Source organism: Miniopterus schreibersii, assembly GCF_964146895.1.
Source record: "Miniopterus schreibersii genome assembly, chromosome: 3".
Classification (NCBI taxonomy): domain Eukaryota; kingdom Metazoa; phylum Chordata; class Mammalia; order Chiroptera; family Miniopteridae; genus Miniopterus; species Miniopterus schreibersii.
The window spans coordinates 84,313,625-84,601,982 of NC_138103.1; the positions used below are offsets into that span (position 1 = coordinate 84,313,625).

Sequence of the window (288,358 nt, forward strand, 5' to 3'; positions counted from 1 at the left end):
TGTATTCCCTAAAAATTCCTAAATTAACTGTGAATCACAAATGGAGGAGAGTTTTCTCAATAGTCCCCAGGGATGAGTAGAACACAGTCTGTTCTGATCTTGCCCAAGAAGGAAGTTGCATAGGGTATGCTGTGGCTCCCCCACTTACTAACTCTCTGACTTTGGGCAAGTTACTTAAACTCTGATTGACTAAGTCTTTTTATCTGGTTGCAATATGGTTATGATAATATAGCAATACGACTTGTTTTCCTGTGGATGTTTCTTGCTGTTGGGCTCCAGCCCCTGGTAACCCTATGAATGAGTGATGTCCACAATATCCTGTCCTCAACAGCCCTGTTCAGCCCCTATAGACTCATGCCCAGGCTTCTTTTATGGAGTCAATCCATCTCATAGTTGCTCTTCCTCTGGGTGGTAGGAGTCATGGGTGAGGGAGAGAGATGTCAGAGAGGTAGTGGACTTTTCACATAGAGCAAAGAAGTGATATAGTCATTTATTTTTTTCCTAATGAATGTCTAGTTATCTTAACACCACTTATTAAATAATCTGAATATTGTCTGCTAACTTGAAATATCAATTGTACCATATACAAAACTCCCTTATTCCAAACACACACACATACACACATCATACACATATATACACAAACACATTTCTGTACTTTGGAGTTTTCTATTAATCTATATGATTACTGCTTTTTAAAATATACATATAAAATCTACTTTATAATAATTATAATCTGTTAGGGCATCTTCCCCCACCAGAATTTTTTTCCAGATTTTCATATTTTGACTCGTTTGCAATCAACTTTAGCATTAGTTTTCAAACTCCATCAAATTTCTTGAGTATTTATTTACATATCATTGCTTTCTTAGGTTAACTTTGAAAAAAATGATATTATCATTATATTGAGTCTTAACATGCAGGATATAGATAGTTCTGCATTTTTTTAGGTTTTCTACAGTTTCTGCAATTAACTTACATGTCCTAGATTCTAATAAGTCCACAAGTATACACTTTCCTGTTTCTGAATGCAGAACACGTATCACAATAGATATGTTTATGGTCGTATTTCTTTTTGTTTTTTCAAAGTGGCATAATTAAACTGTATATAGAGTTGCTGAGTCAAGAAAATGTTATGTTTCTATAATAGAATAAAATAGCATTTCTTTACATAGTTTCAAAATATTATTACATATTTTATGTATTTTTTGACATTGTTTTTGGTCTGTCTATGGCTGTCTTCATAAGATTGTAAGGTTAATTTATTGTAGAAAATGTTATAAATGTCTTTGAATTATGTTTTTAATAGATTTGGTAATCAATATTTAAAATATCATGGAGAATCTTATTTAGCAATCACCTATTTTATGAACTTAATGTGCATAGATCAGATTTTCTTAAATAAAAATATCTCCTGTACTCTTCTGTTAGTGTTTTCCATCAACAGTTTGCACACAAATCAATTTGTGTAAATCAAGTGACTCATTTCAATCTTATTAACTCTCAATATTGCAATCAGTGACATTTCTGTTAGAGAACAACAAGTGTTTAAAGAAAGCAGATGCTATGACAAGAACATCAGGGATTTGATGATAAGAACCATCCTCATTAAAAGGCTACTTGTCCCAAGGTCAATGAAGTCAAGTAAATCAGAAGCCAGGATTCTATAATTAGGAGCAGATAAATCCAGTCATTATCAATAAAGTATTAACAATAATAATCTCTTCATAAGGCAGGCTTAACCTGATATAAAAAAAAAATCACCTTATATGCCCTTGGAAATTTTTTCTTTTTCTTTTTTAAATATATTTTTTTATTGATTTCAGAGAGAGGAAGGGAGAGGGAGAGAGAGAAAGAGAAACATCAATGATGAGAGAGTCATTGATCGGCTGCCTCCTGCACGCCCTCACTGGGGATCGAGCCCGCAACCCGGGCATGTCCCTGACCGGGAATCGAACCCTGATCACCTGGATCCTAGGTCGATGCTCAACCACTGGGCCACACCCGGCTAGCCAAGGAAAATTTTTCTTAATTGATGCACTAGCGGAGGCCTAGCACCCGGGAAGTAATTATGAATTATCAAGAAGTTTCTCTGGATCTCACAATCTATGAATACAAAGGAATTAGGCTAATAGCAACAGCCCAGATATCTCAGCCCCCTTCTAGAAGTTCACTCACCTCTAAGAGTTTCGGGAGGAGCTTTCCATAGAAACATGAGTAAGTCCACTCAGTTACATATGACTTGCAATGTCTCTTCTGTCTGCTTTTGTGGGACTTTGTCTACTGTCTCTCTCCAGGACTGCCTGGGAGTCCCTGCAAAAAAACTTCTATGTCTGAGGCTAAGCAGGGAGACTGTTACTCCAGGGGTGTAGGGTGTAGAGGAGGAAGAAGTTTTGCTCTACCCTTCTGGCTTGTCTAATAATTAAATTTCCATGAGGTAGATTTATAAGAGAAACTAGCTGACTTTAATTGCATGCATACATATGGTATCCCCACGTGTATGAGAGCATCAGAGACCCCACATACATGAGAGGTTCAGAAAAAGAAAGGTAAAATGAAGTATGTGCAGCATTCTGAGCTAAGGATGAGGTAAGAAGGCACCCTGGGGCTTCAGAGGGAAAGAAAGTCATTTGCAGGACAATAAAAACAGAATTAGAAATTTGCCCTGCCCTATAGATAGCCCATAAAAAATTAACTCTGATAATAACTCACATTTTGGGCAAAGTGCCCGTTTTAGATTCTTGTAGGTAGGTAAGGGAGGGACAGAAGTTTCTCCTGAGCCTGCAGGGTCTCAACTGACTTCTGCTCAAAATAATCCACATGCCAAAGTAGCACATTTTGGTGAAACCTGTTCTGAATCCCTTCAAGGGGGTGAAATTATCTGCTCAGGGGATTGAGGTCTTATGTATGAACAAGAACACATTTTAAGTGACTCAGTTCCATCTCCAGGCTTCCCTTTCTCTAGGATGAGACATAAATTCTAATAACTGTATTAAGTATGCCCATATGTCAGGGATTGTGCTAAAAACGGATGCAGAGAGGATTAAGACCCAGGCTCCAACTTTCAAAATCTCATGGTCTAGTAAAGTTGTTGCTTATTGAGGAAAATAAATATAAAAATAGACCAAAATTGCCTGATTGCTTCTTGAATGTTTGAAGAAGTCACCTCATTTTTATTGACCACTGCCTCATATTGTCTTGAATGTGACGTCGTTATTTCATCAATATCTGTCTTTTGGCCCCTTAGACAGCAATACCAGTGATGATACAATTCAACCTCAGACTCAAATCTAGACTTGGGCTCTGATATACAGAAAAGGGAAAGCAAGCTCATCCCATTTATGGGCTTACCCTGAAATCAGAAGTTACCCAGAGGAAAAATAATAATAATAATAGTTTGACATTTCTAATAGTCCTGTATTCTGACATATGTTTCCATTCTAAAGTAACCCCTTGATTTTCATGCACATTATTTGCCTGGGATATGGGGAAATGTTATTAAATAGGAAAAAATAATAATATCATGCAAAAAAATTAAAGAACATAGCTTCTTGTAACCCCTTATTTTCTCTTTTACAAATACCGTTGATAATGCAGTAGAAAAAAAATCCCAGGGATAATCTTCTAGTATCCATTTCCACAGGTAAGGAGATAAGTAGGGTGGCCTAAGACTCAATTTTTACCGCTCTTCAAACCACATGTAAATGTTGGCTCCAAATCTACTGTAACATAATGGGAAAACTGGTCTTTGAGGTTTAGATTCTTGGCACATGGCCTCATCCACGTTCCCTAGACTCTAATTCCTAATCTACAATGCAGTCTCTGAAGAACAATTTGAAAAGCTTCACACACATTGGAAGAGAGATTTTCTATCCACTGCCAAATGAAAAGTTAAATACCTTATTGAAATGCATAGCAAAATCCTTTATCACCAGAGGGCAAGAGTTACTTTCAATACTTTATTTAAACTTACATGTGTTATTACTTGTCTGGCACATAAAGTAGCTCAAATGCTCTCTAGATGTTTTCTTCACTTTATAGGGGAAAAATGGTCCATTAATTTTTTTTTCTTTCTTCCACAACAGCACCGAACTATAATGACGCCAAATCTCCTTATGCTATAATGAGGCAAAAGATTGGGGGTGTTTACATGTTTAAATGAAATTCTTAATTCCCTCAAATTCTGCCACAGTTTTTTAAAAATCTGTTTCTTTATATCATATTTCAAATCCTCCATGACATATGCTACCTATGAATAATATTTCTAAACCCACATACGCCAAATATGCCGTTACTGTTCTCACATTATTAGTCAAATAAAGTTCTGCACTAATTCTACATAACAGAATGTTCCCAACACTTGAAGACACTTGCAAACTTTCACAAAATTTTTGAATTATTTTTTACCCTGAAGCCCAGAAGATTAATTTTTAAATTTCCTGAGGAAACCAAGAAGTCAAAAGCTGATTTAAGTAGCAAAGTTTAATAACACCCATCAGGCCTTTTAACCATAGCCAGAATCGACTTTGTTCACTCAATCTTTTGGTTCATCGCTACATTCAACTTATTCCAAGAAACATTTTGCCTTCTCGTTGGGCCTTTTTGCCTGCTGGCCCCATATGGATAACACTCAACAGTTTCATTCCAATCCATTTAGCCTTTAATGCTCAATTCCAACTGTAAAGGAATCATGGCCAGGCCAAAGCAAGACACAGAAAAAGGAAGCATCTTTTAATTACCTCCTTTTTCTGCCATCTAATCTAAATGCCACTTCTACCACCCTTCTTTGCCATACTTGAATCTCTCCTCCTCCTGGCACCCAGTTCTCATTTCCTCATTTGTCCACTTCTACCTTCCCAACCCACTGTCCTTGTCCAGCCTTCACCTCTTCCCTCAATTCTCTCCTTTTTTCTTGAAATGGAGACACACACACACACACACACACACACACACACACATGCAAGTCTAAAGGGGAGAAAGTCAAATGCCTGCCCGTGAGCTATTGTCTGAAGTTTCATTGATTTTTTTATTTCACATTTGTTCCATTTTCCCTCAAATATCTTCAGTTCTGTGTTGCTTCCCCTGACTCCCCCTTACTCTCTCTCCTCACTAGCCACATAGCTAAAATGGGTCCTATCTTTCCCTAGGCCCTGACAGTCACCCTTTATTCTTCCACTAGCAGACTTACCTATCCTGGAAAACCAGGTATATTTCAGAAGATGGTGAGCCATCTGGCATGTTCCATGTATTTTAATAATTTTATCTTGCCTTTGTAATACAGAAAGGGTGTTATTTTAATATTGGGAAGTTGATGTGTGAAATTCTTTGACCTCGCTGAATCTTTCCCCTATAATAATTCCACATAAGTACTTATGTATATTTCATATACCTAGAGCACAGTGAAGGATTCAGTGTCCCTTCTCCCCTCCAAAAATAGTTATTGTGTGCAAAGATTAAACCTTAATAATTCAGAACATCCATTCATTGTTCAACAATTACAGTTATATATGGAGACTTCCTAATGCCAGTTGTGGATCTAGACATGGGGGATATAGAGATAAATAAAATGCAGTCCTTGCCTTCAAGCACAATCCAGTGATAGGTGCACACAACGCCATGGGATTAATGCTGGGGTTGTGACCATCACATTATGTTGTGCAAATTGGGAGAAAGGTGCCTAACACAGACTGGACGGAGAATGTGGGGAATCTTGGAAGATTTCTAAGAGGAAGGGATCCTGAGGCTGAGCTGAGTTTTGAAAACCGAGATGAAATGACCAGATGTGAAAAAGAAATTGAAAGAAGAATGTACCAGAAATATTTACAAACATCCCAACATGTGAAACTGAGTGGGTGGGGAGTAGGGAAACATGAAGGAGTTCAGATATTGGGAGCTTGGGGTATGTTTGGAGATGAGGGAAAAGATAAGCTTGGGAAGGAAGAAAGGGGCCAGATCATGAAGGGCCTTTCATGCCAAGCTGAAGAATCTGACTTTTTTTCTCAAAGACAATCGGTATTACTGAATAATTTACAACAGAAAAATAGCATGATCCTGTGTTAAAATGAATACAAGTCAGTGTTGGATGGAGTATAAAAACGTCTTTGAGGTCATACAGACCTAGGTGTGCATTCCAGGTCCACTCTTGCTTACCTGTGTGACCTTGGACACATTTAAGGGGTCTGATCTCTACTTCCTCCATTTATAGATGGCAACAGAACCTGCCAGGTAGTTGTGGGGGATAAATGACAGAGGGAATCTATTGAAAACGTCTAATAATACATTGCCCTGTGTGCTGCTTAGTCTCTGCTTGCCCTCCCCCTCCCACCCCCCCATCCACTCTCTGCACTTTGCTGCCTGCCCTGTGCCCTAGAAGTCTCACCCTTCAAGACTGAATTGTCCTGACTCCCTTGCTCTCTGCTTCTTAGCCAATAGAAGGCACCAGCAAGAGATGGGAGATGGAAAGAGAGAGGTGCCAGTGTCTATTCCTCTACTGTCTCCCTCCCTTGATGCTGTAGTTCTGATGGTGGCTGCAGCCTTTCAGTACCAAGGCTTCTCCACAGCTCTTCTCACAGAGCTCCAGGAGCTTTCTCTCCTCCCTTTGCCATTCACATTCCCCACTCTGCTAGCCCCTGGGTGCCTCGACATCCTCTTTTAGTTCCCTTACCCTTGCCACAACTCTGTAGTTTCTCATTAAATCTCTTTGGTTGATCCATCTGAGCAGAATTCTGTTTCCTGCCAGAATTCTATCTGGTGCATCTGGTTCATAAAGGGCCAGAGACAGCAAAGTCATAGAGAAGACTCAAGCAGCAGAAAGTGAGGTGGGAACGGCATCCTTCCCTTGACAGCATGCTCTAAAACGCGCCATCCAAACCCAAAGCCACTGGAGTGTTTATTAGCAGTAGCGTCCATTCTTTTTCATTAGTATTATGAGGAATGGTGAGTTGTTGCCAAGCAGGGGGTATGAGGTTTATGCTTTAAAACCCATTACTTCCTTAAACCCGAATCTAGAACTTTTTGTCATGAGATAAGTAGAATGGCTCTACATGTGGGAGAGGAGAGAGTGCATCTGCCATCATAGTTCTTGGTGCCAAAGTCCCTGCAGTGGGAAGGCAGCAATCTGGTGCAGCTATTAATACTGCAGACGGAAAACCGACAGAAGAAATTCGCATACTCCCTAAAGTCAGAGCATAAAACAGTGAGAATTCTTCCACCACGGGGTCCAGGGTCTAGGTTAAATACTAGTCTAGATTTTTATCATTTTCACCAGATTTTTATAGCAAACATAATTTTTTTTGTGGGGAGGGAGGCAAAAAAACAACAAAACTCTAAACCATGTAAGAAGTTAAAATTCATTACAGAGAAATTCTCTTCACTTACCAAAATATTTTTAGCCAAATATTAGAGTAATAGAACATTTCACAAACCCAAGCATTGCCACTGAAAATGTGAGAGGGTGAGCAACAAGGCCTTCTTCCCTTGCATGAAAAGCAGAGACAATATAAACTTGCAACAGTATTTTTGAGGAAGTGTGGGGATAAGAATTCTTAACGACAATGTTGGGGGTTGGAAAAAAGAGGGCAACTGGCTAAAAATCAAGTAAACCTGTAAGAGCAGAAAAGAACAGATACGGGCCAAGAAGGAGATTCCTTTATCTGTTATGTCTAGCTTGTATCTTATAAGTAGGAAACATTATCTTAGAATCCAACAAATGGACTTTGTTTAAAAACAAACAAATAAAACAAAAAGGAAAGAAAACAAAGATAATTCCAGTCAATCCAATGATTCATAAAGCCATCAAAGGCTTAAAACCATCATAAAACCATCAAATCAAGGGCTTATCCCTCACAAGGCCAAAGGGTGTGCTGCTTTCCAGGTTGTGTCCATTAGGGTGAAAAGTGGTTTCTAGATCACCAATCACTTCAAAGTTGAGTTTGGGGCTTGAGATGAATGCTGACAAGACAGAAGCTGGAAACTAAACTTATGGGATTTGCAATGAGAAATTAGCAATGAAATGTAAGCCTTTCTGAAATTCAGTAAAAAGTTTGGTAAAAGTAGGTGTCCAAACAACACGTAAGGAGAAAGACTGAACAATGTTTGGTACCACCAGAAAGTGGAGGGAGTACGCTTTCAGTCAGGTGTGCATGCCTCTGAATTCTAGGAACCCTGACATAAGACACAGTGGTAGTTTTGAAGGAAGGAGCATGGAGAGGTATGCCCATGGCAAGGGGGGACTCACCTAATTAAAGAGCTGTCGAGAGGCGGCTAGCCAGAGGACCACAGAAAGGTGCTGAGTGGGTAGACCCTGGAAGACGGTAAAGAAGAGAACAGGGGCTGATTCTGCTTGCTACCTTCTCCTGTGCACGATGATCCCAAAGGAGAGACATGTTGCACAAAATGACAGCGACAGCCCAAGAAGGTGTGGAGCCAGAGAGAGTGGCAGCCTTTCCAAACGCTGTCGGGAGCAGCAGTGATGTACAGCCTGGGCCACGCCAGTGAATGTGTTTGTCATTTCAGTTCCAAGCATGGTACATCTTGCTTCTGTTGCATTCCAAGGCTTTCTCCCCACACTCGTAATTCCATCTCCCAGAGAAATTGCCTATGGCCTTCTCCTCCCTAACAAACTCTCTTTTGATGGATTGGCCCCTCGGGGAGCATAGTTACTGCTCAGAGAGTAGATTTGTTTGGCTTGCCATTCAAATCTGTACTCCCTATAAGTCTGAATCTCTTCCACTCGTTCCTGTCCTCGCCATGTCTCCCTAGAGAAATGCACCAGCTGGGGGACATGTCCCTGAAGCAGATCGATGATAACGCACCTGATGGCTTTCAACTTCTCTGTCTCTCGTCTTTGCTTTATTATGTTGGGAAGGCGAAGGGGCAAGGGAAATGGAAAACTTGAATAAAACCTGAGTGAAGTGCAATATATAGCTAGTGGAATGGGTCTCTGAGTTGGACTCTTTCCTTCCAGAGTTTGAGCAGAGGAATTGCTTAATGAGGAAAACAATAAAAGAATACCCTGAGGTTATTTAATTTAAAGTAGAATAACAAATAATTTAATTGTGATCATCCCAAGGAGCCCTTCCTAGATTTTTCCCCTCAGGGTTCCTTCCAAAATCCTTGCTTATAATTTATGAAACTAGATGCATCCATCTCTAAGAAAAAGAGACGGGGAGAGAGAAGAAGAAATGTGCTTTAATAATGTGAGTGAAGTGATGAAAACCTTCTTTTCACACTGGGAAGTTATTCCTGACTTAAATAAATCAAGAGGGTGACCCCTTTGAAGTGGAAATGGACTCTCCATTTTAATTTATAGAGGTCTGTTTTGATATTTTGCCTTGTTTTGTTTGTTCAGATGATAAACACTTGTACTGCTTCCACAAGGTAGTCAGAGTAGAGACATTCCAACTTGGCTTGTGCTTACTCCACTGTCTTGGTTTCACCCCCTGCACCCCTCTGCAGCTACAGTATCATTCTTCATTAAAAATATCACCCTGTGGCTCTGGTACTTAAAAACCTTTCAGTGGCTTCCCACTGCTCACGGAACTGGGATGGAGAGCAGACAGGCACCTCCATAATGTTGCTTCCTCTCTTAACTCCTGATTCACCAAGCCCTTCCTTTTCCCACCACACTCCCCAGACACGTGGAAAACCCCAGATCGCCTGTCCAGCCTCCCCTCAAACATCTCCCTCCCACACCGTTCCTGGCTACTCCATCGTTCACACCCAGGGCTGCTGTCATTCCAACGTACAGCACTGCAAAGACCTGCTCATGTACTCCAGCCCCTTCTAGACCTTAAGCTCCTTGAAAGAAGAATGAGTTTCTAAAATTGAATCCCTAGCACTTAATCACAGCATCTGGTATCAGCTAGATGTGCAATAATCATTTGTGAAGTTAATGCATTTCATATTAAATTGCAAGATCTCTCTGCTTCAGGACGTCAGCAGCAATACAGGATTAAATTCTACTTATGAGCAAAATTCAGAAAGGCCAATTTTTTGCCATATAACCTTTTCATGTTAAAGTCAGAAGACCCACCTTTCTACCAAAAAGAAAAAAGTAAAAACTTGACATTCCGGAATGATCCCTTGTTTGATGTTCAATATCTTGCAGGGGAAAAGAAATCAAAGCTGTTACATCAAAGCTTTAGCTCCTTAATTTCTAACAAATCACTGTGTTTTCATTACTTTGTCTTCATGGCAGTGTTGATCTAATGTAAATTGTATACTGTAGCTTTAAAGGTCAATTCTCATGTATTTCAACCTAAAAGGAAAGTTAAAGAGAGTTCACTTTTAATACCAAGAAACAGCAGAGTTTGATTTTACTGTTTCCATCCTGTCTTCAGTTCTATCCTTCTTTGTTGTAGGAATTTGAGGTGGATTTTGCCCTGTGGTTTGGACTCAATAAATAATTACTTTGGAAAGAATCTCATTGCATGCCTGTATGCCCAATACAATATATTCTGACAAAAATGGGGCCCAAGGAAAAAGAAGGCTGGACAATATGTTAAATGTATTTTCAAGGACTACAATTCATTTCAATATACACCATGAAATTCTAGCTAATTCTGAGTTTGAAGCATTGCTTTGAAGAGACTGAGGATTCACATGTCAGTACACCTGCTTCAGAAGATCTGTGATGCTGGGAGGCTCTGATTCTGGCTGGGAGCCTTAGACAGAAGCATGTGAGTATGTTCCTCCATAACCTCATATCAGGGCTCTGATGAGCATGTGGAAATATAAAAACACACTTTGCACCAATACAATCAGTAACCATGACTGTATGGAGACAAGTGCTCCATGAATAACATCAGAATGATAGCAGCTGAGATTTAATCAGCACTTACCATAGACCAGCCACTGTACTGAGGGCTTTGCATACTTTATTCCACTAAATGCCCTAAAAAATGTCATACAGTAGATACTTTTAAATCCACACTGCACCAATGAGTAAAAAATAACAGCTTAAAGGGCTGTATAATTTACCCAAGGTTGTGTATTGTTTTTTAAATTTTAATTGAACAAATATGATCAAATAATAGATCAGCTCACAAAAATATAAATGAGGAACTCTTACATTTTGAAAAGCTACATATTTGAGGAAAGAAGAATGAAGGGAAGGTAAAGGAGAAGGAGCACAAATCCAGAATTGGGGGTTCCCGATATTTCCTCCTGACTGATCCCTGAAAGCTGCCAGCTTTCACCCCACTGAACTCGAGGTACAGGCAATGCATGCCAGCAAAGCAGCTTCCAGGTTCCTGGGAGACACTCAATGCTGCCTGCACAAAATGCCAAACAACCTGTGCATTTGTGTCCTGGGAATCTGCTGCAACCTTGTGTCCTACCTTGGCACCAGCAAGACATTAGTAAACAAAGCAAGTGAAGTCCCCACTCCCAAGTTACCTGCTGGAAGGGTTAGCCAGCAGTTTGTCCAAGTTTTGTGATCCTATTTGGGGACACCCCTTTAAAGTAAGAATACCAAAGGTTATTAACACAAGATTAGTTACAAAAGTGAATATTAATTTAGAATGAGAAAAATCTGCAATAAATAACTTAAATCCTGGGAAATACCACAATATTTAAAAAACCACACACACAACTCATCAAGTAGGGAAATTTAGAGATGAAAGAGGCTACAATCTTAACCAATTACGGTTAAAGTCTTGTACTTTTGAAAATTTCACACACACACAAACTCACACTATGTGGACACAGTGTAGGATCCCTTCCATGACTTCACTGTAAATCTAGTTTGTCCATGAGTTAGACCATGGTTCTCAAAAGGAGGGGAGGGTAGAATTTTGCCCACAGGGGACATCTAACAAATGACTGAAGACATTCTTTTTTGGTTGTCACAACTGGAGTGGGAGAGTGAAAAGACTGCTGATGGCATCTTAGGCTGATACCACGAATGTCATTAACCATCTTACAATGCGCAGAACACCTCGCCCCAAAACAGAATCATCTGTTTCAAAACGTTAATAGTGCTGAGGCTGAGAAACCCTGAGTTAGACAAACCAATTTCCCTGAGGTAAGGAAATCAGTGCACAAGATCATTCAAACAGAGATAAAGGCTGTAGAGGCATCAGACCACAAAGTGCTCCTGGAAAGGGAGGGCTCTTCTAGATTGGGGAAGGGGGGAGGAAGGTGTCATCAAAGAAGCAGAAAAAGCTTTTGAATTGAGATCTGAACAACACAGAGGAACCAGGACGAAAAGATTTGGAGAGGAAGCACTCCAGGCAGAATGAAGGGTGAGTGCAAAGGCCCAAGGTGGTGAGGAGCTTGATGTGTTGAAAAACAGATCAGACCAGTGCCACTGGGTCCTCCTGAGCAAATGATGGAATCTCAAGGTACAGGGACCTGTAGACCAGGGGGAAGAGTGGGATGGGAAAGTGAAGTCATCTGACTTAAGGTGTAAAAGTCTATGTTGATGTTGTGTGGAAAATGGAGGGTAGAAGAGCAACAAAGAATTCATGGAGACATTAGCAGGCTCTTGCAGTAGTCCAGGTGAGTGAAGATGGTAGCCAGGACCAGGTGATACTGATCGATGGAGATGAAAGTAGCAGACAGAAGAGGGATTTATTTAGGAAATAGGGTTTGCTGAGGAGTTATTATTCATTGTGAGAATGAGTAGAGAAATCTAAAGAATAAAGAGAGGCCATAGGTTTTGTGGTTGAGCAACTGGGTAGGTGTTCTTGCAATCTTCTGATATTGGGAATAGAGATTTTGGAGTATGGAAAAAAATCTAAAATTTCTGTTGGGCCACTGTACATTTAAAATGCCTTTTGGATATTCCAGTGGAAATGCAAAGGAGGCAGACAACTGGATGGAGGAGTCTAAACTCAATTTCCCAACTGAAGGAGCATGGCAAGTACCAGTCCAATGAAAGAAAAATGACCCACACAAGAGTCATTACTATGAAGGTCCAGAAAACCAAGGATAAGAATCCTCTAAATTTCTGAGGATCGAAACAATGAAAAAATTAGAAATCAAATAGAAACTGGAGACAAATGGGGCAATAGGTCTAAAATTCCAAATGAAAATTACTTCCAACCCAGAAACATATATATCCTGATAACACATAAACTAAGAGCGAAATATTTTAAAAAGACATTTTAAAATATATATGGTCTCAAAAACAATGTACCTCCCCAATCTTTATCTTCTATGATAGGAACAACAGATAATATCTAAAATGGATAAATGAAGGAACAACAAGCATATGCATTTTATTTAGAAACAGAAATAAATTCCAGGAGGAATAAATCACTATGAATTTAGAAATGGTTTGTTCTTTGGGGTAAAATTGGGAGTTTGCTCTTTGGGCTATAATTCAGGTGAGGAAGGTGGGTTGGGGACCATTATTTATCATTGAATCTTCCCTAGTACTACTCATGTTTATACTCATGAGTATAAACTTGTAATGTTTATACTCATATCACATCAGCAAATGTTTTCAATTTTAAAAGAGAAAGACTGACATGAATGTGTTATGTTTGTTATCACCCAACATATGCCTTTCAAGAACTTCACTGAATTTCTGACAAAACTAAGTTTTTGGTATTGGACTAAAATCACCCAGAAACAGTTGACACATAGACTTGACTTCTCTGCCCAAGCCCCTGAGCATTTGTGCTAAAGAAATTAGTCCCTGCTGAGAACTAAACTAGGGGCTTTTCTGCCACTCTAAATGTCACGCTCAGGTCTGTCATTCCAAGTTCTGATATAGACGGGCCTTGTGTCATCTTTATTGTGACCTATAGTGACCCACGCTCTGCCTAGCACAGCATGGCAACAGCAAAAACATCAGCTCTGTTCCCTAAATCAGCTGAATTTCCATTCATAACCACCGAGGACTTACAGAGGTCTCCTTTATCCAGGAAAATAAACCACTGTTCTGCAACCCCTGCGAATTCTGATGTGGGCACTACTCATGTTTCTGCACCCACCACAGATGCAATCTCAAGAGAACTACACACATACTCCTTTCTCAGAGAGAGAGCACATCAGTTAACAAATAGTAAGAGGCCAACAGGAACTATGCTTCAAAATGAACAGTCTGCTTGGAGTCACTGTGGTTCTGTACCATGTGAGGAGGTTGGAGAAGGTATGTGAGTTTCTTTGGTGTCTAATTATAGCTTTGTTGAAGGCATGTTCTTGTGTCACCCATTTACTGTTACCCAATAGTGAGCAGAGAAAGAGGTGACAGTTTCTAAGACCCTGCTGGAGCATAACTTTTCTTTCCCTTGCTCTTCAAGGTCCTCTGAAAATAAAACTTATAGATATCAGAAACAGGCACTGTTTTGTCAGGTGCTCTCATAGGAGGTGAGCTTTGTTCCAGGCCCCTGTCTCTTTTGAGAAGAGATAGAAATCCTGTGGCCTCCATTGCCAGCTCTTAGAACAGAAGGGGAAATGTGCACATGACTTGCCTGCCATTGTTGAAGACTGAAAAGAGGCTGTGAAGGTGGGGAAGAAGCCCTTTGATCAGAATAAAATTGAGAAATTTCATCATGCTTTTTACTCTAAATTTCTTCCTCTTCCTAGAAGGTTGTAATCAAATCAAAATGATTATTTTATGAAATAATTTAAAACTAAGTAAGAAGGTTTGAAAGTAGATAGCATTGATCAAACTCCTACAAAGATTAAAATAATTTACTGTCATTATCACACTTGTTCTGCACAAAGACAGTATTATTATCATTAATTTATAGATAAGGAAACAGAATCATGAGGTTAACTAAACTGCCTAGATGCCACTTTCTAAAGGTAACTGGGACATGGAACAATCTCACTTGTGATGCATTCAGAATGCAACTTTATTTTTGTTTCCCTCTGCCCCTTTAAAACATGTTCAGTTGGATGAAAAATCAGGCAGACTCAAGACTTTGTTGGGCCCGGCTGCCATGGCTCAGTGGTTGAGCATCAACCTATGATCCAGGAGATCGAGGTTTGATTCCTGGTCAGGGCACATGAGCTCAATCCCCAGCAGGGGGCATTCTTTTAAAATCTTTTTATATCCTCCTTACAGCTGATGAGTTTGGGGATTTATGCAAATGGTACACAGGTATTTCCTTTAAAATCTTCCTTTCCATCTGGAAATTCCCTTCGGAATTTTTTGTTTAGTATCTCCAGATGCCTCACTTCATGGTTAAAATGAACCTTTGGTGACATGGGCAAAAGACTGAAACCAGGATTCAAACCCAGGCCTGCTGCCTCCAAACTTGTTCTTTTTCTACAGGACTATAATGATCCCAGGCACACTGCTGCCATTGAGGGGACCACAAGGACTCCTATTAATTGGCACAAAATTTGGCAGCACAGCCTCTATAGAGATGGACAAATATTCAAGATTTTTTAGATACAAAGGCCAAAATAAGGTTGACATTTTAAGAAATATGAGTTGTTAGTAAATATATGAGGCTGATAATCTACAAGGAAGCTTCTCATAACCATAAGACATCAACATAATCAACATTCTTGGTAGCAAATATATCAAACACAGCCTCATCCAATAAAACTATCAGTTGGCTCTCTTACAGAAGTTCTAAAATTCTGGTTGGGATATTTTATGAATTATCAGAATTGTAATATCCATTAGAGACCGCTTATCCAGCACCTTCATTTTATCATAGGGAAACTAAGGTCCAGAGGAGTGAATGACAAGTCAACTAGCTAATGGTAGAACCAGAACTAGGATTCAGGACTCAGGACACTTATTCTATGTCTTCGTCTCTTTCACTTGACATTTGGCATGCTTTCCCTGAAAGTTTAAAAAAGAAAAAAATCAAGTGACAGCAGACACATTTTTTGAGAAATTACATTTGGAAGAATAAAGCTCAATGAAATTCTAAAATATCATCTATATTTCCATTGAGTTTTGCATTATTAATACTATGATGCTTCCTTAAGACCAGGATACAAAAAAGATCTGTGGTCATCATTTAGATTTCATTCATGTGTCATCTCTCCATTTTTATGCAAAAACATGCCAAACTCTGCATTTTGCTGTAAAGATAATTTCCCTAGGTTACTGAAAAATGAAGCTGAATGATCCACAGTATCATTTATGCTCAGCATGGCACACCAATATTGCACCATGCTTAGTTACAAAACAGTACTTTATTGCAGATTTTATATTATAGTCCTGGTTTACGCATTTGTTCCCAATCTTTGAAATACTGGCCTAGTTAACATTGACATATCCTGACAAGACAACTTATTCTGAGAGCTAGACTAAAACATACAGGTGGGTCAACATATGTGTGTTTTAAACAGTGGGAAGCTAGGAGGGCAGTGATCCCTCCATCAGGTCCTGAGGTACCTCAGGTGCCCCAAGAAAACACAGCCTCCCCTTCAATGGGGCATCCTTGGAGGAGAGCTAGTTTTCGGTCAAGAGGGGGAAAGATGAAAAAAACATTCAGAAAAGAGGTGGTACAAGAGATCACACTGAGAGAGTTTGGGAAAGAATGGAGGGGCAGGAGGAAGGGCCAGAGGAAGGGCTACGCAGAGAAGTTAGGGAAAAGGATTCTCGCAGTGAAAGATGCTGTGGAAGCTGTGAACTTATAATGGTAACTGAATGCTCAGGGATATGAGGCATAAAGGGTAAAACGTAAGAACATTTCTTCCTTAGTAATTTGTATACATTCTATATAGTTCTTGTCAAATTAACAGAGGCAGGCTAGTCTGCCCCACTTTCTCCTATGCCCATCCACTTACTGGGACACTTAGTTTCCTTCTTTTGAAGCCCAGGCCCATATTAACTTAGAACAATTAAAAGTGGATTTTGATAAGAGAAAGAAATAAAACAGATATTCTTTAGCACAATCACCCCTTAGTTTTGTGCTGAGAGGTGGTGAATATTTCTAAAAGAAGCATTAGTTTTGTATATAACCTATCTAAGGCTGGATGAGGTATGGTCAATTTTTCATCTCCTCTCCCTACACACAGGAACTCAAGAAACCATACCTTCACCTCACTCTACACCTAAATCCAGGTGGAAATGGACAGCCAGAGCCAGGGGGTAAGAAAACAAATACAAACCAGGAGGGAATAGGAGTTGATTTTTAAATGCCAAGAAGACCATGGGAACCAAAAGAACAGGAGAAACGGGACAAGGAGAGAAACATGAACAAGCAACAGAGGAGCGATATCCTGACACTTATCCCAAGTCGACTCATCACGAACCAAAGGAGCAGAGTGAAGGACTGTGTTGGACCATCAAATAGACTTTGTGTGATGCTATATTGCATAATAGTAAGATTTGATTTCTACTAGCAGAATGCTCATCCATTCAATAAACATTTACAGGTGTTTGTTCAATAACTGTTATTATTCATTAATTATCTGTTAGTGTTAACTGCCTGACATAGAAAAATGGATATGGCAAGGTGCAGAGCTGACTTTAAAACATTCTTAGTTTAGTGGGGAAGATAAAACAAAGACTATATGCCTTGAGGGAAAGGGCTAACAGAGGCCAAGGAAACAGCTATCAATGAACATGCTGGCATCAGAGCCCAGTAACCTGAGGCTGGCGTCTGATCAGGTTCAGGGTCAGTTTTCCAAAAGGAAAAATAACGGTACACGTTTTCTAGGCAGAGGCACCTGCCAGTTAGAAAGACCTAGGAAGAAATCATAGCCTGTCCAAAAGGCAGAAGTCTGGAGGTGTGACAGGCAGGGACAATGTGTGGAAGTGAGAAATGTTAGGACAGATGTACAAGTGTGTAGGGACCAGACCATGATGGAGCTAAAGACTCAATTTTATCCTAAAGTTTCTTGGAATTCCTGAAAGATGTCTGAGGAATCAAGCCGATGGTATCATAAGATTTCCCCTTAGAAAAAAATGACCTGGCAAGAAAACGGGGTGAACTGGGGAAGAAAGATAAAAGGAAAGAAAGAAAAGAAAGAATCAGGAGGCCTTGTCCATAGTTCAATAAAAGAAATGAGACAAAGAGGAAAAGCAAGACGGCGGAGCAGGTCACAGCTGCACCCCCCACCTCCCGCAACCACATCAAAATTACAACTAAATACAGAACCACCATCACTCAGGGCCTCCTGAAATCTAGCTGAACAGAAGCCCCACAACCAGGGAGCTGAAGAAGCACCGAGACCCGGAGGAGGGGCGGAGACGCAGGCGGGTGGGGGCTGAATCCTGGAAACGCGGCCGCGGGCCCACACCCGGTGCCGCGGTTGAAACCCGGGAGGGGATCTCGGTGGCGGGGGTTTCTGGGAGAAGCAAGGGGTCCCAGCCCCACAGCAGGCCCCCAGCCCAGGGCTCCAGGGCCGGGAAGAGACGTCCCCAAACCTTCGGGCTGTGAAACCAGCAGGGACTGTCCCTGAGGGTCGCGGAGGCTGCGGGAGCCCCAGCAGCTCCTCCTAAAGGGCCCGGCACGGACTCACTCGGACGCTCCCTCTGAGCCCAGCGCCGGGCAGCAGCCTGAAAGGACCCGGGACACTCGGGGAGGAACTAACCTGCCTGAAGTCGGGGCGAGAGGTGGGGGGCGGCTTCCTCCCGGGCAGAAGGGCTGGCGGAGGCCATGGCTCCTGTGGCGAGTCCTCCCCGCACACAGCGCCATGTTTGAATCGCCAGCACCTGACTCGCACCTTTGGCCCCGCCCCGTGATTCCGGGAGGCCCCGCCCCTCCCCACCTGCAGGCTTATCCTGGCCATTTCCAGGGGCTTTTCTGTGCAAGTGGCCTCTCGAGCCTCATGCTTAGGACTTTCCTAAAATCTCTCAAACTAGCAGCAGCGGGCCCCATACGGCTTGATAAGTGGCCCAGGCCTGGCACTAGCGGCAGCTGCATTGGCTCATAGCTTGGCCTCTCCTGGGCACCTCCAAGCCCAGCACAAGTAGCAGCCAGCTACGGTTTGCTGCGTAGCTCATGCTGGGTGGGCCTGGGCAAGGCACTGGCACAGGCTGACTTTGCACCTCCCGGGAGGCCCCAGAGACAGTGCACCTGGTGGTCAGACTCGACCACGCTGGATTACAGCCCTACCACATCCACAAGTGACACACTCAAGGGGCGCACTTGGTGAACACCAAAATTCCACTGAAGGAAACCCTGCTCCCTAGGGTTATCCCCAACACAGCAGCTCTTTGGCTGTAGCTGCAGCTGGTCCTCACAGCTGATTGGCCTGGGGGTCAGTTCCTCCCAGTGATGCCAACAGCAACCAAGGCTCAACTACAACAGGACAGTGCACACAGCCCACACAGGGGACCACCTAGAAGGCCCAGCTCAGGGGACTGGGGAGGCTGAGCCACTGGGCCCTACAGGACACCTACTACACAAAGCCAATCTACAAATTCCAGGAGACATAGCAGCTCTACCTAATACATAGAAACAAACACCTGGAAGCAGCCAAAATGTGGAGGCAAAGAAACATGCCACAAAGGAAAAAAACAGGAGAAATCTCTAGAAAAGGAGCTAAATGAAATAGATCCAAGCAAGCTAACAGAGAGTTCAGAATAATGGTTATAAGGATGCTCAAGGATATTAGTAAGAGTATGATGAAAATAATTGAGAAAATCGATGACATAATAAAGTACCAATTTGAAATGAAGGCTACACGAACTGAAATGAAGAATAATTTACAGGGAATCAACAGTAGAGCAGAGGATGCTGAGAATCAAATCAGCAATTTGGAACATGAGGAAACAAAAAACACCCAACCAGAAGAGCAAAAAGAAAAAAGAATCCACAAATATGAAGATAGCATAAGGAGCCTCTGGGACAAATTCAAGATGCCCAACATTTGTATTATTGGGGTGCCAGAAGGAGAGAAAGAGAGCAAGAAATTGAAAACCTATTTGAAAAAATAATGACAGAAAACTTCCCCTATCTGGGGAAAGAAATCGACTTACAAGTCCAGGAAGCACAGAGGGTCCCAAACAAGAGGAACCCAAAGAGGCCCACAGCAAGACACATCATAATTAAAATGCCAAAGGTTAAAGACAAAGAGAGAATCTTAAAAGCAGCAAGAGAAAAGCAGTTAGTTACCTACAAGGGAGCACCCATACAACTGTCAGCTGATTTCTCAACAGAAACCTCGCAGGCCAGAAGGGAGTGGCAAGAAATATTCAAAGTGATGAAAAACATGGAACTACAACCAAGATTACTCTACCCAGCAAAGCTATCATTTAGAATTGAAGGTCAGATAAAGAGCTTCTCAGACAAGGAAAAGCTAAAGGAGTTCATCACCACCAAACCAGCACTACAGGAAAAGTTGAAGGGTCTTCTTTAACATGAAGCTAATGAACAAAAGAATCTGATGAACTAAATAGATCCAGAGACATTGACGCATGTAACAGATGATCATATTTCAGAGGGAAGAGGGAAGGGGGATGGAGAGTGGGAAGAGATTAACCAAAGAAGTTATATGCATATATGCATAACCCATGGTCATAGACAATGATGGGGTGAAGGCCTGGGGAGGGAGTGGGAGCGAGGTGGAGGGCGTCAATTGGGGGGGGGGGGGGGATGGGACACCTGTAATACTCTCAACAATAAAGATAAATTAAAAAAATAAATAAATAAAAAATAAAAGAATTGTAACAACAAAAAAAGAAATGAGATAGAAATAATCTAAATACACACACAAAAAGACGCAAGCTGATTCAAGCCAGGGTTTATGGTCATTTCATAACAGTTAAGTGTCAGGCTTTCCATTAGGACCATTACCTTTTATTTCTCCAGTGTTGCTAGGGACACGTTTGATTTAACTTACATCATTTTTACCTATAGAGTTAGTATCAGGAATTAACTGCTTGGAGTATGAGGACAGCCTAAACCAATTATCTGTCTCATGTAAACCGGAAGGCCTTGCACACATTTTGAGCTCCTCTGGCAATAAGAGTACAAGAGCTTATCAGCCCAGGCCCTTACTGAAATCATTACACACTCAAGGATTTCCTCCAAGGGAAAGAGACGTGAAGCCAGAAGATTCACAATGACTGTTAAATATTTGGATATACTTATTAACTATTGATTGTTTTAATAAAAAGTAAATTTTTATTTTTAACTGGTGAAATAATTCATAATTGACAAACAGAAAAGTTTAGAATAAATGCATACATATATATGTTTAAAGTAAATGAAAAAAAATTTAAACTCATTCATCAAATCAGAGTTTCTTAGGAAGCACTACAGGATATTAAAAATGATACAATTAGATCTCCATGTGTTAACATTGACAACTCTCAAAAATATAATGTAGTATGAAAAACAAGTTTCAGACAATATGATGACATCTGTGTAAACGTTAAAAGCACACAAAATAACTGTATACACTGTCCATGAAAAAATATGTATACAGTAAAAATAAGAAAACATAGCTAGAAAAGATATACACAACTTTAAAGGGAGTGATTCTTTCTGCAGATAGAGGGTTGTGAGAGAGCACAGAGCAGTCTTTAACTGTATTGCAAGGTTTTATTTGTTTAAAATAAATATGAAACAAGAAAATAAGTACTGTACTACAAATTCAATTGTTTTAAGGTTATTTCAGAATTAAACAAAACAAATCAGAGTGAACCTGACCTATATCAATTAACCTATATTAACCTCATCGCCCTAGTATTGATCTCATTATGTTATGTGAACTATGAAGCTATGAAGATTTTAACTTATATGACACAAAAGTCTATCAACCATTAATACATGATTAAGTACAATTAAAGCCATATATTGACTTCTTAACATAAAGTTTAATTAACTCATGACCTGGTCAGATTAGACAAAACATTACAATGAGTCTCTTGGGGAATAGTCTCAATTACAGGGATGAAATTGAGAAGAGTGCTAAATGGCTAAGAGCTTCCATAAAGCTATACCTGAATCTCTCCACTCATTCCCAGGGAACAGGAAACGGGTATTATTTGTACCTGGGTCTCTTTTCATTTTAAGTCCAGCTCTACTAAAAAATAGAGGCGGGAGCAAACAAGGGCAGAGATAGGGAGGGGAAAGGAGGAGAGGGAAGAGAAGAAAAGAGGGGAAGAGGGGAAGAGGGGGAGGGGAGGGGAGGGGAGGGGAGGGGAGGGGAGGGGAGGGGAGGGGAGGGGAGGGGAGGGGAGGGGAGGGGAGGGGAGGGGAGGGAAGGGGGAAAGGGGGAAAGGGGGAAAGGGGGAAAGGGGAAAAGGGGGAAAAAGGGAAGGACAAGGGACAGGAGGGGAAGGTCAGGACAAGGGACAGGAGGGGAAGGCAGGAGGAGAGGGAAGGGAAGGTTTCATTATGTGACATGATGGTGTTAGCTAAGGCTATGATGGTTGTCATGTATGTAAGTGTATCAAATCAACATGTTGTACACTGTAAATTTACATAATATCATATGTCAACTATAAGATTTTTTTATTTCAAAAGATCTGGGTAAAAATTAATTACTTAATTAGAGCAATGCAATGTCCACTCGTGATTGCTAGATTGCTATGGACTATAAGCCTGATCAAATAATGGCAAGAATCAGCTTTATATAACCCACATTTTCTCTCATTTCCCCCAAGATACTTAGAAAAGCACATGCCAAAAAGTAGACTAATATTAGAGGAATCTCCAATAAAACCAAACAACTTACTCTTTTACACAGACCACGAGTATGGCACAATTTTCAGCTATTCTCAGTAGAGGTAACTGAAATCTCCATGCTAAAACCATGAACTAACCTAGATTGAAACATCCTAATGAATTGTAAATCATCAAAGCCATTCTATTTTTATTTTTCTTTCAAGGCAGAACTTGCAAAGCACTTGCAGAATTGAATAGACTTTTATTTATTTGCCTTTTCACATTGCTGGGTGAAATGTGAATTTCGAGTGGGAGATTTCATTGATTTCTGTCAAGCTGAACAACAATTTGTAGAGTAGTCTACCCTTTCAGGAAGAAAGGTAAGAAGGCTGCTGTATCAAGCCTTCTCCTTTGTCAGGAAGATATAGGGGAAATATTACTCTACATTGACTTTTAAAAATGGTAAGATGCACATCTCAGAATTCAAGCCATATGGCCTAGGCCACTAGTGATACAACTGGTACAAACCAGGGATATAAAAATAACTCTTTTTTATTGACTATTTCTAGGTAATCTGGGAGCCATAGGATGCCATCGACCAACTTCAGGCAACAGGTTTGGTTCATAAATGATCATCTGGATTCCAGGTGGGACATTTCCAAAGGCAATTGCAGAAAGGCAGTAACAGTGCAGGAACTGACAAGGAGCAGCCAACTGAGGGGCAGAAGGTGCCCAGCAGATTAGAGGACTCCCAGCCCTGTTTTAGACTCAGGTCTAGATATCAGCTCTTTCAATCAAAGAGTAGAAGTACAATTCAGAGAGGCAAATTCAAAGATAATAAACTATTAGAAGATGCTTATTACAATGTTTTAGGATTGAATGAATCAAGTTAAGAGGGGTAAGATTCCTGGGCATTGTGGAAATACTCTCAGAAGAGTCAGGTAGTCCAATATTAACCTCAGCAGATGGGCCTTATCAGGACTGCCAACCCCTTGACTCAGGCTTAGTCAGGCCTGGGCTCAGTGTCCAAAGCCCAAGCAGGGAGAACAGAGCTGGATAAGTGGTTCTAGCCAAGCTTTGCTTGCTTATTTCTGAAGGCATCACTTGAACCAGCTGAGTATGTACGGTCATGTGGAGAGTTATATATACAGAGTGTGGCTGTTCCTAATATGGCCAGTAAAAACAAAACATCCTGTTCTCTTTCTCAAGCAAAGGAAAATAGAAAATCTGAAGTGCAATTGGGGCCAGGACACATACTTCGCTGAAAATAATGCTTCAAGCTCAGCAGAGTCGCAGCCAGACGTTCTCAGAGAAATGCTCCTCCCTATATGACTCGTCAATGGAAAACTGCAGATTGTTCATTTTACTAGTTTTCTCTATTTATTATAGCAGAAGCCAGTGCAAGATACCTAGAGTCTCTTAAAACACCTTGAAGAAGGAAAGCAGACAGAAAGGTTCATCAGAAGAGTTATGGAGGATGTTGCATGAAGTGGTCCCCCATCAAAGGACAGCCCAGACTTCTCCAACTATAAAACACAGAGGAAGAAAGAAACAGGAAAGAAGGAAGGGAAGGGAAGGGAAGGGAAGGGAAGGGAAGGGAAGGGAAGGGAAGGGAAGGGAAGGGAAGGGAAGGGAAGGGAAGGGAAGGGAAGGGAAGGGAAGGGAAGGGAAGGGAAGGGAAGGGAAGGGAAGGGAAGGGAAGGGAAGGGAAGGGAAGGGAAGGGAAGGGAAGGGAAGGGAAGGGAAGGATTGTGAGGACATTTTAGCTTTCAGTGCTCTTTTTTCCAGGTCACAATATCTGTGGCAATGCTGACTATAGTTAATAATACTCTACTGTACATTTGAAAGTTGCCAAGAGAGTAGATCTTAAAAGTTCTCATCACAAGAAAAAAAATTATAGCTATGTTTGGTGACAGATGTTAACTAGATTTATTGTGATGGTCATTTTACAATATGTACATGTATCAAATCATTATGTTGCACATCTGAAACTAATATAATGTTTTATGTCAATTATACCTCAATAAAAATATATCTGTGATGACTTATTCAAGGCAACTAGTTTATGACCGATACAGCCTCTGTGCAGAAGTATTCTGTTCCCCTTCCCTCTCTATAAACTTGGAAGGGGAGAGTTTTGAGTCAGCACATCCATTAAACACTAATTTTATGTACCTCTTTGAGTTATATGTGCATTACCTGCCTCCTAGATGCTACTTGGGGCTGAGCAGTCCTTTGCTCTGAGTTACCACCACCAACAGGGCCCATCAGTCTTGGTTGAAGTGTGTGGCTCCTGCCTCTGCTTCTGGAATTCAAATGCCATGGCTTAGGTTAGGCCATTGGTGATATATACCTTGTACAAAACAGGGAAATAAATGGAACACCACCCCACAGAATTTGGCATTACAGGAAAGCTGAATGATGCAACCCAAACGTGCAAGGGAGTTAACTCTCTGTGGAATGAATTTTAAGCAACAGTGAACAGAAAACAGGAGGGACCCAAACAGGAAACACTCCCCCATGGACGGCTCTGTCCCTGTAGGCTTCTTCAGCCTCCCTGTGCTGAGGACACAGGTGCATCTGTGGGCCTAGCCGTGTCCTTCCACAGCTCTGTGATGCAGCAGCTGGTTATGGAAAGCAGCGCTTCACACCTGTGCTTACCTTTGACCTCACTCTCACCACCTTAGGGTTGCATCTCCCCAGTAATACCTTAGAACTTTGCCTTATATTCTATTTTCTAAGAAACCAAGGCTAAGAATTAATTTAAGACATTTCACCTAAACTTGGTTTCTGAGTTACTTCATTTATCCAAATTCTTGACTTAAAATATAACTAAGAGTAAATTCAAATTAAATGTGCCAGGTCTTTGGGGAAATACTGAGATATATGCAAGCTCATCAATTTTAAATTAAGAAAATATCCTTGGAAACTTTTATAATTAAATATCCTCCTTCAAGCACTCCAAATCATGTTAATAAAAATGTTACTCTAAATAAAGTAGACATGGCTAAAACCAAAGATCTATGAAACTCTGGGGTGAACAACCAAAAAATTGTCAAAGATTATTACTTAGCCTCTTCATTCACCTTATGAAAATAAATATAGTGTAGGTGACAAGTAAATTCCCACCACAATGAATGTCATGGTCTAGACAAATTGATTTCTCCTGGCTCAGAACTTGCACATTTCCCAAGTGGCTGGAATTCATATCCTCAGGCAGGTGGAAATTAAATAGCTGTGTCCAAACTCTCTGAAATGAATTAACAAATATAAACAACTGCTCTAAAGACATTTAAGAAAATGAGAGATTACATGAATTCACCAAACAAGTAACTCTTTGTACAAATTGCATAATTGTTGTTTGGAGGGTGATAGGGATCTTTGAGAAGGAAGGGGATGGTGAGAATCAGGTGTGCAGTGAGTTGGGCCCTGGGGATTCAGAGGGGACTGACATGCAGTCCCTGCTCCTGAGGAATTCACAATCCAGTAAGGAAAAGATATGTAGTAATTCATATCTGCCAAAAGTCCCAGGAGAATCATACATTTCATGTCACGGAAGCACAGATGATAGGTGCTAATTCAACTTGGAAGAGGTCAGAGATACTAATAGATGTTTTAGTCTACATGCCACTGTTAACTGAGATGTGAATTAGTTTGAAGAGGGAAGATCCTAGGTTTCATTTGGGACATGCTGAATTTGAGGCAAAGCATCCAGGGGAAGATGATCTGCAGACAAACGTAAAATCAGGCCTGAGTTCAGGAGCCATTGCAGTCTAAAGAAGGAGTTATGAGCATCAGGTCATAGTTAAATGCGTAGCATGGCCCGGCCGGGTGTGGCTCAGCAGTTAAGCACTGACCCAGGATCCAGGCGATCGGGGTTCGATTCCTGGTCAGGGCACATGCCCGGGTTGCGGGCTCGATCAATGACTCTCTCATCATTGATGTTTCTCTCTCTCTCTCTCCCTCTCCTTTCCTCTCTATGAAATCAATAAAGATATATTTTTAAGTAAATAAATGCATAACATGAGAGGGTCCAGGGAGTTTGTGCTGGGAAAAGAGGGAGGTGGGTTGAGAGGAGACAAGAAGCCCAATTTTGGAATGCCTGGGAACACAGATATTTAGGGTGAAAAGGGAATTAGAGAAAGAAAACAAGAAATAATAGTAAAAAATTAGGAGGAAGCCCCTCCCCCCCCCAAAAAATGTACATCTTGAATGAAAGTTGAAAAGTTTCCAAGAGGAAGAAAGTGCTCAGCAGTTTTCAGTGCTACTAAACAGCCAACAGAAATAACAGAGAAAGGTTAGCACTGTGTTGAGCAGTGAGCAGGTTCTGCTGAGAGGACTTTCTCAGAGGAGGATTGACAGCAACCAAACCGAAGTGGCTGAAGATAGGAAGTCAGACAAGGAAGGAGAAATGGTGGGGAGACTGGCATGCAGCACTGACACCACCCCATCACATTGGGTCCAAAAAAGTAAATTGCATAAACCACCATTTCTGTGTTAGGGGCACAGGTGGTCACAGCTCGTTCTGGGGTCAGCATCGTCTACATGTATCTGCTCCCATCTGCTGTGTCATGCTCCTTGGTGACATATGTTGGTTCCAGCATGAACGCCTTGAGGGGACCGTTCTGGATTCTGGGCCTAGCTGGGGTTCACACACATAGTTCGCTCTTATTGCACAGGCTTGAGGCAGGGAGACGGGGCTGCAGATTAAGGCCCAGGACTCGCTTTCTGCCTCGTTTCCCAGGAGAGCTGTCTGCTGTTTTCTGCTTTGCCTCCAGTTTCCTCCACGTGTCCCATCCAGAAGCTAAACACTGTAGCTACACGGCACTGGCCCTCCCCGCAGCCCCCAGCCTGCCCATCTTGCCACAGCTGATGGAAGGATCGCTGACCAGAGCACGGCAGCTAGAAGAGGGCAAGGAGGGACACGGGTCCTTCTAGGCCGAACAAAGGGGGAGCAATGACTTAGAGCAATGACTAAGAGGTCAGTGCCCCCCCTTAGAAAAGTATGCTGAACAAGTATCCTTCAGCTTCATCTCGGGTGCTCTTCAGCTGTATTACTCTCCGGTGTCTCACTTACCACACAGTGGCACATAATCAGGCACCTTGATAGAGAGTAACTATCGCCTGGAGAGCAAAGAGAGACTGCACACGGTCCATGAGGTTATTCTTGCACAGAAACTGCCAGTCGTGTCTTTTGCTTTCAAATCCATTTCCCCTCTTCCTCTAAGGCTGCAGCAATTTTCAACCCATTTCATCTCATGGCACACATAAACCAATTACTAAAATTCTGTGGCACACCAAAAAATATATTATACCTTTTGCCAGTCTGACAAAAAAAATAGGTATAATTTTGATTCCTTCACGCCAGACGGTTATTGTTGTGTTGGCTGTTGTCATTTTTTATTTAACAATCTAAGGGGAAAGAGGTCAGTGCCCCTGACTAGTCAGGTATTGCATGGTTTAAAAATTCTCGCAACACACCAGTTGAAAATCGCCGCTCTAAGGATTTACATTTCCCAGGCTCCCTTGTCACCAAGATCCCGCATAGGGTCAACCAGCGAGAGGCACCGGCGTGCAGCAGGAGGGAAGGGAAGGAGGCGCTAGGAGGAGCCAGCGGGTCTGCCCCTTTCTCGCTTAGCTTCGCCAGCACGTCCAGCAGTGGTGAGCCTTCCCCGCAGCTGCAGATCCCACATGTCCCTGCCATGGTCTCGCTCCCTGAAGGCGACCCTGGGTCCTGGGTTCTGGTAACGCCTCCTCCTCCCGTTGTCTCTTGGCCTTCTGGGTAAGCACAGTTTTCTGCAGTTGCATCAGCCACCCCTGTGGGGCTTCTCAGGTCTTCCATTACCCAAGGACAAATTCCCTGAATTCAGCTCCGTCTGCTGAAAGATCTAGAGTGGCTTCTGTCTCCCAACTGACTGGACCATGACAGAGAAACCATCATAACCAGATATCAGAAACACAGGTTTTTGGAAGATTGTTAGTAAAGACAGGCAAAGATTTATTTCTATCAGCCTTCGTGATCACACTCCCCTACCCAACCGTCATCCAAAAGTGAGAGTGAGCAATGTTCTTCCAGACCAGAAAATTACATTATATTTAAAAGCAGGGAAACAGGAACACAAGGAAAAGTGATGCCCCGGAGAAGAGAAATGGTGCGGTCAGAGCTCTTGGACAATGAGGGCTGATGGTTCGAGAAGGCAAATTAGTTGAAGGAAAGGGGGACATACTGGAGTAAGAGCCATTAGCAAAGGCAGGGCAGTCAAACCGAGATGCTTAGGAAAGCATGCTGAACAAAATCAGAACCGGGGTGATCATTCTGCTTACTAATGTTAAAATTTCTGAGCCATGTTGGGTGAGGGAAGGCTGGGATCCTGGGGCAGGGAAGAGAAAAGAAATGAACTGCACTAGAAAATGGAGGGAAAAGGGACAACTTTAATTCAAGAGAAACAACAAGTATACTAAATAGTTTAAATCTCTACTGACAAAATTGAACAAATAAAACCTACATATATACAACTTCTCTCATGGGCTAAGGATTACAATGCTGTGTTTCCATAGTAGGTTTACCTGGGCTGAAACATCTGAAACACCAATGGAGCCTTAAAAATAAAAGAATAAAATAAAATTACTGGATCTAGAATTGAAACAGACTGCCTAGGGGTGACACTTTCAAATCTGATTTTTAAGGAGCTCCCACTCCAAGTGTGAGAGCCTCAGCTGAAGGAGGTACCTGCCAGACCTCGTAGGTACAACAAATGCTGACATAGTTGAATGATCTGGTCCAAGAGTACAGGAATATTTCTTTCAGAAAAGTAGGGAAATTTGCCTTATATCCAAGATCCCAAGATATAGAAGAAATATTTCACACTACATGTTTTTGGGTACTCTGGATAGTGACAATGGAAAATGGCTCCCAACACAGCCAGGTAAGTCTTCTGTGTGCATTTTGCTCGGGAAGATCCTGTCTCATCTTGGACCAGAAGGAGACTTTTATGTCTATACACACTTTATTGTTTGGGATGTAAATGTCCATCTGGACCTCCCCTGCCCCCTTTTCTTTTTCCTGCATTTATGGTTTGGTCCTGAAGTAATTTTAACCAACTTTACTCACTACAGCAATTTCTTTTTAATTCACATTGGGAAGGTTCTGGGACATTAAACAAAACAACACAAAAACGGATCTTTTAAAAATATTGTTTTATAGAGCTATTTGCTGCACTTATTTTACTCACAGCATGATGATTACTTTTCCAGGCTTCTTTTTCCCTTCTTGTTTAGAGACAACTAGGTAAGCAATTTTTAGGAGACAGTCACAGACACCCATTACTAAGTGCCTAGCCCATTTGGGGAAGCTTCGGACCGTTTGTAACACCACTGAAGAGATTTTCAATAACTGGCACATTTTGAAATGGAAATTGGTCTTCATGTTAAATTTTAAAAGCAATTTTGTTTGGAAATATTAGTGCAATCTACAAAGAAACATCAAATCATACAGCTAAGGGAACTAACAGCCTTTGAAATTTTAGCAATAGCCTGAAGAATTCTCCTTCCCTCCTTCCTTCCTTCCTCCCTCCCTTCCTTCCTTCCTTCCTTCCTTCCTTCCTTCCTTCCTTCCTTCCTTCCTTCCTTCCTTCCTTCCTTCCCTCCTTCCTTCCTTCCTCCCTTCCTTCCTTCCTTCCCTCCCTCCCTTCCTTCCTTCCTCCCTCCCTCCCTCCCTCCCTCCCTCCCTCCCTTTTTCCCTCCCTCCCTCCCTCCCTCCCTCCCTCCCTCCCTCCCTCCCTCCCTTTTTCCCTCCCTCCCTTCCTGCCTTCTAATCTGTATGTCTAACACAATAAGGAGCTAAACAGTCCTTCTGATTTTGCCCAACTATAGACTAATAGGAGTGTGCCGAGGATATTCTCACATGGTGGAAGGGGCAAGGTCTTTTTTATAAGGGTACTAATCCCACTCATGAGGACTCCACCCTCATGACCTAATCATCAACCAAAGTCCCAACCTCCTAATACCATCTCATTGGGGGCTAAGATTTCAACATATACATTTTTGGGGGGACACAAACATTCAGTTCATAACATTCCATATATTCTTGAATTGAAATGAAAAAAAAAAAAATGTGTGTGGGTAGTTTATATGATCAACATCAGTAGCAGCCACCACGTAAGAATAAAATTAAATGCCCTTTATTTAACATGTATTAAATGCCCTTGTCGTTGCAGAAATAATCCATTATTCAGGGAAGTCTTTTCATATCGTAGATGAAAAATAAAAACATGCTTTCTTTTTGCTAGTGTATTTAAATATTAGTTCTTTTGTAATTGTACATCCCCTGAGCCTATAACCATCCAAATTATTCCAGAAGTAAACAAGGGAGAAGGCTTTTTTAAACAAGTGATTCTTGACAACAGCTTAAACTTCAGCACAATTCTTTAATTTTTTATTCTTCTTTGTTGCATTCATCAGCCCCTGTCTTTCTGTTTCACAATGAAGGGCTAACTTTCCAAAAAGGAAAAAAAATCCACAAAACCATAAGCTGCCTGAGCACGGGCTCCTCACATGCGTAATAGGGGCAGCAGCCGACGCGGGTGCCCAGGTGCCCAGGGCCTGCTGTGGCCCGGGGCCCTCCAGCCGACTCACGGATCAGCGCACGGCCTCCTGACCGCTAGGCGGTGGCCGTCCTCCCGTCACAGGTGGGAACACAGGCTGGGCTGCTGCCCACAGTCACATAAGGCAACGCAACACCTGCCCCAGTGTCGCTGGCCACCATAGTGCACTGCCCCATAACCGTGCCCAGACTGCCTCCTGAGATGCTTCTGCAGGCCAGCCAGACAAGTTAGAGGAAGCACTTAATACTCTTTTAGAGGTTATATGAACATAAGCTAACATTTTTATTTAAATGAGTGGTGCCAGAATGAAACAAAATATCCTAGTCTATGACAGATGACATACTACCCCAAGACATTCACTCAAAAGGTACCTCGCAAATAAATGGAAGCGAGGGAAGACTTTGCATGTTTCATAGTACTATCAAATAGTATTACTGACATGTCTCACCACGAGTAAAATAAAGTCTTGATAGTATTCAGTACCTTATAGCTTTGAATTCGGATTAAATCATACATGAAAACTATAATTTATTTTGTGAGTGGGTCAGATTGGCTTAGGCTATAAAATTTTTATGTAAACTCACTTTATTTTTCAGGTTGGATACAAGTTACATTTACTGTATTGGCTATCACTTGCTGAGATATTTTGAGATCCTTTTTCTCTAATTTATTTGAAAAACAATAATGCTGCAATAATCAAAACTAAATTTTCAATCTTGCATCTGGGTTTATTCTATCAGTAAAGAGACATAGCAACTCAAATTTTTACTTTTATTACTATTGCTTTCAACTTCAACACTTTGAAAGGTATTTCCCATTGTTTTTCATCATTTATTTATAAATGTAGCTGACGTGAGCTACACCCACAGAAAATACCATTGGCTAACATTAGTAAAAATATAAATGTAGGCTATATATTTAAATAGTTATGAGAAAAGAGTGACGGAAGGGAATATATAAAATGGAGTCACTTTAAACGAGCTGCTAAAATTATTAACATTATGAAGGCTGAGGCATGAGGAAGGATTCCACTTTTGTTCTTACTCGCCTGTGAACTCAAAGTTTTTTGAACTTTCCACTCGTGCATCAATGCCTGGATATACATCTGTACCTCCAGATAACCCTCTGATTATTCCCTCAGGGACTCACGTACCCAGGCCACCTCAGTACCCCCCGAAGGACTCACACATGCATCCTCCTGACATCCTTTATCCAGACCACCACACATGGCCAGACCTCCTGGCACCCATCTTTTGGACCACCTGGCACCCATCATCCAGACTGCCTGACAGATGTCGGATAACCATCTCGAACCAATCCCAGAGCTAAGAATTCAAAACTAATAATTCTCAAGGATGCACTTTTTACTATAAGAACTTTTAACTTTTCTTTCTTCTTTGGAATAGTTCTGGGTTTTTGCCTAACTATGTTTCTAGTTTGCAAACTCCAAGACCCCTGAATAAATCTTCATCATTATTTCTTGCAAAACCTCCAGATTCCGTTTGAGTTTGACAGTTACAAAGACATGAGAATCACAAAGGAAATGTTAGAAACTGTTTTATAGCAGTGTAAAGCACCATAATTGTCATTATCATTATTTTTAAGCCTGTAAATGTTTGATATCAGTGAAACAGTCATTCACGATTTCAAGACCTTTTTATTTCTTTTGACTGGTGTCATATTTAGAAAAATATTTTATTACTTCTCTTGTTGTGACCTATTTAAAGTCACTGAAGTAACTAGCACTTTGCCGATGACAATTTAATGAGCACGAACTTTGTGTGGTAAGTTATGGAATGGCTAACGTTGAACAATCAGTGCACTGTGAAAAGAATCTTAAAGGTGCATAACCCTAAATCTTCTCCAAGGAGTTCTTGCCTAGGTGATTTCATTCTACCTGTGGGTATCGCTCAGGTAACTAGAAATATCTAAGAAAGGGAAGAGCCTAAACTCTAACCCATTGATTATTTGAAGGGAGACGGTAGATCGTACTAGTTTCAAGAGCTAAAGGATATTCTAATATTTATTGTATTTAAGAATGAAGTAATAATTATTTTAAAAATTGACTAAGTGCCCATTATGCTTCAGGTACTTGCTAAGGGCTTTATGCACGTTACAGCTGAAAAGAAAGAGTACACATTTAACTACACATAAAAGGGATTTCTATGAAGTCAGGAAATGAGATGGGTCATTAGGAACCTGGATTCAATTTGGCAGCATTTGATGATATTTTATTGCAGGAAGCTGAGAATGCGCCTATTAGGTTTTTCAGGTGAGGCTAATTATGATTAATAGGAAAAGTGGAAACGAAAGGCACTTTATTAATAGGGGCGCACTGTCCAATACACTCCCAAAGCAAAATTACTGGGGAAGCTGGACAGGCGCCCACAGCTCAGTCTGGAAGCCTAACAAAACCTCAATTTCCCCCCACCCTTGCCTGGATTGTTGCAGAGGTCACAGCGATGGATAAAATGAAGCACAGGCGTGAGAAGAGGCGAGCGAAGAAATATGTGTAACAGGTTCCCAGGGAGCCACAGCTCACTTGCTAATATCGGAACAGCAGCCGAAGCAGCAGAGGTGAGCCACGCCCGCACAAAAGGCCACAGGATAACATTCATGAAAATAGGTGTGACACACAGCTTCAGAAAAGCACAATTTCCATAACAAATCTGAACATTTCTCTCAATGTACAAGATAAAGTAGCCAGGAAGCACTTCACAAGAGGTGCTATCCTAGTTGGGGGAGCGTCACGGTGCCCAGGTGTTTAGTGAAGCACTAGTCCAGATGTTGCTGGGAAGGTGTTTTGTAGCTGTGACTTACATTTACATTCAGTTGACTTTAAGTAAAGTAGGAAGACTCATCCAACCAGCTGAAGGCCTTAAGGGCAAGAACTGATGAAGGGGGATTCCGAAGAAGAAGGGATTCTGACTCAAAAACAGTAACACAGAAATCCTGCTCGAGTTCCCGTCTTCCTAGCCTGCCCTGCAGATTTTGTCCTAAAGAATGCAGCATCACTCCCACCTGCATTTCCAGCCTGCCTGCCTTCACTGCAGATTTCAGACTGGCCACCTCTGCAGTCATGTAAGCCAATCCCATAAATAATAAATAAATAATAAGTAAATAAAATATCTTTCTCAAGAGAAGAAAGAAACAAAGATCTGAACTCTAAATTATGTGGAATGATTACTTTGGTAAGGAAGAGATAGGGGCATTTGAGAAATAGAATATTTCTCAAATATAACAATATACTTTATAACCTATTGATGACTTATTTGTTTTCATCTGGCTCAAAAATACTTACTAAAAGTGATTATATTTATGATTGTGAAAAAAATCACAGTACAGTCCTACCAGTAGAACCTTTTCTAACTCACAATGCATTGATATCAATAATGTAAAGCAAATATACATGAAAACTCAAAGATAAAAATAATAAATATAACTAAAAATCTCCTAAACCACTCCTATATCGAAGAGGAAATTTAAGTTTCTACTTACCGAGATCTTTGAGAATGAGACATATACCAAAGTGATATATTTGGCTTCCTCATTGAACGTGTCTCCCCCAGATTCATCTGGTGAGGCCCTAATCCCCAATGTGGTCGTGTTTGAAGGTTGGGCCTTTGGGAGGTAACTGGGTTTGGATGAGGTCATGAGGGTAGGGCCCCCACAATGAGACTGGTGCCCATCTAAGGACAGGAAGAGACCAGAGCTCTCGCTCGGCCTTGTGAGGTTACTGAAAAAAGGCAGCTGTCTACAAGCCAGGAAGAGGGCGCTCACCAGAACCTGGCCGTGCTGGCACCCTGATCTTATATTCCCAGCCTCCAAAGATGTGAAAAAAACTATTTGTTGCTTAAGCCCCTCAGTTATGGTGTTTTGTCATGGCAACCTAAGCTAAGACATTTACCCTCTTAATTTTCTGCTGAAATAAGCCAACTGAAAGAAAGTGGTTCAGAAAATTGTATAACGCTGTGGGAAACTCAAGAGGCACTTTAATTGCACATTCGAAATGTCAAGGAGCTGCACCTTTTGAATAACGTAATTAAAAATAAAATTATGAAAAAGGGTGAGTGTCTGCCTCTGCTACCACCTGCCATGTCAGGAAGAGACACACAGAAGACAAACATCTGTGTTGGGTTGTTACTGCAGAGAAAAATAACCTGGTCAAAAGATATTTTTTTAAAAAGAGAAAATGATAAAACTGTGACTCTCATACAGATAAGACAATGAACATGTGTTAGAGATTTCATTTAACTCATTAACGAGGAAACTGTCGAGGGGTAACTACCAGTTTAAGGAGTTCATATTAGAAAAGTACAGAATTCATTTGCATGACCATAGACAAGATTTTGCATTGCAGCTACAGTTTACACAGTTGTAACATAGCTCCCATAGAATCAGAATCATATAATGTCTTTCACACAGAAAACTAGCCCGACGGCTCAGCAAGTCACCTGTAAATGTAGAACTTAACAGCTCTGGTTATAGTGATTTCTATGTGATATGAATAATCCACTACAGCAGTTTCCCTCGTCTCCATTCATTTCAAAGGTCATGGTATTTATCCATTCAAGTTTAATGGTTAATATTCATATTCCAGGCTGAAGAGAAGACCAGAGCCTGCTCCAGCCAGGCTCTTTATAGTTCCTCTGATTAAACACCAAGTTAGCGTCCAACCATCCTAAAATATCTGCCCTAAACCATCAAACTACACCAGAATTCAGCAATATTCAGATGGGACAAAGGACAAAAGAGTGATAAAGAAAATTTAGGTGTGGGCTGAACATCTTTCTCCAGCTCATTCTACATTCAACACTCCTTAGGAATTCTTCTGGTGTGTTCTTTTCTTCATGTTGGAATTCTTAATGGTATAATCAGTCTCTCTAGTTACCCTCGCCTGACTTCTAGGCATTTTAATATTTGTAGCAAATTCCTTTAAACTGGGAGAGATGGATGCACATACATTGAAAAGGGCACCGAAGGGTCAACATATTCTTGGTTACTTGTTGCTATTTATGATTACATGTGGATAATGGGATTATGGGTTGTTGGTTTTTTTATTTTTATATTTTTGCTTTGTTTCCTACCTGAAACTGTACTGATTTGAATTGAGAATCAATAAGTTTTATCTGAATTTTTTAAAAGCCATCAAATAATTTAGATCTCTCTTGGGAGTTTATGTTTGTTCTATCTGAAGGTACTATGTGGAAATCCTTAGGCCAGACATTTAATTGATATACTACTCATGAAAGAATTGAATGGTTTATAATTATAACTATTAATTGTCTCCTACTGGTGTCTGGGAGAACCAAATCCCATGCCTTCCACCTCAAGAAAATGATGAGTGAATTCCTTGTGTAGTTTCATTGACTTCCTTAGTTACTGAATTAGCCATCACCATCACCATCCTCATGATAGCTTATTAAGTGTGTTTTATATGCTAGACTCCATTCTAGGTGAGGTGGTACATGTATCTCCATCCGCCCTCCTAACAATCCTATGTGGTGTGTGCTGGCATCCACCCATTTCACAGGCAGAACATTGAACTGAACAAAGGTTAAGGTCCTTGCTCTCCAGATCCCATGGCTCGAGAGTGCTGGGCCAGGATTTGATCTCAGGTGACAGACTCCAGAGCCCAAATTCCCAACTCCCGACCTCTTTGTTTTGCTGTTGTCTGAACCATGTGAGCAAAAAGGAGACGAAACAAGAACGGGTGTGAAGGTCACGCACTTGGAACGGGGCAGAAATGGGCCCCGCGTCTCTCCAGCTGTGCACCAGCATTCACACCGCGCAGCTGTGCGTCTTTCCCGGCCTGAGCTCCTGAGGGTGTGCACCATAAACCCTGCCAGAGGTTTTCCACTGGGTCTCGTTTATACATCAGACCAAACAGCACATAGGCCAGAGGATCAGACTGAGGATTCTCAGAGGGGGTGGGGGTGGGAAGAGATTAACCAAAGAACTTATCTGCTTATATGCATAGACCATGGACACAGACAATAGTGTGGTGAAGGCCTGGCGGGGGCGGGAGTGGGGAGGAGGGCGCCAATGGGGAGGAAAAAGGGGGCAGCTGTCACACTCTCAACAATAAAGAGAAAAAAACTTTTAAAAAGAATGCTTCGAGTCCTTGAGCATAATCTTTATGAATGATACAGGCAGAAGTGGAATGAAAAGTCTAACTCGACTTTCGGCTGAGCATGAAGGTGAAGTCCACAGTCCGGGCACACACAGGGCTTTTAGGGCGCATCCTGCCTTCACTACCCAAGTGTTTTCCCCTCCTTCAGGTCCCACTGACCTTCCCCAACTTGAATGCCGTTTTCAGTCATGTCTACAACCGGCTCAGCCATGACCAGCTCGTCTTTGCCGACCCCACCTCACCACTCACCAGCCCTGGGGAAAGCTGACCATCTGCTCTCAATCGGTTCCCACTCCCACTTCTGAGCTGCTGGTAATTATCAGGAAAGAAATAAAGCCATGGCAGTTAGCCTGACTATAAATTCTCATTATCTACCTCAATTCAGGCTTTCAGCAACATTCGGGAGCAATTTTCATTTAGTTCTTCATTATTTTCCTTTCCTGCAGTGGCTGACGTTCCAGACTTCTCCCCCTCGCCCCTTCCTTCTATCCCTGCTCCTTCCCTCACACTCACCAGATCGCCTCCCTTCTACTGAAGCCTTTGCTGTTCCCATTTCCAAGGTGATTGTATAAAACTCTTCCTGATCCTGTAAGTTGGTTTGTCAGCAGCAAGACTGCAAACTCCCAATGCAGGGGAAGTTTCGTCTCTGTCTTCAGGAAGCAGTAACCCGGAGTCATTCTCTGTGGGCGCTAAATGAACATTAATTAATGATGAATGGAGGATACTTTACCATCTGTTCACCACTGATTCAAAGTATACTGTTGTTACTTAATTGGATTATTTTTAGTCTTGTAGTTTTAGCTGGTTGAACACTAATGGCTGGAACTGTGAGATGCTGTAGCAAATCATAACTCCCATTCTGAAATCTTTGTCTGGAGGGGTGGCTAATTATTGAATGATAAGACCGTCCACATAGCAATGAAAGAAGGTCTTTTCTAACATTTGGTTTTCTTAAAGTGATAGAACATTCCCTCTTCAGTAAAACAATTCAAGTCATGTATAACAAGTGACAGCTTGAAGGACTGGAGGCTAATGGAAGAAAGACAAAGGAATGCTTTTTAAAAAAAAAAAAAAAAAAAAGAGGAAAGAAATGGCATTTACATGTATGGTAAATAGCCCAACATTGTCTTTTTTGTTGCTAATCCCCCAGCGCTTCCAGCACATATCAGAGCTGCCATGCTGTGCTGCCCCCTGGTGGTACAGACTATGATATGCAGTGGAACCAGCAAATAAATTTCAATTCAGTCATTTCAAATGACTAACCTGATAGCCATTTCTCCGTGAAGGAGAAATTGAGCTGTTTGTAAAATTACTTACAGCAAGAGGCTTCTGAGAGGTTACATTACTTTTTTTTCAAGCTTTCAAATTAGAATTAAGAATAAGAAGTACAGACATTTACCGAGGTATGCGAGGGCTGCATTACCTAGGCGTGCGAGGCATGTACGCGGTTTAATTTAAGTATGCTCCTCTTGAGTTCAGGGACTGCATGCTACACATGCTTTAAAAATCCTCTTGGGCAAGAAGAGTGAGAGATATCAAGAGAATCCAGTGGCGGCTGGAGCAGAAGCTAAATGACACATCTGTGGAAGATGGTAAATAGGAGATGTGGGCACCGGGATGCACAAGTAAGCAGAGGCGTGAGGCAAGGAGAGAGCCAGTCTGTAGCAGCAGGACTGGCAGAAGAGGCCCAGGCAGTAACGTGAGTGCACATAGTGAGGACAGACAGAGCAACACAAAATAAACGCTTGTTACCACACAACTCCCCGGCCCCCAGAGGGGACTGCATGGCCATCCTCTCCAGCTGCGCCCATCCTGCCTGGGCACAGGCAAGGGCAGGGAGGCTATTTCTGGCAGCATCTTGACCAAGTTGCTCAGGTACCAGGTCAATTTATACAGGTACAAAGGCTATGAGCATCCACTTTTGCTCAACCCCTAGTCCCCAGGGTTTCCATTCCAAGCAGCAATGCCAAAGAGCTGAGACAATGTAGGTACACAGTTGCCTGCTCTGCCACGCAATGGACTTTGCCAGAGTCAGCAGGAAGGCTACTGTCTTAGTCCCCAGGAACTCCCTGGGAAATGCAGGCTCAAGTCAACCCTCTACATATTGTGCCTTTGGCTGTGCCTTCCTCTGATTCTGGCTCCCCTCCTCTTCCAGACCCTCACTTGCTCGGCCATCCTTCATTTGCCTGTGTGCTCACTGCTACAGCGAGAGCTTGTTCCCATATGTTCAGTGGTTCTGTTTTCCTGACTGGTGCTACATATAACCTAATTAATAGTCATTTAAAGAGCCAATGGAGTTTTTTGTGTGGGTTTTTTTTTTTAATGCTTATCTTATACCAGACACTGGTCTACTCTACATGAATGAAATCATTTCATTCCCTGCAACAATTCAATCAGTTAGTATTGTGACGATCTTTATTTTATAGATGAAGAAACTGAAGGAAAACAATTTGAAGTAATTAGTTCAACATCAATTCCCCTGAAACTTGTAGGTGCGGTTGTTCATGTTTTATTTGCTTCTCCTTAAATCATTACAATAGTCTAAAACTGCAGTTTACCATAGACGTGTACTAGATTCTTTAAGCCTTAAAAAAAGCCTGGCTAATATTCTTTAATATATTTTCATATGTATGTGTCCTTAAATATTTTTCCTTTGAAAACCGAAGTCAATACAAAGAGATTACTTATAGATGTAGATGCATAAAGAATCACAGATGACTTAATAAAGTTAAGAAACAGGGGGCCAGTGTGGCATTAGAAATAGAAACAGGACCAGAATAACAATGTGAGGTCCGAGTGGTAGCCAGAGGCAAGAGCACATGGAGCCTTGCAGGCCATGGTGAGGAACTTGGTTAGGCCAGCGGGACGGCAATCATTTGCAGGGTTCTGAGCAGGGGAACGGTAGCTCTGTGGCTTAGACTGTATAGCACAGGGCTCTGAATGAGGCTGCCTGGGTTTTAACCGGGAAAAGGCATATCATGGTTTGTATTTTGAAAGGATGACTCTGGCTGCTGTTTGCAGAAAAACAGAGTTGGGATCTGAGGGTAAAAGTAGGAAGACCAACTAGCAATCTGTTACAATTACTCAAGCAATCAATATTGGAGGCTTTGATGAGAGGGGAAAGGTGAGAGTGTAAAGAAGTGATGAGATTCCAGATATGTTTAGGAGATCGCTGTCAGGATTTGCTGATGGATTGCACATGACGTGGGCATTTGTTTTCTATTGCTACAGAGCAAATTGCTGCAAAATTAGCCATTTGTTACCTACAGTTTCTGCGCATCAGGAGTCCAGGCACAGCTCACCTGAGTGCTCTCTTCAGGGTCTCACAAAGCTAAAATCCAGGTGCCAGCTGGGCTGTGTCCACATCTGAAGGCTCAAGAAGAGAAAGATCCAATTTAAAGCCTCCATGGGTTGTTGGCAGAATTCCTTTCCTTGCAGCAGTAGATTCATGGTGGCTTGTCTCTCCAAAGCCAGCAACACAGATAAAGTCTATGCTTTTTGAATCTCTAATACAGGGAATGTTGAGGTCCTCCTATAACAGGTTCACCTGACTAGGTCAGGGCCACCCAGGATAATTTTCCCTTTAATTAACTCAAAGTCAATTTTTTAGAGACTTTACCTCTTTACTGATACCATATAACATAATGAAACACAAGAGTTATATCCTATCACGTAATACCATATTCTATAGCATAAAGCATGCCCTTGGCCCCAAGCACTCTCAAGGGGAGGGAAACGCACAAGGTATGGGTACTAGGGGAAGAAATCATGGAGGTAACCAGAGGGCACATCACCCTGAAAGTGTAAGAGAGAAGAAGGGTTTGCTTTCAGATATATTATATTTGATTTGTCTACTTGACATCCCAATGGAGATGTCAAAGTAGGCATTTGACATGGGTAGACTGCATGATTGTCCAGGCAGCAACCAACATGTGGGACCTGCCTGGGTGAATTATCCACACTGCAGGTTCCTTCACTTTCTTCTTGATAGTTCTGAAATGTGACTGGGTCAACAGTCCACTGCTGATCAGACTGGCTCTGCTCACTCATCAGAGACTAAATTACTGACAGGTTCACATTAATTCATTTTAGCGAATGTCACTGTAAAGCAGACTCAGTACTTAAATAAATATGGCAAGCACTTTCCCTGTACAGTCTAGAGTGGGCATGCTAATCTTTGATCTAATGACTGATTTTTCTATAAATCCATGACTGACCACCACCCCTACCTGTGGACACATTCTTTCCTTAACTCAGAAATGTTCACTCCCACTCCCAGCGTGCCCTGCGTGGGACTGCTGACTCTTGAGAATCCCTTGGATGCTGCTCTGAGATATTACATATTAATTTCCTAACTCTTCAAGAACAATTTTATCACCTTCTGTCCCAATTTCTTGAGGCTCACCTAACTAACCACATACTGACCATACCTAGTAAGGCATACATAATTTCTGATTTTATAGGTGAAAATTGAAGCTCAAAAAAGTTAAATGACTTCCCTAAGACCCACATCTAGAAAGGATCAGGGAAAATGATCCTCGAGTCTAGAAAACTCCAAGGTCCACATTCTTTCTTAAATATCTACATTTTGGAAATTGTTCTGTGGAGGCCAGGGGGTGGGGAGAGGGATAAGCTTTAAAAATTAGAAAATTCTTCCTTTCTGTGTGGAGCAAACACAAGTTAGTTGAATGGTCCTAGAGAACAACGGTCTATCATTTTACCAATAGTTTCAATAAGTGAAATAAGCACATTAATACATTTCCAAATATCTATTTCCTCCTGAAATCACCATTGAGCCTCCAGTATCTAAGTTCAAATGACTCTTTAGGAAACCCCTCAGACAAAATTAAGAACACTCTCAGAGTATTCAAAAATACATATATTTTAGTATGCTTACCATACTTATTACAATCATATCCCTTTCTGGATGTCTTCACCACCAGTCTGGGAGCATCTTGAAGGGGATATGGGTTCTCAATCAACTTTATATCTTCAGCACCTCGGACAGTTTGCTTGAGCCCAAAGGATTCGGGAACTGTTGAATGAATGAATGAATGAGCATATGAACAAAGGAATGTTTTATGACCTATCACTGTTACTATTATTGCAATAATATACTATCAAGGACAGAATTCTCCAAGATGGAATTATCTTCTATTTGCTTAAACCAAACAGCAAACAAGTTAAAATGTACATTCCAATTTATATCCTGGAAAACGTATGACTTTAAATAACAAAGATTAATAGCTCTTATGTATGAAGTATATGCATACTCTTTGCCAAACACTGTGCTTTGCTCTTTATTTACAGCATCAGTTTTAATCCTGGCAAAAGTATGAAGAAATGAGTATTCCTACCCCCATTTCCATACGTAGTAACTGATACTGAGACTACCCTGCAAAAACCACAACTTTGGCAAGTTACACAGCCAGGATTTCAATCCAGCCTGTTTGCTTTAAAGTTCACGCTCTTCATACCACTTTGTAATATTAAAAATGTTGCTAAATAAATCAAAGTCTGTGGTAATCCAATGTGAAAGAAAAAAATAAAAGAAATATTGTTTTGTTTCAGTTTCTATGACCATTTTTTCAGTGCTTCGGGGTGGCTATCCCTTTCATAGCTATTTTTTGAGGGGCAGTTAGAGTGATGCCTTGATCGCTGCAGTATCTGTTTGGCATCGGTTCCAGGTTATCTGATGAAGCTGTTTCAGCTGAGATTTCTTTGCATTTAATGTGCGTGTGTTTTACACTGTGTCCAACCATTCTGGGAGTAGCATATGGTTAGTTTGTTAATTGGGCTTTTTGTTATGTTGTGTCTGCAAAGCTTCTTTTAATTTATATTCAAATGTTTGTCATCCTCTGGCAGTCTGCTCTGTGATGTCTGTGTCTGTTTTGTGACCCATGACTACACCGTGTTTTTCAAGCTGTGTTCTGGAACATTATTTGAAGATGCCCGCCGAGTGCTGGCTTTCTGCTACAACATAATTCTTGCTCTGTTTCCTAAACTAGCCAGCAGCGTTGGCCTTGGGAGAGGGTAGGGAAGGGGAAGGTTATTTTTTCAGCCCTTTCTAGTCAACTACATTGTGAAGAATGATAGAGATAGGATGAAAGTTAGCTTGTTCATCAAATACAGAATGCTAGGTGATTCATGTAGCATCAAACATTCATAAAAGCCTATTCTTTGCCAGGTACTGTGCATGAGCCAAGTTCCCAAGATTTGTAAAAGAGGGTAAAGTAGGGAAAGCCACCAAGAATGGTACTGATTCCAGACACTTGAATCTCACTGCCTGGCTTCAAATTCCAGTTCCACTCATCAGCTGTGTGACCTTGGACAAAATACTTAACCTCTCTGTCCCTTAGCTTTCTTGTCTACATACTGTGGGTGACAAAATAGCTATTTCAAAGGACTGGTGGAAAGATTAACGAGCAAAGGAGCAGAAGGATGAGAGTTGAGAGGCAAGGGTAAGTCAGGAGTAGGTAATAAACGATTTCACAAATAGATAATAAATGACTTTACAGGTCAGACTAAAGGGCTTGCCCTTTCTCCTGAGGAATACAGGGAGCTATTGAAGTGTTCTAAACAGATCAGAGATATGATCACTTTGCCCTTTAGAAAGGTAACTCTAAATGCTAGGGGGAAAATCAGTTTGGTTGGGGATCATATAGGTGGCAACAAGGCCATGTAGGACACTGTGTCTGTAAAGGAGGCAAGAAAGGATGGTGGGTTGAGAGATGTGCGAAATTCAGGAGGTAAAATTTGTGATTGGCTTAATGTGGGCAATGAAGGGAAGAAGAATTCAATGGTGACTCACGATTTCTTAGGTATGGGTGCCACTCATTAATTTTTGGAGACAGGGAAACAGAACCAAGGGCAAAGATGGGGCTCTCACCTTGGCATAGGGAGAGTCATGCATCTACATGCAAACGACCAACGGGCAGTTGGACCTGGATCTGGATCTCAGCTGTGAGTCACCTAAGCTGGAGAGCCCCTTGGGCGGTGTCATCATGGAGTGCGATGTTGCCTAGGGAGAGGGTACTGAGAGGATAATTTCTAGAGAAGTCCTCTGAGAGGCGACCAGAAGACAAAGAACGCCCAGGGAGACAGGTAATGAGGAGCCGCAGGAGGAAGCTGCTGGGTCATGGAAGGAGGTTTGCTCTCGGTATCATTTTCATTTAAAGAGAGGGAGGACTTAGATGTTTACATATGGATGAGAAGGCAGTAGATAGAAAACAATTGTAACAGTAGATTGAGTAAGACCTCTGAAGAGACCAAAGTGATAGGTTCCTCAGCTCAATAGTCCTTTTTGTATTCATGCCAAAAATAAAAAATAAAAAATTGCATCTATTCTATCACCTCTCTATGGGTCTTTTAACCTTCTTTGTAATAACTGTCTATAGTGAGCTCCATGCAAACAGGGGCCAGAACTAGATCCACCTTACTCATCACTACCCATCATGCCCACAGTAGATGCTCAGTAAACATATAGTTTGATACAGCAGGTGATTTTTAGTATTTCTACATTGCAAGTTTTCAGAAAGTGGACTTGGCCTAAGGACTACAGGCCATAGCCTAAATGTTATTGCAAGGCCTAAATGTGTCCCGAACTTAGCAGCAGCTCAATAATATACTTTTCTAATCCAAACATTAAGTTTCTATCAAGAGACACATTGGTTTAGTGCACGTGCAATCTGCTGCTTTTGACCCAGCAGGCCTGGGTTTGGGTTCCATACTGTACTACTTATGAGGAGGCGTGGACCTCAGATAAGTTGTTCAACATCTCTTAACATCTAGTTTCTTGATCAGAAGCTAAAAGAAAGACAGGCCTGGAGGAGAGGGAGAGATAGCTAAAAAACCTTACAAAGCAATGGAACCCTTCAAGGGTTGTCAGCGGTAGAAATATTCAGACAAGGGCTGTATATATTATTATTCAAAAGTTTTCAGGATTCAGTAAACAGAAATCTAACAGCTCAACAAATATCTTTAGGAACTTGCCTTATTCATAACCAAATATGATTTTTATTAGCATTGTGCATAAGAATGTTTAAAACATTTGTTTTCTTAAGGTCCTCTCCAGTAGACTGATATCCCAGCCTAGTATCACACACCTAGCAAGTAACGAAACTAGGATTCAAAACCATGTGTAAAATAGAAACTAGATCTCAAATCCCTCCTACAAATCAGTTAGGAAAAGATAGACTATCCGCACAAAGATAGGCATGAGACTAAAGAGGTACCTCGCAAAAAAAATAAAGATACCCAATAGGTAACGAATACATGCAATGGGCTCGACATCATTGATTATCAAGGGAATGCAAGGAACTCCACAAAGAGATACCACCCCACCCTGACCAAATGCTGAAAGCTTGGAAGTTCCTGGAATAATCAGGCATCTCATCTTCAGAACACATGAGTCCTTTTGGAGTTAATGTTGGATCAGTTTGCCTGTGCCCTTTTCTTGAAACACATAAACTTGAATGAGCTGGAGTTAAAGGAGCTTAAATTTAGTCTATGATGGGCCTCATGATTTAGCTTGGTGTGGTGTGCTTCACATTTTCTATTTCTGCAAGATATAATGAAAGTTGACTTTTGAAAGTCGGTTTTTGTTTCAGTTCTCAATTCCCCCTTCACAGTCTAACTGCCAGAAGGGCAAATTTTCTCTTTATGGCTATGTATGTATATATTACACATTACTATTTATACACAGTATATTCATTCAGTTCATATTAATATATATGATATATATGTATATATGCTATATATCATTTTTAAAAATTCTACACTTATGTGCACTTTCATGACCTATATTTCAATAATTCACTAAAAACAAAAAGAAATTAATTTCCCTTCTCTTCGGCTTCCCTGACTCAGGGCCCTCTCCCGCACTCACTGGCCCTTTCTAGCCCTGTGCCTTGTGGGCGCCCTGGCTTCTACCCAACTCCCCCTCCAGAATGTGGCTGCCCTGAGTCTACACACCTTCCCTGAGAAACCAGCTTCCCTTTCTTCTCCACCTGTCCTCCCCCTCCCCACACGAACCCCCTCTGCTTGTGCTTCAGGGGAGGGGAAGAAGGAACACACAGTTCACCTTGGGTCAGCTTTCCACATATGGGCTCTATTTTCCTCTGAGATTCTATATATTTCAAAATAATACTGATGTGGGGCTGTGCAGTTTATTTCAAAAGGTTTCCAGCTAAAATTTTACCATCTGGGCCTCTTTGACTATGAAAAATAGATATACACAAGCCAGCATCTATTTTAAAACTGTTTGATGACATCTTCTTTTAGTGCTGCCCAGGTAAGCAAGATACCTTTTTATTGTGGTGTCTGAAACGACAAGGCTGTATTGGTTTTCTATGTGATATTTCAGAATGGGCTTTTTATTCCATGAGGGGAAAAGAGAAGAAAGCAGCTTATTTTACATCAGAAAGTTTCCTCTTTTTCTTTCTTTTTAAATTGTAGATATACTGAAATAACATATAACATATCTTGCTCTGTGTATAAAGAAAATTCTTATAATGCAACTAGAAGTGGTAATAAGGCTGATATGAGAAGCTCTGTGATTATTTTTAAGATTACTTTGCTGACACCTACTAGATAGGATTTTTTTGACTCAAACCAGACAACACAATGAAATAAATATTCCCTATTTTAATTGTGATGCATGAAATATTTTTTAGGGAAAAAGGATGAATCCAGATTAACTAATTATGGTAATTTTTAATTTCCTTGTATATTCAAATTAATTTAGTTCTATGTATTTTTATATTTTTTCTTTTTCCTTTTTTTCTTTTCTTTTTTTTTTTTTTTTTGTGGGTAGGGAATGTATAAAGGTCAAACATTTCAAATTTTTCAGCTAGAAGAAAAAAGGTATCACTTTTCTCCAATATGGCAATAAATTGAGAAATTCTATTTATAGTTAACAAGCTGTATCTAAATTGTCATATTTTTGTTGGTAGATCTCCCAGCTTAACAAAATAGATGAGATAAAAAATATATATTAATCAGTTGGTTTCCAGTGAGAAGTTAATGTACTCTCTTCCATCATTAAATAAGACCCTTTTAATCCCAACCAAGTATTTATAAGCATCAGGAACTTCAAAATAAACAAGAGGTTTATTTAATAGTTAGTTAAAGGTATTAAAGCTATAACTTTTAGAGCTATAATTCTAAAGCCCTTATAAATTTATAGCTATAATGGAACTTAAAATTTATTTAGTTTAAACATTGAATTTTTAAATGGTACAGATAAAGGGGGGAGAGTCCAAGAATTGAAATATTAAGAAATGTCAGGGCTGCCCCTAGAACCAGAGCCTCAACCTCAGACCAGTGCTCCATACAGTTTCTATTGTATTATTGGCCCATAAATGTGGACTTATTATTTATCTCTCGATAGCAGTTATTTGCATTATATTATGGATTGATATAATTCCTTACTTCAACTCATTAATTTATCAGATCATAACAATAGAGCACATGACCTGGTGACAAATTTGGGGGGGGAAGCATTAGTTATCTATTGACTCATCATTAATAAGTATAGCAGCTCAAAACAACATGTACTTATTATCTATAGTTTCTGTAGATAGTACCTACAGCTTCTGTGAGTTAAGAGACCAAGCATAGCTTAGCTGGGTTCTCTGTCTCAGGGTCTTACAAGGCTAAAATCAAGATGTTGTTTGGGGCTGTGGTCTCATCAGAAGCTCAACTGAGGAAGGATCAGTTTCCAAGCTCTTCCGGTTGTTGGAAGGAGTCATTTCCTGATGTCGCTAGGAACAAGGACCTCATTTTCTTGCTATTTGTAGGGCAGAGACTGCCCTGAAGTTCTAGGGACCACCTGGAGTCCCTGCCATAAGGGCACCCCCAACATAGCTGCCCACTTCTTCAAAGTCAGAGAAAGAGGCTCCTGCAAGACAGTACTACAATTTTTATATAACATCACCACAGAACCATATCATTGTAATCACAAAGACCCTGTCACCTTTGCTACATTCTATTGGTTAGAATTAAATCATAGGTTCTGCCCACACTCAAGAGAACACCAGGAGGTGAGGGTCTTAGGAGCCACAGTTGAGTCTGTCCCCCAGAATTAGATCTAAAAATACCAAGTTCACATTCATATCCAAGTTCACATTTATATCCAAATATGAAAGTCCCCACATGTATAATTTTGCCTTGAAAATGCTAGTATGTGTATGTTTAATTTAATATAAACACCTAAGTGCTGCTGGGCCTTTCCACAAATGAAATAGCTCCAGTGAAGGGCCCTAGAGTGAGGCCACCTCTGACCAGTCACCATCAAAAACTGCAGGAAAATTCCTGTCACTCAAATGGGGTTGTGAATGCTCTTCAGGGAGAGGTGACAGATGTGGCAGAGAAAAGCTTGCTTCAAAGCAGCTACAAAATAGGGAAAATGGAAATAAATCTATTTGCATGAACCCCACAGACACATAACTATTTTAAGTTTTAAGTAATTCTCCATTGAGTGTACAGCCAAAATATTTATTGCTGACCATATACCACATTTTCCAACACCTGTTTCAATTGTCTTGATTACATTTTTTAAAAACATACATTTTAATAGCTTGGAATTCATGGACTTGGATTTGAGGAGCACCATAGATAGTCCTAAGAACAGATGTAGGGAATGTTTTATTAAGATAAATAAGCAATACTAAGTTATTTCCTATATTGGGAGAGTTTGGCTATGGTGATACGTGAGGGTAATTATGCAGCTTTAAAGATGAGTTACAACTAATTAAGCATAGACTCAGCAATGTTAGCATACTGCCAGCTTGATAATGGATATTTAATAAGTCTCACTTAATCTTCAAAATAACCTTGCAAGTCAAAGTATTACCTTTACTTTATATATGAGAAAACCAATGCTTAGAAGTTAGGCAACTAGCCCAAGGTCAAGCAGATGATGGGTAGGAATGTTCTGACTTCATATCTAGTGCTATTTCCGTCATAGAATAGCTACCTAATATTCCTATTAAATTAATTTCTTGTGTCTTAAAATACCTAAATTGATATGCTCCCAACCAATATTATTTGCTGGAGTTGGCCCAAAATCTTATACATATGTCTATTTCAAGTTTATTTGAAGAGTGTATGTGCTTCACAATTATTTTTTTAAATACCCATAGATAAGGAAATCAATGTATATTTTTTAAAATGTCCTTGGTTATCCGAATGCTGACATACCAGTGATCTGCAGAAAGGAAAGATCTTAAGTTGAGCTCTTGGCTACTGAGACCCACAGATTACTTGGGGACTGTGAGAACCAATCTGAGGGACCACCCAGGGAAGATGTGGAACTTGCATGACATGAAGGACATTGCAGCAAATTGTGGAGTAGTCAGTTCTCTATTTGCTACATGTATATATGGAAGTTCAGATTTCAAAGAAGAGGTCTGTTAAATTCACTTGAGAAAAGATGCATCATTTAATATACAGTTTTTAAAAAATTGTCCATTTTAAAAATAGACCAAAAACAAATTTCTACTGCATTAAGTATAATTGTAAAAAGATTAAAAATAAGGTATACTTGTATTGGGAAAAGGCTTCTCTCTCACACACACACACACACACACACACACACGACTGTAGAGGTGCTTTATTGTGCCTTGTTGCCAGCATATGTTCCCTCCTTTCGTCAGTAAAATAATCCCTCTGATGTTTTCAGGAGCCATTCCTTCCTGTTGCTCAGGCCTTGTGACCCACCATCCCTACTTTTCAATTTTACATCAAAACCAAGCCCTGGCCCACTGCAGCCACATCCCTCAGGCCATTTCACATACATGGGGATGTGACCTGGGCCAGGCCAGGCACAAGAACTCAGCTAGAATTCTCAGGAGAAAGACTCTCTCTCTTCAGGGTCTTGGGAACTAAAGATCAGTAAGAATGAATCCATTCAAGGAGTGAAGGGGGGAGGGGAGCAGAGTCGAAGGGACAGCAGAAAAGATAAGAAAATAAAAGATGAGAAAAATAAAATGAAGACCGATCAAGAATCCTCTCTGTGCAACATACCTTTGAAATAAATTGTTTTAACATTGGGATGGTTGAGCCCCAAAATTACTTTGAATTATGGAATGGAAGAGAGTTACCAATTTTCACAGGTTGGATTTCTTTAAATGGCTATATTCAATCGTCGTGTTTGGGGAAGTCCCTCAGAATTAAGGCGGAAAAATGACCCATTGATGGGAGTGAAAAGAACTTTCTTTAAGAAAGGAAGCTGTAAGTGTATGTGCTTTCTATTCTGTTGTATCTTATGCAGAAACCTAGCTAGGGACACTTATTCCTCTTTATTATTCTCTATTGAAATTCATGGAGTTTAAAGGAACCTGAATCATAATGAGAAGGATGTGATTTATTATTATTCAGAAAATGTTAATGATCAGAGAAGCCAAGAGCTTATGTTAGCATAAAATACTTAATGTCACATTCTGTATTTACCAAAATGGAGGCACAATTATGTCAACTAATTTATATTTAATCCATTGTTGGAATAATTTATTTATGAAAATTAACTTGAATAACATTGCAATCAGTGGGAGAACTGAGCTGGGGAAGGCATAAATAGCATCAATAAATAATGAAGTGAAATAAATAAGTGAAGAGGAACTGTAGTTCACACTTAGAAGCAAGGTAGGGCTGTGTGTTCTTACCTCACATGGAAGAAAAAGACATGATCTGGTGTGCAAATGTCACTGAAATATGGAGTGGGCTGATCTGGGTTTCAGGGAATGGCTCTATTTTACACCAACCGACCACTGTCTTCCAGCATGCTCTGTCCACAATCTCTCCCTGCCTTTGTCTACTATTTGTGGAAGATTTCATCACTTTCTGGTCATTTTCAGTTTGAAGAACAGCTTTATTCAAGTAACTATTATGGGTACTTACTCTCCACTCATATATCCAATGGAAGAATATCCATTGGAAAAAGCTCTCATCTACCTCTTCTGCCTCTCTCACTGCTTCTTGAATAGTGGTTGTCCAACACTGCCTGGGACTGGGTAGGCAAGGTAATTCTGGGATAAGGTTTTTAGCTAAAATGAAAAAAAATCAATAAAGGAGTGTATATTAATTTGCTAAGGCTTCCATAACAAGGTACCACAAACTGGGCAGCTTAAATAACAGAAATTTATTGTCGCACAGTTGTAGAGGCTAGAATTCTACAGTATTGACAGTATTGGTTCCTTCTGAGGGTCACAAGAGAGAATATGTTCCATGTTTTCTCTCCTAGATTTTGTTGGTTTGCTGGCAATATCTGGTGTTCCTTGGCTTCTCCATCTCCTCAATCTCTGCCTTCATCTTCACCTGACATTCTCCGTGTGTGTGTGTGTGTGTGTGTGTATCCATGTTCAAATATCCCCTTAAAGACACCAGTCATATTGGATTAAGGACCCACACTAATCCAGGATGACATGCTAATTAATGACATCTGCAATAACCCTATTTCCAAAAAAGGTCACAATCTATGTACTGGAGATTTGGGTCTTTGTACACAATTCAACCCATAACAGAGTCCAAAAGTAGATTTGAGTTGACAGCAGAAAGAATCAGCAAACTTGAAAACAGATCAATAGAGATCACAAATCCTCAGAGCAATGTGGGCATCACTAAACACACCCATAAATGCATAATAAAGTACCGGACAAAGAGGAAAAAATGTATTCAAAGAAATAATGCCTGAAATTGATTGGGGTTGGAGAGTTGGGCATAGGGAGCAAGAAAATAGATGAGAGGTAGAAAAATAGGTAGGGTAGAAAATAGCTAAAAATGGTTTACAGCAGAAATATCCAATTTTAATTTCTATTATGTGCTCTGCTTTGTTATCCCACCACATTACCCAACTCTTCAACACAATTCTACTGCACACAATGAACACACGTGGTTAGTTTTAGGAAAAATGAGGAAAAGAATCACTGGTATGTGGAAGAAACCATTGGACACAAGTAATCAAATGGAAGAAAGATGGAGAAATCAAAGCCAGTTGACAGCCATAAACGGCTGAAAAACTGCAAGAAACATTGGGTTTCACACTGCACTTCAGACAGGGTTTGAACTAGTTTTAATTCAACCTTCAGAGGCAAGCAAAAAACAGCCAGATTGCAATTTTTATTTTAAGTTCAAAAATGGAGAACACAATTACCTTCCAAATGATCCTAAAAGCTTCATGGAAAAAGGACTTGGGGTTAGCTGCCTTTTCACACAAGCTACCACACGGCTTCAAAAGATGTCTAAACAATGAGTCGCAGAGCATACGAATTCCTATTGCTTCTTTCCTGCCTCAGATAAGTGTGTTTTCTTTTTCTTTTAAGGGTGATTTAATTCCCATCACATTTTTTGCATACCTGAGGGAACAGAAGTAAGTTGAACTTACAACTGTGATTTCTGCTGTAAGATCATTTCCCATCTTTCAGTGTGAACCTTCTTACCCGGGGAAAAAAGATTCCAAACTGCTTGGCTGCAGGCTCACATCATGATCCATAAAACTCTCCGCTATACCCCAACAGTGAGCCACCCCAGAAGGGACCTGCCGTTCTCGCTACTGCAAATCTTTTCAAAATGTGTGTACTCGTTTGTTTTAAGGTGAACCCTTTCATGAAAAAGACAAACACTCTTCAATAAAGATTCTGTAAATCTAAGATCTGAGGAAATCTGTGAGCAGCAAACAAATACAAGTGAATGAAGAAAAGGTGGATTAGTAGAAAAGTCTTTGGGGATAATTCATCATCTTTTTTGTTGAGGTATAACTGACATATTATATCAGGGTTTTTATATTTTTAATGACATGTACCACGGCAGCTGTCCTCTGTTCCTCTCTAACGTTGTAAGAACAGCCTTTTCCTTGAATGAAAAATACTAACTACAGTATCGTTCTTTCCTTGGAAAAGAATGTTATTTTCACACGTTAACAAGCAACCTCTGGCTATAACTTAGCAAAGCAAAAGCACTGCTGAGAAATGAGCAGCACAGCGCCCCGACCCTGAGTCAACCTCAAGGTCAAGGAGCAACTGATACTGAGAAAGTGTTTGTCTTCCGGCTGAATTGCAGGGCAAGCTGAGAAAGAGCAGCTAAGATTAATGCGGGGGACAGTGGACAGAATCCTGCGCCCCTGGAGGGATGAGCATAACATTGCAGCCAGGTGTGTCACACCGTTCACTGGCTGTGCAACCTTGACCCTGGCCAAGTTAACTTTTTAAGCCTAAGTTTCTCTTATATGTAAAAGGAAGATAGTACTTTTTACCTCACAATATTGTTCTGGGGCATAAATAAGACACTGTGGGTAACACTCCTAGCTAAGTTGGCAAAAATTCGTTTTTTTCCCCTATTGTCATCCCTATATTATAGATCTAAAATCAAATCTTTACAACTAAGGCTTGAGAATTATTTTTGAATGTTTGTTTTAAAAAGTATTTTTGTTGTGAATAAACATAACGTGGAGAATTCGTGATCGTAATTAGAATGGAAGGAGGTGTAAGCTGAGAACGATTTTTGATGCTCAGATAAAGGACAGTGAATGAAACCTTCATGTCATTATGTCACCTAGAAGCAGCACACCTAATATCACTTCTTGAGAAATTATTAATTTAAATCAGTAAACATAAAGTTATCAAGAGACAGAAAGTGCCATAGAGCACTGCGGCTGCTTTAATAAACTGTAAGCAGGTCTCCCCTGTCTTGCAGAGCAGTATCTGTCTGTCACTTTCCCCATCTACGCAAATTAACAGGAGGCAGATGGCAGGGTTATAATCGTATCCTGGTTCGAATTGGCACTTTTGAATTTTCTGGAAAATAAAAGTGATTTCATTAACCAATACTCAAGCAATTGACTGATCCCTGCAGCAGGTCTACAGACTCTATCTACGATGATATGTACAGAACTCTGTTTTTAGGAAGTCCCATAGGGCTAGCTTGGAGAACACTAGGAACCTGTGGGACTTACAAGGGCTGTCGAGGGTATGTTTCCCTGTGTTCCTAAGGAGTCAGCATCCATTGTTTGCTGTGTAAAGAGGCAGGACATCATAGATGGCTAATGGCACCCAGTGCTCCACTTTCTCTGGTGGCCCTCCTACATCCCAGGCATCACAGTAGTCAAGAAGGGTGGGCCCAGGCAGCCGGCTGAGGGAGGGGAGTCTCTCGAGAGAGGGGAGATACCCAGTTAGAACCTCAGAGCCTGGGGAGTCACATTCCTATTCCTCTGGTACCCCAGATAACTACCACCACCAGGCAACCTGGGTTGGGCAAGTAGGTGGCAAAGGTGGGAAAACTGGAAAACTTCAGCAGCGGGGCTAAAGCAAGGGCTTGAGATGGGGGTGGGAGTTAGCATCCTAACTTAGAACTCTTTTTCCCATGGGCATTTTGTTACAGAGTAGACTCTGTACCTATGATTAACGTCACAATTACATATAAAGAAGCTCATAGTTAACGGAGCCTTTAGGGAGCTGGATGGAGCCTAAAGAAACAAACAAAAATGACCAAATATAGTGACTGCCAGGCCAGAAGATTCAGGTTTACAACTACTGTCCTGAGGTGCCATTTGGTTTGGGCATTCCTGGACTTCACATTTGTAACAAAATAGTATTAATTTGTATCAAAATAAGCCAGGCTGGGTTTGAGCCTGCAGCTTCTGTCCTGGTCTCATGTGTGAGATGCAGAGTTCTCCTTTTAGTGTGGGGTTAAATTTGAAAGAACCTGTGATATCCATGAGTCAACCACACCCCACATTGCAAAGATGCTCCAGTGGAAATTTTGGCTGTGTTTCCTAAGGACAAAGAAAAATCTAGGCCAGTGAAGCATAGCAAACAAAGGTCTCTTTAAGTCCAGGTCTCTATCTAGATGCAAGTGTTGCTCCAAAAGGGTTTCATCTTAAGCCATTAGCAGTTCAGCCTGATGAGAGCCAAGGATATTACTGAAGGTGGTGACAAGATAGAGAAAGGGTCTTTATGACACAATCTGAAGGTTTCATAACTTGGCAGAGGTTTGTCCCGGTCTCTACAATCCTGTAAACCACTTTGGGATTTATATGAGTGGCCACAGATCCTATAATTGCCACACTCACCACAGAGTGGTCCCCTGTAGCAGGAACTGTGTGTTGGGGCCTCTATGCCAGTGGAGTCACAAGGCCATCACTGCAGCAGATGCAGACCCACACCACGGATAACTGTATGGCAAGTCTGCGTCTGCTGTCAGATTTCTTCCATGAGATGTATTGTTATAAATTATAAAGAGCCTAGCAGGAAATTATATTGCTAAGGCCTATTTAATTCCCAGATGACTTTTCATTCTCTTTCACATTTGCCTCAAGACCCACTCCTATCATACATAAAAAAGGCGATTTAAATTTCTCTGAAATAAGCTCATTATTTTGTTCATATACAAGACAGAGAATTTAGAATGTTACATGTTTGGTCTATGTATTGTACATAATACATATTTGCATTAGCAATAGTTTACTTACATCTAAATGCAAACATGCTAGAATTAGCAGAGATCAAAATAACGGGCTGTGCAACGATTCTACATCTCTAACATCAGCTTCAGAAAGCTGTCTCGCTACTCCACACTCAGCCCAAATTTATCAGTACATTCCGCCATCCTGACATGGTATCAAAACAGGTCACACAGGCGTTCTGCTTTTCTCCACTGAAAACTATTAGTAGGCTTTTTGCACCGGGAAAGCAGATTAGAAAAACAAACAACAAACAAATAAAAATAAAGTAAAACAGGTGAAAGCAACCTAAACATAGTTGTTAGTTATGTTCTCCATTTAATGCTTGATTTTCTGATTTCTAATATAATCGAAATACCTAGAAAAGAATTTTTGTTTTCCAAGAATATGATTACATTTACAATGATCATCTTTTTAAAGTCCCTCACTTGTACCCCTTATAAATCTTTGTGGTCAGTAGCATAATGTATCAGGGGACATAAGATGTGAGCAATAGCAATTTATGACATTCCTGAGACACTAAAAACATTTTCACAATCTGCTATCATGAGAAAAGTTTCATTGGTGCCTTGCAAATAATCACTTTTCAAACGATAAAACACGAAACGTTTTATAAACTCTTTTTCTACAGGCCTCCTGGGATTTGCTTTAAGAATCTGCATAAATAAGTTATAAATGGCTGAATCACAGCAGACTGCTCTGAGCGAGGCGAAGCTCCATGGAGTGAATTTTAAACTGGGCCCAGTGGTAAATAGGCGTGTCCGGCATCAGCCGGAGCACAGGTTTTGCTTCCTAATCCTTCGCAAATCTCCCCATTCTGTGACTTTCCAGGCAGTCTCTTCGGTGTCCTTCATCACATTTAATCTTTCTCCCTTCTCAAGTACTCATGAACACTATGTGGGCTTATTAAAATTGACTCCTGCACAAAGGATGGGGGAAGCTTAACTGGCTTTCAGGCAAGTCTGTTTGTAGTTGCGTTTGATATGAATGCTGTGCATACGAGCTGAAGTGAAGGAATAAATGAAGAAAGGAATTAGCAGTGCTCATACAACATTACCAGAGCAGGAGCAAAGCAGCAAGCTGCACGGTGTGTCTCGGCTCCCCCACATGACGCCCAGCGAGGAGTGACAATGTAAAGCTCAATGAGAAATGGCATTTGGCATGCAAATTAAAGGGAGGGCAAGGATCCCAGTCTTGGCTCTGCACCCACCCAGCGTAAACTCAAACTTGGAAACAATTAAGCCTGCCTATAAATCCAGAGCTTTGGGAAACTAATGGAGTCCTAAATCATGAAGGCACAAAGGAACCATAGGAAGAATAGTCATTGGCCAATTCACACAGTGGTTTTATGGATGTTCCTAAAAAGTAGGAGTGGATAGGACTCTGATAAAACCACACATTAATTTTTTAAGGCATTGAAATCATAATATTAGAGCATAATACGGTTGGCATTTGTAATGAAAACTTTGGAATCCAGGGGATGAAGAAGCTATTCTGAAAGGCTCATTTGAAGAGTTTTGGGGGAATTACTCAGCCACTGTCTTGATCTGCCAGGGCTGTTGCTAATACAGTCGTGCACACATAACAACATTTCAGTCAAGGACAGAGCACATATACTATGGTGATCCCATACGATTATAATGGAGCTGAAAATGTTGCAGCTGTCATCGAGTTACAGCACAGCACGCTCCTCACGTTCGTGGTGACGCTGGTGGAAACAAACCTTCCCTGCTGCCAGTCCTATAAAAGTGCAGCACATTCAGTGACGTATACTTCGTAACACCTGGTTATGATGAACGACTATGTTACTAGTTTATGTATTGACTATACTATGCTTTTTATCATTATTTTAGACTACACTCTTTTTACTTATATATATATATAAAAAAGAGGTTTTGTAAAAGCATCATGCCATGTTACGTGGGTAGCAGCCTCATACATCTCATATTTACCTCACCTCTTGATGGCATCATTTTCTCTTGCACTTGATTTAATCTCGTGTTGTTTTGTACAGTAACATGATGCATAGGTTTGTAGCCTAGAAGCAATAGGCTAGACCACATAGCCTAGGTGTGCGGCAGGCTATCCCATCTAAGTTTGTGTAAGTGCACACCGATGTTCGCACAATGATGAAATCATCTAGTGACTAATTTCACAGAAGTCACCCCCATCCTTAAGGGGCACTTGACTAATTAAATTCTAACAGTGTCTGAGGGAAAGAAACTTGATCCCCTTCTTTTTTAAAAAATATGTCTTTACTGATTTCAGAGAGAGGAAGGGAGAGGGAGAGATAGAGATAGAAACATCAATGATGAGAGTCATTGATCGGCTGCCTCCTGCACACCCCCCACTGGGAATCAAGCCCGCAACCCAGGCATGTGCCCTGACGGGGAATCGAACAGCGATCTCCTGGATCCTAGGTGGATGCTCAACTGCTGAGCTACGCCGGCCGGGCTGACCCCCTTCTTCTCCCCATCCCACCCCACTCAGGATGCTTCCTCCCACCCTCCAGGTTCCTGCCTTCCCACCTAGTCTCCTTCCTCTCACCCCCCTTCCTGCAGATGAAAGGCGAGAGCAGGATCCAACCGACCCTTACTGTCTACTTGGCTTTATGGTCGACCAGGCCGAACACAGAACCAGAAAAGCCCCGCAGGGTGCACATCTGGCAAGCAACACATTCTGCTCTTGCATTGACACGGCCCTTTGTCTAAAGTGCAACACAGAATGAGACTCACCATTTAAACAAGGCAAAGAACATGTCTGTGGACTCACGGTTTCTTAGCCAAACCTCATATCTGAATCTAAAACTGACGTCGAGTTCTCTCCTCTCCTTCGTTACAAGTGTCTGTGGACATGACATGCACATGTTGGATACAGCAGGTGACAGTCGATTGACCAGAATGCACTAACTTTGAAATTCCTAAAATTAACCACTAAATAAAGGACCAGCCAAAACCACTAGATTTCCTCATGTTTTCATAACCTCCTGATTTGTTTATCAGTTTTCCAAAGTATGCACCCAATCTGGAGGCACATATTGTGGACATAAGTGGACCATTTGTTTACCCTTAACAGGCCTTGTTTTGATGTGCTGACAGGGGCTACTCATCAACAGTAATCAGTAGCACGATATAATTTTAAAAATCATTCCTAATACTTGAGATACAAATAGCATTTATGATGAAAAAGCAATTAAGCACTCATCAGGGCCTGCCATGGGGAAGAAAAAGTGTGTTATAGATGTGGGTGGAGGGGGGATGTTATGTCTTTAAGAGAAAATTGCTGGTACATGTAATATTTTTATCATTACTAAAGATTTCTGTGTTGCAAACATTATAAACTATATTATCAACGTGCATTAACACATCTATTTTTTATAATACTGCAGCTTTGAATAAAACTTTATCACTGATAAACATGTTGATGCCATGTATTTTTTCTATACTGGAGAATTCTGTAAGGGACTTAATTTTAAAATTTGTGGTTTGCTCATCATGTCTCTTAATGTTGAATTCCTCACGACAAGATTTTTCCATTGCAAATAGCATTTAACACAAAGAAGTACTTCTCACTCCAATGACTTACAGACACATGATTTGCATCAGCCACTATTCTGTAGTTGGCAGCAGTCATAACATGGTTTGAAAGTGCATTTAGAAAGCAGCTTTTCTCAGGATCTCACTAAGGATTTCCTTCATTCCTTTCTAGAAAAGCAGAAGCACTAGCAGCAGCTCCTGGTGCAGTGCTCCAGTTCCTATGGCATGGATGTGAAATGCCCAGGGTGCTATAAAATCACCACCATCTTTAGTCAGCACAATCGGTAGTTTTGTGTGTTGGCTGCTCCACGGCCCTCCATCAGCCTACAGGGGGAAAAGTAAGACTTCCAGAGGATGCAGAAGCAAGCAGCACTAAAAGCACCTGAATCAAGGTGAGTGGGACACCATCCCAATAAACACATTTTGGGTGCATCCTAATCATTGTCTTGTTTTACTGCTAGGAAGTTCTTCTTATCCCAAGTTTTCAGGGGCAACCGAAGAATGGACTACTAGAGTCATCTGAGCCAATCAGTGAAATAAAATGAAGGCAGTTTCCAAGTCAAAGGTCCATGGTGTTGAACATAAGAACTCCTTACCTAGAAAGATGAAAGCTGTGGATGCCAACACTGCAAAGAGGGTAAATAGGAGGATCTGCTAGGAACAGGAACGCACGAGCTCCCGGAGGACACCTGCACCTTGATCTATGCATTGGCCAGAACGAGGCAGACAGCAGTTATTTAACAACACTCCCAGGGCAGATGCTGCGTCTTAAGCCTTGTGTGGTCATAAGAGTATGTAGCAGAAGCACTCAAAGCCCAGCCCTCTAGGAAACTGTTTTGCTTCTTACCACCCTAAAGAGGTGAACTATACTTGGGTCCATCTTTTTGGCTTTTTCCTATCTCCAAAGTCATAAACTCCTCCAATTCTTGAGCCTCTTATTTCTTCCTCTCAGTTTACAAAAGAATGTTTAAATCCTCTGCCACTCGAAAGTGCCTGTTACCTTTCCTGTGCACCTGAACTGCAGGTGACAGGCTTACCTTCACCAAATTTGTGGCAATCTACGGTGATTGGATTTCTAAGTCCAATCCCTCCAAGGTAAAACAGTCCTTTGTATCTCCAGTGACCTCCTAAACAAGGGGTCCCTTATCCTCTAACTCAAGATGTCATTTCTGGGAACATTCTGATTTGTATATAACCCTGTCCTTAATAAGACTTTACATTCCTGTCTTTGAAGCATAAAATAGATAGATGATATAGATGATAGATGATAGATAGATGATTGATAGGTAGGTAGGTAGGTAGATATAGACAGATGATGAAAGATGATAGATGATAGATGATTGATAGGTAGTTAGATGATAGATAGATGATAGATATAGATGATAGATAGATAGATAGATAGATAGATAGATAGATAGATAAATGAGGCTACTCTAGTGTAGATTCTTCCTGCTAATCTGTGTCACACTCGAAATGCTGCAGTCTCCCCTGCTCTCACCCATGGCATCCAGTAATTCCCTTCATAGCACTTAACCCCCAATCACTGTATCTTTTTCCATGTATCGCACATGTGACATGTGATGCAATCATAAACTGAGATTATATAAAATCACACACCTGAATAGTGTCTTCCCTTCTGTGTCTGTTCTTCTGATGGACATTCCATGAAATCAGCAACTGGGACAATTTTTTTCCACCATCATTCCACCAGTGCACCAGAGCGCCTGACACATAGGAGGTGCAAAATAAACAATTTTTTGATAAATCATTATTGAGACAGATGAAAACATCTCCTCTATCACTCTGCAGTGGCGCCAAGTCCCTCGATGTCGTTTTCTCCACACGCAGGGTAATCAGTGACTCTCCATCACCGGGCAGATTCGGTTACTGGGTCCTCCCTTACCCCACATTCAGTGGAGAGCAGGAGGCCCTTCAGTGGGTGGGAACTGGGGGCAGAAGTGACGGTGAAGAGACGCTCCTTATTGAACAGTTCCAATAACTTCCAGTTATTTTCACGGTGTCCTTTTCTACTTTTGGTATTCAAAACTTATATATAACAGGAGTGTATCACAAAGTTATATGAATTATTCATTTTCAAATTATTTGACATAAAATCAAGTTTTGAAAGCTTAATTCTGGATATTCAATGGCACTTACCTCCTTTCTAATAAATACCAATCTCAATTTTGACATTTATTAAATTTTTTTTATTAATTCTCATTATTTTCACATTTTCATTATACGTTCTTCAAAACAAAGTAATGGCTTTACCACAATCCACACAAATCAACTGATATATTAACTCAGACCACAGGAATTTGCTCAAGTGGGAACAGCATCATCCAAGATGGGTAGGAGTCCATAAAAAAGGACCAGTCAAAAACAGAGAACATAACAGCTGAAATGAAGAATGCACTGGAAGGAAAAGCAGGAGGTTGGGTGAAGCAGAGGGTGGAATCGGCGATTTGGGAGACAAGCAGAAGATGGGTAGGGGTCACATGAACCACTCAGGTCTAACTCATCATAATTAGCATAAATTCATACTTGTCACAGAGCAAAGCCTAGTGAAAGGGACCCACACCTGTTCCCTGTAACCCTCCGTCCCTATGAAACATTTTATCACAACCAGAAACAAGTTATGTAGATCTAAAGTTAACCAAACATTTGTAAACCACAATTCTAATTTAATACTGACCAAGTTTTCTAGTCAATAGGTTATAGATGAAGTGGTTTATAATTTATAACTAGAATTTAAAACAAAAATCTATGAAAAGGTCCTTACGTAGTATTTCCTTTAATAGTGAAAGCCCATGTGAAGTCCCCATATGCCATCTAAGACTTTTAGCCTTTCCCTATTTGTTCCTTCCAACCATTATATTTTTTTCAGGTCATTTGAGACCTTTACCTTGCTGTCACACCTGTTTTTATTTTTCCATATTATTGTCTAATCTTTGTGCACACGCAAACACATTTTACAGTTAAATTCACAGTACTCGATATTTCGTTAGTATGTCTTTTAACAACTACATGCTTGCCATTTCCATATTATGAAATGTTTAATATTGCTGTGCATGACTGCCTAACTCCTCCTAATCTCCTAAAGCATAGCCTTATTATTGAACATGGAGGGCATTTTTTCACTTATTTCTGTTATTGAATACATTTTTACACATGAATTTTGTAGGTCTTTTACATGGTTTCCTTGGTATAGATTTCCAGGAGAGGAAAGGAAGACCAAAGCCTGAGAACCTTCTTATGGCTCTTTCTGTGCTCAGCTAGCTAATTATTTTACAGAAAGGACGGGCCGATGTACACTGCTCTAGGAGTCTGTGAGTGAACCCCTTTTATGTCTAGCTTTCATTTTTTCTCATAACAGATATCAATTAGTGTCTCATTATTAATTATCAGTGGGCCAGAACATTATTCTATATGTTTGTCCTACAGGATTACATGAGTTGACATTCATTCACATTCTTATACCAGCCTTCTATTCCCTTCTATTTTTAAAAGGTCCTTTTAATTGGCTGCTTGAGCCATGAACATAAATCCCTTAACCTGACCTAAATGCAGAAAGGCAATAAAAGCAAAATCAGCACAAACCTGCCGTGTCACCTTAGAGAACCGGGCTGTCACCAGAAGCACATTAACAGAAGAATAATCCTTTCAAGGGAAATACCTTCTGCTTAACCTACTCAGTCCCTAGACTTGAAGGAGGGAGAAAATGTATGACTGTGGATTTGAGGGCCGCGCTTCATTAGGAAGTTGTAAATTTTACTTTTAAATCACCAAGTAACTTTTCAACAAACACAGTGATCGGTCATTAATGATGAAACAGGTAAATGTAATTAAGCATCCGACTAAGGAGAGGAAAGCCTATGCAGGTCATTTATCACAATCAGCCTGATTTACAGGATGTTCATCGCTCACAGAAGATAAAGGGTATGGTAATTTGTATGCTGCATTTTCCCAAGCACTGGGTGGGGGACATGCCCCGTGTCACATGACATCACAGAGGAGGGCGACGCCACGGAGCACCCAGTGTTCAGGCGCCTGGGCTGTCCTGAGGTCCACAGCAGCGATGTAATTCAAGTCTGTTCGGACCGGCTTTTTGTAGATGGGGCAGGAGTAAAACCGAGGATCTCTTACAGCTACAAAAAAATCATAAAGGAAACAAACTTGTTGAATTTCCAATTTAAGTAACCCAAACAGTGCAGAGCCAAATGTGTGCATTTTGAAGGTCATTCCAAAAAGAGATGCGTTTGGCAAATGAGGGAAATTCTTCCTGAGGTCAGTCAATCCCTAGATGTGAGGCTACCACAGGTTTCCAGTGGATATGACAAGACCCCCAGGCATACTCAGGCTCTCCCCACTGGCTCTTACCCCACGTCCGTACCAATAACCCCTGCTCACGTAGCATGACCATGAGCCTGCCACTGCTTCCTCTCTGTCCTTTCTCCCTGTCAATTCGACACTGCCCTCCACCCTGTGGCCTTTACTTCTGGACCACGTCTTGTGCTCTCACCCCCTCTCTGTGTTTCCCTCATAGCTTGCCTTTGGCATGAGGCACCTGTCCCTTTTAATCAGATGTCCAGAAACAGTGCTCACTATTATTTCACTATTATTATTCCAAAATCCTGTCTCCAACCCTCTGTGCCACAGTCCAAATCACATTTGAAATCACAGGACAGGATGCTCCCCACTCCTGCAGGTGTGACTTCTCCATATTTGTAGAGAAATAAAAGTGGCTGGGAAGCAGAGAGTCATGGCAGAGCCCAGCTTCATGAGATTCAATCTGCCTTTGAAGTAGAGGATTACTTGGAGTATCCAAAGCCACACATGCCATGAGACACAACCTATGGATGGTCACCCTTCAGAGACCCTCTCTAATGTATTCACCCCTAACCAAAGACTCACTTTCTCTCCACCTTTGGAAGCCCCGTGATAAGGGACAGATTCAGGTCTTATGGGGCCATAAACATACAATCTGGGGAAAGGGGCTCTTTAAGAAAAAGAGTACAATTTACAAACATGTAAGTACACTTTGGAAGGAGCCTCTGCACTGAGTAGCCTTGGAGTTGAAGCTTCATTAGCTTCTTGTTAAGTCCACTCTGCCCAGAATAGTTTATCTGCACATCTTATAACATCCATCTCAGGAGGCAGTATATTATTTCCCCTTCTCTTCCAGATTATAAATTTCTTCAGGACAAAAGTTGTGTCTGCACCCATCCTTGTACCCCCTTGGAAGGCCAATAATATAAGTGACCCTTATATAACTAGTGAGATGAAAGCACATTTAACTAAAAGGGTAAGTATGCTTTGGTGAATTAGTGTTACAAACATGGGCACTGATACACAAAAATAGTAACTTTCTAACTGCAATGTTAGTATATCAAAGTGACTGAATTTATTTCCCCAAACTAACTTGCTCAATATTTAGCTTTTCCTAACATATTACAAAAGCAAGACACTGTCAGAAGTTAAAGTCTTATTTGTTAACCCAATAAAACCTTCAACCTGCTGTGCCATGTGTTTTTATATGTCCACTATAATTAATTTTATTGGAAGAAGTTAAACATTTGAATTTGATGGTATTATAGATATGTTTCAATATAAGATAAATATCCTAAAGTGATGATTCTTAACGAGGGGCAATTTTACCCTGGGGGAGGAAGATTAGCCAATATCTGGAGACATTTTTGGTTATCACAATTCGGGAGGTGCTACTGGCATCAAGTGGGTAAAGGCCAGGGATTCTGCTAACATCCTATAATGCATAGGGCAGCCCCTCACAACAAAATTCTCTGGACCAAAAATGTAAATAATACCACAGTTGAGAGACCCTGTTCTAAAACTGATATTTTTCAGTAATTTAAAACTATGTGTTTGTTTAATCACATGAAATTAATCACTAGAAACATTCTAAATTAATATAATGCCTAATTTTTAAGTCTAGGCATTATTTTTTAAATTACCATGGGAATATCATTAGTAATAATAATTAAGCAAATATATGAATATATGTGGATGACAGTAAATTCATAAAGTGCAGTCAATACTAACTCTACCAACTGATATACTTAAACCCTTTAATCCTAGGATCTGTAAACAGAACACGTGTATAATAACTTGTTCTTCTGTATGAAAATTTGACTAATGATCATTTTATAAATCTTGAAGTAAGCCACTGGAGTCTTACATTTGAACCAAATGATAATTATAATAATTACACTTTGGCAAGGATTTGACTACTGAGATTTTAATACCCGGGAAAATAGAATTGGAAAAATAGTATCCTTTTCAATAAGCAGGTAAAATTCTCTGAAATACTGATCCAATTTTATTTATGTTTAATTGCTTCAGAGCTGAAGGTGGCCATGCCAAGTCACAGCATGCAGCAAACTTCTGCAGCAGGATTAGAAGCCACGGAAAGTATGGTTTTATAGTGAAAGTGCTGACAGATGCTAAACAACAGATGATTCCAAACCATTACGCCTGGTTAGACAAATAACTTTGAAGGAAAAAATAAACATGCTATGTAGGTAGAACAAATTGGCTAAATATGTTTAAAGCCTTGGGGCTTCAGAAGGAGGAGCAGAGAGAGGCAGCTGTCTAAATTGGTGAGCTATAGGCTTTTAGGAACCTAAAGGCTTTAATAAAACACCTTGAGGGAATTTCATTTTCTAACTCGGTAATTTCCCTCTCTAGCCTACATTTTCCATCCAACTGTTATTACATCATATATTCCTTGCAATATCCAAGATAACCAAGTTCCATAGAGATCCCCTATGTAACCTTTAAATCATTCCTTTACTTAACCCCTCTTTTGCTAATAACATTTAGGATATTAAATAGTGCACTCATATATGATATGTGTTTTAATCTTTCAGGAAGCGCATGAGATAACAATAGCAGCAATAATAATAAAATTATTGATTGTGTGCTATATGCTGGACATCATCAGTGTTATTCTCTCAACAACCCCATTTTACAGATGAGAAAACTGGACAATAAGGAGGTGAGTTACCTGTCAGGGTCACAAAGCTGTAGGCAATATGACAAGAATCAATTCTCACCAGAACAGATCCAGAGCCTGCGCTTTTCATCTCATCAATAGCTGGGATTTACTATGTGTACGAATGTGCCTGTGTCTTTGCAGAAAGATGTGAACATGAACGGGAGATACTAGATACCTGACTTCAATTCCCAGATATCCAGGTGCCTGGCTCACTGTCTTCTACCTAAGAACACATAGCCCCACCAGTAGGCAGGGGAGGTGACCACCTTTAGCCTGAGGCAAGAGGGGAGGGAGGCCATCAGGAGTGAGAGCTCCCTTCAGCACAGGGCAGAGGTTTTTACTGTGCCTGCCTTACCACGTACGTAAGAAAAATAAACTCATGACTTCAAAATGCAAGGGAGTTCTCCTCATCTTCAATGTAGCCTTGACTTTCAAGCTCCATCCCAGATACCACAGAGACTGCCTAAATGCATAGTCTTAAGGAGTTCCTGAAGGTTTGCATCCATCCCACAAGAGGCAAATGGGTTCTCAAACCAGCTTTGGTAGGCGGGAATCACAGGCAAATTACATAATGTCTCTAAACCTTCATTTCCTCGTTTGCAAAATCGGCATGATGTATCTTACAGAGCTGTAGTAAAGATTAAGTAAGTTAATATATGTGAATACCTGGCATCATATAATGTCTGGAATTCAGTAGATGCCCAAGGTATTAGATTTCCACACTCTGCAGAATCATGTTCCCATGACTTGGACAGAGTTCCAGGTTTACGAGCTGAAAGTGGACTACATGCTGCGGGCTCAGGAGTCAGGAGCCCTCCACCTCCTGGTCACCATAGGGCTAGTCCCACGCCCGGCCCCACATCTGCAGTGTTAGATGCAGGGAGGAGTTCCAGGGCATTCTTAGAAAAATGTTTTCCCAAGAAGGAAATATCCTCATTAGCTGCAGGGACCCTGAGATCCTTCTCAGCCTACTTCATGACCAGAGGTACATGTAATCTTGCTTTGTTCCCCCAAAATGTTCTAATTGTGGTTTTCCCATCACATGGGCTACAGCACTGCAGTTCATTTATAAGCATCACTATCTATATAGTAAATCTGTAAGGAGATAGATCTTTCCTATATCTACCTCCTTTCAAATTCCTTTGAAAACAGAGGACCTGAGTTGTGTGGGTGTTTTTACCCTTTTGGTGAATTTAGTACTATTTGGGCAACTTTCCCATGATGTTCTAACAAGAAACATGAATAAAATAAATATTTGGGGATATATCTGTCCATTTTTAGAGTTCAAATAAATATCTAGACATCTTGTTGAAAACAAATAAACCAGTCTGGTATGTAAAATTCAATGATGAATTATTTAAACTGAAATTTGTTCTTCATATTAACATAAAAACAATCTGTTATAAAAATTTTAATTTTAAAACTGCACTTTTGTTGGACTTTGGCCATTAATAATGCTACACATCTTTATCTCAATTAGAACCCTTTCCAGTTATCAAAAGTGAACATTAGATTTATAGTATAAAAAGAACAACAAAATGTTAGCTTTTTTTTACCACTAAACAAGCACTTCTCCAACAAAATTAATTGGCAAAGTAAGTTTCCACTAATTTCTATTGAAACCAAAAAAAAAAAAGAATAGAGAACTAAAGTTTTTCTTTTCTTTCTTTCTGTTTTTTCATTTTTAGTGCTTTGAAATTAGTCGCTTTTCCTTTGTTTATTTTATTTCTTCCCTTACCTGCTGCTAACGAGCCTCACCACTGACTAATGCCCAGCAGGGCTACCACAGTGCTTCTAGAATAATCTGTTCTTAAATAAAGAATTGCCTGTATTATAAAATTATTACTTTATTACTACCATGCTGAGATGTTCAATGTCATATTGCAGTGGATTTTTACAGTTTAGTCACAAGAAATAAAAAAGTAACCCCTACCTCCATGTGAAAAGATCTTTCTTTCATTTTATAAGGAAAATATTTTCACATGTTGACGAGTTCCAATGATAATCAATGTTCTTTTAGCCAGAAATCATATTTTAGAAATTTGGCTTTGGTTGGTGGGCACACAGAGCAATATACAGGTCTTGTAACACAGAAACCCACACCTAAAACCTATATGCTCATATTAACCAATGTCACCCCAATAAATTTTTTAAAAAAACTTACTGTTGTTTTCTGCATAAATCCTTATGACAGGCATCAGCTCAAAGAGCACTTTCGGTTTGGACTCAATGAGCTTCATGTTCCTCTTGTCCCAGCCAGCACCCTCAAGATATAAGCCGTAGACATAGACGCCCTCTGTGGGAGGGGCAGAAATGTCATCTTTCATCCACTTGGTGACTTCATTGCAAAGCACCATATTGTCCAGAGCCCAGCCTTTGTTGGCCCGAGTTATCTCCTACCCCAGGCAAGAACAAAAGTAAAAGAGGAATTAGCATTAGAGGTTTCTATATGCAAAACATAAATGACAGCGCAGCCTTCAATTACTGTAATTCAATTTAAGTAGAATAGTATTTAAAGTTAAAAAGATTCTCTCAGAACCAATACATGTGTCACAAGTTAACTGCTTGTGTGTGTGTGTGTATATGTGCATGTGTGTGTATATATATATAATAAAAGATATATAATAAAATATAAAAATAACAAATATCACAATAACATATATATATATATATATATATATATATATATATATATATATATATAATAAAATATAAAAATAACAAATAAAGACTGAAATTCAAGCTAGCAGCCTGAGAACAAGTTGCTGGATTTATGTTCAGGACAGTGTAAGAGCTAGCATCCATAACAGAGATTCATTCTCCGTCTTATTATATTATTTAAAACTATAATGAAAGGAGAGAACATTATAGAGGAAAACTATAAGAACACAACAGGTGCATATCAGAGCTATTTATTACCTGTCGCATTGCAGTCAAAAATCCTTGGGGGTTAAAGAAGCCGGTCATCCAGAAGCAGTGGGGTCGGCCGTTGAAAACCCAGGAGGTAAACTGGCAGTTTCTTTCAATAAGTTCAGTAAACCAGAAACCCAATGTACTTGAAACCCACGACGCCTGAAATGCATACATTAAAACAATTAATACAGGTTTCATTTTGCTGTCTAACTAGCTATGTTCACAGAAAAAAAATGATGAAACACCAATTTCACTTTTAGAATTTAAAATCCCTAAGACATAATTCCCTTGGGGTTCTGAAAGTTAAGTTTTCAAATAATTCTTCCTCCTTAAGATATTTTGATGGAATCAGCTAATCATCACACAAATACCAGATAGAGAGCTCAGATGCTGTCCACAATGTCTACTGCCAATAGACTCGCCTTCCGCTTACAAACATATGCATCACCAATTCTGCTATAAAGTATTAAAACAATTGTATTAAAGCTAACAGGTTTCAACTATTTTTCTTAGGTTAAAATACATTATAAAACAGGGTCTCTCCTTACGTAAATGTGCTCATGGTCTAATCAACACTTTAAAATATATTCTGTGGATAATAACTCATAGAAGCCTTATCCATTTATAGTTTTTAACGAGGTGAACAACAATTATTTTCTGGAGATGTCCTTAGAATGTACTTTGATTTCCTCTGATGAAGATGCAGAAATGGAAACACAGGCCCCATTGGCACCAACAATTAATTTTCATTTATTGTTTAAAAAGACATTCAGGTCCTCATTTTACTTTTCCAAGTAGATTATTTCTTAAAACCACATCTGTCATTTAGCACAATTACCAACAGGTAATCAGTAAACACCCTTGTAATCCTGAGATATACCTATTCACATAGCTACAAACAAAGGAAGGGAGAATGTTTATCTTTGGTGTGACTTTTGATGTGTGTGTACCTCAGAACATTCTCTTCTGTGAAACTAGTCTCATGGGCTTTGAAGCCCAAGAGCTTGGATTTAAATTCTGATTCTTGGACTACTTAGGTGTGTGACTTGAGAAAAGATTTAACCTCTCCCAACCTCAAGTCCCTCATCTGCAAATTGATGGTAATAACATGTAAGACTTAAATGAAATAATGCATGTAAATTGCCCAGCAGAGCGCCCGATACGTGGGAGATGCTACATAATTTCCTTACTTATGTACAATCTAAAAATACTGGACTATAAGGGAATTAATCCCTGAGCAAAAGAACACTTTTAAGTAAACTACCCTTAGATGCTTTCCGCTTGCCAGTCACAGCTGTTCACGACAATAAAGCGATTAGGCAGGGCAAGAGCAGACTTAAACATACTTTTTGCCACTGAGCAGGAATTCTGGCATCAAACATGCAATTCAGCGCATCTCGAAGATTTTCACTCATGATGATGGTGCCGTCGATGGCAAGCTTCAGCTCGGTCAGGACGCTGCGGACCAGCGTGAGCACCCTTTGCATTCTGTCTATCTCCTGCCTCAGGAAAATGTTCATCGGCTGGAACGGGCCCATCTTTTGCAGCCTCTCTCTCACCTGCCATGGAGACAATCAGCACATGTTAAACATCAGAAAGCTATTAATGTTTACGTAATGGGAGCTTCTGAAAAGGCCCCAAACTTTACAATTCCATAAATAGCAAGCTTTTATTTTATTTTTTTCACTTCCAGAAAACAGAGAATAAGAAAGAAAGCATCTGTTAGATGATCAGCTAATTTTTCATCCCATGTGGAAGAGAACAGGTAGCCATTAATTCACAGAAAAATATAAAACACATGACCACAACCAGGCAGCCTTCTAAAGGGCAACAGCACTTGTTGGGAAATGCTCATATACTGCCAATTTAAGACTTTCAAACATACACATGGGTACACACAGACAGACACGTACACATACATGACCACTGTGCTGGCTGCCCTAAAAAACTATACTTGTATTTTCAAAGCTTTCTGTTTTCCATCAAAGCATCCATCCACCCACCCACCCACCCATTTCCATATTACAAGTATTTATTGAGAATCTTCTATGGGTCAGTCATTGTGCTCGGCTGAGCTGCTTTATCCTAGGGTAGCACTGACAAATTCAGCAAAAGGAGGCAGACGCTCCTAAACCCCATTACTTACCAGACTTATTTAATTATTACATTTTTAGAGATTTTTAATGCTTCATAATATTTTAACCACTGCTAGGCATGAATGACCTGTTTCCTGATGCTGTAATGAAAGGTGTTTATGAAAGCTGATTACAGTCTTGATTTTCTCCAAGCAAGCAACCAGTTTCTTCCTGGGGAAATTATTCCCTTGGCGACTGGTCCTTGAGCTCAGTCTATAGTACTAGCAGCCAGAATGGCCAGAATGGCCCACTTCGTGGAAAGTAATAAGATGCTAAAGAAACAAAATCCTGCAGGTTTCCTATTGGAAAAAGGGCAATATATGAAGAAATATGGTGGCCCCATGACAAAAGTATCACACGTTTAGTCCAGGTCATCTCTTAAGACAATATGGAAAATAAGTACTTACTTTTGCTTTTATCAAAAGTTTTAAAATGTTATCTGGGTAAACCTTTTGACAATTGGCTCAAATGTCTAAAAAAGTTAACTTTAATAAACATAAAATTGCTTAGAAATTAGTTGCATATTAAAAAGACATTAATTTTTGAAACCCATGAGATGAGGCTGCAGAGAGTTAATGAAAAAAATACAGGTTCCTGCCCAGCCAGGCGTGGCTCAGAGGTTGAGCATCGACCTGGGATCCAGGGGATCGCAGTTCTATTTCGAGTCAGGGCACATGCCCGGGTTGCAGGCTCGATCCCCAGTCGGGGGCGTGCAGGAGGCAGCCGATCAATGACTCTCATCATTGATGTTTCTCTCTCTCTCTCCCCCTTCCTCTCTCTGAAATCAATAAGGACATATTTTTTAAAAAAAAAAAAAAGGAAAGAAGGAAAAGAGAAACTTACTTAAAAAAAAAATACAGGTTCCCTGAAATTAAGATAGCCTGAATTTTAAGGTGTACATTAAATTACACAACATTTTTTCAACAATTGGGTGCTAAACTCTAAGAATACATTACTTTCCTCCAAACAACAATGTGACATACCTCAAGGCAAAGTTCTAGAAAAGGAATCCTAACCCATCAGTATACACTTGCAATTTTATGATGAACGTTAACATTCACATCAAGTTTCCTTATCATTTATACTTTGAAATAATCACATTTATAGATTCAAAAACTTTTCTTGGTTTTACAGGAAGTGAGTTTTTTAAATAATTTTTTTTATTTCAGAAAAATTATGGGTGTGCTCCTTCCTCATTCCCCCAACCAGACACATCCACAGGTGACATTTCTTTTTTCTTCTTTTTTCTTTATATTATTTTTTTATCACCATTTATCCCCTGCATGCTCTCTTCCACCTCCACCCACAGCTGACATTTGACAGGATTTAAACTCACTTCAAACGGGCTATAGTCAGGGGGCAGCTTTTCCAGCATGTCATCGGCCAGCCGTGCCACCACTGCCTCCCGGGTCTCATCGCCGCCCCCAGAGCTGTCCTTGGGCTGGACGCCCAGGATGGTGTCCAGCACGTCCTTGGCCAGCTTGCTCTGGTAGGTGATGTCGGCATTGGGGTGCAGCCCAAAGACCTCGGGGCTGTCGTAGGTGGGCAAACTCTGAACAACAAGGATCCCAGTAAGCAGGCTGCTGACATAGTACCAGTTAAATTATACTATCTTAGGAAAGAAATGTGTTTTTATTAGGATAAGCATTGATAAGAGATGTCTTAGTTGTGTCAGGCCACTATCTCAATAATCCTCCAGAAAAAAATCAAAGTTGCCTTGAAAAAGAATTAACACTGAGAAACATAATCGGCCCATGGTACGTTAAGCCTGCAACTCCAGCAAATTTAATCAAAGAGATTCTGTCTTGTTTTATAATATGTAAGGAAGAAGGGGAGCTATGGATTGGTGTTTTGTTTTCTGAAGGTCCTATCTAATTCAAGCCAGTTGTTTAAATGAATGTTGAATAACTAATGGTTACTATGTTTTTAAGATACCAGAAAGTGACAGTATTAGCAACTGGGGCCCAAATAAAGGAATTCTATTCTCCTGGGGAGAAAGAGACTAGAAGGGACAAATATTGAGAGAGCAAGAGTCAGCAAGGAAAACAGACAGCAAGAGACGGAGAGCAAATGACAGATGCAAAACAGCTATTTGAAAAACAAAACATTAACCTGTAACTTGACATATATTTCTACGTGTGAACTGTATCCTGTTTTACTGTAGACTTATTTATATTCTCCCCTCCTTTCTACTCCCTTATTTTATTTCTTTAACATAATGTCTTCTTATGAGAGGCCTCAAGTTCGTTGTGAAATGAGATGTATATAAATAAATATATGTAGAGGCACGTCTAAATTTATACCTTCATAGGCATTTTCTTATTCAGTGCCAATGATTTAAAGACACATATAGTATAATTAAGACACATATATTTGTTGATTTGAATTACTAAAAGTATAAAGGTAGAAATATATAATAAACTCATCACATTTATTTATCACAGAACCTCTAAATAAACTAATAAATTTAGACCTTTGGGGCTGTTGTGCTTTAGTTTGTTCACTCTGAGATAAATCTTAGAGGCAAAAGAGATTGCTAAATAATGACCTAATTAATTCAAGGTATAGAGACAGAAAATGTAGTTACTTGAAACACAAATCCATTTTCTTCCCCAAATTTCCTGTCAAAATCTTCCTTATTCTTTCTTAGAGCAGTGTTTCTCAATCAGGGGTGATTTTGCCCCCCAGGGGACATTTGGCAATGTCTGGAGACATTTTTTGGCTGTCACAACTACGTGGGGATGCTACTGACATCTAGTTTGGAGAGGCCAGGGTTGTTGCTCACCCCCAGGACAGCCCTCCATCACCTCCCCGACCACAAAGAAGTACCTGACCCTGAATGAGGAAGCTCTCTACCTGTGGTCCCCTGAACACACTCGTACACTGTCCATCAGGCCAGGATTAAGGAGCAGATGTCACAAAATAAGGCAAGTGGATTGAAAAATAAACCAGACTGAGTCCAGAGGCTACCTCTGCCCTATTAGCACAGGTAACTGAAGTCTCATAGGTAGGGGCTCCAGGGAACTGGTGTAGGTTTCCCAGTTCTAATCTGCTCAATCTATCACCTCCACAAAGAATATTCTTCACTAAAGCATTAAAAAAAATAGATGGAGGAAATTCATACAAAACACATCAAATATATATATATATATATGTGTATATATATATATATATGCATTTTAATCCTTAAGTAAAATATAAACATATGAAGAAAACATCTATGGTGGAAGGTTCAATATGCATCACCTTTAAAATTTATACCGAAGGAGGTATATACAGTGTAAATAAAAAACCAAAAGGTCAAATGCCGGGGATACTGGCCCTAAACATAAAACTCTGACACTGACAAACCTGGATGTAGTGAAGATAGTTATCCACTGTGGTGCACTTTGGAATATGGTATCCTTGGTAAAAGCTGAAATCTGGTGCAAACATATTTTCACTGAACCAAACCTTAGCAAATGTGTTCAACAACCTCTTATCGTAGTCATTGGTGACTCTGCCTCCATACTGAATCTCGCCTATCATGTAGCGGACGGTGGACCAGGAGACACCCTGGAAAAAAATTGCAGAATAATTGTAGAGAACTGACTACTGCCTCATCCTCACCTTCCCCACCAAGTAGCATCCATGTGTTCATTGTCATCAATGTCATTCATTCATTCGTCATCAGTAATGTGAAAAGGGCAGAAAGAAAATTAATTAGGCAAACAAAAGTGATTATTCGAAGCTCATCTTTATGACTTGAAATAGACTCTGCATTTCATATTTTAATTTCAAAAGAAAAATAAGGTTTTTTGTTGTTCTTTTTTTAGAATATTAGGGCAGTTCTTTAAAAAGCACACACTTCAAAAGGAATCTATAATTCATTTTCATTTTTTAAGATTTTTAAAAAACAAGTTTCCCCACCCATTCCCCATCTCTCTAAAAGACTGTTAGGTTGTCTTATATGTAATGTCAACTTGACTTTGAGAAATTAAGAGATAATCAAAATTTGTTTATTTTTTAGCTGAAATCAAGAGGCAAGTGTGACTGACCCAAGTTGCTATGAATTAAAAATAACTTTGCAAGCACAGAAAATCATCACTCTTACAAGATTGACTCCAAAGCTGGGACGGGGGCGGGGAGGTCACGTTAGCTTGAGGACCCACCATCACCAGTGGCATGAAGCAGCTCGCACACAGTACCTTTTTGATATCCATGTCATCCAAGTGGTTCTGGATGAACTGCACGGTGGCATTAAAGTCCGCTTGATTAAATTCATAAGGGATGTTCCAGCCCAGGGGACCAAACTTCCGCCTCTCCTGGACTGTGGAGTGCAGGAAGGCCACGGCGTAGAGCATGGGCTTCCACTGGGCCACCGCGCTCACATCCAGCAGGTCTTGGCTCACACCTTGTGGTCAGCCGGGAGAAAGCCTGTATCATCTCTCAAACATCTTTATTTTCTATTACTTTTTATAGGTTATTAATTTTCTTTGTAAATTCCTAACACTTAACTCACTTATCTTGAATTATTTTTTATCACATTCATATGGCAACTATAATTGAATTTTGGGTATTCAGAGGGCATTTCTCTCTGAAAAATCTGCAAAGAGATTTGAGGGGAGGAGGGGCTCACTGACATGGATCAAATTTCTCCCAATCTAACAAGCTAATGTGGGGATAAAACAGAAGTGGAAGAACCATGGCAGTAAAATAAACACTGCCACTATTACTACAACCACCACCACATAATAATAATGATAATAATAATAAAATTTACATTACTGTTATTTGGAGCATGTACATACACTATTTTAATTAATATTAAATTGTTAATACTGTATATAGAAACCCATTGCAACCTGAATATATTCTCAAAATAATAATTATGATTATTATATATGTATTTATATTACATATATAAAATCATGTTTTTTCATTTGGTAATCTAACCTTTCCACATCCACTTTATCTCCACATTAGCTTATAAATTGGCAAGAATCTGAGTCTTGTTAGCAAGTCCAAAAAAAACTTTGTAGATTTTTCAGATTGATATAGAGTTATTATATTCATTGTTATTATTAAGTACACTGTACTCCATCATCATAGATAGATTTTATTGTCCCTATTTTACATATGAGAACATTGAAACTCTGGTTGTTTGAGTGACTAACATCCAAGAGAACAAAGCATTTTGTTCAGGGAGGGCCAGAAACAGGATTTCTGATCCCAACATCAAGGTTCTTTCCATGACCATGAGTCCAGATAGGAAACTATGAAGTAGAGGAAGCAATGGCCAAGAGAATACTCTCGGTTCTGGTTTTGAATGGAAGGCATCTTGGTTGGGTTCTGCTGCTTTGGTTTGATTTCTAACTTAGCTACCATTCTGACATGCTGACATGTGGCTTCACGAAATGAAGACAGGCCATATCCTTAACTCAGCCTCTCCTCCTGGAAGAGGTTGCTGTCCTACTTCAGAGTTGGAACATAAAGACCATAAATAACAAAAATATCAAATTTAGATATTAACATAAAAAGGTAAGTGTGCAGAGAACAGTACAGGCCAAAGTAGAGCAATACTGGAAAAATAGGAAAAATATAAGGTGGGAAATTCTGAGCTCTGCTGCCTAACGTTCCACAAGGACCATGACAAAGGGGCCACTGCTCCTCAGCATGTTAAATAGTAGTGCTGTTTGCTATAACTATATCCTAGCTGATTCTGTTTTTACAATTTAAGAAAACAATCTAAGTACAAGAACTCCAATAAACTTGGAAGTATTCCTCCACTCACCACCATATGTTCTTTTCAGTCCTGCCCGGAGGCCCTGCGGAGGCTCATTGGCAAACTTAATGGACATCTGAAGGAGTGTAATGGGAAACTGCCTGTGAACCTCAGTGGTCATCCATAGGCGGAAGGCATCATGTACCATCTCAGTTTCTGTAACCATGTCCATGAGCTCATCCATGAAATCGAGTCCCAGATGGCAGTTCTGCAGAAGTGCCCATCCTCCCTGAGTCAACAACAGCGAATGGAAATTAGGTTATTTTGCATTTTGCCCAGAGATTTAAATTAGTACATTCTTTAAAAATTAAGTAATTAAAATTTAACAGAGTCCGGCCGGCGTGGCTCAGTGGTTGAGCATCAACTTAGGATCCAGGAGATCATAGTTTGTTTCCCGGTCAGGGCACATGCCCCAGTTGTGGGCTCGATCCCCAGCAGGGGGCGTGCAGGAGGCAGCCGATCAATGACTCTCATCATTGATGTTTCTATCTCTCTCTCCCTCTCCCTTTCTCTCTCTCTCTGAAATCAATAAAGATATATTTTTAAAAAAATTAAACAGAAAAGCACACTAACCACATTAAATTAATCTAGGTCAAACCTAAGGATGCAATAATGTTTCACTGAGGCAGCTATATCTTTCCTTGTTCCATGTATTGGTCCCACACACAGCATGCCAACTGTAATAATAAATGGTAGGAGTCATGAAAATAACCAAAGTGAGGTATCAAAAGAGATAACAGCACTTGCAAGTAAAGATGGTTGATTGAAAATGTCCACTTAGCTTGACTCTCTCCCCAAATTCCATGAAAACTACAGTGAAGGGACTTTTTTAAAGGCATGAACTCTAAGGGCAAAATCAGTGAGGGTGAAGACAGTATCAGGAACATTTAACATGAACTCGAGAAAGCAGAATCCTCAACCGACACCCAGGGACAGCTGAGATGTAACCTGATCCATACCACGTAACTTCCAAAGCACTCAAGAATAGGTGTCAAGAGGTCCCTCTGGAAGTCGGGGAAGAAGATGCGCTAACACAAGAAGGTTGAAAGTCCAGCCCCCGACATGTTCCTGCCCCACCCAAAGAAAGGAGGAAAGCCGGTTTTCTTTAAAAGGCAAACAGGCTGCATTTGGACTGGGGGACATCAGCGAGTTAAGGGAATAGGAACCTTGCTAAAAACAGGTGAAATTTAGCCACTGATTTTGAGACCCACCCCTCCTGTCTTCCACTGACATCCCAGAATACTGGTGGCTGGGCAAATACACTCTAGAAGATGGAAGAACCTTCTCTGGGGAATTTTACCATTCTAAGCAAGAGTCTGGGAAATTAAGTTATATATTTTTCTTAAATTATTCTTTGAGCATAAGAATATTCCTTGTATAAAGCAATGCAGGCAATATTTTAGGTCATGTGGTAATAATGGATTGAATATCTCATCTATAGAATATTTTAGCTAATATTACCTACAGTATCCAAATCATAGTCCTGAGTTGTTTTCTTGACTCAGTAACTTAGGATCATTTAGTTCTGACTAGTGTAACCTGAGTTATTTCTCTTTCTAAGAAACAAACCAATCCCTTGCTCTAAAATCTGAGTACCTGCATATATAGTCGATCCTTTTGGAATTTGACACAGTCCTTTATATTTCCTTCAGAAGCATGTAGCATGTACTGAACAAACTATTTTATCTTTGAAAAATTTAATTGACACTGTCCACTGATTCCAAACAAAAAGAAATGAAATATAAAGCTTCTTAGATGAGAACTTCAGTGCTTCAATGTTCACCCACAGAATCCCACAGCCAGGGTGCTCCTCTGGATTGCTGCATTCTGCAGTAAATGTCTTGCATTCTTACGGATCATTCAGTTTGCTGCTATTGGGGAATTGGTTCATTCTGTCATATTGCTTCAAACCTTTCTTACAAAACTTCTAAAAAGTTATTGTCTCTGATAAGTTATAGTCATGCTAATAATAAATACTTTTTTATTTTACTTTAAACTACTAAACAAAACATGGATAAAGGCTAAAAATATTCCATTTAAATTCTAATTTAGTTGCCTGAAACTATATTATTAATTACACAATTATATATTTTAATTCAAGAGTGCCTTGTTAATATTAGTGTTCTTGTTCTAACTACAGGGATATGCAGAGGGAGGAAAAAAGACAGTAGAGAGGAGGGAGGGAAGAAAAGAAAGAGACCAGGATCAAGGCCTACCAAGCCCTCATGTCAGGCCAGACATGGGATTCTGAAATAGAGATAAATTTTTTTCATCTCCAGAAACACTTCAATCAGACCCCTTCAGCCTTCCCCCTCCCCACTGCAAACTAAGGTCATTAAACATAGCACAACCCACGTGAAGGGCCCCTCTGTTTCACCAAAGCTGGGAGTAGGGCACAGCTTCGGGGTAAACACAGAGGTTGTAAAACCCAGTGGGCTCAGTTCTAGACCAGGCTCAGTTCTAGATGCAGCACAGTGGTAAGGTTCTAGATTCAGCGGCCGGGACCTAGAACCCAGTGGTTTCATGGTGGGCCCGGCGGCTGGGGGCTGAAAGGGAAGGAAGCCCATCCTGCCTCAGCAGGGGGAGTCCCTGGAAGGCACAGAAGGAGTCTTGAGATACGGGGGATAGTCAGACTCAGGGAAAGAAGAGTAGGGTCTGGTCCAAGAAAGGCCAGAAAGGGATCTAAACTAAGACTGCATGTCCTCCAGGAGGAACGAGAAGCCAGGTAGTTCTGCACCACTACCTTGCTTAGCCAAAGTGTGGAGGGAGAGGAGAGCAGGGGTGGAGGAATCCTCCAGGCTGCGCTGGACACCCCAGAGAGGGCTAGACCACAGTAAACACATGAGCGCTTATCCTGGTGCTAAGTTCTAGAAATGAAATGGAGGAGCTTCAGCATCCTGTTAACTTAAGTCCTTGAAATTGTCCCAACTCTGGACTTAACTGTCCCTTTACCAGGGTCATCATGTGGTTACCAGCGTTTGGTGGCTCCCAGGCCAGGCCTGAGGAGTCATGCTCTGCATGCTGTAGAATTTGCAGTCTACAAAGGGCTTTAGGAGCCTCGCCTGGAAAGCTATAGGCTAGGTTTCCTAGAACCTCAGGCACCACTGCAGGGTGATGGCAGATTCCTGGCCTGTGGGATCTGGGCCAGGCCTGGAGGACTCCACTGTGCATTCTGGAACTCAAGAAAGGCACTGGTGTTGTAGATTCTGGAATGTTGAGGATTCCAAGAGTAGAGCTGGAGGGGCTGGAGTGTATAGCAGAGGGGGCAGGGCTGTGCACCCCACAGAGGGTTTGGGATCTGGAGTGGGGTTTAGCATAATGCAAGCTGGTTAGGAAATAAAATGTTCAGTTTGGTAAGTTTTCCGTAAGTCAAGGCTCAGCAGAAAAAGTTCAAAATTGTATCTGTTTTTCCATGAAATTTTTCTAATAAATATACTTCTACTATTTAGTAAACTGCATGTGGTATGTAAATTTAAACTCCTAACAAGTGATATGTTCTTTTCTGTCACTGTTACTCTATAGCCTGTAATATCAACAACACAACACAAAAGTAGACATTTGGCCTCACGTTTGCCATGGTCTGCTGCAAGAGCTTGCGAGCATGGACCTCCTGGCCCTGGCCCATGGACACGTAACGGGTTTCTATTTTTAATCTCTTCCCCAAGGCGATGATGGAGTCTGTGGGATCTGAGCCCATAGACAGGAGACAGATGAGTGGTGTCCGTGGATCAGATTCTTCCCACGTCTTTTCCAAGTCCAGGACGACCCCTTCGGCATAGTTTTCTCCCATGGAGTCCATGATGTACTTGCGGGCCTGCCAAACACAGTACACGAGTCACCAAAACTAGTTCTAACTCCTTCACGTGTACAATGCAGGGTGGTTTCCAAAATTTATTTGTGTAGATTATCACAGTGATGTCCACAGTGACCCTGCCAGTTAAATTCTATATTTTACATTTTTTCATTTGGTAATCTTCTTTTACTGCTGACATCCCTCCACATCTATTTTAACCTCAAATTACCTTATAAAGCAGCAGGAATTTGAGCATTAGCAACTCCACAAAAAAACTCTTTGTATGTGTTCAGGTTGATATGCAATCATTATTAACTTCATTATTATTATTAAATACGCTATTTTGATTAAAATTATTCCAATCATCCTGGATAGATTTTACTGTCCCTTTTACATATGAGAAAATTAAAACTCTAACACGGCATCATTTTTACAACAAGGCAACTGAATATTCCTTGATGTGAGCAGTTATACTCAGACAAAACGCTGAGAAGCCTGATGCTGCCTATGAGGAATGGGGATTGAATATGTCTACACTGCAGATCTTCTATTATGCTTCCCAAAAAGGTATCTGATTTACTATCACAAAAGGAATCTAATCCAAGAATATAAACTTTGGAGGAGAGAACATTTTTCCAGAGGGAACTTCTAGACCTGGTTTAAGACTTGTGTGTTCCCATAAGGGCCATGGGAAGTCACTAAGGCAAGGGCATAATCATATTTCCATTTCTTCTAGAATATGCAGGATGGACTAGAGTAAACAAGAATGACTATAGGAGACCAGTTAGGAATCATGGCTGTCATCAGTCTCTGGATGTCAGAAGCCAGGATGCAGGTACAAAGGAGCATGGAAGACTTAAATTTCAGCTAAATAAAGTGTTATATGAAAAAAATAAAAATCATAAAATGGAAGGAAAAAGAGAGAGAGAAAGGAACTACTTGAACCTTCTACACTGCCCTTAAATGAGGCAACTGTTTGACAATTCATTTGGGCAGAATAAAAGTAATGAAGTTGAGAAGAACAGCTGAAGGAAGTGTGACTTCAGTGTCCTGAGTTGGAAAATTCCTTTTTTTTTTTCTCAATAAACCATCAAATCTCGTTGTTTCATTATGGCACAGTACCTAAGCGGGCGTGGGGATGGTTACTCCGTAAGTTTTAACGCTCCCTCTGGAGAGTGAAGGGGACCGTTTCCTACATCCTATTACAAACCCTGCCTGTCGCCACCCATTCGTCCTACTTGGAGGAGCCCTTGAATCAACCTGTGCTGAATAGCAGCGCTCACCTTTTAATCCTGAAGGCAAAACACGATGAGTCTTTCTAGTGAGTAAATTTCCACAGTGGTAGGACAACAGATTAAAGGTCTTTAAAAAGACGGATCTTTTGGAGGTAGGATTCACATTTAAACCATACGTAAAATATATACAATTTAAAAAATTTTAGGTCAACTTCCTTCCTTGCATGGAGAGTTGTAACACTTTCTGGGGAAGCGGCTACAGGTTTGGGAATGCTGAGCTTGCCCGCTAGTCTCTCTCCTCCCTAAAACTTCACATTATTCCTACTTAGGGGACATTGTTTTACTACTAGCAAAACAGAGCAGCTATGTCATTTTTGAGTTAACATAAAAATGATACAGAAGAATATGACATTACCTTTATGTTATACCTATATGCTAACCTTAAAAACATTCACTCTTGCTGGACCATTTGGGCCAAAGAAGGTTATTAAGTCGCTTAGCCTAAGTGTACACCTCGGTGCATTTACTTGCTGTTGACTTTTCCACTTTTATATTCTATTGCTATAAAAACATATGGAAGCCTACAAAAAATTTTCATTGAGATTAACATTTATTTTAAATGTCTTTAACTTGAAAAAGACATTCTCCTTAAAAATATTCTTTGATTTTTTTTTTTTTTTTAATTGGGACTTTTCACCTGGGCAATGGTTCTGTCAGGACACCAGGATCTAATAAGAAGAAGGCGTCTAAAGCAGTCAAGAGATTTATCATAGGCATTTGGAAGAGGTTCCTCCTCGGGGTTTTCCTTATCAAACCAAATTTTCCACATTTTCTCATGTCTGGATATCTGAAAATACAAGGAGATAAGAAATGTGTCACACCATGGAAAAATCTTATAGGTCACAGATATGTTTCACTGAATTTCCTGGCCATTCCAGACATGTGTGAAAGATATCCCTTGATTTTATATATATTCTAGTGCCCAAAAGTTTGAAAATTAACAATCAAATGCAATTTGCTCTAACGTCACTCTGTCTTAACACCAGCCTATAGCTAGCTTCCGAAGTACACAGTCCTGGGTTGTTTAATTTTTTTTTATGCCTTTGTGGTAAAGAAATCAATGGAAACTCATTTTCATTATTTTAAGGAAATCTGATTTGCTCTATGAAATCTTCTCATGATGAAGAACCAAGTTTCATGCATTTATGTTTCCTTATTTCCCAGGGCCACTCTAGGAACCAAAAAAAAAAAAAGGGTATTTAATACATTTTTTTTTAATTGAATGAAGTTTTTTGGCCAATACACTATTAATTAGAGTAATTAGAAATATACCATTTAATATCAAATAAATAGACACTAGCTTCCTTTAGGCAACTGATAAGGAGGAAAAGAACACAGTCCGTTATCCTTTGATGCTTAAAAAAAATCAAAGAAAGAAGAACATTGCATAAGCTAGCATCTCAAAAACAGAATAAACAACATCTACAGATAAACATAATCTTATGTTCTCTGGTATATTCGCTTTGATTAAATACCAAATGTTATTTCTTAGTGGTCTAATTTTAAAAAAAGAAACCTTCCAGGTTTGTATTTAGAAAGTATCATGTATAAATAAAAAATAGAAGTCATGGAAGACTATATAATGTGGATAAATTCCAGGTATAAAATATAATCTCCAGAAGGTAACAACTGCCATGTCCAGGTAAGGTCACTAGGAGTCATCCTGTGGGGGAATAAGCTAGAGTGCATTAAAGTCTCCCAAATGACAGTTATTTAACCCAAAAGAATGGTTAGTATCCTAATTCATGATAATCATCAGTTGTAAGCCAAGACATAAAAACATAACAGAACTTAAGCTTCTGGTCAATTTAAACTGGGAAAGTCAAAAAAGAAGCTTAGGAAATTTTCTGGTTAAAAAAAAAATTTTTTTTAAGTCCTCAACTTAGAGCTGAATAAAGCCAGTTTGCTGTCAATGTGATTTCTCTCTGGTCATCTAATTTTCAAAAACCTGTCTCCTGGCCTGTCCCAATTCAGTTCTCTATACTCAACTTCCACGATCCCAATATATACACAATTCATCAGCAACTGGCTGATGATGAAAGGACGGTAACTTCTAAAGAGAAGAGGCCAAGTGTCTGCCCAGATGCCTAGCTAAGGCAATATAACAGGAGAGGCAGAGGAAGAAGGATGAGACTATTTAGCATCGAGAGGCAGGCTGCTCATATTTCTTTTCATATTTAATCTCTAGAAAGAAGGCAAAACCACTTAAGTATACCTAATTATTGCACCTAATTGAATCTATCAGTTTCTCTACTTGTGGATCTCCAATTGATGATACTGACACATGGCGCAGGACAGCATTAGTCACACTTCCTGGGCAAACAATTTCTTACCACAAGACCAGACTGCAATGGGTGGCGGATGCTTTATCAGAGTGCAAGTGAGCTGTGAGGAAGGTCAGACCCAGGCCATACATTTGAAGACTGTGAATATTAAGAAATCTCTCTCTTCCATGAATATTGTAGCTGGTGATAAATTAGGAAGCTGCTCACTGCGACATTATCCTAAGTTTATTCGAAGCACAGGTTACCTGATCAAGGATATCTGAAAACTGTCTCAGTTTGCTGAGTTCCACCAAGTTCAGCCAGGTCATGTCCAGGATCCATTTAGATGGTTTAGGAGGACAAGCTTTAAGATCCAATGAGGCACCACCTTTAAAATTAAACAAATGACATTTCCAGACTTTCCTTCTTTATTATAAAACAATCTATAAAAACTTTTGCTTAAACTATTTTAATTTCAATTATTTTACTGCCTTGACATTTTTAAGCTCAGAAATATAAATCATGGTGATGAACAAGATTTAAAATTTAATGAAGGAATAGATGATTTCACAAAAACCCATTTAAGATTCAGTGATATAACTTTGGAGCCAGGCAGATGCTGGATTCTGCCCTAGCTCCAGCTGGCCAAGATCTGGAACAAGCCAGCTAACCTGTCTGGGTCTTATTTTCAAATATATAAAATGGAAATAATGGACCCTGGGTGTCGTGATAATGACAGAATGACAGAAAACATATGTGTAAAGCACACAAAACAGGATCAAGGACAAAGCCGAGGCTCACAAAATGAGCAGTTCTTGTCAATATTAAGAACTACCCAATGATGACACAAGCTCATTTTAAGGAGAGAATTTATCTAGAAATGTCAGTAGCACTACATGTGTTTGAAATGTTGTCTTCTATGAATCAGTATATTATTTACATCCATTTTGAGAATACCCCTAGGGCCCTGTGCTGTATCATTTGTGTTTGGCCAATCTAACCACAACAAGCATTTCCATTGGGTACTGACTCCTATCTCTTTGCTGATGATTTACCTAAGCCCATGTAACTCTTGTAACTCTCACAGCATCATAAAACAAATGAAACCTTAAAAAATGTTATTGTGACACACCTCAGAAAAACTATATGTGTGGGCAATCATATTTTAAGTAAAAGAAAGAGTTAGTGAGTCTTCTATGATTTAAAATATACTGTTTAATAAATAACCTCTATTAAAGCGTTTCAGGGAAAATATACTCTAACCATAACTCTTAAAAGGATATAACCAATGCATTTGGCTACCTTTAAAATAATTCTGTGAACAGAGTAGGCCATAAACAAATAATTACTTTTAAGATATTTATTGAGCCATTCTCTACTTTATCCAGGCACCATGTACCCAACTAAATTGCTCTCTTTTGCCAAATTCATCTTAGTATATTTTCAACAAGGTAAGTGTGGCCTTGAAGCCATTCCAAAGAAAAGATAAGCTCATAAAATCGAAACGGATTGTTTTAACATCAGTGAGCAGTTAAAGACCTAAGGACAATGCTTTTATGTTAAAAAACATCACACCAATTTCCATGAAAACTGTCCATCTTCCAACAAACGAAAAGAATAAGGCATTTACCAGAGGGTTTGGGAGAAGTAATTCACGGAAAAGAAAGGGCATTCCTTGCAGCCAAGGCATTATTCACTGTTTAATACAGGTTAACCGTGTCATGAATATCTTCCCTGCTCAAAAGTGTACAATGGGCCACAAAGAATGACTTTAATGGGCAGGGGGTGGGAGGGACATATTCCTGGATAATACGGCACCAGATTAAATAGAATAAACAACTGAGATGGGACAATTCAAATTAAGTTCTCAAGATGATAAAGAATTATACCATTCCCTTCATTCTTCAAACCCTTGCTTTGGGATAAGTAAGTTTAAATTTTTACCATTATATTTTGTAAAAATGATACATGCTTATAATGAAAGACTTATACAAGTTATACCACACAATCAGAAGCGGCAGAGCTAAGGCAGACTTAGAAAGTCATCTAGGCTCATCCTTTCCCATCTTAGAGGTGAATAAATTTAAAGAACAGTATCAAAATGCTGTTGCTATCTAAATAACATTTTCAAATGAGTAATTTTAAAGTCCTTACAGAAAGAGGCCATGTCATCAGGTAGCTCTCACCAGCATGACTAGCAAAGGGCAATCTTCCGTAACTCTGTGTCATAAGCAGTATCACAGAGAGTGGATGAATGGCAAAGGCCCACAAAAAGCTGTCCAACCCCTGCAAGCTTCACACTAATTAAAATAAACTAAAATACGGAAAATAATGTAGAAATGCCTATCATTTGCTGAGTGTATGCTATGTGCCAAGTTGTTTGATTCTGAATAATCTTATTCTGTGGATATGGGCATCATTGTTTTATAGTTGGGGAGGCTGAAGCTTGAAAGGTTAAATAACCAGCTCAAGACCACTCATCAAGAAGGTGGCAAACCAGTATTGTCCCCTAGAGTCTTCCTAACTCTAAACCCCACATCGGTTAACATCATGCCACACAGTATCCCAACCAGACCAGGATCAGCTACGCTCAATGTCATCTTCATGGGGAAATGCATTTCATGCCTGAATTGAGTATATCAGGAACAACCTTCCCCTAGGAAAGCTCAGTCAGCTGGAGGACCAGAAATCAGTAATATATGATACATATCTATCGAAAGTGGTGTCTCTCCAGATCACTCATGTTCTACATGCTCGGCTTTAGGAAACTTAGAAAATAAAGAAACCTAAGGAGCAAGTGAGGGTACAAGAGACTACAAATTAGAGAGAGAGAGAGAGAGAGAGAGAGAGAGAGGGAATCGTCCATAAATCATACATTCCTAAGCTCAAGTCTAATGGAATGGGTCTTTGTTGCTACTATAAGATGGATATGCATATGTATATGAACATGAATATGCATTTGTGTGTGTGTGTATACAGATATATATATAGGTATCTATCTATATATATATATATCTATATATATCAGTATGACTATGGACCTACACAACCCTCAGACCTACACACCTCCTTACTGCCCCCACTGGGGTCCTCTTCAAGCTCCTCTGCAAATCTACTCTCCGGGTGAAGTCATGAAATTCCCTCCCACCCCCCAGATAAAATTGTGTCCTATCTTTAAAGGCTTTGCTTATAAAAGTATAGTAAATACAACCATTTAGACCCCACCATCATTTCCACCGTCACTTTAAATAGTTGTTGTCCCGACATTCAAGAATGTGATAGCAAATTTATGTTTCCCATCCTTCCACTGGGCTGTCTTGTTCCAGTTTCACAGGGAACCTGTCTATGAGTGATGCTTCAGTGTCCACAGGCCGAGCTGCACGGTCGCCTCACGCACCCACTCCAGCCACCCTACTTGCTTTGCTTTCCCTCCGTCACACTCCTGCTTCCACTGGAGCCCTGATGCCAGCTCCTCTTCCTTCAACACTCTTCCTCTAATGTCCCCAGGGCCAGTGCTCCGTGCTCCTTCAGGCCTTTGCGCACCTGTCCATCTCTCAGGAAAGCCTACCCCATGAGAGATCCCATTACATATCCTATTTAAAAATTTTAAACCTCCCCTACCCCACACACCCTTTATCCAGCTGTTTTTTCCATTGTGCTTACCAGCTTTTCACATACTACATAATTTATTATTTTACTATTTTTTTTCTGTAGCACCCACCCAAAAAATATATAAGCTCTACAAAAGTAAGATTCTTCTTTTTGTTCACTGATGTGTTCCAAGTGCCTATTCTGTGCCCCAGCACAGAGTGGGTTCTAAACAAATAGTCATGCAATAAATGAAGAAATAAAATATCTCACATAAATGCAATCTTCAATAAAATGCAAGGAAACTGTTACAACTAGAAGAAAATACTGCACAGGACCTTCACAACCATTCCTGCACCTGCACCTATGCCTGTGTACAACACTTTCCGTGTTATACTGACCTTTAATAAGGGTGAGAAACTCCTCATGCTTGACCCGGTTCCTCTGGATGTCAATCTTCAGGGTAAGCAGCAGGGTGAACAGGAGCTTGTGCTCCTCGTACAAGCCCCGGGCAGCATACTTATAGACCTCATAGGTCATGTGTTCAATGATATTAGCAATTCTCTTGCTGGTTATTGGGCTCTTGACAGACCTGGAGCAGAGAACATTGAAATCAGACTTAGCCCCCTGCCCTTTTCAATCACCCATAAAAACAATGTCTTGAATGGAGAATTAGTAACTTTGGAGGACCAATTCTTATTTTGTACACATCAAGGGTAAGACTTCTAAATCTAAAATAACAAGCATTCTCTCAACATGAAATAACGTAACAGAGTCCACAACGTGGTCTAAATCAATTTTACCCGCCGGGCGTTATCACTCAGAACAATGTCTTGGGAATTTTCTTGTTTAACAGAAACACATAAAACCACAGGAATCGATCAATGGATGAATAGTTGGTGGAGCTTTCTCTGAGCATACAATGACACATGAGACTGATTTGTTAACACACTAGTAATTGCGCTAATCTTGGATTTTTTTTTAAAATAAGACTCAACAAAGGTAAAGGAAATTATAAATGTAAAGTCATCACTCTAGCCCACAGATACAGAATTCAGCTTGGCTTCCCAAGCACAAACGCACCTGGCTAAGGAAAGGTCAAACAAGCCGAGAAACTGGCGGAGTGAAGTCTGATACATCTCGTTAACCAAGCGCATCTCGGTGATGAGAAAGTACAGGATGCTGCCCCGTGTAGCCACTGAAAGAACGAGAGTGAGATTACATGAGCCATCAGAGTGGAAAATAAATGACCCAGGCACTGATCAGCCTCAATTCTACAGGAAAACAACAGGTTTATTTTTATGCCTTATCAATGACTATGCATCAGCGATGAGAGTCTAGGGCGATGCTCATCCTATGTATTTAATTCTTACTTATAGGCTTTAAGTAGTTCGCTATTTGTATTTATCAAATGGTACTTCCCATTTTAGAATTTCCAGATCCCTTATAAATACCTTTTACTGTTTCTTTATAGGTAGAAAATACAACTGAAGGGATATCAAAGGTTTGAACATTCAGCAGGCTGTGTAGGCACTGGAAGGACCTCATTCTTAAGAGCCATGAAGAAGCTGTGCCTAACCTTGGCCTCAAGCTGGCAAAACAAGGCATCGAAAGGAGGATGCACCTGACACTCCACCAGTAGAAGATACTGTTTTGATTACTCTTCCAGGAGGAATGATAACTTACCAAAGGAAATTGAATTCTTTTAGCAGGTTCTTCTAGTAACCAATGAGCAACTCCAATTTTCAAATTGGTGGACAAGACTGAAAAGCTCTCATGATAAGGGAGAACTACCTTCCTAATACAAAGATTCAAGCAAAACACTAGCTTCTTGTTGCCAAATGATAAACAACTAGTGAACAGACCAAAATGTATGCATTAATTCCTCAGATTTCACTAACTTGTAGTCAGATATTCTTTTAAAATTCTCCCTTTCCTTTCTAGTTTAAAAATAAGTTCATAGGAACTTTAAAACATTTGCCAACTAACACGAATTATAAGCGCCTAGAAAATTAATGTCACTCGGCCGGGCGTGGCTCAGCGGTTGAGCATTGACCTAGGATCCAGGAGATCGCAGTTCAATTCTGGGTCAGGGCACACGCCAGGGTTGCGGGATCGATCCCCAGATCAATGACTCTCTCATCATTAATGTTTCTCTCTCTCTCTCCCTCTCCCTTCCTCTCTCTGAAATCAATAAAGATATTGACTGTTTTAAAAAACAGTCACTATAAAATATTTTCATCTCAATTTTACTGAATAGAAATGCCACAAAACATACATGGCCACCCCACTTCACACAGTCATTGGCATAGCATCCTTACTTCCTTCAAGTTTTCTAATTCTCATTTATTTCCCTCTTCACATCCCCGTGACATCAGTTCACTACCAGACTCACCAGGTCTGTATTCCTCTCGGGCTGAGTTAATTTGAATTTCTGTCTCTGCTGAAATTTCCAGCTTCTGTGTCACCTCTTCGGCCGTCTTTTTTGTGTTACCCAGCACGACAATGAGGCTCTCGTCTTCCACCAGGGACCCCTGGGTACTGGTCAGCCGGTAAAGCAAATTATCTTCCAGCTCCTTCATTCTTCTTCTGTTTGCAGTTACATCCTCCATAAGATGAGTTCTTTCTTTCTCCAACTCCTGTTAATTTGCATAAATGTGTTTTCTTCCTTAATTAACAACTACTGTTTGGCCATTCCTTACAATGTTGACCTACAGGATTACCCTCAAGCTCCTGTACTGCAGTTATCACATTTGACTGCAGACAGCACGGACATCAAAGTGAGAGGAGCAGAATTAATGCAGGAAAGAAGAACTGGTGGTGATGTGAAATTTGCTAAAAATATTACCAATATCTCCTTTACCAACTATTTCTTTTCCTAAAGTCAAATAATTTCTAAGTGACTTTGTGATTGCACTTAAGCTTGTTTTGAAGGTGACATATATTTGAAAATATATTGAAATGCATTTGGAGACAAATACATATGTCTCGGATTAAATACATTAATTTCTGCAGGAACATTTAAATTGAAAAACCTTCTTGGCTGAAAAGGTGCTATTTTCTCCAGGAGGAGACCTGTATCTTCCCTGAAAGACCATCACAGGCAGCTAGGGAGAGGATGACGTCAGGAGATGATTAAAGATGGGGCTGGGGAAGGGGGGAAGGAGAAAACGGCCAGGACACTGGACAAGCCAGGGGAAGCAAGAAGCCAGAGGCTGGGGGACAGCAGAGAAGACACGCTTCTGGCCACAAGTCAAACTGTATGTGAAAGTTATAGGAGATTGTTATAGGAGAGACTCTAATGCTGAAGCTAATAAAAGAACCAGAAATGAAACAATGAGTGAAAAGTATGTAAAAATCTAGCCATGTCTTGGTACCAGAAGCACAGACATGAAAATTCTCTGTAACTGAAAAACCATGATGTTAAAATAAAGGTTATGGTAATACAATTGCATTAAGGCAAAGAGCAAAGACCACTGGCCTCTGCTTTCTATTCTAGTCACTCACTCACTGACTGAACAGTTATGGTGGGCAGGACCCTACCAGGTCCCCAACTCAAGGTCTGAGCACAATGAGTCAGGTCTGGGAACATTCTAGAAAATTCCCTCTTTCAGCAAAACAGAATCTCTGAACTTACATCAATTCTTAATTCTTTGAGATGTGGCAACTCAAGCAAAACCTGCTCTTATTATCTTTGTTTCCATCTGTTATTTGGTTATATTTAGAAGCTTCCTAAGCAGTTATTTTAATTCATTTAGTCACTAGATAAGAATCTCAAATTTGAGGTAATGTAGAAATTAATACAAACAAGTGACATTTAAAAACTACTGGAAAATTTCTTTCCAAAAGCAGCTGCATATAATAAAAACACTCACACTATGGTTACACTAGGAAATACAGTGGTAATAAAATTAAAGGGAAAAACTTCAATTGTTTTTTATTGCCGTAATCCTAAATTTCACATGCTGGCATTATCATTTCTGAGTTCCGAAAGGTGAGCTTTATGAAAGTCCTCACCTGAAGAGGTAAGAGAAGGAACAGAGCAGGGGGAAGAGTGATGGCTTTGACATCAGAAAGACATGTTTGAATCCAAGCTCCCAGGATTTATTAACTACATGACTTTGGCCACGGTACACACATCTATAAGCCTCAGTTTCTTCATCTGCAAGATGGGCATAAAGACAGCCCAGAGGGCGATTGTGAGGATATTCCTATTAAAGCAGCTCAAACATCAACTGGATCATGGCAGCTGCTCAGAATGTGTCTCTTCCATTCTGTCCCCTCCCTTGATTCATTTCCCCCATGGATTTTCAGAAGGATTATAATGTCTATTTAGAAATGAGTAATTTGAAAAATAAAATCATAAGTTGGCACCAAAGAAATCATACTTTAGATTTCACATATCATCATAAAGCATAATGATGCAGCTGAAAGGAGATGGTAAGAGTGGAGAACTTTCTCATCTTGCACCATTGCTATGGATACGTGCTTTCGTGCCCGCTGCGAAGGAGAGCAAGGGCTGTCAAACCCAAAAACGGCACCAAGTCTTCCTGAGTCTTTTCCTGCATGACAATTTTTCTTCTGTCCATTCTTCCCCAGTTACATAGCCCCTGCCCTAACGAGGTCATTAATTATTCCTTGATGGACACTCTGACACACTTGGTCTCCCTGCATCACCCTTTTCTGCTCCTAGTCATTCAGGGGTCTCCCTCAGCTATTTGGAAAGGGCCCAAATTCTCAACACAGTTTGCAAAACCTGTCATGACCTACATTTCCAGTCTCATCTCCACTTCTGCACTATGGGATCAAGACCAAAATTATGTCTCCACGTTGCTTTAAAAACCATTATTAATAAAATAAACAGTTAATAATAATGCATACAAGAAGGGGCAAAATATTCCATTACTGATTTAAAAAGTAGTAAGTAAAAGCTTGAATATTATTGAGATTGTGTGGTCAATTTAATACCACTGTTAACATTATTTAAGTAAATCTTTTTATAATGTTTATTTAGAAATGAGTAGTTTGAAAAATTATATTGCCAAAGGTTTGAAATAAAGCTAAGCAGTACATTTCCCTCAAAGTTTGAAACTGATGAATAATATATACTCTAAAGGAAAAAGTACAATTTAAAGTAATATTTGGGGTTACAAAAGCGAAGTATATATTACATGGTACAAAAGTGGCCAAACACTAGAACATACAATGGTTGTGGGAAAAAGAAAGTTATCTTTGAAAGAAAATAGAACAATTGCTGCTGCTTGCTTTTCATTCAAGATTTAAAAATAGAAAACCTACTTTGGGATAAGGTTTGAGGCATATTTTAAATTGTATGACTTATTTAAACTTATTTCTGTTGATTACAACTTTAGGTCCACCAACATATAAAAAGATAGTTCTTTATCTAATTAATATGAAGGAGCAAAATTAATCAAAATAATTTTGTCTTTAATTAAAGCACCTTCCCTCAAAAGGGATTATCTCTTACACACACAGAGCAGTAAACATTTGTGCTCTGGAGTCTATATCCTAAGTTTACAATGTAAAATTTTTATATAAACTGTGAAAAGTATCCCCAAAGTGAATAAGAGAGCACAGCAGCGATTCAGCACAATTTCAGGGAACATACTATTTATTAATTAAATGATCAAAAAGATTAAGCAGCTCAACAAAGATGCAAATGAAAACTAAAATTCTTTGTGTACATAAACAACATCTGTAACCAAAGTTTTGAAATCAATAAAAGAAAATAGATGACAGCCTTTCAGAGTTCTCATTTCTAAGGTATCAGCCAGACTTTCATTCCCAAAGATTCTTTCTCTTCTGTACCTTACACTGGTAATTGAAATAGAAAGATTAAACAACAGAACTCAGAAACAGATTAATTTTTTTTCTCTACCACCAGTGAGCTAGTGATAACAATGTCTGTTTAGTGTCTTTATTAAATTACTTCCCATATCAGCTCCACCAGGTTCAGTTTCCTCTACCTCCAAAGGAAATAAATCATCCACCTGTCTGCTCATCCGGAATTCTAAACTATAATTACCCCTGAGGCTTTGTATTGCATGACCAGTAGAAGTTGTTAATTGATATTAGTATTTTTCTCCTAATACTACAAAGCGCTCTTTGAGTTTCTGATTTTTTCTCCAAGATCAAGGTCAGAGTGAGCCTAAGAGGTTGGGTTTTCTTTAAAGGAAAGTTGCTGGAGGGCTACTGGTTTGCAGCCTGCTTAAAATGGTCCCAATACATCACCTTCCGGTGACAACAGAAGGCTGTCCAAATCTACTCACAGGTACATCAATCAGGTCAACAATTGAATATGGCCTTGATGTGAACTTAAACAGCTCACACATTTAAAATGACTGCCTTGAAACACACAGAAAAGTGTAAAGTTGGTTCAAAAGTCTGCATTCATATGCTCTGAGATCTCCATTTGTTTCTAAGGCAAATAAACCTGCGGGTCCAGCAGGCTGTACAGCTGAGCATTCCTGAGACCAGGTCCCATGTGAGAAGGCTCCGCACTGCCAGTGTTCCTGGGACACTGGGAAGCTGGTGAAATCATGGAATCAAAGAATGGTCTTTCCTTTGCATCGTAAGCTACAGTTCCAAGCCACCTTTCACAAGAATCTACAGACCAGTGAAGGCACAACTCATACCAGCTGAAGATATTCACCATTTGTTTCGGACCCACACTCAAGGGATTGTCTTAGCTGCTTTCCAACGTCAACCTCCCATCAGTGGGATCTTCCTAGCTCCCAATACCCTCCTTGACTCTCTAACATTTTATATTGATATTTTATATTGATAATCACCTGAAAGTAATCACAGAGAGAATCAATGAAGTCAAAGGAAGAATTTAAACCTAAAAGAACTTTTTATACTGTGTCCACACGGCACAGACATAGGCTCTTCTCAACTGAGTCACCAGATTATAGGAAATGCCCTGCCAGCACCAGAGGCGACCTCAGAGCCTCTGCCACCACCCAGACTGGAGGGACGCGGCCATGGCAGCAGGCTCGGGGGTATAGTGAGAACAGAAGCTGCAAAATAACACGCTGCTGGCAGAACAGACGCTACTGAAAATCCACCAAAATTCAGTCCAGCAGGAGGGAGGCTCTGCTTTAGGGAGAAGAAAATACAGGTCACCTGTTGTATCACAATGCGGTTCAGGGTGAGAGACCCTCCACTATCAGAGGGAGTGAGTGTCACGTTACTCCGACCACACTCTGGGAGAGTCATTTACTGCGTGGCTGGAATGGATTCTGATAACGAGATGACAGTAAAGAAGTAATTTCTCAAGACATTCAACTCTCCCAGGAAGAAAGAAAAAGCCGGGCCCGGGACCCATATTGGCTTTTCAAAAGCTGTTTGAAGCCTTTTTTCAAAGAGCTTAAAGCGCTCCCGCTTCATCTCAAACCTCTGCCGCCACGTTTACGGCTCAGGGCTGGTGCTGTTTTGCTTTGTGGCAACCACAATCTGTCAGGCCAAATTATTTCTCTAAGGAGACTCTATTCATCTCAACTGAAGAGAAAGAAAACCAAGGGCAAGGATATTATTCACACTGCCATCAGAGCCCCTAACCTCCCCGAGGCAGTGCCACGGGTGAGAGCAGGGCCTACGACACCCCGTCATCTGGAGCCTGCCCCGAAGACAGCATCCCAGGGCTTCCTCGCAGCGCAGACCTTCCTCAATGGGACTCCAAAAATGAACAAGTACATATTTGGGGGGCTTTTTTGGGTTTTTTTAAATATATCTTTTTTTTTTTTTTTTTTTTTTTAAGTATGTTTTTACTGACTTCAGAGAGAGGAAGGGAGAGGGAGAGAGAGAAACATCAGTGATGAGAGAGTCACTGCTCGGCTACCTCCTGCACGCCCCACACCCGGGATCGAACCCGCAACCCGGGGAATGTGCCCTGACCGGGAATCGAACCGCGATCTCCTGGATTTCATAGGTTGATGCTCAACCACTGAGCCACGCTGGCCGGGCGCAAGTACATATTTTGAAGGTGTCATCACTTTGATAGCTAGTCTGTGGCAGATGTTCCAGCATTCATTCCTGCCATTTTTTATTTCCTGATATTTTATTTAAGGAAGGGCTCAAGCATGATAGGACAGACAAAAAAGGTAAATGTGATTGGAAGGACGGAGTCTAAAAATTTTGCCAGTTTAACCTAAGTAAATCTTTAGGTCAGTGTAGAAGATGCCATAAAGAAAACTAAACTCTTCATTGCTATTGGATCCACAAGAAAATCAATAGCAACTTTCAGAGCCCATCCAGTTTCACCAAAGCAGCCCTATTAAAATCCTCTAGATTTCTCTGCCTAACACTCCCATGTTCCCTAGAAAAATGCTGACTTACAACAAGGAGGTTTCTAAATTATTGGCCACATTTCACTGAGCATTAAAGTTACCCCATAAAATAGAAAAAAGAAAAAAAAGATCTAGAGTTATGCTTACAGAGCATAATTAAGCCAGTAGCTTCCAGAGGGTGCTCAGTGAAACTATCTTCTCACAACATTCACTCACCCGCTTTCTTAGATAACAAATAAGAACTAACGATGTTGAGTATTTTCTGAGTACAGCATTTTAATTTTATACCCCAAAAGCATAACAATGAATCAAGTGAAAGAAAAACCTAAACATGTACTAGAAAGCCGGAAGTCCACAGGTGACTAGAACTCACAATAAGACAAACTCTTCAGGAAAATAAAATAATATAAAACCAGAATAATTATGCTGACAACAGGACTGATATTCTCATAGTTGCACCATTTGTCTATATAAAGTCAATTGATGATATGTATGTGATTTATGAGATGCAGATGAAATATATTAAGTAGATAATTGGATTTAGGAATAAAATGGGGGAAGCTCAGTCCTATTACCACTTTTATTATATTGTTTTCATCAATGAAAGAACCACAGCATAATGCAGAAGAGGGGGTGGGCGTACTTCACTCACCTGCTTCTCTGTGAGAATGACTCTACCCAGTAACTGGTCTTCTAGACCCTTCATGGTGACAGTGAAGTCAATGATGGAGGTTCGAGCACTTATTTCAGGGGTATAGGCTGGGTTGGGCAGTTTGGTGGTAATGTAGAGTCTGAAACTATCCATCACATCTACTTCCTTGTCACTGACTTTCACCTTTTTTAGTTAAAAAAAAAAAAAAAAAAAGTTAAAAGTAATACAACAGAGATGCACCTGACTGTGTCTTTTTGTACAGGATCAAGTACTGCTTTAAACAATTATGTACCTGGAGATAATTTATGCTAAAAATGAAATGGTCCTCAGGCATTCAAGGGCTTCAAGCCACTAGGATGGGAGAGAGAGTGGGAGAGAGAGAGGGAGGGAGGGAGGGAGGGAGGGAGGGAGGGAGGGAGGGAGGGAGGGAGGGAGGGAGGGAGGGAGGGAGGGAGGGAGGGAATTCACAATATAAACCTTGCAACAAATACAGAATTTATCACCAAAACTGTTGTGATCATACTGCAGAAGTGAGACTCCCCACCCAAAATTTGGCTCAGATGTCTAGACTGATGATGTCACACATGTGCTAAAAGGATAGGAAAAGGTTTACTACTCACATAATGAGATTCTCTGGGGAGATTAGGGTAGGCTCCAAAGCAGGTCCAAAAAATCTCTTGAAAGGGTCAGGAGGGGCAGCTGTTTTAGGGTTTTGTGGTGGTGAGGGTCTGGGGCCGGAATGAGGGTTGAAAACATGGGTAGGGACAGGGGGTTGCTTGGTTTGAATTTCCACCAGTGCCAAAGGAGAGAGAGAATACCCAGACTTTCTTAACAGGGAGCCCAGATTCAGAATAAAAGGAGAGAGGAGCATGATGAGACTTGAAAACTGTTCAAACATCAAAATGGAGTCAGACTTCTTACCCATGAGAAGTAGATATTCCTAAAAGGACTACTCCTGAATATTTTAATCTGAACTCCAAAGTGTAGAAAAGCAAAGCAAATGCCTCTTCCCACCGACTCAAATTTGAGTTACTGCTTATCGAGATTTCATCTCTGTCCCATTTACCTGGTCTCATGGTACTTGTTCTGCACAGTTTATCAAAAGGTTTCACGTACCTTAAAGGTAGACCCAGTCTTAATGAAGTTCCTCTCCAAAACATTTTCCAGGGCTGGATCTAGTTCCTCCCCAACATCTTCGATCAGCAAGGGCCTTCCAAGAGAAAGACTGTCCTCCAGGTGGTTTCTGAAGTACTTGTGATTTAGAGATGTGATCTGGAAACCAGATCAAAATGTTGCCCTTGAGAGACGGTATCACGACGCAATGCACAGAGATAACTCAATGGAAGCTGTGCTTAAGTTTCTATCCAGGAGACAGATACAGAGAATTGGGATCCTTACTTGAAACCACACTTGGGAAGTGGTACAGAAAGCTTAAACTCTTTCGTTCTTTTTCTTAGCAAACCATCATTCCCCTTCACTGGGAAGCATAACACGGCTTTGTGTGGCAACGCTGCCTTTCCCTCTCCACCACTTTTGTGACAAATAATCATGGAATAATTATGAAGTGTCCTATAAAGTGCTGTTACTGAGTGTGATACAACTCCACCCTGCTGTTTATCAAAGGGAGTCTTAGGCCCTAACAGAAGAGAGTTTCACACCTTTGAAAGATGGCATTAGTAGAGATCAATACAAATGGAAATAATGCAATTTTTAGAAGTTATTTCTAAATATTAATATCTAATATTACTTATCATTTTGTAAGGTACATAAATGTTGGATCATTATGTTGGACATCTGAAACTAACATAATACTGTATGTCAACTATAATTATAAACTAATAAAATAAACTAATAAGTAAACTTTAAATGAACTGAAAACAGCTCTGAAAGATAAATAAATGGATAAAATTATTTCTACATATCAAATATTTCATTATTCTTGGATACTTGTTGATGTAGGGCAATAAAACTTGACTAGTAATATAAATATGCCCAAACCAAATTACCTGGAGTTCATTTTGGCTTTCTTTATTTTTAATCCAGATCTTGCCTTGAGTCTGTGGATCGATTAACAAAGGATAGCGAGATGCCTTTGTGACAATAATTCCGTTCTGAATGGACAGGTCATCATTTGGCAGGCCTTGGAGGTTCCATTCACTAATTGTGGGGGCATCAATCAACATCTCATTGAGATTCAGATTGTCTGCAAATGGAATTTCCCGGGCTTTCATTTCCTTCTGCCAGTCATTTAACAGCAGATTGCGAAATTCTTGGTTAAATGGACCAGAATAAGACAGAAAAGCCGTAGCCAACAATACATCCCCTAAAATGAAAAACAAAACACCACTGAAATACTTTATGATTAGCCTTATACTTGTGTAGAATATTAAAAATGAGAAAAAAAAATTCTTTTAAACTAAATTCCAGAAACCAAATTGTAACCACATGTTGTTGTGTCTTAATGAATAAGCAGTAGTTTGGTTCATTGTTAAGCAGGGTCCAAATGGTCCACCAAGGATTGGCTGCTATAATTAAGAATTAGAGCATTTTGACTCTTGTTGGATGTGAGAGGATGACTTCTGAGTTTTAAGATACAAAACTTGGAAGAAAGAGCCTCCATTCAAAGTGACCTTGGTCAATATCACCATTCACTCATAGGAGAATTCAAAAGGGTCCTTACAATAAGAGGTTTAAAGGTCATTGACACATCTAATAAGGATTGCATAGATGTCAAATCAATGTTCATTCTTCTGAAATACTGGAGACACACACACACACACACACACAGAGATCTTTAAAGTAATCGAGATTAAAGCTTAAATCTGCTAACTCCCTATAAAAGTCAACACATAACGTTGGTAATAAATGAACCTACATACCTACAAGTCTTTTAGTTTGTGCAGCAAACTCTTTACTTTGCTCTGTCCATCTTTCTTTTTCTCCTGCCAAGCCACCGATCAGCACGGAGGCAGTCTGCATCTTATGTCTGCACCGCTCGGCATCTTCAAGCAAGGTCTAAAAGGGGTCAAAACCAGGAGAAAACTTTGTTCAGGTAAATGCAGCCTCTGGCTCAAAAATGCAATTTAAAACATTATATATTATCTGCCTTTCTGAGACATGTGAGCCATTCATTTCATAGAAGGCCTAAGACTCAATTCCCATGTGCCTGTGTCTGCCCAAGCCTGTCTTTAAGGCACTCAGATGGATTCCTCATGTGGGGCTGAGTTACTTGGTCAGACCCTCCCTAAATGTTAATAACTGAGAGATCATGGAAATTTGCATCATTTATGATTTCTCTATAAAGGAAAGTATAGATAAAATACAAGCATACATGCTAATATCATAAAGCACAAAAAACAAAGAAATACGTATCCCTATTTAAAATTATAACAATTTCTCATGTTAAACATCATTATTGCTTTATCTACAGCACATCTCCTTTCACTCTTAGTGAAACTTCAGATTATCTTCAGACTGTGGTGTTCTCAAGTCCCTTCACAAATTCAGCCACACTTGACTCAGCAGGTCCCTCCCTGCTGCTCCTTGAGTCAATAAAAGACCTTTAACCTGACTTTCACAAACTGTTGCCACTGGGTGCTTAGTTATTAAAAACAAATGGTTCTGACTCTCTGTGTTTAAGAGACAACAGCTAATTCTACTCACAAAAATGTATACTTGTGAAATGATGGATATGGATAAGGATTTGGCTGTGTAACCAGTCCCTGGAAGTTCAGGCATAATATTTATATACATTTACATAATATTTATATATATTTAGCATATACAGTTGACCTTGAACAATCCAAGGGTTAGGGGAACTGACTCCCTGAAAAACTGAACATTCATAATAATTTTTGATTCCCCAAAAACTTAACTAGTAATAGCCTATTGTTAACAGAAAGCCTTACTGATAACATAAAGTCAACATATATTTTATATGTTATATGTTTTATATACTATATTCTTACAATAAAGTAAGCTAGAGAAAAGAAAATGTTATTGTGAAAATCATGAGACAGAGGAAATACATTTATAGTACTGTATGTATTTATTGAAAAAAACTCACATATAAGTGGATCCATGTAGTTCAAACCCACATTGTTGAGGGTCAACTGTATATAATATATGTCTAACAATAGAGGATTATTTAAATAGACTATGGTATGTTGTGAATAGAAATACTCTGAAGCCATTAAAAATTACCTTATAAAAATTTGTGATCATGATATATATCAAGTTAAAAATTCAACTTATAAAGCAGTATGTAGAGCTGTCTATTACAGTTTCAAGCGGATTTAAAAACACATGTAATCTGAGGCATCTGTTCAAACATGAAGTGACACAGAGCAAAATACTTCTAGTGGTCCTCTCCAGGGTACCTGTGTGTAACCTCCATAAGGAACATGAATTGCTTTTGTAGTAATAACACAATACAGTGCTTTACAAAAGCACATTTATTCTGCCTACCTAAAAGATGGATTCAAAGATTAAATCAGATACTGTGGGGAGACATGATTTGAAAAACATAAGAAAAACTGCTACACAAGACCTGTAATATTCCCCAGCTATAAGGAAACTCAGCATGTTCACACTCCAGGGCGGACTCCTGTTTCGGCTGAACACCCTGAGGTCTCACCTGGGGTCCTCAGTGTCTGTTAGAAACAAACTCCAGGGCTTAGTGAGGGATGATGTGGTGAGTTTGTATTTGTATAAACTCTGTGAATCCTGCTGTAAACCAAACCTCTGCAGAGAGACAGCAAGAAAGGCATGCAGGGATCGCCGCACCATGGAAGAGTGTGACAGTCCCTCCCAAGCCAGGGGCAGTCACCTGCTTTTCGGCCATGGCCTGTTCGTACTCCGCCTGCACCACATCAAGCTCCGCCTGCTTGTCATCCAGCTCCCCCTGGGCCTTCTGCAGGTCCTGCATGGCCAGGACGTAGCGATTCTCCTGCACCACCAGGTTGGCCTGCACAGGACACACAGGAGGCAGGGGATGGGCCGCAAACCGGACATTTCAGTCTGAAAACACTCAGCTACGTCTCATGGTGATACCTTTTCCTTGTCCCATCCTTGAGGTCTTTTCAAATTACGTTAAGTCAAAACCAAATCTTCATGTGAACTTGGCATAAATGTTTACAAGCAGAAAATTAGAATTCATTTGAATAGAAATCAGCATTTTTTCCCCATATTTTAGGCTTTGGGTAAAATCAAGGCTATTGTTGAGTTACTTATTTAAAGTTGCAAATTTTTTTATTTCATGAGCCATACAAATAAGGATAGTGGGTAAGATTTGGCTTGTGGGCCATAGTTTGCCAATCCCTAGATCAAGACATTGCAATATTAGATGTATATAGTAAATTCAAGGACACTGTAATATTAAGAACTGTAGGGAAAAAAAACACTTTTGTATTTGAAACCATTTGCCTGGCAGGACAGACCACTGTTGATGGGGATGTGAAAATAAGACAAAGCATGGGACATACTGTTCACTGAATATAAAGTTCTAGGTTTTGTGGGTAGTGGTGGTCTTGATGTTGTTCCTGTAATTTTCATACATTGCTTGGTTTCAAAAAATAATTGCTATCTTGAGCTGTGACCAATTAAAAATACTTGTTTTAAGGAAGCTACCAAGTTAGACTCAACAGACATAATCAAAAGTAATATTAACAAAAGATGAGGTAGAGAAAATAGTCCATGCTTACAGGAATTTAGATTCTTTTGAAAAATTTTTGAAATCAATTTTTTTGAGATTCACTATGAACGCCATGTTCTTTCTAAAATGTTTGAGAAGAAAAATTATCTCGAATTGTTCTTTTGCTGTAAATTATTTTCCTATCTGAAAACCTCAGACTCCTAAATTTTGGCAGAATAATCCTTTAAGGAAAAGTCAGAGTTCCATACCTGACTAGCACCAATGACAGGCAAAAGCATGGTTTAAAAATTATAGTTCAAAAATAAACTGACTCTCAGAATATATTTTTTCTCAGCTCTGCTCAAAGCTGCACCTCTTACTATGGTTTAAACATGAAAGAAAGCAAGGTCACTGTGTCAACTCACTAAGTTTCCCAATAATGTCAAACTACTACGGCCCCAAAGATTTTGAATATTTTCTAGGACTCAAAAAAATTTTTAAATGAAGCTCAAAAGTTGCTAACTAAAATGTATAGAATCTTTCAAATCCAACTGCTCACCTAGGAGTTGCAGGACTCTATTCGTTACGTAAATTCTGGGAGCCTCAGTTTCTCCACTAAGATATTGAAAAACTACCTCCTAGGATGTGTGTGTGTGTGTGTGTGTGTGTGTGTGTGTGTGTGTGATTAAATAAGATAACGTGTGTGTGTGTGTGTGTGTGTGTGTGTGTGTGTGTGTGTGTGTGTGTGATTAAATAAGATAACATATGTAAAAACCCAAGTCTGGGACCTGACACACAACAAGAGTTCAGTAAATAATAGACCTTATTGTTACTACTTGTGTTCAATATTCAAGGCTTTACTGTTGTAATGTTCTGTTTAGTCAAACTGATATTTATGGGTTTTCATAGTTTTCAAGGAGAGATCTCATTATAATGAAGTTGAGTAGAATCTAAATTGCTATTGTTAAAATTAATATTTAAGTTTATTCACTTCTGGAAGTCAGTTGGCCCATTTATAGGGGTTGTAAGATAAAAGAGAATGGCCTCTATGTGTCTCCACTACTAATTAGCATTTAAGAGGTTTCAACTGGAGTTTAATGAGTGTCCTTAATCTGTCCTCACTTAGGAAGCAGAAATTTGTGAGAGAAGCCCCTCCAGGAGTCAGAGAAGTTAGAGGCCTAGGTCTGTATTTCTTCACATATTAAGCAAAGTCGCCCAGCGGTAACTTGTACTTGGTCTTCTGCTTCTCCCCACATAGTGAATGTGCAGGATCTACGTGGCTCTGCTTATTTTTCTGCCATTATTAGGGACCCGGCTAGATGAATGTTCCCAGATGCTGGGTGCCTCTGGGAATGTAAGAGGGCACTCCAGAACAGGAAGACTTCTCAGGAAGGGAAACTGCGGGTTCTGGGAGCAGGTAAAAGGTCCCCACTTCTGATGGCGTTCTCTTCACTTCCTACTGTAGGGTCTAGATTGTCCTGGGGCGAGGTGGAGGCTGAAATGTGCTGATCAGGGTGGGGGAGACTCAGCCTTACGTAAGCCTTGTTCAGAATGCCACTATTTCGTACTGAGTTCAGCTCATTTTATTGAAAATAACTACAACAAAATAAAAACTATCCATCATGAATTCACCTATAATTTCCTTAAAGACAATATGAATGCTGGAAAAATTAGCAAAGGTTGCCTTGTACTTTTTATTTGAGATAGTGGTTATAATTCAGTCAGTATCAGAATGTTATTTTTTGAACCATGCTGGAGTCTGCAATGGTCCCCAAATTCATAATGTCAGATGGCACATTCATTATTTGCCCTAAAAGTTTCTGAGCCATATGAGTTTCTTTTCTTTACAGGTTCCCTAGGATAGCAAGGGTTCCACAACTGAATAAATGGTCCTGGTGTGATAATAATTAGAAAATAAAATGGGACTTGCAACTCAATCACTATCTTCTTTCTACTCTTGATTATTCCTATCATGATTATTACGTTCCCCAGGTAGTTTATAAGTGTAAATGGATTTTAGTTGATGGTTGAAAGAGATCAGACTCATACAAAAGCAAAACAATTAACCAAGCCATGAGGTATGATTTCTGAGACATCGGTGTCCCATTTTCAAAACATGGACATGCCTCTGTATCTGCTGCAGACTGTCGCTGAATGGTGGGGGGCTGTGTACAAATGAAACATAGAAATGCAGTTACTCAAAGGGAAACACAGTCATGTTCTCAAATGACATTAAATTATAAAGAGATAATATTCAGGTTCTTTCTTGAGGGACAAGTAGAGGAGAGGGAATACTGCGTCATGCCCTGCAACCAAGACCAGTCCCCAGTGTCTGTGTGTCAACCCTGCCTCTTTCATAGGATTTCCCAGCACAAGACCTTGGACATTATCAGGGAATTCTGGGCTATAGTTTCCTATGTTTCTTTTTTTTTTTTTGAAGTTGACAATGTGTAGGAAACTACCCAGCAGCCCACATGGGCTTAGTTCCCTTGCAGAGAGTCCATGCTTAAAGGCTCACACCATTCTGATAGGAGTAGGATTACAGGGAAGAAGCAGCCTTTGCATCACTCGCGGTCCCCGTGGACTTGAGGACAATAATGTGGAAGGCCGAAAGGCCCTGTGCTATGTGAACAGGCAGGACCGGCTGACCCAGAGACACCTCCGAGGTGCGCACGGCGCAGTCCCACCGGGGGCTTACCTTCAGAGGCAACACCTCCCTGTTTATAGAAAAGAAGGTGGCCATGGCCCTGGTCCAGGAGCAGAGCCCGGCGACGTTCCCGCACACGCGCGTCGCCGTCTCGATGTTGTAGTCCGCCATCTCAAAGTAGGGACTCAGAAACTCGATCACTTCCTCATTGATGGTGTCTTTTGGGAATTGCTATGCAAAAGGGAGTGAAATCAAGTCAAATACTACTTCTCATGAAAATTCATACTCATATTACGCTCACAATGCTATTGAACACTGAAATGGGTGAATCACGTCACATTCTGTCACTATTTGGGGATATCAGGCAAAAGTCCTAGAGGTGAAAGCAGAGTGAGCGATGACAGTAAAGAAGTCAGAATGCACTTTATCTTCTGTGGACAAGATATGCCAACTCACCCTAAATAAATTTTCTGTGATCCAAGGAAGAAGGCAATTATTTCAGTGATGAACACTAATGTGGTTATTAGAATTTCAGAAGCAATAAAATTTTCATGTCATTAATCCTAAATAGGTGACTTACAAACCCATAAAATCAACAATGGAAAACAAATACACAGAGGGATATTTAGCCTAAGGACATATATATTTAGCATTTAGCAGCAACTAAATCCTTAATACATTCAGGCAGAGGTTCTGTTAAACTCGCCTGAAATGTGAAGATAATAACTTAGACATTAGGCCTTGAGGGTGATGAATTAATTTTTAATCATAGAACTATCAAGAGTATGAGAGGATTGTTATCTTCTGGAGGAATGAAATTTTTTAAATAGTAGGAAAATGGATAAAGAATGCCTTCTTGCATCAAGAGAAAATACTGACCAAACAATGAAATCAGACCTTTTAAAAGTGGTGTTTGATCATCCAAAAGAGGATAACTAAATGTTTTCCACATAGAAAAAATAGCACCTAAATAACTCAGTGAAACAAGCCTTCACAGAAGATACGTAATGTAGGGTAGAACATAGTCCCATTCAGACCTGTTTGAACACAGGGTTCTTTATTGAGGCTTAAAAGAGTGAAGCTGGAGGAAAAATCAGAAGAATATCTGGGAGCTTGATGGTGACAAAAAGCAAACACAAGGGAGCTTCCAAGATATATATCTGCTCTGCCACCAGATACACAATACAGGGACCCAGAGTCACTTGCCGGGACTCGATTCCATTGCCACATTTATCTGTGATAACTCTCACGTCACCATTACCATTCCAATGCATCCAGAGTTCACCACCACCTCCTTTCCACTCAGCGTGTTACTCCTTCACACTGGCACTTACATCATCGAGTATCATATTTTAAGTGTCTGGGACAAGTCTGTGTGGCCCACTAGTTGCATAAGCTACTTATTGTTATAGCTGCTATAAGATGATATAGTCACAGTAGCCACTGGGCAAAATGCTGAATTAAAAACTGAATGAAAGACAGTGCTGAAGTTATCACTTGGGAAGTGGATATGGGTTAGGTATTCCCAATTAGTTGTCTCAAGATCTAAATATGAAAGATAAAACTTCCAAAAGAAAACACAGAAGTATTTATTCTGCCTTAGAGGTGGGCAAATATTTCCTAAACAGAGCACACAGAACACTTAAGGGAAATATTGAAAAACTGGGCTACATTAAGCTTAAGGTCTGCTTATCAAAAGACACCATTAATGGAATGAATGAACTAAGGTAGAAAGTGGGAGAAGATATTTGCAAACGTATAAATGATACATTACTCATATTTTATATATAAAGAAATTCTATAAAGTAACAAAAATTTGAACTACCAACCTGTAGGTTCTGTAAAAAGTTGCCTGCAGTCATCAGTTTTAAAGATTCCTGCCAGGAGGGAATGGTACAGCTCTTCTCCAGGTCAATTTTCACCGCATTAACTTTCCTTTGAAACAGCAGCAGCACACAGTCCATGATCCTCATGATGAGGTGAGGGGGCCGGCCCAGCGTGCGGACGGTGGCAATGTCAGAAGGCTTGATGGTCTGGGGGAGGAAAGGAGGTTATCGTCCAGTCTCAGACGAGAAAGTGCAGACATACCTTTCATCTCTAGATGCTGCGATTTTGACAGAGGAACACAGCATTTTTAAGTTAGATGCAATCATGGGAGCTAGAGTCATATTTAATCCCAAAGAAACCCATGTCCCCAAAAGTTCAAATGTTTACAATTCACACTGACATGGAGGAGAGAAACACTGCTGAGTAGATAAAGAGGGGCCATTTCCCTAAATCTGTACAGACCACTTAGTGTCAGAAAACAGAAGAGTGTAACCTAAAAGGAAAAAATGATAGTCAGCACTTATGTAGATACCAGGGATTCTCACCCAGGAAAACTCCAGTGTTTGCAGTGCTTTTTGACTCATTAGTTATGTAGGTCAAAATCTGCCTCTCTCTTAAGCAACTCTGACATGTCACAGTGGACTAACACTAGCAGGTAGCCCCAGGGCTGACAGATTGAATAATTAGAGGTTTCTTAGCTGGAAACTGACCTTTAAGTGACAGAACTTGAGCAATAAGAATTTCACTAAGCTGTTAGAAAAGTTCTGTTCCATTTCCAGTATGGAGATTCTTGTGACATAAATTATTTAATAGTCACATAGGACAGTTGTGGTTGATAATAACTGTTCTATCTCTTAATCTCTTTATGGAATAAGTATTGGTAAATATTAAATATAAGAATCTGATACAGTCCCCTTTCCAGATAAACAGTGTACATCCATTCCTTCCAGATCTTGAAAACCTTCTATCTTCTTTGCATCTGCAGCCCGCCTGCTAAAAGAAGATACCCAATGACCTTCTCATCACAGCTAATAATCTTTTTTCCAAGGACTGAGAAAGGAAAGAAGAAAACCACTGAACTTGATAAGCAGGAATTGTAACTATATACTCTGTAAAGATGTGTTTCAATAAACTAGTATTTGTGAAAGCCAGACAGCTGGAAATGAAGAATTAGTGGTTTCAAACAAACAAACAAACAAACTAGAGATGGCAAATAGACCTTTAGTTGAGACATGTATGGCTATAAAAGAAAGGAAAGAAATATAATAGCAGCCAATGGGGAAAGAAGGGCCAAATTCAAGTTATATAAAGTATAAGAGCTGAACATGCTTATGTTACTTTAGCTTTAGAAAGGGGAACTTTCAAACAGGATTGGGCTCATTATGTTAAGGAACCAGGTAAAAGGAGCTGAGGAGAGGGTTACATATGAAGTTCAACCTATTTCAGCTAAGTACTGAAATCCTCTTTTCTCAGCAGGCAAAGCAATGTGACCACTATATACTTCCCATGCATCACTGCAATGTAAGTTATTTAACATCTGGAGACATTTTGTATGTTTATGTTGTTAGATTAGCATTGAGATAGGAAGACACATTCTTTGATGTTACCTTATTTGTTGTATCGATTTATGTAACCTGATGCCAAAATGTTAAAATTTGAATGTACATGGAACTTTCTTTTTATACACTGGTGGTACCATGTTTCAAGATTTCAAAAGCTCCCAAAGAGACAATAAGATGGAGGCAGAACCAACAAAAGAAATTACTGAAACCATCTTGCACACCCCCCTTGTCTTACCCCTGTTCCCACACACTTCTGCACTGACTGTTACCTAATGCAGAATATTTTAGTGGCAGAGAGCCCTAAATTAGGAGGATACTGAAAAGGCCTTTATAGTATTAAAATAGATGCTAAACCTTTTAAGTCTTAGGAAAATACAGGTATTTAAGCAAGGCCTGAGATGCTATATGCTCGATTCCTATGATGTCATTAGGTATAGTGAGTTCAGTAAAAGTGTAGGAATTTCTTTACACTGTAACTGTCTTCTTTCTGTTGATCAGACACTTTCAGAGAAGCCAACATGCCTAAAAAAGGTGGGGGGAGGATCAGGATTGGGATCTGGAAGTGATGTCTGCATCCCCATGTTCACTGCAGCATTATCGCAATAGGCAGGACATGGAAGCAACCGAATGTCTATCGATGGATAAATGGATAAAGAAAATGCTTTGTATATATATAAAATTCAGTCTTAAAAAAGAGAAAGAGATCCATTTATGACATGATGGACACAGAAGACATTATGGTAAGTGAAATAAGCTAAACACAGGAAGACAAATACTGTATGATCTCATGTACATGTAGAATCTAAAATAGTCAGACTCATAGAAGAAGAGAGTAAAATGGTAGTTGTCAAAGGCTCAGGGGAGGGGAGGAGAAATGCGAACGTGATGGCCAAAGGGTACAAATTTTCAGTCATGCAAGATAAATAAATTCTAGAGATCTATACAGCATAATGCCCACAGTTAACAGTACTGTATTATATACTTAAAATCTGTTAACAGGGTAGATCTTATGTTGTGTTGTTACCACAGATGATAATAATAATAATAATACTATTAAAGGGAGCAGGAGGAATCTTTGGGAGATAGATATTTCTATGGCCTTGTGGTGTTGATGGTTTCATAGGTGTACACTTGTCCCCAATCTCATTGAGTTGTACACATTAAATATATACAGCTTTTTGCAAATCCATCATAAAATAAGTTGTTTTCTTAAGGAGGAGAGATGACGTGCTCGCCAATCTGACAGAATGAAGACCCTGGAGGACTTCAAGGTCTAAGGAAGACAGTTTAGCCAGTGCCTGGTGGAACAGTGAAGCAACAAGGAAAGACATGTCACATGTGAGCATAGTGTAAAAAGTTGAAGAGATAAGAGTGAAGGCAAAATCTAATTAATGTGTTACATATTGACTCAGAGAACTTAAACACTTAACTTGGATCAAAAAAGATTCAGAAGTGTTTCAGGAGGGGTGCTAAGGAAGTGGTAAAAAAAAATAATAATTACAATATCAAATAATGACGCATGCTCAAGTGAGGTTACGGAACTTGAATTAGCAGTGGACAGGTCAGCAGTGTTCCCTTTCTCCAGAAGCCTTTCGGGCTAGGAATCAATAACATAAGGCAGTAGATGAGTAAGGCTGAAATAAACACAACCTTAAATTGAGGCCAAAAACATCTTAAATGGAGCCTTCATAACTGGGCCAGCCCTTTAGGATATTGTCCAGTTCACTAACCTCATACTTCCTCAGACCCCCAACCTCCTTTCTAATGTCACTATTTGCCACACAATTTGCATTAAATGACTGTGTTGGAAGCCTGCTCAAACGTAATGAACTACTTCAGATCGGTAGTTCTTCAAATGGATAATTCAAAGATAAACTCAAAGAACTTCATGTCTTACAGGCCCACTCCAGTGTCCTCAAGGAATGAGTGAGGAAATGACATTTGAGCAATTTTTTGTGGCTTTCCCAATGTCACATCACCTACTGGTGACAGAGTGGAAGTGAGAACCGAGGACTCCTGACCGCCATGATATGACACTGCCCATCAATCGATCAATCACGAGTGAGGAAATGAGACGTGAAGGAGCACATGCGAAATCTGTAAAGAGCTTGTAACATCTCCGAGCGGAAAACATCACTTGAAGTTGTTCCCGTGGAGAGAGCTTTGGTCTGAAGCACTTCTTGTAGCTACTCATCTTTTCTTAGTCACCCGCCTCGGCCCTGCGCTTGACATCTGCTGTCACCCACTTACCTGCAGGGCCGCTTCTGCTTCTTCTAATGCTGGTTTGGCTGCTTCCAGTTTCTCTTCTGCGATGGCTTTATCTTTAGAGATGCCGTCTACAATGGCCTGTGCTTTGTCTTTCACCTTCTGTACTTCAGCCTTGACCTTTTCGGCAGCCTGTGCCTTCAGCGTCACTTCTTTTAAGACCTAATTCAACATAAAACAAAAAAAGTGCCTCGTCAAAAATCACCAAAGACCCACCCGAAAATGCACATTTTTGCCTTGATTTCTTGATTTTGTCCACCTATACAACCTCTCATACATAAAACTAAGAGTACTGTATGGTAATGGAAATAAGTAATTTATACTTTAGCGGCTGTAACTTCTCAGCTATTGCACGCACCAGTAACATTTGTGAACTGGGAATTCAGAATGAATGGGTGCACGTGTAAATGTCCACCCACCATGTCAGCTTTATCATTTGCCACTTGGAGCTCCTTTTCTTTCACTTCCAGTTCTTTGCTCAGAGCTGCAACAGACTCCGAAGCTTCTTTCAGCTTTTTCAATCCAGTATTCATTCTGGGATTCAAAATCCAAGGGAGCAATGTTAATTCTGTAGCACTTGCCCACATTTTCCCAGTGGTCTACTACTATAGATAGAAACGGCCATATTTGAAGAATTGAGTATATATGCAAATAGCAAACCCACCAGGGCTTGGCAGGAAGGGGATGGGCCCAGGCTTGATTCCAGCCTGAAGACATTTGTGTGTTTTCCATAGACTGTGTGTGGGAAGAGAGAGCCTGCTAAAAATATTCTGCATGACAAGAGGAGCAACAGTGGGTCTCGCATCTGTATCATGCAAGTAGCATGCTTAATGAAGGCTGGCTAAATGACAATGGACCTCAAATGCTTGAAGAGCTACCACAGAGGAAGGAAAATCAATGGCTTCCACTTTTCGAAAGAGACCAATGAGGTTAAAAGAAGAAACATCTGGGATCAAGAGGAGAAATGAACTTAAAGCCATCAGAACAGCATCATGAAGGGACTAGCTGCCTGCCCGAGCCTAAAGTAATTCATCTTAAAGACTGGAGCCCTCAGAGTCATTTAGTCCAATCACCCACTCAAGTGTCCTTCATGTGACAACGCTGGCGGATTCTGGCCATATTCAGAAGGAAGATGTAAGTGGTCAGAAAAGAGCAGGGCAGAGAGTGAAATTTGGAACAAACTTCAGCAAAGTAGGGTATTCTCTATGCAGCGAGTATAAGCAGCAGTCAGACTATCCCAGACGCTCGGGAAGGATGGCCAGAGAGGGGCGAGAGGAAAGAGGGTGGGCTGTCTGGGTCCTCAGCTTCCTCCCAGGCCTACTATTTCTATAATTATGTCAGTCACCATTAGACAAAATGGTTGGCCACATGAACACTTGGCAACATTTTATCCTTTTGGGCAAGAATAAAGCCCCTAGCAACCATATCCTTTGAACAGGCTTGAGAGGAGGGTTTCTTAACCTCAGCCCCCTTGGCACTTGGGGCTGAAGAGTTCTTTGATGTGGAGGTTGTCCCGTGCACTGAGGATGTTTAGCAGCAGCCCTGGCCTCTACTTATTTGATACCAGAAGCACTGCTCCACGCCCCCAACACCTGTGATTTAACAAACAAAAATGTTCACTAGGCGTAAATTTGCCCTCCCATTGAAAGCCAGTGCTTTAAAATAACTGTATTTGAACTTCACACTCACCTGTTGGCCAGAGTTTGCACTTCCACGCGCTTCTCTCCGTATATGAACTTATAGCCCTGAATAAAGGAGAGGTATGACTTGGGAGTCACATGGGTAGAACGGCGGAATCTCTGGAAATAATCAACACACTTCTCAGCCACCCCATCCTGGAAGGAGCCCATGCACTGGACCACTTCCTTCTTGGTTTCCAAACTGCAGTCAATGTCATAGGAAGAGAGGAAGTGTTCAGACACTGGACGGAATAAAGACGACAGCACATGAAATATGAACGTGAATTACAATGGTGAAAGTCAACTGGCCATTTTTTAAAGACGCAGACATTTCTTAGGACTCCAAAGCATTTTTATAGCCACAACTAGATAGCTGTAAGTGAGCATTTTTGGTCCCAAGCCTATGACATCAATAATTTCATTTTCCCTTTCCTGTACAAAACTATCACAGACTTGAAGCCTATCATCCCTCTTTGTTTCCTGATTCTTATGCAAAGAAGTCTCTTCTACACAGCTGCAGGTTCTGGTCAGCAGCCAGCCTGGTTTATGGTTTGCATAAGGACAAAAGTGGTACAAATAACTCAGAAATCAGCGCCCACCTGGTACTCCTGTTTAACAATGTCATTCATTTTTTGACTCGGAACCTGTCAAACCCTTAATTCCCCCCTGCTCTGACTGCATTTTGGCATGTGGAATGTTCGCCACTAAATTGTTTTTATTCCTGGGCCAACTTTGTTCTTAAATGTAGCAGTTAGTCATTTATAGTCAATTCTAACTTATAGCATCATTTAAAAATGTTTGGGTAAAAATCTCCCGTTGTCGGCCTTTATCTTCCCAACAGTGCCAAACACAGGACCAATTCTAAGACAGCATTTCCTATTATAAGAATAGGCCACGAAGTCAGAGCTAATCAATCACCACATACATATTAAGTGTCTGCTACACGCCCACCACTGTGATGGCGCCAGGGGCTGGGAGGACGGGGAAATTGGGTGGTATTAGTCAAAAAGAACAGAGTTTCAGTTATACAAAATAAGTAAGTCCTAGAGACCTACTGTACAGCATGGTGCCTATAGTTAACTACACTGTTTGTATACGTAAAATTTGCTAAGAGATTATATCTTGCTAAGAGAACACTTAGTTAAGTGTTCTCACCATAAAATAATTATTATTATATTAATATAATTAAAGAAGGTGGGAAGAAATTTGGAAGGTGATAGATACTATTATGGCATAGATTATGGTAATGGTTTCATGGGTGTATACTTATCTCCAAATTCATCAAGTTGTATACATTAAATATGTACAGGTTTTTGCATATCATTCATGGTGTACAAAATAAAATGCATCTTAAATAATAAAATATAAATTAACCAATTAGAAAAATACACAATAATTTAGTATTTTTATGGGAAATATTTAGTTAATCTAAATGAAATATGCTAACACAAACAAAACGATGTATCTCCTTATTAATGTGACTGGAGATAATTAATTCAGAATTAAAATCCTGAAGGCAACTTAAATAATAGTTTTTTCTAGAAACCTTGCTGCTAATTTTCTAAAAAGAATAAAAAACACTTAAATTCTGAAGTGTCTTAAGTATATTTCCAATACCCACAGGTAGTATTCTTTCAAATTCTTTCACAGGTGTATAGATGTTCATTTTCCCAACAAGATTTCATATTTATCAGAGGAAGGAGCTATGTCTCATGTCTTATAATTATTATATCCACTACTATGCCTAGCACAGTAAATACTTACTAGACTAGATTACAGACATAACCACAAAAGCTTACTGGCTATCAAAAGCGTTAAAGATCTAAATACTCAGATGTATTATATAAAATATAAGCACTATAAATATAGGAGGTCTGAGAAAGCGGGGAAATTTAAATTTTTTCTAAGTGAACAAAGGAGGGTTGAAAGATGTGAAGAGTCTTGGTTAAGCTTTGGAACTTAGAAAAACAAAAAAGATGACACTATTCTTGATAAGGGGGACAATGTATGGAAGAGTAAGGATGAATGAAGCATGTTCAGAGGACAAACAAATGAGTTATACCAGGGGGAAAAAAAAAGAAGTTTTGTATTGGTTCAGAGAAGACTGCAAGTTATGGCCACACTGTGGAAGAATGATGAATTCTGACAGACTCACTCACGCACTCAGCACTGTAAGCGTCAGACACTGGTAGCTACCAAAACTGAACAGGAGATACGCAGCCCTTGACCTCACGGAGTTTTCAGTCTAGTAAAACACATAAGGATTAATCAAACAAATCACACAACTAAGTGTATAAATAACAAATCGTGGTTAGTCCCAGCAAGAAAAAGCACAAAGTGCTGAGAAATGGCTCTGTGATGGGGGTGTGAGGAGGGGGGGACAGGGGGAGGTTTCCCAGTGGAAGTGACATTTGGTGGAGCCAGCATTATCCAAAGGGAGGGCAATGCAGGGTGGAAGGGGAGGTGGAAGGCACTGCAAGGGGAGAAAGGGGGCATGTTCAAGGACCAAAAACAACAGAGCAGGAAGAAAACGTGACCTCAGGTGAGGCTGGGGAGGTAAGCAGGGCCAGCTCTTTCCAGCCTTGAAGGCCACACGAGAGATCATAGCCTTTTTCCTAAGAGCAATGGAAGGACACGGAATGTTTTACACAGGCAGCAATTTGTTTGGCTTTGTATGTTTATCATTATTTTGTCGGCAACGTGAGATGGATGGGAGACAGGTGAAAGAGGAGGAGAGGCCATTAGAAAGCTATTTGGGTTTTCTAGGTGAGTGACAGTGATTGCTTGGCCCAGGATGTCAGTGAAGGAGAAAGAGTTGGCTTCATTCCACTAGCATCTGGAAGATAAAGCTGACATGACTTGATGATGGAGCAGACCTGAGAGTCGAAGTGTGAGAGGCGCTAAAGACAAGAGCGCTTCGACTGCAGTTTGACGGACGATGCTGGGACTTCCTGAGAGGCAGAGGCCAGAGGAGAACCAGTTCCACTGCAGACTTACTGAGTTCAAGGATCCTGTGAAACACCCATGAGAACGTGTCGAGCAGGCAGTGAGGTGCGCAGATTTCAAGCCAGAGGATAGACTATACTGGAGGTAAAATTGATGAGGCATATCATGTAGGAGGCTGTGAACGAGCCTGCTGGGAGGAGAATCTGGAATGAAGAAACTAGGCTGCCTGGCGCTCCAACAGGCCTGGCTCAAATACATGGCATGAAGCTCAGTTAATATGTTCTGAATAAATGAACAAATAGATGTGTGTGTGAAGGTCAGAACACTTAAAAGGAACTGAGGCCACAGAAATGAAATCTCCATGTAATCTCAGCTTGGGTTGATGCCATGGGACTTAAAAGAACAGGACAGATTTGAGAGGAATTAACAAAGGAAGAATTAATGATATCTCTGTCTTGTGGAGGAAGGGATGATTGAAATAGGAACTTGGCAGAAAGGGCTCCACATTTAAGTTAAATCATCTTAATTATGGTATATTATAGTGATGTCACCTGAAATTATTTTTGTCAATAACAGTACCTTGCGTGATAGTTTACAAAGTACTTGCATACTAATGATTATATTTCATAGTTAACTTTAATATAGCTCTTAAATACTGTCGTTTTGTGCCCTGCATTCATATCCTACTTCAAGGAATTTTAAAGTTTTACCCTTAGTTTTATTTTCATAGGACTCAAAATTTAAATCACTGGCCTCTTCTCAAACTTTATAAGGTTTAATATATTTGCTCCTCAAATCTATTAAAATCATTTATGTTTAAATGCCACAGATTGGAAAACCATAATTGTCAACAGTAGTAGGCTAAGAACAAAACTTCCCTAGTGGATAAGAGTTTGTTATATATATATATTGCTTCTAGCCAAAATACTAATGCTACTGTCTTCTTGAGCCTCTGACAATTCCCTCAGCTTTACCATCCCCAGTTTCTCCTTCTATAAAGGGCAGGAGACGAGCTAACCAGTCATTCTCTCACCGGGCACCACAGAGCTACAGCGCAGTGTGGGAGGTGGGGATGGAGTGGGTGGTCACTGAGGAGGCTCTGGCATCCTTTCTCTCCTCCACTTTTCACTGTTTTATCTACTATGGCTACCTGTGAGGCTTTACTGGGATATAAGACTCTTCTTATTATCAAAATACAATAATCAGACAAAAAAGTATGAAAGGCACTGCCATTGAATCGGAATTGCCCTAAGGTTCTGATACAATACGTCAGAAGTACCTCCACCACTTAAAAATATCCACAGATAATTTCTCACCAAAAGCTGAGAAAACCTTAAACTAAATGAATGCTCTCTAACGTTTCCTTTACTACTTTTATGCTCAATTCCATTTACAGAGTAAGAGAAGCACTGATGTTCCGTGTGATGGGAGGTTAGACAGCAACAGGGGCACTTGGGCTCCCATCCTTTCCTAAGGACAAACAGCATTGGGGGGGGGGGGGGTGCTGGATAACGATTTCTGATGTCATTTCTAGCACTGCAGCCACAAGAAGAAAACATCCAAGAGAAATGTGGCTTAAACTACTCTTAGACTGACGAACCCACCTATAAAAGAACACAAATGCTATCAAATTAAAAATCTCCGAGGTTTCCTGTGACATTCCAGAACCTGCCTGGGGATCCACCTGAGGGAGTTTCAGAACTGTACATTAATCCAAGGGGGTACAGACTGAAGATCTCATTCTCAGATAACCACACTTGGGGGGAAAATTAGCTACCGAATAAGAAAGAAGACCATCTTGCAAAAATCCTCTAACCTTGGACAAAGTGATTTTTGACTCAATCCAGTACAGAGAAAGCAAACAGCATAGGATGTAAAGAAACAAACACTGTAAACCAGAAACTCTGACATAAAACTTTCCACCATACTAACCAGCAATTAAGGCGTCCTTAGGCCACCGGCTGAACCAGTCAATGGTGCATCCTGAAATCAGGGCAGGGAACTTCAAAGCTCTATTTCGAAATTTCTCCCCCACCGGCGAAAAGCAGAGCACAATGTGAAGGTTCTGTCGGACCCTACTCATGAAGTAGTCATACAGGTTCTCGTTGGTCGGAGGACGTCTGGGGTGTTCTTTTTTCATGACTGATATGAGATCACTATTAATTTCATCAATTTCATCACGAGCAAATAGGTTGGAGACCTGAAAAAGTGCAGACATTCAAATTCAGTACAGACATACGAAAACAGATGGCAATGGGTAGCTCAATATGTATAATGTCTTTCCTCCATATGTCTTCTCAAACTCACCTTTAGAAAATTAACCAGCAGTCTTCGAGATGACATATACCACTCTTTAAAATACACAAATGATTCTATTACTAATGCAAAGTCATAGCCTGTCCTTGTAACCCCCTTCTGTTTGTTCATTTTTCACTTGGAGCACTTCGTTGAGGTTTTAAATGTATAGCTCCACGTTTGAGGAGTTTTATTCTCCAAAAACCCAACAGAAAAAGGCATTCTTCATACTGATCACATAATCCTCAACAATAGCACTTATTCGAAACTCTCATGCAAGGAAACAGAGACAGCTCTAAAGTTGGAGGGAATCTGAACAGACAAAATATGTGAAGAATAAATGAGCTCCTACCTCACCCGATGATAAAACATTGTTCATATATTCCAAAAATGACTCATCCTTAATCTCATTGTCTGTGAAAATAAAAGTGACTCCTTTGCCTTGCTGACCAGCTGTTCTGTACAAAATTTTCAGATCTTCCATCAGATTTGATGTGTTGTAAGATCTAAGGAAATATTGTCATTGTGTCATTAGCTAAACTTCTTTGATGGTAAGGAAAGATCATTAAAACAATGCTTTATGTCATCTAGTTAACCAAAAAAAAAAAAAAAAAAAGCTGATATTGTTCCATCACATAGCTGTTTTATTGTATGTGAATGTTACCAGTTTATTATCTTTACTTAAAAAGATGAAACTGATTTTTTTATTTATTTATTTCCATTTCTAATAGCTATTCCTTTGGAAGTAGTAGAAGTGTACCATCTTGTTAAAGTTTTGAGTACTTTGCTGTTCGCTAAAGTCAAGAACTATTTTTTATTAAGGTATAATTGACATATAACATTATACTAATTTCAGGTATATAACATAATGATTCAATATTTGTATACATACTTTGCAAAATGATCACCACCATAAGTCTAGTTAACATCAAGTCAAGTAACATATTTACCTGCAAAGATGAACTTGATTTTTAAAACTCCACATATTGTGAAACATTACAATTAATTTTTTACACACAGAAAAAATCTAGAGTGAAAAGTAAACCTGAAACAAAAATGTAATGCTTATCACAACTAAATGTTATCTGAATGTTTGTTTCATTTTGAAAATATTTTTTGGTAATAGAAAAGCAAAAAGCAATAGAATATATAAGCACCATCGGCAATGATATTTTAGAAGATACCTCATGAATTAAATTAAACTAAACTAAATCATTTCAAGCCTTCATTATATGGGGCGAGGGTGATACCCAATTATAAATGGTGCCCTCCTCATCTCCCAACACAATTATTTTCATTACATCTTTGGATCACTTATGAAAAGGTTTGCTGAACGCTCAGTACATTATAGTAGAATAGCTAGAAACATTATAAAATATCCTAATATAAATCCTTCACTATCAAAAGCAACACTTGGTGGAAATTAGCTTGTAATCATGAAATGTTAGAGAGGTCCCAATACAGAGAAGCCCATTACTGTCAAAAGTGAAAATAAGATATTCCAGCCCTGGAGACTGAGAGTTACTAAATTATTATTCAAATTTTGTGCCATTAAATAAACTCTGAGCTCAGAGCACAAGAGCAAATGGCCTTCTGATTTTTTAAAAGCTACTAAATATTTAACTTCTATACTCTGTGTTTTTTAACCTCTCTAACCTAAACCCTAGGACCAGAAGTACCACCACCATGCATCAATATTTTAAGAAGACTTCTAGAGAAGTGAGATCTAAGAGATTAGAATTTCAAAACCACAGTCCCCCCTGAAAAAAAGACAAAGGAAAATATCTCACCCTAGCTTCTCATGAAAACTTTCAGCCCAGTCCCCTGGATCAAGAGGGTCAAATCATAAGATCTGAGTCATACACAAACAAATGGTCATGCTTCCCAAACCTGAGGGTCTTGCTCCGTGGCCCTTGGCCACATGGCTGTGCAAAGGCTTAGCAGTAGGATGATCTCTTGAAGGCTATGAGAAGGCAAGGAGGCCTTCACCCCCTTTTCATCAGTAATAGAGCATTCCCAGTATGACATGCAGAGGAAATAATTTGTCATAGTGAGGGGAATCATAAGATATTTTACTGAGGCAGTGTAGTGTAGTGGAAGTCAAGACAAACCATAAACTAGTAACATTGTGGTCAATTCCCGGGTAGATCTGGGATTTCAGAGAAGACGTTGCCTCTTGGAGTCTTGGCTACAAGAGAGGCTAACATTATAGGTCTGGCTAACCTACAAAGTTCTTGTAAAGATTAAATTAGCTGTGCATGTATCTATGGACTTCCATCAATGAGTCAATAAGTCAGCTAAATGCTTTTCCCTATGAGGCCAAGCCCCAGCTCTAGACCAATGACCAATAGATAAGACTTTCTGCTCCTACACCTAGAAATTAACCTCTAATCATTTTCAACCCAACGAAACTTCCCAAACTGGCCTCCTGCTTCTCATCTCGGTTGATTCTGAAATTCTGTTTAGCATGTCTGAATTACCCCTGCTTATCATATCTCTTCATGTTGACTTTTCCTAATTCTCCCTGCACTACACATACATATCTGAGGACAACTCTTCTGGGGTCCCTATCTTGATGGGGAGCAGTACCATTTACCTACTTTCCCAAGCCAGAACCAGGATGGACCAAGTCCAAAAGCTCAATTTCCTAACAATCTCTTAACTCAGTCCTCTCTTCTCTGTTCTCACTACCACCACTCATGACATCATCTCTTGCCGAGATCCCTGAGACAGCCTTATAACTGTTCTGGTTTAGCTCCTTCCATCCATTTACTGTACCGTGCATACAAATCTGACACACCTTCCCCAGGAGTGACTTATTAATGGTCTCCTATTGCTCTAGGAAGAAGTCCAAATCCCTATGACTCCTTCAAAGGTGTCCATTTCTCCTCCTTTCCCACTTTCCACCTTATGCTTAACTTCCTGCAGGGCCTCAAATGTGACTTCACATGTGCTGATTCTTTTGCCTGGAACATTCTTTACCGCTCCTCTTCTCTGAGATAGCTGTGACTCATATTCAGGTCTCAGCTGAAACATGGCTTCCTCCAGGAGGTCTTTTCTAACCATCCCCTAGGCTAGGTTAGGGATCCTCCGTTTTAGCAGCACCTGGTCTGCAGTTCATTCCGTATCATAGACGGCACCTCTGCCTCCCACTGTGCTGAACGGGTTGCTCAGTGGTCTGTCCAGCCTGAATTACTGTAATCTGCGTGATGACACCGGCCAGGTTTATTTTGCTTACCATGGTCTCCCCTGTGCTTCGCCAGTGCCTGACATATTTTTAAATGTATGAATGACTAAATCTATAGAATTTTCCATCTATTTTTTCAGTTTACTAACACTCTTGAAATCTGAATTAACATTCAATAGGGATAAATCTCTTCTGAGATGCACCAAAAGGAATACACATAATATCCACATCATACATAACACAAAAACAGGAAGGCAGCTATTCACCACAATGAGAGGCTGAAATGTCTCAAAAGCAAATTATTAGTGTGAAATTTTCACGGCTCATAGCCGAGGCTGAAGGGGGGAGATGATAAACTGAAGAAGAAAACTCCTGTGATGTTTTAAGTCTAAGAAAATGCATTCTTAACGCAGGTGCCTCGGAGAGCCTTTGACCAAATCCACTTCAGGTTAATTAGAGTGAAATCCCGTTACCGTGTCAGAGCGATCTGGCAGGAAGTGTGGCCAGCGATGAACGAAGCCAACCTTGTCAGGCTCTGCTTCCCCGACCCGCCAACCCCGACCAGGAGGGCGTTTCCCCGGGGCGTGCGGATGACGCGTGAGATCTGCAACAGGGAAGAGGAAAGGCTTGATCATTCAGCACGGAAATACTCCACTTGTCCTTATTTATGCCACACAGCATTGTGGAAATGTAGATTTCTCCGGATGAGGCCAGGTGGAGGCACGAGGGCACCGCTGAGAGGGAGCCGTGTTTAGTGACGCGGCGCGGGGCGGGGATGTGGACTGTGCCTTTAGGAGACCAGGGGGAGGCCAGCACACGTAAGTCAGCAGTCAGCCCAGGCTGGGACTTGCTCTGGGTCTTCAAGAAGGGAAACAAATGAGACTTCAAAGTTGCCTTTACTTTGCCCAACCGACTGCAGTAGGATAGGAAAGAGAACAGAAATTTCAAAAAGTGTATGTTTGGAATACAGAACCGACCTTTGATTAGAACAACCTCCACAGTTCAAAAATGACAATTTAAATTGAAGAGAAGAAAATTCCCAGGATATGGCATAGAAACAGAATTTCTTTTTAAAGAAGAAAATAAGCTTAAACACCCTCCTGTTATTTGGCCAAGACAGCGATACCCAAGATATCTACCAAGAAGTGACGATGGGTGGGTCCACCAGAAGTCCACTCTATCCCAGCCAGTAGCTCCAGACCATTCCAAGTCCCCATCACGGTAAAAGTCCACATTTCTTTGGCTTTTACGGGTGTAGAATGAACTCTTACAGCATCAGGCCCCCAATCCCACCTAGAGGGAATTCGGTGCAGAGTTCTCCTTGATGCTTTCTTCACCCTAGGTGGTAACTATCTTTCCCTCCTAACTGCAGGTTAACCCCGGGGTGTTGCTGTAACACCCACTTTTCTCTAGAGAGTGGGTTGGGGGCTACGAAGGAGCCACTTCCCCGTGGCTGGGGAGGCCTCCTGGAGTAACTCAGGCTCTGCACTCAGCCACGGTTTTGTTAAACATCCTTTCTCAGGACTCAGTAATAAGTTATGTTCTATTCATATTGACTACTCTTGGCTTTTGAATTATTTCCCCCAATTTAGTGTGAGCCCCAGGAAATGAAAACCATTTTCCTGTCTCTGTTGTGAGAATCTGTGAGATAGGGTTATACTGGGGACTTGGTTCAATTCCAAACCTATTTATCAAACACCTCAAGTCTGCCCGTCTCAGCAGTACTCCAACCAGTGAACGCTGAGGTGAATAAATTGGATACCCTCCCTCATGGAACTTATCACTCTGTAGGAAAGACAAACACACAAAAAAAGCATTCTACACAATGCAGTACCTGCTGAGAATGAGGTATTGGTGAGGTGCCCTGAAATTGGGATGTGTTCATCATAAGAAGTTGTTTTGTCTGGATTACACAATAGCCAGAGCATGACCCATGCAGCTAGAGTGCTAGGCAGGGGCTAGATCATAAAAAAACATACATGCCAGGGCCTGAATGTTAACCAAGGAGGCAAAAGAGATATTGCAGGAATACCTCTGTTTTTAAAAGAAAATCTTTATTTTAATTAAGGAAAGGATTAAGAAATATGGTTGGTCTCATATCACATCCTGTTTTGCTGCAATTTTATCTTCAATTCTGTCTCTTGGCTTCTATCATGTCTTATAACTAGGTCACATATTTCAAGACTCACATCCACATGACCCAGACATTGGATGTAGTTTTTACAGATAACAGGAGTGCAGAAGAGAGGGTCACCCTAGAATATAGTGAGAACTGTAGCATTTTAGCTCAAAATCCAGTCATGAATTCTTTGGCCAGTTCCAGAGCAGACACACTGGAGGCCCTGAGAATGAGGGAAAACATGGTCAAGGACCCCATGCCGAGGCACCCAGGCCTTGAATGTCATGCCCAAAGTGAAGAAATGCTCATCAGTCATCATCTGTGCTACAAAACACAGGAAAAAAGACAGCTCTAGGGGACTTCCTCAAGCACACGACTAACATAAATAACCTCATCTTCAATTTGAGCTATTATGAAATCCCAAGCCAATTAGATTTTGTCTCCAGTAGACACTTAGTCATGAAGTCGCCTTTGGTATTATTTATTCATAAAATCTTTTTTTCTTCTTCCTCTTTCTTTTAATTATTGAATATGACAGAATGTCTATTCTTCCTAGAATACATAACGCTTACTTAACTATTAAATTAGGAGCTTTCAAAATTATTTATATTTGACTTTGAAAAAACACTTGCCCTTATAATTCAATATGGATGTCTCGGGTTTTGGAGAATTTTGAGTTTTCAAGCTAAATGACTCATGCTGGGGAGGGTCCAACCCTGAACAAACTCTCTGTCTCCCAGACTTACTCCAGCCTTACAGAAATGCTTTCCTCCTGCTCTTCCATTTTCAGGGAGAGGGTTGACTAGATAACCTCTACGACCCTATCCATTTCTAAGATTCAGTAATTATTAGAGGTGACAATTTGCAGTTATGAGATTATACCTCCTGCTTAAACCTAAGTAATGGAAGAGAGCCTCAAATTGTCTTCTTTCTAACTAAAAGGATATAGTCTGAAGAAGTAATTCACAGAAGCAACGCAAGAATATCAGCAACCAATTTTAAATGGCATTATCTTTCATCACAGTTAAATTAGGTCATATAAGTTACCAAGTAAATAACATATTTTACTTCCAACCTTAGAGGGTCAACTGCCCTGTGAATGGATACATCAATGACTAATATGACCAAGTAGAAAGGAAACTATTTTCTTGGTGGATTTCATTCTAACAGAATTTTCATCCAACTCAAAGTCAATTGTTTATGCCCTATTTTTAAATTATTATTCCTAATTGTGGTGAAATACATCTAACATAAAACTCGTTATATGAACCATTTTTAAGGGTATAGTTTAATGGCTTTAAGTGCACTCACAATGTTGTGCAACCACCACCACCATCCATCTCCAAAACCATTTTCATCTTGCAAAAATATACCATCAAACACTCCCCATTCTCCCTCCCCCCAAGCCCCTGGGAACCACTATTCTACTTTTTGTCCGTACGAAGTTGACTACCCCAGATATCCCATATAAGTGGAATCATTCAGTGGTTGTCTTTTTGTGACTGGCTTATTATTATTTCACTTCACATAATGTCTTCAAAGGTTTTGCACTACTTTTTATACTTATCCTTCGCACAATGCAAAAAATAAGCAGAATTTTTGCCTGTGCTGTGAACTCAGATGTCAACCACATTGATTCTATGTAGTGAAAATATTGAGCTGGAAGCTGTATAGCAGCAACACTGAATAAAATTATCATATCACACATTTGAAGTACACATGCTCTGATTTTAAGCCTGTATGTGTGACATGTTGCATTCAGCTGAGAAATTAACTTGGAATATAGCACTGAGTTTATTTTTAAGCTGAATATTCTCCTAGGTGATGGAAATGGGAGAGGAGGGAAACTTTCTGGTGTGAAGCCCGGAGTCGGTCACTTTGGGGAGGGGCTAATGGGCGTGGCCACTGACCTTGACTAGGTGGACCATCGCATCCTCAAAGAACACCAAATCCATGCCAGCGCCACGGACGCTCTCATTATAGAGCTGCAGGAACACATTCAAACGCTCCTTCAGGTGATCAAAAGACTCAACTGGCTCATAAACTTTGGGCACCTCAGCATCAGCCTCCTCAGGTGTTTCCCCTGCGATTGAGGAAGAAGAATCGATCATGTGTCTTCAACTACTTCCTTCAGTGTAAAGTAGCACACTCATGGCGCCACGAGTTAACACAAAATAACACTGATTTTTCATCCAGATGTCGCAGTATGTCTTTTTATAAAAGAAAGCAAGCAATATCTAAAAGCATTAGAATTTTGATGATCACATGCAGTCATATTTCTTTCCTGTCCATAATGGGCCAGTTTCAAATAATGTTATAAATACTGAATTTAACTTGTATCCATAATCGAACATTGTCATTTCAAGGATCCTCCCAGATACATTCACCTAATGGTCAAAACAAAGACCAAAAAGTAGGAATTTAGTGCCGAAATCAGCAACAGAGGTCAAGAGTTAAATGATTTTTTAATAAGCATAAAAAGGTCATTGCATCTGCCCAGGCAATTTTTATAATTCAGAAACTTCAGATTAGTGGTGAGGATAGAAGTGAATTTTGGGGAATGGAGGTAGCAGGTTCAGAGAAAAGGAATGATGATTTCCTAAATGAATAAACATATTGAATTATTTCACTGGGAAATATATATATTTTTTTAATTAGAAAAGTATTACTGGCTTAATACTTTTCAAACTTTGACTATAAAGCATAATACCAAAGAAAAAGCTGAACTGAGCACATATAAATTCACTATCAGTTAACAGTAACAGGAAAAAAAAACTGACACATTTGTTAAATATACTAATAGCAACTTAGAAATTCAATGGGTACTAAAAAAGTGAGTGGATCTTCCAAATCTAATACTACATAATTATTTTCAATTGACCCTGTCTTAATATAATTGTATATTAACTTTTTTATGACAAAGCAAGAAAATTGACTTAACATAATCATTAGCATGGCCTATTTGCAAAGCTCTCACTAAGTGAATTTCAAGTCATGTCACTGTCTCATAAATGTTCAACTCAAGCCCTGAGAAACAAAGTGCTTTGAAGTCACAAAAAATAAGTGCTTGCCTCCAGATGCCACCCCCCTAAAATGCATTTGTGCTTTGCTCCTTGAAAATCACAATCTAAATATTTATCTTTTTGAATCAGAGGAAATAAAATACATAAATTCTAATTATCTGGCAAATGCTCTTACCTTTACAGCATATTTGTATTTGTGTGACCTGGTTTAAAATAAAATGTGTCAGCTTCTTTCTGTGGAAGGACCCTTCCAAATGCACAGCCAGCAATAAACCTCCTTTCACAATTTCCAATCAGAAACTGGATAGATCACATACATCCTTATTAAATCTAGAAAGGGGCTGCCTGGTCATTACCAATCATTTAAAAGATATAAATAGCATGTGTTTAAACATGCCTTTTTCAATGTGGAAATTAACTTAAAATTCATCCTCAGTAAAGAAGAGGTCACTCAATAAAAGAAAAAAAAGTTCTACTCAAGCTCAGTTATTTCTAAGGGAAAAAATAATTGGAGCACTGCTTTTCATAAAAAACGTAATGTATATCTCAATTTGCCGTGGAACTGTAACCACAAAAGCCTGCCTCCACATCACCCGTCTCTTTCCAATTATATTCAATGGCCCTCTCAGACAGGCTGAGGTTTTTCTTTTTACTTTGAACACTCGGGATGACCCAAATAATAATAATCGTCATTTTTGCTGCCTTTCATTCGACAGTGACTGTGAGCCACAGGTGGCGCGGGCCATTCTGCAGGTAGCATTTCACTTATTTCTCACAGTGCCCCATGATGCGTATGTTCATCTTTTCATTCTTATAAATGAAAACGGGGTTCGAGAAAGTTCAGAGGCTTGCCCAGCTAATGTGATAGGTCCCTTCTTCACATCCACCTGTGTGCGACAGCTGTTAAGTCCCCTGCGCTTTCTTCAGCCCTAGCCTGCCTCCCAACTTTACCTTAATACCCAAGACTCACATGCATGAGAAGTAGTTAAACTCTGAGCTCCACGAGCATGCATTTGTTTATTCATTCTATATTTACTGCGCGCCTAGGATGTCCCGGCCTTGTTTCAGTAAAGTTTGCTAGACAACTATTCAGCATCCCTAAACAGAACCTTCCATCTTCAGATATCCCTTTGGGGAATTTCAAACTCTGCTTCAATAGTTTACCTGTCAATGTGGGGGGGGGGGGGGAGGGAGGACATCTGTGTAATACTTTCAACATTAAAGATAAATTTAAAAAAATAGTTTACCTGTCACTTCAGGTGCATCCCTCAAGAAATCCACAAAATAAGTGTCAATTCCACAATCCACCAAGAGTTTTTTCTCTTTACCAAACTCCTCTTCCACCAAACTTACTAAAGCCTTATCAAACCAGGTCACATCATCGGACACCGTGAAGCGATCAGCTATCACGCGTTTACACTCATGCTTCCACAGCCTTAAGAGTTCCTGCAGAAAGCACATTCAAGTGGGTTACTGTCATTATGCCAGAGTTGGGAACTCAAGGTCACAGTAATGCACAGTACCATCCTTCCTGATTTCAGATGCTACATTTTAAAAAGTTAGGGTTAAGATATACTTAACTTCATGTCAAATTCATCTCACTCAAGAATATTAAACAGAAAGTCGGGTCTATTCATTTTCAGTCTTTAAATTAAAATCAGAACTTCTCTAGACAAAATACTAAAATCATTCTGATCGACAAAAAAACTAATATTCTATGTAAAAGTCTCACCTTTATGATAAATTAGTGTTTTGATAAGACACCTACATTCATGTGGCCAGAGCATAATATAAAATGCAATAATAATATAAAACTCTCACACAACTGAGATATTACAAAGGTATATTAATGTAACACAATGTGAAGGTAATTTGTGGAGAGAGATATATATCATCTGGAGAAGGCAATCACCTAATCCAGGTAATCCAGGGCCAAAAGTTAACCAGAAGTTGAGGAAATTAATTGCTCAATACACCTGTTCCTATAATAAGCATAACAAATGTTTGTCTAAGCTCATTGATATGAAAGACTAGTGGAAATTTCTTAACTTGGTAACATTTTGCAAGTTAGAAGGGTTTTTAAGCCATTATACTTCTAATGATAAAATTCTATTTAGTTGCCAGAATATAAAAGAAGTATCGTAAAATATATTCAATGACTCAGTTAAAACAAAAGTTCGTGATAAAACCAACTGTTAAAACTATTTATGCTGATTTGAAATAAATTCCCAAAAATGGCTACTCAAAAAGTAATATTGGAGACCTGTATTCCACCAGGCCATTATTTTGTCAATAACTTTGAGCAAAAATCAAGTCAAAATGCTCATTGCTGTTAAGATGACTCACGCTTCTCTGTAATACAGAGAGTGAGTTTTTGCCCAAATGCCTTGTCTTGGAGTCACCCAGTGCAGATACCTACTTTGTGAGCAATGCTGTTTCTTTAAAAGGTCAACACAGGAGCCTAATGACAGCTTAGTTGATATCTCAGCTGTCTCTGCCTCCTGATGTGAAGAAGTCCCATAAAACCCATTTGCTTAACTACCTCTTTGGTTCCATAAAAGGCTGAAAGAAAGGCCAGGGTCGCCTTAGCCTGAGCACAGACCACACTTTGGTTCCTTGTTTGAAGGGAGCTCTATAATGCTGGGAACTATTATATTCAAGTGTATGCACAACAGCTCATTTTTCTGTCAAATGAACTTTCTTCTCTTCTGCCTCTTTTCAATTTTACCAAAACCTGATTCTTTCAGTGCATTTAGTCATATGGGAAGGAAAGATCACGAATGAATAACAAAATGGTTTCTTTTTTCAATTTTGAGTATCTGTAAAGATAATTACTATGTAAGTTAAAATGTCACATTTAAAATATGAAGACTATTATATCATAAAATCAATAGTGATCTGTTCCATTATTTAGTAGAAGAAAAATACCTTATGATGAGAAAATAAAATCAATTGTTTCTTTTACTCTATTAACAGAAAATAGCTATGTATAACCATTTCCTTAAATCTAATTTAATTAGAATTTTTAAGTGAAATTTTCTGACGTACATTTTCTTTATTTATGTTAATTGAAAAGCAGCAAAGAAAAAAATATCTGTGATAAAGCACCTAAAAATATTTTCATAATTCCACTAAAGATGACATTACTAAGAAATGTAGGGTGTACAGTGAATAACAATATTATTTTTCTTTCTTATGTATGACTTACATCTGGTTCCTTGATAACCTCTGAGGTAGTGTTCAGCATTCCCTGCCAGATCCTAGAAAGATCTCGAAGATTAAATACATAATGGAATTTTGCAGGGGTAGGGAGCATTTTAATTTTAGTCATCTGCCATAGCCGGCGTGTCAGGGGAACCAATTTTGTCACTGAATCTCTCACTTCTTCTGAAAAACCCCTTTGGATACAGTAGTAGCCTATCCCAATCACACCTGAAAGGGGGAAAAAGGCATAACATTTTGACGAACAGTTCGAATCAACTAAATTAAGATGAAAAACATTATAATGCAGAGTTTACACAAATATAATTACACATTTTAATATACAACCACATATTAAGGAAATTTATAGTATGTTCTCTTGTTTTTTAAAACCTAAAATATATATATAAGTTCAAGTAAGTTAGCACTCAAATACTGAAAAGTTGATTAAGAAATAATATTGCAATTCTAGCTGAACTAATTCAATATTATTAAACAGGTAACTGATAAATATATAAAGTTGTCTTATAAAAGAGATAAGAAAAAGGAAGATTTCATGAATGTATTAAGATTTTCCCATTCTTTTGTTGCATTTACATGCATTATAAAATATTTTAATTTACTTCGTATGTAAAATTTTCCAAGCCCCGCCCCCCTTCCAAAAAAAGATAATTAAAAGCAGCCGTCATACTTCCTGGTCAATTTTACTTTTCCCAAGTTTAGATAATTCACATGTCATTTGGTTTCCAAACCTTTGCCCACTGCTGTGACTGAAGGCAGGCACTGCCCAGGGTGCTAAGATGACATTTTGGTCTGCCAGAAATTAATTAGGGTAATCCTAATGAGTTTTTCTCAGTATCAGATTCAGAAATGCTAAATTATTACCTATCACAAATGACATAACTTACACTCTTTCTCTGCAAAGAGTAATTCCAAAATCAGTTATAAATCATTTTTATTACTCAGTTCAATAATTATGGTTACCTACTGGGCTAGAGTTTCTTCAACAAAATTATACCTGAAATACTACGCATTTAATCAATCAATAATTTGTTACTCTCTAAATTACTCTGAGGATCAGACTATGACTAATCTCAGTGCAAAATTATTTCTGTGCAAAATTATTTTTTTGACCAGAATCATTATATGGGCTGGTTGAAGTATCAGCTATATAAACTTTTGGCATGATATTATATCAATACAGACTTTAAATGTGTGTGTCCATGAGGAAATGAACTCACTACATAAGTCCTTATATTAAAAAAAAATACACTACTTGAGAGTGATAAGGGCCACAGATTAAGGAGCCACCCAGTGCTCCTTCTGTGTTGACTCTGGATATATATTTTCTCACTGGAAAACAAGGAAGTGTTCTTCCCCCCCCAGCCCCATCGACATGCATCTTACCAAAGATCTTGTCCACGGAAGCATCGGAGGGCAACGTGCAGTTAAATATAGAGAACTGCCTCTTGAGTCTTTGGGGTATATCATTGCGTCCGCCCCCAGGATGGATCATGGCTGCCAAAAGCTGAATGTCCACAATGCTGGTAAACTCCCCAGGCTTCTCTAGGTTATAAAAACCATTCTGTTCCATCAGCTGTCGCACTATCTCATTAGTAACCTAAGAAAGACAACTTTCAGAATTAAAACGTCACTCCATTATATCCTGGAACATAACTTCTCGTGTCCTTCAAATTAATGCACTTGATGGGAATTCAGGAATTATATGTTGGGAAATTTAAAAAAGATTTATTCATCAAAGAATACATCAATGTTGAATTAAAGAAAGTGCACAATGGGATCAATATACCTGGTCTCCCCATTCATTGATTATTGGCATGTTCACATCATCGATAAAAACAGTCATCTTCTTTCCTGCAGGAGGGCCATATGTCGTACCCATGCGTTTATCCACATAACTCTCTATTGTCCTCTGTTAAGCAAGAAAACCAACAGAAATATCTGTGAAAATATCCCCTAAAACATGGTCAATTAGGAGTAAATAACATTCCAACCAATATTAATTTACAATGAGATGGGACCCTTCAGTTCATTTCTACAGATTTACTTTTGTCTTACTGTGCCTGTGTTGATGACACTAAAACCCCCAACCCCCATTATTCAAAGAGTCCAGCCCTTATAATGAGTGACAAAATAAAACGGGGCTACTATCCAAGAAGCTTCTTAGGTCTGCGCTCTGAGCCGCACAGCCTGCTGTCTGAGGCTGGCTCTCCCTCCTCTGAGGAGGCTGCCAGCTGACTTCTGTGGCCTGATGGGACCTAGACTCACTGCTTTGGGGCAGATGTAATCATTCTATATCACCTCTCATCCCACAAGACCAAGTGAGAACACTCACTCACATCCCCCCTCTCGTTTCTACATTCTGAGCTTAGGTGGCATGGGAGACTACACCGTACTCTATGAAAACACTTTCCTAGCAATATGAAAAGGAACATTAAAGCTGATGAAAGTAATATAATGTTAAATGTCAATTACACTTCAGTAAAAAATAAACTGATGAAAGGGGTAAGAGGGGCATGAAAGAAGGACCCCAGATTATTGACTATGGTATTATCATTTCCATGGTAGTTGAATGTAGTTTGAAAGTTAATTAGTCATTTAAAATGGGTGCACTGAGTAACCAGAGCTATAGCACTGCAAAGAAAACAGAAGGGGCTTTGTGGTTCTCATGCTCTAAAAGTTCGGTCTTAAAGACCTCATTTCATTTCTGCCACTGTACAGATCCTTGATTTTAAGTCAGAGTAAAGACAATGCATAAATATAGGAGAAAGTGGAGGTATACTAACATAAAATGCATCCCCCTCCTATCCAAAAAAGTTTTCTCTTACTTCACAATGAGCAAACTGGTAAAAAATGACTTTAATATCTAAGATATAACCACACAATAAGGCCAAGATATAAGCAAAAATCTATGTACCTGTCCCCGGAAATCTTCAGTTTGGTAATTTCAAATTTTAAGTTCCCATCCTCATTTTAATGAATAATAGCAAAAGATATGAAATTTTTCACCGTTTTTAAATAGAAAGATATATAACTATATCACAACTCATTCAACTGCAAAACAAATCTCCCCTGACAGCAGTGCAATGGCAAAAAGAATTTTATATTCCCTGACATAAAAGCAAACTGTTTGAAGTAATGAACTGGGCTAAATTTAGCTCTGCTTTCCAATGAATTTAAATGCATAAGGCAATTAATAATCTCCTGACACCTCCCTCTGGCACTAGAGCCTTCCAGGCATTCCCGTGTCTATTAGTGAGAACTCACAGACACATGAAGATTTTATGTCTTGGGGGTGCCTTTTAAGAGCTAAAAGCCATAAGTAGACTAGGTGAGAGAATATAACCACATACCTGCACTTTCTTCCCATTGGTTATGACCCTAATTTCTTTGAGATAGCAGGGAATTACTAGTAAATTATGTATGTCCTAAAAGAGCTAATCTGACAAAAACAAAAACAAAGTAGAGAGAAAAATTAAATAGCTTGTGAACATGAAGTTAGATTTCTTTGTTTTTATAATTGCTGTCCATTAAACAGTTACCTAATGAATTCTGAAGTTTGGTGGGACCTCCTGAAGGCCTGGAACACAGTAATTGTGTGCTCCACTCCCCATATGCCTATTTGGGAATGTTTGGGAGAACCATACACTTGAACTGGTATCTCCAACCGGACTTCCCCACTTGGATGGCCCAGAGCATCACGAAATGAACGTATCTAAACAAATACCTTTTATTCACCCCAAAGCCTGCACACGCTCCTGGGTGCCCATTTCAGAGACAGGCCCCAACCACCTAATTGCCACACTCAAACATTTCCACATCCAACACTGACAAATCCTATTAAAATTTCAAAATTGCCTTTTAACGTATCTCCTCCTCTCTGAACAACGATATACCCTAGGTCAATTGTTCGTCTTTCTCATGGGGATTAATGTCGCAGCCACTTAAATTGCCTTCCCAGCCCCCTCCAGTCAGTACTGGATGGGAACTTCTTTATAAGTCATATACGGCTTATACTGTGTGATTCATAATTTTATCTAGAATTCTCTGCCTCCCCAAGGAATCAGTAGGAAGAATTACTGATGATTTTTGTAAAGTTCTGCCTGGCCTTCTTCACTTCTGTTCCCCTCTCCCATCCTTCTGGTGGTATAAACCATGGTCCGGTAATAAAAATAGGTATATTCGTTTATTTCGTTACTGCCTGTCTCCTCCGCTAACATGTAAGGAGGTCAGGCACCTTGCATCTTTCTCGTCGCTGCACCTCCAGTGTCTAGAAGGGTATCTGGTACCATGTCCTTATCAGTAAATATTTGATGCACATGTAAATAAAGACAAGAAACCTGGAAGTCATCTTTCTTCTCTCTCTTCCATCCCTCTCTGCCAACAATATCCACTCAACCTGTCAGTTCTGCTTTCTAACCACAACTTGGTGCATCTCCACGCTGTTTCCATCCCCACTTTTGTTCTCTCGGTGCAGCCCACCTCCCTCCTGAGGAATTAGCACAGTCACCTCCCCTGCGGCCTCCCTGAGCGCAGCCACATCTCCTCCACCGCGCCGTCCCCTCTGCAGCCAGGAAAGCCATCGGAAGGAGGCACAGGGGTGGAGTGGACTGGAAAGCGCTGTGGAAGTCCTGGGAACCTGGTTTCTCACTCAGGTTCCGCCACCAACCCACTGTGTGAACTCCAGGACTTTAATCTCCCTCCACCGGAGTACATTAATATCAACAGTAAAACCTGACATTTTTAGAGAACTTTACCATTAAAAAAATACTTTCACAGAATCTCTTGTGATTCTCCTCTGCAAAGTAGTCTCCTAATGTGTTCTGAGGAGTCAAAGAATTTTCTGCAACTTCAGGAAGCAAGGATAGGGCTGGAAGGGGTTTCGGAGCCCAGCTGGAGCCCAGCTCCAATTCCACCAAAGCCAATTCTTGGCTCCTTGTTTTGTAGCTTAGTTTTCTGCATAAAATTTCCTTTGAAAACACAGTTCTGAGTCTAAAAAAAATGTGGAATTTCCTTCCTGGCTCTATGATTCTCATTAAAAAGAAAAAGAAAAAACACCTATTGCTATGCAACCATTTATAATACTGTTGCATTCAAAACACTTCATGATTATTTTTAGAAGGGATAAATTCAGAATTCAGAAATTCTCATAAGAAACTTTCACTTTTTCCTTCTTTCTGAATTGTTTAAATTTTGAAAGATATGTATGAATTACTTTAGAAAATAGAAAAATACATTAGAACAATATTTGTTTTGGAAATAAATGAGACATCTCTTTTAAAAGACCAACTGAATTCCCTCCACCCAAGAAGAGGGTAACCATATATAATTTTTGCCTAAAGCACACACTTTCGATAGTGACAGGGGATGCCGTTAATTATTAATCTCAGAAAATGGAAGTAAACTGGACTGTCCCAGGCAAAGAGGGACATACAGTCAGTCCTTCTACTAATAAAAGATATGGAAGTGACACATGGTGAACACAAAGGAAACCCTGATGAAAACAACCTGCCCAAACAGATATGTGTTCCTGAGTGGATTGTGTGCTATCATGGTATCCGGATGACTGGCCAGTACCTATTTTCTCACTTAGAATTTCAACTTGGTTTGAGTCCAGATAAGTGGGAGATAGAGAGACAAATGCTCAGCTCCATCAGCCCTTATTTAGCATAAAAGGCTGAAAATTACAGTGAGAAAGTTAATTACAGCAGTTTGGCTAATTGAACACTTTCTAAAACTAATGAGTCTAGCTTAATCGAAAGCTCAGATGCTCAGCAGTCAGAACAGGCACTAAACAGAGTAGATTATCCTGTAATGCTTCTGAACAGGAAACGAAATAATGAATTGTTGATGCCACCTTCACACTGAAGGACAGGAGGGAACTGGTCTAAAGTAGTTGTGAATCAGATAACAGGACCTGAAAGATTATAAATTTTTATGTTTTAAAATCCTGCTTTCTAATTCTTATAATTATCATACTTCAATGTGATACCATTGCTAGAAATTTATTATATAGCCTGTGAATTTGTATATCAATCAACAAAGGGGTTGCTTTCCAGATAATATATGCCTTTCTCCAAGAAATTAATAAATATCTCATGCTAAAGAAACATATGCCAAGGTTGCCAGTTAGGTCCCCAGTCAGGTCACACACAAGAGACATAGACCACAGATCTTCACCACCTTAAAGGGGTAAATATTACTTTTCAATGATAAGTTAATCAAAAGCAAATCTCTTGGGATTTGGATTCTCCTAAAAACTTTCCTTCCATTTTCAGTGTATTAAATGTGGCCTTTTATTGGTGCATTCTTAGTTCTAATACAGATATGAGAGGTGACTTAATAACAGCTGAAGCATGAACTGACTTGTAGGATTTCCTCCTGTTTCAATAGGGTCTTAAATAACTTAGGAACAGGAGAAAGCAACCACATAGCCACTGCAAACCCAGGTCATTCTTGGAAGCTTCACTGACAAAAGCAAAGCAAATTGGAGGGGGGGTTTTCTGTTACTTTTCAATGATATGATAGGGTAACATCTTTAGTATGTTAAGATTCTAAGATTGTATTCCTTGTTGTAATTGATAATGGGAGCTACTGTGAAATGTTGAGTCAGGCAACAACAGATAAAAGTGACAATATAGGAACCAGAGATTGGAAGGAGAAAAGAGGTAGACTGTAAAAGAATTAGACTTGAACAAAGACCAGCTGGGGATTCCTTCCTGCTGCCATCCTGGTGTGAAATAGTGAAGAAGTGGATTGTGCAGAGGCAGACTGGGGGAAGGAAGGACAAGGAAAGGATGGGAAAAGTATCTCTTTAGATACATTAACAGCCCTTGACTCAAAAGAGATCCATCAAAGATGACACCAATGTCTCCTAAAGGCTAGAATAATATTAACACCCACAGAAAAGTAGCCAGTGAAACAGAGGGTCCTAATGATTTGAGTTGATTTGTGACTACAGCTTTAGAAAATCACTTTTTCTCTTTCTTTCTCTCTACACCTCATAGACCTAGCCTTTCCTCCCATAATCTTACCCTTGAAGGCAGCAGAAGACAATAGCCTGGACTTGACTAATGGTTGCAAGGTCTGGACCTCTGGTAGACTTAAGACAACATCTTTTTTTTAATTTATCTTTATTATTGAAAATATTACAGATGTCACCCTTTTTCCCCATTGACCCCTTCCATCCTGTACCCATAGCGGGACAATTTACAACAGCTAAGATCTGGAAACAGCCCAAGTGCCCATCAGTAGATGAGTGGATAAAAAAGCTGTGGGACATTTACACAGCTATGGAATACTATGCAGCTGTAAAGAGGAAGGATCTCGTACCCTTTGGGAAAGCATGGAGGGAACTGGAGTATTATGCTAAGCGAAATAAGCCAGGCAGAGAAAGACAAACATCACTCACATGACCTCATTCATATGTGGAATCTAATAAACAAAATAAACTGATGAGCAAAATAGATTCAGTGACATAGAAGACAACATCTTGACCTAAGTTATGTTTCAGCTCCTGACCCCTAAGGGGGAATGACCCCCTGGCTACTTTTCCATGAAACCAGGCAGAGAGAGGGCAGAGCAGACCTCAGAGCTGTCCTCCGGACTTGAAGAAATGATGTATTACCCTTACCTCACTTCCAACCAATCAGTTTCTAACACAGCCCCAAACCCCTAACCCACCCTCGGTGTCTTGTGATTTTGCCTTATGTAATCTGTAACCTGCATGCCTTTGGCGAGTCACGTCTTTAAGAGCACAGCTCACCTGCACTCTGGATTGGCCAATCCTATAGTAATAAACTTTCTTCACTGCAAACTCCTGCTTGTGCATTTCTTTGGGCCAGTGCATGCAGGAACATGGACTCATATACTGGGGTTTGGTAACAACGGTAAGGAAAGGAATTAGGTTTAGGTGGGGGAATAAATGATATTTCTTTCAGTCAGTTTTGGATTTTATACTTTCAGAGACTTTTCTACATAGATATTTTAAACTGGACTAAGAACTTTAACACCTTATATGAGCTTTTCATTTCTCCATAATTTAAGATGTTTATATATTTTAATCTAATTAGGGAGAAATTCTACTGCAGTGAAAAAGAGAGATAATGGGAGACATACGGAGGGGATCTACTACGGCTGTGAGAGTGGAGACATGGCTCAGTGGGCACAGCAGAACAGTAGTGAGATGGGAGCCTCCCGTTTAACACAAACCCGGGCTGCATGAGCAAATCCAAAGAGCCAGTACCTGAAACATCAGTGGGGTGGTTGCAGAAGAAAAGTTCAGACTCTTAATCATGTGACTTTCAGGATCGTATTTTGACATAAATCCTTTGATTATGACAGTTTTGGCTGTTCCTTGCTCACCAATTAACAGCACAGCCTACAACAGGCGGTGAGAAAGAAATCCAAGAAATACAATAAGATGATTGTCATGGACTGAATGGTGTCCTTCCCCCAAATTCACATGTTGAAGCCCTGACCCCTCAGAATGTGACTGCATTTTCAGAGAAGGTCTTTAAAGAGATAATTAAGTTAAAATGAGCCCATTAAGGTGGGTCCTAGTTCAATCTAACTAGCACCCTCGTGAGAGGAGGAAATCTGGATAGACAAAGAAACAGCAGGGACACAGATAAAGACCACTGGGCGACACAGTTAGAGGACAGCCAGTCAGCCATCTGTGAGCCAAGGAGAAAGGCTTTAAAAAAAAAAAAAAAAAAAAGCTAAACCTGCTGACACCTTAATTTTCAAGTCTTAGAACTGGTGGAAAAAAAAAAAAATGTCTCTTGTTTAAGCCACCAGTTTGTGGTATTCTGTTATGTCAGCCCTAGCAAAGTGATACAATAATCCAAAATGAAGGATTTCTCTTCGGAAAAACAAGTCAAAATTCACTTTTTCTCATGAGAAATTATTAATTATGAGTGAGAGCTATTCTACACTAACACTGTTATTGTCTGAATAATAAAAGAAGCATACTAATTTGGGTAATATTTATATTCGTGTTTCCCCATCATGTTTAAAAATAAGCGATTGTTTATAAAAGTTAAAGAGCCTACCTTGCCCTGTTTAGCAATGGTGTTAATTAGGAAGTCAGTCCTCACATTGTCCACATTTGGCACGAGGATGGAGCTGTATTCTGGGGTGGCATCAAATGGGTACTCATACTCCTCCGTGCGTGTGTCCCAGTGTGTCCAGGTACCTGGGGTAAACACACAGCATTCCTCCCTTTAAATTCATTTCTGTGAAGTACTTAACTGTAATGAGAAGACATCCTTGACATCTCAGTAAGGCATCTTCGCAAAACTCCCCGTAAAATAAAAGATCACTAAAATCAGAGAGATCGAACTACTTTTTAAGTATGTGTCAGCTGAGTCAAAATGTCCCTAAGATATTCCAAACTGGTGCTATGAAGAAATATTTCAAAGTCTTCTGAAATTTTTTAAAAATATTTAGGTTTTCAGTAACATAAAGTATGCATAAAAGTACAGAACACTGTAACAATAGTATGTACCTAAAATTATTTTTAAATGTTTAATCTCACAAACTTTTCATCGCTCACTTCCTTAATTGCAAAAACAAAGGGCCCTAAGATGCCATATATAAATATTGTGTGTGTATATTTATTTATTTTTATTTTTATTTGTGTGTGTATATGTATTTCATATATGTATATATATGTACTTTATATATGTATGCACATGTAAATACTTAAAGTATATGTATATAGGTACAGATGTATAGATACACACATATTTGGTAAAAAATGTACTTCACACTTTGTAATTTGTACATAAATTGCTGATTACATCAAATGAACAGCTGAACTAGATCTGATTGGGGGGGGGGTTAATTTTGTTTTTAATTCATTAAAAGTTCCGTATACGAGATATTTAACAAGAGGCAAGTGCATTTGGAACAGAACTGAAATAACCATTTGAAAAAGAAACAAGTTTGCTTTCTTCACACAGGAAAATTCCCATTTCAATTTTACAGCCAAGAGTTCTAGTTACCCCTTAGAAATATGTATCTAAGTAACTGTTCCCGTGTGTTACGCATGGATGGAAACGAGCGTCCTCACCATCAGAGGCGACATAATAATCAAACATGCCGCCGGTGCCCGCCGGCGGCAGGTCCAGGGCCGGCGCCTCCCGGGCCCGCAGCCAGTGCTCCAGCCGCCGCCGGCCATCCAGCTCCAGCGGGGCGCCCACGCTCCACATCAGCGAGAAGACGTACAGCCGCCCCAGGTGCTCGGGCGTCACCTCGGCCCCCTGCTCCTGAAGCCAAAGAAAAGCACCCTAATTACTTAATTCTCAAACCAAAACTTTGCTTTGAGGTTTTCATGAAAATAGCAAAGATTAAAAGGGCCAACAGTTTTCCCTCCAAACAAGAACGAGGGAAAGATGAGCCCAGGCCTCCAGGAATACCAACCGAGCTGGCTCGCGAAATAAATTCAGAATGCCTGCCGGATGGCTGTGCACCTGCAACTAAACTACAAATCCAGGACTCGCTTTGTGGGGGAAAAAGGAAAAAATATAAAATATGCAGGTCCCAGTTTGAAACATGCCCCCTGCCACAGCTCTAACAAAATCCATTTCAATCGCTGCTCTTGGCACAGTATGACTCTGCCAACGAGAGAGAAATTCTCGGGAAAACTGAGCGCCTTACCTTCGGAGGGATCAGGCCTTGCAGCATGTGGATGCTCTGCATGATCACAAAGGCCTCGAGCATTTCCATCTTGTATTCTAAGTTCTGGATACTGAAGCGATACAGGTCCGGGAAAGATTTGGTGTACAGCTGTCGAAGAACTTCAGCTTCTTGAGGCGAGCGTTTTTTAAGGAAACCCTGTCCGTTTACAGATTCATGCGTGAATTAAATTTATTAGCACACCAGGAAAATGGCCATTTGGGGACAAAAGCTATTAAAGTATCAATTAATAATAATATCTAATGATTATATTGCACTTATGATAGGCCAGGCCTTGTTATAAATTCTTTCATGTATTAACTAATTTAATGCTCAGAACAACTCTATGAGGTAGGAGTTATCATTCTCCCCCTCTTAAGTATGAAGAAACTGAAGTCCACGGGATTTAAATACCATGCCCAGGATCCCCCAGCTGGTAGGTGGCAAGGCCAGAATTCAAACCCAGAGTCTGGTCTCAGCGCCCACACATCCACCTACTACGCCACACATATGCTCAAGTCTTGTAGCCAAGACAGAGAAAACGTCTTCAGCTCTTGATTAAAATATGCCAGGAGAAAATGAGGGGGCAAATATTGGAAATAATTTTTTAAAACAAATCAGAATAAAAGATGAACAAAGGAAATTCATACCATATTTTACAAAATGAGAAACAAAGATTTTCCCAAAAAGTTGTTTCCTTCTATTTTTTCTAAGTTGATTAATAACCAATGTAGAAAAATATCAAAGAATTCTCAGGAAAACAGAGAATTTAGTCATTTGTAGAACCCAATATATAGGAAAAGTGCTTGTGATTCATAACAAAATAGCACTTGACACGAACCAATATTTTCTTAAGGGGAAGAAACTTCCCTTGGTATCAAGACATCGGCTCCTTCTTAGTGACTCCAAACAGAAGCAAAAGAATGTTGGTTCCAAGTTACTCATCAACTCGTGAATTTACCATAGTGTCATATCAACAAAAAAACAAAATATAGCACTTTTAAGTCAATGGAACCAGAAACATCATACACAGGGCCAGTGATCGGCTTGGTTTCCGGGAGCTGAGATCCCCACAAACACCCTCCCCACTGCTCTTCCCTCTAAGAACCCTCTCAGTGCGGCCTTGCGCTGCTCTAAACACGTCCAACCTGACTGCTGTGGGTCTCGCTTCCTCCTACTCATTTGTAAGAAACTGCATTATTTAAAAGCATATAAAAATATTAGGTAGGTCTACCATTAATGTAAAATCCCTGTTCAGCCTCAGCATGAACAAGATATAAGAGAAACTTATTTAATAAATAGCAAACTCTATTCATTAGCTAGTAGCATAAAAGCATTTTTTAAAGCCTTTGTGAATTGGTAGTATTTGAGGAAAATCGCATAAATACACTTTGACTTGGAGTTTGCTGTATGTGTAGCTATCAAGCCTGAATCTATTATGATGCTTTAAAAAACCTTCCTGCAACCTCCCCTCCCCAGAGATTCTAGTTTGGTAGGTTGGAGTGTGACCCAATCATCTATGTTATAAGAACTGTCATTGGTGATTACTTTTGCAAAGCCAAGGTTGAGAACACTTACTCTGTATTCTCCTTAATGAATGGATAATTTAATCATGAAATCTGAAATCTTTAGAAACATTTTTAGTTACATATCCAACTATATGTCAGTATCATTTTGCTATATAATCCCCTCTTCACATCGTCATACTTTGCCAAATCTAAATCCTTTCAAAACTCGGTTGTGTAAATTCTGAAAATGCATTATTATAAGTTAGGATATACCCATACACAAACAGAAGCACAAAAATTTAATGGCAATATAAAATAAACATCTACTTTGTCCAAATTACAAATTCATAAGTTTTCTATCAAAATCATCTCAAAAAAAATGTACATAAATGAAATTATCTGACTAATGATGTCAAAAACAGTTTTACAGATGGCTTTTCTAATAAGCATTCTGCCTTACACTACAGTATCTATTTAATTATAACCTAGTTATAGGCAATATACTCTAGAATATATTGGTGGTAGTAAAATAACATACCTTATCATGAATTGAGGAGATATTATCTGAAATATCGTTTCCAATTAAAACTTAAAACTAATATTATAACTACCAAGCCTGATAAAAATCCCTCCTATGCAATTTTAATAAATTGTCTTCTTCAAGTTAATATTCTAAGATCGTTGCTCCCAAATTTTATGCGAATGAATACCTTTTAAAAATGTCATGAATCCCCAAAGTGATAACATTAAATGTTATTTGTTCAGTCACAATCTGGTAGGGTTGTTGATTCACCTGGGCCTTGCAATTACTCCAAGACCCAAGGGTTGGAAATTATGGAGCTAACATGATTAGAAGACCACTAAGAGTCCTGCAGGGGGTGATCTGGGTTTGAATGTCCCAGAGCATTCCAGGGTCTTCCATAAACATCAGCATTAAACTGCAATTATACCCAGCAGGTCTGCAGGTAAACCAGCACGCATTCTAAAGGAAGGCTAAAGGATCTGTTTCCTCTTTAATTACACGAAAGAAAGATTCCAATCATACCTCCAGAATGGGACTCCAGTCCAGGACAGAAGAGCTCATGAAAACCATTCCATTCCTTGAGACGGTAGCAGGAGAAGCGTTGTCAATATTATGAGGCTCAAAAACAATCTTGCAGTTCGGAGCCATGGGAATCCGATCGCCATTGGCAAGGGTTAGGGTTTTGTTATCATCCAAAACAGAATTCAAATTTTCAATCCAGATGGCATCAACAGGACCATCAAGAACTATCCAGATGTGCTCCCCTAGAATATACCAGCAAAGGAGGAAGGGGAAGCACACATGCACGACTGTAGCCCTTAACGAGTTTCCTTAAACAAACACCAGTGTTACAGCTAAACTGAATAATCTGGAGGCTTCATTTTTTATACCCACAATTTTTTTCTGAAGAAGCCTACTTCCTCCAGTGATTTTCTAGGAGAATCAGGTTTTTGCTAATAGGCTGTACTTAATTAAGAACAACATTTCGAAATATTCAGTGAAAACAGTTATGGTAAAATCACTTCATTTAAATACTACCAGTTTTCCTTAACACTTTTGCCTATCTATTTTATTCTAAGATATCAGAGGAATGCAGAAACATTTTTTCAAAAGGAAAATAATTCCCTTCTTAACCAAAAAATAAGGGGGGAGGTGAAGGAGGTTTTAAATACACTAATCAATAATTTTAGTATTTCAACATGAACAAATATTATACTGATTTACGACTTCTTAGTCATGACTAAGATATTCTATGGGGAGTAGCTTTTCTACGAGTTTTACTAGGGAGTACATGTCAAAAATGGTACTTATAATTCATCCTGTACCTTTCTTAGCCCTCAGTGTTTTCCTCCAAAGAGTAGAAAATATCCCGTCAGTCCAGTCATTCGTGGCCACGTCGAGCCGACCAAACATCTGTGGGGCCGTAATCGCTTTGGGATTCATCCTCATTTCCCGGTGTGGTTTTCCACAATCTATACCAAGTAAATCCAAATTTTAAACAACTCAGGTGTAGAGTAAAACATCATTATGCAACATTGCACTAATTTGCAGCGCAGGGTCAGCAGGTGTTCAAAATATGAAAATGCAAAGTTGCCTCGAAAATACGTCTTACTGCATTTCCAGGTTGTCATAATTAGCCTCATATTTTACTGCTGAAGCGCATTTGTTTTTATCTTCCGTAAAAGAAAACTGCATGTTACATAAGGGGGGGGAAGGATACCGTGTTGGAACTGACAAAGTAATTCATGTAATCTAGAAATTCTTCAAATTTCACAGCTCAAAAACTTTGTGGTTTATGGTGTACTAAATTAAATCTTCTATCTGAAACATCACCTAGAAGATGCCTCAATCTCTCCATTACCAGCTCCGATTTGCTGGGATGTGTTCTTGCTCATTTGGCAAAAATAAGCTAAACTAATAGGTTGCGGAAATCAAGATGTTTCTTTTGTGGCCAACCTCAAAAACGGTATTCAAATCTTTCACACCCTAAAATTACTCTTAAATGTGCTGGATTCTATACATAAGGGACTGTGATTAATAAGCAGAAATGTGACAAATAAGGTTTAAAGTATAAAACCATATAAACAGATGCTAAAATATTACATGCTGTGAGACTGCCACAGGCACACATACACACATATGCACAATAGAAAAGGTGTTACATTAAAACCTACTTGGAAAATTAGGCCAGAGTTCTCTGCATGTGGAACAAATTAAAAAGCCAAACTCACAGAAGCACAGAGTGGTGGTTACTAGGAGCTGGGGCTGGTATAAATGGGAAGATGTTAGTCAAAGGTACAAACTTCCAGTTATTAGATTAACAAATTTGGGAATCTGATGTACAGCATGGTGATTACAGCTAATAATAATGCATCATATACTTGAATATTGCTAAGAGAGTAGATCTTCAATGTTCTCACCACAAAAAAGAAATGATAACTATGAATGTGAAGGAGCTGTTAGCTAATACTATGGTGTTAATCATTTTGCAATTTATAAATGTATTAAATCAACAAGCTGTACACCTTAAACTTGCACAATGGTGTGCATTATATCTCAATAAAGATGGAAAGAAATGTTTTCCCCTATAGTCCAGTAATGCAAGATGTTGTCTCTATAATGTACCCAGTTATCAGTAAAGCAGCCTTCCCTCCTGTAAGAATATATTCATGTACCTGTCTACCTTTGCTTCCTCTTGGGGCATTCAAATGAGTCACAACGATTTAAATGTGTCACCCGGAGCGATGCAGCTTGGCTGCCCCCTACCTGTCATGGCTTTCATCAAGGTGTGGATGCAGGTGGTCTTCCCTGCGCCACTAGGCCCCAGGGTCATCATTCCATGCCGAACTCTCTGTGTTTCAAACAGCTGGATGATTTTCAGTTTCCAAGGAGGGTGGTTGATTAAACCAGCTTCCTCCACCTGAAAACATGACAAAACCCCTACACTGAGCCACGTCAACAATGAGCTGGATTTACCATTGTGCTCAAAATACGCACAGACATGGAGGGGGGGGGGGTAGAGGGTGGGAGTTACTAATAGGAATGGAGTTTCAGTCTCGGAGAACAAAGTAAGTCCTGGAGATGGATGGTGGTGATAGTTACACAGTAATGAGACTGTACTTAATGCCATTAAGCTGTCCACTAAAAATGGCTAAAATGGTAAATTTTATATTACGTATTTTACCACAATAAAAATATATATTGTATAAAAGAATATATATACATAGACAAAAAGAAGGCTAAACATAATCAAATGTTATGCCAAGCATCTGCATTTCTCTTTGGGAATTGACTGCATTTATGTTAACATTTTATTGAATGTACATTGTAAGAGCAACTTTAAAATAAAGACTCAAGCATCAAGTGCATTTTCAGTGTTGAACTTAAAAGATGACATTCAGCAACTGGAAAAGTTTCTAGCAAACCAGGCTGACTGAAATTCCATGTAAATTTCGAGCTTTTTATAAATCCACTGGGTAGTTTTTATCTATCAAATACATTATTCAAGTTACTCTGTGCCGAACTAGCCTACATTTAATCTTCATAACAGCACTATGAGATTGGTACTGCTGATGTCTTCACTTTACAGATAAGGAAACTGAGGCATGGGGAGACTAAGTAATTTGTCCAAGATCAATACTTGTCAAGTTATAAGATGTAGATTTGAGCCCAAGAAATTCAGCTCCACGGCCCATGGTCTTAACTAATGTGCTATGCCTAAACACACTATAAATGGTGCTTTTATTTTTACTTAAATAATTTTGGATAATAATCATGTATTACTTTACACTATGTATATACTGTTCAGGGTTTTCACATGCTACAAATTACTAATGTAAATCACTTTAAATTACTTTGTATTTAGCTTTTTAGGTAATGCTACAGTTAATTGGGCCATTTGACAAAGAAGCCATTTACAAAATGAATTATCACTCTTACCTGATAAAAAAGGAGATTAAGACTTTCATACACTGATTTTTTAAAGCAAAATATCTGCTTAATACACCATATTTGACTTTTATTACAAATACCTTCAAGGAACTGAAATGTATTTTATAAATATGAGCTAATCACCATTTCTATGAAACTTATCCCCCCAGTTCTTCTTCATAGGAAAGGAAACAGAGGCATAAGGTTTACACAATTCAATTTCATTCCTAGGAGACCATAAAAAGTGAAAGCCACACCAAATATCGTGGGAAATCCAAATACCTAAGGGTAGAGATACACAGCAGATTCTCCCAGAGCCCAAGGAAGGAATCACAAGCGATCATGGGGAAAAAAGATGACAGCTGAGGAGCCACATTAGATCACTGCAAATGACACTCGGACAGAGCCACGCCCAGCACGGGCAAGGCAGCCAGCAGAGCCCTGCCATCCCCTGCTGGCCCATCACTGGCACGGAACGGTTTCCATCATTAAGAGGGCCACCTGCACATAGCCACCTGGGTATGTGTTTGTGCAATGTCAAGAAGAGCTCTATTTCTGGACTGCAATAGCCTCTCTTAAAACAGTAGTCACATCCAACTAGGTCCTAGGCCAACAAATAATAGAATTTAAACATCCTAAGGTTTGTTTTTCTATATTCCCTGAAAATATTAATCAAGTAATCCTTGCATGTAAACAGCAGAAATAACTATTGTGCAAATTACATAGCAATTTTTATTGAAATTGAGTGTATTTATTCTATAAGTTATATTCACTAGCAATAATATATTAAAATAAACTCTGATCACCGTGCCCTCTCCCCCCAAAAAAACAATAGTCAGAGCCTCCAGCATTGTTCCCCAAACCCACAGATTTGGGCTGCACTAGCTGCACTTTATTCGCATGAAATTAGGGTGAAACAGACACGGTACTTCATGCCCTGTGAGATGTATTACCTGTCTACTAATTGCCACCTCCAGTTCAGGGTAGCCTGCCTTGTCCAGGAGAATATTTGGGAAGAGATCTTCTATCAAACTCAAAAATAAGGGTTCATCTTCATCAATCTCAAAAAGAAAAGAAAGGAAAATCAGACACACTATTTTGGCATAATCATAGCAACAACCAGGTAAGCTGATGATGCCCTGACACGGCCTGGATCATTTCATCATAACCATTAATAAATACAAATCACCCTCTTTGAAGTTAAGAGATGTTTCCCTCATGTTTCCCATAAATTAAAAAAAATTTTTTTTAAAAGGAAGGGGAAGAAAGGGAGAAAGGAGACAAGAAATGGGAGGAAATTAAATACTGCCTGCATGACCATCTTCCTATAAAATAACCAGCTTGGGGCATTGCTACATAGTCTAAAGTTTCTAATTTAAATTAAAAAGATTTTTTTAATGAGTGATAGTAGCAAATTCATGAATTGGAATTTGGTTCATATTTTTATTTTGAAATAAAAATATATCATTCCATCACTCTGTACATAGATCCACTGATACTGGACAATTAATTATCAGTCTGTACCAAATTATGCTACAAATTACTAGTGTAACTCACTTTATAAATTACTTTATATTTAGCTTTTCAGGTAATGCTACCATTAATTGGGCCATTTGACAAAGAAGCCATGTACAAAATGAATTATCACTCTTACCTGATAAAAAAAGAGATTAAGACTTTCATACACTGATTTTTTTAAAGCAAAATATCTACTTAATACACCATATTTGACTTTTATTACAAATATCCTCAAGGAATTGAAATGTATTTTATAAATATGAGCTAATCACCATTTGTACTAATGAAATAGTACAAAATTATTACACACTTGTAAAATTTACATACAATTTTTTGCCAGGCTCTACAGACTTTAAAGAAGGTGAGATTTTTAGCTGTAAAACACACAAATGATTCCAAGTATTTGAAAACTTAACCTGTGGATTTTTAAAAATCCATTTGAATTCTATTGGAACAGGCATATGTTAGACTAGACATGAGTCACTACTAACAGAACTGAAAAGTGTAATTTGAAGTTATGCTCTCCAGCACTTTATCTGATAATTAGGCATTTTAAATTGAGCATATTAAATAAATATTTCTACATCTCATTTGTGCTTAGTTAGTTGAACTGATATTTAAGCGAGTGGAACGTCTCCATCTGTGGATCTTACCAGTTTGGAAAGATTCATGTCTCGCAGGACGCGCATGACGATCGTGGACTCCGTATCTGTGGGGTTGGCTCTCTTTGCTGCTCCCAGTGTTCGCAGAACTGACAGAATGTTGCGCAGACCAAAATCATAATGTACCTGAAACATGTGAGGAACACCGGGCTTGTTTTCTATATGAACTTACGCATCGAAACTATACCAATCTGACCACAAAAATGAATAAATGCTGATTTTCCTTTAGAGAACATATAAAAACAGTTAGTGAAGAAATACATTTTCTGATCAAGATAGTTTTGGCCAAATAGAGAAAATACCCAAAAGAGTCCACTCCTGTATCATCATTAATGTAAGCCCTTAGATTAGAATTAATAGGTATATCTCGACAGGGAGAAAGGAGTAAATTTCCTCTTGGAGGACACACGTCCCCTTGAGCTGCTCCTTAATCCATAAGAATATGTCCTCACATCGCTACAGCTAAAATTCTGAGCCAGAAAACTGAGCCTCAGTCATGACCATCATATCATGTGGGCACTGATGACAAATAGGCAGAGGCACTGAGGAGGCAGAGCAGGTACATTCCGCGATTACCTGGGCGGGGGGATAAAAACAAGTCAGAAGCTAAGCCCCCAGCTTTGTTATTACCTTAATACCTATTTACAAGAACTCGAGCATGCCAAATTTTAGCACATATAAAGTGAATAATTAAAACAAATTTTCTAATCACTATGGATACTATGGTAGTTCCTCCAAAAATTAAAACTAAAACTACCATGCTATCCAGTAATCCACTTCTGGGTATATATCCAAAAGAACTGAAAGCGGGCTCTCAAAGAGCCACATGTACACCCATGTTCATAACACTATTCCCAACAGCCAAGCGGTGGCGGCAACCTGGACACCTATCAGGTGGTCGGCGCATAAAGGAAATGTGGTGCCTGCATACATTGGAAGGTCACCTGCCATACAAAAGGAAGCAGATCCTGCCACGTGCTACACCATGAATGAGCCTTGAGGACACTGTGCTAAGTAAAATAAACCCAGCACAAAAAGCCAAATACTGCATGCTTCCACTTTATATGAGGCATCTAAAGTAGTCAAAAACAAACAGAAAGCAGAACGGTGGTTACCAGGGGCTGGGACAAGGGAGAGGCATGAGCTGTTTAACGAGTAGAGAGTTTCAGTTTTGCAAGACGAAAAAGTTCTGGAGATCTGTCTCACAGTTTTGTGGCTATACACAGCACTACTGAACTGTGCACTTAAAATGGTTCAGGTGCTAAGTTTAATGTTGCATGCCTTTTACCACAAAAAATATATATATAGATATACCTATAGAAAAACAAAACAATTATCTGCTAAGGTAACTGGGAGCAGTGTGCACAATTAGTACTAATAACTTGGAAGATGAGTAGACAATGGAGTAAGGGCTGTAAGAGTGGAGAAAATTTGAAATACTGAAAGAAGAGAGCAGAAGTCAGTGATGCGAGAGTTTTTCTACATAGTAAAAAATATTTCTTTGACAGAGAAGAGATAAGAATGAGTGAAGACTGCAATACACAGAAGAAACCAAGAATGGTGGTGGCAAAAACAGGGTCAGTCTAACCGGAAAACTCAATGGCCTGGGTCAGAAGGCTCTGTCAGTGCTTGTACATTCACAAGGAAAGAACTTTTGGGTGAGAATGTAAATTGGTTAACCTGTGGGTAATAACAAATAGATTCAATGATGCACACCCCCCACTGGGTATCGAGCCCACAACCCGGGCATGTGCCCTGACCGGGAATCAAACCCTGATCTCCCGGATCCTAGGCCGATGCTCAACCACTGACCCATGCCAGCTGGGCTGTGATGGTTAATTTTGTGTGTCAACTTGACTGGGCCATGAAATATTCAGAGAGGTGATTAAACACTATTTTGGGGAGGGTGTTTCTGGAAGAGATTAGCATTTGAATTGATGGACTAAGTAAAGCAGATGGCCCTCCCCAGTGGAGGTGGGCACCATCCAACTCATTGAGGACTGGAGAGAGGTTAGATTCGTCTTCTCTGTCTGACTGCTGAACTGGGATATCGATCTCCTGCCCTCAGTACTCCTAGCTTTCTGGCCTTCAGACTGGAACTGGATTCTACACCATCAACCCTTCAAACTACACCTCCCGCCTTCCTGGGTCTCCCTCTTGTAGATGGCATATCATGGGACTTCTAAGCCTCCATTCTGTGTGAGGCAATACCTTATAATAAACCTTTTTATATGTATATATGTATATGTATATGTCTATGTGTGTGTGTGTATATATATTCCCTATTGGTTCTGCTTCTATGAAGACTCCTGACTAATACAAGATTGTAGCACTCATCTTGCTGGAACCTCTTTCCCTTGCTGACTCTGAGAAAGCAAATGACCATGTGGGAGAAACCCAGGTAGCAAAGAACAGCATACAGCCTATGGGGGCTGAAGGTGGTGGCCTCCTCCCACTGACAACCAGAAAGGAACTGAATCCCTCAGTCTTAGAACCTCAAGGAAAATAATTTTGTCAACAACATGAGTGAGCTTGGGAGTAGATCTTTCCCCAGTCAAGCATCAGATGAAACCACAGCCCCAGCCAACACTTGACTGCAGCCTTGTTAGACTCTAAGCAGAGGGCCCAACCAAGTTGTGCCAGGACCCCTGACCCACAGAAACTGTGGGATAGTAAATATATATTGTTTTAAGTTAGTAATTTTGTGGTGACATTATTACACAGCAATAGATAACTAATACAGAAGTAATAAATGATTAATTTTGTGCCTCTTAACTCTGAAATCCCATGAAGTCAGAATCTGCTACTCCAAGCAGTGCAGGAAATTGGCAAAGAAGTTACAATAGACAAGACAGACAAATAGCAAAGCTTGGCCAAATACTGTAATGAGCTTGCAAGCGAGAGGAGTAAATGATTGAGAGGTTGCTGACAGCCGTAAGAACACGTAACACATATTATGATAAATGTATCAGTGGGGAAAAGAGAAAATACTAATATCCATAATGCTTTAACCATTAAATCAGTCCATATAGTATTCACTTCATTTCTACACCATAAACATTAATTTCTTTAAATGTACTTCTTAATAAGACTATGTATATAAAATTATTTTTGTACTGATACAACTTTCTACTTTGTATCAATAAGGCACCTGCCAACAACCCCAGTCTACAATTTTTCAAAATGAAAACACTTCACTGAATAGAAAAATGAAACACATTCATAGAAACTTTCAGAATGTCACACCTGCTTAGAAAGCTGCTCCTCGCATAGCTTGTAGAGCGTGAAAAACTTCCTGGCCAAAACAATGTTGTCAATGAAGCCACAGCTAGCCAGCTTCACCCTTATGATAATCTGGCGGTCGGGGACCATCATGGCCACGGAGCGGAAGTTAATCTTCAAGTTTTCAGGGAGCTCCTGCCGCCCAGCATAGCCAGGATTCTGTACAACATAAACCCAAGGAGAATGATATGATCATAGGGCAGCAAGCACACATCAGCATGACATTAAAAGACCCATTATGTACACACCACAAATCTGGAATGACAACCAGAGAATTCATTCACCTGTCTCCCTCTCCTTTTCACTGGAGAGATTACCTGGTAAGTTATTAATATGAGCCTTTAACACCAGAGGCTTTCAAACAGGAGTGAAGGTCACAATCCCAATTTCCATTCATAGAAAGTAGGTGACATATGCCCAAGGAGATGTATGAAAACTGTGGTAAGAGGCAGAGATTCAGTAGATGTTCCTTACCATGGTTAGAAAAAGTCCAAATTCAGGGTTCATGGTCACTTTATCTCCATCAGTAAAAATAAAAGATTTTTTACGCTCCTTTTTACATGTCAAAATAATGGAAATTTGCTGGGCTGCAACTGAGAGAACTGGTAGATCGATACGGTTAAATTCATCAAAGCAACCCCAGGATCCAGACTGTGCCAGTCCTTAGAAAGGAAATAAAACAGAAAATTCAATTAGTATGCAGTTTTGGAAAGCCAAGGAAAAGGGCATTACACAGCTGCCAAGACAAGCCAGAGATAAGCTGGTTCAAAAATAAAGTGAAACAAATCGATGGTGGATAGAGTGCCCCCAAAGAGCTCACAGTGTGCACTTTGTAAACACCCAACCTGCAGTGATAAAGAAACATTACAGAAGGCCAGTGACCTTGACATTTGACCCACCCAAGATTCAGATTTTCCAAAAAGTTTTACAAAGTTGAACAATGACCCTAAAATGTAGCCAATTGTTGAAAAATAAATTTTCAGCTATTTTACCTTAACTGAAATTTCTCATCAAATAAAAAAAATGACCCTCACCTTTAAAAATCCGTCCAAGCCCTCGGAAATCCATCTGGTCCGAACAATTGAAAACGACAACATATTTCCCAAGACATCGGCCCATATCTTTGGTAGTTTCTGTTTTGCCCGTTCCTGCAGGTCCAGCGGGGGCTCCTCCCATGCTCATTCCCAGAGCCTGAGCCAACGTGATATAACACCTTGAGGGATAGAGACACCACTAGGACCAGAGCACCAGCATCTAGAACATACTTCTGAAACATCGCAGCGAAATGAAACCCGTGAAAGATTAAAAATCCAAAAATCCAGGCCACTGCCCCTACATAACATTTCCAAAACTGCCTTCTAAAATACACTTATCCTTATGGCTACTAAGGTGTTCAAGTAAAAGGAGGGGTGGGCTATGGTTAAATAAGTTGGAAAACTCTTAAAAAGCTTAAACAGCCTTTCTTATGATGCATATTGAGAGTCTCCATATTGCTGCATATTGCTATGTACTATATGAAAAACAGTACATAGCAATTTCAAAACTAAATCTGCAACCTCTTCACAGAGATCTACCACATCTAAAAAATAGTATTCTAGGAAACAGATTGGAAACCATTAAAGCAGATTAACCTCCTTTTGAATCTGAGAGTTCATAATTTGATGTAGTTGGGGGCCAATGGTCACATGAGGTCTCAAGGACACATCGCTAAATAATCACATCTTCCATCTGCTTCTGGGAGCATATACTAAGGAATAAATCTCTAGGACATGCCCTCCAGAGACCAGCACAGATCTGTCAGAGCATCTTCATGTATATGTTTACACACATGTACGTACTCTCCCCAGGACATACTAAATGTATGTGAACCTCAAGCCATCCCCTCTCTGCTTTCCTTTCCAGTCTCTCTGCTGCTTTAAAAAATGGGATTTGAACATTTATGTGATTTAGTGGCCCTTTTGCACCTCTAATCAAGTTTTCTGCCTAACACAGCTGGTAAATAACAGGCAGAGGGCAGAATTAAGAACTCCAGATGTGCAGGCCAATGTCCTCCCCATCACTTTTTACCTGCACTGACACTCAATTTCTTCCCTGCTAAAGACCATCTTAATTTTCTCTGTAATGACAACAGGTGTGACAGTCCCTCAAGGCCCACCTGATTTGCACCTGTTGACACATGGCAATTAACTCCCTTTCCCACTTCAATGTCCATGGAGGTCATTTAAATTTTGCCTCTATAAGACTGAAGGCAAAGGAAGCAAGGTCTGTTTCAAACACAAACCTAAACCCCATGTGAAGACACACATGTAAGGCTAAGAATACTGAATTGCAAAGACTTTGGTATAAAAGAGCTCATGAGCCCTAAAGAGACATTAAGCAGAAATTCCCTGAGCAATTCCAGGGAATAAAACTGTTGGGGGGTGGGGGCAACGAGGTTGTGGAATCACAGAATCCTTCCCTGACCTGTCTGTGAGTGGAGTTATGACAAGCCTGTCAGTGCAGCCTAAAAATTCATTCTGGTATATGAACGCCACATCTGTGATGTGAATCATCATCTTGTCAGAATCTTCATTAAAATAAAATCGGCACTGTTTCAGCCACTCGAAGTCTGTAGGGCTCTTGATGTGCATGAGACACTGAAATGAAAAAGGTATAGGTCAAAACTGGAGTGAGAACTACTTATTAAATACGTACATGAGCACTCATGTATATCATAATGTGAAGTCAATGGAACTCAAAGACTACCCAACTAGTTCGGAGATGCCAACTACATTGGTATCCAACCCACTCATCTGTTGGTAAGCAAAAAAAAGATACTTTAGAAGATATAGGTATGGGAAAATTCAAGAGAATGCTCTCATTGTGCTCCCCAATTTAAACAGCATGATATATTTTAATACTAAGATACTCGTGTCTTAAATTGCACCCTTAAATGCCTAATACCAGAGTCCTAACCATGAAATACAGACTATGAAAATACAGATTTGCAGAGAGCCAAAATCTCTAAACCTAATGGCAAGTTAGTGCTCAGCAATACTTTTATCTGAATTTTTTAACCAAAATTTTAAGCCACTTTAATCATCTTTCTTTGACAAATAAGAAATCTAAAATTACCCTGAGCCCTTTCTCAGAGAGGCAAAGAGGGTGCTTAAATATTAAGAGATTAGCACACAACAGCTTAAATGTGCTGCCTTTATTTCCATTATATTAGAACCAATCTTTCATAATCTTTTTTACATAATGGGGTGAGACGTGATCCAGAAAATTATTGTGAAAATAAGAGCTTCTTGCCTCTTATCTAATGTCCTATTTTATAGCAGAGGACAAATCTCATTTCTTTTCACATTTCCTATTTCCAATAGCTACTAAACTCGTTCCACCCTGTTCTCTTTTAAAGACAAAACTCTGCATGACACCTAAATGTCACCAACTATATTAGAAAAGCCCACTTGCAGTCAATGACATAAAATGTAGCCAAACTTGTTAAAGATGTGACTTATCAAAAGCCTTAAAGGAAGTACTAAGTGGCTCTACTAGCAATATTACTTATCAACTCTGTAGCAAGAAACTGGTCGTCTTCAACTAACATCTAAAAGGTGCACAAGACAAATGAACACTTTTCAGGATGCTACATGACATTGTAGTATTTAAAATAATCACATAATGAATTTTAAAATAAAGTCTCATTGCCTCAATAACACCTTGGCAGAGACGATTGGAATTTACTGAAATTTTGGCCGAAGACTGAAAAAAAACACCTAACAAACAAGCTCTCAACGTGAAGATGAGTCTTTGCCTTAAGTGAACCTTTTTGTTGAATTCATTCAAGCTAATTCCACTGGGCAAACATAGATAGTGGCTAGTATTTGCCTTCCTGTATATGCCACATCATTTATAAAGCGTTTACCAGGTCATCAAAGATATCCCTCTGGTGCACGTGAACAGTAATCAAAGTCTCATATTTAATTCGTTCCACAGAACTCAGATCCTTGGTTGTGATGTCTATCAATGTATTCAGCAGCTCCAAGAAAGACTGATTGGTTTTCTGCATGATTTTTTTATCAAATTTGGCATTTCTAAGGGCTTCTTCTGAATCCCGCGTCCATATCATTTGAATTCCTAATAAGCCAACCTTATGGAAATAAAAAGGGCTTCATGAGTGCATATGGCATATGAATATATCTAAACAGAAATTACAATGTAGTGAGTAGCTGTGGTTATTATGCAAATATGTCACCCTTGATTAGATCCACTTTGTATGTTTTATCAGAACCTAGGAAAACACTATTCATATTGTTTACCTGACAATTAAACATGTATAGCCTTACTATGTAGCTACAATTTTTTCTTATAATTTTAGTCATTGATTGTTTAAGTCATATTTCTCCCTAGCCAGATTTTAAGTTACTAGAAGGGAAAGCATGTCTTAAACCTGCTTTCCCCAAACTGACACAAGGTTTACATACAGTATATACTTGCAAAATCTTTATTGGTCACAATGACTAAGGAAATGTGTTTTTCTGTATTTTAATGCTGAAATATACGTCTCATTTTTCTGGTAAAGCACACAGTACCTTTTTATGATTTATGTACTAAAGAGGTTCAGTAAAAAAAAACTTTTAAATTAAACAAAATATATCAACTATCTCTACAACACATATAAAATCAAATAATCTGCAGTTGAAATCTTTAAGGTTATCTATATTTAGCAAATACTTATAAAACTCCAGAGTTAAATAGAAGCCAGCTGTGTACTTTACAATAGAAAATGTATGAACTCTAAAATGACTATTCGGTAAAGAAAATACTTTCCAATTTCAACACACTGACCTGAGCAGGGAAGGAAGAAAGAAATTCAATCAGTTGAAAACCTGTTTCTTGAATATTTTCAGCTGCCTGGCGAATCACATGATGTAATGAGGCCTGAGATTCCTCCAAGAGAGAGTTAAGCCAAACTTCCACATTGCCCTCTGCCATCACAGGTTTATCCAATTCAATCGTCTCACCCTCGCGAGAGGAAATTGACAGAATGCGATCATAGATCTATGTTAGAAGCAAAAAAAAATAGCTATATTCACATAGAGTAAAAATTCCTCCGTTGCCCTGGTGTCAAATGTTATCCTTCCAACGGAGCTAAGCTATAGATTATAACAAAAAAGTCAACATATGATATAAAATCAATTTCAAAACAGTAAAAAGAAGCTATCCATGAAAGCTAGAAGGGAATGCTAAATCACCTTTAAATAGTCTATACTTGAAAGGGGAAAACTTGTTTTCTAAAAGAAATATTCAATACAAATGTGATGATCGAAAAAATCTCTAGTTTCCCCAAATGTAATGAAAGTCTCTAAGAGCCTATCATCCGCACCACAAGTTTATCACGTTGACATTAGCAATGACTTGGCCAATGTGATCGATGCAAACACCTTACAAGGTAACTCTAGTTCTGTACAAAACAGTGTGTTCCTTGCAGGAGCTCTTGGTTGCTCACAATGTTTTCTAATTCAAATCCAGCTCCTAATCTGGTCATTTCACTTCAATTTCCATGCAGTATGACACAATAAGAGCATGGCATTTGGCATTCTAAAATACGGGTTCAAATGGTTCTCTGCTAGTCACTGATCAGGCAATGCTGGAGGACACATCTTTGAGACTAAATCTCTGGCCTAAAATTAGCCATTAAAAATAGTGCCTTGCCTACTTCCCTACATACCTCCCTGGCTGTTCATACCAATTTTAAAAAATAATTCAAACTATAAAGTAAGTGTGAATGTGTATTGTTTTTATTTTTTAGTAAGTGGAATATTGTCCCCTTGGTCTCAGATTTAGAACTGAATCCTAAATCTCAGATTTAGAACTGTACTAATGAAGCCAATCAGCCTTAAATTTCAGGGCTTCTGACTTACATAGACCCATTCCAAAGTTCTGAATATAAATTGGTATTTATAATTTTATAAGATTTAGGACCCACAAGACCAGAATCTGCCGCTGGTTGTAGATACCTAATGGCAGAAACATATAAAAATCAATGCTATTTTAAGAAGTAACTGCTATGAACAGAGGCTAAAAATGAGGAAATCTAAATTATCTTCAATGTTCAATGAGCGAGTGAGAAGCCTCCCAAAGCACCATGAAGTTCAAGTGCTACAGCAGGAGGATTTGAATGAAACATCAGGAAGGACTTCCTGGGTAATTCAATCCGCTCTTTCAACCCACATGTCCAGTAGACCCACACAAACATTGATTTAAAACCATTTCCACGTTTTCCCTTCCTCTCCACCACCCCCTTGGTCAAGACTTTGTTGGAGCAGCTCAGCCTGTTCCACCCTGATTTTGCCGTCACTTCCGACACTGGTTTCCACGCTCCCTTCTACTCCACCGCCTGCACTGAGCCAGAGAATCTTCCTGAAACACAAATCAGGTCACTGCCCTACCCTGCATAGAAACGGCCCATGTCTTTTGTCACATTCAGGATGAAGCAGAATGACAGTGCGATGCACTTGGCCTTCTGGAATCTGGTCCATGCCTCCCTCCTCCTTTGCTCATCACTTCCGATTGTGGGTTAAATTGTGTGTCTCCCCCAACCCCAACCCCTCGCAAAAAAACTACATGTTGAAGCCCTAAGCCCCAGTACCTGTGACTCGGACCTTATTTAGAAATAAAGTCTTTACAGATATAGTCACAGGGAGAACATCATGTGAGGACAAAGGCAGAGACTGTGTCTACACGCCAAGGAGCACCAAGGGTCTCTGACAACCACCGGAACTAGGAGAGCGCCATGGAACAGATTCTGCCTCAGAGCCACCAGTAGGAACCCACCCTGCCAACACCTTAGTTCAGAATTCTAGCCTCCAGAACTGTGAGAGTCGGCTTCTGTTGGTTCAATCCGGCAAAGCCTTGGGAAATTAATACAGCCCTCACACACCCACACTCCTGCCCACACCTCCGCCTGCCCTTCCTTCCGGCTGCACCACGCGTCCCGCCTCCGCCTGCCTGGTTATGTCCCACTCACTTCAGAACATCAGTTCAAACACCACTTTCTCCTGCAGGAAGCCTTCTCTCCCACCCCGTACACCCAGGTTAGGGTTCCCTGACAAGCATTTCCATGATCTTTGTGCATAATACTAGCTCGGCAAGGCAAAAATTACCAATAGTTTCACTGTCAAATTTCTCTTGAATGATGTGCTGCATAAAAACAACTTCAGTACTATCTGTGATGTGTTTTTCCTTAGAATTCCAGGACTAACATCATGCCTGGCACATAGCAAGGGGCTTGGACTTAAGTGACTGGCTTTTAACTGCTTACCACGGCATCGCTCTACCGCTGCACTAATTGTATGCTACAGACTCCACCAAAGCGAGGACTCCCAGAGGTCCGTATGCTCCCACTGTCAACTATGACATCTGGAACGTAGTAGTTGCTCAACAAGTGCAGACTGCATGCTGGGAAGAGCAACTGGTTTCTCTGTTTTACTGAATTTCTAAACAGTTAACTTGGCACATAAAACCATGAAAGCTACATACAATACATTCTTAATCATAAACTACTTGTTATTCAAATCTATAGTCTGGATATTAAAAAATCACATAGGTCTGAAGGTACATTGGGCCCAAAAGCTTGTTTTTAGTCATTGGCTGAGAGCTAATAGCCAGGGAAGTAATCCTTTGTAAACACAATATCAGAGAGCTATTTAATAAAGACAACAGAGATCCCAAGATATGGTCATTGCTGGCCAGTAATCAGAATTAGGCGAACCTTGTCATGGAATTTGACACTTTTAATGTTGTCAAACACATTCAGCAGATGGGCTTGGATAGTGTGTGGGTCTGATGCCTGCCCCAGAATCTCCAGGAGGGCCGGGTCCGAGACAAAGAAGAAGCGAGGAAAACAAAGTCGTTTTTTCTCCAAGTACCTAAGTGGGCAGGAAAAGATAAACGTTATAAACACACAAAGCAGGACTCTGAGGAACAAATTAACCTGGATGGGAAAGGGGAGAAATGTTTTGAGACAATCTGATTTTCCCACATCCTGTTCAATGTTTTTGTTTTGTTCTGTTACTGCTTTTGCCAAGCAGCATTCTATATTCTGATGGGAAAACAATTTCTTTTCCGGAATGGCTGGGAGAATTTCTGCATTTTTCACAAGTGTAATGTATGCATTTGACTTAATCTGAAAAATCTTGTGCTCTCTTTGTAGAAAACAGGAAAAATACACACAGGATGTTTTTATTTTATTTGCAATCACAGTGCTGTCAGGTAAAAGGTGTGTCTCATGTGTGGAATTGTATCTTTAAAAATCCAATAAGCCCTGGCCGGTCTGGCTCAGTTGGTTGGAGCATCGTCCTGTACACTGAAAGGTGGTGGGTTCAATTCTGGGGTCAGGGCACATGCCCAGGTTGTGGGTTCAATCCCAGTTGAGGTGCATGCAGGAGGCAACCAATCAATGTTTCACTCTGGCATCAGTGTTTCTCTCTCCCTCTGCCTTCCTCTCTCTAATAAAAACAATAAAAAGCATGTCCTTGGGTGAGGATTTAAAAAAAAGAATCCAATGAATCCCTCACGGAAGCAAAAACAAAATCCAGCTACAAATGAGCTCCGTGAAAGGGCCTTGGTTCACCTCCAGGAGTTATCAAAACCCAGTCAATGTGTCTATCACTGCCCTGCTCTCAACTGCACTTTGGTGTCTATATTTGCTTTATTTTATGGTGATTCCTTATGTTATGGATATTTTTCCTGTTGTTCTCACACCATTACCTTTGTATCTTCATTTTCTAGCACATGTTAATATAATTAATTCAGTTTTAACTGCAGTTGCTTTTTGAAATCTTACCAGAAATACTTTTTAAACTTTGTCTTTTTTTATTTCTATTCTTCCCTTTGTATTAGTTATTTGTCTTATTTTTTATTTGTATTATTATTTCTTTGTATTATTTGCTTGTTTCCTGTGTGAAACTATGGGGGAATTATTTTTATTTCATAGAAGCAGAATTCTCTTCTTAGAGTTTTTACTGAAAGACTGCTTGGATCAGAAGCTGCAGTCAGGGGGCAACCTCGAGGGCCTGTACGGGACACCCGTGACAGTACATAGTCAGCCAACTGCTGGACTCTTTTTTTCCAGTGGGATGTCCAGGGTGAGGGCCAGAGCTAAATTCCTCAACACAAAAGAGAGGGCTTTTTTCAGAGTCTGAAAGAGGCAAAGAAAAGCAGAAGCTATAAAGAGAGGCTGGTGGTGAGTGAGGAACTTGGAAAGTACAACTTTAGACAGGAATCAGTCCTCAGCAAAAGAAAACTGACTTGGCTAATTCTGTCTAATCTCTCTGGTCCCTTCTATCTCTAGGATGGAATGAGAGCCTTCAAAGAGCTTTGAACTTACCCAGTAAGGGATTTCTGGCATATTTCCAACTGGTCCAGCAAGTGTGGTAATAGCTGCCCCAGGGTCTCATCTCCGACACAACACTGAACCACGTTTGGCATTTCATGTGCCCGATTCATGATCTTCACCCAGGACTTATCTATATTGGAAAAGCGCTTGGCTTCCTATGAGAATGAGGTGACAAAGCACACTTGGACACATCTGTGACCTCAAGGAAAGAACATCTCACATACCTCCTGCTACAGCCCGATTTCTGACCGATCTGGATACCGCAGTTGTACATCACTGAAATGTCACACGTGATCCAGGTGAATGCTCCTCAGGCCTTTTGCACCTACCACTCCCTTTCTTAAATAAGAACCCTTTAGCTCACTCCTCGTACCCCATTATGGTAACTAAAAACAGGAAACAGATACGAAAGTAATACTACAATACGAAACAATCTGGAAGGAAAGGTCACCCCCAATTTTTTCCACCAGTCATCTCTAAATGAAGTGAATTTTACATTTTTTAATTTTCCTACACTGAGCATTGAATATCTTCTGTATTTAGAAAATAAAATAATTTTAAAAAGATAACATTAACTTTAGTATAACACTAATATTGCAAAAAAATTTAAAATAGATTTTTTTCAGAAAAAAATGCAAAATGTGCAGGTTATTTTGAGAGAGTAGAAATAATTTTTATTTTTATCATCAAAAGTTTATTTTTCCAATGCGCATGTACCATCAAATATGAGAGCAAGAAACCCCACGTAGTTCCTTCAATGTTGTATGTGCAAATTTCCATTATTAAGTCCAACTTGAGGTTCTCCTCCACCCATCAAAAAGAAAAACAAGACCAAATATGAAAGCAAAATTAAATTAATAAATACGTAAAATTTTAGTGTATGGATACATTCACTGATAGCAAAAAAATAAACTGAAAATGAACCAAAGAGATAGCTAGGACAGCTAAGTAAAGAGAACACTCAACATAATCATGCCTCTGAAACTCAAGTATATTGTTAAAATGTTATGATTTTGCAAACAACTTAAGGTAATTGAGTAAGAATCCTTGAAACTTGGTAAAAAAATGCGGGTTTTTTTTTTAAATACACTCCATATCTACCTAGTGAGATGATTACAATTTGATGAGAAAAACATACTCCACACTTGAGAAGAGGGCCTTTTTGTTTGGGAGCTTGTTTCCTACGGATTTCCACCCCTCAATTTTACAGTTCAGATATAATTGCGTATATTGTAAGGCGTGAGTTATTTTAGACTGTCAGTAGTAGAAGAACAAATTATCCTACCATTGTCAAGATAACTACTCCATAATTCTACTCTGTTCCAAATTCTACCTTCAAATTATCTGAAGAAGCATGTCAACTATGCAAGCATTCATTCTTTGTTTTTTTTAACCCTCCACTTCCTATAAAACCTCACAGCTTTGTGATGCTCTTACTCTGGTTTTCATGCTCCTTCTTTTCCATAATTACTCTCTCTCTCCTCTTTGAAAAACAGTCAATAGCAACCACAAAAATAACTGGGCAAGGGGTGGCTCAACAGAAGTTGAATTGCATTTTTAAAAGAATTATTAGTTATTAGTTCTCTAAATTAAACACCTGATGAAATTATAAAGAAAATTCTAAAACCTTGGGTAGCTGCTTGGCAATATCTCCTCCCACGAAGACGGCTTCTAAGTAAATCCAGAGGTTTTGCACCAGCATCCAGTTCTCGATGATGTCTGTTGAGTTGGAAAGCAGCTGCACCCATTTCTGAATCTGGGCTTTGAATGGCATATTGTACCTAAAATGGGAAATATATTCAGCATTTAGGGATTGTTTCTTTTGATGCTTTAATTTATTGTTGTTGTTTTCAAATTTAAAAGGTTGTTAAAAATCCTAATTTTTACCTACTTCTTTACAACTTTGATTATGTTTCTGGCTTTTAAAATGATGCTACAAAGTGATTAATTCACCACCATTTATTGGACATTGTTAGACTTTTTCCCTTTTGATCCAGAGCACAGAGAGGTGGGAGACGTGTCTCCTAAGGAACAGACCAGGCATGAGATTTGATTCCACTCAGCTGCTATAGTAGCATAATTCTGGTCATTGTTGCTACCACCAAGAGAGTAATATTCTCACTACTGAGCTTCTGTGTCTTTTCCATGGTGTCCCTGGTTTTTCATATAATATGGAGCAATTACAGAGCCATTGGTGGGAGCCAAATAACTAATTCAGTTTTTAAATAGGATAATATTTTGAATCTCTCCTTAGCCTCTGTGTCTCTTTCCAACTTCCCATGCACTCATGTCCAACCCAGTCAGGCGTGTATGTGTGTGAGGGCCTGTGTATGTCCCCATGCATACCCTGACAGCCACATTTCTGCCTCTCCCATGGTTAGTCTACATCCCTTCTTTCCTCTTGAGGCAGAAACTGACAGTGACCTCCCAATGTCTTGTTCTCCTTTCTTTAGATACAGAACCCGATTTCTGGACACATAGCTGCCCAATTAAAATACTGAATTTCCCAGTCTCCTTTGCAGCAATGTGCAGTCCTAAGACTAAGTTCCACATCAACAGTTCTCAACCTTAGCTACACACTGGAATCATCCCATAAACATTAAAAAATCACCAATGCCTGCCTCGGTCCCATCCCCCAGAGACTGACTCAATCAGTCTGGGGCATAGCCCAGAGGGCGGGATTTTTTAAAATTCCCTAGGTGTGTCTAGTGTGTAGCCAAGGCTGAGAACCATGCTTCTAGATAAAAAGTGAGCATCAGTGTTGGACGTACAGGATAGTATGGAGAAGGGCGATACCTGGGAAAGACAAAAAGAGTGAGCCAGACAAAATCTGGGCCCCTGATGACATGGTAGAGCCCCCACTCCAACCTGAACCATCCTGGAGCTTCTTTCACGTAAGAGAAACATAAACTTCAGTCTTGTTTAAGTGATGTTGTGTGTGGTGCTTCTGCTATTTGCAGACAAACTAAATCCTAAATGATTACACTGCCTGTACTGCCTCATTGCTTTTCCTCCCGTTTCTTCCCCCTCTATTGATCCTCCCAGGCCAACAGTACATGGACTTGAAGTCTTCTCAAATATTAGTCATATTAGTGAATAAAATTATAATTTCCACGTTCTTACTTGTAAACACATTATTTTAATATTTGACACATCTTAATGAGTTTTTTATTAAGCTTTTCACTAGAATGATGCTCCACAGCAACAGAGATCCTTGTTTTGTTAACTCCTCCTCTTAGCACCCAAAAGAGCCCGTGGCAGAAAGCAGTTGTTCAATAAATTTATATTGAATACATGTTCCTCACACAACTCTGTGGATTCAATGCCATTGGTAAGCAAAGTCTCCCCATCCCCAACGTAGATAATTTTCACTTAATTTATATGTGTGCCTTTTCTACCTCCCTAGGGTGTGTCATCTTCCATCGGTCCCTCATTCTAGTTGGGAATGAGTAATCACCAAATTCGTTAAATCTCGCCAAATCCTAACTAGTTCAGGCTCCATGTTACCAATGGCCTAAATATCTAAGAACTAATTTTATATTCTATATCATTCATTTCAAACTCAGATGTACCCAGTAAACGAAAAGAATAAGAATTTTTAAGTAGTCACTACTTCCTACATTAAAATTATTGATATACACAGAGAAAAGAGTGGCTTTTTAAAGATAGAATAACAATAAATTCGCATCTCATTGGTATCCACATTCTACACAATTACCATATATTTGAGAAGATCCCAGTGAACAATAATTATTTCAGAAAGAGCAAAGGGAAGCAATGAACCCAGGAAATGCGGGTCCACGAGTCTACAGCTTTACTGTCAGATAGACGTGTTAGACTGTAACAGTCTGCACTGCTGTACTTTACTTCATTAATTAAATTCACTCTGTATCTTGATCATTAACATATGTACACTTCTAGTCCATAAACATGTTGGCAGAAAGGTTTTCTAGGTAGAATGATTAATTTGAACTCAGAATAATTCCCCTCTGGACTCTAGTGCCTGCTGAGCTGTCGGCTGTGCAGTGAGGCGAGTCAGCAGCAAAGCTGAAATGTTCCCGAAGATCCAAGTGGCCAATCGCATGTTGCATTATTTTGTCCAACTGATGGTCTCAGACACACTCCACAAATAGAGGACAATGAAATAAAAACAGTATCACACACGCTGCGCCAAAGGCTAAAATTAAAACCAGGATTGTTAATATTGAGTCAATTGTATGTAGGGTAGTGTTGCATTTTTTAAACATTAGTTTCCCTTGAAATGCTTGATCTTATGGTTGTCAGATCTCAGGAGAAAGAGGGAGATGTTCCCACCTGTTGCTCAGTAGGGAGCCCAGCAACATCAAGCTGTCCTCCATCACGGCGATGATTTCTGAAGTACTGTCTCCTCGCAAGAGGAGCTCTCCGCGGGCTTTAAAGCTGCCAAATGTGAATGTCTTGCCGTCCCACTCATTAATCACTTGCTTCAGCTTTTGTTCTATGTCCCTCTCCTTCACAGCACTGATACAGATGTCCTATAAAATTGCAAGCTCTCATTTTATCGCGTGAAAGTCACACATCCTTCCCAAATACTCTAGGTTCCACAGAGGTTCACTCTTCGCTTCACATGTATCTATAAATACTCATGTTCCCAAGTCTAAACTGCAATATAATAAATGGTATTTGTGTATATAGATTTAGGAATAGAGATGGAGATAGAGATATTACTAAATAACAGAGCCATAATTTGTAAAAATTTCCCACCAAATTATTCCAGAAAGGAAGATAAAAGATGCAACAATGTAGTATTATTTAACTCTGAAAGAAAAGGAAATCCTGCCATTTGTGACAAAATGGATGGGCCTTGAGGACAAAAGACTAAGTAAGATAAGACAGACAAAGAAAGACGAATACAATATGATGTCCTTTATATGTGAAATTTAAAAATACAAACTCACAACAAATGGTGAGTTCGTGGTTACCAGGAATTGGGAGGTGGGAGAATGAGAGATGTTTAAGGGAACAAGCCTGCAACTAGCAAATGAATAAATTCTGATGATGTAATGCACAGCATAGTGATTATAGACAACAAAACTGTATTATAAACATTAAATTTGCTAAGAGACCAGATCTAAACTATCCTTGCCACTAGAAGAAATGATAATCATGTGATGAAAGAGGTGTGCTAATGCTGCAATATAATTGAAATTAAATGTATCGAATCGATATGTTGTTCACCTTAAATTTACACAAAGTTATATGTTAATTCTATCAAACATGTTAAATTGGGATCAAAAGTATGCAATAACCTTTTAAATTTTGAAACTTTAACCAAAGACTCAAATTTTCATGTCTCTGATTTAAGTCAAATCAGTGCAGTGTGAGAGAAGGGCATTAGCAGAAACCTGACTTCTTCCCAACTCTGCTCACTTTCCCAGCCTCCCCTGCAGCCTTACCCTCTCCTGGAGCATTAGGGGAGCCCTGCTTTTGCTTTCCTCTCATTTCATGCTCCACCCCCTCCCTAGGCCTATGCCCATGCAGTCAGTAACCTTTTGTATTTCCAGGCAAGACCCACATCCAATTTGCCTATTGGATTTCTCTGCTTGAATATATAAGGGAGCCCCAAACACAGTTTGTGAAATATCAAACTCATGTCCAAAATCAAGTTCATAGTCTTGTACCTTGTCATTCAACCCAATTCCCCACTAATATTCCCTATCTCAGCGATAAGTCCCATCACCCATCTGGATCTCTCAGCAAATCGAGGGTCCACCCTCAGCCCCTCCCCCATGTTTCTCCTACCACGTGTCCTTCATCACCAAATTCTACCCAGTTTTGCCACCTAAAGACCTCTTTAGTCTTTTCTCCCCTCTCCAGCTTCGCTAGCTGCCCACTCATCCAGCACAACATTATCTCTTGCCTCGGATATTCTTATAACCTCCCAATTGGTTTTCCCATCGTCTCCCTTGCCACCTCCCATCCCTTCTCCACACAGCTACCAGAGTGAACTTTACAAAATGAAAATCTAACCATGGCATCTGCTGCTCAAAATACATCTTCCAGGTGGCTCTTCATTACTCCAAAGCCTAAAGTCAATAACATGTTCCAGCCGGACCGCACCTGCCCTTTCTCAGCTATCTCCTCTCTCCCCCACCCCCATACCCCAGTCACTCTGGCCTTCTCTGGTCCCCCAAACACACCTCAGATCCTTCATACATGCTTTTCTCTCTGCCTGGCATTGTCTTTTTTGTACTTTCCAAGCCCCTCACCCGGACCACAAAAGCACACGCCCTTTACCCAGCCAGTCAGGTGCATCCACCCCACCTTTCTCTACCTTTACCGCCCTGCCCCCACCTCCCAGATGGGTCAAGCCCCTTTACTGTAGGAACTCCACAGAACATCACACTTTTCCTTCTATGGCATTTACCACAGCTTGGAACTAACTGTATCCTTATTTGGATAAATATTTGATTAAACAACTTAAGTAATGAACTATGAATGCAGGGGTACACCCTCACATCCCCAGCACTTAGCACAGAACCTGTCACATCACTATTTGCTGAAGGAATCAGTTGGAGGCCGTGAAAAGCGTTTCAATTGTCCTGCTGTGGTCACTGACGCAGCATTCCACAATGTAGGAGTTTTATCAGGTAAGTCCCGTGAGACCTCCCAACCTCCCACCACGCATGCTACCAGCTCTACCTCTATTTCCTCTTTGTATTTCAGAAGCGGTGCCTCCATGATGTTTCTTAACCTAAAAGCTTCATTGCCCACATCCAGGCAATGCCCGGTGAGAGCAGTTATCCTTTCCCAGTGCCTGTCCATCATGGCCTTGCTGGCCATGCGCTCCAGCAGGGGACAGCACTCGCTGAAGTCATCAATGGTCTTCTTCAGATCCAGAAAAGCCTGCCAGTCCTTCGCAGCCCGGGGCAGCTTCCGACACCTGCGGGGGGAAGGGAAGGCAACAGGAAAGCCCATTCCAGCTGAGTCCAGAAGTCTCCAGTCCAACACTGTCTGCCAGCATTTCTAGCATAACTAATCACTCAGAATGCCTACCACATTTTTAAAGCTCAGGAATCAGATATCTGTTAATACACTTTTATATCATAAAATTACTCCTCCCAATCAAGAAAAAAAATTTTTTCAATTTCTCATAACAAATAACTAGACAAAAGGCATTATTTTAAAGGATAGAGGTGCCTCCTGATTCAATTCAACTCTACAAACATGTCTTAAGACGCCGCCAAGTTCAAAGCACAGCAGAGACTATCAGGCCGTCAACCAAAAACATACAACAAATGACCCTCCGTCTTCTTTGGGTTCAATACTCAACAGGACGTAGAAAAATCATGGGGCTCTTGCTTTTATTCCAGGAAATCATCTAATATAAACTTTGAATGTTTGATAAGTACAATATAAATAGAGATCGGCTCTTCCAAGCTGTAGAAAAGCCCCTGGCAAGATTCCTCCAGGTTTAAAGGATGTGCCTGTCTCCCTAGGTACACACACGGGCCAATTAATAGCATTTGACAAGCGTGATATCTAAAGGACAATTGCAAAGCAGCCTGACGTGCTTTCAAAATGTCTGGAAGGAGAAGACAACTTGACGGCCAATCAAGTAAGAAAGCATTTGAGGTTCAGTAGCTCTGGGCATGTTAAACACTTAACTTCTCACCTGTTCTGGAACTCTAAAAGCTCACTGTTGATTTTTTCAATGTTCACTTCTGACCACAGGACATCGTGGTAGCTATTTACAGTTTCTATAACGCTGTTGTACAAAGTGTATATTTTCTGGAGAAGATTTAGTTGCTTCTTTATTTCGAGAAGCTGAGGATACTGGGTAACTGGCAGACCAAAAAGCTCCTCTCCCCCGGTGTAGGTGATGTATTTCCGATAGATATTATCAAATTGATTCTAATAAAAAAACAAGTGAAAACTTATCAAAATAATTTAGACATCAACAAACATACAAATAATAAAAAAGAACTGGAAAATCAGCAAGTCATCAATGTATGATCTCTGAACACATAAAAGAGAAATATCAAATGAGTGTAATTAATTACATAGAAACCAACTGTAATTGTAACCATACCAAATGACGTTTTTTATTTTTATTTATTTTTTTATATCTTTATTGATTTCAGAGAGAGGAAGGGAGAGGGAGAGAGAGAGACAGAAACATCAATGATGAGAGAGTCATTGATGGGCTGCAGCCCACAGCCTGGGCATGTGCCCTGACCGGGAATCGAACCCCGATCTCCTGGATCCTAGGTCGCTGCTCAACAGCTGAGCCACACCCGGCTGGGCCCAAACGATATTTTTTAAATGTAAGTCCATACCATATTCCACAATAAGCCTTTGTATGTCAATGGGTAGGGAAAGTATGTGTTTAAAACACATTAAGGTTTTGGTTGTTTAGAGGGTCACAGAAAATAAAACGATTACCTGAAACATGATAAGCCTATCGCTGGCTTCCTGGGGTTTCAAGCCGCTAGCCATTGGGCCATTCTGAAACAAACAGTTAAAATTAATATAAAATAGTATGAAGTGTTTGCATATAAATTTCATGAGCTCAAAGTATTTGATCATCAAAGTTAGTATTCATTCATATCACATACATGACAGGAACTAGTTTTTTATTTTAAAAGGACTCGGGAAAGTAACTCATTTGGAAATATTTTCAAGTCTAACTCCAAGTTAATGCCGCAACTTTCATATGTCAAGAAATTCCGAAAATTAAAAATATGTAAATATGTACAACTCATTTCTTAGGTGTCAAGGCAGATTAATGACTACTCTATAAGAAGCACATGTAATGTCTAGTTTTGAACTAAAGCACTAATGCAAATAACTCACAGATTTAACCATTCCAATATCTATGAGTTAAGTAACCTATAATCTTAACATTCCAATCAGTTTTTCCTACATTAGGACACCTGAAATATGTGGAGTTCTGAGATTCTTCACCCGTGAAGCTAGTGCATGGGTCCAGTTCCCTAACTGTATAAACACTGCAGTTGGTGTGCTACTAGTTAACAGGAACAAATGTCACCCTATGCTCTACATATTTCCCTTTGGTAGCATATAATAATCAGCTAGAAATGGGTCTTATTACACAACACATTCCCAGCAAAACGTTCTGCACTAAAACTCATATATGTGTGATAAAATATGGACTTCATCTGCCTTGTCCACTTTTGTGTCTTCAGCACCAAGGGCAGTGCCTGGCACATGCCGGGTGCTCTATAGCACGTGCAGAACCAATGAATACTGTGGGAAGGAGGACCATTATAACTACACGTAAATAGGTTTTGTCTACATAAATTTATAAAGCTACCGGGAACAGTCCAATGGTATAATATAAATAGCACTGTTAAATTCCCCATTTCCTACTGAAATAATTCTGGATGAACAAAAGGATTGTGAAAGGAAAATGTCTGGTTTCATGAAAATAAAATTCCCATTCCTAGGAAATTTTATTAAATTTGACATAATCCTTAAACAACTACACTTTGCATCCACACTCTCATATTTCCAATTACTGTGTACGGATGCAAAAGTGGAACATTGAAGAAGGCAGACAGAAAACATTGACTCATTTGAAAAGTGGTGTTGAAAGAGAGTGCTGTGGACATCCTGGATTGCCAAAAAGATGAACAAATTAAGCCTGAAACATCAGTGGAAGCAAAAATGACAAAACTGAAGTTGTCCTACTTTGGGTATATCATGAGAATGCAGGGTTCTTTGGAAAAGACAATCATGCTGGGTAAACTAAGAAGTGGATGGAAAAGAGAAAAACCAAGTATGAGATGATCAACAACATAAAAGAAGCCGTAGGCATAAGGCTACAGAAGCTGAGCAGGGCTGTTGAGGACAGGACATGTGGATATCACTCATTTATAGGAACTCCAGGAATCAGAGCATACTCAACAGCATATTACACACAAACTTGCATACTCCATTCACTGTTCCCGGAAAATAACTCAAATAGAAGGCAAGAGTCATACCAAATCATAGTCCAAATAGAACTGCTGGCAGTCTTGGAGGAAGACCTTCACAGTACTAATAAGCTCTTTCCTGAAACTGGGCTGCAGGGAGACTAATTCATTCTGAACTTCGCTGGCTCGTGCTAGAAGCTTTTCCCAAGCATAGCGCAGAGTATCAACTTTATCCAGCTCTTCCTTTGCTATCAGAAGTCCATTTTTGTTAAGTAGGGCATAAGATTCCTACACAAAAGAAGAAAAATTTAATTCCTGTCAGATGCATAACTCTACACCGTCATTCATTAAAGCATTAGAATGGAAAAGATCAGCATGAACGGACCCACCCAGGGAGTTCTAGTTACTCTATTTGCAAACTGTAAAAGCTTAAGTGAGCAACTAGGTCCCTGAACTTCATTTCCTCATCTGCAAAATGGGAAAAGTCCCAGACTCCTTCACAGGTTTTTTGTGAATATCAAAAAATATATAATTTTAATACAATTTGAAAACTATAAATTGTTATACAAATAAAAGGTGTATCTGTGTCGTATTTTACTTGCTGGTAAGAGGTTCCTATAGTAAGACACAGAGGGTGTTCTTGAATCAGAGTCTGGGCCAGGTCATCACCCTCAGGATGCAAAATCCTGGGTAACTCTCTTGGCCAGAGAGTTAAAATGAGACAAAGGTAGGTTTTCATGAGAAAAAAATTTCCCTAAATATCCCTGGCCCCTTCCTACCATTACTCCTCCCCATAGAGGTAGGATGGATATCTCACTGTTGATTTGGGAAAAGACTTGCTTTGGGCAAGCACAGCCCAGTGCCTCCCTCCCTCTTCCCTCTTTCTCCTTGATCGGCACCCAACCAATAAAACAGAGTGGGTTACAGAGGCCCACAGCTGTCCAATGCCGCCTGATGGAAGAGTCCAATTCTGGGACTTAGTATTCACAAGCCCATGTGTGTGTGCAGGGTTGGGGTGGAGGGCATATTGGGAATATGAGAGTTGTACACTAAATCATGTCTTCCAAATAAGTTCAGTCCATTATAATGACTGTACTTTGATCTTGACTACTTGACTATAGTTTTGTCTTAACTCCCAGGTGAAGAAAACAGGGTTGCCAGTTACTGGGCTCCTCTTCACACCCCAGGAACTCCCGTGGTCCCACACAAAGCGGAGACTCTTTGCCTTGATGTTTCCATTCCCAAGAAGAGCACAATGGATCATGTGACTTCCCTCACCCAACACAGCAGGAGTGCAAACATGCAGTCATCTGCACCATGTTCACGTAATTTGAAATTTCTAAAAATTCAATGAGGGGTCCAGATAATGTGACACTAAAGTATGACCCTGAGCATCAGAGTGTAAGTCCAGACACTCCAGTTATGGTGTGAGGAAAAGACAGTGGCTTTATGTCTGAATTGTTTTAACGCTACAATTATACTAGTCTCATTTAAAAGAATAAATATAGTGACCCATTGCTGATAAAACATTTTCATCTAGAAAAAATAGTATGATAGCCTAGCCAGTGTGGCTCAGTGGTTGAGCATCGACCTAGGATCCAGGAGATCGTGGTTTGATTCCGGGTCAGGGCACATGCCTGGGTTGTGGGCTCAATCCCCAGTAGGGAATGTACAGGAGGCAGCCAATCAATGACTCTCTCATCACTGATGTTTCTATCTCTCTCTCCCTCTCCCTTCCTCCCTCTGAAATCCATATAAAAATATATTTTTTTAAAAAAAGATAGTATGATAATAAAAACAAAAGTAATGTGCAACACTAATCAAGTTACATAACTTCTGTGATGCTCAGTTTTCCTTGTGCGTAGAGTGGGGGTTGCGGGAAGCTTAAATGAGTTAATACAGAGCTGACACATGAATGGACACTGCTATCGCCCCATCCAGGACCTGTTTACCAGCTGCTATTTGCATCCTCAACTCCCGGGGCTGTTGGCTGTGGAATCACGCTGCCCTCTTCCTAGAAAACTGTCAGCTGAACAGGACCCTTCTCACAGGGAGATTACGGTCGATGACCAATAGACTTGGGGGTACAAAGAGCAATCCCCTGGTCTCAAAGTGGAAAAAAACTGTGTGATGCAATTCATGCTCCACTGCTCCCCGTGGGATCAGGCTGAAGTTGGTCTAGAGCTGAGACTGCGCCCTCACTTAGTTCCCTCCAACCCGACCTCACTCTTTCCCATTCCCTCGCTCCCCTTCTCCAGGGACCACTCACCAATAAATCACCTGTATAAAAACCCTCATCTCAGGCCTGCCCACGGGTCTAATGCTGGCCCACAGAAGACACCCGATAGGGGTCAGACACCATCTTTACTGAAATTGTTGTTCTTAGGGTTAGCACCCAGGTACTCCAGCCCAGACCCGGGCAATATTTCAGCTAATCTCACCTAACTTGTGGAGATAATTCTATAATGAACGGATGATTATCAGTTACCTCGATAGGTCCTATTTGAAAGTCAATGATAATTTGCTGCTCCCTAATTTCCTTCAGTGCCACCATAGCAATCCGAATATCATCTAGGTCTTTAATTGGACGACTCAGTTTCTTACTGAATTCTTCAACAAGTGTAAAAATGTTTTCCATCTCACTCCGGTATTTTTTGTTACAGTGACGGCCAATGACAACCATCCAGGCCTTCGTCTCAGCAGTCAAGGTGAACTTCAAGTCGGCTGTAAAACCCAAGTGTCCACAGTTCAGTTTGAAAAACTTGAACCGCTATAAGAAAACCCAGTGCAACTGTTTGCTAATAGTAAAGATTTTGCATCTGATAGCCCTCTGACACATGAACAATCAAAGTGGAAAAAATTAATTTTTCCTAATCCTTATATATTCATTTATTTCATAAAGCTTGTTTCCAGCAATTGAAAACACATTTCAAAATGCTAAAAAAAGAAACAAAGGACATATCAAAACCATTAGAGGTAAGCCTGTCACCACTATTTATTAAAGAAAGGGTAAACTTTAATTGCAAATAAAACAGACCCCTCTTTCTCTGAATTAGCGCTTATTTTCAAGGTGTAGCAGCAAAGTGTTCAAAATAGTCTGGAATAAATAATTATGCAGAAAGGAATTAAAAACAGGTCTACAAATTGGTTTTAAAGCTTGAAGCCCATAAAAGGAAAGTCAATCTTTAAGATAGCTGAAACTCTCTGGAATACTAATCTCAGTAAAGAGACAGAAGGATACCTTGATTTTTTGTGGCTGTCTGAAAAAAAATTGAACCAACCTGTATACAGAGCAATGGCGCCCACACAGATATATTCAGGCTCAGCATTAATCTTCTGCTCTAGGTTTTGGAAATAGAGAATCTGGGATTCGAATTCAGGAAGCAAGGGGTTTTTCATAATAAACGTCATAATGGTGTCTTCTTTCTCTTTTTGCCAAATGTGATTGTAGCATTTGAAGCAATCCATGGATGTAATAACTTCCTAGGATACAAAGAAGATTATATGTGTTGAGGAGGAAGAGTCAGAAATGGCATCATGCTAACAGTGAATATTTGCCAATTGCTGATGGTTCCCAAGGATTGGGTAAAGTGTTTAATCAGTGAACTTTGTGATTACTGGGAAACACCACAGAACTGGGACTATATACAACAGTGTAAACGATAACCCAGGGCCAGTAACAGTGAAACTGTGACCATCCCTAGCCAAAAGAACTGGGGACAGTTTCTAGAAAGTGAAAAAAGAGATAGTCCATGAAGACTCTTATGGACAAGGCCCTCTTGATTGTAGCTGGACCTTGAAACCACAGCTCAAAATCATGCCACAGAGAGTACTACAGGAAAAAACATACTCTGAGGTCACTCTCTTTCCTCCCTACCCCAATTTCTCCTCCAAACGCTCATTGGTAGAATAACTGAAAACCTCAGTGGAAGCCTACTGATTCTTCCTTAAAGTCAGAGGGTAGAGAGTAGAGAGTAGGTCTGGAGGGGCAAACAGAACATATCCAGCCTCAAACCCCACTGCATCCAATCACATAAAATGTATAAATTCATTGGATAAGGGCTGACATCTGGATGATAGTAAATCTTCCCATCCAGGAACATAGCATGTCTTTCTAAATCTTCCAATCATTTTTTTTTTAATTCCTTGTTAAGTTTTAGAGTAATCATCATAGAGATCCCACACCCTCCTTGGTATGTATGGTACTAGGTATTTTTCAATGATGCTGTTTCCCACTATTTTTATAACTGGCTATTGATGGTACATGATTTTTTTTTAACTGATTTTTTAGTAAACAGTCCTGTTTGCTAAAAAGTTTGTTTCTGTAAGATGAATTGGCTCACTCATGATTGGTAACTAGGGAATGAGGTCAATAGAGTGGGTAGGCCACTTTATCAAATGCCATTTTCCACAGCACTTTGTTTGGTACCAGCTAAAGCAGCAGGCCACAGACAGGCACAATCCTTGGGCCACACCCCCTTCACCGCTTCTTCCTTTAGGGCCGATTTAGTGACCACTTTGTTTTGAGAATGTTCTTTGCACAGTTCAGCCTGAACTCTGCATATATTACCCTTGTTTCCATAACTCAGCAGTTTCAACAGTTTTTTACACTACCTTCTAACAAGTTTCTTTCACCTTTTGACAGTAAAGTTCTATAATTTTTTAGAATGTTATTAAATGGGTTAATATTTTACTAAGATTGCTATTGTTCTTGCTGCTACTCTGATTGTGAAATTTCCTAACTTGTGCGTGTGTGTGCCTCAATCCTGCCTTTTGAATAATCCCTATCTTACTAAATGTGCAAATTTGCAAAACAGGATTTTTAGGAACATTTTTATTGCATTATAGCAGGAATGCCTATAATTATCTTTCAACTTACTACCAACCTAACTCTTGTTGGGCCTTATTTTTTGCAGATTAGCCTCTAGGATTTATTTGATAGATAATCATATGATCTACGAAGAATTGAAAATTTGTCTCCTCATTTATAATGTTTATACCTCTTGGGAATCAACTTTTTTCTAGTGGCTTACTTTATAATTTCAGACTTATATCTGCATAAGAAAAATTTTTTTAAACTGAGATAAAATTAAAAATGCAATTATTTGAAAAATGAACAGCATTCTAAATGGTCGAATTACATTAAATAAATTGCACCAACCTGCACCAAACCAAGGAGTAGCTTCACTCCACCTCCTGACATGCAGCTAAAATGTCCCTCAGAGATTCAGGTATAATGGGTGTTGAGACTTCTCACCCACTAAAATGCAGAAAGCTAAGACTGTCACTGCTTGTCCCAAACACAAATGCTCCGGGAATGGGCTGAAATGTTGACATGAATGCCCAGAATGCATCACAACAGCAGAGAGACATTCACAAATGTGTGATGGCTTGGAGAATGAATTACAGACTATTGAAGATCCCTGGATGTAGGTAGAATTTCTGGAATCCTGAGCTCTTTCAACATCCAAGAGTTTGCAATATTAAGATATACCCTAACTAAATGTTTTAGACTTTCATTTGTTTTACCTGGAAGTGTCCATCTTTATTAAATTGGAAGTTTTTAGCGCGGAGGTAACAGAGCTTAAAGGAAAAATTACTTGAACAACATATGTAGAACTGTTCTGCTTATTTATTTATTTATTGCCAAGGTTAATTTGATTGTTTAGTTCAGCTAGCTCATCTTTTTAAGCCTAGCAATGTTATAAGTTGACTACCAGCCCATGGAAAGAGAAGAGGGACTGGATCCTAGGATTTTCTATGGTTGAGGGAGAACCATTCAGAAGGGTCTATGGTTGTGAGGGGTTGGCCATGTCTAGCACTGTGACCAAGCACTCATATATTCCTCCAGAAAACTGAAAAAAGTCCTTCAAATTATTCTAAGTGCCAATACTTTAAGGAAGACTAATATCTGTACATTTCCTTTATATAATAAAAAAGCAAATGTAATAAAAGTGACAAAGATATAAGTATATTTGTTGCCAGCAGTATGTTCATTTCAATTGCTATGTCTTACCCTTAGATTTTCATAATAGAGGCTACTTATGTTCAGAGAAAGTAATGGATTCTATTACTGATTTATTTTATTGTATTTTCCATGATTACGAGACATTGGAAAATACATGTGAATGTTCATTATCATCATAGAATACTCTACTTAGCTTTATCATTTAGTATAAAGCTTGATAAACTAAGCACTAGATGAATATTTGTTAAATTGAATTATGTGAACACTGTCTCTAGGGCAAAATTAAACACAGGACCTTCAATGTATTAAGAAAGAAAAATTGAAAATGCATAAATGCAAAAGCTTCCAGTTCCCTCAGGAAGACATTAAAATTAAACTTAATATCCTCTTGCGATTCTACAGTAATGGTAGCCTTTCAAAATGCTTTCAAAACAAATGAAATTCATTCCATCAACACTAAGTAATAGAGCCCTGGCAGGGTGGCTCAGTTTGTTGGAGCATCATCCCATACACCAAAAGGATGTGGGTTCGATCCTCAGTTGGGGTGTGTACAGGAGGCAACTAATCAATGTTTCTCTCTCACATCTCTCCCTCTCTCTCACCTCTCTCCCTCTCTCTCTCCTTTTCTCTCTTTCTCTCTCAAACTTCTTCTGTCTCTGAAATCAATGAACATATCCTCAGGTGAGAATTTTTTTTTAAAGCAACAGAAAAGATGTATTTACTGAGTGGCAACTATTTCCTCAACACTAAAAACTACTTTAAAGAGTCAACATATCTTAGTGACAATGTGAATATAGATATTTTTAAGCAGAAACTGACCAGGGTTTGGAGTCTCTTTGACTATAAGAACAGATTTGTCCGAACAAAAAATGAAAAGTTGAGAGAAGAGCAAGTTGGAAATAGAAATTAACCCAAATTTACACCCATATGTAATACAAGTTTGCATTGATAACACTAATATTTTATTTTTCAGTATTATCTGATTTCCACATGGCAATATACATAAATTTTCATCTGATATTTTTCAAGATTTGCCTGACTACAAAAATATGAAAAATTGGCTGTAAATCTTATTCTATTTCAAATATACTAGTATCAGCGGCTCTATGAAGGTAACTGGAACACCAGTCTGACTTGTGGTTTGGGACATATCAAAAAATTTTTAAGTTATACTTATTTGAACTAAATAAATAAGTAGGTTAAAGGCACTAAAGAGAACACAATATAAAACACAGAAATAATAGTTTTCTTTCACTCTGCAATCTAGAATGAAAAATCTTTACACAAACATTTTCTGAGTACACACAAGATACCATAAGTAGCTCGCTGAAGTCACAGTAAGGGGGACCCTGGCTACGGGAAGGACACGCTTGTGATGTTCAGCTTCACATGGGTACATGATATGAAGCAAAGGGCCCTGGCTACAAATCCTTGTGACCTACCTTTTTGGTGGAGTTGATGATTGTGCTAAGCACAGAGACTAATTTTACAATCTCTTTGTTGTCAGAAACATTCTTATAGTAGTTCCTGGTTTGCACTGGAATGGGTAAGTTTACAGATGCTATCTCAACGGTATCTAAAAGCAGAAAAAGAGGAAAAAGTTTGTATCAACATTGGAGGGAACATGCTTTAAAAAGAGGAGGAGGTTTCTGTAATGGTAAAGTAAGGACCTTTGAAAATCTTCTTTATAAAAGCAAATAAAAACATTGGAAAAAATTGTCAATATCAATTTTTCAGGACTCTAGAAATTATCCAAAGCTTGCAATGATCCAAGAAAGACTCGCTTAGTCAAGAAAAATGCTAAATCTTGTAACAATAGTGAGTTTTGTGGTGTTTTAACTTGTTCTATGCCCATTTTCCCCTTTCTGGCTATGCAGTAGCCTCAAAAAACAACAGTCCTGCAAACACTGTGACTGTACAAACCATAGCCTAGCAGTCACCAGAGGGGCCAGACTGCGTTTGGAGCTCCTCGGGAAGCCCCATGAAAATGTCACTATTTGACCAATCTGGATGCTCCTTCAAAAGCCTCATTCAAAGAGTTTATCTTTATTTGACCTGACTCAAAATTCACTGAGTGAAAAAAAATCTCTATCTCCAAGGAGTTTGTCAAAAATAATCAGCAACAACTGTTTAACTTTACAGCTGCCTGAGGCAATGCTATTAGTTGGGGCAAAAAAAAAGAGATTGACCAAAAAAGTTAAAGATCTGGTGAATGAGATGTCCATAGAGGGTATTGTAATGCCTTGACATTTTCCTGCAGCTCAAGAAGACACACATATGTACAGAGCTAGGCACATGCCCAGGAAAGACCTGAACATGCCCCTCTTTGGCTTTTCACAATCAGTAAATAAAGATTAAGGTAGTGTTAAAATTTATTGAGCTTTGAGGGTGCTTTACACATACTGCTCCAACACACACACAGTGTCCCCAGGTAAAGGGTGGCAGGCTTACTGGTTTAAAGCATTAAAGGAAATCTCTGTGCAATCATTAGTTGACCACTAAGCTAATCAAGCAGACATTACAATAGTACATACCACAGGAAAGACAAATTTTATAGAATTAGCCCAGGAAAGTCAATAAAAAACAAAGAGTAACAACAACAAACCTAGGGGGAAGAGAATCAAATTCTCAGTTGTCACATTATGGTCTTTAAAATATCAAGTTTTCAACAAATTTTTAAATTGAGAGACATGCAAAGAAACAGGAGAATAGTGTTTACACACAGAAACAAACGCCAATAGAAACTATACTGAGAAAGCCCAACCCATGGGCATATAACTCAGCAATTCCACTTACAGGTATATACCCAAGAGAAATGAAAAAAAATGTCCACACAAAAGTTTTGTACATGAATGTTCATAGGATTATTCATAATAGCTAAGAAAAGGAAACAACCCACATACCTATTAACTGATGAATGAATGAATAAAATGTGATAAATCCATAGAATGGAATAGTATTTGTCAATAAAAAGGAGTAAAGAACTGATACATGCTGCAGTATGGATCAATCTTGAAAACATTATGCTAAGTGAAGGAAGCCAGTCACAAAAGGTCACATACCGTATGATTCTATTTATATGAAATGTCCAAAATAGGCAAAGCCACAGACAGAAAGTTGATGACTGGTGCCACAGGCTTTGCGGAAGGGGAATGGGAAGTGGCTGCTTATGGGTACAAGGTTTCTTTTTGGGGTGATGAACATATTCTAAAATTAGATAGTGGTGATGGTGGTGAACATATGAAAAAAACACTGAATCGTGTGCTTTAAAGGATAAATTTTATTATGAAAACTATATCTCAAAACTATTATTTTAAAAAGATGTGGCTTATTTATTTTAACAGTCTTTTATCATGACAGAAATATATATACAACTTTTCATTGAACATTTCTTTCCTCTCAACGTAAGATATAATTCATAACTGAACATATTTTGAGATTAGAAAACTCTAGAAAGTAAAGCAATGTTTCTACATAATATAAAAGTGAAATGAACACAGTAACAACATGGCTTTTAGCTGAAAGAAGTACATAATAGTATAAGTTGTTTTGAGCTGTCTTTATTCTCCTCAGCAACAGACTTATTAAAGAGAAACTTGCTGTAGTTTCTTCCCCATGGTTAGTTGATTTATCATCTCAGGAGACATGAGTACTAATTGAAAATTACAGGGGGTCTGCTGTTTGCAGGGCTGCTTTAAAAGGAGACTGCAGAACTAAAGGCAACATTTAATATAATTAGGAACCTGTATGTCATACGTTTCCTAATTTTACAGAATTCAAATGAAAACCATGGGATGTACAGCATGTACACACATCACAGCATGTCGGCAAAACAGGACACACAATGGGTCAAAAATGTCTCTTTGGTATCAAGAAATATTCATTATGATGATGACAAGTATCTCTTTAAATTAAGAAATTAAACCCTTCTTGTCCCCCAGTTCTCATCATCACATTAGACCGAAAATCAATGATGCACCCAAAATTGTGGGATACCCATTAGAGATAAATTATTTATATTGGTGATATTAAAACACATGGATCTTTATATTTTATACACGTAAAACTGGCTCACAGATTAATATTCCATCCTAATCTGATATGAAAATTGCATGGAGGAAACATGCATTTTAGCTCAATAAATACTGGTTTACAATGATTAGTTAAAAAGAGCAAAAAGAACGTTTACCTTGAGGTTCGTTTTCTCCCATTTCAACATCAGAATCACTGTCTTCATTATTCTGCAAAGCAACCATTTTTCTTTCATGCATCTTTTTCTACAACATAAAAGGATATTTTTCAGCTCAGTCCCATCTGTAAAAGATTTTGTTGTATTTTACTCCATATGAAGTAATTTCTTCATCCCACACCCACCTTGGAGGACAGCTCTCCGCTCCACTGTCTAACCCCCTTGCTGACACCGACGATGCACTCCACGGCTTTGTTCAGCACTTGCTGTATGTCCTCCAGGGCAGGGACCATGGTGATGTTGGGAATGGCCAGAGTGATGCCTGCCCGGAAAATGGGCCGACTGTTCCGCTTCATCTGAGATGCACTGTTACTGTCTGAGTTAATGCAAAACAGGGAAAATGGAATCTTCTTAACTTAAAATGGGATTTATTTCATTATTAACCAGAAAAATTAAAGCACAGAGAACAATATATAATAGGTATATAATCAGACAAATATTTGTGGAATGAATGAATGAAAACTATTGGAGAATCTAGTTGTGTTTCATATAACAGAGCAGCTCAGTAGAACCCAAGCCATTTTCTGTTGATTAAAATTCCTTGGTACACCTTCCATGGATACCCACTGTGTGGGAACAGGCTTAATTATGTAAACTCGTATCTCAAATATTGAAAATGTCAGTGTCCAAATAACAGGATGTCAACAAATAAGTTAAATGTAGAAAAACTAAGCAGGGAATTAAGAACGAGAGTAACTATCAAATCAAGCCAAAGTCAGAACAAATAACCAGTTTGGAATTTCAAATAAAACATATGCCTTTCCTACCACAGAGTGTATAATCCAAACTCAGAGCAATTAAAAAGTGGAGAAGAAATAAATTATAGCTCACCAGTTATATTCCAGGGGCTTTATAGTTGGATGTAGATATAGGTATAGAAATACGAATGACTGTGTGTGTGTGTGTGTGTGTGTGTGTGTGTGTAACTTTATATATATAGTTGGAAATACCCATAATATATAAAACTGGGAAAGAAATGTGATTAAATATTCAGCATATCAACCAACATTTGATAAGTCCTAACAATATTCCTGTATCAAAGAAAAGAACTATCCTCCACTCCAAGTGAAATAAAACAATGAACCACGCCACCAATCAAACAATCCTTTCAGCGTTTCCCCTTTTGACCCATTCATGTTTAATGTTCAAGATGCTTTCCCTTAAATGCCAATATTCAAAGTAAATAAAAAGGTTTTATTAGCCTATTATTTTCCCATTTTAACTAATTACTGTGTGTGTGTTTTTACTATTTTAAATTTTAAATTTAATTTCAGGATGTTTCTAGATTTGATGGATTTTTGTAGCCCATCTGGGAAATGCAGCACCTGTTTCTGAATTATGCTGAGAAAGAGATGATTGTATTAAGAATGAAGAAACCAGCTGGAAAGTACTAAATTGACACAAAATTATTTTAAAATTCTCTGCTTTGAAGAGCATGGCATTAAAAAGATCTCTCTCGCTTTGTAAGACTAGCTAATCACCTAATAATTTAACAATGGAATTATCTTTCCATATATCTCCTTTTTAAAGTATGTGTTGCTTTTTTCCTTCACTAATTCATCTTACATGTTTTCACCTTATTATAAAAAGATTAAAAGTAATGCCAACTATTATGTTATTATCAAAAGCTAAGTGACCTTAAGCAAATTACTTAACCTCCCTGTGCTCTCGTTTTCTCAGTTTTAAAATGAGAATAATGATAGTATCTACTTCATAGAATTGTTGGGGAAATCCAAGTTCACAACGTATAAACTTACAAGGAGGCACTCAATAAATAGCCGGCTTTTTAGTTATTTAAATTTAACAGGACTACACACAACACTCAACCAGCCCCTATGCCTGGCCAGATAGCAGGCCAACTCTGTGGGATTATTACCCCGAAAGTTAAGTGTGTTGGATGAATGAATTCGCTTGCGAATGGCCTCTAGTGTATTCCTTGTAACTTTCAAAAGAGCATCCATGTTTTGGTTATTAAAATGAGAGAGTAACTCGCAGGCTTCTTCCTCTAACATCTCAGTCTCTTTCTTCTTTCTCGTGATCGTCGTCAAATGCAGGAGGCCCGACTCGGCATTAAGGGAAGATGTCAAAGTGTCGGAATTTCCTTCCTCTCTTCTTGCTGTTGAGAGAGAGAGAGAGAGCCATCTTTTGTAACTAAAGAGAAGAAAATTAAGATAAATTACATGCAAAGTTGATAACACTTAAATGACACACTTCTTAGAAAGTGAGGCCATCAGATAGGAAATAGAAATTGGGTCCCCAGGTGAACTGATGGGAGCCTCTCCTCCTCAGTGTAAGGAAACAGGAGGAGAGGCAGGAGCTATGGCTGAAAATCAAGACTGGATGGGCCTCAGGGGCCTCGGGTCTGGTGCTCTCTCTTCCACTAACATCCAGAAAACCTTGGGGAAATAGTTTCCCATGTCTGCCTTTCATTGTGTTCATCTCTCCCATGAAAGGTTTGCTGTAGTGTAAATGTACTCCAGTGGAAATTCCTAATCCATAATCCATCCTACTCTATTGATAAGTGAAAAAACACACACTCATAGCTAAATGCAAAGAGAGCTAACAAGAGCCAATGCAAAGTACATGTGAAGAATTTAACAAAAAATAATGTAATTAATGACACAGAGTCATTACATAATTTCAGATTTATAAATATCCTTATAAAACTGGGAGGGCCTGGCTGGGGTGGCTCAGTGGTTGAGCATAGACTCATGAACCAAGAGGTCACCAGTTCGATTCCCAGTCAGGGCACATGTCCAGGTTGTGAGCTCAATCCCCAGTAGGGGGCATGCAGGAGGTAGCCGATCGATGTTTCTCTCTCATCAATGTTTCTATCTCTCTATCCCTCTCCCTTCCCCTCTCTCTAAAATCGACTTTAAAAAACATATAAAAAATTGGGAGGGTGTTATACAAGTGTGAAATTAATTGCTACTCAGAAAATTGAATTTTAGTTGTCAGTAATGTCCTAGGAAAAGAGGACCCTTCCACTACCCCATCTCTTACCTGAACTTTTGTTTTTTGAATCAGCACCATTCACACTGGATACTCTTTTGCTTTCTTTAGATGGAACTTCCACATCTAGCAACATATTTATTAGCTCACTGACTGCTTCCTCCACTAATGAGCTTTTAAAGTGTAGTATCTGAGCACCATTTACACAAAGATCCTACAAAAAAAAATTAGCACAGAGTCATTTTTGTTTATCTAGCTCTTGAGAGCACATCAGTAATGGTAATAATGCCATAGGTTCAGCCTCCAGATGAGATTTGGGCCTCCAACGATGCTTGGCCACACCTCTCACGCTATCCCAGACAAGGCATCCTGTAAGGGAATGTGTTCAAACAAGGGAACTAGCCAGTCAGAGAAAGACAAGTACCACATGATTTCACTTATATATGGAATCTAATGAACAAAATAAACGAACAAAATAGAAACAGACTTACAGATACAGAAAACAGGCTGACAGCTGTCAGGGGCTGGGGAGCTGGGTGAAAAATGGTAAAGGGATTAAAAAAACAACTCATAGACACAGACAATAGTATGGTAAATACCAGAGGGAAAGGGGGTACAGGGAGGTAGAAGAGAGTCAAGGGGGGATAAATGGTGATGGTAAATGGTGATGGTAGGAGATTTGACTTTGGATGACGAACATACAATATAATATACAGATGATACAGAATTGTGCACTTGAAATTATATAATTTTATCAAACAATGTCATCCCAATAAGTTCAATAAAAAAATTTTAATTAGATTATTTTTATTATGATCTTCCTCTAAAATGTGGAAATGTTGAACTAAGAATAAAATTCATAGATTTATAGTTGTTATAATTCTATAAATCAAAAACAAATGTATAAATTATATACAAAGAGAAACCAATATAATTCAAGTAAACAATATTAAGTTTAATATAACATTCATGGAGTATTTTGCTGAAACTAAAGGGTGGATGTTAAGAGTAGGGTTGTACAGACGTGGAGTCAATTTTATATATAAAACCTATACTTTCCGTTCAATAATACTAATGAAAGGAAGGCCTGCTTACATAAATAGGCTTTAAAAATTATATTAATGCATTTAGGCTTTTTTTGTTAGTTCAGACTATTCAGATCCATGATTAATCAAAAGGAAGGCCTTATTTTAATATGTCAATGTGTAAAGAATCCATAAGGGGAAAGTTAGGGTACAGTCTACCCTGAGGTGTGGACACAGGCTCCACCTTTCCCAGGTTTCCCGGCAATCGCTCCAGAACCATGCGCCACAGAACACCAGTTTGGGAAACACTGCCCTACAGAAAAGTTCAAAGAAGAAATTCTGTCCAGAAGCTGTTTAAAACAATTGTTGTATGAATTAACTCTAGTTTACTAGAAGCTCTTCAGCTAAACAGCTCTATTCTTCAAAAAATATGAAGAAAATGACCCATGGGTTCCACAGCAATTTCTGTCCTACTGATCTGAAAAGAAATGATTTGAGCCTCACATCTAAGTCACTCCCTACATACATTCCTCTTCATTTTCCAATTATTGGCAGAAAACTCCATGTTTGAATAACATCTATCACTGACCAATAACAGGTGGAGAAAAAAATTTAATTTATGCCTCTAAAAATGCCCCTTATAGAAAAATGAATCACAAAACAATGTTTAATAAAAACATTAATATTCTAATAACCTTTGTCATCTGGAGAAACTCTTCACAGGTGAGCGGCTCCTCCTGGGGGAGGTGACAAAGAGGCGTGCTGCTCATTTCCTCCAGGACGGCATCGATGCGGAACTCGATCAAATCATTGACCCTGTCAACCAGTAATTCCAGGTCCTCTTTGGAAAAAACAGCAGCGAATGAAAGATATTAAGCATTTTGTTTTGTTTTCTTAAATCATTACTGGATTAAACTGCAGTAGTAAAACCAGGATTAAAGTGGCCCATACCAGTTTCACCCTTGGTTTTCTCACGCTATTCTTTCTTTGACCAGTTTTCTCAGCCAGCAGGACTCTGACTCAGACTTGAAGACTGGGCTCAAATGCAACTCCCCGAGGAGGCTTCCTGTGAGCTGCGCATACTCGAGCGGCCCCCTCCTCCCACACTGACAATGACCCTGAGCATCCTTCCATTTCTACATATGCCACACGGTCCCATCTTGCGTCTTATCTTCTGGGATGCATATCTTTCATCCTGACATCTTCGACACTTAGCCCAGTGCCTAGTCCACAGGAAGTATTCAATAGATCCTACTAAAGTGAAATTCCCCCCGTGTTTCTTTTTCTATTACTATCATAAGGTACATTTTTTAAAGTCGTGGAAAAGTAACATTGAACACTAAGTTCTATGGACAGAAATGCCAATTCTGAAGGAAATTAACAACTTTACTTCCAAAGGAGGAATGATGGTTAATGAATTTCCATCTATGAAGTAAATACATTTTTCAATATTTATCATAGTTAATTTTCTTTTTTTCTGATACTACTTTCTTCTAGGAAATGAAGTTAAAATTGAACATGGAAAAATCCATGTTATGTACTCGTGATGCATCAGAGATGTAAACACTTCCTTAAATAAATACCTTTACTTCCTAAAGACTAAAGCCCTAGAAGTTTCTAAGCTAATTATTAACGAGGCTACTCAAAATATTTAGTAGTTCTGCCTGGTAAGCTTACTCATTACTCAAGAGAGCCAACACCTTTACTTAAGCAAGTGTGTGCTCAGTAAAATTCTTTACTATATCTGATTCTCCAAAGCTCCCTCAGGGGCATCTATGGTAAATTGATGTCTCTGAAAAATCTGACTGAGTCCTAAAGCATTCCTCAAGGTCTTTGGTGTCCCGCACCCTAGGTTGTCTACATCCTAATCCCTTGCAAATGTTACAAGAGGACTTCGCAGATGTGATCAAGTTAAGAATCTTGAGATACGGAGACTGTCCTGGATTATCCAGGTGGGGCCAAGGTAGTCATAAAAAAGGGTCCTTATAAGTGGGAGAGGAGAGTCAGAGTCAGAAGACAATATGAATATTGAAGTGGAGAGACAGAGAGAAAGAGACTTGAAGGTGCTAAGCTGCTGGCATTGAAAATAGAATGACCAGTGGCCAAGGGATGTAGGCTGCCTCTAGAACCTGGAAATTCTCCCTTGGGTAGGCAAGGAGAATGGCAACATTTAAGTCTTCCTGGAAAAACTCTCCATACCATGTTCCAAATTGAGTTCCACTGCCCTCCGTGGAACGTCTATAAGGTCTATATGTTCTCCTAGAATGTAGCCAAGGAATTCTGGGAAATGCCACCAAAACAGCCCACTTTTGGAGAGCACTGGACAGTGGCATATTAAAGGCTATGAGAGCCCTACCAGTTTTGCTCAGTGGTTAGAGCGTCAGCCTGAAGACTGAAGGGTCCTGGTTTCAATTCCAGCCAAGGGTACATACCTAGCTTGCAGGCTCAATCCCCAGCCCTGGTTGGGAGGCAACAATCTATGTGTCTCTTTCACATTGATGTTTCTCTCTCTCTTGCTCGCTCTCCACCCCCCTTCCACTCTCTGAAAAAAGCAATGGAAAAATATATCCTCTAGTGAGGATTAAAAATAAATTTTTAAAAAAATAATAAAAGCTATGAGAAGTCCTACAGAAAAGAAGCCTGTCTGGCTTTGCTCAACCTGAATTTCCTGATGTCTCTGAGCCTAGATCCCCTCTTTGCAGCATACCAGTACACATTCTGGGAAACTGTATTCTAAGGAATATACCACCTTACATATGTTTTAAAGTATATTATATCTCTCATTAAGAAAAAATGTTTGCATGAACTTTTCCCACATAGCCTGTTGCTCAGCACTCTACTCTGTCCAAATCTCCCCATCTTTCAAACTGGGGACTGAATATACACTAACCTATTAGTAAAAAAGCTGAATGACTCTGAAGATCCTTTATATTCTAATGTCCAACAATAAGTATATTTTTTAATGTAGTTCATCTCTGAGGATAAAATTAAACAGTGAATATATATACTTTCCAGGAAATTAGTGAATACATATATTTTGGCAAAATTCCTTGGGGAACAGCTTAAAAAATGACACTCCCCATTTTGCTATTTATATCACAATATCTGCAAGAAATTATACAATAGACATTAAAAACTCAGCCTTTCATATTGAGAAATAATAACCATTTAGACAGACTTACTGATCTTGGCAAAAGCGTTCTTTAAGTACGTCTCAATGTTCAGTGATGTCCAGGTCAGGGCGGCCAGGCCGGGTTGGAGGGCTGCATCCACTTTAGCCAAATGAGGGACCATCAGTTGCTCTATGGTAGGAGGCATTTTTGACTTCACTCTCTGATATTCAGCCAGCATCATCTGCAATGATATGGGAGTTAAATAATCAATTAATATCTCACTTTTAATATCTACTAATATCACTTTTTCTTTAATAAAAGGGTGAATTTTATTTGGGGTCCAGCTGTAGGGCAGGTAGAGCGGCCTAAACGGAGTGAGAATTGAACAGAAGACAAGAAACCTCTCCATATATGCACATTCCTAATCTGATCAAATACAACCGCGGAGGCGAGAAAAAAAAATTAAGAGTAAAATTTTCTCACCACCTATCCAGCCCAAAAGCAGAGAAAAGTTTTTAGGCCAAGTGACTTTTCTAGACCAGGTTAAGTCATGTCACCAGCGCCTTAGCCTGTGTATCACTAAGCTCATGTGGCCAACCTTGTACACTGGTACCACATGCTTCCTGCTCCTCGGGACACTTCCTGTGGACCATATTCATCACCCAAAGTGCTGGGGTCACCAGAGGTCTGTCTCAGCCCACTGCTGGGCCCTGATGCAAGACCCAAAGCATACAAGGAGTCAGGAACCAGTGTTGATATAATCAAGTGTCATGGCTTTAACTATCATCCATATACAAAGACAAGCAATTTTTTTCATTAAATGTATTGGGGTGACATTGGTTAATGAAATTCTAGACAACCAAATTTCTATCTCCAGCCCAGGCCTCACTCCTGTAGTCCACATTCATACATGGCAAGAGCCTCCTCAATACCTCCACTTGAAAATACAGCAGACATTCTGAACTTAATGTGTCCAAAACTAAAAGTTTGTTCTTCCACAACACCTTCTCTGCCCACAGCATTCTCCATCTCAACTGATGGCAACTCCATCCTTAGCAATGAGTGGCCCTTTGAGCAATCAATGTTTTCCAAAGCATGGTTTGCCAATTATCTATCTGAGAAGGATCTGGAAACTTTTTGGGGAATGAGGATATTTTCTCTGAAATTCTTAAACAAAAAACAACTGTTTTAACCAAGGTCAGGCTATAAATGAAATTGAGCTATAAATCAAAAGAGTGTTAACTAAAAGAGAAGTCCTGATGTAGATGGGTAGGACAATGACTATCAGGGGCCCTTACCCCACCACAGAAAGATATTTGGGACCACAGAAGAGCAAGCAAGGTATGGCCTCACTTGAGAGATAATAAAAATTTTTCCAGTAGGGGAGATACCAAGCAGGAACTTCTTAGTGTTAACAAAGGGTGGATTTTAACAAAGGAAATAACACTTTCCCTCAGATGAGCAGCCTGAAGTTAACCCCAATAAACAGTAGACACCCTGTAGCCATCAAAAAATTCTGGTATTGACAATGAGGTGACAGACTTTCAATGTTAAGGTAAGAAAATTGTTAAATTAAAATGTATTCATAATGCCATTTTGCCCAGGTACTAGGATTTACCTCCCAGGTACTATAAATTAGATCAAGAAGACCATTCTAACTGGAACCTGTTTTATAGTAGGTTATATGTGTAGTATCAACAATAATCAAATTGTCATTAAACAAACTCCATTTCTCCATCTGTCCAGTACTCAGGCCAAAGCTCAGAGTCATCCTCGCTCCATTTCTCTCGCTCCTACATGCAATCCATCAAGGCATCTTGTTTGCTCATATCCAAAACAGATCCTACATCTGACTTGCTTACCACCACTACCACCATCACTGACTCTCACCTAAACTATTGTAATAGCCCACCACTGTCTCCATGCTTCCACTCATGCCCCCCACAGTTTATGCTCAATTTACCAGCAAGAGCGATCCTTTCAAAATATAAACTGGATCATGTCATTCTGGCTTCCCATCTCATCCAGGGCTACTAGTTGTTCCCTTGGTCTGCAAAGATCTATCCAATCTGGACTCCATTACTTTTTTGATTTCATCTCTAATCACTCCTTTCCTGTCTTACCTGCTCCTGCCCTAACATCTTCCTTAGCCTCAGGGCCTTTGCATCTCCCTCAAATAATTATTCAAATGCCACCTTCTCAACTAGTACTATCCTGACTGCCTATTTAAGACTGGAAACCATCACCAAAAACCACCTCTGCCCTATCCTTTCCATAGCACCTATCTCTTTCTAATAGACTATCCAGTGGTACCTCAGTTTTCTAATGTAATCCGTTCTGGAAGACAGTTTGAGTTCTGAAACATTTGAAATCCGAGGGAACAACAGCCGACAGCTAGGCCTCAGGATCCTGCACTAGCAGAAGCTGTGTGGCATGTTCAACCTCAGAGGCGTGTTCGAAAACCGAAGCATTTCCCTCCGGGTTTATGGCATTCGTAACCCAAAATGTTCATCAAAAAAGACATTCGAAAACCGAGGTACACTGTATAGATAATTTATAATGTGCACTATTTATTTTCTGTCTTACCCAACTAGAGTGTAAGTTCTATAAGGACAAGAAATTTGCCTGCTTTGTTCAATGTGCTGAAACAGTACCAGGCACACAGGAGATGATGAATCATATATCTCTAATTAATTAATTAGTTCTCATTAGAAGGAGCATTTGTGATCAGAAACTCATGGATTCTGGTCGTCCACTGAAATTTACCTGTTGTTAATGCTGAACTGTACCAGTAATTAATTTATATGTTACCATTTTTAAATAAGAGGTACTTCCAGCCTACCTTTTATGATAATGCTAATGTCAACAATAATTAATTATAAGAAAGTAACTTTAATGTACTTGTTAAATACAATTGTTTTTAAGCGCATATTTTTAATGTACATGTTGGTGCTACTTTGTCATTAGATTAATGTTTCCCAAAGTGTTTTCCCTGAAATACGAACCCCAGAGATTCCATAAGAAAAATGGTCTCTGGATGGACAAGTTTGGAAAAGCCTATATACAATATCTCCCCTCTTGGGCAGTCAACTAATATTAAGGATTCTGAGAGAACTACAAGAAGGAAGTAAGAAGCCCAGTGGAATACGTGAATGTTGTTAAACCCAACATCTCCCAAATAGGCCACATAATCCTGTTTTCATATAAAACTTTTCCACAATTTTCCTATATATCCTTTCAATTTCCATAAAAGCCACAGTCAAACAGCCTACATTTGAAGGTTCTATTATAGCAGCTACTTACACATTTCCTGAAGCTTTTCTCCACTGCTTACCTTTTTTCATTGTCCATCACTTATTCTATTTGGGAAGCGTTTCTTACAATCACCCTTCTATGTCCCACCTTAATCCTTCAATCCCATAAAGTATTACTCATCCACTTTATAAATGAGAAACTAAGACTTAGGAGGGTAAAGGAATTTGCCCAAAGATAATCATTTGAATCCAGATCCAATTGGCTTCAGAATCTATACTCATAGCTACTGGTGTATACTGGCTTGTCTCTTTCTACTTTGAACTGCCTTCCAAGAAATAGATGAAGAGGACAAGCTCTCGGTTATTTTGGCATGTCTGTAGAGGCCTGAAAGCTCATAACTCTCAAACATACGTCATCTTCATTTGACTTCTGCACTCAACTCCAGACTTACATATCTATCTGCATGGATAACACCTCCACTTCGATCTCTAAAAATCATCTTATATTTAAGATGGGAACAAATGATTCCCTCCTGTCCTCCAAAATAAACTAGTTCCAGGCTTTGCCACCTCCGTAAGTGTCAAGTCCACTCAGGGCCAATGCATGTTACTGAGCAAGTTGTGCAGAATGTAACCTATTCAGTAATACAGAACAGCGATACTTTGAGTAAATGCATGAGTTGCTCACACCAAAAGCAAAGGAATCATCCTTGAGTTCTCTCGTAACCTGCCTGTTGACATAAGTCTCTAACTCACTGATCTACTGCTTGGCTGACATCCTAGTTCAAGCCACCATCGTCTCCATCTTGAACCAGTGTAACAGCCTTCAAACTGGCTTCACATCAACATGCTTGTTACTATAAAATCTATTCTTCTCCCAGCGGTATGAATGATTTTATTGTATAGACATCATGCCTTTTTTCCTGCTCAGATTTCTCCAATGGCTTCCTGGTGCACTCAAACTTATAGCCTTGGTTTACAAGATCTGTAATGACCTGGCCTTGCCAACTCTGCAGCCTCAACCCATGGCACCCTCCCCATCAGTCCCTCCACTTCAGTCATCCTGGGTACCTTCTATTCCTCAACAGTGACACACCACCATTTTTCCTAAGATGCAAACTGGAGCTAGCCAGGAAGAGGAAAGAATGAAAGCATTATACCTTCATGTTACTGAAGTTCTTTTTGTATACATCCCGTTTCTGGAAAAGGGCAGCTGCAAATGGTGAAACTTCCAGACCCATCTGTGACATGCACTCTGTTTCTCTAAATAAGGTTAGTATCTGAGGATCAAAGTTTACAAACAATTCTCCTGTGCCTGGAGCCTTCACCAATAAAGAAGCCTCAAGTCCTATGTGAATTTCTCCAATCTGTGAGAAAAGATCAACATTATTACTATTAGAAAGTTCAATGCATACACAAGGTATCCAACTAGGCCATTCCTGGGAGAGGACCATCAAGTGTTCTTCCACAGAGCTGAGCTTCTCAAATTAAAGACAATGGGGTCCCTCACTCTTCTCCCAAGTTCACTTCAGAAAAGGGCCTTCAAGTCCTTGGTGGTGCTGTTGCACAGTTGATTCAACAAAATGCCTGGATCATGATCCTCTCACACTGACATATAAGTGGTTACTACAATTAATGGTGATTTCTCAAACCAGTTAACACCCTGATACCATCATGCCTACTCAGTTATTTTTTCCTAATAAAGGTATCATAAAAACCTCCTAAACTCAGTGTTCAGTTATCTAGAAAAGCAATGAATATCACCACGGAGACATCCTGTATTGCCTCAGACACCAAAAGGTGAGCCAGGGAAATGAGAAACCATTTTAGAGGCCTAGTAAGGCTGAATTTGATTCCCCAAAATAAAATTCAAAAAAACAAAAAACTTCTTGCCTATCTACAAAGAAATACTAGTGTTGGTAGGGTTTGAAATGTAATTTGATTAACCTAGGATAGACAAAAAAAACTTAAGCCTTTGTTTAACACACATACTAGTGTTCACTGACACATTAAAAAACTGAATGGGAAAAAAAACAAAGTCCTGATCAACCAGGTGAAAGAACCAACAAACAGGACCTTCTCACTTAGGAGTTTATCAATAAAATGAAATGAGTTTGTTACCTGGTTATGATTTTTTTCCAAAATGAATCATTATTTTTCTTCATGGACATATTACACTCTTTGACTGGTTACCTACCTACATTCAGACAAGCCTGTCTTATAAAATACCTGCAAATCCAACTTTCTTCAAAAATAAAACTGCTCAGTGCTGGCAGAGGGTTTCCCGTTGACTGACAATGGAGGCGTCTTTGAAGAACATAATGTACAGACTTACTTGCTGAAGCCACGCCCGGTGGTAGAGAACCTCGAACTCCAGGAGGACCCTGGCCACCCTGTTGTAACTGCGAATCACAGGTTTGGCTTCTGCCGTCCGAAGCACACTTGGGTGCTGCTGGAAAAGCTGCATCGGCTGCTGAATCCTATGGAAGAGCTGACGGGCCCACAGGATCTTCCCGGCAATGGGAGGCTGGTCTCGGCCCAACGGAGGATCACATTTCTGCTTTGTATACAGCTTTGCGATCATATCTATGTCAGCCCCATAGTTTTCGAGGATACGCCGGTATTTGTCATCAATACCAAGATTGGGTATATTCAATCTGATTTTTTTCAAGTGAAAGACTTGAATTAATGGGATTATATCTAGCAATCTCCTTTATTAAGGCATTTTAAAACATATGCTAATGAAAGAAAATAAGATTTTTGGCTAATTTAAAACATCAAAATAGTATCAATCCATCATATCTCAACAAAGTGGTTTATAAAATATAGTATCAATCTTTAAAATCTAGGAAAAACTAGATACTTTTTTTTTTCTTCAAATTTCATGAACATTAAGTAATATAATGACAGGCAGTCACAAGGTACTTTAAAGCTAATAAGAAATAAACTCTTAATCCTTTTTAGAACTTGAAAACTGTGACCTTGTTATCCAGACTGTCAAGAGAAGATTTTCTTTCCATTAGAACAGTGATTTTCAACTGGTGTGCCTTAAGAATTTTAAAACATGCAATACTTGACTATTTAGTCAGGGGCACTGACCACTTTTCCCTTGTACTGTCAAATAATAAAATGACAACAGCCAACACAACAGTCGTCAGGTGTGAATGTCCTGTCATGAACCATAAATATATAGATCACATAATAGAACTGCATCTTATTGGTCATGTCACATAAGGTTGCATCTGATTGGTTAATTCTTGGTCCCAGAAATTCTTATATATAAATACAGGCAGCTGATTTTTTAAAAAGTCACTTGGAAACAAAAAGTGTAGGTAATTGCTGATTTGTTTTGTAAAGCAATCAAAATTATACCTATTTTTGATCAGATCAGCAAAAAGTATAATATATTTTTTGGTGTGCCACAGAATTTTAGTAATTAGTTTATATGTGCCATGAGATGAAAAAGGTTAAAAATTGCTGCATTCATTTATGAAATAATAATAGCAATAATAATATAAGCTAAACTATGTTCATATTAACCCAATTTTAGTAAAGTGAACTTAGAAAATTGTTCTTGATTTTTACCTTTCAAATTTCTTTAACATACTTAGAGCTTGATTTGTGTTTTGAATCTTTTCAAATGTAACATCCATGAACTTCTGCAACTCATTCTAAAACAGAATAAAGTCTGATTATGAACAACATATTAGCATTGGGAAAAGTCTTATTTAGCATCAAAATTAAAGAGCTTGCCATTCTCTACAAACACATATAATATAGGACAAAACAGAACAGAAAACCTTATACTCACCTGAGCTTGAAAGAAAGGTAAATGCCCAGAAGCCAGAACACAGAGGGACCTGAGAACCAGAGCAGTCCCAGGAGTAGGCTCGTGGCAGGCTCCAGAGGTACTGGGTCAGGTTCAGGGCCTGGGGTAGGCCCTGGGGCTTTATCACAATGTGGGAAGAGAAGTTGTGGGGTCCTAACACCCTCAAAAGATCCCTGCAGAAAGCCAGGGCCCTTGAAGTGCTACCCAGCCCATGCAAGGGGGGTTAAATGACTGTCTACAAATTGGGAAAAATAGCAAGGGGGGGGGGGCCACTTGCCATCTGGCCAGAGCTGTGAATGGACAAAACAAGCCCTTGACTTCCTCTATAAAGAGCCAGATGATAAGTATTTTCCACTTTGCGCAGGACAAGGGTCTCTTTCACAACTGCTCACCTACCACTGCAGTGCAAAGGCAGCCACAGACAACCCCTGAACAACCAGGCAGGGCAAGATGTGGCCCATGGCCATAGTTTACAAACTCCTATCTAAGAGCAACTGAAATTCCATGTCTGAGTTAAACTACTAGTGAGATGAGAAAGGCCTAAACCAAGAAATTAACATAACAGCTAGTCTGGGATGGCAAAACCAGGAGGGCAGCCCCAGCAGAGGGAAGGCAAAGCTACTCTACAGGAACACTTCCACAACCCCAGGCCATGAGACCCCTACAGGAAAAAAATAAATATCTTCCAAGAAGTTAAGTTCAAAAAGAATGACCTAAATATCAATTTCTCAAAGCCCTCAAATATATTTTCCAAAATGATTCCCATTACAGGTTGTCCTGAGAACCTCACACATCTTACAGCATTGTACAATTCTGTCCAAAAATAAAAAATAAAAATAACTGCCCCAAAATATAAAGCACATGATATATTCTTTGTTCATTCTAAGATTTAGCACAGAGTTGTCATTAAAATCTAAACTGAGTTAAATAAAAGACAGAAACATTATTTCATTATTTTCTTTTTCGTGCTTCAAGGGAAAGTTCCAATCAATTATTCTTTCTCAATTTACCAGAAGTTTTGAGCCTCTACAATTCTAAAGAGGTCAACAATTTATGTAGTTTTCAAATTGGGAAGCCAGTTGCCACGTGCATTGAGAATTAGTACTGAGATGAGCTTGATTTTACATAAACAATTTGGCAAGACGACCAGTCAGAAATATCCAGGACACCACTGGAAACACTTAGCCCTTGAAGACACGTTGCTCTCTGGGGGCAAGCCACAATGCTCCCTGCCCCACTCAGCAAAGCCCCAAAGCTGAAGAATGCCTAAACCTAATGCAATGTGCCTCTAATACTTCTCATTGCTTCCACTGAAATTATAAAGAGCAGTGCAGTTAGCCTACCCAAGTAAATACTCAGATTTTTTCACTACATAAAAATCTCTGAGTATAAGCTATGCAGAACTGGAATATTTGCAATGCCTCCACTCCCTCCCTCTAACTGCAGACACCAGTAAATTTTTACTGAGCCCTAGCACTGGGACCTGATTTTCCGCACTTTTCTATCCTACAACTTCACAAAGGCCTACTCTTAGTTCTCTATGAACATCTAAGACCTTAAATTAGTCTTCTTTTCTCTCTGAGCATTCCTTTTTCAGGCAAGGAATTCTCACACTCGTCCTCTTACTAGTTATGAGCTCCCAGCTCCTACTTGGTTTTCTGTTTGACCTGTTAGTACCAGCATGAACTCTAAATCTGGACAGGATTCTAAGCTCTGGTCGGCTTGAGAGTGGAGTCCTGAACACAACCCTGATCTGAATCACTCATGGACCCCAACCCACCCTCCAGGGCTTCACCCTGGAGACACCACAGTTGCTGAGCCTCTCCATCCCTGCCTCCAAGACTCATCCTCCCACTCATTCATCCAGAGTCCTGGGAAGGTTGGGATTTCCACCCTGACTTTATAGAGAAAAAGGCTGAATTCATGAAGTATTTAAAGGAGAAAGTGTAGACAGTTAAGAGAAAGAGCATGGAGAAAGAGACAAAGAAGTCAAAGAAAAAGTAGTCATCCAACCAAAGGGTGAATGGGACCATTATTGAGATGGAAGGTAAGACATTAATAGTGTTGGACTTTTAAAAAGAGGAGATTAAGGAGAATGGGAACTAATGTCTATAACTAATGCTTAAAAACCAGGCTATAGAACAATTATAAAATTATATTCTCAGTGTTATAAAAAGTGGGCACAGGCTTGGAAAGGTCTCTCTATCCCACTTATTTTACTTGGAAAAAATAAACACTGTTCTGGCATCAAGCATCAGCTCCTCTCTGAGCCTTTCCTGGTCCCCAGGGAGCAGAACTGTGGGACTGTTCTCAGAGGCTCACATCCCGCCTTATGGGTTGTAGCAATTCTCAGATTCTATATAATGTTTTGTAGGCCTGTCCTCTCTCTAAGTTTCTTTAGGACTTCTTTGGACTATGTCTTTGATCTTTGCATCCTCAATGCTGGTACAATATCAGAATATTATACTTCTAACATATATGTACTTTTATTGCTATCCTAGCACATATCTGCCATCTGCCTGCTATAAGCTTTGAGGGAAAATCTATTTAATTTATTTCTGTATTAATAACCCACAGCATAGAAGCCTAATACATAATTGATGTACAATAAATGCTTGTTTAATTACAATAAATCTAGTTCTCATTAATTCATTACTCACACTTTAATTCAGCAAACATTCTTTGCTCTCCAACTATAGAAGGTGCCACCCACCAGGCCTCCTTAGACACACAAAAAGGAATGAACACAATTCCTGCCCTCAAGGTGTTCACCGTCGACCTACATTCTCATAAAAGCCACTAAAGTGCCATGTATCAGGAACTGCTGGGAAACAGGTGAAGACCTGACAAATACACATTGACCACGGAGCACAGAACAAGGATCTGCTATTTCCATCAATTTCCAACAAGAAGAGATCAAGATCCGTTGTCCTTATGTCTGAAGCGGCCCCTAAAAGTGGTCACTGCTTAAATTATTACAGGCATTATATCTTCCCATCAGCTGAAATGTGTCTTATAACCTAATGGTTAAAACCTTGAATCCTAGAGCTAGACTGCCTGGGCTTAATCCCCACACTACAACTTCTGTGATTTATGGCAAGTCACTTAGCCTCACCGTGCCTCAGTCTGCTCCTTTGGAAAATGAGGGAACTAAGAGCACCCCCTTTATAGGGTTACTGTGATAATTTAATGAATTAACACCTATAAAGTACTTAGAGCAGAACCTGCCATATAGAATTAGCTACTTTCATTATGATCCCTTCTACCGCAGAACTCACCCCTCCAAAAATGCCTCAGAGTTCTTTTTCCCCTAAAGTGTACCAACTTATTTCAAACCAAAAATTTTGGAAAAGAGTACCTGATGGCCATTTTCCTTTTATAACCAGAACAGCGCAAATTTCCACCTCACTCAGATGAAAAAAGTCTGCAGATTAACAATGGCACACACCTGCTGGGTTTTCTCCCACCTCTTGGTTTCTTGATCCCCTCATCTGACAGCAGAGATTCCCACCTCCCACAGGGGGTGCCTGCTTGACCACGCGAACCAGGGCTAGACCCGGCCGACCCAACCTTTTCCCGAGGAACTGGGAGCTGGGGCTGGACTGTGATAGTTCTCAGAAGTTGATGACAGCCAGACGCTGGTCACGTGGACTGGCGGTCAGGGTGGCTGGCGTGCAGTGAGTAGGGGTGGCAGGGGGGGGGTGCAGGGGAGGCAGGAGGAGGAGAGAAAGGGGTCCAGATGCTGAGTCAGTCCTGGTACCACTGTTTCTAAGGCCAGCTGCCGCCCTGCCTTTGGGGCCTGCCAAATATCACTGGCCATTTGCTTGAACGACCTCTGGTCATAATCACTGCTATCAAATAACAAACAAATGGAAACAACTTTCTGTACTCTGATAACCCTGCCTTTCAACAGAAGATGAAAGTTAATTGTCTAAGAACTACGATGGAAGACACATGGATGATTATGATTACAGATCATTATCCAAAGTTATATTTATGAGCCTTTAATCTATGACAAAGAGCCTTCAATTATTAATCTAAAATCACAAAACACAGGCCGGGGCTGCTGCCGGTCACCTCCCTGATGAAAACGCCTCTCCCTTCTGATGGGTGATGATTAGCAGCATCATACGGAACAAAAAAAAGAAAAAAAACGATGACTGTCAACAGGAATCTGATTATACAACCTACATGAAGGTCACTGGTCTGCTTGCAAAACTCTTCATAATCCTGGTCAAAATCCATTTTCCTCTGGTCTAAGAAATCATATTCCTTTTTCTTTATGGTGGCAACAATACCCTGAAATGTTATGAAAGAAGTAAGACAATAGTTCAGTACTCTAGCATTACTTAATTAAATATAACCTTTAAATGTAGAACCTGAACAAACATTACCAAAAAATCCACTTAAAAGGAGCCTATTTCTTTAGTTACGTCGCTTAGCGCTCATTAGAGCTGTGCAATGTTGCCTACTGCATTCAAAGAAATCATTTGGAAAGCACTTTCATGAGGTTTTATGTCTTCTTAAAGAAAAATATAAATTAAAGACCACATCTGAAAAGTAGGAGAGGTGTTCTCTCTAAAAATTTCTTATTAATCACATCTGAAATAATAAAAAAGAAGCCCAGAGGAGCAGTTACTGAAATATCTTTCATTGAAGTTTGACTTCTCAGAAAATAAATAAGACTTTAACAGAACACAAACTTAGAAAGAAAACAGTTATAATATCTACAGATGATATACTATTTTCTAAGTCTTAAATGTCTTAAATAAAACGTCAAACCACAATCTACCACTTAAAGACTCTCTAGAATTAATTGGCTTTCTTCTGCCCTGCAAAGCTGCAGTCTATGACTACAAGAGTACAAATTAGGTGATTCATCTCCTTGAAAACACTATTATCCAAAGTTTTGTTTGCTCTGAATAATGAGCTATAAAGCTCTGTGATCATTCCTAGCCAAGTACTAAGTCATTCTCAAACTCGGGAGCCTACACTGTTGACACAGGCATATAATTTTTATGAAGAATGTTGGGTCTCCTTCTGCAATCTCCTCTTCAAAGTCACTTCCATTTATATATCAATTCAAATATCTTAATAGACAAAAGTGTATAAACTGCATAACTCTGTGAATCAAGTTTACTAGTTAAAACAACCTACTAAAAACAAGTGTGCATTTCTATGATACATGATCTGTATACTGCATTGTGTGCCCACCACCTGAAGTCATATCATCCTTAAAAACTAAGATTACTCACATGTATATCCTTATAAGATAAAGCAGTTAAAAATCAAAATAACTAGTAATGGTAGAGCTAAAATAAAATTCAGCCCCTTTAATTTTTAACATGTGTCCAAATAAAATGCTTACATGCAGAGATATCACATATCACTCAGAACTGTGTGAACAAGTGCCTGACACATAGTATTGGCTTCATTAAATATTTCTTGCATGAATAAAGGAAGTAATAAGTTATATTTAAACACTTTTCTTGTGCTACTAATGAAAATGCTTTTACTAATGATGATTCATCTTAGACTATTGGGAAGTCATTATCGTAACCACACACCTGAAAAGAACATATTAGCACCCTTACACAATTTTCAAGTAAATTTAATTTCTTTATTGTTTAAGGGCTATGAGCTTATATTTCACATTATGAACTATTTGAATCATTTTAAATATAGTTATTTGCATAAAATATCAAAGTTTTAGTTATGGATAAGAGTAGCAAGTTTAGTTTTAAAACAGTACCTGGTATTTAGTGACCATGTCTTCCAAACCTTCAATTTTAGAATCCTGCAGGACTGAATATGTCTTAAAGGTTGTAAAGATGTCTACTATCTTCGCAAGACGTCGGTGGAAAGTTTCAAATTTTCCAAAAATATACATCTCACTGAATTCAAATTGTTTTTCATTGGGATCTTGTTTAAGCTTTTGTTTTGTCTTATGAAAGCAGTGCTGGTATTCCTCAAAATCAAAAAGCAAAATATAAGAAAGGGAAAACAACAAAGATATCAACCTTATTCTCTTCAGCAGAGGTGGTGGCAAAATTAGGGGGGAACTGCAAGACCTTTCAGGTTCATGCCTTTTCATTTACATCCCTCAGCCTGGAATGTCATCATTTCCCACCCTCCAACCCAGCAAACTCCTCATTATTCATAATGCAGCTCAGAGATGCAGCCTTTCCACCCTGGTTCCCCCATGTTAGCGACAGCCTCACTCTGTGTCTATCTCCCTGCTCTTCTATCAAAAGCTTAAGAAACCCTTAGTCATCTTAGTCACCTTTGTGTCTTCAGTACTTAATGTGGTGTTGGGACACAGTAGGCCCCCAACGAGGGTAGAATAAGTGCATAAATTTCCTGGGAAGGTTTATTAATACGAAACTTTCTTAATAGTAGAATTACTGTTCTTCTTAGCAACCAAGAACACAATAATTGCTAAATAATTTAATATGCATCACCAAAAACAACATAAAAATAATGAAACATTACCTAAGTATATTATTAAGCTGACCATTACCTGCTTAAGTTTAATTGCAGATAATAATTTTTCCACAACAACATCCTGTGGCTGGCTCCACACAGAAGCAGTTCCATTGTTGGTAATATAAGCTTTACATGCAGATATCATCTGATTGGTCACCTGGAGTTTTCCAATAAAACGATGTTACGTATATAAGACAGCCATCAATTATAAATTGGACTAGAGGGTCCTTAATTCTTCTACCTCTCAGGGCATACAATCTGTGAACCTGCTCTCTGGACTTATTTGTTTCCATAGCAACTATGGTCAAGCACTAGCCCTTTTTATTCAGCGTTATTGAGGCATAATCGCCCAAATGAAAATTATCTGTATTTGAGGTATACAATGTGGTGATTTGATATACGTAGTGAAAAGATTACCGCAATCAAGTTAATTAGCACCTCCATCACCTCACATAGTTATCATTTTTCATGTATGTGGTGTGAGCACTTAACATCTGCTCCCTTTAACAAAGGATATGAATGACCTATACACTGAAAACCACAAGATATTACTAAAAGAAACTAAATAAGACACAAACAAATGGAAAGATGGCCCATGTTCATGGATTGGAAGAATCAACATAGTTAAAATGGCCATATTACCCAAAGCAATATATAGATTTAATGCAATCCCCATCAAAACCCCAGTGGCATTTTTTAAAGAAATGAAACCAAAAACCAGCAGATCTGTATGGAACCACAAAAGACTCCTAGTAGCCAAAGAAATCCTTAGAAAAACTAAAAATTCTAAGTTATTCATCAGCACAGAAAGGTTGTTATGTTTAGAAAAATCTATAATTATCTGTCACACCAGATAACATGCCAAAAAAAAAAAAATCTTGTTCAAAAATAATAAAAAATAGAGCTATTCCTTGAAGGACAAAAAGAAAGAGCAAAGCTGGCAGTATGACGCTCCCTGGCTTCAAATTACACCACAATGTGACAACAATCAAAATAGCAGGGGACTGACAGAAACACACACAGATGGGAGGAACAAATCGAGAGCCCAGAAGTGAACCCGCATGTATAGAGGCAAATGATGTTTGAACAAAGGAACCAAAAACATATTGGAGACAAGAAAGCCTCCTCAATAAATGGCGCTGAGAAAACTGAAAAGCCACATTAAACGAATGAAACTAGACTGCTTCCTATTTGTCACTGTACATAAAAGTTAACTCAAAATGGATCAGAAACCTAAATGTGAGACCTGAAACAATAAATTACATAGAAGAAAACATAGGTACTAAACTATGGACCCTGATCTCAGAGAGGATTTTATTAATTTGACCTCAAAAACAGGGGAGGTAAAAGCAAAAATAAATAAATGGGACTATATCAAACTCAAAAGCTTCAGTACAGCAAAAGAAATCAATAACAAAACAAAAAGGCAACCAACTGAACTGCAGAAGATATGCACAAATAACACCTCCAATAGGGGTTAATATCCAAAATATATAAGGAACTCATACAACTCAACAGCAAGAAAATCATACAATTTAAAAATGGGCAGAAGACCTGAACAGACACTTCTCTCAAGACATACAAATGGCCAACAGATATATGAAAAGATGATGAACTTCACTAGCTATTAGGGAAATGCAAAACTACAATGAGATACCACCTCACGCTCGTTAGAATGGTTATCATCAACAAAACAAGTAATAATAAATGTTGGAGAGGGAATGGAGAAAAAAGGACCCTCCTTCACTGCTGGTGGGAATGTAAACTGGTACAGCCACTATGGAAAACAGTATGGAAGTTTTTCAAAAAATTAAGAATAGAGCTACCATATGAATCAGCAACCCATCTTCTAGGTATCTACCTAAAAAGTTTGGGGAAAAAAAATTGTAAAGACATATGTATCCCTATATTCCTAGCAGCCTTATTTACAGTGGCCTTCAATAGATGATTGGATGAAGAAGATGCGATATATATATACAGTGAAATACTACTCCGCCATAAGATAAGATGAAATACTGCCATTTGCGACAACATGGATGGATCATGAGAATATCGTGCCAAGCAAAATAAGTCAGATGGAAAAACTCAAGAACCATATGATTTCACTCGTATGTGAAATAAAAACTAAAAGCAACAAATGAACAAACAAGACAAACAAAAACTCATAGACACAGTCAACAGTATGATGGTTACCAGAGGGAAAGGGTGGTGGAGGGAGGTCATAAACGGTAAAGGGGATCAAATATATGGCGAGAGAAAGAGATTTGACTTTGGGTGGTAAACACACAATGCACTATAGATGATGTGTTATAGATTTGTACACTTGAAACCTATATAATTTTATTAACCAATGTTACCTCAAAAAATTTAATTTAACCAGGCCTGCAAAATTTTTTTAACAAGGCCTGCAAATAATATGCATGAAACCTAGAGTAATAACACAAGTTGACTTTTGAGTCTCCTACCCAGAAACTATCCCCCATGACCCTAACATGGAGTTTAAAGCGTGAAGTTAGGAGAGTCTCTCATGGGTTGCGCCCTTGCTACCTGAGCATGACAGAAGAAGAGTTTCCCATTGAGCTCGCAAGGCTGGATGTCCCTGTGCCCAGGAAGAATCACGCCTCCTACTGCATTAGTATTCACAACACAAGTTCCGAAGAGTTGAAAATTCCTCTATTCTAACACAACCTTTAAATTTTTGCCTTGGCAATGAAAAAGTCATTTATTTCTCAGAGACCATTCATAATGGGAAAAGCAACAGTGCTCACCATAAACACTCAGGAGTTAGGACATAAGGTTTAAACATCGTTATGTTTTTTTGGCAGAATCATTATAATAGTTTTATGGATTACTGGAACATTGCAAGTGGCTTTTATTACCATGATTACTATTCTAACTACACCAAGTAAACAACTGTGGAATCAAATAAATTTGGTACAGTAGCATATAAATATGAAGCAGGAGATAGTCCGTTTTTTCTTAATTAAAATTTACCCATGGGGATAAATAATGTGCTAAATAACATAGGTAAGAATTCCAAAAAGAATCTTTTTCATTTTTATTATATAAATAACACAATATTTATTACAATAATTACTTTGAGAAATAATGCTTTATGATTAGCCAGAATCAGCCTCTCTCATAAACTTAGTTCTATCTCTTTTGAGGGATTAAGCTTTTTATTGTAGGATACATAGACATTGGATTGTGCTAATATGGTAATTTTTAATTACCAAAATACTGACCATTGACAAAGGAATGTAAGTGACCACACTGAGGAATTTATGCTAGGCACTTACCTTTACAAACAGAGATGTGATCTTCTCAGAAGTGTTATAATAATGAGAGATACTATAGATCATTTTAATTGCATTTATAAGTGTAGGAATAGCATCAATCATGGATATCTGGAAGACACCACAAAAGTTTTCTGGGAAACAAATATCAAATTCAGCAAAATTCTAATAGTCTAATCATGCCATCTTCATTAGAACAAAGTCTAGCTAAGTGATTTTTACTTAAAATTTTTAAATATTGTCTAACACTTTACACAAATATATTTAACGATCATTTATTATTTAGTCATATGCAATTAATCAAGTTTTTGTTTCAATGCAAGAAACATTAACTTTCTTTTAATGACAAGGAGATTGTGTTAACTAACAGTTGATTTTGTAATTGATAAAAGCAGGCACTTCCTAAAGTTAAAAGTTCAAAAAATACCTGCTCGGTGACTCTTTCCACAGTAGTATAGCCCAGAATGTCAGTTACAATATTTAATGAAAAATGAAATATGCAACATGTTTTTTAAATATCACATGTACATCTTCGATAGATGGGTGGGTAGGTGGGTGGGTGGATGGATGGATGGGTGGATGGATGGATGGACATAGACATAGATATATAGATATAGATATGTAAATATAGATATATAGATGTATGTATATATACATATCATTTTCTTAAGAATAAAAAGATTTCTAAGACTTTTCCAACAGCCTATAGTATCTACAAACCAAAACTCCACACTCAATTCAGCTGAAGGGCCATCAGTAGACTAAGAAAATAGAAATCGTTAACTTACAGGGTCACTGCTGTACAAGGGATCACAGCATTTTTCAAGTGTGTACAAATATTTGACATTGTTCTTTGCCTCGTTAGCTGCATCGGTGATTCGAATATCCATCTCCCGCCAAGTCTAAGCACAGTACAGGAAAGCAATTGTAACGCAATTATTAATAGAGAAATTTCCAGTATACCAGCTCCTAAAAGTCACCACAAGTCCCTTGGGTCAGACTTTCACTTTGTCCTGTGCATGTTACATAAAACTGAACCCAGAGGGGTGAAGAACATTGCCACACCAAGGAGCAATTTAAATTTTTTAATTCAATTTTTAAAGGTATCTCTTCCAGGCCTTCTCTTATAAAACCTATTAAATAACTAGGACAGAGCACCAATAGGGAGCACCTCCCTTTAAACTCACACCTTCTCTCTTCCACTGGCTACTGGATCCACTTTGTACCTCACCCCATATTTTCTATCTTCCTTCTATTCTAACCTGAACTCCCTTTCCCTACATCCCTAAACTTTGGTTCCTCCAATAATGCAGCAATTATTTATTAGCTACCAACCATATGCCAGGACTGTGCTATGACCAAGGAACTTCAAAAGGGATGGATATATGAAAGTAGAAGTAAAAGAAAATGATTTAGCACGAGCCAGCACATTCAACTGACTTCACGGAAGTCCTGCTGATATGTCTGAACTATAGCACAACGAAATGGCTGCCTTCTTTGAGCAATGATAGAAGGTAAAGCAGTTAATGAAACAAATCATTATTATTTAAATTATTTTCATAGATTGAAACATCCACGCAAATGGCTAATAAATGTCCTTATGGCACCAATGCCAGGTGTGGTAGGCACTTCTGTGATGGTTCCTAATGACCACTGACTCCTGGTCTTCATGTTCCTGTGTCATCCCCACCTCTTGATTGTGGGCTGAATCTAGTGATTTGTCACTTCTAATAAACAGAATGTGACAAAAGTGATGGGATGTCACTTCTGGAATTAGTTTACCAAAAAACTGTGGCTTCTATCTGGATGCTCTCTTGCTCTCTGCCACTTACTCCCTTTAAGGGAAGCCAGCTGCCATATTCCGAGGGGCCCAATAAAGAGGCCCATGCAGTAAAGAACTAAAGGAAGCCTCCAGCTAACAGCCAGCAAGGAACGGAATCCTGCAACAACCACATGAGCGACTTGGAATCAGATCCTCCCCAGATGAGCCTGCCGATGAGTCGACACCCCTACTGCAACTTCATGAGAGATCCTGAGTCAGAGGCACCCATCTAACCCGCACCCAAATTCCTGACCTACAGACTGTAGGATAAAAAATGTTTGCTTTAAGTTGTTAAGTTTAGGGGTAAACTGTAACACAGCAATATAAAGCTAATATACCAGGACTAAAATTATATATAAGGTAAGTTTTCATTATTACTAGTCCTAGTTGTTCTGAATTCATAATGTATATATAATCATGTTATGATGTTATGTCCTAATTTCATGACCTCTAATAATACATATGCATACAGGTACATCAGCCAAAAAATACCTTTAATTTAAAACAGGGACATCTGTAATACTTTCAACAATAAAGATAAATTTTAAAATATATATATCTTCATAAAATAAAAAAAAACAAAAACCTATTTCCATGGTATCCAAAATTGTAGAAGGGCAATATTACCCAATCTTAGGGGTTTTTTCCATGAAGGTATAATATCATTTTTCTGTTTCTAATTACACTATGACCTAAAATACTCTATAACATGAATTTCCCATTTCATAAAGCAAAAAGAAATGGCTGACAACCTTCAGAAGTTTAGACTTGGCAGCAGCAAGCACGGCCAACACAGCCTTCACATCTGAGCTTTTCAACTGATCCAAAAGGTAGTTAAACTTGGACAGTCTTTTTTTCCAGTGTTCCAACTCTGCTCGGGGCCCAAGGTCATCTGCTTCCTTCCGAAGCTGATTGTTTTCCGCAAGGACCTGTAAGTGCACAGGACAAGTGTGAACCACTGAGCAGGGCTGGAGATATGAACATTATACATAAACAAAAAAGAAGTAATGATGCTATCTGCATCATGCTATACTTTCATTCATTTGCATGTTTTGAATGACAGCCTTTTACTAACTTCGCATGTATCCATTTTTAAAACCTCCACAAAAACTCAGTTGACTTGTTCTAATTGAAAACTACTTATTTAAGGAGTTTTAATAAACTTTTGGAGGACCTGACCTCAGCACCTTTCCTTGGCTACTCACTTACTATGTTTACCCTTGAAGCAATATACCCTTAGAAAGCCCCCATGCCTTATGTTGGTAAATTTCAGTTGTGTTTTGGGGGATTTTTTTATGCAATGTCCCCCTTCATTTAGGACTTTTCTGAAAATAATGTTTTAAGATTAAGTCTCAAGATCTCTTTTGGAGGACACACTAAATTAGAAAACTTTTTGTACAGATGTTTTCATCAAAGTAAATTATACCTTAAGGGAGAAAAAAACAAAGTGCTGTCTTCTAGTTATGTAAGTAGACAGTCATTAACTTGCAACTCTTAGAAGTCTTACTATCTCTTGCTAACTAATGACTGCAAGTTAAAGCTATGGGAACCTCTCACCTTTTCAGGGACTTGTGGTAAAATACTTAGACAAATGCAAATTAGTAAATGGTATACCTTCTTCCATTGACTAGTTCAGTAACATGGCATCTGAAACTGATGTTTGGTTTCTGGAAATTACCTGTTCTGTTTGTTTGATCCATACTTTCATACAACCTTCTATTTTTACCAAAGTCTCGGGATTATTAGCTAGAGTCAAGTAGTCTATTGGTTCCTTCAGGGTTTTCAGTTCAAATATGTCACACTTTTGAAGGTTCACCTAATTAAAATAAAAATTAAATAATAAGGTGATGCTTTACACACACACACACACACACACACACACTCTCTGTTTGACATTCGGCTTAGACGGATCTTAAGGGGACCCTCCCGTCTACACTTTCCTGCTCTGAAGAAAGGTTCTGAAGGAACAATGAGATATCAAAGGCCAATCCTCTCACTTGAGAAGATGGATTCTGAGGTCAAATTTGGGGTCGAAAAGAAAAACTGAACGAGAGAGAAAGACAATCATAACATCACAGAATTTGGGAATTAATAGGGAACTTGAAAATTAATATTAACTCATGAAACCAAAGAAAGTGGGGACGCGTCAAGAAAACTGATTGCAGGGAAGAGTGATTTCTAATCTGTTACATTCATTTTTGGAAACTAACCAGAGGGATATGTTATCTTGTCCTGACCCAATAACATCTGTACAGTTACCAAGTTCTATGGCAACACACAGACTTGTTTTAGGAGGAGGAAGGAGGAAGTGGGAAGTAAAGGAAGTGTGTTGGATTTCAACTTGACAATGAAACCTAGTGTATTTTTAAACACACATAATACAAAATGGAATTCAATATTTAATGAAGGCATTTCCCTTCTGGTATCGTGCACCTGGAACTGTGAATCTCTAAATTCGGATCTCGGGTCTAATCCCACGTTACCAGCGACAGAGCTAATATGTTCCCCTCCATTGGTCAAAAGCAGCAGGATACAGGATGCGGCTATTTGCCATGCTAAGTGCCAACGTGGCCATGAAGCCCAGGCCCCAAGGGCTTCCTGGTGAACCAGGTAAAACTAAAGAGCCCACTAGGAGGTGTGGACGGAAGAAGGTTCAGGCTGGGGAATAGTAGACACCAGATGCTGGGATCACACTCTCCTCCCTTCAACCCAGCAGAGGGAGTGGCCTGCTGGGTGAGGCGATGCCCCTGCCACCAGGGTATGCCACAAGAGGACACCGCAGCACCGGGATGGTTTCCTGTTTCCTTCACTCGGCTTCCTAATAAAGCCCTGCCAGCTCCAACCTCTAATAGCCCCCAGCCCTGGCCCTCAAGCCCGCCACTGCTCAGAGCACTGCCAGCCCCACCCACACGGGGCTCAGAGGCACCCCTTGTGCCCCCTGAACCTGGCCTCCTCCATGGGTGCTTTTCACACTGCCACACTCTGACGGAGCCCTGAAAACCCCCAGGGCAGCCACGTGCCTCCACTCCACTGGGCCTTTGCTCCTGCCGCCCCGGCCCGGAGGGGCCTCCAGCACACCTCTCCCGCTGCCCCTTCCCACTCTGCGCTGTCCACCTGCCACACGGAGACGACTCCTTGGTTTTACAAGGGAGGCTCTGGGCCTCATGAAGTAGCACTGCCTCCCTCCTGTGTCAGGATCCATCCCACTTTTTGAAATACCTCTGCTACAAAATGAAGCATATCAGATAAAAGTGTGGCTTTTTTACAGAGAATAACAATTTAATTTGGTTCAACTTGCACTGTACTATGACCTGCATCACAGTTGCTAATATAACAATTCCGTTAGCTGGAATCACCCTGCCCCAGTCGGGATGAAAGTGACTCAAGTCACCCATCCTTGCACCTGCCTCTCTCCTTCCCAAGATCCCAGTAGGTATCAGTCTCCTTGGAGAGGGGTGAGTGTCGTTGGTATCATGGGATCCAGTCCGCAATCTCCCATACATGCTGGGTGTGGGCTGTCATCTACCCCCAGTAATCACTAACAGAGCTTACTGCAGATAGGACAAATTTTATGGAAGCTAAAGTTCACATTTGCCAAACTTATTCTTGAAGGCCCTTTGGTCACTGGCTGACCCACAGGACCTGACCCGCTCTCTCCTCTCCAGATATGTGCCAATTCCTCTCTCCTCCCTCCTCTTCAGGGTTTCCTTCATCCCTCCACAGCACCCACACACACACGCAAACACATGCACGCACTCTCTGATTCGAATTCCACGAGCCACAGCATTTCATGCTTTGCGGCCACACGTCTGACATGACAGTCTCCGTCACAGTCAACATTTCTATGGAACCTCTGATGCATTAATCACTTTAAACTAAGGAATTTAAATCTAGTCATCACCACATTTTGAAGGGGCAATCAAAATGCCAGTGAAATGTTTTCAAGATTTGCAAAGTGGTGGAATTAAGACTATTTAAGAGAAGTTTTACACACTTCCATGCTGGTTTGCTCACCCTCTGACCATTTTTGAAGGAATAACCTTTAACCATTCTTACCTTCTCCTTCAAACTGTCCTGCGCGCCCGACAGGACGCTGACAAAGCCTTCCAGAGAGCTCAGGAAGTCCTGCCGCAGGCTGGGCGCCTCCTGAAGCCCCTCGAGCTCACCCCAGCCCTGGCGCGTGGCCCTCAGAGCGGGAATGAAGACGTCCGACAGCAGGCGCCTCATGCTGTTAAGCAGGCCCCCATCTGCGGCATCTAACATGTTAAAGCTCACCTCCTGGAAAACAAGTAGGAGACCCTTTACTGTAAAACTACCTTCAGTCCAACAGAGTTCCTGAGCCTTCTCTGAATGCTGCTCATTAACCAACCATCCTGTGGAAGTACGTAAAGACCAACCAAATGAGAAAAGCAAAGGCCAGTACTGCAGAGCTTGCTGCAGCCAGGGAGTCCGCCGCCATCCCTGCGTTTCAGGCGACTGTGAGAGCAGCCATGGTTTAGCTCCCTAGCTGGCTTTCCTGAGAGCGTGACAAGCAGGCTGCTCCCTGGGTCGTTTCTTATAGCTGGGGGTCGCTTTACCGAGCAGGCTGCTGCAGGTTGTGGGCCAAGGTCCTGCGTGTATATGTGGTCTGGTCACTGTCTGGTTTTCTACTCAGTCTCTCCACCCAGTAAATTATTATTTTCACACCTTGGTTAAGACATAAGCTTTATACTATTCTAAGTTGCAATCATCACAATAAAAGAATGAAATAAATAGAACGTAAGATGTTTACCAGTTTATCTATGCCAAGTAGATAATGCACCTATTAAGGGCAGGGGAGACAAGTATAGATGAACTTTATTTTGCACAAAAAATAATAATGTTGTATGTTCACTTTTAAAAGTCTTATTTTAAATGTGTGGAATTTGCCATAAACTAAATTATGTATGGGGAATTCTTTTTAAAAGGAAAGACCTCACTGTGAGAGACACACACACACACACACACACACACACACACACACACGTTATATCAATTTTTGTTAATAAATTGAATATTTAGTCCTCCTACCTAACAGATTTAAAGAAAATGTCCTCTTAATTACTTGCTTTCAGTGCTTTTAAAAATATTTCTTTGAAAGTAGTTTTAGATATTTCATGAGTGTTTAATGAACAATGATTTTTGGTAAGCGGGGTAAAGGACCGCTCCTGCCCCTTACCCGGTGGATGTTCTCAGGGGTGATGGCTCTGGAAGGGTCGGTCCTGATGAAGAACACACACACTCCAGTAAGGGCAACATCCTTTCCCTCGGTCACGAATACTTTAGGTTTTTTAATCTTTGCAGAAATAGGATTTGTGCCTCCTGAAGAGCTATGTTGTCCTACAAATGCAAAAAATGTTAGTTTCACAACTGCTATTTGCAGTCCACATAATCGCCTCTCGGGATGTTAAAATATGTCATGTTGGCTCATCCATGTGCCCTAGAAGGTCCACCACTTGGACAAACTCTAGCCTGAGCCCTAAAGGGATCTAAAAGGATCTGGCCCTGCCGGAACTGAGCAACAAAACAACAATATGGCAAATCCAGGGCAGCCAAAAAGAAACTTAAAGAGTGGAGAGCCAGAAGAGTCAGGGTGTAAAGCAACTGGAGCCTTCCAAAAATTACAGAAACTTAAACAAAAAAAAGCATATTCATACTATATACCAACAGCAATAATTATTTTCCCTTTCTTTTAAAAGGTCATAAAAGAATGCATATGATATTTTAATATTATCATAATATATTTGTTTATGTCACTAGTTTGGCTTTAAAATTATGACTCCACATAAAAATAGAATGGGATTTGCCAGTTGAATCCACACAAAGATTTACAAATTTTTCTTAAGTGAAAATGACAACTTATCATTCAATAGTACTCATCTGAATCACAGTCAATAGAAAATAAACATAATTTTCTATTTAACTGGAAAACTCATGTTAGGCTTACTGGCAACAACTCCTATGTTAAAAGTAGTGCCTGTCTAGAGAAGACATAGATGCCCGTTAAAAGTTCTAGAACATAACTGCCTGGGGTGAACTAGCATGTAAGGAAAGACTGTCTCAAAATATAAACTATACTACTGCTCCTTAATTACCAGCACAGCCTGAAAAAGTAAATAAAACATCCCAAATAAAGATAGAACAACCCGGCTAAATACCTATCATTACCTGTCCCCCTTCTTTAAGGCAAAAATAGAACCTGAGCCTCACCCCCCACACCTCACTGCTCCCTGGTCAGTTCTCACAGTGGCCTTCTGCTTCATGCCATCCTCAGTTAAATCTAACAACACGTTTCTGGTTTATGTCACATCAAATGTGCATACCTGTTTCTGCTACCTCCACATCCTGATAGTAAAACATGAGGTGACGAAGACCTCCAACTGCAAAGAGCTGATCGATTCTTTCAATCTGGGAAAAAGAAAAGACAAGGTAACAACTTTGTTCTGAATTAGAAACTGCATTTAAATCAACATTTACTATCATCTTTCTTATTCGAATACGACTACATCTAATGCAAACCATACAGAAGGCATCTATTTCTTTCAACATAAAAACCATGAAAGAATAAATGCCTCACATATTAAGAATTCAATTCAAAGAAGTAATTCAATTAAACAGAAATATTTGCTACATATGCACATTTGAAGAGACTGTCCCTCCATTTTTGCTAACTTCTTAAAGGTTGAGCTGCTGAAGGCAAATATAAACACAGGTGATCGTTTCATTTTCATTCCACTGCAGATCAGAAAACAAACCTTTCAAAATTCAGTCTAACATACTAGAGATAATTAATAATTTTACTGCAATAATCACTAAAATCACTGAGAAATGTCATGAGAACACATATGACCATGGAACAGTCCAGCCAACAGCAGCCTGGAACCTAGTCCCATCCTTCCCACCGTGAAGTTCACTGTACATCTAGAGGTCTGCCAACTGGCCTCCATCAATGGAAGTGCTTCTTTTAAATTGTTAGTAGCATAGTTTGAATTCAAATTGGGAGAACGGATAAAATCTACACACCCATTAGGATGGCTACTATCCAAAAAAAAACAACAGAAAATAATGTTGTCAAAGATGCGGAGAAACTGGAACCCTTGTATACTGTTTAGTGAGGATGTAAAATGTCATTGTGGAAAACAGCACAGCAGTTCACCATATATTAAAAATAGAATTACTATATTCACCAGAAATTCTACTTCTGGGTATATGTGCAAAAGAATTGAAAGCAGGGACTTGCAGAGATACCTGTACACCCATGTTCATAACAGCACTATTCACAGTAGCCAAAAGGTGGAAGCAATCCAACTGTTCACTGACGGATGAAGGGAGAAACAAAATGTGGTACACACACTTTAAAATAATTAAGATGGTAAATTTTATTTATGTGTATTTTACCATAATTTAGAATAAAAATTTTTCAAGGATAAAATCGAGTCTAAAATTTTAAATGTGAAAATAAGGCCCCTTCAATTTCTACCATGTTAAAGATAAAGCCATTACATATGAGGAAAAGCAAGCTGCCCTGTTTTCTGTGTTACATTTCCTGCCTGAGGGTGCTATGGGGATGGGTCGGGTGCACTCCATGAAATTAACTTCCAAGCCAAGGATGCAGTCAAAGAGATGCTTCCATCAAGGCCGTATCGGAACACCTGTCCTGCTAGCCTTGCTAGTAAGCCTGAGCCAGGGTGCTTTCTTTAAACCTCCAGGTTTTAATCTTCCTGAGTCCTGAATATGACATAGCAGTTGACTTGGGATTCCCATAGTTCAGAACTTTCACTCATTTTCCCAGCTGCATTACCCCAAATCCAGATGTTGAATCGGGAAGTAGGGGAGAGTTAAGCAATTCGCCTCGGAACTCTCTCTCCAAGGCTGAATCAGCTATGTGACTGTCTCCTTCTGTGCCTCTATTTTTTGGAAATAATATTAACTACATCCTGGTATTATGAAGATTAAATAGGATAACAGATGAAAGTCACTCAGAAGAGAGACTGGCACAGGGTAAATATCCAATAAATGTTAGTTGTGATGAGAAGGACCAAGAGGAGAACAGGGGCATTTCCTCGACCCCTGATTGATTCATCCTACACTTTTAACCATTTCAGCGGTACGCCACTGGCTCCTCTTCACTCCACTGGAGTTACACAGCAGGTAGGGACGAAGCTGGTGGAGGGCTGGAGCCAACTCATACTGGCTCATGACAGCCAATGGATCACAACCCCTCCCAACAATTACCAATAATTAAGATGGTAAATTTTATTTATTTATTCATTTACCCTGTGCTAGTCTCTCTTCTAAGTGATTTTCATCTGTTATCCCATTTAGTAATACCGTGTTGGTAGTCTGGGATCAGCCATGTGGGAGTATTTGAGCAAAAGAAATCAGCAAACATTCACACTCAGTGCCTCCCTCCACTCTCTTGCCCAAAGCTGACTGTTAAACATGTATGAGCCTACCACAGAGAAGCATTCTGAACAGTGTGACACCCATTCAACAAAAAGGGCGCCTCTCCCTCCCCCACCCCTCTCCCTCTCCCTCTCCCCCTCCCCCCCAACTCCTTCTCTCCCCTAATAAGTTAAAAAAACACACAAAGCCTTCAGGAACCATCACAGGGCTCCTGATATGCCTTCATCGCAGCCCAGGGAATGATACCCCCAGTATTTTGGTCCTTCCCAGGCAGGGTCAAATCACATCCCAGGTTTTAAAGGGATATCGTGGCAGTAAGTGGAAGTCAAGGTCAGAAACAAAAGAAACCAGATTCAGCTGCCAAACCAAAGTCAAAGCCAGGAAACAAGAGCACAATTCAATCTCCCAGGTTAAAACAAGATTTTAAAAAAAAGATAAATCAGCCACTGAGAGGAGATTCTGTTCTCCAAACTCAGATTCCAAAATGGTGCCTGAGCCCAGCTTCACTGGATTGAGAGAAATGCAGCCGTTGCTGCCAGAATCGTGGAATTTAAATAACAGTTATAAGTAATCCACTCAACATAAAGACCTGGAGAGCCCTAAGCTCATTCTTCCATCGTCTGTACAGAATCAGAATGGAGTCGTGTCCGTGTTAACACTGGCACCCTCTTCTAAGGCCCAGCACAGGATTCCGCCATAGGACAGGGTCAGCAGACCCTCCTCGCCCCGCATAATCAAGTCAGCGAGAACCCAAATGTGTCGCACCTGGTTCCCCTCGAGAATGGCATCCTCTGCTTCAGCTTTGTTCAAGTCCACGCAGGAAGCTACGATCGCAAATAAATAGTCATGCCTCCCATCCAAACGTGCCTTCTTGGCTTCCTTCTCTTCCTTCAGTCTTTGCTACAAGAAAGGAACAAAAATGTTATGTGGCAACTGGTATTCTCAAATGAATTCAATTTGCAATAATTTCATACTATTGTTGCTTTTTCCAGTTTTGGGTACAGGTAACAAGTAGCTTAATGGTACCAGTTTTATGTACTATCTTCTATTTTTAGGAATAATGTTATTTCTATTATGAAAATCGCAGTTTTAAAATTGCATAACACAGAAAAGCCAATAGAAATAAAAATCATCTGCCATCCAGAAATTACTACTGTTAACATTTTGTTCTAAATCTTTGCCGACTTATTTCTATGCATATATAAGCATTCAACACACACAAAAAAGAGATCCCCATTTTTGTAAACATTCCCTAAGCCATTGAAGAAATATTCTTCTATACTATCTTCTATCTTTATTGTCTACAGATCCATATCTGGTCTTGAAATTAATTTCTGAATACCACTGATTACCGTTAAGCTGGTTGTTAATTACAATAGTAAGGCATGTTCGATATAACCAATATCAGCAGGTTAAAGCATATCTTTCCATATGCACTATGCTCATGCAAACACATGTACACACACATCTCTATATTATACTATAAAATTTTTCAAGCATTTTTCCCTTAATAATACATTACCGACTTCTTTACACTTTAATACAGACTGTTCCTACCTGTGTAATAGCTGCAAAAAGTTCAACAATATGGCTATACCATAATTTATTCAATCATTTTGCCATTGGTGGACATTAGGCTTTCAATTCATTTCTTGAATTAAGTGCATTACCTTTAATGCCATTTATGCAGCTATACTTTTCCAAGAAAGAAATGGCGAGTGAAAAGACAAGAAGGTGAAGAACCTTGGGGAACACTAATATGCCAGGGGCAAGGAGGGAAAGAAGAAGAAATGGAGAAGGCTAAGGCAGAGTGGGAAGAGAGAAAGGAAACCAGGAGGCAGCACCACCAATAAACCATGGAGAGGGGCCAGTCATGCTACTGCTATAGAAGATTGGTTGGGTCAATTAGGCTATCCCTAATAATTGTGTTTACAAGATAGGCCACAGCATCCCATATCCCTTTTGCAATGTGACCATCCCACTAACCTCTCAAGGGATAGACTCTATTTACCCTCCTATTGAATTTGCCTTGCCCTGTGACCAGTTTCACCAAAAGAATGTGGGGAGAAGTGAAACTGTAAAACTTCCTAGGCTAAGATCTTAGGAGACCTTCAGCTTCTGCCTTTGCACTTGGGAATGCACTTGGAACCAGCCACCATGCAGTGAGAGGTCCAAGCTACATGGAGAAAGCACATGGAGAACCACCAAGGTATTCCAGTCAACAGCCTCGGTCGACCTCCTAGCTGACATCCCAGCAGCAACTTTCAAGCTGTCTTAGACATTCCAGCTTAGTCAAGCCTACAGGTGACCGCAACCCAACCAACGCCTTACGGAACAGCTGAGCCCAGCTGAGCCCAGTCATCCACAGAACCAAGAGAAAAAATACAGGTAGCTGCTGAGCTCCAAGCTGTAGAGGTCTGGTGTGGTTTGTTACGCAGCAGTAGATAACAGAGGAATCCTCGTTAAAATAACTTTACCGGCTGGACAGAAAGCAAATGGATGTAGACTTGAGAAAAGGGTGATTGTGAAAAGAGAAATAATAAAGCTACTGAATACAAACTACGCTTTGTAGAAACTCAACTCTAAAGGAAAGAGGTGTGGTACTAGCAGATAAAGGGGAATTTAGAGTCAAGGAAGACCTATTTAAGATACAAAAAAACTTTAGAAAATGTAAAGAATAAAAGTTGGGGATTTCATTTTTCTGAGACTGAAAGGGCTCCTTGAGAGAACTTGGGGGGACAAGGTTTAAAAGGAAAAAAAAAACTAAACAATATGTCTATTTTCTTGCCATTTCTCTAAAAAGAAACTAACCAAGTCCTGACACAGAGGAGACATTCTATAAACTTCAAATAGAAGTAAATTTAAATCTCTTCAAATGCGGCCAAAACCAGGAAGTCATCCTGTTGTTCTGTTTTCTGTCTTCCTGTCGGGAATAAAATGCGCTTCTCCAAGTCACGTATCTCTCTGAGTTTGTACTAAATGTCTTCGGCAGCTAAAGAACACGGTGGGCAGCCAGGGAGCCAGGAACCGAGCTACAAAACAACAATATGGCAAACGCCGGGCAGCCAAAAAGAAATTTAAACAGTAGAGCACCAGGAGAGTCAGGATGTAAAGCAACTTGAGGCTTCCAAAGAATACAGAAACTGAAATACGATTCTGCCATGGCAACACATTACTCTAAGACCTAATTTTACAAGACTCCAAAGGAAAATACATATATTCTAGTGGAGAAAAGAAGAGAGATTGGTCCCTAAAACAGAACACTAATTTTTCTATTTTTACTTAAATATCACAGACAAAAAAAATACTTCCAAAGCAGTTTTATGTGTACAAAACAAATTATCAATGTGTTGTTAAAAGAAATGTTTTCAGAGCTATACTGAAAAGCATGTCAAGCACTGATATGTTCTTACGTACACTGATTGTTCTGTCTCCTAATGACAGGTCACATGAAGTAAAGTAAACCCCGGTGCCATGTACATGAAAGACCAGTGTTGATCAATCTCAACTTTCACTGCCTTATGCTAAGGTATCCTGATACTATGAGGAACTTTTTTTTTCTACCACACAAAGTCAATAATGTCGAACAAATATTCAGTGGTCAGATCAGGGCATTGTCCATCCGTAAACCTAAACCTGCGGCTTTCTGGCTGCTGGGCAACAGCAGCAACAGGAGGTCAGATGACTGGCTGTCTGGAGGTGCTTGTCCTGCTGGCCTTGGGAAGGTCCAGGACTCTTGGAGAGCGAGGGCAGAGGGGGATTAAGAAGGCGAGAGGCAAACTATGGATTTTTTTTTTAAAGTGTCACTTTCAAATCGTTTTACATTTCATGAGCAAGCACCAAGTGATGGGGGTGGGGAGGATGACCAGAAACCAAGGACATCTGCAACATATTATTAAAACAGTTCTGCATTTTGGTGACAACGTATGTTACTACCACCTTGGAATGAAAGAGTGACTAATGTGCTACCTCACAAAAAATAGGTGCTGTTTTCAAGGCAGGGCAAGTTCATGCAGACAAGCCCTGGAGTCGGAGTGGGGCTGTAGGTTCCAGCTTCAGCTCTGCCACTGATTGCAAGACCTTGCATCTCTCGTTTAAGCTCTCCAGGCTTCAGTTTCCCCAACTCCAAAATCAAAGTGTTGCACTAGGTGACCACTAAGTTCCATCCCTTCTCTAACATTTGGGCTACTTCTCATTGGTTCTAAAGTTAACACAGACCAGAGACTTGAGATTTGAAACAATGAATCTCAACAAAAACCAATGCCACGTGTTTGCATAACAGAGCTCTGTGACTTTTTCTCATGACAAACTCATCCATCCAATTTTTTAATATACTAACCTCTGCCTTCAACTCTGTAGAACCCAAGCCCAAGTCTACATGTTTGTGTACATAAACTGAGCATGAACACACATCTCATTTTGACTCCAGGTTTATAATCCCCAACTATATGAGAGACCTTACCTCATCTGTAAAAAGAAAAGTCCAAACTGAAAAGATATTTTTGAGATACTACAAAGTCAATCAGCACTTGAATTAAAATGGCATGGCCAAGACTTTGACCCTGGACATCAAAATTCAGGTGAAACAAACTTTTTAATAATGATTTTTTAATTGTACATATGTTTAAGCTCCCTCTACCCTTAGAAAGCTCTGACACCACTGGCAGCCAGAAGTGGATGGGGGATGGAGCTGTCTGGTCTAGGAGCCCCCTGTGGCCGAGCAGAGACACCCTGTCCCCACCTCCCGTGAATGCGCCAGAGTACATGTTGCTCTCTTTGCCCTGGCTGCATTGCTAGTCATGGATCTGCTAGTCATCACTGCTTACTGTGCTTAGGTTGAATGCTCACAAAAGCCCTATGAAGCAGACACTATTATCACCACACAAGGAAATCGAGACCATGGACCATTAACAACTTTCCCAAGAGCACACTGCTACGTAAGTGGCAGGGCTGGGAATCAAGCTTGACTTGTCTGCAGGGCCAGGCCGACACACAGGGTGTCCCAGGCAGCTAAGAGTTTTGCATTCATTTAAACCGATATTCCATAAACATTATTTCTTGAAATCCACTCAAGGGTTTCAAGAAAACAGTATGGGGAGACCCCACATATATTGCATGAGTTACAGGAGTTGTGGGTGAAGACTAGAGTTAACCAGCACCATTTTCTGAGTTACACTGGTGGTATTTTAGTGCCAGGATGGACTGGTGCCTGCTGGCGACATGCCTGTGTCCAACTCTCCCACAGTACTCCTTGTCTCAGCAAATGGTAACTCCGGCCCCATCCTCAACACCTAAAAGTGCCTTGGAGGTGGGCTCCCTGCGGGGAAGCCAGTAGGCTGGGCTCCCAGCTTCCCCCATTCCTTGCTGCTCCGAAATGCAAGTTCACTTTTATCTTCATCACACTATATACACCAGGTCCTCATAGGATGTCTGCACAGCAAAGTGTATGGGGAAAGAAATGGGTTCTGCAGCCCAAAAATATATTTTGTTTAAAAACAAAGTTTTCGAGGTGATGTGATTACCCTTGTTGCACATCTGAACTGGGAACAAGACCTGTTTCAAGGAGGGTCTGCTGCATACTTTTGAAAGCATATACTTCTATTTGTTAGATATGGGTGTTTTGTTCTTTCATGTATGTGTATGCATGTGGCACATCACAAACACAGAGGACAGGGGAGTATAATATAGATTAAAATCTCCTTGGAGATAACTGTAAATAATGTGGAGTCTATGAATTACAGTTGAAACTCCTTATCTTAAATCTCCATTGTAAATAAATACCTCTGAGACTGATTTTGCTTTGGCTCTCAATATCAATCTCAAGTCCACAGATGATTAATCACCTGATGACCATAGTGCTCAAGAGGCCAACTGTGGATGAATCAGGGAAAACTCATGAGCAGAATAAAAAAATTATTCAAAGTATATGCCCAGCAACAATGCTTGGTTGTCAGTAATATATCTATTTCTTTTCTTTTTTAAGGGGATACCCAAAGGGACCAGGCCAGTTTAGCTCACCTATCTACCATATATATCACCTGATTCTCCTTATCTCCTGAGCAGTAAAATAGAAATCAACTGAATCTCACCATCCCTACAAAAGCATCAGCTCTGCAGTGTTTTCTATTTTAATTTTTGCAATATCTCCAGGGCCCCGGACAGTGCCTGCCACATCGTAGACACTCCACTGATGCCTAATCAATGGATAAATTAACCAAATTAATCATTTTACAAGTCGTTCTCAAGTAATTAAGGGCTGAAACAATCTATTTCAGCTCAATATGAGTCCACGATTTCAGGCTCAGAATACAGTCAATAAGCTCCAGGTCTTCGATGCTGTTGTGATTCCAGCATAAACCAAGGCAGGAAATTCCCCCATTCATGTGGAGTCTGGCTCCCTCTCAATTCTCAGCAAATACAACTGACCTCGCTCAGCCTACATCCTATTTAAATATGAAGAATTAAGAAAAGTGAGGGAAGCAGTTATCCCACTCATTTCCACTTAGAACCCTGTCTACAAAGTTAACCCATTTTCCATGTCTTCCAACAAAAGAAAAGCTTCCCTCTTTTTCGTTCCAACCCACGGGGCGGTTTCCTCCGGGAGAGGCTGCTCCTTGGCGCTTCCCCAGCCCCCAGGCCTGCTCTTTAATTGGCTGGGAGGACCCCAACTTAACAGCTCTCTGCTCCCGAGTGTACTCTCCCGCAGGCCTTTCCTCTGCGCCTTTCATTCCCTTTCTTCAGGTGACGGGCGCAGCTGCGGGAGCGCGCCTCCTTCCCGCAGGAAGAGCACTTCAGCAAAGTGGCTTCTGCTCGGGAGACCTCCAGGGCTGGCGAAGCCGCCGGCAGCAGGTGCCGCAGGGACGCCTCCGTGCCGCACAGGGCTGCGCTCCCCTGCATCGCAGAGACAAGCAGGTCCCATCGCTTCTCCTGGTGTCGTCCTAAGGGGAAGCTCTGGAGTCTTGTCTATGCTCGCTATAGTTTTCAGGGACCCCAATTCTCCCCACTTACTAACTCTCTTACTTGTCATTCTTTCCAAGCAAATAAAGGCCCCTCTTTACCTTTTACTACATGTGGACTTTCCACCCAAGCCAACCCAAAAACTAGTGTAGGGGGATCCCCATCACCACAGCCTCCTCTTCCTGCAACACTTCGTCATCCAAATTCTCACCCAGAGGGTACTGTCTGCACACCGAAGTTCTAGACCTGATGGAGACTCAGCGGACCTTCACATGGCCATATATTCTATCTTCCCCAACTCCACAGCGGTTTACTCCAAGATCAGAAATAACACTCTTGTAGAATTCCAAGAGCCCCTCTGGCAGCAGGGAACAAATAATTCAAGTGCATTCATCCATATAATAAAAAACATGTATTTATGTCACTATTCACATTATACTCTAGGACACAAGGATGACATTCTCAACTTCCTTTATTCAGCACAATAAACTGGAGTGCTTAAAGCTGGCTGCTCAATAGAATCTCCTGGGTGCTTAAAATACTGATGCCGGGGCTCCCTCCCCCAAGAAATTGTGACTTCTGTTGTCCTGAGCGGGCCCTGGCATTGCTTTTTCTCACAAGCTCTTCTGGCGATTCCAGTGTGCAGCCCCCTGAACACACTGCTCCCAGCAGATCGTGGTATGAACTGATCACAACTAATCAGTACAACCAGCTTCTCACTTGAGGGAGGAACTTATTAGATGAAGTTCAAGGGTGTAAATCTTGGGTCACTTCAACCCCAGACCTCTTTTCTTTTCCTCATTACTAGAGTTGTGCAAAATTGGTAGGAAGAACAACCTTCAGCCCCAAACTCCATGAGGCCTGGAAGGGCTCTTTCTTGCCACATCATGGAGCATAGAGCCCGGCACCAAGCAGTCATTCAGCAGATGTTTGTGGAGTGGGTAAGTCTGCACTTAGAGTCACATTCTTTCCGGGTATAGCGATGGCAGGATTACTATATGGGCATCTTGGGCATTAACTCGGTCAGGCTCAAAGGTGCTCACTTGGGCCATAACAAACAGTATGTGCCTTCTCCTCACTCTACAGCTAAATCTTAGAGCCATACACTTCCTGACACTCCAAGGAAATTGTTTTGACCTTTTGTATGTGAAATGTGTTCCCCAGGCTGAGCACGTCTGGGCTTGATTAACAGAGGATATTGAAACTGGTTTGGTTATTTTGCCAGAGAATAACAAAACGGACATCCTTTCAGCTTGCAAAAGATACCTGACAGCAAGGGTTCCTTTCCTCTTAGCTTCTACTGTGCACACCCCAGGAACAATGGCAGCCTCCCTGCAGAGTTTCTCAGTGGGGGAAGGAGTGCACCTCCCAGAGGATCAGCCCTCTCCCCCACACAGTCTCTACCCCCAGAGAATCACTGTTTAGGGAAACCTAGCAATCTGAAATCTGATGAGCAACAGTGTTCCCTAACACAATACATACAGGGCAAAACAGGAGCATACACACCCCTGCAACAGGGGGCCAGCTGGTCTCCATTTCAAAGCCAGCTGCAATTAGGTGAATTTCAGTCAAATTTTAGGTGACTTCAGAAATCTTTCAAGTCATTTTTTTTCCTAAAAGTCAACAAAGTCAACCAGCGAAATTATATATTTCAGTTTAATTTCAGGGAAGGAAAAACTCAGAACCTATAGTCTGAAATTCATTTCCTTTGTATACTTGTAAATTGGTCCTAAACAGTATTTATCTGTGAGAAAAGCAGAAAGAAAGTAGCTATCATATCTGGGCTATATTTTGCAAATAAGTCAGTGAATATATACAGAAATATTTCAAGTTTTTTCATTTAAAAGCATTTGTGTTTATTAAACAACAAAAAGGAGACCTGGCTTGACTTTTCCAAACCCATAGAGCTTATGGCACATTTAGTTGTTATTTGCATGTAAGTCTGGAAAAAGTCAATTATGATGTTACAATAACCTAGTTATAATATGGAATTATTACAGTAACAGACCAAGGTTAAATATACACAGATTTATAGTTTTAAGTTAAGTAGCTTTGGGACCTTTGTCATTGATTATTGTAGGTCACCACATTATAATTTAGTGCTTCATCATATCAGTGCACTCCATAGAAAATGCAGTCATTATTTACATAATATACTGTAGCATTAGAGTAATTCTGTTAATATCACACTTCAGTGGAGTGAACAGAACCAGCATCCTAAATATATAAATGAAGCCTCCAAAAAAACTTAACTTTTTCCCCAAAGGTAGCTTGCGCTGAAGAAGGAACTAATTCATTAATTATACTCAAGGTTTTATCATCGATTTTAGTATTTTAGACTTGGTGGTAAAGTACAGGAAATTTTTTTAGGCATGTGAAAAGTTTAATTCATTCAATTTATTGCACAAGCATAAACTAAGGTGCATTAGTACCAGGCTCTGTGTCAAGGGGAGGCTATTCACAAATGGAGAGAATGCCACCCCTCTCCTCCAAGAACTCACAATCTAGTGAGGGAAAGAGACATGAAGACAAATGTCACTTCACTTCAGTGATGTGACAAGGCTTCTCACAGACGAAAAAGTGAAGTGCTGAGGGCACAGGGAAGGGAGCCGTCAGGGAGTCTTCTCAGAAGACAAAAAAAATAAACAATTCAATCAAAAACGGTCAGAGGACATGATGAGACGTTTCTCCAAAGAAAACTTACAGATGGCCAACAGATATACAAAAAGATGCTTAATATCATTAGTTATCAGGCACATGCCAATGAAAACCACAGTGAGACCCCACCTCACACCTGTCACAATGGCTATTATCGAAAAGTCAACAAACAACAAGTGTTGGCGAGGGTGTGGAGAAAAGGGAACTGCAAACTGGTGCAGCCCCTACAGAAAACAGTATGGAGGGTCCTCTGAAAAACAAAAATAGGTATACCATATGACCCAGCAATTCCACCACTGAGTACTTATCCAAAGAAAATAAAAACACTAATTAAAAGAGACATATGCACCCTTATGTTCATTCCAGCATTATTTACAATTAGTTACAATAGCCAAGATACGATAGTATTATTAAAATAGCATTATTTGCAACAGCCAACACACCTAGCCAACCTAGGTGTCCATCAATAGATGAATGCATAAAGAAGATGTGGTACACATATACAATGGAATATTGCTCAGGAATAAAAGAGAATGAAATCTTGCCATTCGTGACAGCATGACTGGACCTAAAGGGCATTATGCTCCACGAAATAAGTCAGAGAGAGAAAAACAAATACTGCATCATTTCATGTATTTATGAAATTTTTTAAAAAAAATCAAAACACACACAAAAAAACAGACTCATAGAAACAAAGAACAAACTGGTGGTTGCCATAGGGGAGGGGGTGGAGGGGTAAGAAGGTGAAGGGGCATGTAGTCGAGAACAGTGCGGTAATTTTGCACCGTGACAGATGGTTACTGGACTAAGTGTGGTGAGCACATCGCAAGGTACGTAAATGTCAAATCACTAACCTAAAGACTAATATAATGTTGTATACCAAATGTACTTTCATATTTTTAAAAGAGTAAGTGCTCGCAAACAAGTGCAGGGGCTTGGTGGAAGACAGTGACCTGGGAAGAATGAATCAGAATATGGGGCTCCGGGCGCGGAGGGGGGCTGGTGGCGCAGTGCTCAGGAAATGCAGAGGGAGCGACCGCAAGCCTGGCGGGATCATCTGGGCTATTGGGGATGCATAAAAGAAACAGTGCTCAAGCCCCGAGGAAGCACGGGCTTGGCTGACCAGGGGGTCCCAGGAAACCTCCATGTGCTCCCGACATGAATTGGCAGTGGAAGAGGGTCCCAATCACCCTGTCTGCATTTCCATAATAAAAAGCTGCAGAGCGGAGCCCTGAGCTAGGGACGCTCCTTCAATGTGACTCCAAAGGCACATCCTTGCATCTCTGGTCTGTGACTTCATTTCCAGACCTGTAGCATGGGGGGGGGGGGGGGGGGGCACGTGTTCACAGACCCTAGAAAAATCGCAGCCTAGAATCTGCCTTAACGGCCGCCCATCCCCACAGAAGCTCACGGGTCTCAAAGAATGCAGTGACCAAAGCACCCTGAATGTGTTTTTCCCTCGGGCAGCATCGTCCCAAAAGATGCAGCATGTATTTCTACAAGCAGTTACAGTTTAGGTGGCAAGGTGCAGGAAAGCTTAAGGATGCAAACAAATGCCCTGGTTTTAAATTTGAAATATTAACGTGTAGCCTTAATCACCACCCAAAAATTAGTAGACAAAAATGCCTCTCACAATTTCATCCATGTATACCTTTGAACTTTTTTAAGGTATTTTCCACACAGGTGTGAGAGGATGCTCAAAGGCACATGCAAGCTTATAGACGAGAGCTCCTTACCGTTAACACGCGGGTGACGCTCTGCTTCCAGAGCTGCCTTCTACCGATCCTAAACATCCCTGCAATCTGCTCAGTTCCTGGACTTTTCCAGACTGATCTCTTCTATCTCCTAGACCTACTCAGCATCCAACAGACTTTCAAACAAAAAGTCCCCCGGAGGACCTGAAGTTCACTTTTACATTTCTAATTTGCATGTATTATTCACCTGATACGCAGAATAAAAAATAAAAGTACACCTAGACTATTCAAGTGTTCTTGCTCTAGTCTCTCCCTTGGGCCTCTTCTCTGTTCCAAAGCCTTGTGTTGTTAGGGTGATACTGTTTATATGCTGTACAGTTTAAACATGTCTCTTAATCACGTTTATCGGCCAATCAAAGCATTTGAACTCCTTGGTTGCAACACAGCTTCTGGTGTTCGTTTAATTCCATACACTGCCTAACAATAAGCTTGGAGTCAAGGGAGATATTTGACTAATTTCTTTGAACACTGAGAAACTTTAAACCATATCAAAATACAAATCAGAGAAGCCACAGCTTTGAATAAATTGCTCAAGATATTCAGTCTTACTTTTTCTGAGTAACTTAATGTGCACGATTTTACTGCCAGCATTGTGACTAATTGTGACTAATTGTCAGACAGGCTAATTGTGACCCAAAGGAGCCATTTTCTCCCCATAAAAAACAAGCAGCCTATTTCAAATGCAAATAGCAAATGATGTCCATAAATTACTTGTGCTCACACAGTTGCACATACAAATAAACGAAGGTTTTTTATTCTATGTGGCTAAACATCTTGACCATCCTTACTGTGAAGGCGCGATGGGAGACCAGAGGCAAGATGTACGATTTCTCTCATTAAGGTGTATAAAAGGCAGGACACTGAAGGCTGGGTTGTTGAATGCAGGATTTAGTCCTTAGAGTTCAAGGCCCAGGAACAAGTATCCCGTGAAGTCATCCAACATAATCAGGAAATAGGGACCTCATCCTGCCAATATCCTCCCAATCAATCTCACAAGAGACTGACTCGAAACCCGGGATGCTAATTTGGTATTGACACCTACTGCTAATTTGGATACTAATTTGGTATCTGAACTTGGGAGACTCATCTAATCAACAGCCAACACTGGGACACGGCCTCCATGTGTAGGGTTAATAAAGAGACAACATCTAAACCTAAATGCAGTTAAGTCCTCACTTAACATCATTGATAGGTTCTGTAACTTTAGGCAAAACAACATATGACAAAACCAATTTTACCATAGGCTCATTGATAGAAGGAGTTCCTACAGCATCTCATCAACAACGCTATAACACAATGTTATTCAACACCTGCTGGATTATTTGGTAAGCAAAGAAGTCAAGCACAAGAAATTAGAGTTTGTTTATGGGATGTTTTTTCAATCAGCTTCTAGGTATTGGTAAGCGGCTGTCTTCCGTTCTAATGATAACGAAGATGGGTACCGACGCTGGAGTCACTCTCCTCTGGGAGGTGTTGGAAGGTCATCAGCGAGTCCCAGGGTTTTCTCCTTTTCCTGCTCAGCATCTCAGTCTCAGTCCCAAGAATCCTCTTTCAGCACATGACCTCAGGACAGAGGATCCAATTCATTATATCACTGCTTATCTTTCATTTAAATCAGGTGCTTCCCTGATGGTATTTTAGGCACCATCCTCATTTCATAAGCAGCCCATAGGCAGCATTATCTCTTGGGTTACTTTCTGGAAGATTTCCACAGATGGCTGATGGCATTCATTTTTTGTGTTCGGCAGGTGTAACCATGGCTCCCTCGAGGCTTCCCAGTAAACTGCAAAGTCTTCCATTCTCTGCGCCTGAATGTAAACCTTTTTTGGGCAAAGTAGAGGCCGTAGGTGTCATAAGGGATCCCCTTGAAGTTCCCAAACATGAATAAGGCTCCCTGAGAATTGTGGTTAAACAGCACCAACGAAGCAAAGCACAAGCCTGAATCTGTATCTGACCACCTGCCCGCTAAGTGCCTGCCTGGAATAAAGTTGATTTCTGGTCATTGGAGAAGAGTTATCAAACATTGCTCAGCGACGAGTAAGGAGAGATTTCCTGCCAATAGTTTCTACCAGGCACCAGCTTCAGCTGACAAGACTCCGCCTCCAGGAACTCAAGCTGAGGAGCTCTCCAGCCCCACCTGTTCAGACAGTGCACCCTTCCAGGCTGAGAACACTGGCCATACACAAATGTTAAGTCAGACATAACAAGAAAAAAAGAGTGGACAATGGGCGTCCTATAGGAAACAGGAATCCAAGTTCCTTCAGGCAAAGTTCAAAATTCCACTTTCATTCATTCAGTAAATGTGAGTGGGACCTGCCACTATACTATGCACTAAGCATAGAGCAGCTAATTAAAACATACACAGAATCAAACATTTAAAAATTAATTATAAGATGCATAATTATTTTATGTAACACTCAAAGAGAAAAAAGAAATCACTGCCAGTTAAACTTAAATGCATCAATTTAAAGATGCAGCCTGAATTCACAGATGCTAAAATGTGAAAAACGTACATTGCAGAGTCAATGAGAAATCATCATCCCTGCCTTCACTGGGAGAAGACAGTAAACCAATAACATATAAATAAATATGTAATTGTAAATAAAATATAGTTATAAATTGTGGAAAGTGCCATAAAAGAGAAAATAAGGGGCAGGCATCCCCTGGATCTATGTTCTGAATTATTACCTTTTTATACTTATATTCCAAATTGTGAAATTTCCTGAACTCACCCGTGAATTATGGTGAGTCACCTATTTTGGGCCTTGCGGCCCTGTATGTACAACCCATGCCATGTGGCATCATAGAAAAGTGCAAGCATTGGAGCCACACAGACCTCGATTTGAATCCTAGCTTTGTACTCTTTTAGCTGTGTGACGTCAGAGCTTTAGTTCCCTCAGTTACAAATAAACCCACCTGCCTCACAGACTTGTGATGTTTTAAATATACTGAGAACTCCTGAATCCTCACAGGCACCTAATAAATGAAAAATACAACTACCTATTTTTTTTAGTTGCAAAAAAGTTCTGACCACAGTTAGTGGCAATATCAGTGTAGGGGACAAATTCCCAAAGGATTTAACCTAACCACAAATTCTAGCCTAGAGCTGTTTGGAAATTTGGCTTTAGATTTCTGAGTGTATCCCAAGGAAAGAGGAGATCCAAGTTTTGTCAGTTACCGTCTACACATCTTTGATAGATTTGCATCTCTAAGAACATCTTACTGAGCCCCAGCAGAATCAAAGTCATTCATCAATCTAATGGCCTTGTAAACAGTGATAGAAGGGCGGCGTATGAAATGGCGAGTGAGTGCAGCCGATGAGAAAGGACCATATTTCATCCTTCCTAAGTTCAACATGTTCTTCACTTTTCACCACATTGAAATTGGGTGCATCTGATATTCAATGTCCCCTTATAACCGCCGTTGGTCGGCAGCAATCATGACATAGTTGTCAGTGCCGGGTTTGTGCAGACTCAGCTGTCTCTCCAGGAGGCATGACAGGCCACTGCAGCACAGGGACATGTCAACAAACCACTGAAGATCCGTTTGAGGAAGGAATGTGTGTCCTAGTTGTTTTCTGAAAATATTCCACTGACACCTTCTGGAAAGATCAGGAAAACACCAGCATCGCAACTTACAGAACAGGAGACTGCTGATAAAAGACAATCCCAGAAGACTCAGACCTTGAATGTGAAGCAGTTTTAGAAACTTCTTACCCTACTAGTTTGTTTAAATCTATGTTTAAGTAGGTCTAAAAGAGGTTTTCAGTGAAAATAAAATTCGAAGAAAGCAATGCATCCTAGTTCAACCGACAGTTGGTTTTCTTAGTGGTGAATGAAACAGCGCTGTGCCTTTTTATCTGATGATGCCTTAGAGCAGATGAAATATAGTTTTAAGCTACCTGACGGTCAAAGAAAACCTCTTGGAAAAGAAGGATTTAAGTCAAGCCTTGAAGAAGGTTAAGATTCAAACCGGAAAAGGTAGGACAGAACATACTGGGAAGATATGAAGAGCAAAGCATGGAGGTTGGAACTCAAAAGAGAGAGAGAGAGAAAGAGAGAGAGAGAGGGGGGTGAGGGGAGAGAAGGGGAGAGAGAGGGAGAGGGAGAGGGAGGGGAGGGGGGGGAGGGAGGGGGAGGGGGAGGGGGAGGGGGAGGGGGAGAGGGAGAGGGAGAGGGAGAGGGAGAGGGAGAGGGAGAGGGAGAGGGAGAGGGAGAGGGAGAGGGAGAGGGAGAGGGAGAGGGAGAGGGAGAGGGAGAGGGAGAGGGAGAGGGAGAGGGAGAGGGAGAGGGAGAGGGAGCCTGGTGCTGTGGCTGTAAAGGAATATGACGACTTATCTCTGAAAGGCACGTGGGGGCTGAACTGCAGGTGCCAACCTAAGGTAGCTGGCCTCGCAGGCATTAGGGAGTCACTGGAGAGTAAACTGATGGAAGTCTCCTTTTGGAAGATGACGCTGGTGGCTGCACACAGGAAGGGCTGGAGCGGAAAGACTGAAGTCAGCAGTAGGGGCGCGAGGGAAGAAAGGATTCGACAGGGGCGGAAGCAGGGTCACCACGCCACCCAAAACAAACAAACAGGCTCAATAAAAAGAGACAAATCCTCTTGTCTCGTCTACCCTTTTGCTACTCTAAGCTACCGCTGTAGAGATATGCTGGTTGAAGAAGGAAGAGAAAGGAACGGAGAGATGGAACTGGACAGCTGGTAATGCCGGAGGGCACGGTTGTCCAAGATGATTCCGTTTAGTCAAGTTTGGAATCTTGGGTAAAGTGACGAATCAGAATAACTCGTACAGGAATGGGATAATCTAGAGAAAGTACATTTTGGAAACTAGAGGACTAAAGACATGCAAAGAAAGCTCTGCTTCTTTACTTTTCCCGTTGGTCTTTTCATGTTGGAAACATGAACATCAGTATATGCAAGACCAAAAACATCCAGTACCTTTTTCTTTATTCTATCATAATAAAAAATTATAATAGAAAGAAAAAAACTTATATTTCATTGCAGAAGTCACTGCCCATACCAAGATGTAATCTTTGGGGGGGGGGGAGATCTGGTCTTTGGTATTGAAGACAGCAAGGGGCAGCGACTAACACTGAGAAAGCCCCAGCCCATATCCACCTGCTCCTGCTGACTCCCATCGACAGACACATGCAAGCCTGCAGGAGCCCAAGACCACAGCTGCAGAACTGAGGGTCAGAGACCAAGTTTCACTGTGGGATCGTTCTGAGGGCTATCTGCCATCATTGCAGTTATATGTGTTTTTGTTAAACAGGGAAAGAAAAAAGTAGAGAGTTAGGTTGACCAGCAAATATAACAATTCTCCTTAACCTTGCATTTTGTTCCCCTGCTTTTCTCTTGTGCTAAAATGTCATGAAATGGTAACCTCAATATCTGTTCCTTTCCTATGGAAATATTTAAAGAGAAAAGTGAATCAGTTGCCATTCAGTATAATGTTAGGAATGATTAGTTAATGCACTCAAGGGACATCTTCTAAAGCCAACAGAGAGTAACCCAAGCCCAGGGCTTTTGATGTCACCCCCTCTGAAGCACATTAATCAGCCAACCTGAGAAACTGCATAACTTATGATATCTTAACTTTGCAAATCCCAGTTTCTTATTATTTTTATCATAAGTACAAACCCATAAAAACAACCAACACATATTTACAAACACCAATAATTAGGATGCATGCCAAGGGGTCTGGCGGGAAAATGAAATGCAATGATTTGTGAGGCAAAAAAACTTTTCATCACAAGAATGTGATCAGATACAGAAAACCCACTCGTCGGAAACCAAGCAGTAATTTTTGAAAAGAATGTTTTATCCCTCTTTGAAAAACTTAAGGATAGACTTGAGGAGACATCAAAGGAAGATGTTTCCAGCCAGAACCAAGAATTATTTCATCACCTTAGAAAGAGGGTGGTTGGCAGAAGATCGGTTCAAGGGGAGGTTCAGATGCTTTACTTTTGGTGACCTCTGACCTCCACCAATACCACAGCAAACTCTTAAGAGGTCAGGGATGGATCTGTCTGTCACATCTATATTTCTGGGTCTTCGTACTGCTCATTAAATGAATGAATAACAGTCCCATTTTTAACCTCATCCAGGAGCTAATTAGGTCTTTAAATCCCATACTACCCACCATCACAAATGAGTTACTCTGCTACCCACAAAGCAGAATTTCTATTGCCAAGGAAGAAAAAATAATACAACTTATTTACCTGTTGGTATTTTCTATATGTCACCTTCCTTAAAGACCATAACATAGCCTGTAATAAATGTCATTACCACCTATAGATTTCACAAGGCAAATCTCAAACACTACTGTCTCCTTCAACAGCAAAAATATCATTTCAGAGAGTAAGCACACTCCATTACCACATACATAGAGAATAAATTTGTTTTATTACTAACAAAACTACATTATGTAAATGCTATGCAGACCAAACGTTCTTTCAAAGCTGCTTTAAGGAGGATTTCCAGTGCTTACTTCTCACCAAAACTGGCATCACAACTTTCCTGATGGAGCAGAGATAAAAGGGTGCCCAATTTACATTAATATATACATGTATTTCTTGTCATAAGTACATTTAACATTAGCTTTATAATGCAATGTCTAGTTCCTGCTTCTTAAAGAATTGGCAGCTTCCTGTTTTTCCATCTATTATTAACTCTGCCACTGAAAACAGTTAGCCCCAGGCAGATTCAAGCATCCAAATGAAATGGTACAATTCATTACATAAATCAACTTCATTGATGGAAGTAAACTCTAGGTTAGGAACATAAATGTATCTAGATATGAAAGGCAGGATAAGGCAAGGATTTTGAAAATATAGCCCCTGCCTGGTGATTTAGTATTAGATGAGAAATTAATCGGAGCAATTACCACTTTTGAATTGTTTTAATTTTCAAGTACTATATCATTAAAAATGTGGGGAGGTTCCTGTTTAAAAGGAACCAAAGAGAGCAAAGAAAGACCCTAAGAATCAAACCTGTGACATAATTCCTTTCCTAGGTGGTAAGAAAATTAATTCCATATTTTAGGTGTTGACTTAGGAAGTTCTTAAGATTTTAAGAAAATGTTTTAGTATATCTTACTAATCTCATCAAAGTCAACCACCATTGTATTTATTGAGCTTCTCTGACACACCCAACACAAATTATTCAAGTATAAGCTACAAAGAGTTCATAACCTAGCAAAGGAAATGAAACTACGGTGTCAACAAAAAGTGTGACACTGTAAGCACCTATCAAGGCCCACGGGAATCCAGGCTGCTAAATATACCCTTAATATGCAGTAAGAGTTAAGATAAGGACTTTTCATAAATCTCGGTTTTTAAGTTAGTCTAAATAAGCTAAATAAAGCATACCTAAAAATTAAAGAGAAAGCATTTAAAGCCAAAAACACAAGTCTATACTGTTTTCCTTTCACGATAGAATAAAATAAAGGGAAACGAGTTACCCGACGTAAGCGTTCTGAAAGTCAGCTAGAGCAGCCTGGAGGAAATACTTTCTGCCTTCCCACTTTCTGCCTCCCCCTTTCCCAAAGCAAAGGGTTAACACTTGACTCTGCTCCAACAGAAAATTCTAGAACAGAGTCTCCCTGCTCCCCACGAAACTACCCTGCGTGTGTACAGCGGCAGCTTCCCCAGTGAGGCCCAGCCACCTCCCCTCTGGTTCTTCTTCTTCCTCTCCTGCCCTCCCCATCTGCTTCAGGATCCCTCCTTTCCTACCCGAGGGCCCGAAGGAAAATCCTCTCTCAACCAAACCTCCTCCACATCGGCGCCAATGCCTCGCCATTCTGAGCATCCTTCTGAAACGAATTCGGATGACACCAGCAGCATTAGGCTGAGGCAGACCGAGGGAGCGCCGTGTGGTCAGAGGGCTTCCCCCCCAAACACTGGGAGGGAAACAACAGGACAGGCCCCGTGGCTGATGATCAGTAATAACAAAGGCTAAAACAACAGAAACTGAGGAAGTTCATTCATTCAGTGAGGCAGAGCAATAGGAGAAATTGCTTTTCTACCCCAGAAAACACAAAGCCTGAAAGCAGCAGTCTCCTAAAGAAATGGTGAGGCAATAACAAGTAAAGAACTGCAGCTAAAGCCCATTTTTCCCCTTTGGGGAATTACATTTCTCTTTTAATTTTTCTTAAAGAAAATTCATTAAATGGAAAACATTTTTAAGTCACAAAAGTTTGTCTTGCAGAAAGTTTTCCAAGTGGTAAGCAGTCAATTTAGAGTTTCTTTTTCCCTAATTAGCTCCATTCAACCTTTGTAGACATTAAACCTCATTAAAATCAGTTCAAAACTCTTATTTCAATATTAAAATTGTATTCTAAAATATAGGGAAAAGACCTAAAGGGCAGGAGCAGTCTCGCTAAGAGTGTGCAACACTGAAGAAAAGAGCTTCGAGCCACCTCCTGCCCTCCCTACAAACCACCGCCTGGTGCAAGGACACCACCTGTCCCCGCTCGCCGAGGGGGGTGCACACTGATCTCTAAACGTAGCCTTCAGAATCCATCTGAAACACACTTGCTCCTCCCGTGCCCAAGTCCCATCCCTGTGTCAAGAACCTGTTCCCACGTCTCTTCTTTCCTGAATCTCAGGGTTTCCTTCTCTGAAATTCTATTGCTCATTCCTTGATTCTAGTAGTTCTCATCCTGAATAATAATTACATTCTAGATATAATTTCTGCTAGGATTCTTTTAAACAAGGGTTTTGAATATTGTGATTAGCACATAATAGGTGATACATATATATATATATATATATAAAATGGGATAAATTTTTCAATCACCTATACTGTATACAGTAATAAACCAACATTATTTCTTTTTGTTAAGTAACACCTCTAATTTTTTTTGTTAAAAGGGTTAATTTTATGTTATGAATACTTTACTGCAATAAAAAAAAAACGGTAAATGAAGTTTCCCCCACTTTCCAGGCTTCCCCTGGCTGGATCCTCCTAGCACTGGTGTCAGGCCCTTGGCCTTCGGGCTGACATCAGTCACGGTGTCTTGACTCTGACAGAGGCGGCTGTGGCCACGCTGCCTCCAGCATTACATCTTCGGTCTGTTCTCCCAGGGAGTTTTGTCTTCCTCTGAGGAGTAGGCCCACCTCAGCCATCAGGCCTGGACGACCCCCTGGAGTCAGCTGCCATCTCTATTCACTGCCCAGTCTGAGAGTCCAAACTTCAGTCCTTGGCTGTAAGGTCACTCCACCCCTTGCCGCAGTGATCCCTCTGGGAAGGCCACCCGTCAGCATCTTCAGGCATCTTCCAAATCCCCACACGCGAGGACCATGCGGGGTCCGTAGGCTCTGGGGATTCACTAAGAGCTGCCCTGTGTCCACTCTTGACATCAGCGTGCCATACCACCATTTCACTTTCTCCTGTCCCTTCCCAATTCTGGTTCAAAGAGAGTACTTGTTCCCTCTGTTCTTGGCTTTCCTCTTAGCCTGCCTGAGGTTTCCACGATTCCCCGCCCACCCAACCCCCCTGGCCAAAGCCCAGATTGGTGCAGCTACTGGATTCATGAGGGACCCAGCCGGGGTCTTCACTCCTTTTAACGCACTGCCTTGAATCTGTCCCTCTCCCGATTCCACCAGCATGAAGGGCTCTCCACTTCTCCCGTGGAGTAACACCTCTATTTCTTAACCCTCTTGAAGGTGTCATTTTTCATGCTGCTGTTGTTCTCATTCTATTAGCTGCCTCTTTTTTTTCTTCTTTTTTTGAAATTAGAAGCTATGGGCAGTGAGAGTGGTGTTTGGGGTGTGCAGAGGAATTATTGATAAGTATAAAAGGCAAATTCTGGACCCTCTTATAAGTGTCACTTTTCCTGGTCTGTGCCCCTAGTTTAAGGGAAGGTTTATAAATGCTCACCCTGCATTCCTGCTTCCCTCCGTTAGCCTAGCTGAAGCTCGAGGTTTACACCATGATCAATTCTCACGTTTTCTTGCCTTGAAATATACAAGCAGGTGCTGTTTTTAAATATCATTTTACTGAGTGATTATCAAATGGGATAGACTTGCAAACAAAATTTTATGAACTGAATTATTTATGAGTGAATTTCAATATACTGAGCATCAACTTGCCATTGCTCCGAGCCATCAGCTAAGGTTTACAAATATTTTCCTTACAGGGAATTGTTGTTGCAATATTATTTGTAGTGTGCAAATGTCAAATTGGTAAAGCTCTACTATTAATAATGGATCTATCAATGCCTGAAAGGAACACTGTGCCTGCAACCCAGAGGCTTAGGCTTATCGGGTTTTCTTTTCTTTTTGAAAAGAAATCCTCAGAATGCCAGTTACAAGGTTTACAGCATTTCAGTCTTATACTCTATAAAACCTTATGTTCAGAGGTTAATAAAATGAGATTAATCCAGAGATACTACATGTTGTTTCTTTTCTTTTTTCCTTCCAAGCACAATACATTAACCGATGTGGTTAGCCTGCGGAGGAGCAGGGATTCTGCAGACAGCTGACTCGTGGAGGCTCGCTGCCACCCAGCGGCTCGAAGGAAAACACCCGCCCACGGCCAGAAGGGCCACGGAGACGCAGACCCAACCCAGGTCTCCAAGCACATCGGGGTTATCAATCATTTACATTTTGTGTCTCATATTTACAAAGACGAAGAATGACGGGGAAATTACTGAATGCTTTAATGAAAGGTGATGCAGAGTCTCCTCTTTTATAATTCTAAGCCATAAGAAACTTCTTACATGTTCAAATGGTTTCTTTCCCTTTCAAAGAATCCCGATTTAGAAACGTTGCCTATCTATATCGCACAGATCCAAACTAAATAATGAAATAATTGTTATAAAATACATCATGCTGCACGGAAGATGGTACAGTGAAGAGGCAAAATTTTTAATAATCTCTAAAGAAGAAAAACATGCAAATATATCCATATAGTGATCACAATATCAATACAGTTACATAGCGAATTCACCTTGAATGACTTTGATCATTCCTCTTATATAGAAGGTAATACAATGTCTTTCTCTTAAGATCCTTTACCTCTTTTAAACAATTCTTTTTTAAAAATGTAATAGCTATCTTCCTTATTTTATATTTTTATAAAAAATTTTAATGTTGACATTATTGCAGACTTTCCCCATTCTTTTAAACAATTCTATTACTAATGTTTTAATACAGTTTTGTATTATCAAAATAATATACATTTATTGTGGAAAACATAAAAATAAGTATCACCACACTCTGAGCACCATTAATATCATATTGATTAGACAGGCCTTCATTTATTTAGCCAATACTTTTTTTTAACTGTTAGCCTGGTTCCAATTTTTATTATTATAAACAATACTATAATCAATAACTCTGTGTACAAATCCCTGTAGATATCTGTTTATTATTTATATCAATAACTTATTAGAAAAAAATTATTCCTTAAAAATGATACCCTTTGATTCCCACGAGAAGCTTATTTAATTTTGTTTCATCTTTGCCGACACGGCATGAGAAATGGTAATTCAGGAGACGGCAGTGCTGGTACATCTGCAGCGCTTTGACAACTGTGGAACTGAACACTTAAAAAATATTTACTAGATACTTGTGGAGGGTTTTGTTACTTCTGTGAATTGTCTGTTCACGTCCCTTCCTATTTTTCTCCTGGTCATTTTCTTTCCACTGATCTGTAATTGTTCTTTTTAAGACTGGATAAAGATACAGCACACACCGAGAAAATGAATAGCTGCTTCGATATTACTGCCACACAAAGTAGAATCAAATACAAAAGCCTTAAAGATTTGGACCAAGATGGGCATTTTATTTTTATAAAAGGTATAATCCATTGTGAGTATATAGTAGTTGTATGCCAAAAACAGTATTAAAATTTTTAAAAAAGCAAGACCTGTTAGAAATACAGGCAACATTAACAGAAAAACTAAAATAAAAGGGTGTTCTAGTAAAAGAATGTTCAGATAAGATGTTTTAATAGAAATATATTAAACCTTTCATACTCCCAGATAATATTCTTTTATAGACCATAGATGGTTAACATCATTAATCATTTATTAGAACACATGAAACCTTAATGCATTTTAAACTGGTTTTAATGAACCTGTCCTATTAAATGGAAGTAAAGTTCAACAGGGATGGTGAAAAGTTACTTTCTCTGGCCCCAAACCACATCCACAAGTCCCATGCATCCTCTAAAGTCCCTCCTGCCTCAGAATTACCCATCATGTCCAGGGAGCCTGAAACCCCAAATTGGTGCCTGGGTGTTCTCCATTACTACTCACCCTCTTTCCCTGACTTCCCTATAGCCAAAGTCCTAAAGAGGCCAATTTCTACAAGAGTGCACATTCATAGTTTCATGGCCCCAGACAGGCATCAGGTGTTTGCCCATTGGCATGCCAGTTCTACCATCACTGTTTTTCCACCGCCTCTGAGCCCATCTGGCCAAGAGGAGACATGTGGATGGCCCAGAAGTCATGGGAAGCTGCTTTAGAAAGTAGGAGGCCGGTAGGGCCCTGGGCAGCCCTATGGTACGCTGCCTGGGGCTTCCCAGGACCTGGGGAGTATCGGTATGGCACAGACTGTCCTTCTGGCGTACACAGAGGGAGGGAAGAAGCAGCAGGTTTCCAAGAGGCAAAAATTTAGGGGCACTGATAAACTTGAACACCAAAAGAAAGAACAGATGCTAGCCCATAGCTCTGTGCCAATCATTGGGCCTTAAATTGTTGGATAATGAAGAAAGTTGAAGATTCCAAGTAAGGGGACAGAGTGGCTGGAGCAACCATGGGGCCCTGGAGGGTTCTGAGGCAGGGTTACCAAATGCAACAGATATACTCAAACTTTCAACAATTAGGGTGGCTGTATTGGTTCCTACCTGCTGAATTCCAGCCTTGTATAGCATTCCATTTTGCATTCTGCAGTGGATATTGAAGACTCACTCATTCAACATCCATGCTAATCCATTTCCAGTATTTGTTTATTTGTATTGCAGTAACTTGAAAACCAAAACCTACATTTCCCTGACTCCTTTGCAGCTCTCTTGCAGATAGGATTCCATATGTAATTTAAGTTGTCCCAATCAGATGAACTTGCATAAAACTGAATCAGAACTAAGTTTGCAGGCAAGAGGCAGGGTGTGAAGTAACCATTCTGCACGTCATGACAGAGGTGATGTGGTCGTGGAACCAGAAGCAGGAGAGCAGCTTACTCATCTGAGAGACAACCTTTCCCTCTGTTCTGCAGTGGAAGCTCAGCCCACCATTTATTCAGAACTCCCAATGATTCAGTGTAATACCCATACGCCTTGGTTAATTCATTTGCTCTGTAACCAGCTAAAGTGGATATTCATACCTATCATTGCAAAGAGTAACCAACTAAATGGTACCAGAAGTGAAATTTAGGAAACGGCTCCCCAAGGGAATGTGGAATGTGAGCCTAGCTACCTGACTTGCTCAGGTCTGAAGGCGGTGCAGATCCAATTGCCTTCAGACACTGGGACACTAGCAGTCATGTTCACATTGGTGAATGAATCAGTGACTGAAATTGTCACTTGCGGTTGTATAGAATGAAGTGGCACTGAAGGCCATGGCTTTAGAAGCCCCAAGATCCCCTGCAATTGATGATTACAGGGAGCACGAAGACTACAGAGCTGTAGGGCGGCAGCCACTGAGCAGGGCACCTGTGCTCTGGGGAAAGGAGACTCCCAAAACTTTGGAAATTAGTGAAGCCAGCTCTGAGCTAGCAAACATGCCATCGTGGGTCACAAAGTGGGGAAGTATGGGTTAATCATAAATGGTGTTTGACTTCAAGTCTATCTCACAGCCACCCAGTAGATGCATCAGCTCATGCTGTGACCCAGTGGACACATGAACTCTCCTGTGGTCACTTCCAGAATGCCTAAGTGTAGAATCAAAGCAGGTGTTCTTGGTAATAACAGAACCCTCCATTTTGCCAGGTCTGGATTCTCCTGGAATACCCTCTCCCTATGAAAACAGAAAGAAGTGCTGTCATCCTAGATGTGACAGATGCAGTGGCAATCCCTTCCACAAGTCCCTTTAACGCTCCTGTTCCACACCACTACCTGTGTCGAGATGGGTGGTCTTAGAGCAGGGCTCCTTGACCTTGGCACATAGATATTTTGGGCTGGATAATTCTTGCACTGTGGAATATTTAGCAGCATCCCTGGTCTCTAGCCACTAGATACCAGTAGCACACCTTCCCACTTGTGACAATGCCTCCAGACATGTCCAAATGCCCTCTGGGGTCAAAATTGCTCTTGGTTAAGAAGCACTGAATGACATGAAATTAGAGGTAAGCTCCCTGAAGTTGTTACTTAAAAAAAAAAAAAAAAGATAATAGTGCAATTACAAAGAGTATCACCTGATATAGTGACTTCATCACCTACAAAAAAAAATAACATTTATATATTTCATACAAAATGTACTTGGGTCTTATTATATAAAACTTCAACTTTTAAAAAAAAAAAGTAATAATATTAAAATTCAAGTGTATTTTGCCTCCATTGCTTAACCTTGAGCAGTCTGTCACTAGAACACTTTTAGGCTTCTCCACAAGGTGGGGCTAGCCTACCAGCAATTCTGTTGCTAAGATGGATGATGCATTGGTGTTTGGTAAACGTTTTATTACTAAGTGTCACTGAAGTTAGCAGTCTTGATGGGATTGTTATTGAGCCTCTGGATTTTGGAGGCAATATATCCCATATTTCGGTATAACTGCAACTCTAGGATTCATTAGTTAAGGTAATGGATAAATATTTCTAGCACCATTTGAGGAGCTGTGACTCCTCAGCCTTGCTCGCTCATGCAGTGGTCTTCGGTCCAGGCTTCCATCTACATCTCCGGGTTCTCAGCTTCCCTGGGAAAGCCAGTGGGAAGGGCAGGGGAGCACGCCCCTCTTCCACCTCTGTTCCCAGTAGTCAGCACCTCCTTAGCCCAGTCCCCTCCGAAGAACATGATGCCAAGAGTCAGAGGTCTTGAAAACACTTCCATTCGCTCAGGAGAAGTAGAAAATCTATTCAGATCTATTTATACGATGGTCAGGGCAGAAAAGTGGGAATACTGGGGGGAACTTAGTATCCTGGGCTGAGCAAGTCCTGTGTGAAAAAACAACAAACTCCACACATCTCACAGACTCACTAGATCCTCACAACAACCCTCCATGGCCACTTGACCCCATCTTACAAAGGAGAAAAATACAGCTTTAAGAAGCATCTCTCTGTAGGTGGCCCAGCTGCAAAGCAAGGGTCTATCTGATGGCAAGCATCCTTACTTTTCTACCATTCTGTGGTCAAGTAGGCATTTGCAATGCTACTTAATTTAAAAGCTGGGGCCACCTGGCCGGGCATGGCTCAGCAACTGAGCACCAACCTTGGATTGCAGTTCAATTCCCAGTCAGGGCACATGCCCGGGTTGCGGGTTTGATCTCCAGTCAGGGGCACGCAGGAGGCAGCCGATCAATGATGACTCTCACATCATTGATGTTTCTATCTCTCTCTCCCCCTTCCTCTCTCTGAAATCAATAAAGATATATTAAAAAAAAAAAAAAAAAGCTGGGGCCCACATGGCTCAGTCTTCCCTATATAAGGTATCAGAGTCCTAGAGCCAAAAGTGGTTTTAAAAAGTCTAATTATTGCTTGAATATCTCCAAGAATATTAAAGGGGATTCGGCTCATAACCCATAGCAACATTTCACCTCTCACACCCCGAAGCTGTTCCAGGGTTTCTCTCACACAGACCTCGCTGGGCTTTTCTCTCTCTTGCCTCCCCCCCCCCCTTCCCCTTTCCTGGCTCTAAGTCCTTTCCGTTCTTGCCTCTGGGGGTGCACTGCCAGACAGGCAGCTCTAAACTCTCCTTTGAGGGTGGAGGAAATCACACATCTCTCACACCCATATCCTGGGTCCCAGCCCAGACCAAATGGGATTCAGACACATCTGGACACATCTGGGCATGTGAAAGTTGCTGGGGAAGTCCTCCAGGAGGGTGATTCATGAAAGGTAAATTACAGTAGTATTTCAGGGGGTTTCTGCCCTTTCCCTTATTTTAGCCAATGGGGAAGAAAGATCCACACAAGATTACACCAGATCTCAGGGGAGAACAGAAAAGCTACCCTCCAGATAATATTTCAGACCCTAAACTTCTTCCACCTGGTCCCACCCCATCTTTCTCAGGCTTCTGGTATCTGCATAAACCACCTTTACCTCCTGACTTTCCAAGAAGGGCACATTTGGAGGGCTAGGCAGTCATTCCTAAACCTGGTAGGTACTTGAATTGTCTCCGACGCACTGTATAAACAGAGATCGCCAAGCCTACTGCAAAGCCACTGAATCAGAACCATTGTACAAAGGGCCCAGGAAGCTGTATTTTCCTAACTCTCAGTTGATGCTGATGCATTCACCCAGCACCTGTCCCGGGTCAGGAACGGGGTTCCAGGACCACCAGCAGAGTGGAGGCAAGTTCCCCCCCTCACCACCACCATTCTGGATGAAGGTGAGGACACCTTCCAAGAGTTTATTCCTCACCTGAGCTTATGAGCAGGTGCAGCCCTCCAGGCAACACCCCAATCTTCTGGTTCCCATCCAAGCTTGGAGGCTGAAGTTGTTAAACGGCTGGGGCGGTGGGCCCAAACTTACATCTCAGAAAACCTTTGCACTCTTGAAAATTACCAAGGGCCCAAAGCCTATGTGTACGTGGGTTATACCTGCTGCTATTTACAGCATTCGAAATTAAAACAGAGACTCATGGAAGACACAGGAATACACAAGTGCTCGCTCCATTGGCCATGGAGCAATGACATTGCCACGTCACAGCAACCACTGGAAAGTAACTCCACACCCAAGATGTTTCAGGATAAGTACAAAGATCGTTTCAACCTCAGGGAAGCCCTGAAAGGATTTGTGGCCCCCAGGGCTCCTGGACAATACTTGGAGGTCTTCCAGGCTATGGGAACAGGCAGAGTCCCCAGGCTGCCTGCAGGAAACTGTTGGGGGAATGACCAAGCTCTGGCTGACGGGATTTCCTGCTTTGAATGAAAGCAAGGAAAGTCCTCAAACATGAAACCTACATCGCAATCAGCTGAAGTTTTCTGGAAGCGGCAACACTGGAACTACTCCAAGCCTGCCTCTTGCTCAATCCCTCAGACAATTTCAGACCCAAGTTCTGGCACCAACAGAAAACGCCGGTTGTAGCAGGCAGATTAAAGGCCCCCCAAAGATGTATATGTCTTTTCCCCCAGAACGTGTGGAAATGTTAGGGCACATGGACAAGGGAAATTACGGGTGCAGATGGAATACAGGTTGCTAGTCAGCTGACCTTAAAAATAGGGAGATGATCCTGGGTTCTCCCAGTGAGCTCAGTGTGATCACAGGGATCCTTGAAAGTGGACAACAGGCAGGAGGAAGAGATGTGACCGAGGAAGAATGATCAGAGAGACTCGATGTTGCTGGCTTTGAAGAGGGGCACAAGCCAATAATGGGGGCTCCCCTGGAAGCTGGAGAAGGCAAGGGACAGATTCTCCAGAAAGGAATGCAGCCTTGCCAGTGCCTTGCTTTCAGCCTGAGAGCCAGCCCTGTGTTGCACCTCTAACCCACAGAACTGTTAGATAGTAAGTTTGTTTTAAGCCACTAGGTTTGTGGTCATTTGTTACAACAGCCACAGGAAGTGAATGCACCTGTTAAAGCTGCATAGCATTTGAACCCTGCACCTAACAGGGAACTTCCCAGGAGAGCCCCAAAAGAGGGAATGCCGTCCAGTGGGCAGAGCTCAGGGCCAACAGACCCTGCGAGGAGCTCACAGCACTGGCCAGTGGTCAACAGGAGGCCACAAGGATCCCTGACCTGCCATCCCCTTCGCTCCCCTGTCCACAAGGGGCTTAAGCTCTGGACCAGTGACGAGTCCACAGTGGCTTCACTGGGACTTCCACACTTTTCAGTGTTTTTGGACCGGGCATTTCGGTTTCAGCAGCCCCATCCCCCACCTCCCACCTGTATGATGTTATGTCAGCTGTCTTGAGGATGAATAAATAACTTAGCACTTAGGCCCAGGTGTAAAGACACTCACTGGCCTGGATTATGACCACCTGGAAGGAGTGACCACCACCAGGACATGTGCAGACACCACCACTGGGTAAAACAGCTGGACACATTTCAGGTTGTCTCCTGCGGGGAGCAGAGCGGTGGGGGAAGGCAATGCATTCACTATGAAATGAACGTCAGGAGTGTGTGTGTGCATTCTGAGCAGCCCAGCAGCCCAGGGATGGAAAATCATGGATCAGTCATGTCAGCCCAGAACACAGTAAATCCCCTCTGTCCTGGTTACCTCCCCTCTACCCTAGGCCACTGGTACTCATTTCACATGGCCCAGGTGTTCTTGGTCAGGGCTCTCGTTTGCATCAGAGAACAGCTGACATACTGGGGAGGTTCCCGCCCTACAATTTAGAATTAGAGCTAAGAGAAAGTCCACCTCCTGGCTTCTCCTGGGTGACTATGACCATAAAAGCTCAGAAACCATGGATTGGTTTCCGCCTACAGGCAGACTATGGACACTATCTCTTCAGAAAGAGAGTGACAAGAAAAAAGCAAGTATCCATGTGTGCAGACGAGAGTCTGGGTTACTTGCGGCTTTCTCAGCCCCAGCATCGTCTCCACCGCACTGTGATTCCTGAGGCCACCCTGCCTAGTTTCAGACCATTCCCTTTATCTGCTTTAGTTGGTTTAGGTTTCTTGCAACCACAAGAATCCTAACCCACACATGGTATCACTACTCTAAGGGCATGGGATCCTGCAGGAAGCATTTACTAAAAAACATATTAAATCTACAACAATAGTTTCTGGATAGGTTCCTGTGAGCACATTCAGCAAAACTGCTGAGTCCTACACCTGCATGCACCACCCCTCACCCCTCAGCCTCACCTGTCTCTGGAGTCCTGGACCACTTGTTCCAACCCAGCTGTCACTGTGTCCAACTCTCATACCCACAGCCTCTCTTGCTTCATGCCCAGACTGCAGGCCTCTCGCCTCCAGAAACCTGGAGCCTGCTTGTCACCCATAACACACAACCGAAGAGCAGGGGGATTAATGTCAATGAAGCAAACATTCACCAGTGGGAAAGTGGAGCCCAAGGTCAATTCTCCCTTCCTTCCCTCTCCTAGACTCTTAGTTCACGTGTTCGTGGCAGACAGCCCACCGACCGCTTCCAGGAAGCGGCCAGCTAAATAACACCCCTCCTGTGTGTGCTCCTCCCATCCTTCCTCCCTCCCTCTGCTTTTCCTGCACCCTTGCTTCCCTGGGTTTGCACCAATAATAAACTGGTCAGAAAAAGCCATGCCCCGGATGCTGCTTTTTAAGGAACTCATTCCACGGAGGTTGGAATTGCAAGAAGGTCTATGGTAAACTTAGAAGCTGAATATGTTAGAGATGAAAAATTTGTGGCTAGTTTTCTTTCTGGTAACTGAAAGTACAATGGGATATTATAACTGAAACACAGGCAGAAAACAAATTAGTAATATCTCACTAATACATTCCTCACACAAGGGAATGAAAGTAAGATCCTATTAGCAAACAAAGTAAGTTTAATGCCTCACTATCCTCCAAACGTGAGAGAATTTAACAAGCTGCTTCAGTGGGACTCCTCAAACAATTACTGCTTTTGCCTGGAGACACGCAGTGATGAACTACATAAGCCTATCACCTGGAAACCATGACCAAAAAAGGCCAAATTCCAGGGTGCCACTTCCCCGGCAGCCACGAGGTGGTGAGCTTTCACCGTTCCTTGACTTCAAGCCAGCTCACTGCTCTTGGCCCGGTTGAAAAGAATTCGGTACTTTGACAAACTGTAATTTACTCGCAATAATCTGAGAATTTAAGAAATCTCTAAATTTAAAAGGTTGGAAAATGTTTTATTATAAATGCAATAAAAAAGTAGGACAAATTTAAACCACGGAAAATGTTTTACTTGTCCATTAGCTCTGTGTATTTTGTTACTACTTCTCTAGCCTCCAATTCTTGAGAGGGAGGCTTTTTTTTTTTTTCCCAGTTGTATTTTGCATTGGTTTGGGGCATACAGCTTGGTGGTTAGACAATCATATACTTTACACAGTGTTCTCCTCGATATTTCCAGTACCCCAACAGGCACCACACATAGTTATTACCATATCATTGACTATATTTCCTGTGCTTTATTTCTTTCTCCGTGACTATTTTGTAACTACCAATTGCTCTTAATCCCTTCACCTCTTTCACCCAGACCCCAACCCCCTCCCCTCTGGCAACCACCAGTTCTGAGTCTGTTTCAGTTGTTTGTTCATTTATTTTGTTCTTTAGATTTCACATATAAATGAAATCATATGGCATTTATCTTTCTCTGGATGACTTACTTCACTGAGCATAATACCCTAGGTCCATCCATGCTGTCCCAAATGGTAAGATTTCATTCCTTTTTTTCTTTTCCATTGTATAAATGTACCACCACTTTTTTATCCACTCATCTGTTGGTGGGCACTTGGGCTGCTTCTGTAGCTTGGCTTTTGTAAATAATGCTGCAATGAACAGAGGGGTACATATATTCTTTCGAATTAGTGTTTTGGGATTCTTCATCTAAATCCCCAGAAGTGGAATCACTGGGTTGTAAGGCAGTCCGGTTTTTAATTTTTTGAGGAACTCCATCCTGTTTTCCATACTGGCTGCACCGATCAGCAGTCCCACCAACAGTGCACAAGGATTCTCTTTTGTGAGAGGGCTGCATTTTTATTAGAGTGTTTGATAAGGTCTTTGGCTCTGTTTTGCTTTCATTTGGATGGGGGGGAGTGTTTGCTGTTTAAACAGGGTGTTTTTATAACAACAAAATCTCCTAGAACAGCATTTTTCAAGTTAATCCAAGGCAGGAAAGGTGTCTGTGATTTCAGGGTCACTGGAGACCGAAGGGAGGTGGAAGAGCCAAGGAGTGGAAGAGCCAAGGAGTGGAAGGCTTACTGCTTGCAGGATAGTGGGACAAGCATAGGGACACTGTGATACCACCACCAAAACTAAAACAAAAAACTTCACAACAAAATTTTCCAGCTTCACAACAAGAGATTCATAAAATAACTTACTGCAGAGCTATAGAATGGAATTCTATACAGCCATTTTAAATCATATTAAAGCATTTAATGAAACTGAAACATGTTTATACATTGCAAAATAAAAATAAAAATCAGACCCCATAACAGTATGAATCAATTTTTGTAAAAAAAAAATTAACTAAAAAATAAGTAAATTGCATGAACATATATGTGGGAAAGGGACTATTGATAATGATTATTTCTAAGACTGAGAGAAAGGCTTACAGATTATTTTTATGTTCTGTTTGCTTAGCTATATTTTCTAGGTTTACTTCTGTCTTATTTTTATTTTTATTTTAATTACTAACACTACTCTCTACTAGGCCTCTTCTAAGCACTTTATAAATATCAACTCAATCCTCACAAATACCTATGAAGTAGCTATTATCACAATCCCCATTTTTATAGATTCAAACATTGAAGAACAGAGAGGTTGAGTTAACTACTCAAGATCACACAGCTAATGAGTGGTGAGGCCAGAATTCAGGCTAGAAGTCTGGCTCCAGATTCTGGGTTCTTAACTAATAAAACAAGAACAAAAATAAAGAAAAAGCACAAAGAAAAATATAGAAAGCAAAGAAGGGAGGGAGGGGAAAACCTGTGTGCCATAAGGGAAAAACACACACTTCCTTTTGAAAACTTTACAAAATAGATTAATGCCTCCATAATTTTATTATAAAAAGGAATCTGTTTTTTAAAAAAAGGACAAGTATAAACTGAAAAATTGCTAATCACTGAAATGGTTAAGCCCAAATAAACTGCAAGAATTCAGAAACTTGGACGTAAAATGTCTTAAATCAGAGGTCCTTAATTTTTTTTCCTAAATACTTCTCACTGGCTGCTCCCTGTCTCAGAGCACAATGAGTGTAGAGGGGCTGGATTTCCATCCATACCCCACAAGTCTGGACTTCGCCTCTCTAGAGCATGCTTCAACCTGACTAGCACGAAAGTCATCTTTTTTTTTAAACTTGAAAAAACCCCACCAGAATTGTAAAAGAAGGTGGGGGGGGGAGGGTAATGCCCAAGCTGAAAGAATGGCAAAGCTTAAATATTAGTTCATACTGTTCAAATGTGTGTGTTTAAACAGGAAACTCATATACCCCTCCAAATTAAGATAAGACCAAGGGCAGCAAATGAATAAATGAAGCCTATGTCTGCAGCCAAAACCACCCAGCCAGTTCAGCCAGCTGCTGCTCTGGGGGAGGGGGGATGTTAGTGGTTGAGGGAGAGGAAGGAAAGGGGGGGGAGGAGAGGAGAAGGGAACAGGCAGAGTGTGGAGGAATGTGAAGCATGGTGAGAGAATGGAGCCGGGAGGTGGAAGACAGCAGAGGGGTGTGATGGGGAAGCTTTCATTTTACATGTTGAGGAAGGGGCACAAGCAGATGTTGAGACTCATGAAACCTAAACACCTATTTCTTTCCCTCTGTCCCTCCATACAGACTTCAGGCAAAAAAAAAAAAAAAAAAAAAAATCCCCATATGCAAAAGCAGGGAATGTGTCTTTATCTCCTAAATACATGGTCAGGATTACATTTTGTAAAGACGTTTGAGTGTCATATGTAACAAGCATTAAGCAAAAGCCTTTATTTCATTGCAATATCCTCCAGTCCACAAAGCAGGCATTAACAGACCTTTTTAAAAAGTAATCTTCATACAAATAAAGCAAGTGCTGCTTAGGAGAAGGAGACCCAAGCCCAGAAAGCTACAAAGTAGTGTCACAAACTCACAAAGGAGACAAAAGCTCATCTTGCCCATTCAGCTCACCCACTTACCTACCTTCCAGGAAACCAGTATTTTTTAAATAGTCGAGGATTAAATTGTTTTAAAGTAATATTGTTCATGTCACTGCAGATGCCAAGTCCTGTTAAAGGAGCTTTCTATTCCACTTGACAGCACGCGGGTCTGTCTAGTGAGCCGCCACAAAGGACTGGCTGGGGGGCAGCTGCTACTTGAGCTGCAAGAACAGGGATTGCTGAGCTGAGCAGTTTGGAACTGCTTGGAATTCTCCAAAATCCCCATGTTCTACCTTAAATGACTGGTCACCCTCATGCTCTCCCCCAGAAGCATACTAATCCCAGTGCATCCCTCAGACTCCAACCAAAAAGACCACCATATTCCCAGATGACCCGCAAAGCAGCACATAGCACAGTTAGGAAATTCAGAGAAGGCCAGAGAGAGGTGAGAATGAAACTGAGCCCATGCTATCTCTTTTCACAATCTTTGCATCACTGTTTTAAAAGAGCATCTGCACCTAACCTTTGCTCTTTAGCTTTTCACCAAAATGCATACAAATTTTAACCTTTACATTCACTAATTTGCTAGACGTGCTGGGCCGCTTTATTTCACTTTGGTGTCAGTGGCCTAAAAACTTGATTTTTAATCTATAAAAAAGGAGGCTGTAAAAGTCTAGTTTCCAGAAACTCCACTGCAAGAACACATCTTCCATCAGGGGATTCCCCTGGAATGGAGCTGTGCTTATGCAACACACTCAGTGAAGAACTGCTGCGTTATTGGTACTCCACGCACAGCTAGTGTTCTTTCCCAGAACTAAAAGGCGATCAAGAAGGTAAGAATACATTATTAGCCCTTTCTAAATCTTTATAATGAGGTTTAAAATATTAGTTCACTGGGCATATATTTGCATACAGTTACCAAGACTTACTTAAAACTCCCAAGGTGAAACTTACTCAGCCTCTCCCCTCCTACACCAACTATCAGGACAGAGGCCGCTAGGCACTGACCCGGTTACTTCTTCAGTTGCCTTCATTATCCCAGAAACACCCCAGCTCTTTTCTGAGAAGTGGCGATGTATTTCTGCTGTCCATAACACCCTTACGGCATATATAAGCCAATGAAAGGGCAATGGAAGTCAGGAACACTGGGGATGATTAACATCCTCAAGGACTAGCCAATGGATGCCCACTCTCTTCCTTAGCGGTGCCTGTCTACACATGCTTAGCTTTAAAACACGGAATCTAGAATTCCAACAAAGATAAATTAGGACCCAAGGTCACTACGAAGTTAATAAACAAGTGTAATCGTGATGCAAATACAACACATGCAGAAAGAAGTTAAATATGTTGTGTTCTTGTTACTCTGAATTTTCTCTTTACGCGGGTGGAACACATTTTAAAGGGACATGAAGTGACTGGAAGGGATTTCCCATTTTTAAGTTTCTAGGTCTGCACAAGGCTGTTAAAAGGGTACTAAATGCCCAAGGCTTCTGAGATTAATTTTCTCAGCAAAAGAAAATCAAATATCCCACCCACTCTGTTATCAAGGTAACAAAATGTAGATGACACAGAATTTAGTCTGATGGAAAGACTATTCGGTTAATGAACATTTTTAATTGCCTAATACCCTCAACACTGGCCTAGACGTAAACATAAGTATTTCCCCTCAGAGGTTAAGGGCATAAATAAAATGAACTATATAGTCCATTCTCAACAAATGTTTTAAAAGCATGAGCTACAACTACATATAATCAAAGCCTGCTATGACTCGGTAAAGAAGGTTCTCTACTCCAGTGATTTTACGACCAGTGTGCCCCAAGAATTTTTACCACACGCAGTACCTGACTATTTAGTCAGGTGCACTGACCTCTTTTCCTCCAACAAAAAAAAATTACAACAGCCAACATAACAATAGCAGTCCAATGTGAATGAATCAAAATTATCTCTATTGTTTTGTCGGATCAGCAAAAAATAAAATATTTTTTGGTGTGCCGCAGAATTTGAGTAGTTAGTGTATGTGTGCCATGAGATGAAAAAAGTTGAAAATTACTGCTCAGTTCTAGTAACCATATTCTTATTTTTATTTTTTTTTAATATATCTTCATTGATTTCAGAGAGAGGAATGGAGAGGGAGAGAGAGATAGAAACATCAGTGATGAGAGAGTCATTGATCGACTGCCTCCTGCAACCCCCTACTGGGGATGGACCCTACAGCCTGGGCACGTGCCCTGACCAGGAATCGAACCGCGATCTCCTGGATCCTAGGTTGATGCTCAACCGCTGAGCCACGCCGGCCAGGCTAGTAACCATACTCTTCATTACTGCTATAAGGAGCCACCAGAGGCTGACAGTCTTCTCCACTTACAAGCTTAGACGGAGAAGGAATCAGAACCTGACTGGGCAAGAATGACCTGTCTCGCCAGGCTCTGCCTCTTTGCCCCGAGACTGCTGCACATCTAGCTGGTCAGTCTGCTGCGATTATCACATTTGTCTCTAGCACTTTTTCTACCTGTGTGGCTAGCTGCTCACGTCCTTATGTTCACTTGGGACAGCTGCACAGGTTCACTGCCACAAACCATCTTCAGCAGCATCCGTCCATCACACGTGAGTGTCGGCGACCCTAGATCGACATGGGCAGACTGAGCATGTTCCAGGGACTCCCAGGCGCAAGCTTGTCCTCAGGCGGGACTCCAAGCGGCTGCTGGAGGCCAGTTTGAGGTTTGCCCCACACTGATCTCCTCTGTGCTCTTCATGCCAGGACAATGACATGCATGTCGTGCTGATGATTCCTCTTCATTTTAACTTACTTAGGATTTTCAACAGCGTTTGGCATGCTTGTCTTCACAACGCAATAACTCTCTTCTGGCCTCAATTTTCTCATCTGTAAGACGGAAATCATGCCAGCACATGCCTCACCAGTCTATAACTGGGATGAACTGAGATGTTTTGGGTAAACTGGTTAGCATCCTGTATTAGTTTGCTTGGGCTACCACACCAAAATATCACTGACTGGTGGCTTAACATAAATTGGTTTTCTCACAGTTCTAGAAGTCCAAGATCAAGGTGTCAGCAGGCTTGGTTTCTTCTGAGGTCTCTCTCCTTAGCTTACAGATGCCCACCTCTTCTCTGTGTCCTCACATGGTCGCCCCTCGGTCTCTCAGTACCTGTGTCCTAATCTCCTCTTGTGACAAGGATACTGATCATACTGGATTAGGGTCCACATGTTTGACGTCATTTGACCGTAATTACGTTTGTAAAGGCTCTTTCTCCAGATACAGTTATATTCCAAGGTACTGGGGGTTAGAACTTCAATCTATAAATTTTGAGAGGACACGATTCAGCTTATAACACATAATAAGCACTTCTGCTCTGATACTTATCAAAACCTGCCTTGTCAGATACATCAATGTCTTTATTACTAAATTGTAAATGATGTGAGCTTACAGAAGGTCTTTTTTCCTCCTCTCAGTGACAATCCTCAGGAATCTCTCTGGTCCTCAGCCACCACCGCCGCATCACCTCCTGCCTCCTTCCACACTGGCCTCCTTCCCACAGTGGCCAAGGCCTTTGGTCCCCACAGGGATCACCTACCTCTTCTAGCTGGAGAGCTCTGCCCCCTCTGACCTAGCCCACTCTGCTGGCCCTTCTGTGCCCTCTCCATAGCTGTCTCTCCCACTGGGCTGTCAGCTGTACACATGAGCAAGGACTCTTACCTGTTTGTTCCCTGATGTCTCCCCAGTCCCCAGCACAGTTCCTGACACTTAGTCAACCCTCTTTTGGGGACCATCGCCAGAGTCAGCGATGATGGCTCCCTCTGAGCTGCGCCTTGCTTTGTTTTACTGTAATGAACAATGACAGGGACATTTCAGGACACCCACACGTCACAACTCTTTTACCCTTTACCCCAAATAGGCTAAACGAGGCTCAGAAGTAACCCACACAGTGTTCAGACCTCCAAGAGGAAGATCTTTCTTTTTCCCATTGTCCAAGCACTCCAAACAAGTCCACAACCACTCCCAGGGGTGAACACAGAGGGCTTTTCCCGCATCCGTAGCCAAGCCCTGTTGGCCCAACCCGGAGGCTACTTCCAAAAAGAAAGACATTCTGACTCTTCCTATTACCTGCCCAGGGGCAGAAATGTTGGCCCACGGAAATCTGATCACAATTCTATTACCCCACCTGGGGTAGGTACAATAACAGGCCTTCTCTAAATGGACTCAAAATATCCTTGGGTTTGCTGGTGAGTTGAAGCTACTGGTTTCTATTCATAAACAAAGTAGAGTATGAGCAGTTGTTCCACTCTTTGGGGGGTTTGTTTTTTTTGGTCTGTTTGTAAAAGTAAGGCTACAAAAAGTAAAGCCAAAAGCAAACAGCCGAGAGGTATAAATAAACAGCCCCTGTGCTCAGTGCCAGGGAAGAGCTTAGCGTGACTAACGGAGAAAATGTTACAGGTAAACTTCCTCCTACTGTTTCCTGTGCAGCAGGAACCAATTCCTCGAAATATCCATACTCAGAGCAGCCTTTTGCTAATGCTGACACTAGCCTCAGACATGGGAGCAAAACAGGGTCCTCGGACTTCCCTAGGGAATTTCAAGTTCTGCGCAGGTGACAGCTCACGGATGCAACCATCTGTGTGCTTCAGCATTCGTTTGCTTCTGTTTTTCCTAAGTAAAGGAACCACAGAAATCCACATGTGCAGCATTGATGGTAAATTATTATCCTTTCCACATCAGCCTCAGATTAGGGGCATTAAACTGCCATCGATGGGGTTGAGGGTTAGGAAAATGATGCTGTGTGGCTAACAGCACTGAGCTACAGTTTGTTTCACTCTTGCTGCTCTTCACCCTGAGCTGGGCATGCTCACCACCTGTTTCCAATTTATGTAAAATAGGGCTGCTTGCTTAGCTGGGGAGACACACGAGTTGTAAATAGTATTTATAAAGAAGTGACCCAGTGCACACACAAAAAAAACAGAAAATATTTACCAAAGGATACTCAGTTCGTCTCGGGAGAAGAAAGTTGTGTAAAAATTTAGGGGGTATTATTACTTATAATTTTTGTAACTACACAATTTATATGTATATAATTTATGATTTATATATTTGTAGTTTTATTTAAATATATAATTTATATTTAAATATATAATTGTCTATATATTTATATGTATATTCATTATGGAAAATCTTTAAATAAAGAAAAATAAAATCCTCTTTAATGCCACCAGCCAGGGATAATCAGTATCAATGCTTTGATGTATGTTTTTTTATTTATTCTGTTTTCTATAAATATTTACATACCTTTTCTTCATTTATAGAATTGGAACAATGTTGCTTTAGTGGCCTACTTTTTTCATGTATTAATTGTGAACATTTTCCCATGTTATTAAACAATCTTCAATAACTTTTTATTTTTGCAAATTCAGTAGGTAAAAAGAGATATATCAATTAAATGTCCTAGATTACTACTGAAGTTAAACAAGAGACATCTGATCATTTTAAATTCTTTAAAACTTGAACAGACTAAGGGAAAAGTAGAAGAGCATAGCATTGAAATCTTAAGACAAGCATAATTAATAAAACATAAGAACATGGTATAAAGCTAATAGCCATGTTTTATATCTTTACAGGGTAAAACTTGATAAATTTATATAGGATTATATAATATGTGGATTCTAAATTAAGACAATTGTCATTGGTTTACTGGTATTAGAAGGAGCAATTTCACCTTTTATTTCTGGGTTACTATTATTGGTGACATAAAATGGGGAGAAGTCACTAAAAAGACTAAAAAGAACTAATGAGAACTGTCTTATGCAACATGGAATAGATATGTTGGAAATTCCAAGTACTTATGATATAAATCATATGAAAATAAGAACATTAACGTGTCTACCGTAACAAGATGTTTACAAGAAAACAGCAAATTTTGAGCAAGATAAATATCCATGAAGAGGAAAACTTTGAAGTATTACTCACACAAACTATATACATTGCTCTTAATTAACGAAATATAAATTTACCTTTTTTAAGTCATGACAGTGCATATTTTATTGATTAGCATAATCACTATGGCTTCAGTCATATAGATAGAGATAGCGTAGCTCAGTGAAAAAATACAATATACACTGTCCCCTGATGGTAAATGCTAAAACAAATACCTGGAGGGGTTTTTTTCATTCCACAATATTCATTTTTAAGAAGAGAATGCGAACAAAACCAAATGAAGCGAAACCTGACTTCAGTGCTTTCAGTGGCTTCCAGGCGTTTCTCACCTGTTGCGCTTGGAGGCAAATGCAAAAGCCACAAGGAAACTGCCCGGGGGCTTTCCCTGCGCGCCGTCCCGCTCCCTCTCTCCAAGGGAACTGAACATTTGCTTCTGTCCAAACCCAGGGGCGAACAGGAGCTAGAACAGCCGACAAACTTGGCGCAGAAGCAGCCGCGCCCCACCCGCATCTCCCTGCTGCTCGCTATGGGGCGGTGGGTTGCGCGGGTCCACGCTGCTGACAACCAGCTGCCTTCCCGCAGCCAGAGAACAGGGCAAACAGCGAGTTAACGAGAAAGGCGAAGGAGTCCCCGACCCTATCTTACCACTTTGCATTTTGTTGGTTGCCCGGGGACACTGACTGGCCACCACCCGCTGCGGAAAACCTGCAAAACTCAAAACCCAACCACGCTAGCCCTGCAAGCTGCGCACGAGCGTTCAGACCCTCCCCACGCCCTGGAGGTGAACCCCAGGCCAGAAGCCCGACCCACCCCAGACGGCCGCGCGGCCCCAGGGACCCCGAGCTCTCGGAGCCCAGCGGCCGCGCATGCGCCGCGGGGCCGGGCCGGGCGTGGGAGCCGCGGGGACCGAGCGCGCACAGTACCGGCTTGTCCATGACGCTGCGCTCCGGCGCTTCGCGGCGACACGCGGCGGGTCGCGGGCGGGCTGTGCTCGGCCCCGCCGCTGTCGCCGTCCTCTGCCCACGCAGCTCCCCCGCGTCCGCGCGCTCCGGCCGCAGGTCGCCCCGCTCGCGCGGCTGTTTGCGGCTCGCGCTGTTGCCTTGGCGACGGGCAACGCTCCGCCCGGACCCGGCTCCCGCCCCCGGCTCCCGGCGCTGCGGCGCCTCCCGGGTCCGCGCGCCCCCGGCCGCTGCCGGCGCAGCCACGGGGCCGGCCCGGGCGCAAACGCTGTTTCCTGGCCGGTCCCCACCAGCTGTGTGCGGGTTCTCAGCACAGGGCTGCTTCTCGCCTCCGCCCACTCCGCTTACTTGGGACTTGTTTGAATGCGGGATTTTAGGCTTTTCTAGCTTGAGGGAAACAAAGCCAGAATGGAATTTCCAACGTTTCACCTGTCATTCGCACATCTTCCAGTTTTGACTCCTATTTCGGTTCCTCTAACTGCTTCTTTGTCACTTAGAACTCCATGGAAATGTTTGACCTTGAGTTTTAACCTGGAGGTGACAAAGGTCATTTCCTAAGTCCTGTCTGTCGGAACCATAGCTGCTTTGGCACGTGTGACGTTCCCAGGAACTGCCTTAAGACTTTCCGAAGGAGAACGTATATATTTCCTATCTGCCAGCTCTCCTCTCTCAGTGGGGTTAGGACTGTCCACCAGAAATATAATGTGTGCCACTGTGTAAGTTTATCTTTTCTAGGGGCCACATTTTTAAAAGTAAAAAGAAACAGGTGAAATTCGTTTTAATAATGTTTTATTTAACCCAACAAATCCAAAACATTATTTCAACATATTATCAATATAAAAATTATGCATGAGATAGTTTACATTCTTTTATCATACTTAGTCTTCAAAACCTCATGTGTCTTTACCATTAGCAGCCCGTTTCAATTCAGACTAGCCACATTTCAAGCTCAGTAGCCAATGTGACTGGTGACTAAGGCATTGAAGAGTTCAGGTCTTCAGATTACACTCTAAGAAATCCAGCCCCCAATTTCCATGGAAATGAGAGGGTTACATCTGCTCATAAGGACTATTAAATACCAAATCAAGTCTTGAACAGTGTTTAAATTCTTACAAAGAAAAAAACCCCTAATCAGTATAAACTCTAAATGCTCCTTAGCAACTGAGAACATCAGAAATGACTTTATGTTCTGTCCTTTTTATTATTAACTAATAAACTATTTTTAGAGCAGTTTTAGGTTCACGGCAAAATTGAGCGGAAAGAAATGACATTTTAACTACCTGACTTTGTAGGCATTCATGTAACATGACCCACGAAGGGCGTCTTTGCCACGTGACGCCCTGTGTGTTAGCCTAAAGAGAACGCTGACCTGGGACTCAAGATAGCTAAGTTCCATCTCCCTGCTCTCTCAGGGACTGCACAGCAGCCGCCGCCAGCCTCTCGTACTGGCATATTGTCAGAGTTAATTGTACACCCTAATAATCACCTTAGAAGGGTTTAGAACCAGGTCCTCAAGAAAAGGGTTATTATTTTAATAGAGGTGAAAACATCTTGGTCAGGGATGACAGCCCCAGGGAGAAAGGGTGTTCATAATGGCTAAACCTGAGAAAGGGAAATGAGAGAGCTAACACTTTTCTAGGTGATTATTGTGCATTAATTCATTCTATCTTAGAACACCCTCCAAACTTGGTCACTATCGAATTGTCCCCATATTACGGAGGAGACAGAGAGAGAGGAAGTGGCTTGCCCCAGGCCCCATAACCAGAAGAACAGACTGAACTTGTGAGCCCTGGCAATTTGTCTCCACCTGGTGACTAAACCCTACACTATATTAAGATGACAGAAGGTACAGAAGACAAGGCGGTGGGGAAAGAAAAGGGCACCTCCAGGGATAACAGCACACCAACACAGATGCGGCAGGTTTCAGAAAGAAATCCAGGGCTAATAAAGTCAATACAGTTCCATAGCTCTCTGGTCTCTGTCATCTTAGGCAAAATTGTGAACTGGACATTTTGGTCTTCTCTTGCTGCTAAAAATTATTCTTTGTTCCCAGAAGGGTGTCCGTTGTTCAGGATCCCCAAACTAGAGAAGACTTCCTTGGGTCTAGTCTGGGTCCCAGACCTTCTCTGGTCATCCTGGTCCATGACTTCCTAACCTTAGGCATCACTCTCAGAGGACCCCCTTCTGACGAATATTCAAGATTAATTCCAGCAGTTAGTAGGTATTGGGCAGATAGCTGACAGGCTTCATGGCTTACAAACAACAGAAAATTTTTTGTCACAATTCTAGAGGCTGGAAGTCTGAGCTCAGGTGCCAGCATAATCTTGCTCTGGTAAGGGCTCTCTTCCAGGTTATAGACTGAAGACTTCTCATTACATCCTCACATGGGGTAAAGAGAGCTACCTAGCTTCCTGGCCTCTTCTTATAAGGGCACTAATCCCACTTATGAGGGCTCCACCCTTATGACCCTCCCAAAGCCCCAACCCCCTAATACCATAGAACTGGGACTAGCGTTTCAACATATGAATTTGGGGGGAACACAAGTATTTGGTTCATTGCAATGACCATGAGGGAAAAGCCCTTTCAATTACAAAAATGACAGCTTTAATATCATTGAGTCTCTGAACCAACAATAGCAACTGTCACTCCCAGACTCCCTTGTTATATGGAAAATTAAACCACTGTTTGTTTTGAGCTTTGTAGACTGTTTTTTGTTCCCCACAACTGAAAACATTGTTAAATAATATGCAAACCGCCAACCATTAAGGTTTTTGTAGGTTGATTTTATTTTACAAACACACGAGTTCTAAATTGAACTGTCACAAAGTAGAGGGAACTCACAACCATCCCAACCTGAAGGGAGGAAGGTGTCAGGGGTCAAACAATCCATGAACAAAATCTCCAGTTGGTTTTGTTCAGCTCCACCCAAGTACAAATGCTGGGTGGGTGGCCTCTCTTCTGCTCCATGACTGCCAGCATCTCCCTGGGTGTCCAGAATCCCACTCTCCATTTTGGAGGTAGGAGAAAAGAGGGCTTAAAGCACCCTTGGATGCTGAACAGGGATATCTATCCCACGTAGGTAAGATGAACTGAGCAAAGCCTCCAGGCTCAGGTGGGTGTCAATCCTGCTGGAAGTTGAAAAGATGCCGGGCAACCAGCCAGCCTTGGGATGCTTGTGTCTGGTGGTAGTGAGAAGGGCTGCAGGCACAGTTCCTCTCCACAGTAATCGTTCAGAGATGCTCCTTTAAGGATCTGTGGGTGTAGACCAGGCCACTGTGGGCAGATCCATTTTTCCCTCTGGTCCTCTATGTTCCACAAGACCTAAGTGCACCATCTCCAGGGCCCCTCCAGCCACTTGACTGCTCTGCCCGCTTTTCCTGGTCCCACTCAGCTCTGTTTCTCCACTGGCATCAACCAGGTGTTCCAGCGTGACTGCTCCATGGCATATAGGCTGTCACTGTCACTCTGGCTTCCACAGAGGGGTGGCACCAGAAGGCACGGTAGTGGATCTTTGCCCTTTTGGAGTGACCCCCATCAAAATCCCCTTCCTATATTTGGAGAATTTTTCAGCAAGAAGAACTCTTCTTCCCTTATAGAAACAAAAGTACCAAATACTCTCCCAGGCCCCCTTACTGCTAAGGCATCAGCGTGTGACTCAGATGTCACCAATCAGTTGCACCCACCTTGGACTTGGGGATAGATCAGTAGAGAACACATTCTGGCAGAGGGTGGCAGCAGTGACCCTGCAGTGAGTTTCTGGGCCATTGCGGCAGCAAAGGCCTCCTAAGCTGTGAGCCCAGCAGTCAGTCCTGGAGGCAGCAATGTCCTCAAACAGGCTGGTTTTGGGGTCAATGTCTGACCCGTTCCTGGCCTGGCTGCTGCTAATAGATCCTCCTGGACATTTTCCAGCTCACTGTCCAACTTTCTCAGCTATTCTGAGCTGCCCAATAGCTTTTCAATACATTCTTTTTCTTTTTTCATTCCCCTCTTTTTTGCATACATTCAGAACTGCCTCATCCTTTAAGTCCCCTTAACAACATTCACATGAGGCCATCATGTGTGCAAGGTACTTTATTAAATTTGGAAATTCTAATAAATAGAGCAATTACACAAGTAAGGGAGGAGAGATTAAAAGTAGCATAGTAAATATAACCTTCTCAGATGTGGGGCCCAATTTTAAAAAGTTAAGCTCTTCAAAAAGGAGGTTTTTGTCATAGGGAAGGGGGGCTGAGGGCTAGTTCCTAGCCTGGTTGGCGAGTTTTAGAAGTTTAACAGTCAGAGTTCTACTAGAGAAACACAACCAGTAGGGTATATATATACACACACGTGTGTGTGTGCGTGTGTGCCTGTGGGTGTGTCTCTATGGAGAGGGGGAGAGAGAGAGAGGGATCTATTTCAACCAACTGGCTTTGGCACTGCGGGGTGGCAGGTCTGCTATGGGGGTCAGGCTGGAGATGCCTGGGCAGGAGCTGAAGGCGCAGCCCACAGGCAGGATTTCTTCTTCCTCAGGGAACCTCAGCCTTGCTCTTAAAGCCTTTCAACAGTTACCAGTTACTCACGAGCAATCTGATGCAAAACAAACACTAGAGCGCCATTATTTGCAAAGTTTCAGAAATGCAAATATTTTTATAATTAACACTTAGACTTTCCACCAAAAATAAGATCTTGTAACATAGAAAGCTAAACACACAGGATGAATGCTTTTTTTATCCATCTGAGAAAATGTCAAATTGCCACAAAAGGATTAAACTAAAATTGTATTCACTAAAAAAGAAACAGAAAAGACTTTTCCATTGTACTTTATATATGTAGGATCACTGTTTACCAAAATACAGTGTGGGGCAAAAGTAGGTTTACAGTTGTTCATGTGGAAAATAATGCAATAATTAATAAATAAGAGTATAAGAATAAATTCTGTTTCGCATACTCACAACTGGAAACCTACTCTTGCCTCCCCCCCCCGTATTTCTGTCTAAGAATGGAGACTATACTACTCACAGTGTACAAACCTCAACATCTAATACTAATAAAATGTGACAAGTAACTTGGGTTGTGCAATTTCAGTAAGTGTTAAATGCTAGCATAAAATATATAGAATAAAACTAGATTTATTTTTGCCAAGGTACAATGCTATAATAACATAATAGGTCTTCACAAAAAGGATTTACAGTTTTATCAAAACAAATATTTTCTACCAATAGCTTAATACATAGCACCAATTCATTACCTGACTGTTTGAAAAAAGTAATGATGAAAATAAAAATGATATAAATGCATGAAGGTTCCTTGTTATTTAAATTGCCTTTACATTGTATACTTTAGTTTAGGCCTTCAGGTATGGCCTCAGTTATCAAAACCAAATGCAATACTCTATCAAAGAAACAGCTGCTTTCTGGCACTTGGATGACCTTGCTCATAATTTTTAGTATTGAATTGTTAAAGCATTTTCTCAGCCAAATTGCAAACAGCATGTGTCAAAGTTTTATTTCAAACTTTCCACGAGAGAAGAGCCAGCCAATTCAAAAATATCCCTTCTGCTAGAGATATTTATAGGGAAAAAAAAGGGGGGGGGGGGACTGTTGAGAAAATTTTTCAAAACCTTGGAAATAAGAAAGAAATCAGCTTGTGTGACCTTTCAGCCTCTGAGTGAAGGATGATTTAACAACTGGCCTGCTTAAGGATTATTTAATTCTTCAGGGAAACACACCTGTGTTTGAATTATTACCGTTGCTTAAGGTGCAGACTCTGAAGTTGCAGTGTAACTAGTAGATTTCTGTTCAGTAAAGTGAAATGATTTCTGTCTGGGAGAAGTCACCATTTTATTGTCACATAGGACTAACCAGTTTTGTATCTGACTTTGCATTCTTAACTCAGCCATCTTCCATTGATGATTCTCAGCATATTCCAAAATCTTAAACTAGCTGGATCTCTCATGAACAAATTAAATAAATCTTGACACATGCTGTTTTATATGTATATAAGAATCATGCTTTTCAATTTTTGAATTATATTTTTATATGATACAATATAAAATATGCCTGTTGACCTTCAAACTCTTCAAAAGGTGGTCAGTAGGGTAGGTAGGCAGGCACATAACTTTCCAGGAGGATGTCTTAACCTCAGCAAATTGCTCAGGAATGCTAATTACATCCCAGGAGGAGTTATAAATTATGTCTGCAGAAAATTTATGTACCTTGTTTGCGACAGTTTTCTTCCTCAGTTGCCATTTGAATTTGGAAAACATTATGTATATAGGCTGCCACCAATAGACAGAAATACCATGGAAATGCGTTCCGTCCCAGGGTCCTTCTGCGGGAGGAATAGCAGAAGGGGAAATGCTGTATAATTCTTAGAACTGGGCATTTAAAAAATTTCTCCTGCAATGAAGATGAGACTTTGTCACATGCCTCTGACATGCTTCACAGTCTATATTCTCCTTTCTAAAAACTCAGTCCAGAAAGGGAAAGGGAATTTCAAAATGCCTCATCTCTGTCAAGTTGCTCTGATGAAAAGTGACAGAAACTCGCTCAAATGAGCTTAAGCAAAGAGGACAAGGGACAGGGAGGATTCGGGTGTATCTCAGGAGCGAGGGCAGGAGGCGTAGCCTGGAGGCAGGCCAGGGGCATCCAGCCAGCTCCCCCGTGTCTCCCCAGAGTGGCCTGCAAGCCCCTCCTCTGAAGAGCTCCCCCTGCAGAGCTTTGCCTCTCCAGGCAAGAAGCAGGAGGCTGTTGCCCCATGTGTGCAGGTCCTGAGGTGAAGCACCCAGCAGAGACGGACTGACTAGCATGTCTGAACCCCAATTCCTGGAGAGAGAGTCTTGGAACTACCTCGCACCCTGGTCCAGTGAGCTCTGGCCAGTGAAGACAGCAGGACCTAGGGACCCATCCCCACTAGAGAGATGAAGGACATGGAATAGGCAGACCCCCAGTGGTGTCCACTTCGGTCCAAGAGAGACCGCTGCAAGGATGCAAAAACCTTCTCAGCCTTTCGACCCCCATCTCTCACCATAACACTCCATCATTTCTTCAGCCAAGCGTTCTGCAGGCACTCGCCAGGTGCTATGCCGGGGAAATAGGCGAGTGAGACACAATCTCTGCCCTTTTTGTCAAATGAAATAGTGTTTGTAAAGTCCACTCAATTCCTTGAACAAATGAAATCACTTTTAGTTCAAGGAATATGTCTGTTCTCCTTTATGGCCAAACATACTAAGCTTTCAGACGTCTCTCAAACCAAGTTCTTGATCATTCCATTGCATGACGGACTGACAGTCAAGCTGCCATAATCCTCTGTATGTCGGTACTCTTAGATTCAGATGAGCAAGGTCAGCCTGGATAGGAAAACTTCTTTTCACAGTAATTTAATTACAAAGTTAGACCTTAAGAGAAAGATTTAAGCAATATATAAAGACTTAAATGAAATTAATGTTTTACTTTAGTGTAATTTTAAAAACTTAAATGAATCAAATCTTAGGCCACTTGTCATTAGTATTATTGGGACAGCCACTGTTCAACCTTGGGTTTTGCTCTCCAGGTCAAGAATGGAGAGATTGTTGGGAAGCCCAGTTCCTTCTAATTCAGCATCTTAGGTAAAAATGGGAATAGACCCCCTCAAGACGCCAGACATACACAGTCTCATACATTATTCAGATTCCACAAAACTAGATGTTTGTAATAACACAATCAAGGGCTGGGCTATGGTGTGTCTGTTCATTGTTTGTAAAGAAGGGACTCGCTCAGTAAATGAATTTGTACACAATATTTATCCGAGGGGGAACAGTTTAGCCTGTTGAATCCCTCTGTAAGTGATTACGGTTTTCAAATATTTACAAGTACTCCAGAGAACTCTGTACTCATAAATCACTGATACGTTCATTGGAAAGCATTCTTACGTATTCATCAGCTACGATTTCCTCGGGACTGCTGCGAGGCAAGGCTTTGCTATCCTGAGCCTAATTGCTATATACATTTAAAAGTAATAACCGTTGTACTTCTTTTTTTTTACATCCTGAATTTCATTCTTTTGTCTGAATTAGTGAGAAATACAGGTGTGTGTGCATGTGTGTGTAAATATTTGGAAATAGCTCTCAGTTTTTTCTTAGGTGAATTGTTCTTTCTCTTCCCACTGATTTCACGGGGGACTCCAGCTGACCAGGCCAAGACAGGGTGGGAGCTGGTGGGGTGCTCTAGGCCTGGGGTCCAGGGACACCGAATCAAGGAGGAGCTGACCTCAAAAGGGTAGAAAAGTCAGCGTCCACAAAGCCACAGAGGGAAAGTTAGAGTTCGTCCTAAGGAGTTTTCGGTTCAGACCTAGAATGTTTCCAGAGAGGTGAGAAAACAACAACGTAGAGCTGGGAGGGTGTCGAGTTTGAGCAGGTTCAGGGAGAAAGTATCCCAGGACACCCAAAACTATCACAGCTTGTTTTTGCAAGCACCCAGGGAGCCCTTGAGCGCTATCTAAAAAGATATCTCAACAGCAATATAAATAAATAAATGTTCTAACAGAAATTCTGTAAGTGACCAAATCACAAAAAAAGTGCAATAAAATTATTCCCCCTTGTTAACTCCTACCTTACCTTTAGGGCAGGTTTGAGAAGGTTAAATTCAAGCAACCAAGACCTTGTCTGTGCTTCTGGGAGGCTTAGTAACGCAGGTGATGCTTTCAGTGCAAGCAGCTGAAAGGAGAGTTAGGCCACACAAGCACTAATTAACATGCTCAACTCTATTCTAGTTTCTGCTCAACCACATCTTTCCTTGGTAGTGTTGAAAGAAGGGTATCTAAACATTTTTTCCTTTTTATTTTTAATTTATTCTATTTATTTCTTTTTTATTCTTTAGTGTGATAAGTACATATAACCCCCTTTAAAATTTTTCAAAACAACCATTTATTGAATGAATACAATATTTGGGAAAATTTATTGCAGAGAGTAATCACACAATTTTTTTTTAGTCTTCACTTTTTCAAAATGTTCATTCATTTTCCTCTAAACCATTGCTAAAGTGGTTGTGCATACTTTACATGAATCATAAATAGTGAGAGCCGAAATCCTGGGAAAAGAATAGACCTGGTTCAAGTTAAATACAGAATCCTCTGTTCTCAGATTCATTATAGAAATGCAGTGACTTTATCAATCTTTTAAAAACTAGCTTTCATTAAAAAGATTTTTAAAATTTCTGGTTCTAAGAAACATGTTTCTGTGTCCACCAATAACAATTTTATCAACACCAAGAGGAACATGTCCCTTAAAATGTGGCAAGACCTATTTCCCAAATTCCATGGGCAGAAGGTACTAGAATGTGCATACTGGGCTCTGAGTTTACTACAGCATTATTTCGGTTTGCTTAAAAGGCTGTGCCACAGAAGGAAATGTCATGAAGAGAGTTAATGTTCAAGCTACTTTGAGTGTGCATATTTTAACTCCATGGGGTTTAAAATTCTGAGAAGCACAGCTGGTTGATCAAGTGCAAGAACTGCGATGGGTGGAAGGGCACATATGGACGCTGAGCCCAACTACAAACTTCAAATGCCACTCGGGTTAGCATTTGCTACGTTGTTGGTTTGATTTGTTCTGCAACAAGAAGCTAATGGTGATGACCCTGCAGTTCAGTAATGCATCGATCCATTTTATGAAAGACTCGCCCTCTCAACTTTCTTTCCTCTTTTTAGCAGAGTTTAACAGTCTAGGGTGTGAGAAATCCAGTAGCGCCTCCCCAGTCATTTTAGAGGTCTTTCCAAGATCCTTTATAATATTGTGGTTTATAAAAAGTATATATTTGGATTTCAAAAACGTGTAAGAGGTGGGAAGATAAAGAGACAGAGAGAACATGTGAAAAGATGTTCAACCTCATTAGTCATTAGTGAAACGCAAATCAAAACTACAATAAGGTAACACTTAACACTAGAATGGCTAGATTTTTTTTTTTAAAAAAGACAGATATAACAAGTGTTGGTAAGGATGTGGAGAAAGTAGAACCTTCATTCATTGCTGGTGGGAATGTAAAGTGGTGCGGCTACTTCAGGTAACAGTCTGATAGGTCAAAATGCTGACCATAGACTTAGCCTAGGACCCAAGAGAATGGAAAATATGTTTAAACAAAAACATGAACACAAGTGTTCATAGAAGCATTATTCATAATAGTCAAATGTGGAAATAACCTTAATTGCTGAATAATATTCCATCGTATTTATCCATCCAAATGCTGAATGGAATACCAAGTGCAGTCTATATACACGATGAAATCTTATTTGGCATTAAAAAGGAATGAAGCACTGATTTATATTAAAATATGCATGAACGTTGAAGATATAATGCTAAGTGCAAGAAGCCAATCGCAAAAGACAATAGATGGTATGATTCCATTTATGTGAGATGTCCAGAATAGGCAAATCCATAGAGACAGAAAGCCGATTAGTGATGACCTAGGGCGAGGAGGAAAAGAGAAGGGATGGAGAATGACTCCTAATGGGAAGAGATGTCTTTCTGGAGTGTGAAAACTATTATAAAATTAGACTGTGGTGATAGCTGCACAATTCCATGAATATACTAAAAATCATTGAACTGAATAAATGGGTGGATTTTAAGGTATGTGAAATATAAATATCAATAAAACTGTAAAGGAGAGAAGGAAATGCTTCATGTGACTTAAGGTCAGATTAGTTAGACATGTTCTTGAGTGAAAATGCTAACAATGAAATCGACCTCATACGAGCAGCATTTGTAAGGGCAAAAAATTCCCTTGTTTTGACCATTCTGGGAATTAGAAACTTGAATTCGATAGATAGGAGGGAGCCAGCCAGTTCAGAAAATTATCCATAACAATACTTATGGACTTGGTAAGAATGACTGAATTCACGCCATGGATGGAAACTAAATGTAGTTTACAATACAGTTGACTTAAGTATAATTATACACCCCAAAGGATAATGATACAGAGTCGGAGGAAATGAACTTAGAGCTAGTAATTTCTGACTTCCTCACCAGGAACAACGTGAGGGTAAGAAAATGTTTCCCGTGCTGACCCAGCCAGGTTTTTCACCGTCCTGATTCGTGTTGTTTCTAGGGGGTGTTTCTGTGCACCCCACAGCTGTCTTGCCTCAGTCTGGTCAGTTCTCAGACGTCGCTTTCTGGTTGCACAGCCTCTATTCTTTGCAGAAATTTCTCCTCCTCTGCTCAATCTTTGCTTACCCTCCAGGACTTAATCAGCAGCATGTCTAAGACACTATAAACCCCAAAAAGATCTAAGAAAGATTTCTTACTGCCCCCAAAATGGCTTCTGTTTGTCTGTGGGCACATGCTGGACCTTCAGGGGCCACAGCCCTCCCCTCTGCCCTTTCAGGGTCTGCGTTCCACCCATTGAAGCCTGTAAATATTCCTTACCTTTGGGCAAGAAGAGCGATTTAGCTCAACCTGCCTGGGAATCCGTGTTTGTGGTCCCCTTTCAGATGTTTCTGGAAGGACACACGGAGGTTGACCCTGGATGGTAATTGCTTGGGTTGCCTTAAGTACTTGGGACAGAGGACACAGTTGGGTTTGGTGTGGGCTTCTTCTCCTTCCTCTCACCCTCTGTGCTTCCTAATGCCATTCTTTCTGGGATCTTGGTTCTCCAGAGCCACCACACTTGCCCAGGGCTCCCCACGTGATGAGGTCCTCAGTGGGGAATTCACATCCTAAATTTTGCCTCAAGTCTTCAGGGCAGAAGCCGAGAACTGGACACAGACTTATTAGAAGGAAGGGGGCAGGAGAGTGTAAGTCAGAGGACTTACTAGGGCCGTGATCAGTAGATCGAAGAGCTGAAGGCAAGATGACAGATTCCGCTTTGTAGCTGCCTAAATGCCGATGGCAAAAACCGAGCTGAGTGGTTGCGCTACAAATTTATGCTTTCCACCTCACAGCTGGGTTCTGAATGCTTCTTGACAATCATTTTCCTAATCACTACATGATTTCCTTCCCATCCCTCTCCGCAGCTGCTACCAGCCTTCGCCACGTCTCTCAGCTCCCCACCTCCACCCTCCACGCTTCCCTCCCACAGTGGATTTTACCTTCAGTGAAAAGGAGACACCATCAGCTGCGGCCTCCATCAGCATCCCTTCCTTCAGCTCAGATCCCTTTCTCTGCTCTGGCTCAGATCACCCTTCCTCATCCTGGTCTCTCCCAGGGAAGAGCCCTGAACACCATCGAGGATCAGCCCTCCACCTCTGATAGGGTAAATAGGCCAATACATGGCCGGGGGCTCGAGTCCTGACATCACCCCTTACCAGCTTTGCAGCCTTGGGCAAGTGCTGACCTCTCTGTGCTTCAGTTTCATCGTCTATAAAATGGGGGTAAGAAGATTACCTGTCTTATAGAGCAATTGTAAAACTTTCATTAATTTTATTTATCTGGGTAAAGAATTTAAGACCATGCCAGGCACATACTAAACCCCTATGTAAGTGTTCACTATATCATTATGTACTAGTATGAATGTGCATTCTGTTATGTGCATAATTAATGGTTACTAATGTGTGCTAATATCAATAATAGTTAACTGTGTCCTACTGCACACCTACCTCTCTGGCCTTCTCCGTCTCAATCCCCTCGTGGGTGCTCTTCCACTGCCCATTCCATAAATGTTAGTAAGACGCTTCCCTTCTCTTTCTCCATCTACTTCTTGCATGGTCCCATGTGTTCCTTTCCTGTGGCTTCAATTTCCCTCTTTTGTCCTCTAGACTGTAGAGCAGGGCTGTCCAATATAATTTTTTGCAGTTGTTATGGGTTGAATTGTGTTCCCCAAGAAGCTGTGTTCAAGTCTCAACCCTAGATATGTGTGAATGTGACCTATTTTAAAAGTGAGGTATTTGCACATGTCATCAAGCTAAGATAAGGTCCTATTGGATGAGGATGGGGCCCTAGATTTGGTGACTGGTGGCCTTATAAGGAGAGAAGGATTTGGAGGTACACGGGGAAGAATGCCATATGAAGATGGAAGCAGAGAATGGAGTGATATGTGTGCCTTGCAGGCCTCTGAGGGCTGCTGGCAACACCAGAAGCTGAGACAGTCATGGAACAGACTCTTTCTCAGAACTTCCAGATGGGGCAGGGCCCCGCCGACACCCTGATTTCAGACTTCGAGCCCCCAGAACTGGGAGAGGAGGGATTTCTTTTGCTGTAAGCCATTCTTTTTTGGTAATTTGTTATGAGAGCCTTAATAAAGTGGCGATGTCAATGTTTTCTGTCTGCACCGTCCATTGTGGTACTGACTGGCTCTATAGGGCCACTGAGCACTTGAAATCTGCTTAGAATGACTGAAGAACTGCACTTAAAATTGTATTTCCTTTTAATTGATTTAAATTTAAATAGCAACAAGTAGCTGGTGGCTACCATCTTGGACATGCAGCTCTAGATGGATATATTAACTGCCTGCAGGGCAGTTCCTCTTGGATATTACATAAAAATCTCAAACTCACTCAACATGTTCATGACAAATTTCTTCCCCTCAAAGCTGCTCCTCCTCCTGTCCTAGAAAAGATGCCTCTTTCACCATCCAAAACTGTGGTGAAACTTTTTGGCTCCCCTTCTCCCTTGGCTCCCCATGCAGCAAGTCACCAAGTCCACCTCCTAAATATTTCCATTCCTAGGACCACACCAGGCAACTTGGCCAGTAGAGCGGTCCTGACCTGGCTTCTCCCAACTCCTCCCTGGCCATGCCCACTTGATCTCTGAGCCCAGTTTTGTGCTCTCTTTTGCAATTCTTCCCCTTATCAAATCCCTCGTCCTGGCTAAATTCTTTAGGACTCATCTTCTCCTCCAGAGAGTCCTCACTGGAACCCCAAAACTAGATTATATGCCCTTTGTATGCTCTTATAATGCTAAACTATCCTACTGTGGGAGGGTTAATGCTGTATTGAAGTGATCCCCTTTGCCTTATCTGTCTTGGGCTATATCTACAGGACCTAGCACTTACCTGGCATACAGTAGGCACCCAATAAACATTTGTTGAATGAATGAGTGATGAATGAATGAAAGAGTGAATGAATGAATGAATGAATGAAAAGAAATAGACTATAAACTGTAAGATTATCAGGAAAAACTCTTAGTATTGTTGCTAATTATGGATACTAGAAAAAAAAATAAAAGAATAGATTACAAATCTGCTTTGGTGGCACTCAAGTGATACTAATTACAGTTATTTATGTGAAATTTTACTTTTTATGCCTAATTACGATGCAGCGAAAGCAAGGATTATGTGTATCATTAGAGGTGTCAGATCAACTTGGTTGGGTTTTATTACATTATAATAGTGAATTATGCACATATGCTTAGACTACATAAATTATTTGGATGTAACTGGTTCTCTGTTTCCATCCTTGAAAAGTTTCTTTCCTCTATTCATCATTCCATAGTATCTCTAACATCAGGGGCACCATGAAAATAAGCAGTGGGCAGAGAAATGGGCAATCATTTCTGACCAAGTAGAACATGAAGCAGTTATGAGCCAGCTCTGATGACGGTACTGTTAATATGTTACTCATCATTATAGTGCACTTGACAGCTACAGAGACTTTCAGGGGCATCATTGTGTTTAATCATCTCTTCAACACTGTAAATAATTAAAATTCTCAGAGTTTTAGTGACTTGTTCTAATAAATGTCAGTGTCAGGAAAATAGCCCACGTTGAAAAAGGTTTGGGCAGAATGTGGCTCAACATTAACCACATTTGAATTACACTTCCCAAGGTTTGTATAAAGCATTTTTTTGTGCACATCTCATGAGTAACACCCAGTGATCTTGGTATTATTAGCCCCTTTCTGCAGACAAGGCAACTGAGGCAGAGAGGTTGAGTAACTTGCTCAAGGTCTCAAGGATGGTAAACAATGCCTCTTGAACGTGAGTTCTCTGGCTCAAGAACCCATGCTTTTCCTTACATCACTGTGTTAATGCCTGATGGTCCGTGTTTTATCAGGTGAGTGGGAATAAAGCCATCTCCTACTCAGGAGCCCTGGGCTGAAGGCTTGAGAAAAGGAAGGGGAAAAGGTTTCAAACAGTTGCTTTGGGGGTCACCAAAGGATCCAATCTGCATAAAGTATAATAATTTCCAGCCCGGCCGGTGTGGCTCAGAGGTTGAGCACTGACCTAGAATCCAGGAGATCGTGGTTCGATTCCCGGTCAGGGCACATGCCCAGGTTGCTGGCTCAATCCCCAGTGGGGGGCGTGCAGAAGGCAGTGGATCAATGACTCTCTCTCATCATTGATGTTTCTATGTCTCTCTCCCTCTCCCTTCCTCTCTCTGAAATCAATAAAAATATTAAAAAAGAAAAAAAAAAAGAATTTCCAAATATTCCTGAGAGCCCAGCTGAAAATCTATCTCTTACATCATGTGGTGAATTAAAGATGGCCAAAACTTCTTTGGCCCTCTTCCCATTGAAAGGGAGGAGCTATTTCTACTTCCCTCGAATCTGGCTGGCCTGTGACTGCATCGGAAACCAGAGTGGGAAAGTAATGCTGCCTGACTTCAAAGGCAGGCTCTAGGAAGCCTGACAGTTGGCCCTGAGAAGCCATGCTGGAGGGTCACTACAGTTGGCCGTCCTGAGCCTGCCCTCCAGCCGTCCACTGAGGTGCCAGACTCATGAGTGAAGCCGTGTTGGACCCTCTGGACCGGCCCATCCCCAGCTGAACACCACCGAGCGGCATCAGTCAGTGCCACAGGGCAGAGTAACTGAGCAGCTGGGCCCTGCCCGGATTGCTCACCCACAAAATCACGAGGCATAATAAAAATGGCTCTCGTTCTAAGCCAGTAAGTGTTGGGGTAGTTTGGTATACAGCGAAAGATAACTAGAATATGCCACAAGTTCGTTTTGTCATTTTCTTCCCTTCATGGTGCCAAATTTATTATTAGCCGAGGGCCAGGCTAATAAATAGTCAGAATTAAACAAAGTCTTTCATGTTTCATATGGCTATTTTGCCCTCACACACAAAAGATCGTGGCAAATGCGTACTTCAGACAAATAGGCTTTCAATGGACTTATTTGAAAGGCATAAAATAACTTTTTCTTTGAAAGTTATCAAACACTGATTTAAAAAAAAGAAAAGAAAAAAAGGGCTGTCTAAAAGCACAGCCTATGACGAACAGGACAGGCATTCTTTTGAAAGTTTTACTGTTTCCATTTTACACACCCAACAGCCTTGTCACTGTTTGACTCAAATTTGAAATGGAAACAGACAACATCTGTTTTCCCCACTGTCCTTACGCACACTTAATAACACCCGGATACACAGGCTATTTTCTCACACGTTACTCAAGTTTACCTTCTGCTGCTGCTGCAATGAAAACGGCATTTCCTACAAGATCCATCTCACAGGGTCGGCCCGGAACGGGGGGCAGCTAAGTGGGGAGGGGACTGCTCTAACCTCAGGGGACAGAAAGTCACCGAGACTGTGCATGAGCCGGGCCCAGCGCAGGCTGCAGCTGTCGGCAAAGGCGGCCGCGGTATTTCTGACGCGGCAAACCTCGCCGGTGACGTCAGGCTTCCTCCTTACACAGAAGTGAAATGTGAGGAGCTGAAAAACTCAGTGACCGTTGGAAGCTGTTTTTCCTTGTTTCGGGAACTGTATTCTTCAATAACGACGTTTTCCACACTTCTGGATTTCCCCCAAGTCTTTGAAAGTCTACTTTTTTTTCAATCCTTTGCAAAACCTACCGGTTGGCTCCCTGAGTTCTTGGTTATCTCACCACCCTGCCATGCGAGTCACTGAGCAGGGAAAATGACTCATGGCTCTAAAGCAAACCTAATTCATTGAATTAGACGTTGGAAAAGAACCGAAGTGAGTCATTGTGTCCTGCACCCCGCCGGAGGCAGCGCCACACCTAGCCCACTCCAGCCAGAGAAGGAGTCATATTTTTAATAAACTGCTCAGAGAAGGATCATTTATAACAATAATAAATGCCATTCCTATACATACCTGTATAACAAAAACAACAAGGGCATTGCAAAATGGAACCCCCAAGTACAAATCAAAAAGCAGAGCCATGCTAATCCAGGAGCCTGACTTATAACAGTGCCTTGGTGCAAATTTTTAAAAGGTGGCTCCTGGGGCAAAGGAATTAGGAAAAGAACCCCCTCTTGGCAGAAGCTGCCCTGAGCCTGTGTGCAGAGCCGGGTGAACTGAGTGAACAGGTCAGCCAGCACTGGCTCCTGCTGCCTCCCCACTTCAAACCTCCCATCCCGCCCCCCACATCTCTGCTCCTGGGCACAGACCAAATTCCAGGACCATGTGCAGTGGCCTGAGAAGTAAATACAACATTTTATGCCTCCCAACCCCCTTTTCCTGGTAAAATAGACCTTTTCCTACTTCCACCCCCATGGTTCCTTGCTGCTCACACATGGTAACACTGAATTTTTTAAACATTTTTCTGTCACCCTTTACTAATAACCTGAGAGCTGACAGGTGATAGATCCCTATTCCACCAGGTACCCAGAGGTGCTCAATAACCACTCACTAAAGGAATGAATGGCCCTGGGAGTAAAAGACACAGCCTTAATCTAACTTTCCCTTGCTTTAAACAGAAAGGAAGAGTGTGACCTCCCCTCCCCGCAGGGCACACAGTTGGCTCTCCAGAACAGAATGTCAGGTTGGAAAGGGAAGATCGTGAACACATGGGCCATTGTGGCTATGAGATCGAGCCCACTCTCCTCCTGTTTGGATGCCATCTGAGCGCCCTCTCTCACCCAGTGGCACATTAGCCTGGACCATCAAGGGGAGAGCAGCACCCTTTCTAACCCCTCGGGGAGATGTATGTGCAGGGAGGGGCTGCCTTTCCAGCGCCACCGGTGGTCACAGCCATGCTTCCTCCTGGGGAGAAGACTGGAATCAGAGCACAGCCACCAAAACCGCTTACCCAGGGCAGACCTTCCCAGACACACCCCACCTGGCATTGTCGGTGTACACAGGCCACAGGGACAGCTGCCGAGTCAACTCATCACTTTGAAATGAGGGGCCACCTGTCTACGGCCAGGCAGAGGTCAGAAACGGAATATCTGGCTGGATGATAAAGGTGAAGGGATTAAGAAGTACAAATTGGCAGTTACCAATAGTCACCGGGATATAAAGTACAGCAGAGGGAATATAGTCAATAATATTGTAAAAATAGGCATGGTGTTAGCGGGGTACCATATTTATCAGGGGGATCACTTCATAAGTTATATAAATGCCTAACCATTATGGGTACACCTGAAACTAATATAATATTGTGTGTCAACTGTAATTGAAAAATAAAAAATTAAGAAAAAACAAAGAAACAATGTCTGAGGGCCAGTTTATTTGGTCCACATTGTGTCTGCTATCGTTGCCCATTGTTGAGGTTTCACTGCATGATTCAATTCATAGGAAGGATTCAGAACAGATAAACCCATAGAGGCGGAACGCAGGTAGGTGGTTCCCTGGGGCTGGGTGTAGGGGAAATGGTGAGTGGCAACTTCAAGGGAATGGGGTTTCCTTTACCAGTGATGAAAATGTTTTGGACTTAGATAGAGGTGGTGGTTACACAACATTGTGAATGGCTAAATGGCACTGAACTGACCACTTTAACATGGATAATTTTATGTTGTCAATTTTGCCTCAGTTTTTTAAGTAAATGCAAAAACAATCAGAAACTTTTATCAGATTTCTGGCTTCTCTTGAGAAACTGGAAGTTCCAACGGAAGTAGCCTCGTCCCCATGCGGCAAGGCTCAGTGCAGAGCAGCTGCTGCCGGATTGAGGAGGGGACACTTGCACTCCAGGTTGCCCTTCACCCAGGCCCTCACTGAGTCTATGTCCCCTGCACCTACCCAAAGGTATTTTCTACAGAGAGTAAACATAGTCCCCACTGAGCCGCATCTTCAGACGAGTGTGAGGCGAAATCATAACTCAAGTTCTGCGAACACAGCTGGGGCAGGAGAAATATGAAGAGGTAGGGGACCCTGATCCAGGAAATAGACACGAGGAGGAGGGAGGACTAGTGTGTCCCTGATCACTCTGCCTGTAGTAGCATCTCCTCCAACCCTCCAACCCTCTCCTTCCTCTTACCCTGCTTTATTTTTCCTTCCCAGTTTTTATTACTACCCAACTTACCATGAGTATTCGTTTCCTAGGGGCTGTTGTGACAAATTACCACCGGTAATTTAACTGGGGAGCTTAAACAACAGACACTCTCTCACAGCTATGGAGACCAGAGGTCCTAAATCAATATGTCAGCAGGGCCACACTCCCTCCAAAGGCTCTGGGGAAGATCCTTCCTTCCTATTCCAGCTTTAGCTGGATCCAGGTGTGCCTTGACTTGAGGCAGCGTCAGGCCAATCTTTGCCTCTATATTCACATCACCTTCTCCCATCTGCCTTTAGGCCTCAGACCTCTCTCTCCTTCCTCTTATAAAGACATCCGTCATTGGATTTAGGGCTCACCCTAAGTCCCGGGTAATCTCATCTTTAGATGCTTAATTACATCTGCAAAGACCCTATTTCCAAAGAAGGTCACATTTACAGGTAGGGTTAGCAGTTGGGCGTAATTTGAGGGAGACACAATTCAACCTGTTAGACTACGTATCTATTTGTTTAATTGTGACTCATGTTGTGTAAGTGTCATGAGAGTAGGGACTCTGACCACTTGTTTCCATGTTGGATTCACATAGCCTAGAACAATACCTGGCACGTGGCTACCCAATAAATACTTGTTGAATGAAAGAAGGCAGCTTGTGCGTGGGAGGACGTTGGGCTCGAGCCAAGTCAGCCACTAACCATTTCAATATGAAGTCGCAGCAATAGCAATCCAGTATATGAAGGTCAGGTACGCATGTCAGGTGGACTCCAGGTCACTGCCTAGTCAGGAGGCACCAGGACAAAATGGGGAGTGCTTCGGCTTGAGTAAGAGGCTTGTCAATGATGCCACAGAGCCTGTGCTGATGGGGACTCCTGACACACCAGCTCGGGGGAACGGAACCCTGATCTGCAATGGTGTGGATTCTGAAGTAGGGGCTGGACCAAGAAACTTTAGGAAGGGTTAAGCCTGCCTCCCACACCTACTGGAGTGTCGCTGTGCTTGCACCTAGGGGGACCAGGGTTTTAACTCAGTGGGAAAGTGATACTCAACCACCTACTTCAGAGTCCCCTGGGGACTGTGAATTGAAAGTGCACGTTCTTGGGCCTCACTCCCAACCTTATGAATCAGAATCTCTGGCAGGGCCAAGGTGATTGCTGAGAACACTCACATTTGAGAACCAATGAACTTCTGTCTCTTGTGATAGGATTTTTTTCCTCCTCAGCTGTGGTCAACATCCCACACTGCATGCCATTTGCTATGATCACTGTCCTCGGTTCACACAATTGCCCCCCTAATTGGTTGGTCTGCCCCAATTTCTTGCCTCTCTGTTCTCTTTTACAAACTGTCACTAGAGTTAAAATGTAATAGAGATGGCACTATTTCTGGCATTAAATCCTTGAATGGTTTCTCCATTATCTAGAGAATAGATACTGTTGATCACTACCCAACAGCCATCCCTCTGTTATTTTGTTCTAATAGAACCCTGATTTCATTCAGGCATTGAGGGGAAAATATGCTCATGGACAGGGGGCCCCACCACCACCACAGGGGACTAGCTTTGATGGGTCCCCACTCAGTCACCATAATACTATTGCTGTTTACCAGTGATTTTGGTTCAGAGATAGGCAGGTGGCTCAGTTCTGTCCAGTAAGGCATGAGAGACAACTGCTACACCTTCTGGGAAAGATTTTCAACCCTGATAAAAAGAGACAAGAAAGGGAAAATTCTCCGCTTTCCCACTGTAGCTGATGCATCTGGCTCCCGCAGCACCCCACCCCCACCCCCAAGCTGGCCTTGATCTCAGCCACAGCCATGGTTCCTAACCACAGTTGTTTTCATCATCTCTTCACCCCAAGGGAAGGGAAGGGTTCCCACCCAGGAGGGGTTCCCACTCCGGATTCCCACCGAGGCTGAACACACAACACCTGACAGATGAGACCAACAGCAGTGCATTAGTCACGTATACTCACCCCCAGGTGAGGAGGGCACTGCACACCATGCAAGTCCCATGGGAGCTGCACTGGGGAACAGAGGGAGCAAGTAGGCTGTGGGAGGCAGGCCAAGTTGCAACAAGAGGCTAGTACCCCAATTAGGCGAATAGTTGTTTAATGAGAAATCTGCACAAGTTAGAGGCTGGCTGCCGAGGGAGAATGGGATGGGCTTGTTTGAATAATTCTATGGGCCTGTTGGAGACTGAAGCCCATTCTCAAGAGTGAGCAGGAACTGTGCTTGGTTTTGGGATTAGAAGGGTTGTTTGGCTGGGGGACTGTATCTGTGGGAGCAGAGTGGAGAGGAGAGGTTGCCCTCCCAGTTTCAGATATGGAGGCAGCATGTACTCCTGGCCCCTAATTTCAGGCCCTTTTATCACAATGGCGGGCATTCTTAGAAGCTCTTCCTCACCCTGAGCTGACTGCACCTGACCTCAAGTCCACACACCGTGAGTCTTTGCATTTTTGCCTTTGAGTGTTCTCCTAAGGTGCTCCCAGCTGCCCTGTACACCTACAGTTCAACCCTCCTAGCCATGGGGAACAGGGGCAGTGGAGGAAGACTTCAGGAGCCTTGTCTTCCAGGTGGACAGCGCTGACCTCACTCTGTGCACTTCCCAAGAGATCCCAGCAGAGCTTAGCTCCTGCCACCCACAGCAGCTCAATGACACGCCCTGTACTGGCCTTTCCTCCTTCCCTGTCTCATGCTCCCCAATCCCTCACTCCTGCTTCCTGGATCACCTCCCAAATAAATGATATCAGGCTCTGCTTTTTGGGGAACCCAAAATAAGTCACCGTTCTTATACCTGGACATAGTTTAATAAGGAAATGACTTTTGGTACTTTGAGAAGACAAAACTGAGGGTGAAACAATATCCTGAGGATGGTGGAATTAAACATGAGAAGAGTTGGGTGTCCTAGGTGACCTCCCCAAGATGCTGAACCCCCACCCTGCTCCTTCCCTCCATTCTTGTTGGAAAACAATGATAGAATTCCAATCCATTGTTTACGCCAATTTTATTGGAGCACCCTAAGTGATCCCCAAGATGGCCCATGTCAGTGGTAGGCAAAAGAAGTATGTTAATTTTAGACCAGTGAAGCCAGGAGTCTCAGATACAAGGTCAGCTGGTAGTGTCAGCTGTCACAGAACCATCTCGCCGGCATCCTTCAGAAGGAGAGCACAGAGGTCCAAATGCGCCGAAGTCATTCCCCAAATCACAATATGTGGTGAATGTGACTATTTGTCATACCTTTGGCCATTCTCATTCCATCTTGCTGTCTTCAGCTGTCACTTGAGTTTCACTAGCATAATTCTAGCCACATAGTTGTAGAGGAAATTCTTTGCCAGAACTAACTGCACAAGCACAATTATAGCCACTGGGTTTCTCAGGACAACAGCCTCTGGAAATCAACCAGCTTCGAGCATCTCAGCTGCGTACCAGCTATTGCCATGCAACCGGCACGCCGGGCTTTGCATGAAATTGGGAAAACGTTAAATAAGACTGAGGTTCTGAAAACAGTCCCCTGCTGCTCTCTGTGCTCAGCAATAACGTGAGTGATTAGAGATCTATTTTTACTCTTTGGAGATACTAATTAGCATTTAGTTTGATTTACCCCAATTAGGCAAATAGTTGTTTAATGAGAAATCTTCACAAGTTATATGGCTCACATTACCATCCCAGAGGAATTAAACAGAAAAGCCTGGTGGGAAAGTCAGGACAGTGTTTCCTACATATTTATAGTGATTTACTAACATGAACGATTACAGTGTATTGTCAGAGTTTAGCTTACTCTCTCTTGTGCTCCTAACAATACTTACAAAAGTTCTAGACACTCCTTTGCACTTTCTGGATTGATTTGCTTTCCTGTAATACTCACTAAGCATCTACCCTGAGCTGAACCAGGGGTACAATGACCAACAGGGCCTGCCCGGAGCTTTGACTGTCAGTGTCAAGCTGTCTGACCCTGAGCAGACACAGCCACGCTGTCTCAATATTCTCATATGAAGCATGGGGACAGACATCTGGCGTCAGGGCCTTCAACCTGTGCTGGGGAACAGGGCCCCACATTTAGAAGGGCCCTGAGCTTGATTTAATGCGCTGCTCTTGTCATCTTGAAACTCTTAGTACTTTTTGAACAAGGGGTCCCTCATTTTCATTTTTTACTGAGCCCCACAAATTGCATATCCTGTCTTGGGAACAGGAAAAGATACACTGCAGAGATTGATAAAGATTAAATAAGGGAATGTATTTAAAGTGTTAACGCAAAGCTTCACATAGCATAAGTTCTCAAAAGTGGTATAACCATCCCTATGAGGTAATTAAATCCAAAACAAATATATTTTCTCATCCATCTAAGGACCATTAGTTAAATTCTTCTTAACTTTCTTTAGTAAATGCTATAAATACATGTCTGACCTCAACTTTGAATCATAATTTTCAAATAGTTGACATGGCCTGTTTCATTTCCTCCCTATAACTTTTGTCCAAATTCCACCCTCTCCACAGCTCCTGTTGACTTGATCCGTTAGCCATAATAACTCTACCAAATACTTCATCAGTTGTTTCAAGTCAATCTGTTTTCTTCCCTGAATTGACAGATTAATTCTACCAAACTGTGTACAGAGGTAAACCATAGACGGGGAACAGTAACGGATTAGAAGGGAAGACGTTTATTTTTTATCTCTCCAAACTGATAACCTTCAATAAACGTCTACAATCCCTTATCCACAATTCTGAAATCTAAAAAGGTCTAAAAAAATGGAAATAAATTTGTGACAAATAGATCTGGTTACAAAACCAAATTTAAAACTAATGTGGCACTATTTGTAGTCTGTTTATAATGATGCTGTAGGTACTACACAATGTACCATGTACCACATACAAACTAAATTATCTTTCTAAAATTTAAAAAAAATCTGAATTTTGAAACACATCTGACCCATGTTTTTGGATAAGACTGTGGCTTACACTCTCCCTTTTAGAGCTTGCTCCCCAACCAACAAAGCAACACATTAAGGACAGGCACTAGAACCCAAAGAGATATTTGTACACCTATGTTCACTAACAAAAGGTAGAAGCAACTCAAGTGTTCATCAATGGATGAATAGATAAACAAAATGTGGCATATCCACACAATGGAATAGAATTCATCTATTGAAAGGAATGAAGTACTGATACATGCTACAACATAGATGAATCTTAAAAACATTATGGTGAGTGAAAGAAGCCAGTCACGAAGGACTATATATTGTATGACTCCATTTACATAAAATATCCAATAGGGGCAAGCATATTAGTGGTTGTCAGTGACCTGATTCAGGAAGATGGGATGGGGAAGAAGTGCTTAATGGGTACAAGATTTCCACTTGGAGTAATGAGAAAGTTCTAAAACTAGACAGTGGTGATGATTGCACAACATCATAAACATAAAATAATTTTAATAAAATAAAGTTAAATAAACTTTAAAATAATTACAGTGGTAAATTTTGTGTATTTTACCACAATAAAAAATTGATAAGAGAATGGGAGGAGAGAGACCGAAGACAGCAAAAATAGAAGTGGTGCTATAAAATGGAGAGAAATAGAACAGGAATTCTAAGCGAGGTCAAGAAAAGTGTGTGTGCTAATGGGAATAAATGAGGAAGGACAAAACTGATGATGCAGGAGAGAGAGAGGAGGAATTGTTGGAGAATGACCTTGAGCAGAGGAGAGGGGTAAGATCTATCACACAAGGCAGGGTTGCTTTTGTTGGCAGCGTGGGCATCTCACCCATGGTAAGAGGGGAGAAGGGGGAGCATGTGAGCACAGATTCAGCCTGTAGGTAGGCAGATGTGCTGGTAAAGACCTGAAAAATTTCTCTCTGGGACACGAGGAGCAAGGTCATCCATTAAGACTAAGAACTGGGGAGGAGGTTTGAAATAGTTGTCTAGGAGTGGGAGAGTGACTGGACCAGGGAAAACAGTATAATTACTTGGCCGCATTGAGGGTAGCTGAACTGATCATTCATTTCCAGAGAGAAATGGTGGTCATCTTGCTCCCACCACCTCCAGCTATGTGGAGACATGGTCAGAGCAGGTAGCAAGTGGGTTTTACCAGGGTTGTGGTTTAGCCAACTGTGATGATAAATTTTATATGTCAACTTAGCTGGGCCCCAGTGCCCAGATATTTTGTCAAACATTACTTTGGATGACTTTGTGAGAATGGTTTTGGATGAAATTTACATTTAAATTGGTGGACTTTGGTAAAGCAGATTGCCCTTCATTATGTGGGTGGGCCTCATCTAATTAGTTGAAGGCCTTAGTGGAACAAAGTCTGGCCTCCCCTGAGCAAGACAGGATTCTCCAGCAAGTGGCCTTTGTGCTTGAACTGCAACACTAGCCAGGCCACCTTGCAGATTTTGGACTTGCCTGCATCCATAATCACGTGAGCCAATTCCTTGAAATAAATTTCTTTGTATGGATACACACACTTGTTGGTGCTTTTCTCTGAAGAACCCTGACTAATACATCAACTGAGTTCAATGAAGTGAGAGAGAGAAGGGCCTGAAGTGTTTACAACTGACTGAGGGTGGACTTTCAGCTGGATATAGAGGAAATTGAGGGCCCAAGAGGGATGAAATAAATTACTGGTGGTAAATTCAGTGGATTGTGGTCCCTGTGGGCTTGAAGGATTGTCAGAGTGGGACATTAGACAGAGTTATAAAGTCAGTTCTAAATACTTTCAAAATTGAATTTTGCAAGATAAATACAGAAATGGCTGTGTTACCATTTTCTCCAGAATTGCAATCACAAGATTGAGGCTACAAAGGCACAGTGAACTGTGCCATGCTTTCCTCCTGGAACTGAGGCAGGGGGAAGCCTTGGAACATGAGGGTGAGAGGAGGGAGGAGAATAGACTGAAGGAATGGTGACAAGGTAGATCTGGAGATAAAATGGCCTGAGAGTGTCACCCACACACCACCCAGCACAGTGGAGATCCAGGGGCATTCCCATAGCCCTGAAGGGGTCAAGCAGTAATTGAGAATTTCATCAGGGTGCCTGCCAAGAGTCATCTGGCCTGGAGCAAGAACACACAGAAGTCCAGGAGCGACAACCCAGACCTGGGAGCCAGAAGGAGGCTGTGGCTGGGTGCTCAGGCAGCAGGGAGGGGGTGCACTGAGCTCCCCTGCAGCAATCAGTGTGCACAGAAAATAAGATGAGGTCCCACCCAAAGACGAAGCAGGAATTCACACATCTCCTGCGAGGCCAGCTCAGAAAACCAGTGCCTGCCTCAATGTTCCAGAAGCTTCTCCCTGCCCCAGGAACTTCTCAGGGAGGAGGAGGGTGAGAGGAGAAATTATGCAGGTGGGAAAGCCCTGATAGGAACTCTGAACTTTGAGGTGACAGAAATTTACTGAAAAGAGGTTTTCATTTTTAAGCAGAAAATACAGAATGACCTCGCACGGCAAGATTGCTTTTCTAAGTGGAAATGGAGCAAATTGTTACGGTTTTCCCACTGGGAAGAAAGGCTGCTCACAACAAATTCCAGAAGTCTGGTAACCCTTCTGCATATCTGAACAGTGACTCCGAATTCTGATCCCACTCCCTGTTAACGAAGTGACATTACATAAAACAGCTCTGCATGGTGAGCGAATGCAACAGAATCATAAAGTAATCTCCGAGTGGGAAGAGGCTTTTGGTCGTCTAATCTAGTGGTTCTCAACCAAGGACAATTTTGCCCCCCAAGGGACATGCGGCCTCGGCTGGAGACACTTTGCATTGTCACAACCAGTGAGTGGAGGCCAGGGATGCTGCTGAACATCCTACAATACACAGGGCAGGCCTCCCAACAAAGAATTATGCGGCCCAAAGGTCAAGGTTGAGAAATCCTAGTAGAATCCAAAATCCTATCCAGACACTCATGTCCTCAGGAAAAACTCCCTCCTGGCCCAACAGTCCTCAGCTTAAGAATTTCCAAAGTCATTCACCAAGTGACTAAGCGATAGAGGCAGGATGTGTTCCCAGATCTGCATGACCCCAGAGGCTGTACTTTTTAAACTTCTCTGTCATATGTCAAAGTCAGTTGAAACAGGAGTTCTGCTGGAAGGTCCCCTGCCCCCAAATCTCTCTCCTGCTGCCTGCAACAGTGCCCGCCACTTTACTGAAAGTCCATCCCTTCGTGCCGAGACATCCTCCTCCAGGGGCTTCCCATAAAATGCAGGTAGCCCAGACAGGTTTGAAGAAATTACTCCACAATATAGTCTAAAAGTGGTACTGCCTGTTGACTTGGACGAGTGACCTCATTGTGCCTCAGTTTGCCTCATCTGTACAATGGGAATAATAATTGTACCTACCTCATGGCTTGTCATGCAGATGAAATGAGTGACGATGTGGGAATGAAATGAATTATGTGGGAAGCCTGATGCATCGTAGGTATAATTTGTTGTGTTCCTTAACTGTGTTTTCAAGCATGCGCAGGGAAAATCTCTACGGGCCCTTTAAAAAGCCTGGCAGGAACCCAGGTTTTTAAAAAAACCAGCAACAACAAAAGTGCAGCTTAGGCAGTTTCTTTTCAAGGGAGACAAACTGTCCAAAGCTGAACACGCAGTAGTAAGTTGAAGAGTCAACAGCAGTGAGGGACTGAGTGGTGGCTTGGTCACCAAGGAAACTCGCAGGTTGGAAAAAAGGGCTGTCGTGGAGTTGATCGCGCCCTCTCCCTCTGCCCCCAGGGACACTGAGCAAGGGCTCCGGGCCCCCCAGAGGGAAGCCAGGAGCACAGCCGTCCACTCAGGCCGGGTGGACAAGGCCCGTCGGAGGCGGGCGGGCAGGGCCGGCTTCAGGCCTGGCCGAGCCTCCGCGGGAGAAAGCTCAGTGTTTCTCCGGAGAGAAAGAGGGAGAAGGGTAGGGTGATCAGCAGGGACGTGCCCAGATGTGAATATTTCTGGAAAATCATTTCCCTATCATACTCCAAACTGTTATGGACATTTTTAAATGTGGTAAAATATACATCACATAAAAGTTACCGTTTTAAAGTCTGCAGTTCATGACTGCGCTCACAGTGTTGTGCAACCATCACCACCATCAACTCCAGAACGTGTTTAGCACCTCAAAAGAAACCCTACTGGCAGTCATGCCCCACTTCCCCCCGCCCCCAGCCTCTAGCTACCATTAATCCATTTCTCTCTCCATGCATTTGCCTATTCTGGCTATTTTATACAGAGCACATGGGATTGTACAGTACGTGCCTAACGTGTCTGCCTTCTTTCACTTGGCATGTTTTCCAGGTTCCTATGTGTTGTAGCATGTATCAGAACTTTATTCCCTTTTTTACAGCTGAATAATATTCCATTTTATGGCTATACCTCATTTTGTTTTCCATTCGTCTGTTAATGGGTATTGGGTTGTTTCCCCTTTTTGGCTGTTGTGAGTGATATCGTTAAGACAAATGAAAGGGCAAACCACAGACCAGGAGAAACAATGGTCTTGTCTTAAGGACATATAAAATTTTTACAACTTAATCATAAGAAGTCAGACTAGCCAGTTTTTTTAAATGGGCAAAAGATTTCAACTGCTGTTACTAAAGAAGGTATACAAATGGCCAATAAGCCCATGAAAAGATTCTCAACATTATTAGTCATCAGGAAAATGCAAATGGAAAGCACAATGAGATAGCACCATACACCCACTAGAATGGCTAAAATTAATTCCACGTTGGCAAGGAAGTAGAGCAACTGGGGGTGTAAAATTGTGCTTTGGAAAACATTTTGGCTGTTTCTGAAAAAAACTGAACATCCACCTAATACATGACCCAGAAATTCTGCTTCTAGATGTCTACCCAAGAAAAATGAAAACATATTACTCAAAAATATGTATATGAACACTCATAGTAGCTTTCTTTAGAGAAACTGTGTTACATTGAAATAATTCTCAGAGATATAAAGGAATGATATAATGATACATGCAGCAACGTGGATGAGCTTTGAAAATGTTATTATTAGTGTCTCAGTAATTTTTTCCTGGCACCTAAGCCAAAAAAAATACCTAATACTTCTATTATTAAGTAGTTAGGTCCAGACAACTTCATAATAGTGGTTTTCATGGTGTCCAAGAGATGGGTCTGTGTTTTCCTCAAAAATTTAAAATGTCAAGGTGTCCTGAGTGAACTATAGCATCCCAGAGTGCCTGGGCACAGTATGAGAACCATGAAGAATAATGGTTTCCTGAGGCTATGGGAAAGGCATTAGGGAACTTTCTAGGATGATGGACTATCCCTAAATTTTGATTGTGGTGGTCGTAACATATGAGTATACATTTGTCAAAACTCATCAAAGTGTATTCCTAAAATGGAGACATTTTACTGCATGTAAAGTCCGATCTCAACAGAGTTAACTTAAAAATACAGGCCAAAGATCTCTTTTCTGGGCATGAAAGCACATACACACATACCCAGACTCACTCCTCTCTGCCTGTGCACAGAATCACAGAACAATGTTTAGTTATTTTGCTATTGGCTCCATTCATTAACTCTTAGGCTCAGTGTTGACCTCCCCCTCCCCCCGACACTATTCCACTCCTGCCAATTGAACATACTTTCATCATTCCTACTTCCCAGCATTCATACATTAGGGACTACTGTGACTCCAGATGGAAAAGAATGGAAAAAGCCAAAAGAACTTAAAGGGCATTAGTAGGCAAGAACCACTATTATAAATAAAAACATGGTATCAAGAGGCACAACACCTTTCACACAGTAGATGCTTGTTGCATATCCATTGACGTCAATTTATTGAATTTGTTGAGACGTCAAAGTTTTCTAGGTTGTCCCATCATTATTATTAAAGAGTACTTTGAAAACATCTCCTATATGGCTACCATTTATTGAGCATCTGCTTTTCCAATGGACACAATGATTAATGCTTTTCAGCATTATTTCATAAAATTCCTCCAACTCAGTGAAATAGATATTGTTAGTCTCATTGTATAGATCAGGAAACTGAGGCTCAGAGGGGTTAAGGAAATTCATTTATGTGCAGGTCTGGGATTAGTAAGTGGAGAAACTAGGATTTATATTCTGTTTCTCTACCCAAGCAGTTCACAGTCATGACTACGGCTCTCTGACTAGTCACATGCCCTGGATCTGATTATTGTAAAAGCATAGTACCTCATAATGCGAATCTGAACCTCATCATATGCAAGACTAGAGTCTAAAGTGTGAGGTCCCTCTGTTCCCTCCTAGCATGTGATGGGTAATAGAAACTCTTGTTTAGTGTCTCTTTGATTTTACCATTACAAACTATGGTCCTTTCCTGAAAGATTTCAGGGAAGAAAAATCTATAACCTAACATACTCTTCTGATGAACAAATGTTAGACATTCTAATGTGTACTCTTTTATCATTATGGAATTTTTACTTGAATGGCAAATACATTATGAATAGTTAAATAACAGTGACACCTTGCATGTTTAGATTGTATTTCCAGTTATGAAGTGCCATGCCATGGTGGTCTTCCCAGCCCGTATCAGACACCATCATCCAGTGGACAGTGTTGTTGACTTGCTATCATCTATTCCATCCCAGATGATTTGTCTGAGTTCATCAGAGTAACCCCATTCCTTAGGCCAGTGAATGATTCAGCAATGAGCATGTGACCAACCTAGCCAATGAGATGTGAAGAAATTTCTTAAGGGCGATGCAAGAAAAGCCACAGGAAGAAAGGATCTCTTGTCCTGCCTGTACTAGATGTTATCATGTCTGGATGGAACACCTAGAACTTCCATGGCCTTCTTGTTCCCACACCAGCCTGAGAGTGATGAGGATATGGGACAGCAGAGCTCACAGGCAGAGAGAACCTGGCCTTGACAGTTCTGAATCACCTCTCTCCAGAGCCTTTGTGCCTCCAGCCTTCCTCCTAAGTGAGATGGCAGATGTCCTTACTGCTTAAACTGCTTTGATTCCTGTTTCTATCACTTGCAGGAGAAAGGGTCCTGATACCAGAACCCTACCTGGGACCCCAAGAGGTTAATCGCTTTGCTCTATAGCACATTAATAGTGTAACCAAGATTGGAACTGGAATCCCAGCCTTCTATCAGCCAGGTCATCTTCTATTTACTTGTTAATTGGCTGAAATTATCTTGCCCATTTTGGTTTGATGAATACTCAGAATATCTTTTTGTTGTTGTTGTAAAACGATGAAAACCTTGGGCAATTTAAAGAGAAAATCCAGAAAAATAAATGTCTGTTGAATATGAGAATGCATAACATAGATGCTTGCTTTGGTATTATTTTGCAGTAGAAATTAATTTATAGCTGAAAACATTTGGATTAAGTTAATATATGAAATAGCATTATCTCCTTCAAATACATATTCAAGAAAAACTGTAGTTGTTTTTAACAACATTTGTGAGGAAAAGCTGTTGAGAAAGATTCTTTCGCACAGTAATTCTTCTTAAACCCCACGTAAATAAAATATGAGACTCATTTCTTTCTGCAGTGCCAATAGTCATCAAAATGTATGTTGGGGTTTTCCCCTTATTTTCTTCAAGCTTTGTGCTTTAGTTTTTAACAAATGTTTTCAATAATTCTGGCTTAAACTTTTCCCCCACCTTTGGAACATTTCCTACAACCAACAGTTTAGTTTTATCTCCAGATCTAGATGGAAGGGGCTCAGACATCTGCTCATTTATCTTGCTTCCTTGAGGCAGGTAGGTCTTTGCCTTGGAAGAAGTGATCTCCAGCTGCTTTTAAAGTCCCCTGAAGGCACTAATACCACTGCTCAGAAATGCCTTCTCAGCAACAGGAAACTCTTCTTGGGTCTGTCATAAGTCTCACATTTTGCAGTTTAAGCACGTCTCCTCTCCTCGTTTTGTACCTCCATAGCTCATCAGAACGTCCTTCATCCTGGATCAAATCACAAGTACTTTGCCCAGGTGTTTCCTGATGCCTTGTCACTGCCTTCATTCAGGTGTCTTCCATTTCTCTCACTGCCCATTGGCCACCCAGGACTACTCGATGACTCCCACAAAAATCTAGGGCCACAGCCGGAGCCTCCTCCGATGGAGTCTCTTTATAACTAGAGAGACCTCATGTCCTG

At 40.5% G+C, this 288,358-nt stretch overlaps 1 protein-coding gene across 1 annotated transcript; it reads right to left on the minus strand.

The window, feature by feature from the left end:
* Positions 1 to 61,401: 61,401 nt before the first annotated feature.
* On the minus strand, positions 61,402 to 226,815 carry DNAH5 (dynein axonemal heavy chain 5). The gene is made up of 79 exons (XM_081133505.1): positions 226,517 to 226,815; positions 215,931 to 216,065; positions 213,083 to 213,167; positions 211,939 to 212,099; positions 210,798 to 211,019; positions 208,420 to 208,557; positions 207,494 to 207,670; positions 205,708 to 205,821; positions 204,923 to 205,030; positions 201,658 to 201,780; positions 200,890 to 201,105; positions 199,329 to 199,436; positions 194,894 to 194,979; positions 193,644 to 193,965; positions 192,469 to 192,675; positions 188,124 to 188,295; positions 185,637 to 185,782; positions 183,968 to 184,130; positions 182,841 to 183,080; positions 181,090 to 181,280; positions 180,905 to 180,992; positions 178,158 to 178,291; positions 174,029 to 174,230; positions 173,236 to 173,471; positions 170,817 to 171,035; positions 169,255 to 169,317; positions 168,485 to 168,723; positions 167,512 to 167,752; positions 165,145 to 165,344; positions 162,458 to 162,611; positions 160,822 to 160,985; positions 159,205 to 159,361; positions 156,279 to 156,491; positions 155,356 to 155,580; positions 153,912 to 154,084; positions 152,483 to 152,661; positions 151,923 to 152,110; positions 151,413 to 151,607; positions 148,158 to 148,292; positions 146,940 to 147,047; positions 144,823 to 144,976; positions 143,382 to 143,528; positions 142,579 to 142,820; positions 140,008 to 140,184; positions 139,421 to 139,616; positions 138,399 to 138,541; positions 137,591 to 137,725; positions 131,135 to 131,257; positions 130,732 to 130,945; positions 129,332 to 129,555; positions 127,371 to 127,569; positions 125,011 to 125,183; positions 121,455 to 121,585; positions 118,147 to 118,300; positions 117,432 to 117,699; positions 112,564 to 112,795; positions 111,294 to 111,408; positions 110,860 to 111,036; positions 107,050 to 107,253; positions 105,272 to 105,451; positions 101,770 to 101,907; positions 99,821 to 99,956; positions 98,948 to 99,264; positions 98,058 to 98,213; positions 96,942 to 97,124; positions 90,376 to 90,619; positions 89,064 to 89,178; positions 88,382 to 88,572; positions 84,659 to 84,780; positions 82,766 to 82,915; positions 80,609 to 80,854; positions 77,050 to 77,269; positions 75,464 to 75,669; positions 74,628 to 74,831; positions 72,613 to 72,828; positions 70,488 to 70,700; positions 69,148 to 69,300; positions 68,393 to 68,624; positions 61,402 to 63,361 (listed from the first exon to the last, which is right to left on the minus strand). Exons 1-79 carry the CDS (start codon positions 226,571 to 226,573, stop codon positions 63,210 to 63,212), a joined length of 13,866 nt encoding a protein of 4,621 aa, XP_080989631.1. The 5' UTR covers positions 226,574 to 226,815; the 3' UTR covers positions 61,402 to 63,209.
* Between the last annotated feature and the right edge of the window lie 61,543 nt (positions 226,816 to 288,358).

Coding starts and splice junctions, on each gene's coding strand:
- DNAH5 (XM_081133505.1), bottom strand. CDS start 226,573: ATGTTTAGGATCGGTAGAAGGCAGCTCTGGAAGCAGAGCGTCACCCGC. Junction 159,362..160,821: donor TGCCAGAAATCCCTTACTGG/GTAAGTTCAAAG, acceptor CTGCCCACTTAG/GTACTTGGAGAAAAAACGAC. Junction 112,796..117,431: donor TAAGGACGCCTTAATTGCTG/GTTAGTATGGTG, acceptor TATTCCGTCCAG/TGTCTGAACACTTCCTCTCT.